We start from the raw sequence: 288,358 nt of genomic DNA, 5'->3' as shown, positions 1-288,358 counted from the left end.
TTTTTACTCTTTTTAAACTTTTTAAATTTTCTTGATAATTTCCCAAACCAGGTTGATTTACTTTCACACAATGAAAAAGGATAATTAACAAAAGACACTCTCCTCTGCCATCATGGTGTGCTAATTTCTAGGGCAATGTTTGTGGATGTGGATCAAAAAATGTCAAAGTAAACCTAATGACATTTTTAAAGTTTCAGGAATGGATACCTCAAGGGCCAGAGGCACTGGCATATTCCATTCTGTAACTAAGAAGCACAGAGAACATAATCACTTAAATCTATAAAATCATAAGAGGTATAAACAAATAGGTGACCACTGATTCATTCCCATATCCTGAAAAACCAGGACTGAATCTCACCAAAGGCAAAAGGAAGACACCTTTATTATAAATAAGATACATTTCAACATAGCTAGTAGCACTGTAATCTCTGTTATTGAGAAAATGCTTAGCAGAACATATGAGAATTCAATCTAAACACAAAAAACAGTTCAGATCAACTTATATCATAAATCTCCAAAAAAGAGGGGATATATGGATATATGTATACATTTAGCTGATTCACTTTGCTGTACAGCAGAAACTAACATGAACATCATAAAGCAACCACAAATGTGTGTTAGTTGCTCAGTGTCCAATTCTTTGAGACCCCATAGACTGTAACTAGCCAGGCTCCTCTGTCCATGGAATTCTCCAGGCAAGAATACGGAAGTGGATAGCCATTCCCTTCTCCAGGGGATCTTCCAACCCAGGGATCAAACTCAGGTCTCTTGCATTGTGGGTGGATTCTTTTCTGTCTGAGCCACCAGGGAAGCCTAACTATACTCCAGTAACAGTTTTTAAAAATAAAATAAAATTTGTAACATGATATAAGAGAAGTTAAATACAAAATAAATGGATTCTGAAAGTTTAAAACAATCTCTGCCATGTCTTATTGAGGATCTAAGAGCTTTGAAAAATCTTTTTAAAAAGCTAAAACAGTTAGGATTGTCATATACATATACAATGCACACATTTGACAAATTAGCACATTTAGCAGAAAAGCATACAGTGTAGACTAGGCTGGCTACAAGAGAATCAAATGATTTAATGGGATGGGGAGGGAGGTGGGAGAGGGGTTCAGGACGGGGGGGACATATGTACACCTATGGATGATTCATATCGTTGTATGGCAAAAATCACAATATTGTAATTAGCCTCCAATTAAAATAAATAAATAATTATTTTTAAAGTACATAGGGCTTTATAGGTATTGAGGTCAGGTCAAGAGACAAAAGGCTATGGTTTGTGATGAACAGCCTTAAATCCTGTCGGCACATCTCTGAGACTCTATACAACTAATCTTGAAAACTAAATTGGGGCCTTTCATGCATGTGATGGAGAAGGCAATGGCACCCCACTCCAGTACTCTTGCCTGGAAAATCCCATGGATGGAGAAGCCTGGTAGGCTTCAGTCCATGGGGTCGCTGGGAGTCGGACACTACTGAGCGACTTCACTTTCACTTTTCACTGTCATGCATTGGAGAAGGAAATGGCAACCCACTCCAGTATTCTTGCCTGGAGAATCCCAGGGATAGGGGAGCCTGGTGGGCTTCCGTCTATGGGGTCGCACAGTCGGACACGACTGAAGCGACTTAGCAGCAGCAGCATGCATGTGAGATCTGAGCCCAGAGTGCCCTCTTCCCACCCCTGAGATAGAGTTTGGTCTACATTTACCTTTTAAAGGTTACCGTGAGACTCTACCGGTATCCTTGACAGAGACCACCACATTAGAGTAATCATGGATCAGAAATATTTCTGTATCTACACTCTTAGGTAGATGTTGTTAATACGCTCTTTAAGCAACAAACCTTGTTGGGGAACTCAGTGAAGTGTTATAAATTCTATCTCTATTTCATAAGCCTACTTTCTCATTTAGTAAAAAGAGCTACTTTCTAGCTCTAGAAATGGACTCATTTTAATATTCAAATATCCAGGGACAGGCATTTTCATACCATGTCTGATACTATGGTATCAGGATCCAATCATTTCAGCCACCATGTACACTGGCAAGCACAGGTGAAACAGATCCAATAGACTGTCTAATGTAGATGAATGACTGCATATCTGAATAAATAGAAGAGAGAAAGAACAAGAGGTAGAGGCAAATAGACGGCACAGAATAGAGGCAGCAAGCAGTGAACAGTGCATTTGGACCAGAGAGTCAAACTGGGGATAATTCACCCCTGAACCCATCAGTCTTCTGGAGCACAAGGCTCAAAAAACCCATAGTGGACATAAGCAGTGTGATTTGGTAGAAAATGCGATTGATTTAACATCAGAAGATTTGGTTCTAACTAGCAGTGTGACCTAAGATGAGTCACTTAACCTTGACCTGAGCTTCATTTTTAAAATAAAGGCATTAGATTAGATTATCTTTATACTTCCTTCAAGATCTAATATACTGGGATTCCATCTCTCTTTTTCCTGTGTAGCAATTGTAATCAAATCAATGGACAGAAAAGAATCTCAGCAAATTATCAAATTAATGAGGATAAAATGAAATCTGAGATTTAAAAGCACCTCAAAAAGTATTACATGTTTTATGAGAGGTAGGTATTATTATCTCCATTATTGATACAAAGTATCTGATGTAAGAATTCTAAAATAAAAAGCAGTCTAAAGTTTCCGAATATTTAACAGAGATTTCTATTTAAGCAAGTGTCAAATTCGATATGTCCTTATACTTTATTATCTTTTTCAAATGTCTACTCAGAGTTATTTTGAAGCTCCATAATGGAGTAGTAAGTCCTTTATGTTCCTGTTTACCATTTCAATTTGATTGGAAGCATCTCCAGAGTAGGAATCATGTCATCCATCTATGTGTGCATGCTGCATGTTAAGTCACTTCAGTCGTGTTCGACTCTTTGTGACCCTGTGGACTGTAGCCCATGAGGCTCCTCTGTCAATGGGGAGTCTCCAGAATACTGGAGTGGGTTGCCATGCCCTTCTCCAGGGACTCTTCCTGACCCAGGGATCGAATCTGTGTCTCTTACATCTCCTGTACTGGCAAGCGGGTTCTTTACCACTAGTGCCACCCGTATGCAAAGCCAATTTCATGGGAGGAAATATGGACCAAAATTCCTTGGAAACTGTAAAAAGTTATACAGACTCCATATCCTGGTAAACTGTAAAGGGCTCTGTATACTGCCTTGTAAACTAAAGAACAGAAAGAGAAGGAGTAAGTGCTCAATGGACGTTAGATACATTCAACTTATCTGAACCAAAGTATTTGGGTTCAAAAGCTATGCAGAACAAGGGTATTATAGATGTAACAGTGAGTCTACGATGAACCCCTCTTGGGTGTACTGCCAAGAGTTTGCTGAACAAATTTTAAACCGAAAAACAAAAGGAAGAATTTAACCCCATTTCTACAGTTGGGATCCAAGGAATATTAACTTGCCAAAGATGTCTGGAGTAGATAATAATCTGGTATCCCTGATCCTAATAAGAAGTGTAAAGAGAACTCAAGAAAAAAAAATTGTTAATGAAATATTTTTGAAGTAAGAGAAAAACTACATTGCACAATAGATGGCTAAGCAATAGTCATTCTCTAGTTTATCAACTGCTTCATCTGTGTCTCTGAAAATGTCTTGAAATAAAACAACCAGAATATAGTTCATTTATGAGCTCCACATTCTGTAATCTCACATTTTGCCATTATATCAGTATTACAACGATATAAATCTGAATCGTTTGGCTTACCATCAATATAAAATTTTAAAGGAAAAAAAACTGCAACAGCAGGGAGAGTTTGAAAAAGAAAAATAAAACTTTTTTTCTTATTTACACAGACTTGGTCTCCGATCCACTCTTTAAAACAATCTCTGATTATAACATTTGGCTAAATTTATATGAGTTTTTTTTTTATATTATCAGTCTCCTCCCACACTATTTTAAACACTACAAACTTGAATTCCCTCCTACGATATTCTTGCAAATTCTTCTAAGTCCTTTAATTGACAACACTCTTTTTTTCCCCTTCCTATCATTTTTATTTCATAGTCTTGCTATTAATGTTCAAATTACAACATCCTCTAAAAAGAAAAGCAAAATAAAAAGGTACATGACCCTAAAATATCACTATAGACTATTCAGCAGTAAAATTCAACTCATTGAACACTTTCACTAGTAACTGTAATATTTTCCTATTTGCTTTATTGGGCATACTTGGGTGTTCAAAGCACTTTGCTAACAAAATGTCTGTTACAGTTAGACACAGTAAGTTAGCCTGTAATTAGGAGGTATAGGACCTCACCAGGCTTAATTGGGAATACCTGCCTTTGATCTGTTTCTTAGATGAGAGACAGCAACCTGCATTAGGGAAGAAGTTCAAAATGTCAACTGGTAGAATGCACACAATACCTGCGTGATGGCCATCAGTTCATCGTCCACCCCTTCATCATGATGACTTTGTCAACTGTTCATTAGTTTCTCACGCACAAACACTGCAGACAGATATCGAGTCATAATAAATGCCAGTTATTTCAGAATAGGAGGGACAATGTAAATAAGACTTCCAAATCAAAAAAGGAATGTAAAAACTAGAAAATTTTAAATTTTTTTATCTTTTCCTTTTGATAAAGCCTTTTGGATTCTACAACCCCAAAATCTCACTTCAAAAACCTATAACGAAATTGCTTCAGTAACTTATTATTACTAATACTATCCTGCTGATGAGCCTTGTATTAATACTGTTAATCTTTATCTTCTTTACAGCCATGACTACAACCACCACTACCACCAACACCATCATTATCATCAATATCATCATCTTTACAGGACACTCCACTGAAACAAAATCTAAATAAATGGAAATGGTACTTCTAAAACAAATAGATTTAGAGATTATATTCTTTAAAATTATGATATTTACTGGTTTGTGGGAGGGGGGACCTGCTTTTAATAGAAAAATCACCCCAATGGATTTAGTATAGGGTTTAATTTTTTAAAACTTTTAAAATATAACTTTTTAGGAAACATTTATTATTGAAACCTACAATACTAAAATTCCCAATTTAGTCCAATTATCTACAGGTTTACTTAGCTCTGACCTAGGTCCTGTCTACCACCTCATCACTTCATCATAGCAATCTTGCCTACTTGATCAAGGAAAGACAGACAAGCTCTGGACATTTAATGAGCTCTGTCTTGTAAAGTGAGTCTGAAGGACAAAGGGCTGTTGTTATTGGGTGTGTGTGTGCACACATACATACGCTTACAAGTGTTGACTGACAAACATCTAGTGCTTATTTTCAAACTTACAAAGTATTCTCAACTATGCTTACAGAGAAGAAACAAAACATGGAATATTTTAATACATAATTTACTTCTAAATTCCATTTTAACCATGGAATGTGACCTTTGTCATCTGCTATTAATTCCTGCTAACTAGCAAAGCCAAATGTTACTCCGTATTCCGAGGTGACTAATCAGAAACAAAAGCAACACACCCTAAATGCCGGCACAGGAGTGAAAAGAAGCCCAAGGAGCATGGATAATCCAAAACTTCTAAATAACCTAGTGGTGGCCACATGTTAGTAGGCTCTCCGGAACACAGCTCTATTGAATTCTCAGCCTTCAATTAGGGGCTTTAGAAAAAGAGTGTGCATTTCCTCAAAAAGAAGGAGAACAGAAGTCCCTTATTACCTAAAACTAAAGGGAAAAGTCTTTACCTCCATCATGATGGTGTGCCTTCATACGGTTTGAAATCATGACAGTCACCATATGCACTAACTTTTCTGCCAAATTCTCAAAACACCATACATTCTACTTTTTCTGAAAAACCCAAACCAAAAAACATCTGTCTCTCCTTCCAGTGATGAGGCCTAAAACAGGTATTCCCCAGTCATTCCGACACGCCTATTCCATCCATGTTCTGCATTGCTGGCCACACACACCACATAGCCTAAAACAAAATCTGCATCTCTATACATTCAGTTCAACTGAACAAGCACTTCCTAAATGCAGTGGTTAAAAGCAGGTGTTTTAAACCAGAGAGACTCGGGTTCCAAGTGTGACATGACCTTTTATTATAGTGTGAGCTTGGATAATTTATTTAACTTCGTTGTGCCTCACTTTTCTCATTTATAATATGTGAATAATAATCATTGTAAGATTAGATGGAATGATGTCCATAAAGTGCTTACCCTTTAGCTCCTTGATTTCTAGCACAGAGTAATTCTATTCTCTATTGAAGCCTTTGCACCAGTTGGTTTGTTGTTGGGTTTTTTTTATCATATATTTATGCTTAATTACACTTTTTATTCTTTCACTAGTCTGCCTTTTTTTTTTCCATTTCTTCTTTTCCTTATTTTTTCACCCACTCCCAAATCTTGCTCTCCCAGGTGAAAGTGGGAGGAATATGGCAACAATGAGGAAGGTTGGTGGAAATGTTCAAAACTTGAAGAAACAGCCAATTAATTTTCCATTCCTCTTCTCTCCATCCACCACACACACACACATACACACATACACACACTCTCTCTCTCTCATGCACACTGGATACTTCAATTCATTCAAATAAGTGACCAGCATAAGACTGTTTTAGCTACAACACTGGCCTAGATACCAAAGCAACCAAATCTGAGTCACGAATTTTGCATGTACACCTGTCAGCAGCCTTAAACCTTTGGCTCTACCACCTTTCACCTTTAGCAACAAAACCTCAAAATAAGAAAACCAAGTGGGAAAAATCACCTGTCAGCTACCAAGTGAGGCGAAACCATGTTGTGGTTATACAGAGTATTAAAAGCCAAACATAAATATTCAAGAAATTAAATCCCTGGACCTTTATAGATTTCATTTCAGGGCACAGTAATACACAGAAAGACAGCAATATTTTTAATGTAGTTTCTTAGAATGAGAGAGAACAACCAGAGAAAACAATCTGCTAGTCAGAAAAACAGCAGCATCTGATTCTAAAACAATTTCTACTTTGATATACAAAATATATGAATCAATGCAAATACATCTTCTGAAATAGTAGCACAATACAAGATAAACACTTGTAAGACAAATATTGCTAGTGAAAATTTTCATCATGGAAATATTCTGTCCAATAACAAGGAAACAATCTAATTCCTAAAATTAGTATATTTTTTAACTTAATTGAACTATTGTACATTTTAAAAACACCAACTCTAAAAATTGTTTAGTCTGCAAAACAATGAAAGTATAGAATCAGACTTATCTAATTTCCCTCAAAAGTAAAAATGAAAGTGACCTGATCAATTTAATCTGTTTATACCAAAGATTCTGCACAAAAGAAATTTTCTTTGATTTCAGATCACTGAAATAGGGATCATGGGAGTAATTGTTTAAATTATCTCTTTGCTTAGCTTGCCATGAGCATACCTAGTATATTAAAATAACCTGACTCAGAAAACTTTGTCCCCTGTGGTTCCCAGAAGTATTGGACCATAAGTAGTTGTTTTTCTGATAGAAGCATACAAAAGTATCTGTAATAAAACCCATAATAAAAGAATTATTTATAAATTTCATTTTGCATTTCTGTCCATGAGGGTCTTTTACTGAGGATGACGATAATATTGTACAGTGTGGATAAATTAAAGACTTTAACATTTAGGCTGCCCTCCTTATCCCCTTACTTGTTTCGTGATAAAGACTTGGGATCTGTTTTGGCTTTACCTGAGATATTGAGCAAGTCTCTTTATCCCTCTGCTTCTCTCATTTGTACAATTGATAAAATACCTTCTCAACATATACCACAAAGTTGGGAATCTCACAACTCACTTTGAAAAATGTCTACCAGCTAAAGGGGTAGGAGAGCTTTAATAGTCTTGCATGTTCAACAAGAATATATCCTGGGGGCATTTGCCTAGCAAGAACCAACATAAAATCACTGTGCTTGAATTTCTATAGATCAAGGAGTACATTTTCTTTCCTATAGGAATTCTTCAAGAGCCTTCGTTGTACCATGGTATTTCCTTCTTTAATTCATTCCACATTTTGGTAAAAACAGAAGCAACATCAGATTATCTCATAGAAGACATTTGTGTATGGCACATGCTTCTTTTTTTTTTATAGACTTCTTATATGTAGATCTTTTTTCTGCAATGAAATAACAAACTCTGTCTTATATATACCATACATTTTAGTCCCTCATGTAGTTCCTGACATAAGAAGTGCTCAAAAAAATTTATTCACCTGTCAAATATTTATTGAGCACCTACTGCATGGAATACCTTGAGCTCTGCTCAGGAATACAGTGGCCGAAGACAGTCCATAGGCTTTGCTCCGATGGACTTTACAGTCTATAAGGGGCGTGTATCTGTGCTCAGGTGCTCAGTTGTGTCCAACTCTTGTGACCCCATGGATTGCAGCCCAGCAGGCTGCTCTGTCCATGGGATTCTCTAGGCAGGAAAACTGGAGTGGGTTGCCATTTCCTCCTCCAGGGGAATATTCTCCACATAGGGACTGAATCTGTGTCTCCTGCAAGGGGAGACAAAGCATATATTTGTTTAACCTTCATTCATCATTGAGCACTCATTGTAGATCAAGAACAAATAAATACCCAAATATCTTTATGTTTACAATTGTGATCATTCCTCTGAATACGAGAGGCACCAGGAGCTCCTCTATGAGATGCGTTTAGTTATCTCAGCAGGTGTTTATGAATTCAGTCAAGAAGTATTTATTGAGCTCTTATAAGAGTGAGAGCTTTCACAGAAATCTCAGATCCTACATCCCTGAGTCTGTCCAATATCTCCCTTCCACTATCCATGCACCCATGCTTCACCATCCTCCACGTCTTCATGACTGTTGCCTCCATGACCCATTTGTCTGCAATGAAACTGTTTCCAGAACTATAAAAACAAAATTCACATATCCGAGTCATGGAACAAAACCTTGCTTTTAAAAATATGCTTTGGGATTTTTGGTTAATTATGAATGAAGTATGCGTGACTTAGAAATTGGTTTAGTGGCTGATATATATATGGCTGTTGAAAGCCCTTCCGAGGTCTGTTATCAAAAGAAAGTGAAAGTGTTAGCTGTTCAGTCATGTCTGACTATAACCCATGGACTGTAGCCCACCAGGCTCCTCTGTTCATGGGATTTACCAGGCAAGAATACTGAAGTGGGTAGCTATTCCCTTCTCCAGGGGATCTTCCCAACCCAGGGATCAAACCCAGGTCTCCTGCAGTGCAGGCAGATTCTTTACCATGTGAGCCACAAGGGAAGCCCTCTGTTATCAAAGGGGGCAGTGAAAGAAATAACATCCTCTCCAGTTTCTAATGTAAGAGACTGCTTGGGAACCTGATCCACCCAGCTCTCAGATACATCTAGTTCAATGAGGGAGAGGGTGGGCTGAGGGCAGATCCCTACAGATATAAAATATGATTCTAAAGTGAGCTAAACTGCTTCTAATAAGGACCTTCTATTAATAATCCTTCTGGATTTGATGGATCACATCAGTGGGACAAATAAAAAAGATGTTCTTGTGAATTGAGGGTGGGAGTTCTTCCTTCCCAAGAATCAAAAAAGGAGGGACCTAGTCCCACTTTACCTCCCTCTCTGGCTTATTTACTCGTGTTGGAAAGGAGCCTCCAGGGCGTCCAAAACAATTAAAGCGGAGTCTGCTCTCTCAGGAGGGGAGGTCTGTGTGTGAGAGCCGGCAGGCACGGCGAAGCCCTTCCACCAGCCAAGTGCTGGCATGAGGGCTAAGCTGTGACATTATGTGCTAGAGGACAAAATTCACAAACGCAAAGGGGGGAAAAATTTGAATCCTGGCTTCCTTCTTCCTAGTGCAGCCTCGAATCTCTACTTCAAACACCCCCCAACAAATCAAACAAGAAAAGGCAAGCAATAAGCGAAACCCACCACCCAGCAGGCACAGGAAGATGGGCTGGAAGGGTAAGTCGTTTCTTTGAGCTCATCTCACATGCAGCCAGCTGAATATAAATTTCCCTCTATCTCATCAAGCTCTCACTGTTTGGCCTCCTCTGACTGATATTGGCTCATCATACTTAATCTAGGGTGAAATTTCCTCGTCTGAGCTAAATTACTCGCAGCCATCAAGGGAAGCGATATTTATTTTTCGTGGGGCTAATGACCTGTCCCCCAGACCCACCCACTGATGGTTATTTACTGGGGCCCAGATGCTTGAGCTCAAAATGAGTGCTAATGTCAGCAGGTGCCATCCCTCATTCAGCTCAGTGATTGAATTGGAGCGATCCCATTGACATTGACTCTGTGACTTTTAAGGCCATTACCCTCAGCCAGAGATGAACCTCTCATCATGGCTATGACAGTGACAGCTGATTAGCGACAAATTACAAGCAGGAAGGTGCAAAGGCTTTAGTGGGCAGGGCAGGACCAGTAGTAAGGGTGAGAGGTGTGGGGAGAAAGAATAGTAGGGAGAGAGAGATGGAGGGGGAGAGCAGAGAGGAGGCAGAGGAAAAACCTCATACACTCCTCTCCAGTATGTTGTTTAATCAATTCTTAACTATGGCCCCTGAGCATACTTATGTTTTGCATCTATCCGAGTATTATATTTAAACACACAGAAATTCACATGTGTTTAACAGACACTTATGACTCGATGCACAAACCTTGAACAGGCAAGAACGCTTACCTAGGAAACTTAGGTTGTAAAAGAGAATATAGTATTTTAAGAAACAATAATACATAGACTATCCAGGCACGAAGAATCTTTCATTAAACAAAGCAAATAACCATTTCTCTCTTATCTTTCTGTGTATTTGAGATTGCACTGACCAAAAAAAAAAGTTTCCTTTGGAATTTGTTTGTTTAAAAAATGTTTTTATCATCTGTAGCCAGATGGTCTTAGTAGAGTCTCATGTGGATTGCCGCTTGAAGAATATGAATGTAAAGTTCTCAATATTATCTTAAATCAAAGCTAGTTCTAGGAAGCCACTCAGTTCCTCTGACTTTATTTGGTAGAATTTAAATCAAAGCTTTGGGGGGATTTTTAACTTAATTATAAGAATTAAAAGTTAATTCCTGAACATCCTTTAAATTGAAATAGTTTTTGCTGTTTTCTGTTAGGGGGCATGTGGATTGGCTTGGAGTGTTTTGTAGTTAATCACATGATTCCAAAGGCTCCCTGTAACTCAGATGGTAAAGAATCCACCTGCAATGTGGGAGACCTCAGTTCGATCCCTGGGTCGAGAAGATCCCTGGAGAAGGGAATGGCAACCCATTCCGGTATTCTTGCCTGGAGAATTTCATGGACAGAGGAGCCTAGTGGGCTACAGTCCATGGGGTTGCAGAGAGTCAGACACGACTGAGCGAATAACACACACACACAAATAATTCCAAACTTCAATATTCAGGAAGGGAAAGGTTGAGAATTCTAGTTAACTCAAGATTTTGAGAGTCAAAACCTGAAGACTTAAAGAACACCAACAGTTGTCATTTATACTGCACTTAAAAAAATAATAATAAAACATCAACAGAAATGCTGACACTGACGGTTGAGGCCTTGATACTTTTTAGTTAAGTAGCAGTTTAGGCAAACACCTTGCATTCTGGACACTACAGGTAACAACACACTGAGAATGGGATTCTAGCAGCCGCACCAGTGTTCCTGCAGCCTCCACAGCCTCACTGAAGTTAACCCACCAGTAAGAGGGGCAAGACCCAGCACACATCCACTCACCCCCTGGTGCAATGCAAGGCACTGTGAACAAAACCAAGGGAAAAACTGTAGCATGCTCCTGCCTTTTTTTTGGTTTTTTTTAATCAAAGTATAGTTTGATTACAATATTGTATTACTTATTACTATACAGCAAATTGACTCAGTTATACATATATATATATATATATATATATATATTCTTTTTCATATTCCTTTCCATTATGGTCCTTCTACCTCTTGATCTTATTATTAATCTCTCCTCTTTCAACCTGCTTCCTTCCACAACTCCTGTTCTCCTTGATTTCACATACGTTCCCTTGGAAGTATTGAGTTGGCCAGAAAGTTTGTTTGCAGTTTTTTCTGTAACATCTTACAAAAAAAACTTTTTGGCCAATCTAAGACCTTCCACCTGGCTGGGAACTACACCCAACATATTTGGGAGCAAACAAGATAAAATATGCTTTTTGTCAAAATTATAACAAAATATAACACCTCTTACAAAATATCCTATGCCAGGCTGAAGTTGACTAAAATGTCTGCAGAAATGTGAAGAGGGTGTGTAGCCAGCCCCCACCAGCTGGCAGGTGCTAATTTTACATGTCTCTTCCCAGCTCTGTGGTGAGAGAGGTCAGGCTGAAATCCTGAAATCAACCAACATAGGAATATTGATAACATAGAAATCAACAAGGCTATAAACCAAGATTTGTGTATGTGTTTTGTTGTTGTTGTTGCTGGGTTGTTTTTTATTTTAATCCCACCCCTCTAGGTCATTACAGAGCACTGAACTGAGCTCCCTGTGCTATACCACAGGTTCCCACTAGCTTTCTATTTTACACATGACAGTGTACGTATGTGCTAAGTCGCTTCAGTCGAGTCCAACTCTTTGTGACCCTATGGACTGTACCCCACCAGGCTCCTCTGTCCATGTGATTCTCTAGGCAACAATACTGGGGTGTATTTCCTCCTCCAGGAGATCTTCCTGACCCAAGGATCAAACCCACATCCTTGTCTCCTGCACTGGCAGGCAGGTTCTTTACCACTAAGGCCACCTGGGAAGCCAGGTAGTGTATACATGCCAACCTTAATCTGCCAATTCATCCCACCCTCCCCTTTGCCAATAAATCTGTCCTCTACATTTGCATCTCTATTCCCACCCTGGAACTACGTTTATCTGTAGCATTTTTCTAGATTTCACATACATGCATTAATATATGATACTTGTTTTTATCTTTTTTTCTTTTCCCAGAAAGTCGGTTGTTTAACTTTTACCAGCATACACCACAGCATGTTGTCTATTGTTCAGAAACACATTTGATTGCTGGGGTAAGGCCAGCTTCTGGGATGTCCGAGAGGGTAGACAGGGAGAAATATGGCCCTGCCACATGCTTTTCTATCTTCTTGCTGATAAATCTGCATTGTGAGTTTTCACAACAGATATACTTTTGAAGACTGATTGCTAAAGAGCAAGAAGCATACTTCCTGCTAAGTGCTCTTACGTCAGCACCCATAGTGGAGCCAATAAATACTTAATCATCACTGTCTTATGATAAAACATAAAGTTTATTCACAGCAGCTTTTAGTTTATCTCATGATTGAAAGGGGCCCTTCTTACTGTAATTCACATATGCATGCTCAGTCACTCGGTCATGTCTGACTCTGCGACTCCATGGACTGTAGCCCGTCAGCTCCTCTATCCGTGGGATTCTCCAGGCCAGCTTACTAGAGTGGGTAGCCGTTCCCTCCTCCAGGGGATCTTACCAACTCAGGGCTCAAACCTGGGTCTCCTGCATTGCACGAAGATTCTTTACCATCTGAACCACCAGGGAAGCCCTTTTATTGGAATAGGCATGTTCAAAGTATTCAAATGACAAACAATACCTCAGTCATCCACAGGCAATGAAAGAAATTGACCGATAGACTGATATTTTTGAAGCTGCATAAATCAATGAGTTTAGAGATCTTCTGTTCATAGTAAAGCACAGAAAACTTTGAAGCTTTATTCAAACAGTGACTATCACTTTTCATTACTAAAGGCACTAAAAATTATCTTACCCCTACCAGAAACCTACTAGCTCTCCATCTTATCCACTCCTGTGACCTCAGCTGAGAGCTGCATACTCTGGATGGCCCACCTTTCAGACTCCACATCCACCTGCTTACTGCACAGGTCCATTTGCTAATCTCACAGGCACCTCACACTCAGCATGGCCCAGGCGGTACCTACAGTCATCAAAGGCCCCTCCTCCCATGCTCTCTGTCACTGGAACCACCCAGGCACCACCCTAGAAATCATCCCTAATGCCTTCCTAGCCCTTACCCTCAATTCCTGCACCAATGAACAACGGAATCCTATAGATCTACCTTCTAAATCTTCCTGTAGTCCATCCGCTGCTGTAGCCTTGCAGCTATTAATACTATGACAATTCAAAGCACTTTGTCACACCTCACTTTGACTTTGCTACAGCCTGTACCCTGATTTTGCCAGTGTCTGAACTTACATTTCTCCACTTTGCTCTCACAGCAGCCACAGCAATCTCTCTAAAATAAACTCTGGACCAGATCTCTCTCCTGCTCAAAATCCTTCAGCGGCTTCCAGAACCCCAGACATGAGCTTCTTGCTGTCCTTCTCTCAGGGTCACTTCCCAATATCCACCACACCACACTCTATAAACATCCTCAGGTAAGGACAGTGTCCTGTGCTCTCTCTTACCCTTTGGGTTCTCATGCATGTCGCCTCCAATACTCTTACTCCTCTCCCCAAACTTAGCTGACTCCTACTTATCCTGCAAATCCAAGACTGGACAACACTACCTCAAGACAGGAAGCTCTCCTTGACCTCTCAAGGACAGCTGGTTGGGTGTCCCTCCCTCCTTGGTGTCCCAGCAGGGCCCTACAATTCCAGCCCTTCCCACAACAACCTCTGCTGCTGCTGCTAAGTCGCTTCAGTCATGTCCGACTCTGTGCGACCCTATAGACAGCAGCCCATGAGGCTCCCCCGTCCCTGGGATTCTCCAGGCAAGAACACTGGAGTGGGTTGCCATTTCCTTCTCCAATGCATGAAACTGAAAAGTGAAAGTGAAGTCGCTGAGTCTTGTCTGACTCTTAGCGACCCCATGGACTGCGGCCCACCAGGCTCCTACGTCCATGGGATTTTCCAGGCAAGAGTGCTGGAGTGGGGTGCCATTGCCTTCTCCAACAACAACCTCTAATCTCCCTAATTCCCTCACTGCTATATAAAGTCTGTTCACTAGTGTATTGTCTACTCCCTGCATGTGCTGTGCACCTGATGAAGACTTGATAGATTTTCATTGCTTGACCAGATGAACAAAACGGATTAAAATTCACAGTGAATCCTAGTCCTAGTACCTAAGTTGTCAAGACTGGGTAGGGAGAGGGCCATGACTTCAAGACAAAGTGGACCTCAGATCTCAAGAGTCTTTGGGCCTGCCCAGCTCCCCAGATCTTCTCCTCTTCATGTACCTCTGCTGACTTTGATTTCACATTTTCCAAAGCTTTGTCCTCATATTTATCAATACCATGTGAAGCAGGTTTCTCTAGGGGATCCACCAACACAGTGTCTAACCTGCTTACACCTTGATGTGGGTGTTTGGTGTCCTCTGTGTTCTCCCAGAACCTGACTCTGTGCTCAGATATCTCAGCCTCACCTAGATGACTTTTCCGTGTGTGTTAACAGCAACTTGTGATCCTCTAGGCACTGCTCTCCAAAAGGCAAAAAGGTATCCCTGAGTAGTAAGGCAAAAACTGAAAGGCTATTTCAGAGGATCACAGGATCACATAGCTGTTTTGAGCACTGAATATATAAGATTTACTGTCTAAGTCTCCTCCTTCAATGTCTGTGAATCTTATTCTTCTGGTGGGAAGAGAGAAAGAGACTAAGTTCTAAAGAACTAAAAGTGCACCTGATATTTATAACCAAGATAACTGGGACTACAGAGCCAAGGATATGAGCAAAGTAAAATACAGCATGGGAAAGTCAAGGTATTAAAACATGATAAGGAGAATTCAGAGGATCACCAAAATAGAATGGGATCAGAGGCATCTATCCAAGTCAGGATATGGAACCAGAGAAAAATAAAAGCCAAAGAAAGTGTTAAGAAGTCAGAAGGAAGGTGAAGGCACTTTCAAGTTCATACCCTAGAGTGGCCTTGTGTATAAATCACCAGGGAACACTGAGCGTGTGAGCTGAACCAACATAAAGAGACAGAAGCAGCATTCAGACATATGAGAAACTGTGTGGCATTAATGACCACCCATAGCAGCAAGACCCTGAGTAAGCTACCCAACCTCTCTAAACCTCAGCTTCCTTACCTGAAAAAAACAATTGGAATCAATCATCATGTATACATAATACATTTGTTGTAAGAACTGAAGTAACATACAAAAAGTGATTAGGCCATTTTTGGCACATGTTAAGTGTTTAATGAATAAGACTGAATATCATTATTAATATTGTTATTATTCAGTTGAAATTAATTCAGAAAGTAGCCCAGATAACAACCATATATTTTCTCCATGTACTAACAGTATTATTGGGGCCTCCTTGGTGGCTCAGAGAGTAAAGAATCTGCCTGCAATGTGGTTAGGAAGATCCCCTGGAGAAGAGCATGGCAACACACTCCAGTACCCTTGCCTGGAGAATCCCCATGGACAGAGGAGCCTGGAGTCACAAAGAGTTGGAAATGACTGGTGACTATGCACAGCACAACAGTATTATTTAAAATTTATCCAAAGAATATAAAATTAACACACAGAAATCCCTTGCATTCCTATACTCTAACAATGAGAAAACAGAAAGAGAAATTAAGGAAACAATTCCATTCACCATTGCAACAAAAAGAATAAAATACTTAGGAATAAATCTACCTAAAGAAACAAAAGACCTATATATAGAAAACTATAAAACACTGATGAAAGAAATCAAAGATGACACAAATAGATGGAGATATATACCATGTTCATGGATTGGAAGAATCAATATAGTGAAAATGAGTATACTACCCAAAGCAATCTAGAGATTCAATGTAATCCCTATCAAGCTACCAACAGTATTTTTCAGAGAACCAGAACAAATAATTTCATAATTTGTATGGAAATACATAAAACCTCGAATAGCCAAAGCAATCTTGAGAACAAAGAATGGAACTGGAGGAATCAACCTGCCTGACTTCAGACTATACTACAAAGCTACAGTCATCAAGACAGTATGGTACTGGCACAAAAACAGAAATATAGATCAATGGAACAAAATAGAAAGCCCAGAGATAAATTCACGCACCTATGGACATCTTACCTTTGACAAAGGAGGCAAGAATATACAATGGAGAAAAGACAATCTCTTTAAAACAAGTGGTGCTGGGGAAACTGGTCAACCACTTGTAAAAGAATGAAACTAGAACACTTTCTAACACCATACACAAACTCAAAATGAATTAAAGATCTAAACCTAAGACCAGAAACTATAAAACTCCTAGAGGAAAACATAGGCAAAACACTCTTTGACATAAATCACAGCAGGATCCTCTATGACCTACCTCCCAGAGTAATGGAAATAAAAGCAAAAATAAACAAATGGAACCAAATTAAACTTAAAAGCTTTTGCACAATAAAGGAAACTATAAGCAAGGTGAAAGAAAAGCCTTCAGAATGGGAGAAAATAATAGCAAACAAAGCAACTTCAGTTCAGTTCAGTTGCTCAGTCGTCTCCAACTCTTTGCAACCCCATGAATTGCAGCACACCAGGCCTCCCTGTCCATCACCAACTCCAAGAGTTCACCCAAATTCATGTCCATCGAGTCAATGATGCCATCCAGCCATCTCATCCTCTGTCGTCCCCTTCTCCTCCTGCCCTCAATCCCTCCCCGCATCAGAGTCTTTTCCAATGACTCAACTCTTTGCATGAGGTGGCCAAAGTATTGGAGTTTCAGCTTTAGCATCAGTCTTTCCAATGAAGACCTAGGACTGATGTTCTTTAGAATGGACTTGTTGGATCTCCTTGCAGTCCAAGGGACTCTCAAGAGTCTTCTCCAACACCACACTTCAAAAGCATCAATTCTTTGGCACTCAGCTTTCTTCACAGTCCAACTCTCACATCCATCCATGACCACTGGAAAAACCATAGCCTAGACTAGTCGGACCTTTGTTGACAAAGTAATGTCTCTGCTTTTCAATATGCTGTCTAGGTTGGTCATAACTTTCCTTCCAAGGAGTAAGCATCTTTTAATTTCATGGCTGCAATCACCATCTGCAGTGATTTTGGAGCCCAGAAAAATAAAGTCAGCCACTGTTTCCCATCTATTTGCCATGAAGTGATGGAACCAGTTGCTATGATCTTAGTTTTCTGAATGTTGAGTTTTAAGTCAACTTTTTCACTCTCCTTTTTCACCTTCATCAAGAGGCTCTTTAGTTCTTCACTTTCTGCCATAAGGGTGCTGTCATCTGCATATCTGAGGTTATTGATATTTCTCCCAGCAATCTTGATTCCAGCCTGTGCTTCCTCCAGCCCAGCGTTTCTCATGTTCTTTGGGTCAGGAAGATCCACTGGAGAAGGAAATGGCAACCCACTCCAGTATTCTTGCCTGGAAAATCCCATGGATGGAGGAACTTAGTAGGCTATAGTCCATGGGGTTGCAAAGAGTCAGACATGACAGTGTGACTTCACTTTCACTTTACAAATATTATACAGTATGGATATTGATTATTTGTTGATTACAAAGCAACTACCAAGGAATTAATCTCAAAAATATACAAGCAGCTCCGTAGCTCAATTCCAGAAAAATAAATGACCCAATCAAAAAATGGGCCAAAGAACTAAATAGACATTTCTCCAAAGAAGACATCCAGATGGCTAACAAACACATGAAAAGATGCTCAACATCACTCATTATCAGAGAAATGCAAATCAAAACCACAATGAGGTACCATCTCATGCCAGTCAGAATGGCTGCTATCAAAAAGTCTACAAACAATAAATGCTGGAGAGGGTGCGGAGAAAAAGGAACCCTCTTACACTGTTGGTGGGAATGCAAACTAGTACAGCCACTATGGAGAACAGTGTGGAGATTTCTTAAAAATCTGGAAATAGAACTGCCATATGACCCAGCAATCCCAATGCTGGGCATACACACCAAGGGAACCAGAATTGAAAGAGACATGTACCCCAATGTTCATCACAGCACTGTTTACAATAGCCAGGACATGGAAGCAACCTAGATGTCCATCGGCAGATGAATGGATAAGAAAGTTGTATATTCCATATACACAATGTAATATTACTCAGCCATTAAAAAGAATGCATTTGAATCAGTCCTAATAAGGCAGATGAAACTGGAGCCTATCATGCAGAATGAAGTAAGTCAGAAAGAAAAACACCAATACAGTATACTAATGCATATATGTGGAATTTAGAAAGATGGTAATGATGACACTATAAGAAAGACAGCAAAAGAGACACAGATGTAAAGAACAGTCTTTTGGACTCTGTGGGAGAAGGCGAGGGTGGGATGATTTGAGAGGGTAGTGTTGAAACGTGTATATTATCATATGTGAAAAGGATCTCTGGTCCAGGTTTCACACATGAGACAGGTGCTCAGGGTTGGTGCACTGTGATGACCCTGGGGGATGGGATGGGGAGGGAAGTGGGAGGGGGGTTCTGGATGGGAACACATATGTGCCCATGACTGATTCATGTCGATGTATGGCAAAAACCACTACAATATTTTAAAGTAATTAGCCTCCAATTAAAATAAATAAATAAATTTTTTAAATAAAATAAAATTTATCCCAAGAATTCCTAGGTCTGTTGACCTATCTTTGAGAGGTCAATAATAAAACCATCCTGTTCCCCCTTCTGAGTTTGTAACTAAAGGAAAAATACATGTATAATTCAGACAGATGGAGATCAAAACATTTACCGTAAAACATTTACTGGTAAAATTGGGCTGGAGAACACAAGTGAGATTTTCAGCCATAAAGCTGGCTGGTGTGCCCCTGAATCAGACGCATACCCCTGGGTATGGGCAGCTGGACGAGCACAGTGTAGAGCTGCACTGCCAAGTGGTATGAGCCAAGAGGATTGCACCCTCTGTGCAGACCTGGGAGGGTCCGGGCCATACTCTTTGCTTCTCCTTCCAAGTCACCTTTCAAGCCAGGCTCTCCTCCTTCTCCAGGGTAGAGAGGAGCCAGTAGGGATCCACAGATCCTGAGCAAGCTTCTGCCTGGAGACAGAAGTCGGTGGTAAGAGTTCCTGCCTAGCATGGCCTCAGCTGCTGCACGTCCTACTTAAGAATATGTATTTCCACCAAAAACCATGGAACTACAGTATTCATTAGCCTAACTTTCCTTTCTTGAAAGACAGCACTATTATACTACTGAATTGCATAATTTGTTGTGAGAGATGCTGAAGGACTGCAGATTTTTCACGACAGTCTTTGCATTCCTCATCTCTGGCAGTCACTCCTCCCCACCCTCTAGTACACGGGCTGAGCCCCTAACTGTGCCACTCCAGCCCTCTCAATAAAATCCAAATTGCTCAGTAATCACTGCTCATCCACAGAATAAATTCTATCTCCTCTGAGAACTGTTCTGAACCAAGCATTCCAGAAACTGGATGAACTTCTGCTAGTCCCCTCCCACTGAAGCCCTACAAAACATTCCACATCTTTCTCCAAGTTACAATGCCCCATCAGAGTCTCTTCAAGCCGACATCCTCAATAAAGACCCAGGCCAATGATGCTCTAGTTTATTTTCCTCCACATTGGCATTCTCTATTGGATCATTCTACCAAATCCATAGGCTTAAACTGGCTCATGTTCAGTATCGTTACAGTGCATTTGAAATGCAATATATGAATGTATCAAACCTTAGAGAAGTATAAAATTCTAGGGCTGAGAGATAAGGGACTATTGGCTTCACAAATAAACCAAGTTACCTTAAATGGCCCTCAGGGTCTGACACTGCTGCTGCTGCTAAGTCACTTCAGTCGTGTCTGACTCTGTGCGACCCCATGGACTGCAGCCTACCAGGCTTCTCTGTCCATGGGATTCTCCAGGCAAGAACACTGGAGTGGGTTGCCATTTCCTTCTCCAGGGGATCTGACACTGACAACTGCCTATTTAACTGTGGCCTTCTCAGAAAACTCAAACAGTTCAATGTATTAACTTTAATGTGATTTTTAAGCTTGATATGGCAAAATGATGTATGTTAGAGACCCCATGCAAGAAAAACTCAAGGATGATGAATTTTTAAAAAAATTACTTCTCCAGCATAATAAAATCAACATAATCCATTGCCCACAGTACTTACTGCTTCAAACAAGTCAAAAGATCACTTACTCACAACCTATTTTGTGCAGGAAAAAGATCAAACAGTAGAAAATGCCAATAGCAATGCCTTTCGTGGTGCTTCAGATGGTGGTGCAGTAAAACTGTCCCTGAGTGAGTCCAGACTGCTGCAAGTCAAAGCAGTAGTGTTATCAGAGAATGAGGAAAGGGAATGAGCCTGTGACCCCATGAGGGGTCCATTCACCATAGAGTGTTTGTGAGACCGAGTATCTGAACAAGATAATGTTCTCCTCACCATTTTGACTGGTCAATTTGGATGACATATTTTGGGCATCTCTGCTGATTCCATGACTGCAACTTGTACACCGTCCACAAATCCCCATCTGCAGCTACAGATGGTCCACAATTTTTTTCCAGTGTTTATAACAGCTCTTGGAGGTGGGGGTGGGGAGAATGAAGGTTTTGCAGCCAAGCTACCCCTGTCAGGTGAGCGCTTAGTCCTACTGAACTACAGTGCATCCAAAAAACAAATTCACAGGGCTATACTTACTCAGTGCTGGCAAACCATGTCCCAGGAATTCTGCTGTGGATATACACAAATGCTACCTTGTAGGAAGTCATCTTGGGTGCAGTGCACATCATTGAACTTTAAAAATTGTTGATTGAAAGGATGCTTTCCTTTCAGAAAGAATAATGCACATTTCCAAATATGACCTGGACACTATAAAGTTGTGCCCTCCAATACAATAGCCATCAGCCAGGTTTGGTTATTTAAAGTAACTAGCATTAAATATACTAACAATTCAGTTCCTCCATAACACTAGATACATAAAGTACTCAATAGCCACATGTGATTCATGGCTGCCATACTGGACCACTCAGAAACAGAATCCTTCTATTATCACAGAACTTTCTATTGGATAGCACTATCTCTGAGGAAAATGGCTTTATCAACAGTGAATACTTCTGCTATAATTTCATTAAGTCTTAACACCTCTGAAGTTGCCCAATGCTTTTATTCCTGTCCCACAAACATCCTACAAGATATTTTTACAGCAAAATCAATGGCTTCTGTTTTTTTAAGGGAGGTACCAGAATGACTGTCCTAAAACATCTTGCAAACCTCTGGTGACTGTCTCCACACAATTAAAAAACTGAATACTAGATTTTTAGACTCTTGATAGTTCTGTAGAATTTGAGATGACATGTACACTTGGAACAATGGTATTGCTCCAGTAACTGTCTCTACTTTGCCCAGTTTACATTTACAAACAACTGACTGAGAAGGGCTTCCTGTTCTACATTACTTAATGGACAGAATGGCTAGTGGAATGCTAAACATCCCCTATTCTAATCCTCACAACATGGGTTTATTGCTTTTATCTTGCCCACATCCAAATTTTATTCATGAGAAAATGAACATTGAGAGAAGTTAGCTTATTAACTTATTAAAATAATTCAGCAAAGCCAAGCCAGGAGCCAGGTCTGTCTGATAACACTGCCCCTAACAACTATGGAAGACTGTCCCTTGCTGAGTTAGATGCTTTATGAAAGCTCATGAGAGCATATCCAAACAATGCATCGGTGAGCACACCTGTATTGTGATTTCTTATATTTCCATGGAGTTTATGATGCAAGAGAGAAACATGCTCTAGAAGCTACACCAATCACTGGCTCTCAAACCTGATACTTTTAATTCTACCCAGAAACATGTGCAAGTGAGGAAGACTTCCCATAAATCCAGGGAAATCCTTAATTGTTCACCTGGCACAGCAAAAAACAATAGTTTACATTCATAAACACAAAAATGTCTGGCAAACAATGTTTACAGCTTTATTTTTGGTTGGTGGGTGGTTTCCCCTGCTCTCGTTTAAAAACAACTATCACTGATATTGAAAAATTATATATAAAAATTATATATACTAAGGACTAACATGTTATGCTAAGAGATGACTGGAAGAGAAGTTTGCTATTTCTCCATCAAATATTTAGTCATGCAGTTTTTCACAAGAAAACTGACTCACATTGTTGGTGTCATTAACAAAACTTCCTTTCTGCCAAATGTTGTACTTTTTGTTTTGTGCCAGTTGGCTGCTGTCTTCCATAACTAAGGCAGCTGCATTTCAGCAGAGAAAGAAGTACAAAGAGACAAGAAAGTCTACTGGGATTTCTTCAAATGAAAGGAGTTGTGTGTGCGTGTGTGTGTACACATAGAAAAGGGGTGTAAATCAACCTTCTCTTGCAAAGATAAAGGAATTGTGTCTTAAGAAAGAGTATAGACAAGCTAATGGAAACTCTTACAGAGAAAGTCTCAGAACAGTGTATCTACTTCTAGTGTTTAGGTTTGTTATCTTCAGGTGAAAATGAGACTTTTATTATTGCTCATGTCATTATTAAATCTGTTCTAAACACTATTACATAGGACAGCCCTGTACGACTATGAGTGTTGAACACAGGACAACATGAAGGGGAACTAGTCACATGAAAGAGATAATATATCTGTGTATTTATTTAAATAACAAAGTAATGTATCCTTTAAAAAAAAGTCAGGATATTATGATAATTTTCCATCAAATGGTAGTAAAGTTTTTGAACAAAGGGTGCTGTTTTTAATATATTCAAAGTTGCTTTAGGAGCTAGTTAGTGATTTTTTTTAATAATTATACATAAAGACGTTTTTTAGGATAGAAAAATATACTTGTCAACATTGTGACTGAGCCTTTTATCCCAAGAAGTTACTTTTTAACTTTTAATTAAAATATAACATATTCAAGGACATGACTATTTGAGTCAAGCTATAAAACATGTAAATAATAGAAGTGTTCATTTATTCCTTTATTTGTCCATCCAACAGGTATTTGTTAAATATCTGTTATCAGCCTGGCAACATGCTAGGTGATGGTCATTTAACAATAATTAGAATTCAAGATGGCCTTAAATTGATAAACTTAATACTAAGAAAAATACCAGCAAGACTTTTTATGGAACTAAACAAGTTTATATGAAACTTCACATTTTAAAAATAAGCATGCAAAAATAATCACAAACATATTGGGAAAAAAAGCTATCTGGGGAGAAGACATGAGATATTACACATACTATAAATAAAAGAGAAGACCCTAATACATGAATATTTAGCAAGATGAACAGAATAGAAATTGCAGAAACAGACCCAAATACACATGGATATTTACTATATAATACAGGTAACATCTCAAATCATGAGCACAGATATAGTTTTTAATAAATTGCTTTGGTTAAACAGAATATATGTTTGTAAAAAGATAAAATATGAATATCCAACATCATATACAAAAGTAAATTATAATAAATCAGAGATCTAATATTGAAAAATTTAAGCTATACATACACTGCTGCTGCTGCTGCTAAGTCACTTCAGTCATGTCCGACTCTGTGAGACCCCGTAGGCTCCTGCGGCCTCCTACTAGGCTCCCCCATCCCTGGGTTCTCCAGGCAAGAACACTGGAGTGGGTTGCCATTTCCTTCTCTAATGCATGAAAGTGAAAAGTGAAAGTGAAGTCACTCAGTCGTGTCTGACTCTTAGTGACCTCATGGACTGCAGCCCACCAGGCTCCTCCATCCATGGGATTTTCCAGGCAAGAGTACTGGAGTGGGGTGCCATTGCCTTCTAAAAAGTAAATGGGAAAAAGCTTTCTAACTATGGCTTAAAATCAAGATTCACTAAAAGAAAATACTGATAAAATTTATTTCCACGTGAGTTTAAGAAAATATCATAACAATATCAAAAACCAAATAAAAATCAGAGGAAAATACTTATAATACATAAAATGGCAAAAGAGCTAATGTCCCTAATAAATAGAGAACTTAAAATCAAAGAAAAGACCCAGAAACCTGGTAGAAAGAAATAGACAAAACAAATAGGTAAGCAATCATTTGAAAATTATTGAAAGGTGGTTCATAAACATATGAAAATATGTTCAATCTCACATATGAAAAAAGAAAAATTAAAACTTCTTGGGAGGAGTACACTTCCCTGCCCTCCCAATACTGAATTTGGTCACATGACTTGCTCTGGCCAATGAAATGTGAATATCACTTCTGAACGTAGGCCTTAAGAGACATCACTATGTTCACCCTTCTGAGAGTTTCCAAGCTTTACAACACAAGACCTCTCCCCAGAAAACTGTTACCCCTTTATTCTGAGCTCAAGAGTGAAATATGTGGAAGAGAGCCACCTGAGCCAACATCAGCTGCCCCACAGATATATGGCATAAATAAACACATTGTAAAATGCCAAAAAAAAAAAAAAAAAAAAAACTACACTGAATATTTCTCAAAAGAGAAAAAATTCAAAAGTTTGACAACATATTCTACCAGTTAGAGTAAGGGGAAATGGACATTCTAACACATTACTGCCGAGAATGCAGAATGTTGCTTTATTAGAAGGTAAGTTTAACAATATTGAAAAAAGCTACATATGCACTTAACCTTTAACATGGTAATCATATTTCCAGAAACTTGCCCAGAATACACACTTCTAGCACTACAAAAATACATATATAAAAAGTTATGGCCTTACTTGTAATTGTGCAGTATGGAAATATCCTAATTGTTCATATATAGGAAATTATTAGACTATGATAAATTCACAGAGTGTAAAAAGGAATAAGAAGGGTCTCTGTGAACTTATAGAAAGAGATCTGTTGTCTATCATGTTAAGTGGGGGAAAGATGGTACAGAATATTAAAATGTATAAGTTATATAAAATGTGCTGACTTTTGTGAAAAAAGATGGAGAACTATACATATATGTACACTTTGTTTTTCAAAAAGAAACAAAAGGAAGGGAAACCAAAAATTACAAGTGTATGCTGGGACAAAGAAGGGGGGTAAGCAAGATAAAGGAGATGAAGAGGGAATAACAATTTTCTAAATATTTCTTTTTGTAAAGTCTGGGATTTTTGAACCATATTAGTGTTGGAACAAACCTACCTACGTAGGCAAAAGACATGTACTCAGAAAACTATAAGACACCAATGAAAGAAATTTTAAAATGACAGAAACAGATGGAAAGATATACCATGTTCTTGGGTTAGAAGAATTAATATTGTGAAAATGACTACCCAAAGCAACCTACAGATTTAGTGCCATGCCTATCAAATCACCAATGGTACTTTTCATAGAATTAGAACAAAAATTTTGCCATTTGTATCGAAATACAAAAGACCTTGAATAGCAAAAGCAATCTTGAGAAGAAAAACACAGCTGGAGGAATCAGGCTCCCTGACTTCACGCTATACTACAAAGCTACAGTCATCAACACAGTATGGTACTGGCATAAAAACAGAAATGTAGATCATTGGAACAACATAGGAAGCCCAGAGATAAACCCACACACCTATGGTCACATAACCTATGACAAAGGAGGCAAGAACATACAATGGAGAAGATGGCCTCTTCAATAAGCAATACTGGGAAAACTGGACAACTACTTGCATTAAAGGCCTAAATGTAAGATCAGACACTATAAAACTCTTAGAGGAAAACATAGGAAGAACTCTGACATAAATCACAGCAAGATCCTTTTGACTCAACTTCTAGAGTAATGAAAAGAAAAAGAAATAAATAGAACCTAATTAAACTTAAAAGCTTGTGTACAGCAAGGCAACAATACACAAAACAAAAAGATAACCCTCACAATGGGAGAAAATATTTGCAATGAAGCAATTGACAAGGGATTAACCTCCAAAACATACAAACAGCTCACGGCAGCTCAATATCAAGAAAACCAAGTAACCCAATCAAAAAATGGGCAGAAGACCTAAACAGACATTTGTGCAAAGAAGACATACAGATGGCCAACAGACTCATGAAAAGATGCTCAACGTCGCTCATTATTAGAGAAATGCAAATTAAAACTACAATAAAGTATCAACTCACACAGATCAGAATTGCCATCATCAAAAAGTCTGCAAACAATAAATGCTGGAGAGGTGTGGAGAAAAGGGAATCCTCTTGTGCTATTGATGGAAATGTAGATCACTGAAGCCACTATGGAGAATGGTATGGAAGTTCCTTAAAAAAACAAAAAAGAGAACTACCTTATGACCTAGCAATCCCACTACTGGGCATATATCCTAAGAAAACTACAATTCAAAAAGACCATGCACCCCAACAATCATTACAGCTCTATTTAATATTTACAATAAATAGTCAGGGCATGGAAGCAAACTAAAAGTCAATTGAAAGATAAATGGACAAAGAATACATAGTATTTAAAATAAGTGGAATAACAGCCATAAAAAGGAACAAAGTAGGGTCATTTGTAGAGATATGGATGGACCCAGAGAGTTATAGAGTGAAATAAGTCAGAAAGGGAAAAATAAATAACATATACCGAAACATGTATGTGGAATCTAGAAAAATGGTGATGAACCTCTTTGAAGGGCAGGAATAGAGACATAGATGTAGAGAACAGACCTGTAGACATCGGGGGAGGAGGGGTGGGATGAACTGGGAGATCAGGGTTGACATATATACACTATTACATGTGAAATAGATAGCTAGTGGGAACCTGCAGTATACCCTCTGTAGTGACGTAGAGGGGTGGGATGGTGCAGGGAAGGAGGTCCAAGAGGGAGGGGATATATGTACACATATAGCTGATTCACTTCATTTTACAGCAGAAACCAACACAGCATTGTGGAGTAATTACACTCCAAAGAAAATGATGCTATGCAAAGGATATAACAGAAAACTGAATAAATTCATGTTGATAAATTGAATAACTAGAAGAATTGGGTGAATTTATAAAAACATACAGCCTACCAAGACTAAAGAAATAGAATAAACAGAAAATCATGAAGACATAGAAAATCTGAACAGATCAATAACAAGTAAGGGGACTGAATCAGTAATCAAGAATCTCTTAACAAACAAACACATTGGACCAGATGGATTCACTGGTGATTTCTATCAAACACTAAAGAAAGAATTAATGCTAATTTTTTCTCAAATTCTTCCCCAAAATTAAGGAGGAGGGTATACTACAAAACTATTTTTAATGAAGCCAGTATTACCCTGTTACCAAAGCCACAAGAACACCCCAAGAAAAAAATTATAGGCCAATAACTCTAATGGAAACAGATGCAAAACTCTCAACAAAACACTAGCATGCTAAATTCAACAAGACGCTAAAAGGAATATACTCCATGACCAAGTGGAATTCATCCCTTGGGTGCATGGATGGTTCAATATATGCAAATCAATGAATTGTGACACATGACATTAACAGGATGAAGGATAAAAATTATATAATCATCTCAAGAGATACTGAAAGGCATAAATGAAAGACTTAAACATGGAACCTGGAACCATAAAGCTCCTAGGAGAAAACATAAGAAAAACCTTCTTGACATTGGCCTCTCAGCAATGATTTTTTGGACATAACATCAAAAGGACAGGCAACAAGAACAAAAGTTAAACAGTGAGATCACATCAAACTAAAAATCTTTTGCACGGCAAAAGAAACAATCAACACAAAGGGAAAAAAATATCTGCAAATATCTAACAAAGGGTTAATATTCGAAATACATAAGGAATGCATGCAACGCAATAGTAAATAAATACCCTGACTAAAAATAGACAAAGGATGTGAATAGACATGGCTCCATAAAGATGGCAAACAGGCATATGGAAAGGTACTCAATATCACTAATCATCAGGGAAACACAAATCAAAACCCTAATGAGATGTTACCTCCCATCTGTTAGGATGGCTATTATGAAAAAAAAAAAAGAAAACAAGAACAGTGAGGATATGGAGAAAAAGAAATCCTGGTAAACTATTGGTGGGAAAGTTAAATTTGTATAGCCATTTTGGGAAATAGTATGGAAACTACTAAAAAATTAAATATAGAATTACCATATGAGCCAATAATCTCAGGTCTGTGTATTTAGCAAAAGAAACAAAAAGACTAACTCAAAAAAGATATATCCACCCCCATGTTCACTGCAGCATTATTTATAATAGCCAAGACACAGAAGAAACAGCTAAAGTGTCCATCTATGGATAAAAGAAAATGTGATAGATAGATACTATTTAGCCATGAACAAGAAGGGAAAAAGAAGGCAATTTGATTATATACTCAGTGTAAAGACGAACTACAAAGAAAATCTGAATTCCATTTAGCAAAGTTGCTGTCAGTGATGGTGAAGAAGTATTCTGAAACTACTTTAAGTGTGTAATATAATTTAACAAATGTGTAAACAGAGTGTGTGTCAGTCACCCAGTCGTACTCAACTTTTGCAACCCTATGGACTCGAGCCCTCCAGGCTCCTCTGTCCATGGGATTTCCCAGGCAAGAATACTCGAGTGGGCAGCCATTTCCTCCTCCAAGGGATCTTCCTGACCCAGGGATTAAACCTGGGTCTCCGGCATTTCAGGAGGATTCTTTGTCATCTGAGCTGGAGCCAAGGTCCTCACAGTCAGAAAAAAGAGCTGCAAGTAAGGAATGCGTGTGCTAAGTCACTCACTCTTTGCAATCCTATAGACTATAACCAATCAGGCTTCTCTGTCCATGGGATTCTCCAGGCAAGAATACTGGAGTGGGTTGCCATTTTCTCCTGCAGGGCATCTTCCCAACCCAGGGATTGAACCCATGTCTCCTGTGTCTCCTGCACTGCAGGTGGATTCTTTACCCACTGAACCATCGGGGAAGCCCCCACAAATAAGGAATGGGGGAAAGTAAAGAATAACCTTGAAGTGGCTTGGACTGGAATTAGAAGTATCCACATGAGGAGGAGAGGAAGGAAGAAAGAGGATCATAAAGAGAGACAGAAAAAGAGATAAATAGATTTCCTAGCTTATTCTGCACATACACACACACACACATTTAAAAATAAGTGACACTGCAATAGTCTTAAGTATAGCAAGTACCTAGATGTTGGTTTACAAATATCTTCCTCTACTAACCAGAACCAGAGATCCTTGGAATATAGCATTCCAAGAATGCCTTTTTTCTTCCACAAAGTAAAGAAGTTCTCAAAAACTATAGAAACATGAAAAAGAAAAGAACTTAGGAATCAGCTTAAAGGGGCTCCCATCAGCCAAATCTGGGACAATTTGAGCATTAAAATGAATAGTGATAGCAGTTGATTATAACGAATTTAACTTTAAAAATTTGTAAGATCATACCGCTAATGACATAAGATGATAGAAGGAAAATTCTTCTATGTATTAAAATGCCAGTTAATAACTATTAAAAGACTGATTTTGTTATAAAATATTATTTTACAAACATCATGGAAATGACTGATACACATAAGAACAACAAATAGATGCTAAAGTGAAAGCTTAAAGAGGAGTAGAATATCTACAATGTCTCACATTATCTCCCCACAGATAAATTATCAACTAAAAAAGGGAACACCATAACTACACAGTGGAGAAATTAATGAACATCACATTAACTGACCAATTAAATTAATATCAGCAATAATGAAACAAACTGACGCTGTGCATCCCAATGTGATACAGTGGGGGACACAACAACAGATACCACACTTTCGATAAAATGCATAACTTAGACATGAGAAAACAGTCAGACAAATCTTAACTTGAGGAATATCCTTCAAAACAATTGGACTTCTGTCTTCAAAATAAATGCCCATGTTGTGATAAAGACTGAGTCCTGAATCTATGCTAGATTAAACTGAGCTGAAGGGACCTGATATCTGAATGCCATGAGAGATTTTGAACTAGGTCCTGAATTTGAAAAATTAAGGCTATTATTTAATTAGCTGGCAAAATGTGTATATGCTAGATAACAACATTGTTTCAACATTAAATGTACTGAATTTGATCATTGTACTGTATTTTTCTAAGAGAATTTTCTTATTCCTCAGAAGAAGAGGTTGACGTTTTAAGAAATACAGAGGAATGATAACTGCAATGTATTTTCAAATTGATCAGAAGAAACTATACAAGCAGTAATAAAATACCTGTGCACACTTGTGCACATGTGTATGTGTGTGTGTATATGTGTGTAGACAGAGAGAGTAATAAAATAGAAGGGGCCAAATGGTAACAATTGGTAAAGCTGGGGAGAAGTTCTACATGAGTTTGTTGTATTATACTTACCTTTTTCAGCTTTACTGAGGTATAATTGCATAAACAAAAATTGCATATATTTGAGGTACACAATATGATGATTTAATAGACTTCCCTGGTGGCTCAACAGTAAAGAATCTGCCTGTAACGCAGGAGACGCAGGTTCCATCCCTGGGTCAGGAAGATCCCCTGGAGAGGGAAATGGCAACTCACTCCAGTATTCTTGCCTGGGAAATCCCATGGACAGAGGAGATTGGTTACAGAGGGCTACAGTCCATGGGGTCGTAAGACTCTGACATGACTTAGCAGCTAAACCACCATACATTATGAAATGATTACCACAATCAAGTTAACACACACATCCATCACCTCAGACACTGACTTTATTTTTGGTATGTACAGCTTTAAATTTACTGTGCATTTGAATTTTTCAAAATAAGCAATTACTTTCTAAAAGAAAGCAATCACTTTCTCAGAATGATGGAAAGATGTTAAATAATTACACATGAGGAATGAGAAAGACACTGGGAAGAAAGAAGAGGAAGCAAGACAGTTTTTTTTTTTTTAATCCACTCCCCCCTCCCATGAAAACAGACACAGAAAATAGAATGGCAAAACCAAAGGCCTATAGACAACATCTACAACAAAACTATGGGATAAGGTATCCTCAGGAACTCCAAAAGATGAATAGGTGTGGATGAACACCATCACTATCATATCAGCTACAGGATCCCTGTGGAATCAAAAGCAGTCTAAGGAGAAGCAGAAGGAAGGCAATAGGGATTCTCAGAGCTTCAGATGACAAGACTCTCAGACTTCCCCAACAGTAAATGCAGTGGGGAAAGATGAGAACAGCCACTGAAATGGGAAGCATGTGCTACAGAATCCAACTCGAGGGTGAATGCAAACAGACAGCAGTAAGTTCCGGAGGTGCTAAAACAGTCTTGGCCCAACAAACTATCAAAATTAGTATGCAGAATCTCACTTTCAGGACAAAAATCCCACATCAAGAAAAACTGCTTGGAGTAGAATCTAACTGAGCAGGATACAGATCATAAGGGCAAAAAATTAAGAAGGACAAGATAAAAGTGTGGCAGATGAGCAGAAGAACTCAGGAAGTATGGAGAGATCACAATAAGAAAAAACAGAATGCTCAGAGCAGTGAAGTTAGAACAGATATCAAGTACATAATAATGTCTTGAAATTATAAGAATACACCATAAAAAAGCAGCAGTAAAGAGTCATGCTCAAATTTCTTTTATGGAAAGTTGTTTTATGGAAAAAATAATAATAAATAATCAAAGAAAGCATGCCAGAAATGTATGTTGACAAAAGAGATAAAAATATAATAGAGTAAAAGGAATTAAAAAAAAGGACAGACATATGCTTGAAAAACAAATAAGAATTAGGAAACCATACAAATGAAATGACTGAAGGAAAGGAACATTTGAAAAGAGGGGTAGCAGAATTTGGGAAAAAATTAGAAAAGGGAAAAACTGAATTTTTAAATTTTAGAACATTAGACACAAAGACTAAATTTTAAAGGATGCAAGAGTGGGGGCTTCCCTCATGGCTCAGTGGTAAAGAATCTGCCTGCCAATGCAGGAGGCACGGGTTCAGTCCAAGGTCTGGGAAGACCCCACATGCCTCAGGGCAACTAAGCCCATGTGTCACATCTACTGAAACCGCGTGCTGCAAACACTGAAGCCCGTGCACCTAGAGTCCAGGCTCTGCAGCAAGAGAAGCCACTGCAATGGGAAACCTGCACGTGGGAACGAAGAGTAGCCTCAGCTCGCAGCAACTAGAGAAAGCAAGGCAGGCCCAGCACCGAAAGACTCACAAATAAACAAATATCATATGGATAAACATACTTGTTGTAAAAGTATGATGAACTGTATCGAAATAATAACCTCAGTTTCAGAACTGTAGCCACCTTTGGGATTAAGAGGAGAATGCAATGGAGGAGGGATACTCAGGGGTCTGTAATATTTTATTTCTTAAACTGGATGATGAGTACAAACGTATTCCATAAATTATCATTTTGATATTAATTAAATATTTTGCCATTTATTTTAATTTAAGAGAGGGAGGCTAGACTGAGTGATTCCAAATCCAGAGGTTACATCTGATGAACAGGCAACAGGAAGTCACTTTCCACCACGACGTAGGAAGATTCTGGGAGACAGCAATGAGCAGAGTTCCCCAGATAGACCTCAAACAGGGACGTTCTTCCCTAGGGCTTGAGAAGTGAAAGAGAAAAGAAAACTCAAGACAGTTCGTGGCCTCTGTCCTTTTACTTGTACCGCTGAACTCTGCTTTACACTCAGAAGCACATTCTGAGGAAAACTCAGCCAAGGGGACACTGGATAAACCTCACATACCAAAATCCAGCAGGGCTGTTTCATGTCATTTAAAAGTTGCCTCAAGGGAACACTAACAAATAGGAAACTTCTCTGCTCCCTCCAACCTGGCAAACCTCAAGCTTTAGACTGTGTCCTTTTTATTTGGGGGTGACAAATATGTTGAGTTTTATTACTGCAGCGCATGACTTTTCTACTCTGCCAAGCACATAATATTAGTTTATTTTATATCTAACCAGTTGGTAGTGACTTCTGTTCTCAGCACGGCTGACTAAAATTAAGAGTTCATGCAGAGTATGTCTCTCCCACCCAAGCTAGCCTCTAGCATTCCTGCTGTGAATTCCCATCTATAGAGACATTTGCCTGGGTCTTTGCTTTCTCCGTATTAGAGTTGTATGTATGTGTGTGTTCAGTCATGCCCGACCACATGCAACCCCATGGGCTACAGCCCACCAGGCTTCTCTGTCCATGGGATTCTTCAGGCAAGAATACTGGAGTGGGTTGCCATTTCCTTCTCCAGGGGATCTTCCCAACCCAGAGATCCCACCTGGGAAGCCCACAGAGCAGTAAATGTAGTTATAACACATAGTCCTTTTGCTATGAAAAACTTAATAGTGTTAGACTTTTCGCATCTTTGTAGTTAGAAGGCTAGACTTGAATTAGATGTTTTAAAAGGTTGCATCCAGCATGAAAATTATATTTATTAATTTCTGAACTCTGCAGTTTATAGTTGTCAAAACATTTTAGAATGTATTCTCTCATTAAATCCTGACAATATGCCTGACTAGGCAGAGAGCACTTATTATCTCCACGGTCCTCATGAGAAAACATGCTACAACCCACTCTGCAATGTGAACTGAATTACAGCATAGAAGAGCCTGGAGCCCACCATTTTCAGGTCCTAGACCCAGATCTTTCCACCATATAGAAATTTATGTATTGAATTTTGGGTCTATACAGAGACCCAACAATCAAGGAAATGTAGCTTTATCAGTATTCAGTGCTTGCAATTGACTTAGATACTAAGATTAGACGGTCAATAGTCAGGGCTGCTGAGAGACTGTTCTGGTGGGGGGAGAAAAAAAGGTGTGTGTCTTAAGGGGTGTGGGAAACGCTGTACCCCAAGGAAGAGGCTGAAATCAGAAACATGAAGCCAGATGTGGATTGATACTCAACATCATCAAATCAAGCCAAAAATTTGTACCACCTGCCCTGATGCCCTAACTGCACCTTCCTGCCATACAAACACCTGCAGACAGGGTTCTCTGTGTATCCTCTAAGCACAGTCCCAAGCCATCCTGTACAGAGGGAGGAATGAGTGAAAAGCCAAAGCTTGGGGGATGCAGGGAATAAGGAGCATTTGAAAACATTTGGTGCTCTGTGTAAGAAATACAGTGAGTACTTGCAAGTCAGTACTGCTGCAATTAAAGTTTCCTTTCTAACTGTGTCCTTAACAGCTGATGAGTGTGTGAGTGCTAAGTCACTTAAGTAGTATCCAGTTCTTGCAACCCCAGTGGACCATAGCCCTTCAGGCTCCTCTGTCCATGGCATTCTCCAGGCAAGAATATTGGAGTGGGTTGCCATTGCCCTCCTTCAGGGGATCTTCCCAAACCCAGGGATCCAACTTGCATCTCTTGTGTCTCCTGCATTGGCAGGCAGGTTCTTTACCACTAGCGCCACCTGGGAAGCCCATAGAGATGTATATGTAGATATAATACATTTGCTAACAAGTGTCTGTTGACAGTGAAAAAGTAGGTTGAAATTTTATGAGGTCTTTTTAGACTGCTTTTGAGACTAAAATAAACTTTTGTTATCATGAGAAGTGGACGGTTTGCTACCTATGTTTGATTTTAAAATTTAAATAAGTAATGGGCAGTTCAGTCACTCAGTTGTGTCCAACTCTTTGAGACCCATGGACTGCAGCACGCCAGGCTTCCCTGTCCATCACCAACTCCCAGAGCTTGCTCAAACCCATGTTCATCAAGTCAGTGATGGCTATTGAGCCATCACATCCTCTGTCATCCCCTTCTCCTCCTGCCCTCAATCTTTCCCAGCATCAGGGTCTTATCCAATGAGTCAGTTCTTTGCATCAGGTGGCCAAAGTATTGGTGCTTCAGCTTCAGCATCAGTCCTTCAAAGGAATATTCAGGGCTGGTTTCCTTTAGGATTGACAGGTTTGATCTCCTTACAGTCCAAGAGACTCTCAAGAGGCTTCTCCAAAACCACAGTTAAAAAACATCAATTTTTTGGCAATCAGCTTTCTTTATAGTCCAACTCTCACATCCTACATAACTACTGAAAAACCATAGCCTTGACTAGACAGACCTTTGTTGGCAAAGTAATGTCTCTGCTTTTTAATATGCTGTCTAGGTTGGGCATAGCTTTTCTACCAAGGAGCAAGCATCTTTTAATTTCATGGCTGCAGTCACCATCTGCAGTGATTTTGGAGCCCAGAAAAATAAAGTCTGCCACTGTTTCCATTTCCCCATCTATTTCCCATGAAGTGATGGGACCAGATGCCATGATCTTCGTTTTCTGAATGTTGAGCTTTAAGCCAACTTTTTCACTCTCCTCTTTCACTTTCATCAAGAGGCTCTTTAGTTTGTCTTCGCTTTCTGCCATAAGGGTGGTGTCATCTGCATATCTGAAGTTATTGATATTTCTCCCAGCAATCTTGATTCCAGCTTGTGCTTCACCCAGCCTAGCATTTCACATGATGTACCCTACATATAAGTTAAATAAGCAGGGTGACAATATACAGCCTTGACGTGCTCCTTTTCCTGTTTGGAACCAGTCTGTTGTTTCATGTCCAGTTCTAACTGTTGCTTCCTGACCTGTATATAGGTTTCTCAAGAGGCAGATCAGGTGGTCTGGTATTCCCATCTCTTGAAGAATTTTCTGCAGTTTATTGTGAGCCACACAGTCAAAGGATTTGGCATAGTCAATAAAGGAGAAATAGATATTTTTCTGTAACTCTCTTGCTTTCCCGATGATCCAGCGGATGTTGGCAATTTGATCTCTGGTTCCTTTGCCTTTTCTGAATCCAGCTTGAACATCTGGAAGTTCACGGTTCATGTACTGTTGAAGCCTGGCTTGGAGAATTTTGAACATTACTTTGCTCACCTGTGAGATGAGTGCAATTGTGCAGTAGTTTGAGCATTCTTTGGCATTGCCTTTCTTTGGGATTGGAATGAAAACTGACCTTTTCCAGTCCTGTGGCCACTGCTGAGTTTTCCAAATTTGCTGGCATATTGAGTGCAGCACTTTCATGGCATCATTTTTTAGGATTTGAAATAGCTCAATTGGCATTCCGTCACCTCCACTAGCTTTGTTCATAGTGATGCTTCCTAAGACCCACTTGACTTCACATTCCAGGATGTCTGGCTCTAGGTGAGTGATCACACCATCGTGGTTATCTGGGTAATGCAGATCTTTTTTGTATGGTTCTTCTGTGTATTCTTGTCACCTCTTCTTAATATCATCTGCTTCTTTTAGGTACATACCATTTCTGTCCCGTGTTGTGCCATCTTTGCATGAAATGTTCCCTTGGTATGTCTAATTTTCTTGAAGAGATCTCTGGTCTTTCCCATTCCATTTTTTTTCTCTATTTCTTTGTATTGATCACTGAGGAAGGCTTTCTTATCTCTCCTTGCTATTCTTTGGAATTCTGCATTCAAATGGGTATATCTTTCCTTTTCTCCTTGCCTTTAGCTTCTCTTCTTTTCTCAGAAATTTTTCAGGGGACTGGAATGCAAAAGTAAGAAGTCAAGTGATACCTGGAGTAACAGGCAAATTTGGCCTTGGAGTACAAAATGAAACAGGGCAAGGGCTAATAGTGTTTTGCCAAGAGAACGCACTGGTCATAGCAAACACCCTCTTCCAACAACACAAGACTCTACACATGGACATCACCAGATGGTCAACACCAAAATCAGATTGATTATATTCTTTGCAGCCAAAGATGGAGAAGCTCTGTACAGTCAGCAATAAGAAGACTGGGAGCTGACTGTGGCTTAGATCATGAACTCCTTATTGTCAAATTCAGACTTAAATTGAAGAAAGTAGGGAAAATCGCTGGACCATTCAGGTATGACCTAAATCAAATCCCTTAGGATTATACAGTGGAAGTGACAAACTATTGATGCAGGTTTGTGACATTGTATAGAAGGTGGTGATCAAGACCATCCCCAAGAAAAAGAAATGCAAAAAGGCAGAATGGTTGTCTGAGGAGGCCTTACAAATAGCTGAGAAAAGAAGAGAAGCTAAAGGCAAAATAAGTAATGTGAGTTCACCTCTATATTCTCTATTACACCAAACTGTTGTCTATCTCATAGCATAATTGGATGTTGGCAAAGGATATGACCAAAAATCTCATGATACATTTGTGGTTACAGTGGAGATGTACACAGAGAGTTAGTGCAGCTAAGACCACCATCCACTGGTTGAGTAGAGGTGACAGTTGATGAAGGGATGGTACCTTGAAAGGCAACTTTGTGTGTGTTCTGTCGCTCCGTCATGTCTGACTCTTTGCAAGCCCATGGACTGTAGCCTGCAAGTCTCCTTTGTCCTTGGAATTTTCCAGGCAAGAATACTGGAGTGGATTGCCGTTTCCTTCTCCAGGGGATCTTCCCAAACCAGCAACTGAACCTAAGTCTCTTGTATCTCCTGCATTGGCAGGCAGATTCTTTACCACTAAGCCACCTGGGAAGTCCAAAAGGCAGGTTGACCCCTAGTGACTGGACTAAGCCACAGCCCCACTCTGCCACCCTACATTGTAAAATATTCAGCCTTTGGTACCTCAAATTAGGACATTGATGGTGTATTGATTATGTTGATCTAACAATCACATGTATTAAAATAGGATGATTTTTACCACAGATGAGAAAACCAGAATCTAAAGTATTCTGTACCACCTAAAATGATGGCCCTCATGCAACAAAATTTTGTTTTATTAGGGATAAATGCAAACTCATTTATCCATCAAACATGCATTTCCTAGATACCTTGCAGCACACCCCCAGCGCCTGTGTTGAGGGAAATCCTGATCTTCACTGCTGACATTTTCTTCCCAGTGGAGGCACATTCATTCATGTAACGTCTCTGATCTCCCTCATCTCCTGCCGGGTGGCTAAGTTACTTTTCAGTCTGATGAGCTTGGAAGGAGTCTCATGTTTCCTGCAGTGGCAGGCAGGTTCTTTACCGCTAGCGCCACCTGTGTAGGGAATACAGTGAGGACTTGCAAGTCAGTACAGGTGCAATTAGTTCGTTTTGTGTCCTTAAAAGTTGATGAGTGAATCCCGGAATGAACGACTGAGGGTTCAGGGCATCTTCCAAGTCAAAGGAAATATTTAAAGAGTATCATGATCGTGATAATATCACTAGTTTGCAAAGGATAGCACCTGCAGGCCTTTCTTCTTAGCCAATCCTATGATTAAGATAAAGTTGATTAGAAAGTAAACTTACTGGACTTTCATAATGGTAAAAATAAATAAATAAAATATCAGGTTAGAGGTATATGGAAAGCAATACATGGCATCCATACCAATAAAAAAAAAAAGCTGCACATTTTTGCAAAGACTTCTATCTAAAATGGGAATGCACATTACCATTTTTTAAATGTTTTCAAATACACTTCTCCCAGTGATCTCATGAAATAGCAGGCATTTGAGGGAAGTTTTTAACTGAGCTGCAAATATAACCAGGAAAGTACCCAGATTATTGGGGCATCATGCAGCCTGAGGAATTTTCCCAAAGGAAACAAAACCGTGTAAATCACCACCCCAGTCAAGTAAGAGACCACTGGCAGCACCCCAGAAGCTCCACAACAACTCAAGTGTCTCCCGACACTTCCACACCCAGTAATTCCTGTGCTGACTTCTCACAGAACAGCTGCATTTTGTCTTAAAACTGAGGAAACTGGGATTTAGAAAACCGCAATGCCCTTTCCACAGCTACACAATTCTTTAGCCACCCAGACCTGTGATTCCCAGATGGTGCTCTGCTTTTTATCCTGTACTGCTAGATTTCCCTTCAATTTCCTAAAAAAGAGAGGTAGCTCTTGTACCCTTTGTTGCTCATGTGCACTCAAAACTGAAAGGCAGCTGCCATGATTAACATCAATATGGATGTCAAAATATGATTTGTTATAACATTCCCAGCAGCAAACACCACTCCTGGTTGCTGCCTTTCTGGTGGTGGTTTAGTTGCTTTGGTCGTGTCTGACTCTTTGCGACCCCATGGACTGTAGCCTGCCAGGCTCTCTGTCCATGGGATTTTCCAGGCAAGAATACTGCGGTGGGTTGCCATTTCCTTCTTCAGGGGATCTTCCCCACCCAGGGATTGAACCTGGGTCTCCTGCACTGCAGGCGGATTCTTTACCAACTGAGCCTTTCTATTCTATGTTATAAATGGACTCATACTGAAAAAATAAAATATCTTATTAATTTTAAGCCCTAGGTCACACAGCTAAATAATTACATTCATGTCATCTTCAGAATGCCAAATGTTGCCAATATATTCTTCTTTTTCAAATTCTGGTGAAATAGCTATGAAAATGTTCTAAATCTGATTGCAGTGTAGTTGCAAAACTCTGAAAATAATCATTGAATTGTACAATTGAACTGGATAAACTATACAGTATGTGAATTATATATCAATAAAGCCATTACACCCCAAAAAATTCTGGTGAAATAACTCTAACATTTTCTAAAGAGGAAAGACTTCCTAGCAAGTACAAGAGAAACATAAAAATAGCATAATCCTGATACCTACTGATAATAATAGTCTGTATAGAGAAATAATTCATTTCTTTAGAAAAGTTAATGCAGGGATTCCCTGGTGGCTCAGTGGTAAAGAATCCTCCTGCCAGTGCAGAAGACATGAATTCAATCCCTGGTCCGGGAGGATCCCACATGTCATGGAGCAACTAAGTCTGTGAACCACAACTATTGAGCCTGTGTTCTGATAAGCTGGGGTTCCCTGATTGCTCAGTTGGTAAAGAATCTGCCTGCAATGCAGGAGACCCTGGTTCAGTTTCTCAATTGGGAAGATCCCCTGGAGAAGGAGTAGGCTACCCACTCCAGTATTCTTGGGCTTCCCTTGTGGCTCAGCTGGTAAAGAATCCACCTGCAATGCAGGAGACCTGGGTTTGATCCCTGGGTTAGGAAGATCCCCTGGAGGAGGGAAAGGCTACCTTCTCCAGTATTCTGGCCTGGAGAATTAGATGGACTGTATAATCCATGGGGTTGCAAAGAGTCAGACATGACTGAGTGACTTTCACTTTCTTTTTTTTTTTTAATTTAACTTTACAATATTGTATTGGTTTTGCCATATATCAAAATGAATCTGCCACAGGTATACATGTGTTCCCCATCCTGAACCCTCCTCCCTCCTCCCTCCCCAGTCTTTTGGACTCTGTGGGAGAGGGAGAGGGTGGGATGATTTGGGAGAATGGCATTGAAATATGTATAATATCATATATGAAACGAGTCACCAGTCCAGGTTCAATGCACGATACTGGATGCTTGGGGCTGGTGCACTGGGATGACCCAGAGACTTTCACTTTCTGATGAGCTGACATTTAAATGAGTTGATCTCTCTCTCTCTCTGATTTTCCCTCAGTGTGACGAAAAAGTATTTGCTATGACACGATGGTTTTTCAAAGTTATCACCTTACAACTTCCAAGTGCAATAGATAGAGTAAGCTTGGTCCAAAAATCACTTTAAAGAACCAAAATATTTTGTTTAGAACCAATTTATTTTGTTTAGAGCAATTCTGATACCTCAGAATTCAGCCAACAGATCAGAATTCATCTAAGCCATAGTTTTTTAAAAAGAGAAATGATAGCTGTTCTGTTAACACATTTCACACAACCGCAGATAACAAGCCTACAATAGCTGAAGACTATTAAGATTATGCAGGGAAAAATCTCATCCCTAAAAGAGTAGGGAAGCAAAAGGCTTCACTTCCTTTTTAATGTCAGCATCAGAAACCAACTGGAAAATAGAAAAAGTCAAAACAACTTCTGAATGAGGTAATATAGAAACACCATTCTTACTATTGCACTGAATTATTCAAAAATATAATGAAATTCCAGGAAACATCAGATGCTGCAGGTACATGAAGATAATTTTGTTTTTATAACCAATTTCAGGCAGATAAATACTAGAATCCTTTCCAATTTCTCCCCTATGAAACTGAAGTGTCACCAAGATTTACAGCCCCTCAAGTTCCCTTTTCAGAGGAACATTCATTTACATAAACAGATAATCCTAGATAAAAATTTCCATTAGACAAAGGTGAAATGGATCAATTTTCTCTGCCAAGACAAATCTTAAATCTTGAACAGATAGGGTCATTATTACACCAGCCCCATTTCAGAAATAATGTATTTTTAAAAAATCAGCCGATAGCAGCCATTTCCAGCTTTCCAATTATCTTTAAGAAAAGCTTATTCTGTGGACAATAAAGCACATTACTGCACAATATGATACAGTCCATAAAGATCACAATGTTTTATGAAAGGTTAAAGAAAGCTCAGCACATTTAGGGGAATGTCATAACCCACAAAGTCTTTCAAGACTCAGCTACAGCCATGGGCAGGCTGTGCAAATATTGTGATAGGCAATGCCGTATTCCTTTTTCAGTATCAAAACAGTGAAAAAGAAAGCATATGCCAGGATGATTCTATTGTGAAACCTGGGATTCCTACAGATAAGATGAGAGAGGCAATCAAATCACAAGAAATACCTCTCCTCATTTTTGAAGCAACCAGATTGTCATAGGAGAGTTATCACCTGACAACAAGGCAACTCCATGTTCTTGGTACCCAGTGCCCGCTGTCTTGTTTTCTCTTCAGGCAACTTTTTCATGCTGCTTCATGAATATTAATTAAAAAAAAAAAACTATAGCTATTAAGAAACAGCCTCTGATTTTTTTCCCATTCTTTAAAAAATGTCTCAGCAGTTTTAAATGACTGAGGAAGGAAGGGATGTGTTCAGTGATATTCACTGTTTTCATTAAGTTGTTTTTGCAGTTTAGTCACTAAGTCATGTCTGACTCTCTGCGATCCCACAGACTGCAGCTTACCATGGGATTTCCCAGGCAAGAATACTGGAATGGGTTGCCATTTCCTTCTCCAGGGGTTCTTCCTGACCCAGATATTGAGCCCATGTCTCCTGCTTGGTAGGCAGATTTTTTTTTTTTAACCACTGAGCCACCTGGGAAGACCAATTATAATTAAGCAAATGTAGTCAAAAATTCCTGGATGCCTGATTGAAGATGGTTTTGGTATATGAGCATGGAGATTTGGAGACCAATCCATATTTTCTTCTGTACTAACCAACAACCACATGAAAAAGTTTCAGAGGTTAACATTCTCTTAAACCGAGAGGAAGACCTCACTCTACAGAGAGAACTGACCACCTGTTATGGGCAAGGCTACAAGAGGGAAAGGGCATAAAGGAAACTCAGTCTCAGTCCCTTGAGAAATTTACACATATCATGGAGGGTAGGAGTGGACCACTTAAAGGAATGCTGTATTTAGCTTCAAATTAGAATGTAGAAAAGAAGATGGAAAACAATCCAGTCAGATTCATTCCATATACAAGCACCCTAAAAACAAGTGACCCTGCAAACACCCAAAGTTATAGTTTAAGGTAAACATTTTCAAGAATCTTGAGATAGTCACTGATACTTATTCCACATTATCCAGGGATGGGAAATACAGCAGCATCTTTTACTTTTATTTTTTATTAATGTGTATTGGAGTATAGTTGCTTTACAATGTAGTGTTAGTTTCTTGCTGCAGAGACAAGTGCATCATTCGATTTCCTCCCCATTTAGGTCATCACAGAGCACTGAGCTATACAATATGTTCTCATTAGTTATCTATTTTATACATAGCAGTGTATATATGTCAGTCCTGATCTCCCAATTTATCCCACCTCTCCTTCCTCCTTTGGTAACCATAAGTTTGTTCTCTACTACTATGAATCTTACTTCTGCCTTCCAAATAAGTTCATCTATACTATTTATCTAAATTCCACATATATGCAGTATTATATGATACTTTTTTTTTCTCTTTCTGACTTACTTCACTCTGTATGACAGACTCTAGGTCCAGCCATGTCTCTCCAAATGGCACTGTTTCATTATTTCATTCCTTTTTATGGCTGAGTAATATTCCATTGTATTCGGAGAAGGCAATGGCACCCCACTCCAGTACTCTTGCCTGGAAAATCCCATGGGTGGAGGAGCCTGATAGGCTGCAGTCCATGGGATCACAAAGAGTCAGAGACGACTGAGCGACTTCACTTTCACTTTTCACTTTCATGCATTGGAGAAGGAAATGGCAACCCACTCCAGTGTTCTTGTCTGGAGAATCCCAGGGACGGGGGAGCCTGGTGGGCTGCCGTCTATGGGGTCGCACAGAGTCGGACGCGACTGAAGTGACTTAGCAGCAGCAGCAGCAGCATTCCATTGTATTATATATATTATACATATATATTACACCTTTATCCATTCATCTGTCAATGGACGTGTGGGTTGCTTCCATGTCTTGGCTACTGTGGTGCAATGAACTCCCGGGTGCCTGTGCTGTGTGTGCTGAGTCATGTCCAACTCGGCGCACCCTGTGGCCTGTAGCTGCCAGATTCCTCTTTCCATGGGATTTTCCAGGCAAGAATAATGGAGTGGGTTGCCATGCCCTTCTCTAGGGTATATTCCCAACCCAGGAATCAAACCCGGGTCTCCTGCATTGCAGGTAGATTCTTTACTGTTTGAGCCACTAGGAAAGCATGGTTTCCCCTTGATACATACCTAGAAGTAGGATTGCTGGGTCATCAGATCAGATCATATCAGATCAGTCGCTCAGTCGTGTCCGACTCTTTGCGACCCCATGAATCACAGCACGCCAGGCCTCCTTGTCTATCACCAACTCCCGGAGTTCACTGAGACTCACGTCCAACGAGTCAGTGATGCCATCCAGCCATCTCATCCTCTGGCGTCCCCTTCTCCTCTTGCCCCCAATCCCTCCCAGCATCAGAGTCTTTTCCAATGAGTCAACTCTTCACATGAGGTGGCCAAACTATTGGAGTTTCAGCTTTAGCATCATTCCTTCCAAAGAAATCCCAGGGCTGATCTCCTTCAGAATGGACTGGTTGGATCTCCTTGCAGTCCAAGGGACTCTGAAGAGTCTTCTCCAACACCACAGTTCAAAAGCATCAATACTTCGGCGCTCAGCCTTCTTCACAGTCCAACTCTCACATCCATACATGACCACAGGAAAAACCATAGCCTTGACTAGATGGACCTTTGTTGGCAAAATAACGTCTCTGCTTTTGAATATGCTATCTACGTTGGTCATAACTTTCCTTCCAAGGAGTAAGCGTCTTTTCATTTCATGGCTGCAGTCACCATCTGCAGTGATTTTGGAGCCCCCCAAAATAAAGTCTGACACTGTTTCCACTGTTTCCCCATCAATTTCCCATGAAGTGATGGGACCAGATGCCATGATCTTCGTTTTCTGAATGTTGAGCTTTAAGCCAACTTTTTCGCTCTCCACTTTCACTTTCATCAAGAGGCTGTTTAGTTCTTCACTTTATGCCATAAGGGTGGTGTCATCTGCATATCTGAGGTTATTGATATTTCTCCTGGGAATCTTGATTCCAGCTTGTTTCTTCCAGTCCAGCGTTTCTCATGATGTACTCTGCATAGAAGTTAAATAAACAGGGTGACAATATACAGCCTTGATGTACTCCTTTTCCTATTTGGAACCAGTCTGTTGTTCCATGTCCAGTTCTAACTGTTGCTTCCTGACCTGCATACAAATTTCTCAAGAGGCAGATCAGGTGGTCTGGTATTCCCATCTCTTCCAGAATTTTCCACAGTTTATTGTGATCCACACAGTCAAAGGCTTTGGCATAGTCAATAAAGCAGAAATAGATATTTTTCTGAAACTCTCTTGCTTTTTCCATGATCCAGCGGATGTTGGCAATCTGATCTCTGGTTCCTCTGCCTTTTCTAAAACCAGCTTGAACATCAGGAAGTTCACGGTACATATATTGCTGAAGCCTGGCTTGGAGAATTCTGGGTCATACAGTAGCTCTATTTTTAGTTTTTAAAGGCACAGCCATACTGTTCTTCACAGTGGCTTCACCAATTTACAGTCACAACAGCAGAGGGCTCCCTTTTCTCCACACCCTCTCCAGCATTTATTATTTGTAGAATTTTTGATGATGGCCTTTCTGACCAGTGTGAGATGATACCTCACTGTAGTTTTGATTTGCATTTTAATACTTAGTCATGTTGAGCATCTTTTCATGTGTTTGTTGACCATCTGTAGGTCTTCCTTAGAGAAATGAGTATTTGGGTCTTCTGCCTATTTTTTGATTGGGTTGCTTGTTTGTTTGTTTGATATTGAACTGCATGAACTATTTGTATATTTTGGAGACTAATCCCTTGCCAGTTGCTTCATTTGCAAATATTTTCTCCCATTCTGAGTGCAATCTTTTGTCTTGTTTATGGTTTCCTTTGCTGTGCAAAAGTTTTAAAGTTTAATTAGGTCCCATTTGCTTATTTTTGTTTTTATTTTCATTACTCTTATTTTTGTGTATGGGGTTATGAAGTGTTCTAATTTCATTTCACCACTTACTGAAGAAATTGTCTTTTCTCTATTGGATATACTTGCCTCTTCTGTTATAGATTAGGTGTCCATAGATGTGTGGGTTTATTTCTGGACTTGCTATCTCATTGCATTGATCTATATTTCTGTTTTTGTGCCAGTACCATACTGTTTTAATTACTGTACTTTGTGGTATAGTGTGAAGTCAAGGAGCCTGATTCCTCCAGCTCTGGTCTTCTTTCTTACGATTGTTTTCACTATTCAGGGTCTTTTGTGTTTCTGTGCAAAGTGTAAATTTTTTGTTCTTATTCTGTGAAACATGCCCTTGGTAAGTTGATAGAGATTGCACTGAATCTGTAGACTACAGTAGTACAGTCATTTTCATGATGTTGATCCTTCCAATCCAAGAACATGGTATATCTCTCTGCGTCACTTTGATTTCTTTCATCGGTGTCTTACAGTTTTCTGAGTACAAGTCTTTTGCCTCCTTAGTAGGTTTATTACTAGGTGTTTTATTCTTTTTGTTGTGATGACAAATGAAACTGTATCCTTAATATCTCTTAGTGTATAGGAATGCAGGAGATTTCTGTGTATTAATTTTGTATCCTGAAACTTAAACAAATTCATTGACGAGCTCTAGTGGTTTTCTGATAGCATCTTTAGGATTTTCTATGTATAGTAGCATGTCATCTGCAAATAGTAACAGTTTCACTGTTTCTTCTCTGATTGCTGTGGCTAGGATTGCCAAAACTATGTTGAATATAAGTGGTGAGAATGGAAATACTTGTCTTGTTCCTGATCTCAGAGAAAATGCTTTTAGCTTTTCACCATTGAGTAGCATCATTTAAAAAACACTGAAAACAAGTTGTCATGGGAAGATCCACTGAAGCCTAAGTTATCATTTTTAAAACTTGGTTGTTAAATAAAATTCAGTTCCTTTATAACAAGTACAGTCTTTAATATTATATAACTAAAACTAGATTTGGTTTGGTTTAGGTTTAAACTAGATTAAGTTTAGGAAATAAATTACCCTTGATATCATAATCCAAGTAGATATTCACGCTATATTTGAGTATTTCATTTAGAGGAAATAGCAGAGCCAAATATGTTCAGTTTATTATTCTAATAACATAAATCACTTAGATGTGTCTTAGTCCATTTTGGCTGCTATAACAAAATACCACAGACTAGACAGCTTGTAAACAACAGAAATTTATTTCTCACAATTCTGGAGGCTGGAAGTCCAAGATCAGGGTACCAACATGGTCAAATGAGGGTCTGCTTTCAGGTCACAGACTTCTCACTATGTCATCATATGGGAAAGGGGTAAGGAAGGTCTCTTGGGCTTCCTTTTTAAGGGCATTAATGTAATTTACGAGGACTCTGCTCTCATGACCTAATTACTTCCCAAAGACTTCACCTCCTAATACCATCATGCTGGACATGAGGATTCGAACATTTGAATTTGTCAGGAACACAAATATTCACACTACAGTAAGATGTGAGAAGAAAACGGTAGGTATAGGAAAAATCACTCTGCTAGGTATTTCCAAAAAGCCTTGTGGACAAACTTGGACAAAAGCCTTGGACAAACTTGGACAAAAGCCTTGGACAAACTTCCAAAAGTTTCTATGTGATGGGCCAAAGTAGCAAGGGAGATAGATAGAATGAAGCCACTTGGTTGTCATTTGGATGATAGAGATTTACAAGTTTTAAAACAAAGAGAAAAAAAAAGATGAGATTGGATTGCATGTTTCCAAGATTGGGCCAGTAAGACTGACCCAAGACTGACCCAAGACTGACTTCTCTTGATTGAACATTCTCACGCAGTGCTAGAGAGAGGAAACCAAAAGACCAGCATTTCCCCTTCTAACAGCTGTCCATCCGAAACTTCCTAATGAGTACTATTCTTCCTTCCCGCCTGCCTTCCTTTCTTCACTTGCCCAGAAGAGGGACCACCAGGGGAAAGTTCAGGAGAACTTTCCCTTCATTATAACTGGTGAATGCCTGTGAGCAAAATTCTTAGCAGGAATAGAAAATATAAGAAACTATAAGTCTTCAGTGAGAAGGGAAAAATAACTTTTCACTTAAATTGGCACCAGACTTTTTGTCTGAGGGGGGAAAAAAACACCTTGAAAAGTACTTGGAATAAGAGATGAATCCCCAGGGGGCCAAGCTGTGCTCTGAAAAAGACAAGGTAAGAAATGTGTTTGTTTCAGTGATGGGGGGACACCAGGCTAGAAGGGAAGCAGGTAGAGCCAGGGAAATGGGAGAAGGCGGTAAGGTGCACAAAGTGACTTAGTCTTCCAAATTCTTAGTAAAACCCACAGGAGTGTTAGTTGCTCAGTTGTGTCCGACTCTTTGCAACCCCGTGGACTATACAGCCTGCCAGGCTCCTCTATCCATGGAATTCTCCAGGCAAGAATACTGAAGTGAGTAGCCATTCCCTTCTCCAGGGAATCTTCCCGACCCAGGGACTGAACCTGGGTCTCCTGCACTGCAGGCAGATTCTTTACCACCTAAACCACCAAAGAAGGCCACAAAAACTACACCACATGTTTAATGTGAGCAGATTCCATATAGAAACCAGTAAAAGAACAAAATAGTAACTTGCAAACATTGAAGGCAAAGGTTGGAACAGACCATATACCAGTGAGCCAATGAAATTAGCAGATACCTTTAGGAAGCCTGAACTCTAAAGGGCTGTGGGTTTGAAGGTAGAAGGCAAGCCCACCTTGCTCTCAAGGTTGAAGAGGTCCCAAGGATCAGTATGGAATAAGTTTTGTAAGCTGCCTTTTTGTTTGTAAGGGATCTTTACAGGATAAGTCAATATGGGAAAAATGAATGAGGAACTTGTGGTATAACTTTTACAACCTCACTTTTCTAAGTGTAGGTGCACCTTAAATGTCATTTTCACTTTTTATGCGCATGTAAATAGCTATTATTTCAGTTGCTGGAATATTAGTCATAACATCTAATGATGTGGAGATTGTTGCCTTATAAAACTCACAGCTGGGTGGCTACATGGCTCAAGGCAAAAGCCTATTTTAAAACCCATTGCTTTAGGAGGAGAATGTTTATTAAAACATTATATCTATTAAAAATATATGATGCATCATTGGTCATTCTCTGTGTTGCAATGCCAACCAGTTTTTCCAGAAAGTCATTTTGAGTTGATACCTGGAAACCTGGCAAGGTCCACAGCCTCATAATTTATCAGTCCATCAAAAAATAAATAAATTCCAATAACCATAAAGTAAATCACCAAAGGTGCCTGCATAGCAGCCCATAAACTCATGTTTACACAGGCTCCACAGGGGTAGCTCTTGCTGTCAGTCAACTATTTCTAAGCTTGTCGGGAAGTAAATGTTCACAAAGGAATAAATGTTTGATCTCTTTGTAACAGAAGTTGAATGAATTAATAATAAAGATATAGAAGATGGGCTTGATATTTGTAAAATATAGAAATGAGATGAGAAAAAGACAAAAAGCTAACAACCAAAGTGACAAGGGCTAAAAAAACATTTAGAAATGCTGGAAACTCTGTGTAATTAAGCTAGTTGTACCTTAAACAGTTCTCACAATGTTACTTAAGTTATAGAAGAAAATTGATTTTTCATCAACTTGACAGCAACAAACTATGAATAACTTGCATAAAATTAATTTCCAGAGAAACCCCTGACTTCCTTATTGTGCCATCATTCCAACCCTTGTACTTAAAAGGAGGTCTTATCCATGGATTTTCTAATACCTAAAATAAATATTTCATGAAGATGTATCTGGTCTGGACTTAGTAGGAGTTCCATAAACATGTCACACTGAATCCAGGTCTTTTAATTGCACTGATTTTCTTTCTGCTATCCAACTTTGTACAATTCTTTTTGCTTAATGCTATTTCCTTCCGGATAGACAAAGGAAGGCAGAGATGAAAATGTTCGAAGAAGGTAAATGAGACAAGGCACATGGAAACTTTTTTTTTCAACAAGTTTGAAATTTGAGATTTAATGTCAGGTTTATCTTTGGCTTTCAACTATCTCAGTTCTCTATTTTTCACCCTCAAGGAAATGCAGAAGCAATGAAAAGGGTTATTACTGGAAAGTGAAACTAAGTAAGTAAGCAACTTTCATTAAGCCAATGGCATAGAAACTATGGGCTTCCCAGTTTGCACTAGTGGTAAAGAACCTGCCCGCCAGTGCAGGAGACATAAGAGACAAGGGTTCAATCCCTGGGTCAGGAAGATCTCCTGGAGGAGGGCTTGACAACCCACTCCAGTATTCTTGCCTAGAGAATCCCCACGGGCAGAGAAACCTGGCGGGCTACAGTCCATAGCATCACAGAGTCAGAAAGAGTCAGATATGACTGAAGAGACTGAACACGCATGCACATAGAAACTTATAAACCATTTTTCCAGAATCCAATTGAGCACTCGATTTGGTGCTGATCTCAGTCCTCTGCTTTTGCTGTCTCCACATTCACTCACTGTTAAAGGACAGCTCTGGTGTACCACCCAGCTCCTTGCTTCAGGACTGAGCACTCATTTCCCCTGCTCCTTGGATGTGCTGGCTGTGGGTACTGCCCTCACAAAAAGGGAGCTGCATCATCCCAAATCAAGCAAACTTCCCTGGGACAGCCACATACCCAGCAACTGGTCAATACGGGAGTACCAAGGCCCAGTCCCTTCATTCCTAGTGGTTCAGATGATAAAGAATCTGCCTGCAATATGGGAGACCCAGGTTCAGTCCCTGGGCTGGGAAGATCCCCTGGAGGAGGGCAGGGCCACCAACTCCAGTATTCTTGCCTGGAGAATCACATGAATGAGGAGTCTGGCAGGCTACAGTTCACAGGGTCACAAAGAGTCAGACATGACTGAGCGACTAACACAACACCCCTCACCTCAATTTAGGACCCTCTCTAAAGGGTTTGTCAAGCTTCAGAGTTTCCTGTGGTATCAGCTGAGGGCTCTGTTGAAACTGTATCACAGTTCAACTCTTTATGCCCAACCCTACTTCTCAAACAAGTGTTGTTCCTATAAGACTCTTACAAAATTTGCTGCAGACAAATCTCTGCCTCAGAGTTGACTCCTTAGAACCTGATCTACCTGGACTGAAACCTAGAGAGGAAAAACCTCATTGAGAAATACCCAATGGTTACTTTTTTGTTCCTGACCCCCTTCTACTGTTCCATCTAAGAGGCGCCCTTTGGCTAACAGCCACCTACCTTTACCAAGGGTGAAAAATCATATTGAACTTTATAGAAAAGTCAGGTTGGGGGAAGGAGATAAGGAATAATTCAGTAGAACAGTAAATGTCTCAATATCACCTTATTCAATACTCAATAGTCTTTCTGGAGCAAGCTTGATCATATTCCTGAAACAGAAAGAGGACATAGAGTTGAAATTGAATAATTCATGAAGATTCCCAACAGGAGACATATTCATTCTAACCAATTTCCATCTCACTGAATCAGTAACTCCCTCAAGTGATGCTTTCTGCTTTATCTAGGACCCCACAGTGAATGAAAATTTCAAAGCTTTCATACATCAAAGTGTTGGAAGGTCCAGGTCACCTCCTCCCATCAAGGCTTTTCTCCAACTACTGACTAAACCCAGGTTTCCTGCTTTGCAGGCAGATTCTTTACTGTAGGCGCCACCAAGGAAGCCCACTAAGCTGTAGTGAGTAAAATTATCCTCCCATCCTTAGAGTTATTCATCCAGATTTATTTGGGAGGACGAATAAATGACTTAACATGTAGAGTTTTTGTTTTGGTAGTCGTGGTAGATTAGTTTCCTATTACTCTTTTACCAAATTACAAACACAGTGGCTTGAAACCATAGAAACTTATCTTGCCATTCTATGCTGCTGCTGCTAAGTCACTTCAGTCGTGTCCAACTCTGTGTAACCCCATGACAGCAGCCCATCAGGCTCCTCCGTCCCTGGGATTCTCCAGGCAAGAACACTGGAGTGGGTTGCCATTTCCTTCTCCAATGCATGAAACTGAAAAGTGAAAGTGAAGTCACTCAGTCGTGTCCGACTCTTAGCGACCCCATGGACTGGAGCCCACCAGGCTCCTCTGTCCATGGGATTTCCCAGGCAAGAGTATTGGAGCAGGGTGCCATTGCCTTCTCTGTGCCATTCTATAGAAGACTTCATTCATTCAGAAGTTCATTCTGTAGACTTCATTCCAATTGGTCTTACAGGCTAAAATGAAAGTGTTGGCAGGGCTGTATTCTTTCTGGAGGTTCTAGGAGACAGTCCATTTCCTTACCTGTCCAGCTTCTAGAGGCTGCCTATGTTCCTTGGCTTGTGGACCCACACTCCATCTTCAAAAAGAGAGTGTAGCATCTTCAAACCCTCCTCTCTCTCCGCTTGTATCACTACATTATTATTTCCTTCCTCTGACTCTTCTGGTTCCTTCTTACAGTGACATTTATGGTTACATTAGGGTCAATAGATAATCCAAGATAATCTTCCCATCTCAAAACTCTTAACTTATTCACACACAAAATCCCTCTTGTCGTGTAAATTTGACATATTCACAGGTTTCAGGCATTTAAAAATATGGATATCTTGGGCGAGGAAGGGCATTATGTGGCTGATCATACATGGCTCTTCATTTTTCCAAGGAAACGCAAAAGTATGATCTAAATCCTCCAAGAGAACTTGTTTTAAAGTTCAAGTCACAGTTTCACCTCATTAATACCAGTTCAGTCTCTCTCCCCAGTGCTGCAGCTGCATAATCAAACATCACTGTGCTAATGGAAAGTCATCCATTCAGCTGCCTGGATTCTGTGAACTCAGCTGGGAGCCTATAAATTTAGTCAAACTGTTTTTGTGGAAATTTCTCCCAGCTTTACAGGAGTGGAAAGCTAGGGTCACAACCTTCTCCTGGACAGGCAAAAACTGGAACAATTTTGTGACTAAAATTACAAACATTTTCAGGCATAACTCAAGAATCAAAATGATGGATTATAGAATTTGATAACTTGTAGGACTCGTAAGGGGTCTATTTAACAAAGTGTTTCATTTTACCAATGAGAAAACCAAGGAGTAGAAAGATTAAGTCAAGCTCAGCAGTCTCTGAGTGTCAAACCTGAGATATGGCCTCTATACATTCTGCTCCACTCCCAGGAGGCGATGAAGGGGTGAAGGCAGGAAAAAAGGCAGGCAGGCCAGAGGGAAGGAAGGAAGGAAGGGAGAAAGGGAGGGTAAAATGGAGAGAGGAAGGGAACTTGGAATTGAAAATGATTTTGGTATCCACCCTGTACTAAACCTCACACAAGTCACTTTTCTGCATATTATCTATGTCATCCTTACAAACATCCTGAGTGACAGAGGTATTGGCTTCACTTTTCATCAATCAAGAAAACAAAGTTCAAAGCAATCTGGTATGTCTACTCAAGTTCAGACACCATCAGCTCTTGATCAAGAAGGACAAAGGGAGAGACAAATCAAAGTCATGTATAAACCAAAACCCTGATTAAAACAGAGCTCTTCAGAACCTATTACCAAATGGATTTATATAAACATATTTCCTTGTAATTATTTCTAATATTTAGGAATGCACTTACCACTCCACAGATGTCCAAAAATATAAAAATAATTTTAGTGCAACTCATTAGGAACACTAAACACCACATGTATCACTTGATGAGAGATCACTAAAAGCTTGTTAAAAATCTAATTTCTAGTTGCGTCCTAGTTAATCTCTTTTTTCTACATATCAGAACAGAATCAAGTTGGGCAGAGAAGGAGTCTCAGGGCTTCAGTCTCCTCTTCCTTCGCTTTCTTAAACTCCTCTACCCTGTCTTCGTAGTACTTGAATCCACAGCCATCCAAACTCCCTTTGTCTCTGCTTAAACTACAGTTTCCTCTTTAAGGATCCATTGGCTAAAGGCTAGGGTCCAGAACTAATCTGATTGTCTAACTAGTGGGGAGACGGGTAGGAGGTGATGGTTACCTAAGAGCTGCAAGCAATGAAAGCCTTCAGATATGCATTTTCAGTACACTTTCTATTAATGATAAAAAAAAGAGACCACAATCCCAAATAATTAAGAAACGACCATAACTAGGTAGCTGACTATTAAAAGATGCTTGCTCCATGGAAGAAAAGTTATGACCAACCTAAACAGCATATTAAAATTCAGAGACATTACTTCACCAACAAATGTCCATCTAGTCAAAGTTGTGGTTTTTCGGGTAGTTATGTATGGATGTGAGAGTTGGACCATAAAGAAAGCTGAGCGCCAAAGTATTGATGCTTTTAAACTGTGGTGTTGGTTTGGAGAAGACTCTTGAGAGTCCCTTGGACTGCAAGGAGATCAAACCAGTCCATCCTAAAGGAAATTAGTCCTGAATATTCATTTGAAGGAGTGATGCTGAAGCTGAAACTCCAATACTTTGGCCACCTGATGCGAAGAACTGACTCATTGTAAAAGACTGCTGCTGGAAAAGATTGAAGGCAGGAGGAGAAGGGGATGACAGAGGATAAGATGGTTGGATGGCATCACCAACTCAATGGACATGAGTTTGAGTAAGCCCCAGGAGTTGGTGATGGACAGGGAAGCTTGATGTGCTGAAATTCATGGGATCACAAAGAGTCAGACCCGATTGAGTGACTGAACTGAACTGAACTGAACTAAATGAAGCTGAGATATGAACCTCACTTTCCAGGATTCCCAAATCTTTTCTTCTTTACGATTCACTGCCTAAAAAGCAGGAAGCAGAAGAGGTATGTGTTCAACAGCTGGCTTCAAGGCACATACAAACCATCATTTTGCATCATGCAACAAAATAGAATCTGAAAGTTGTACACAAAGTGAATTTTCATTAAAAAAAAAATAATCACAAGTTGTCACTGACTTTGAAGATGCTTACAGAGATGCTTCTAAACAAGCCCTATAAATGAGCTTCTCCCTTGGCCTGGAATGCTTCTTCAGCTTCTCTGCCAGCCAGCCCACCCTTCACACACACACACACACACACACACACACACACACACACATACCTTTCCTTGGCAGTGTCTTTTTAGCCTTCCTCATCACTTCATCATGCAAGGCTTCCAAGACCCTCCATATTGAGTTCAAAACCCATCTGATCCTTTCATTGTCTCTACAGCTCTTCTCACAGATGTTAGTTGAGTCAGCATTTGTTAGTAGACTAGAACAGCATTTGGCCACCAGGTTCTGGAGCCAGTCTTTCCTGGATTAAAACATCAGCTCTGTCATTTATTAGCTGTGTGATCTTGAGCAAGTTTCTTAACCTCTAGTGCCTCAGTTTCCTCATCTGCAAATTGGAAATCAGAGTATCCACCTCCTATGATTATTGGATGGAATATGTGAAATAAAGCAAATGGAAAAATGTTCACCAATGAGTTCCAAGTGAAGACCTTGGGAGGAATGAGAAACTTGATTATAAGGGCTGTTGGGAAAGTCATGTCAGAGACTTAATTTGCTTGTGACTTTCGAGGCTGTTATCCAGGCATGCGCTTGCATGAGAAGACTAAGTATCAGTAGAAGTCCCCCATAGGCTGCTTGGTCAAACAAAATGAATGCCAAAGCAGCAATACAATGGAGTGGCTTAACTAAACTCTGGACAGATACTTCTCCATTATCTTAAAGGACTGGTAAAGAGGGTTCTCCAAACATATGTTGTGTTCACACCCACACACACACATATCATGATCTCTTTTCCCCACCTCTCATTATCACTGCACTTTCAGACAGGAAGTACACACTGTTTCCATCCTTTTCATGAGGCTCTGGTACAAAATCCAAGGACTCGACCTGTTGCTCTATCCCTCGATGTGACTCTTAACCCTGTTAAGACAGCATCTTGTATCAAGCCAGGCATCACTACCATCTATTCAATGCAGAATACCTGGCAGCCTCAGCTTTTCTTCTCAATTGAGGCCTACCTATGAGTATATGAGCTTTCTATTCATATTTTTTAATAAACACACAAACATCAATCATTTACCCACCTTATAACTCAATGGTTATCAAACATGAATACATCTGCAAATCTACAGAGTTCTACAGACTCCTGTTTAAGAGCCATATCCCAAACTTTAAAAGAGTGAAAAAACTTCAACTGGTTTTAAAAATTAGAGCTAATTAAGATTTATAAAATCAGATTCAATTTTCTCTTTGAAATCTCTTTCATTAGTTCACTAACTATCCATTTAGTGCCTCGCACATGGGCTTCCCTGGTGGCTCAGACAGTAACGAATCTGCCTGCGATGCGGGAGACCCAGGCTCAATCCCTGGGTTGGGAAGATCCCCTGGAGAAGGGAATAGCTACCCACTCCAGTATTCTTGCCTGGAAAATTGTCATGGACAGAGGAGCCTGGCAGGCTACAGTTCATTGGGTCGCAGAGTTGGACACAACTGAGCGACTAACACAAACACACACTCATGATGGTTAGTTTGCTCAGCACTGAGGATGCAATGGTAATCAAATACAGACCTGGTCTTAGTTCATGTGGAGCTAAAGGTTTACTTTGTGAAGTGGGCATGTCCAGAGAATAGTTTATCCAAGGCTACAGACAGTAACATGTAGAACTCTGTCTGAAAACCCATTCTTCTGACTTGAATACATGCTTGCTTTAAAAAAATGTTTTTAATTAATCAAGAAGATTGAAATTTAGAAATCATGGAGATGAGTATTCAAACTTAAGACTAAGGGAAAAGCCAGATAATATACAAAATCATAGCTTTTTTAACCTATCATGAGAACTGAAAACATAAAGCTAAATTAATTAAAAGTAAGTATGACCCCATTCTAAGAGAAAGGAGACCAATAAATGCTTTCATCTGTGGAGAAGTAGTAGGCGGCAGAATGCTTCATAGAGGGGAAAAGGAGAAACTAGCTTAAAATAATAAAAACTATTTTAAAAAAAGTCAAACTTGGTTCTTTGAAGAGATTAATTCAATTGATATATGCTTAGCAAGTCTTATCAAGTGAAAAGGAAAATATATATTGTTACTACTAAGAACTAAAGAAGGACTATCAGGATAGATGCTCTAGATTTTAAAAGAATGATACTGGAATATTATAAAAACACTTATGTCAATAAAATTTATAACTTTAGTGAAAAGGACACATATCTTCAAAAACACGAACTTCAAAATTTACACTGGAAGAAACTGAATACCTAAACAGGCCTATATCTATTAAAGACATTAAATACGTACTCAAAATCTTTCCACAAAAAAAAACTCTAAGCAAAGTTTCCCTGACAGGTGAATTCTACTAAATATTCAAGGAAGAAAAAAATACAAATACAAAAACTCAGAAAATAGAGGTTAACATTCCCAACTCTTTTTCTGAAGAGTTGGGAAGTCAGCAGAATTCTGGACCAAAAACCTGACAAATATATTACAAGTAAAGAAAACCAAAGGACTAGATCCTTCATAAACTTAAAAAAAAAAAAAAACCTGAAACCTGCATCAAAAAACAAAAAACACGGTCAAGTAGGGTGTATCCAAGAAAATCAAACTTGGTTTTATATTTAAAAAATAAATCAGCATACATCTGCTACTGGCCATTATAGATTAACAGTGTTAGTTACTCAGTCATATCTGACTCTTTGTGACTCCATGGACTGTAGCCTGCCAGGCTCCTCTGTCCATGGCCTTTTTCAGGCAAGAATGCTGGAGTGGGTTGCCATGTCCTCCTTCAGGGGATCCTCCCAACCCAGGGATTGAACCCATGACTCCTGCATCTCCTGTATTACAGGCAGATTCTTTACCACTGAGCCACCAGGGAAGCCCCAAGAGAGTAACAAGGACTAGATTTATTCTCCTACTTGAAACAAACTATAGACAAAATATATGAAATATATGAAACAATGGTTTGAAAGACACTTGACATCAGGTAATAAACAGGGACTCCTACAGGGGGAAAAGAGGCATGCCCTAGGATTCGGCTATGTCTTAAGACTCAGAGTTTTTAGGAAGAGAGACCCCTGGCAGAGACCAAGAGACTCACTGAGTAGGAAGACACTGCTGAGGGGTCAAGACTCCCAAGGCAGCAAGAGTTTGCTGCAGAACACCAGAGAGGAGAGAGCTGCACAAAGAGAAGACCTAAGAGATCTACCATGAGTCATTCTTGTGTATTTATCAAAGTACTTACCAGCACAGACACATAAGGAAACTACCCAAGTTCCAGGAAAAAACCACCCTGAGGCAAAAATGCCTGGTACCTACACAGGACTGTAAATAAAAATGCCTATTCACACCAACCAGACTGGAAAACTTTAAGATCCATGGGGCTTTGATTAGAGTATATAGAAGGTCTTACCTAAGCAGTGGTAAACAATCCTTGAATGGACACTGTTCAAGCTCACACCTAACAATTCAAGACCCAAAGGATCAGTTTCCAAGTAATTTAATGACATCCCAGAACAACACCCAGGTATATTTAAAAATACCCATCATGCAACAGGATAAAACTCATACGAAATTTAAAAATTTCAGGCGTATAAAAAAGTAGGAAATTATAACCCATAATGAGGAAATAGCTGAATCCTAATAAAAAATAACATAGATCATAGAATTAACAGACAAGGTCATTACAAGAGTTATTTACAATGCATTCCATAAGTAGAAAAAGTTAAGCAGAGACATGGAAAATACAGAAAAGAACCAAATCAAACTTTTAGAGATGAAAAATACAATATGGAGGGTAAAAACTACTTTGGATTGGACTAATCGCAGATTAAACATAACAGGGAATAATAAGATTAGTAAACCTGAAGGTATAGATACTATCCAAAATAGAAGTAGAGAGAAAAGAGAATTTTAAAAGACACAAATAGGGCAATAGTGAGCTGTGAGACACCTTAATGCAGTCTCGTACAAGCTGGTGTTCACAAAAGAGAGGAGAAAGGCATGGGACAGAAAGATAGTTTGAAGAAATTATGGCAAAAATTTTCCAAATTTGATAAAAACTATAATCTTATAGCTCCAAGTAGCTCAAGAAACATAAACAAACTCAGGCACAAGTAACATGCAAAACTACACCAAGGCACATCAGAATCTCATTGGTCAAAATCGGTTTTATAGAGAAAATTAAAAAAAAAGAACAGACTAAATGCACACACATACAAACACACATACATTACAAAGAGTGACACAAAAATAAAGCTGATGACAGATTTTCTGTGGGAAACAGTGCAAGCAAGAAGACAATGAAGCAACATCTTCACAGTATAAAAGAAAACTGTCAATCTAAATTCTGTATCCAGTGAGCATATCTTCCAAAAACAAAGGTGAAATAGACTTTTTCAGACACAGGAAATAATTCATTACCAACAAACTGAAAGTTTGGTGATGAAAAATTCATCACCAACAAACTCACACCATGAGAAATGTTAAAGGAAGTCCTTCAGGAAGAAGAAAAATGATGCAATATGGAAGTATGGCTCTACTAATACATAAGGGAATGAAAAGCACAAGAAAAGTAACTACTCAATTGAAGCTATTAGATATTTTTCTTATTTAAATCTTCTTAAAAGATAATTGTTAACGATAATAGCAATGTAGTGTGCAGTCTACAGCATACATGAGAAAAAAATATATGATAACAATAGCATAAAGATTGGGGAATATAAGAAATATACTATTTTCAAATTCTTATACTACATGTGAAATGGTCTAACAACACTTAAAGGCAGACTTTTATAAGTTAAAGATGTGTACTATAAATCCTAAAGCAAAACTAAAATTGCAAAACAAAGAGTTATAGCCTTAAGCCCAAACAAAAGGAGATAAAATAGGATTATGAAAAAATTTTCAATTAATTCAAAAGAAGGCAGAAAAAGAAGAACAAAGAACAGGTGGGACAAATAGAAAACAAATATCAAGATAATAGGGTTAAATCTAACCATATCAACAAACTTAATGAAAATAAATGGTCTGGACAAAGTTTGTCAAACTGAATAAAAAAGAAAAGAAAAAGCAAGACCAAATTAAAACATTGTCAACAAGAAACAATTTATTAAATATGAAGACTTGAATAAGCTAAAAGAATGTAACAAGATAAAATTACTAATAAAAATAAAAGCTGTGTGAATACATTAATATTAGACAAAATAGGATTTAGAGGGAAGAAAATTATCAGAAATAAACTGTTATTTTGCAATGATAAGCCGGTCCAATCAGCAAAAGGACATAATAATCCTAATATTTATAGATCTAATAACAGAGGCCAAAATACACAAAGCAAAACTGATGAAACTACAAGGGGCATTAGACAAATACATACTTATACACTGAGATTTAAATACTCCACTCCCAATAACAGAAAGGGAAATTATATTGAAGATTAGGGTAAGTATAGAGGAAATTTGATCATGGATGAATTTCAAAATACACTCTATGAAAGAAGCCAGACCAAAAAAAAGAGTACAAACTATATAATTTTGGTAAAGCAGAACTTGGGGGAAACTTAAAGTAATTAATATGTATATTAGAAATTAATAATCTTATCAATAATCTGAATTCCTACCTTAAGAACCAACAAAGAAAAAAAAGAGTTAAAATAAAATGACTTAAATAGAAAAAGAAACACTAAATATCAAGAAGTGACATTATCAGTGATGCTATGCATATTAAAATAATACTCAGGGGAAAGTCTAAACAACTTTATGCCAATAAATTTCTCAAGTTAGATGAAATAAACAAAAACTTTTGTAAGATATGAACGACAAAAGCTCACTCAAGAAGAAGCAGATAATGGGCAGCCCTATATTCATTTAAAAAATTAGATCTGTAGTTAGAAACCTTCTGTCTAGAGAAACTTCAGTTCCAGGTGGTTTCGTTGGGGAATTTTACCAAGTATTTAAGACAGAAGAATGCCAATCCTAAATAATCTCGTCCAGAAAATTGAAAAAGAGGGAATACTTCCCAGTTTATACTATGAGATCAGCATTACCCTGATAACAAAATAAAAAACATTACAAGAAAATTGCAGACCAATATTTCTCATGAAAAGAGATGTAAAAAATATAAGAAAACTTTAGAAACCGAATCCAATAATATTAAAAAAGATTATATACCATGACAAACTTACATTTATCCCAGGAATGTAACATTGCTTTAACATGAGAAATCTATCCATGCTATTCAGTTTATAAACAAATGAAATAAGATCTTTGCAGAATAGGCACATAAAGCATTTGACAAAACTCATCATCCATTCGTGATAAAATCAAGCAGCAAAGTAGGAATTGAAGGGAATTTTCTCAACCTTACATGATGCACCTATGAAAAACTTAAGAGCTAACATCATACTTAAAGATGAAAGTCTGGAACAAGACAAGAATATTCACTCTCACCTCTTCTATTCAACTCGGTAATGAGATTCTAGCTAGTGAAACAAAGTAAGAAAAGAAATAAAAGGCATACAAACCAGAATAAATAGCATATAAAACTGTCTCTATTCACAGAAAACATGATCATCTGTGTAAAAGTTTGATGAAACGTAGAATAAAAGCTACTAATAAGTGAGTTTATGAAAGTTTTAGGATTTAAGCTCAGCATATAAGAACCAATTGAATTCCTATACACCAGCAACAAGTAATCAGAAACTGAATGTTTAAAATGTCATTTATGATAGCATCAAAAATACTCAATACTTAGGAATAAATCACACAAAAATGTAGAAATCCCGAACACTGAAACCCTGAAAACATTATTGAATAGAATTAAAGAAAAACAAAATAAATAGAAAGAGATAATACATATATTGATCAGAAAGTATCAAGACAGTGTGTTACTGACTTAAAGTGAACACGAACAAACAGAACAGACAGTTCAGAAATATACCTACAACATACATGGTCAATCGATTATCAACAAAGGTGGCATGTAAATTTACTGAGGAAAGAAATTCTTTTTTGCAAATTATACTGGAATGATTAGACATCCATGTGAGAAATAAAAAACTAAACTTCACCTCCTACCTCACTCCATGCCCAAAAATTGACATGAGATGTAACACAGATCCTCACATAGATACTACAACTACAAGGCTTCTAGAAGAAAGCCTAGGACAATATTTTCATAATCGTAGACTTGGTAAAGATTTCATAGAACAAATAAAACTGCTAAAACCATAAGAAGAACGTCTTGTTCTTTTAAAGTAGGAAACATTATGTTAAAAGTCCCTTTACCGCCATCCACAATACTGTCTCCCCACTCTCTTCTTCAATACAAAAAGCTCTTTATAATGAATCACTGCTGGTAGTGGCATCGATACTGTGTGCGGTGTGGCTGTAGCAGTGGTGGTAGGGAAGAAAGGAGTACCAGTGGACGAAGATGCAGAGGAGGACAAACAGAGAACAGGGCTTCAGCTGTTCCTCTACTAAGCACTATGAATAATTCCAGCTTCTTATTATTGCAAATAATTCCAGATTCTTATCACTGCAAACAGGCTATAATAAACAGCCTTGTACATGTTTCCTTGTACATTTGAGCTAGTATATCTTTACAAAACTGGGATTTAGGGATCACAAAAATTGCTCTCAAAGAGCTTATACCTAGTTAAAGTCTTTGAGTACAGAAGGTATTTGCTGTTGGCAGATGGAGATGGAGCTTCTGTAATACCATTGCAATTGATTCCCTTCTTAAAGTATAATAAATGCTTAGCTGTGGTTTTGAAAAGTGAAAGATTTAGTCGCTCAGTTGTGTTCAACTCTTTGTGACTCCATGGACTGTAGCTCACCAGGCTTCTCTGTCCATGAAATTCTCCAGGTAAAGATGCTGGAGTAGGTTGCCATTCCCTTCTCCATCGGATCTAACCAACTGAGGGACTTAACCTGGGTCTCCTGCATTGCAGGAAGATACTAAACCATCGGAGCCTGTGGTTTTGAAAATGTCCACAATTTAGTGAGAGATAGACAAAGATGACGCTGTGAAAGTGCTGCACTCAATATGCCAGCAAACTTGGAAGACTCAGCAGTGGCCACAGGACTGGAAAAGGTCAGTTTTCATTCCAATCCCAAAGAAAGACAATGCCAAAGAATGCTCAAAATACTACGCACAATTGCACTTATCTCACACACTAGTAAAGTAATGCTCAAAATTCTCCAAGCCAGGCTTCAGCAATACGTGAACCGTGAACTTTTGGATGTTCAAGCTGGTTTTACAAAAGGCAGAGGAACCAGAGATCAAATTGCCAATATCCACTGGATCATCGAAAAAGCAAGAGAGTTCCAGAAAGACATCTATTTCTGCTTTATTAACTATGCCAAAGCCTTTGACCGTGTGGATCACAATAAACTGTGGAAAATTCTGAAAGAGATGGTAATACCAGACCACCTGACTTTCCTCTTAAGAAACCTGTATGCAGGTCAGGAAGCAACAGTTAGAACTGGACATGGAACAACAGACTGGTTCCAAATAGGAAAAGTAGTACATCAAGGCTCTATGTTGTCACCCTGCTTATTTAACTTATATGCAGAGTACATCATGAGAAACGCTGGGCGGGAAGAAGCACAAGCTGGAATCAAGATTGCCGGGAGAAATATCAATAACCTCAGATATGCAGATGACACCACCCTTATGGCAGAAAGTGAAGAGGAACTAAAAAGCCTCTTGATGAAAGTGAAAGAGGAAAGTGAAAAAGTTGACTTAAAGCTCAACATTCAGAAAACTAAGATCTTGGCATCTGGTCCCATTACTTCAGGCAAATAGGTGGCGGAACAGTGGAAACAGTGTCAGACTTTATTTTGGGGGGCTCCATTATCACTATAGATGGTGATTGCAGCCATGAAATTAAAAGACGCTTACTCCTTGGAAGGAAAGTTATGACCAACCTAGATAGCATATTCAAAAGCAGAGACATTATTTTGCCAACAAAGTTCTGTCTAGTCAAGGCTATGGTTTTTCCAGTGGTCATGTATGGATGTGAGAGTTGGACTGTGAAGAAAGCTGAGCACCAAAGAATTGACGCTTTTGAACTGTGGTGCTGGAGAAGACTCTTGAGAGTCCCTTGGACTGCAAGGAGATCCAACCAGTGCATCCTAAAGGAGATCAGTCCTGGGTGTTCATTGGAAGGACTGATGCTGAAGCTGAAACTCCAATACTTTGGCCACCTCATGGAAAAATTGACTCATTGAAAAATACCCTGATGCTGGGAGGGATTGAGGGCAGGAGGAGAAGGGGACAACAGAGAATGAAAAGGCTGGATGGCACCATTGACTCGAAGAACATGAGTTTGGGTGAACTCCAGGAGTTGGTGATGGACAGGGAGGCCTGGTGTGCTGCTATTCATGGGGTCGCAAAGAGTCGGACATGACTGAGCGACTGAACTGAACTGAACTGAGACAAATATACAAATGATCACATATGACAGAGTAAAAATTATAGTATAGGCATGTGAAGTAGGAGTAAAAAGTAGGTAACTGTCTAAGAAAGCCAGGGAAGTTTCTCTTTCTCACACACACACACACACACACACACACACACGCGCACAGAAAGGTATCTGAACTGAATCCTAAAGAACAAGTGCAATACTGAGAAACAGAAAAAAGAAAGTCTTGGAAGAGGGAGAGGGCAGAACATGTCATGAAAAGGGTGCCTACAACTCTGTCTTCAAATGCCACCTGGATACAGGTTCCCCAGAAATTTCAGGGAAATGTTAACAGGGGTAGATATATCTTTCAACCAATTTTGCATTTTACATATGATGTGTCTGAAGCTCAAGCCCAAACTGATTTTCCCCAGATGATAAGTAAAATTGTTAGTGAAAAACTCAAGCGCAGAATTCAGGTTCACTTATTTTTAGCTCACCATTTTTCCACTACAATGAGCTTTCTCCATGAAGCAACAAAGAGCACTTAAAAAAAAAAAAAAAGAGTACTCCTTCTGTAATAAATATCCTTTTATTCCAAATTCTTCAGGTTCAAAAACTACTACTTTCAAACAACATACCATAAATTAATACATATATGTGAAATCTAGAAAAATGGTAAAAATGGTACAAACTAATCTATTTGCAGGGCAGGAATAGAGATGCAACGTGGAGAATAGGCCAATAGACACGGTTAGAGGAGAGGGTTGCCATGAACTGGGAGATTGGTGTTGATGTACGTGCACTGCCATGTGTGTAAGAGGTAGCTAGTGGGAACCTTCCCTGGGCTTCCCTGGTGGCTCAGACAGTAAAGAGTCTGCGTACAATGCAGGAGACACAGGTTCATTCCCTGGGCTGGGAAGATCCCTTGAAGAAGAGAACGGCAACCCACTTCAGTATTCTTACTCAGAGAATTCCACTCCAGTATTCTTGCCGGGAAAATCCCATGGACAGAGGAGCCTGGCAGGCTACAGACCATGGGGTTGCAAAGAGTCAGACACGACTGAGCAACTAAACAACAACAGTGGGAACCTGCTGTAGGTTCCCACAGGCAGCTCAGCTCAGTTGCTCTGGGGTGACCTAGAAGGGTGGGATGGGGTGGGGGAGGAAGGTCCCAGAAGGAGGGGATATATGTACACATATAGCTGATGCAATTCGTTGTACAGCAGAAACTAACACAACATTGTAAAGCAACTGTACCTCAATTTTTTAAAAAGCCCTATAAAATTCTAAAAGATTTCTGATTCAGAACATGTTTTATTACTAACCATGACTCGGTTTAATTTTTAAAACTGACAATCCATGAATATGAGTAGAATAATTTTAGATTTACCATATTATTAATAAGTGAAAATTTAATAAACTATTTATAAAATCAATGCACTGTATTGCATACAGTGTACATTTACTATGTATTGGGTTGGCTAAAAAGTTCGTTTGGGTTTTTCTGTAAGATATTATGGAAAATCCCATTTTTTTTTTCCTGAAAAATTTGATCCAACACTTTGGCCAACCCCTTATAAAATCAATAAATTACTGGGTTGGCCAAAAAGTTTGATCAAATTTTTCAGGAAAAAAAAAAATGGGATTTTCCATAATATCTTACAGAAAAACCCAAACGAACTTTTCGGCCAACCCAATACATAGTAAATGCACGCTGTATACAATACTGTGTTGGGTGCTCTGGAGCACATGGACGATGCAGTTTGGCACCTATTACTACCCTGCAGTTTACCTGTGCTACTTAGTGGTGAACTCGTATGACATTCAAAATGTCTGGACTTGATGCTGGCTCCACTGACTTGCTATGTGATCTTGGCCAAATAACCGAACCTCTTGAAGCTTTGATTTCCTCCTCTATAAAATGAAGTAACAATGTTACCCAGTTTATGAGCTGTCATGAGCATTAAGTGAAATGAATTCAAAGCAGTCATCATATTGCTTGATACACAGTAAGTGTTCATCATCATCATCACCATTTTTATCATTTTAATCTTGCCTTGGTGATCAAGGTCCACACCTTAGCTTGGGTCTCTAGAAGACAGATACTGGATCAAGATTAAGTGCTGGTGCTTTCTTTGGGATGTCAAAAATTAAAACCAAGCCAGTGAAAGCCATACAGGGCTCCCTCAGATGAGCTACGTGGCTGTGTGGTTGGAATTGTTCATGGGAAAGTGGAAGAAGAGGGCAGGGATGTTTACTTTCTCCTTCCCATCTTCAGTTTCCCATGGCTTAAGTTTGTTCCATGGGAATTAGCACATCACACTTCTGGACTGTGTCACCCAGCTCTTTAGGTGGCCACTTAAGATGGGAAGTGCCATACCCAGGACAGTGGGATTCCATTCAAGTCTAAAGTGATGCGAGGAGTCAGAAACTCGGAGTTGTAGCCAGAAAACCTGACTATACTGCAGCAACCACAGACTGTGACAGCAGTTTCTATCTGAGACTGTACATATCTATGTCAGATAATCTCTGGTTCTCACATACCAACAGGATAAAATCAGATACCTCGTATCGGGCACGATACTGGATGCTTGGGGCTAGTGCACTGGGACGACCCAGAGGGATGGTATGGGGAGGGAGGAGGGAGGAGGGTTCAGGGTGGGGTACACATGTATACCTGTGGCGGATTCATTTTGATATTTGGCAAAACTAATACAATTATGTAAAGTTTAAAAATAAAATAAAATTTTAAAAAAATTTTTTTTAAAAATAAAATAAAATCAGATACCTCTAATAAAAGTGCATTAGTTAGGCTTTACTGCAATAATCCTGTATAACAAATAATCACTGAAGTTTAAAACAAAAAAAAAAAATTTATTTCTTCCACAAGTCTGCAGGCTGGGAGTGAATTAAGTTCAATTTCCAATGGTCATGTATGGATGTGAGAGCTGGACTGTAAAGAAAGCTGAATGCCGAAGAATTGATGCTTTTGAACCATGGTGTTGGAGAAGACTCTTGAGAGTCCCTTGGACTGCAAGGAGATCCAACCAGTCCATTCTGAAGGAGATCAGTCCTGGGTGTTCATTGGAAACACTGATGCTGAAGCTGAAACTCCAATACTTTGGCCACCTCATATGAAGAGTTGACTCATTGGAAAAGACCCTGATTCTGGGAGGGATTGGGGGCAGGAGGAGAAGGGGACGACAGAGGATGAGATGGCTGGATGGCATCACCGACTCGATGGACATGAGTTTGAGTAAACTCCAGAAGTTGGTGATGGACAGGGAGGCCTAGCGTGCTGTGATTCATGGGGTCGCAAAGAGTCAGACACGACTGAGCAACTGAATTGGAACTGGGAACTGGAAGCTCAGCTTGGCCAACGTTCAGGCTGGTTCCTTGCATCTCTGATTCTTGGACCCAGCAAAAGGGCTGTTGCTACCTATGACCTGTTCTTCTCATGACAGATTGCGGGTGCTTAAGAGAGGCAGAAGGAAGCCTGCCATGCCTCTTAAAGCCCTGGCTCAAAGCTGGCACACTGTAGCTTCTATGATAAACAGAGACGATAACTCACAAAACCAAGCTTATGATCCACATTGTCCTTCTAAAATCCTTAGCAGTGCCCCTAATCAAACCAATCCCTATCTTTGATATTCCCTATTTCTTCAGGATAATCTGTATTTATTAATACCAACAGTTGCATGGGTATTTAACAAATTTGGTTTCCATAATCACATTCTGAATCCTTTGAGGTATCGTGTCATCATCTTCTTGGTACTGAAATTTGACTATTGAACACAACTTGAATTTTGCTTCATTAGCCACACCATTTGTTCTTATTAACACCCCCAGAGATAAAGGGCATCTAGAGAAATGCAGAACTCCAAGTACGATGTATTCATGAACTGGAATTCAAAGTTCCTAAGCAATAGGGTTCTCGATACCAAGAATAGCCTAGCTGTTCCCTAGCCTTCTTCCAAGCCCCATGTGTTTGCTTAGCTAACACACTCAACTTTTTTTTTTCTTTTTACTACTGCCAGCATTGCAAAGTCAAAATAGCTGTGGAGGAACAAGCTGTTCTGCCTCATGTCTCATCAACATTCCTTGCTCAGTGTATCAAAACACAGAGAGCACACAGCGCAAAGCAACAACTCCAAAAAGTTCCCTATTGGGGATTTGCTTCCTGTGAAACTATCCACAGCTGCCTACTCAGAACAGAAGAAGAAAGGTGGGTCTCCCAGTTAAATCCAAATGAAGTCACAGCAAGCAAGTATGGATTTGTCTCACTGTGTCACCTGAAAAACAAAAATCATTATGTAAGCCCGCATGAACTAACAGCAAGTTAAAACGTGCACAAAGTTTTCTTTCCAAAGAATCAATTTAAAATTATTCAGTTCAGTTCAGTCACTCAGTCGTGTCTGACTTTTTGCAACCCCATGGACTGCAGTACACCAGGCTTCCCTGTCCATCCCAACTCCCAGAGCTTGCTCAAACTCATGCCCACTGAGTTCGTGATGCCATCCAACCATTTCATCCTCTGTCGTCCCATTCTCCTCCTGCCTTTAGTCTTTCTCAGCATCAGAGCCTTTTCCAATGAGTCAGTTCTTCACATCAAGTGGCCAAAGCATTGGAGCTTCAGCTCCAGCATCAGTCCTCCCAATGAATATTCAGGACTGATTTCCTTTAGGATTGACCGGTTTGATCTCCTTGCTGTCCAAGGGGCTCTCAAGAGTCTTCTCCAACACCACAGTTCAAAAGCATCAGTTCTTCAGCACTCAGCTTTCTTTACGGTCCAACTCTCACATCCATACATGACTACTGGAAAAACTATAGCTTTGACTAGATGGACCTTTGTCAGTAATGTCTCTGCTTTTTAACATGCTGTCAAGGTTAGTCATAGCTTTTCTTCCAAGAAGCAAGTGTCTTTTAATTTCAGGGCTGCAGTCACCATCTGCAGTGATTTTGGAGCCCAAGAAAATAAAGTCTGTCAATGTTTCCATTGTTTCCCCTCCTATTTGCCAAGAAGTGATGTTAGGGGAAGTTATATCTGAAAGTTCATTTTTTAAAAAAGTCACTGAACTAACATTCTAACCCAAATCACCTTACAAACCTCAGAAGGATGTTCATTTCAAATAGCAGTCATATTGTAAGCCATCCTATGCCAAGTACATAAGTCCATTTAAAGAGAGCTAGGAAGAAAGATTGATAAGATGATCACTGCCATTTTCATTCAGGCCACAGTTAAGCTGATCAACTTTGCCTTTAAGACAGAAAAAAAATCAATGGGAGAAAGACTAATCTATTTTTCCATATTTGAACACATGCATGCATGCATGCTCAGTCGCATCCAACTCTATGCAACCCCATGAACTGTAGCCTACGAGGCTTTGCTGTCTACGGAATTTTCCAGTGGGTTGCTGGAAAATACTGGAGTGGGTTGCTATTTCCGACTCCAGGGGATCTTCTTCACCCAGGGATGGAACCCACATCTCCTGCATTAGCAGGCAGATTCTTTACCACTGTGCCACCTGGATAGCCCATTTGAACATATATAAAATTAAATATTCAATTTATAGTCTTTCTCTTATACATGATCTTATAATTCAATGAATATCTATCCCAACAAAATAGTTTCTATTAATATGCATAAACATGAAATCAGAGTTAGAATTAGGATAACACTTGAACTAATACTTAATAATTACTAATATTATAATTTACAGAGGAGTCACAATGAAAATAGCCGGAAAGAACATTTGTGAGATGGCAGTGATTTTTTTTAGAATACTGGCGAGAAGTTGTTGCCTTCCCAATAAAAGCCAAGGTGATCTAGACCACCAGTTCCCTTTACCTCTACTTCTACCTTCCTACATCATACAGAAGAAAACTTTCCCTGGCATTCTTTCCAAACAGCTATCGTAGACAATTGTGCTCGACACAAGGGCAATAGCCACATGCCCTACATCAGTCGTGCAGGAAGGCCAGAAAATGAGAGAGCTATAAAAAGAACTGTATGGTAGGAAAGACAATACACTAAGCCTAAAACGTGTGCAACTGCAGATAGAGAAAATGATAATTCTCTGACCACAGAGGTCATGTTTAACACAAGAAAACATCAACTCAAAGTAGACTATGAGGATTATTATTTAGTACAGTACTCACAAGAGAAAATGGTATGGAGCCAGGTGACAAAAATAAAGAGATTTTTAATAAGATAGACCTAATCGTGTCCATATTCTCTCTTTGCTCTAAAATGTTTCGCTTGCATTTTGGTGATGAAATATTAAGAGTCAATACTAGCACCTCGTAGTGGGTATAACTGCATTTTTGAAATTTGCTGTTTTAGTCATTATGTGGAGAATTCCTCTACTTATTATGGCTAAAAGCTATGCTGCTATAATAAAAACACCTACACACTCAGTGGCTCAGTCATATCCAACTCTGCAACTGCATGGACTCGAGGCCACCAGGCTGCTCTGTCCATGGGACTTCCCAGGCAAGAATACTAGAGTAGGTTGCCATTTCCTTCTCCAGGGGATCTCCCCAACCCAGAGATTGAACCCACGTCTCCTGCTGCTCCTGCACTGACAGGCAGATTCCTTACTACTGAGCTACCCGGGAAGCCCAATAAAAATGCCTAACAGTTAATAGCCATTTGTCTTCCATTAAACAGCTCTGAGGACAGCAATGCATTTTGATGGGACAGTTCTGTTCCATTCCATCATTTGAGTTTCCAGACCCCTTTCACTCTGCTAATCTCATCATCCTCCAGGGCATCACTGTTACCTGGCATGGTTGAAGCTGGATGACCTTGGATTCCAGTCGGAGGAAAAGGGAAGGCATGAAAGAGGCGCACCCACCACTGACTTCAGGACTGGGGTCAGAGTTTAGACACCTCATGCTTCTTTACCTTCTGTTAGTGAGAACTTAATCACATACAAACACAAAGGAATATGGGAAATGTGGTCTGATCTTCTTTTTTTAGAGTCACTGTATTATTTGTGGATCACTTCATTATAGAAACTTATCCTTTTACTCTAATTTCTGGGCATGCTAAAGAAGAGGAGAATAAATTTTGTTGAACAACTAGAAATCCCCATATTTATAAAAATAGCATGAAAACAAGATGATTTTTATTTCTACCTTTAAAATCTATCAATAAAAAATCAATTCTATTCACAATCTATTCCTAAATTGTAGGGGAAAATTCAATGGAAAGAATTTCAGAGATAACCAAGTTTAAATCTCTAACACATGAGAAATTGAGGCCCAGAGGTATGAAGTTGCCTGCTTAACTAGCAGTTAAGAAAAACTAGACTGGAATCCATGTTCATACAGTCTCAGCCCAACATTCCTCTGAGAATGGCATGAATTAGCTAAAATATGCACTTGATTAAGTCAGGAGACTTAAGAGATGCAGGTTTGATCCCTGGGTCAGGAAGATCCCCTGGAGGAGGGCATGGCAACACACTCTAGTATTCCTGCCCAGAGAATCCCATGGACAGAGGAGCCTGAAAGGCTACAGTCCACAGGGTTGCAAAGGGCTGGACACAAGTGAAGCCACTTGGTACACACACAAGTCATTTGAACACCTCTAGTCAATCAAAAAAGGTCGGGGTCCAAAGTAGGTATTTTTTTCCTCCTAATTCGGTGATTTGGCTATCTAACAAATTCAGAAGATCCAATAATTGCTATGCATTTATATATTTTATATTTTAATGTAAATAATTTACTTACATGAAAGAGGATTTGGGAAGGACTGGGGACTGTTCTCTGTGCATTTAGCAGCATGCTGGCCTCTACCCACCAGATGATAGTATCAACCCTCCAACTCCCCAGTTGTGACAACCAACACTGTGTCCAGACATTTTTAAATGACCCCTGGGGAGAAAATTACCTCCAGCTGAGAGTCACTAATTGAGCCTGTTAGAGGGGTTACAAAGAAGCAGGACATGGACGAAAGATCTCAGAGAAAGCTGTAAGAATGAACAGGAATTGAAGTAGTCTAGAAAAATAATCCTCAATAACTGAGTAACTTAAAACAACAGAAACGTTTTCTCACAGTTCTGGAAGCTAAAGTTCTGAAATTAAGATGTCAGCAGGGCTGAAGTCTCCAGGGAAGAATCTTTTTCTGCCTCTTCCAGCATCTGATCGTGGCCAGCAAGCCTTGTCCTTCTTTGACTTAAAGATGCATCTCTCCAGCCTCTTCCCCTCCCGCCACATGCACGTTACTTCTCTGTGTTCACATCTTCTACTCTGCTTATTAGAGCTTCCCTAGTCTTTTGACTGCAAGGAGATCAAACCAGTCCATCTTAAAGGAAATCAGTCCTGAATATTCATTGAAAGGACTGATGCTGAAGCTGAAACTCCAATACTTTGGCCACCTGATGGGAAGAGCCCACTCATTAGAAAATACCCTGATGCTGGGAAAGATTGAAGGCAAAAAGAGAAAGGGGTGGCAGAGGATGAAATGGTTAGATAGAAGCACCAACTCAGTGGATATGAATTTGAGCAAACTCCAGGAGAGTGAAGGACAGAGGAGCCCATAGTACTGCAGTCTATGGGGTCACAAAGAGTCGAGCACAACTTAGCAACCGAAAAACAACAACAACAACTCATCCAGTATGACATCATCTTAAGTCGATTATGTCTGCAAAAACCCTATCTTCATAGAGGGTTCAACTCAGTTACAGGTTATAATAGTAGTTAAGTAAGCTTTAGAAAAATGAAATTTTATCTTTTGTCTGCCTGAGTTTGTGGCTTACAGTTTGTACCAATCACAGTCAATAAAGAAAAAAGTAAAGGCTAAAAACTGTATATTCCAGATCTTGACTAATAAACTATGTCTCTACTATGGCTCTGAGGAAAATTTAGAATCTTCTTCCAGCATAAAAGACAGCTGTATCTGAACATGGGCTAAAACCATCCACTAATAAAGGAAAATCACTGACATATATAATTGACTCTTAAAACCTTTTTTGAAAAATTAACTAACTTGAGTTAAAATAAAAAGAAGAAAGTATGAAGAACTTTCCCTCACTTGCTAGCAGAAACTTTTCTGCCTCAATGTGCTTTTCTTCTGCTGCAAAGCTGATTAGGAATATCATGGTAACAGCACTAAGAGAGGGCATTCACATCTAACATGCGATTTTGAGCAAAGCCCAAAGAAAAAGAGAGAAGAGCAAGACACAGGAAATGGTCCTATTAACAAAAACTACACATTCAAATAATTCATTGGTGGACTTAAAAATATGCCCACATTTACAGAAATTCATATTTCCTTCTATTCAACCCACATCATTAAAAAAAATCACGCACTATTGAGAATGTCAGCAATGCACCAAGCTGAATTTGATGTGAAAACTCTCATGGAAAAAACACAGGATTTATTACAGTATCCAACCTGTCTTTTTGTCTAGTTTTTAAAATTTTTTGTTGTGGTAAAAGTCACATAATATAAAACATACTATTTTAACCATATTTAACTGTGTGGTTCAGTGGCACTAAGTACACTCACATGATAGAACAACTCTCAACATGCATCTCCCGAATTTTTCATTTTCCTAAACTGAAACTCTGTCCCCACCCATTATGCACCAACTCCCCATTCCCCCTCCCCACCGCCCATCCCCCAGCCCCTGGCACTTACTAACGTACTTTCTGACATATACACACTACTATGTATGTATAAAGTGGATGACTAATGAGAACATACTATATAGCACATGGGGAAAAAAAAAGAAGGTACAATCTGTGTATAGGACATATCTATAGTAAGTTAACCTTAAAAAAAGTGAAAAGTGTTAGTTGTTCAATCATGCCCAACTCTTTGGGACCCTATGAACTTTAGCCCACCAGGAACCTCTGTTCATGGAATTTTCCAGGCAAGCATACTGGAGTGGGTTGCCATTTCCTCTTCCAGGGGATCTTCCTGACCCAGGGATGGAACTTGGATATCCAGGGATCAAACGTGGATCTCCTGCATTGCAGGCAGATAATTTACCAATTGAGCCACTGGGGAAGTCTTTAAAACTGCCTTCCAATATACATTGAAAATGCTAGTCGCTCAGTCTAGCACTCTTTGTGACCCCATGGACTGTAGCCCACCACGATCCCCTGTCCATGGGATTCTCCAGGGAAGAATGTTGGAGTGGGACACCACACCCAACTCCATGTGATCTTCCTGACTCAGGGATTGAACCTGGGTCTCCCACATTGCAGGCAGATTCTTCAACATCTGAATACATCAGGGAATACATTCAGTTCAGTTCAGTCTCTCAGTCATGTCTGACTCTTTGTGACCCCATGGACTGCAGCACGCCAGGCTTCCCTGTCCATCACCAACTCCCTGAGCTTGCTCAAACTCATGCTCATCGAGTTGGTGATGCCATCCAACCATCTCATCCTCTGTCGTCCCCTTCTCCTCCTGCCTTTAATCTTTCCCAGCATCAGGGTCTTTTCCAATGAGTTAGTTCTTCGCATCAGGGGGCCAAAGTATTGGAGTTTCAGCTTCAGCATCAGTCCTCCCGATGACTATTCAGGACTGATTTCCTTTAGGATTGACTGGTTTGATCTCCTTGCAGTCCAGGGGACTCTCAAGAGTCTTCTTCAACACCAGGCAATATATTAGGCAGGGAATATATTAGGTGCAGACAAATACTGTTTGATTCCACTAATTCAAGGTACCTAGAAGAGTCAGATCCTTCTTCTCTATTTATCTTTGGACACAAAGAAGACAAGGCTGAAGAAGACAACTGTCATTCCCCCGCCACCAGGCAGACAGGCGGTGCTGAACAGAACCACCTGACCAAGCCACGTGGCTGAGGGATGCACAGATCCTGGTCCCCTCCCAGCTCTGCCCTGGCTGGCATGTGGCTAACACCTCCACCACCAAAGACACAGTACATCTGTATGTACATGAGCACAAACTACACAGAGAAGATATGCTTCACGCACAAAAGTTTTTGAGTTCCTACTATATACTAGGCTCTGTTTACATAGCTGTAAAAGTGAATATCAAGGATGACAGCAACATAGGAAAGAATCGGGCACAGGAGAGGTGGTATGAAGATTGAGTCAGGGACACTGTTGCTTGGCATTGACCCTGAGTCCCCTCACCATTACCTTAAAGAGTTGGGGGTGAGAAGACTAATGTTGGGGAAGGGTCAATATTTCAGTTGAATATGAGCCACACAAACCTTTTTTAATTAGACTATTTATTTGTATTATCATAAACTGTTAGCTGTTAAATTCAAACCTTTCGTTTTTAAAAAAAATTTATTTATTTATTTTTGGACACACCACACCACACTGCATGTGGGATTAGTTCCCTGACCGGGGATCAAACCTCTGCCGCCTGCACTAGAAACACTGAGTCTTAACCACTGAACTGCTAGCGAAGTCCTCCACACAAACCTTTTAAGGACTTTGCTTCTCCCCTTACTTCTTCATCCCTGATCATGTATTGCTCTAACCACATGACTTTCTCCCCAAAGGGCAAAGAAATATAAAGAAATCTAAACATAGATGGTTGTGGAGATCATGTCATTTGATAAACCCTAGACAGGATTCTAATAATATTTAGGAGTAATAAATCCTGGGGAACAGAGTTACATAAAATTTCTCAATCATATTCACCATTTATTTTTGGTAATCCATCAATCTGGTAGATTGTTGAAAAATGTGGCAAGCTGAATCAGTTTTTAATTCATCCAATCATAACATCTAGATCAATTCCCAGCGTCTAGTTGTTTGATCACCCCCAATGTGTTCTTAGTACCCAAAGTATTTACTAAATGGTAACTTAAGATAACCATCTACTCAAAAAGAGAAACACTTACATGATTTATTAATGTATCCATCAATCCAGCAAGCCAGCCAGCCAACAATACTTATTAACCACCTATTATATGCCAGAAACTGTGCTAAGCAATTAGGGATATCAATAAGAAACTAATGAGCCAAGTCCATGAGAAATTCATAATATTGTACACTGGTCTCAAATACTTTTTGTCATACACCACAATCAGGAAAGGGCTTCCTGGTAGCTCAGTGGTAAAGAATCTGCCTGCAATGCAGGAGATGCGGGTTCGAGCCCTGAGTCAGGAAGATTCCCTGGAGAAGAGAATGGCAACACACTCCAGTATTCTTGCCTGGAAAATTCCATGGACAGAGTAGCCTGCCAGGCACAGTCTATGGTGTCACAAAGAGTCAGACTCAATTTGAGCATGCACGGAACACAACCATCAGGAAAAAAATTTTGAGCACATATACCCAGTACCAAAATGTATATTTCCTAATTTATAAATTATGAACAAGTATTGGAAAGACTGATGTTGAAGCTGAAACTCCAATACTTTGGCCACCTGATGCAAAGAGCTGACTCATTGGAAAAGACCCTGATGCTGGGAAAGATTGAGGGCAGGAGGAGAAGAGGGTGACAGAGGATGAGATGGTTGGATGGCATCACCGACTCAATGGACATGGGTTTGGGTGGACTCTGGGAGCTGGTGATGGACAGGGAGGCCTGGTGTGCTGCGGTTCATGGAGTCCCAAAGAATCGAACATGGCTGAGTGACTGAACTGAAATGAACTGAATACTATAGTGGTAAAGTATGTGTGTATATAATACATACTACTATATTCACAGAATGTATATCTATATGTAGCTAGAGAGATAAATTATATAAAAAATAAATCAGTTAAAAATAATGAAATGAAAAATAAATAGTTCTAAACTGAGTAAAAGAGAGTTCAGAGGAAAGAACCAGGCCCTTGAGTTAGTAACAGCAGGGGCTAGCACTGCTCTTTCACAAAGGTAGTCCTGACGTGAGCTCTTCTAAGCACTCAGTGGCCCCACTGTGGCTCCATCCACGTTGGTCCCAGCCATTGCTCATGCCAGTCTGCCCTATTCCATCATGATGACTGCAGCCTACAAGATGCCCAGGTGTGGGAGGGTAATGTCAGCCAGTCCTACATAAATGATTTGGAATAAAATTGGGGGGACAGAGAAAAATAGTTTTGCTTTGGAAAATCCAAAGCCACCTTAATTTTAACTTTGTGCAGGTTACTAACTGGAAGCTTAAGTAGAAAAAAAAAAAAGCAATTTTACCCATGAGCTCTTTTTTGTAGTCATTAATAACACAACAATGAAAAGCCAAATTCTGCCACATTATTGGCAACCATCCTTATATCACTAAAAAGAATGATCTTATCATTGACAGATGCTAAGACTCAGTGGTTTGAATCGCACCATGTGTTACAAATTAAAAGGGCTAAAACCACAATAATGCTAATCTAGAAAAGAACAGGAGAAAAACAATTGTTAGAGGATGCAGGACCAGCATTTAATAGTAACCACAAAAAAGTTGTGCATAAACATATTAGTCCAGTATGCATCGAGCAAGTCTTGGTCTAGTCTGCACAAACCTTTCAATGGAAAAAAGTATCCATAATATGTTTCTATTTCTATTAAATATATATATATGTTTATACATAAGAAAAAGTATAAGAATATACTGTTGTTTATTATTTAGTGGCTAAGTTATGTCTGACTCTTCGAGACCCCATGAACTGTAGCCCACCAGGCTCCTCTGTCCATGGGATTTCCCAGGCAAGAATACAGGAGTGGGCCGTCATTCCCTTCTCCAGAGATCTTCCCAACCTAGGGACTGAACCCACATCTCCTGCTTGGCAGGCAGATTCTTTACCACTGAGTTACCTGGGAAGCCCATATAAGAATAAATACTGAACTGTTATCATTATTTGTACATGGAAGGAAGTTGGGAAAATGGAAACTTCTACCTTCTTAAATATCCATGTTTCTAAGTTTGAATTTTATAAGGATAATTTTACTATGCTTGTAATCTGGAAAAATATGTAATTATTTTCAACAAACAAACAAAACCTATTCAAAGAAATCATATTATGGTGTAATAAAAAACATACTGAACTAGAAATCAGTAGGGTGTGCTTAGTCACTCAGTCATGTCCAACTCTTTGTGACTCCATGGAGGGTACCTCTCCAGGATCCTCTGTCCACGGGATTCTGCAGGCAAGAATACTAGGAATACTAGAATAGGTTGCCGTTCCCTTCTCTAGGGGATCTGCCCAACCCAGGGGTTGAACCTGCATCTCCTGTATTGGCAAGTGGTTTCTTTACCATCTGAGCCGCCAGGAAAGCTTCGGGTTCAAAAGATCAATGCTGTCACTCAGCAGCCATGAAATAGATGGTCATTAATACTGGTGCTGGTGCTAGTAGTGAATGCTGTTAGAGCAAGAAAATTAAATCAATTGACTCCAAAGAACCCCTTACATTTGCCTGAGTCACTTCTTTTGTAATTCAGCCTCTTTAATATTGTATTCCAGCACTGCCCTCTACCCACTTATATGCTACATTACAACCTACTCGAAAAGATGGGCTTTTCTTCCACCTGTGATAGAGTAATGCACGCATTAAAGATATCATATAATGAACTTTCATCTTTACAAGACCTCACAGATTTTTCGCTAGAGGATGGGCAAGCAAAACCGCTCGGTAGAAGATGAAACAAAGTAAAAGCCTTAGTCGCTCAGTTGAGTCCAACTCTTTGCGACCCCGTGGTCCGAGCCCACCAGGCTCCTCTGTCCAGGGAAGTCTCCAGGCAAAAATACTGGAGTGGGTTGCCATTCCCTTTTCCAGGGGATCTTCCCAACTCAGGGATCAAATCCTGGTCACCTGCACTGCAGGTGGATTTTTTACCATCTGAGCTGTGAAAGATGACATGTATGCACTGAATGGTCATCTCTGGAAAGTGAGACCTATCTTCAAATCCACACTGGGAGGCTCCCCAGCCAGTGACTCAGGAGAGCACTCCATCTCTCTGTTCTGCTGTAGAATGGCTCCTCCAAAGACCTGAGAAACCCTGGGTTCTAGTCTTGAATCCATTTCTACCCTGTGCAGCACCCAGGAAAGTCCTTTAACTTTGTCTAGGGCAACATTCCAGGCGCATATGTAAAAGTGAGGGTAATTTTTCTGTACCACATGAGTTCACGGAAAGGGATTCCTAGGGAGCTTCTTGAATTTTATTTCAGCAAACATTTAGCAAGTGCTTTTATATGCTAGGTATCATGTCAAGAACTGGACACGAGTGAGACACGGCCCCTCCCCTTAGTGTTCCCTATCATAGTATCTCAAATTGATACGTGGAAACAGACATGAAAGACATGCATTTCCATTCATAGATTCATTTCTTCACATTAAAGACAAAGCATCCCTGGGCCTTATCCTCAAGGAGGTATTTATTATTAATATTTGGTTTACACTGATTTACAGAGATAGAAGTGAGAGTGGGATTTTTGAAACATCGTTTTATGAGTCAGCATTAGGAAGCACCTACATTGTCCGAGTCACTAGGCTCGAGGCCAGGAATACAAAAAAGATAAAAGTTACTTCCAAGAAGCTGACAGGAATCAAATTAGAGAGCAAGGCAACAAGTGCTGGACTCTGTGAGCAATCAACCACTCTCCTGGTAGACTTGAATTTGTCCCTGAGGAAGGACACAGGATCAGATCTTAAGAGATCATTTCTTACTCAGTAAAGAACAGAAGAGAAGAAGGGTAGCCAAGAATACCACCTGACAAAAGGAGCAGAAAAGGAAAAAGGTTAAGGAAAGGTCCTGACTGTGCCAGGCTTCACCTAGCACAAGCATGCTGGAATTTAGGTTTCCCCTGACACCATCAGTTCATGGGAAATAGATGGGGAAACAGTGGAAACAGTGTCAGACTTTATTTTGGGGGGCTCCAAAATCACTGCAGATGGTGATTGTAGCCATGAAATTAAAAGACGCTTACTCCTTGGAAGGAAAGTTATGACCAACCTAGATAGCTTATTCAAAAGCAGAGACATTACTTTGCCAACAAAGGTTCGTCTAGTCAAGGCTATGGTTTTTCCTGTTGTCATGTATGGATGTGAGAGTTGGACTGTGAAGAAGGCTGAGCGCTGAAGAATTGATGCTTTTGAACTGTGGTGTTGGAGAAGACGCTTGAGAATCCCTCGGATTGCAAGGAGATCCAACCAGTCCATTCTGAAGGAGATCAGCCCTGGGTGTTCTTTGGAAGGAATGATGCTAAAGCTGAAACTCTAGTACTTTGGCCACCTCATGCGAAGAGGTGACTCATTGGAAAAGACTCTGATGCTGGGAGGGATTGGGGGCAGGAGGAAAAGGGGACGACAGAGGATGAGATGGCTGGATGGCATCACCAACTCGATGAACGTGAGTCTGAGTGAACTCCGGGAGTTGGTGATGGACAGGGAGGCCTGGCGTGCTGTGATTCATGGGGTCGCAAAGAGTCGGACACGACTGAGTGACTGAACTGAGCTGAACTGACACTAGCAGTGGGGCTTTATTCAGCCACTGTCTTCTGGGAGAGTCTCAGAACATCTTTAGTGAATAAAGCCTCTGGGGATAAATTTCAACTGAGAACAAGGAATGGGGGAAAGCTCTGAAGATACCCACATGAACAGGGATAGCAGTGGATGCCTAGGACTAAATCAGACTTGTAATCTGGGCTCAGGAACTGACAGCTCCTGGGAGCACTGCTTCTGAGTGTGTGTGCTCAGTCACTTGGTTGTGTCTGACTCTTTTCGGCCCCGCGGGCTGTAGCTCACCAGGCTCCATTGCCCATGGAATATTCCAGGCAAGAATAATGGAGTGGAGACCCATTCCCTTCTCTAGGGGATCTTCCTGACCCAGGAATTGAACCTGCATCTCTTGCATCTCCTGCATTGACAGATGGGTTCTCTACTACTAGAGCCATCTGGAAGCCCTGCACTGCTTTTGAGTATTTCTCAAACTTCAGTGCAGGAAAAAAATCAATAAAATTTCTTGTACATCCTCCAGAGAATCTGGTTCTATGGTTCTGGAGAGAGGTAAGTCAAAGACTTTGCTTTTTCTTTTTTTCCCTTAACTAACATCCCCTAGAGTCCGATGCACATGATCAACAGACCACACTCTAAGTACTGCCATCAGAGCTGGTCTGATGGAAGAGGTAAAATTTCCACAGCTCTGAGATATGAAACTCTAAATGTTTCAAAAGTGTACAAGAAAATCAGATGCTGTCTCTGTCACACTGCCTCACCAGAGCTGCAGCGGTAAAAATATTTTGCGCATTTGCCCAGAAGCAACAAGAAAGTGATGGAAGCCTAGAAGAGTGTTTTTGTAAATACCATGGGATAGTCATTTTAAAATTGCTATTTCTGGGCATGCTGCTAACTCTGCTTTACTCTTCCATCCTGTCCTGGCATGTCTCTGAAGGGCTATACCCTGAGCCTGGGGCTTCCCAGGTGGCACTAGAGGTAAAGAACCTCCCTGCCAATGCAGGTAGATGCCAGAGACAAGGGTTTAACCCCTGGGTTGAGGAGATCCCCTGAAGCAGGGCATGGAAACCCACTCCCAGTATTCTTGCCTGGAGAAACCCATGGACCAAGGAGCCTGGTGGGTCCGTAGAGTTGCAGAGTCGGATATGACTGAAGCGACTTAGCACACACACATAAATCTAAGCACGACTGATAAAGAATCCTCCTGCCAATGCAGGAGACGTGAGTTTGATCCCTGGGTTGGGAAGATCCCCTAGAGGAGGGCATGGCAACCAACTCCGGTATTCTTGCCTGGGAAATCCCATAGACAGAGGAGCCTGGTGGGCTACAGTCCACGGGGTCACAAAGAGTTGGACACAACTGAGTGACCGAGCATGCACGCACGCTGAGCACCTGCCACAGCACATGCTGGAAGGTCAAGCTGAGGCCCAGGTGGAGGTGAGTAAGGCTGATGAACTGTGCCTCTACCCGGGAACCAATCTGATTTGACCAGTCATTTTCCCAAGCTCAGTCACACTAGCCCTTCCAAGAAAAGGGGGGAAAGTCATAAATGAGGTGGAGAGGACAGTTCAAAATGAGGCATAAGCAGAGGCCAGAAGCTTTTCATTGATCTGAGCTGGAGCTTGCCTTTCAAAAAAAGTCTTTTGTTTCAGTTTTCCTAAAGAAAATAGTACAACAAATTATCTTCTTTTAAGCTAAAGATAAGGTCAAACTGCAAAGCTATTCAAAAAGTATGTGAACTTAATCATCAAGGTTTCTATTTTTTTTTTTTTTTCAAAGCCGTTAATTTAACTTTCTAAGGGCTTCCCCGGTGGCTCAAATGGTAAAGAATCTGCCTGTAATGCAAGAGACCTGGGTTCAATCCCTGGGTCAGGAAGATTCCCTGGAGGAGGAAATGGCAATCCACTCCAGTATTCTGGCCTAGATAATTCCATGGACAGAGGAACCTGGTGGGTTACAGTCCACGGGGTCACAAAGAGTCAGACAAGCGACTGAGCAACTAACTTTCTTAACTTTTAATTTTACCGTACTGTCAGGCTGATTCATACATAGGAAATCAGCTCAGATATAGGTAATAAATAAATGTTTTTTTTTTTTTAACCTTAGAGGACCAACTTTAAAAACCACTGTTTTCTCAGCCCTATCTCAGAACAAGGCTCAAGGACTCAGTGGGTAATATTCTGCAGGGAAAGACTGACACCTGCAGGAGTACTGTGTCAGTACATGGCAGAATCCGCAGGAATTCTCAAAAATCTGCCAGTTCCACAATGTTCGGGTTTCATACTCAGCGTGCCGCCTGGCATACAATGGACTCTCGACAAATGATGGCTGTCATTCGCAAGATGGTCATGTTAGTCATAAATGCATTTTTGCACTTCTTGAAATTAAAAAACGAAAATTTTAAAAGCTCAAAGATGAAAAGAGTCAGAGGTTCATCAAATTATTCTGATCATTCTTGTTTTTTCATAGACACCCGTCCAGACAGACAAGAATCTTGTCTTGTTTCTAAAGATATTACAGAAAGAATTCCATAACCTCGTCCATCCACACTGTGGCTCGACCATCTCCAGCAGGGCCAGGCTCAAGCAAACTTTGGTTAGGTATATAAATTTAAGAAGCTCCAGTTCTCTTTTCAGAATAGACACACCTCCCAATTTTAGAACAGGCTTCCCAGGTGGCTCAGCGATAAAGAATCCACCTGCCAATGTAGTAGATGCAGGAGATGTGGGTTCAGTCCCTGAATGGGAAGATCCCCGAGAGGAGTAAATGGCAACCCACTCCAGTATTCTTGACTGGGAAATCCCATGGATAGAGGACCTGGCGGGTTATGTCCATGGGGTCACAATGATTCAGACACAATTTAGCGACTAAGCACAATTTTAGAATATCTATTCAATAAACATTTGCTGTGCACCTACTATGTTCCAGGCTTCTCAGTTACCACTAGGTAAAGTACCCACTTGCTAATACAAGAGATTTAAAAGACTTGGGTTTGATCCCTGGGATGGGAAGATCCCCTGGAGAGGAAATGGAAGCCCACTCCAGTATTCTGGCCTGCAAAATCCCATGGACAGAGGAGCCCGGCAGGCTACAGTCCAGGGGAACAAGTTGGACACGACTAATGCAACTTTGCACATGCTACGTTCCAGGCACTCTGGTATTCAGTCTGTGGTATTCAGCATGGTGTACAATGGGAACTAGACATATTTCCTGCTCTTGAAAAGTTTCCAGTCTGCTGATCCTGCAAGACCCCAGGGGGCTCCTGCTTCCTTTTCCCTGTCTCCCACCTCTTTTTTTTAGCTCCTCATTTGTTTTTCCTTATAAGCACTTGATGCCAACTTCCTGTAATCTTCCTCACTTTCAACAAAACTAAACCTCCTGTGCTTCATTTTCAAAGGGCTCCAATCTAGGTAGATACTAGCTGACCTGGTAAACTACTCCAGGTCAAGGGCTAATGGATCCTATCACCAAGGTGATTTGAACATATATTTTAATGGGGTCTTCCTGAAGAAGACTAAAATCACTTAGACCTTTGTGTTGGGCTCATGGAGACAAGTGATGCAGTCCTATCTCACCTATGTGCTAACTAGTTGCCAGAGGACAGAGTCAAACCTTGATGTTTTTGTTTTAATGCCACTATTTAAATCTATTTCCTTATTAGCCTCAATAGAGTTGAAACACCCAATCACTTTTTATCGTAGAGCAGCTCCTTTCTGTTCCTGGTCAATGTCTCGTCTCATTCTTCTTTATGACATACAGAGGCCCCTCAGAGTAATGCAAAGCTGCCATTGAAAAATACAAAATGAGGTCAACTTGCATTTTTCATCAATTACACTTATTTTCCTAAATTCTGCAGAGCAAGTAATCAGGTAGAATGGCTACCACTATCAAATGTTATCAATTCAAATCAGATACAAAATGATCAGAAAGCTACTATTCCTGCTTATTATACATGGTGATCACTCCAAGCAGTTCTTGATCTGTGCTCCTGGCCATTTGCCAAGTGGGTGTTTGTTTAAAATTTTGGCTCTGTCAGTGGTGATCTTGTTTCTGATAGCATGTAATTATTCAAAATAAAAATACATTAGTCCAAATTAAGAAACACAACTCCTTCACTTAGTTGAACTGAATTATAGTGGATATATATTCATTAACAAGAAAAATAAGTCAAGAAATATGAAAATAGGGTTTGTGTCCCAAGAAGTCAACTTTTTCAATGGTACATAATTGTTTTTCTTCATACTAATATCTACCTTTAATATTAATAAGGCCCTTTAGCAGATTATACCAGCTACCCTTCAATATTTCCTTGGATTTGATTTTTTTTAACTTACTCTCATATCTCCTGGACAATATGAACAAAGTGTATAAATAAACCTTAGGAATTTACTCCTCAGGAAATTAAAAGTGCCATAAAAGAGTCTGGGATTAGCAGATGCAAACTATTATATATAGAATAGATAAAAAAGGTCCTACTCTATAGCACAGGGAACTATATTCAATATCCTGTAAAAACCATTATGAAAAAGATATGAAAAAGAATGTATGTGTGTGAAGCACTTGCCGTATAGCAGAAATTATCACAATATTATAAATCAACTATACTTCAACAAAAAAATTTTTTAAAGATAAATCCAAATTTTTTTTAATGCCATAGGAAAAAGGAACTGAACAGTATTGATGCTTTTTATATAGTACACTTTGTACATGTTATTTCATGTTTCTCTTGAGAGCCCTGTCAAATCACGTAGATTGCTTAGAATTATCCTCACGTAACAGATGAGGAAAATAAAAGCCAGGAGAGACTCTGAAACTTGTCAGTAAGTGACATTGTTCATATTCAGCCTCATGTCCGTCTGGGTCTAGATCACAAGCACCTTCCATGACACCCGAAAAACATTATTCTAAGTGAAGGGTATGAATTTCAAATGAAAAGACAGACTTGGTATGAAATGAGAATGCTATCAAGGATGTAGCACCCTTTATGGTGTCCAGTGGAACACAATAAAAATAGAAAAAAATTTAAAGGGCTTTGTGGTTACACATTTAATGTACATTAGTGATTAACAAAATGTGTTGATCATTTGTAGGGGCTTTTAAATGTAATTTTCAAAGAACAGCCATTTAGAGATTAAACATTATAGTGCAGTGTGTACACGTCATTGGTGAGAAATTTAACCTCACTATTGCTATAAACAGTTTAGGATAAAAACCCTGACTCTGAGAGTAATGAAGAAGCTTATCACATTTAAGCTTTATTGATTTCTGCTCTGCAGTATGTTTCAGTGTATTTAGAATATCGCTCTTATGGCTAATATGATTGATTGTGCAATTAGTTAAAAACAGATTTACTTGATCCTAATCTTCACTCTAAAGATTTTGAACAATGCTATTAGATCATTCCTTTATCCATTAAAAATTTTTGTAAAACAGTTTGGGGTTCCAAATAAGCATGCAATTGCCATATGACCATGTCAAACACTGCATTTGGGAGCATTTACACCCAGTAAACAAAAAAAATGTTTACCTGAAAATCTGTATTCTATTGTTCCTACAGCTACATTTGTAATAGCCCCAAACTGGAAAAAAACTCAGATGTCCTGCAGCTGGTAGCTGGTTAAACAAATGGTGGTACATCCATACTATGGAGTACTATTCAACAGTAAAAAGAAACAAATTATTGCTGGGTAAAACAATCTGAATGAATCGCCAGGGAATTATCCAGAGTTGAAAAAGGCAACTCTAAAGGTTACACAATGTATGGTTCCATTTATATAATATATTTAATATATATAATATATTAATATAATATACTTAATTTTAATATACTTAAAATGACACAATTACAGATTCCTGGTTGCCAGAGGTTAAGGAGAGGGTGAGAATAAGAGTGAAGTATTTGTGGCATTAAAAGACAAGAGGAGAGACCCCTGTGGTGATGAAAACATTCCATACCTGGATGACTTTGATATTATAAACCAGTGTTATCACTGAGGGAAATAATACTATTATTTCTTACAACTGCATGGGAGTCTTCAACAATCTCCAAAAAAAAGTTTATTGAAAAAAAAAGATGCTGAACACCTAAGGCACTGGAACTACAGAAAGAATAAAGATTCCTGAAAGGACACTAAATACCTACAAGAAAGAAGGTAATTCCACAGTTGTGTGGTAAATTCTCTATTCTGCATCTATGTCAAGGAGACACAGAGAAAAAGCACTGAACCTATATACGTGGAACAGGGTAAATGAAAAGATTTCCAGAGAAGGTGATGCTACAGCAGAAAATTACTAGGAGGTATTCTGGCAAAGAAAGGGGAGAAATTGGTGAAGGGCAGTCCAGCCAGAGGGAGCAGCAAGTGCCAAGGCAAGGAGATTGCAAACAAAGTGATGCCTTTAGGAAACTATGAAGCTCGGGATGTCCTGTGTCTCGTGGGTCAAGTTGCCGGGAGATACAAGGCTCGTGTCAGTCCTAAAGCACGGTCTAGGTCTCGAGATACATTATTTTAAGAGGCTTGAAGTAGGGCATATCCTGTAGGGCACAGTTAGAGATTATAGGTCTGTCTGTCTGTCTGTTTATAGCAATAAATAAGATGTAGCTTTTAAAGGCCATGGAGGTGGAGACTGAACTGTGGGCTGATGGTGGGGACCAGAGGTAGCCAGTGATACATGAGAAAGATTTAAAATACAGCAGTGACAGGACTTCCCCGGTGATCCAGTAGTTAAGAATCTGTCTTCTAAAGCAGGGGATGTGGGTTTGATTCCTGCTCGGGGAACTAAGATCCCACATGCTGCAGGGACAACCCGGCCCACCCGCCACAACTAAAGAAGCACACGTGCCACCACTAGAGAGCCTGTGCAGCACAGCTACTAAGCCCACGTGCTCTAGAGCCTGTGGTCCACAAGAGAAGCCTGTGTGCTGCAACTGGAGAAGTGCCCGCACGCTGCAACGAAGACCCAGCACAGCCAAAAAAATAATCAGATCAGATCAGATCAGATCAGTCGTTCAGTCGCGTCTGACTCTCTGCGACCCCATGAATCGCAGCACGCCAGGCTTCGCTGTCCATCACCAACTCCTGGAGTTCACTGAGACTCACGTGCAACGAGTCAGTGATGCCATCCAGCCATCTCATCCTCTGTCATCCCCTTCTCCTCCTGCCCCCAATCCCTCCCAGCATCAGAGTCTTTTCCAATGAGTCAACTCTTCGCATGAGGTAGCCAAAGTACTGGAGTTTCAGCTTGAGCATCATTCCTTCCAAAGAAATCCCAGGGCTAACCCACAGAGCTTCCCTGATAGCTGAGTTGGTATAGAATCCACCTGCAATGCAGGAGACCCCAGTTTAATTCCTCGGTCAGGAAGATCCCCTGGAGAAGGGAAAGGCTACCCACCCCAGGATTCTGGCCTGGAGAATTTTATGGACTGTATAGTCCATGGGGTCGCAAAGAGTCAGACACAACTGAGCGACTTTCACTTCACTTCACAGCGGCGACACAGGAATGCAGAAAAAGGGTGGATCTGAGCACTAAACAGAGACATAATCCAACAGTATATGGTAACCGAGTGTGATAAGGGAAGACTCTAAGGCATGACTGAAGATGAGCAGGGTTAGAATGTTGCTTCCCAGCCCAGAACAGACATCCCTAATGAATAATCATGAAAGTGTTGAAAAGTGAAAGTGTTAGTTGCTCAGTCATGTCTGACTCTGTGCAACCCCATAGACTGTAGCCCCCTGGGCTCTTCTGTCCATGGAATTCTCCAGGCAAGAATACTGGAGTTGGTTGCCATGCCCTTCTCCAGGGGATCTTCCCGACCTGGGAGCAGTGTGTGTCATGAGACACATTCAAGTGGAAATATGTAATAAGAAACTGGATATTTCAGTATATAACTTAGGATGAAAATTGGGACCTGGCATTGTAATAGCATATATGTGGTATTAACAGCATATATGTGGAAATTAAATCAAGACAGTTACAGTCTAACTATAGTATGTAAAGGGACAAGAAAAAAGATTAATAGCAGAACCCTTAAGAACATGGATATAGGAATTTCCTTGAAGGTCCACTGGTTAAGACTCCACACTGCTAGTGCAGGGGACATGGGTTTGATCCCTGGTCAGGGAACTAAGATACCATATGCTGCTGCTGCTACTGCTAAGTCGCTTCAGTCATGTCCGACTCTGTACGACCCCATAGACGGCAGCCAACCAGGCTCCGCCGTCCCTGGATTCTCCAAGCAAGAACACTGGATTGGGTTGCCATTTCCTTCTCCAATGCACGAAAGTGAAAAGTGAAAATGAAGTCGCTCAGTCGTGTCTGACTCTTCACGACCCCATGGACTGCAGCCTACCAGGCTCCTCCGTCTATGGGATTTTCCAGGCAAGAGTACTGGATACCATATGAGAGTGTGGCAAAAAAGAAGAAAAAATGGCAAAGGCCATTCTTTCAAATAAGGTCATATTCACAGGTTCCAGTAGAATAAAAAATTTATATGCTGCCTGATAATAAAATTATTTTCTATTAAGTGAATTCCATGTTTCATTTTTAAGTGAACCCATTCACTTACAAAAAAGTAATGTCGCTGCTTTTTAATACACTGTCTAGATTTGTAAGAACATACAAGAAGGAAGGAGCGAAGGAAAGGAAAGGAAAAACATCTCACTCATCCACAATGCTTCATGGAGCCCCCATGTCTCCCCATTCCAGATCACGGAAAGTCATCCTATAAAATAAGGCACAATCTGAGTTTCCCCAAACTTCAAATGCCCATGTGATACAATTTCCCATCCTGTCCCTTCAAGGGCACTGAGATTTCTGCTAGATGCAGCTACGGGTGTCCCCCCAGGCGTTATTCCTCCATCCGGCATGCCACTGAAGCCTTCTATCAAGCATCATAACTAAAGAGCCAGAGTCCTCAAAGTACTAAAAATCCACTGCTATGTGAGGGGAACTGTGCCCTCTCCCCTCCATTGTCACTGTTAGAAGTGCTACCAATGCAGCGCTGTTCCTGTTTCCACTGCCTTACAGACCCGAGTGAAAGAACGCTTTCCCTTTTTTTTTTTAATTCACAGACTTCTTTTTCTCTCTAGGATTCAGACATAGATTGTTGTATACCTATCTTTTCATATTTGTCCATTCATTTCAAAAGTGGGGGGTTAAGTATTTAGTGTTAAAGAAGGCTTAAATTAAAAATCAAAACACATAAATATTTAATTAGAACTGACATGAGTTATAAATTATTGAAGTCAGTCCAGAAGTCATTTTGCAGCAGGTCTCATGACAATCAACGTAGCTTCCATTCTCAGTTTTTCACTCCAGTGGTCCCACTATTACCATGATACAGTCCTCTGCCTCTTATGATCTCTGGGCATCTTCCTACTTCTGTTTCAAATACTGGGCTGGAAGCACTCTTCCCACATCTCCAGGCCAAATTCCCAAGAAAGAAACTGATTGAAGAAAGCTAATTACCATGACACTTGCATGGACATTTGTGTTACATCTCATGGGCCACTGATCCACCTTTGGGTCAGCTGTGGCCACATGGTAATCTCAGGTGGCACCAGCATGAATACATTCAGAAGAGCCTCCCAGAAGGGGGGCAAGAGGAGAGATGGTTGGATGGCATTACTGATTCAATGGACATAAGTTTGAGCAAATTCCATGATATGGTGAAGGATAGAGAAGGCGATGGCACCCCACTCCAGTACTCTTGCCTGGAAAACCCCATGGACGGAGGAGCCTGGTGGGCTGCAGTCCATGGGGTCGCTGAGGGTCGGACACGACTGAGCGACTTCACTTTCACTTTTCAGTTTCATGCATTGGAGAAGGAAATGGCAACCCACTCCAGTGATCTTGCCTAGAGAATCCCAGGGACGGAGGAGCCTGGTGGGCTGCTGTCTATGGGGTCGCACAGAGTCGGACACGACTGAAGCAACTTAGCAGCAGCAGCAGAGAAGCCTGGTGGGCTGCAGTTCATGCAGTTGCAAACAGTCAGATGCAACTTAGCAACTGAATAGCAACAATACACAGAAAACTTCAGCAGAGCTAAGGTACTGGCCACAGAGTAAGTTTTTAAATATTAGTTTTAGCTTCATGGCTTAAAGAAGATTCCCCACATTTCCTTTTACACGATGTTTAAGTCCATTTAGGATTTATTTAAATTTTTCTAGTTTTACCTATAATATATCTTCCCTTGAACCCTAGTAATAGATAAAGATTGTTGGGGCTAACAATATGTTTGGCAGTTTTCTAAGAATGTTTTATGGATTCACTGATTTAACCCTCACAACACAAAGTTCTGTTATTATCCCTATTTTACTAGTAAGAAAACTGAGACACAAGAAGGTTAAATACTTGTACAAGGACACATAGCTAGTAAATGGCTGAATTTAAACTTGGGTAGTTTATAAAGGCTTCAAAGCCTAGAAGTTATAAGTAAACCATACTGCCTCTCAAACATCAACTTATACTACTTGCACAATAACGATACACAAATCATTGGCATCATGAGTGACTGTTACCACACATGTAGCAAAACACAGGCTAAGGATTCTACAAACATGGATGCAAAACTGACGTTCTCCCAGTTGCCATTATGACTAAACATTCGCATTATAATTTGAAATCTGTGACGAAGATATAACATTTGCTCTAAGCATTGTATAAGCTACACCCCAAGTTTTGATATATTCCACCTTTTATCATTCATTTCACTAGATTTTCTCATTTCCATTGCAATTTCTTCATCAATCCACTAAATATTTAGAAGCGTTTGTTTCAATTCCAGACATTTGGGGATTTTCCGTTTTCTTGTTAATTTCTAGTTTAAGTCTATCATGGTCAGAGAAAATACTCAGTGGTTTTGGTGCTTTGAATGTGTTAGGGCTTTCTTTACGGCTCAGTGTATGCTCGATTTTGGTAAAATTCTATGTACATTAGATTTCTCTATCTCTAACTATTTCAAAAGACTGACCTTAGCCGAGAAAACCTCGAAGGTCCCTTCTGACACCAAGTGTGTGAGATGCCAAAAATAAAGTAACCGGTGAGAGTTACTTCTAGTTCTTGTTTTTCTTTCAGTTAGTCTTTTCTCTTTGATTTTCACAATGAAACACATATTGCTTCTAATTAAACACAGAATAAGAAAAAACCCGCTGTACTTGCTATACAGTTTCGCACTCTTGTCATCGATAAGTAGACGCGGCTCGCCGCCCCTACGCGCTCAGGTAGCGGAGCTCCTACGGAGACCCACCTCCCCGGCCGCGCCCCCTCCCCTCCATAACCACGCCCCCTCCCCTCCATAACCACGCCCCCTACACTCCCCAACCACGCCCCCTCCCGTCGCCAACCACACCGATCGAAGCCAAGGCCGAGGGGTGGAGCCCGCAGCGGCGTGCTGACGTCAGAGAGGGCTGCGACACCGCCCGGCCCACCGGGGCGCTGACGGCGGCGGACGCTCAGTTCGCGGAGCCGGGCCTGGATAGCGGCGGGGCCGTAGGACCTCGCGCGGCGTCCGCGGGCTCCGGGGCGGGGGCTGCGGCGGCGGCGAAGCCCCCTCCCCGGGGAGGCGGGGCCTGGGTGAGCTCCCCGCTTGGGGAGCGGCGGCGGCCGGGAAGGATGCATCAGAAGCTGCTGAAAAGCGCACATTATATCGAGCTGGGCAGCTACCAGTACTGGCCGGTCCTGGTGCCCCGCGGCATCCGCCTCTACACCTACGAGCAGATCCCTGTGTCCCTCAAGGACAACCCGTACATCACCGACGGCTACCGGGCCTACCTACCTTCCAGGCTGTGTATCAAAAGGTACAGACTGGCCGCCTCCACTGGGTGCGCCAGTGGGGAGCGCCGGCGGCTCCTCCTCCTCTAAACCCTTTTTGTCTGGTCCGCCTGCTGCTTTCCCCGCTGTTCTCCGCGCCCCTTGTTCCCTAGCTGCTCCGTCTTTTTCTGCCACCTCTCCTCTGTTCGTGATCTTTCTTTCTCCCCCGCCGGGGTACTTGATCCATGGACTAATGACGGTAACAATGATCATAGTCACTAACTCCAGTGGGGCTTTGCTGTTTACAAAGGGTTCACATCCTTTATTCCATTCGGTGTTTATTGGGGGTACATGTTGGAATCGACCCCACTGGCAATGGCGAGGACATACTTGCTCCTATGTATACCTAAGCTTTGTTTATTTTTAAGGCAGCCGTATGGAAATTCAGATATTTGGGGCCAGATAAATGCCGGTATAATAGGAAACAAGTTCACATTGGCATAGAAATTTTTAAAAATTCCTGATTCATGCATTTAGTAGATAGTATGGAGCCCCCTCAGTATGGCCCTTGTTCTGGTGAATCTACTGAACTCTAGCCTGGATGACACACATTAAGGAGCTAATTACACTATTATGTAATAACCATTGTGAAAAACGCTGTGTGGGAAAAGCACTATGGCAAAGGGGGCCTATAACAGGGTGCCGCCCTCCATCAGAGCACTATAGAAACATCTTTAAAGGGAATGTCTTCATCATCTACATTCTTAAAATTGAGTCCCTTGAAAGCCTGGGTTTAAAAAGAAAACAAAACTGAAAAATTAGTGTTCTAATTCTTAGACTAGATTTCGGTTAAAACTCACTTGCCTGCATGCTTAGTCTTTAAGTCATATACAACTCTTTTGCGACCTTATGGACTGTAGCCCACCAGGCTCCTCTGTCCATGGAATTCTCCAGGCAAGAATACTGGAGTGGGTTGCCATTTCCTTCTCCAGGAGCTCTTCCTGACCCAGGGATCACACCTCCATCTCCTGCATTGGCAGGCAGATTCTTTACCACTGAGCCACCTGGGAAGCCCTACAACTCACGATATATACTTAATTACAGGACCCCACTTTAAGACAATTGAGATACTGATGTTGGTTAGCTCTAGGTCAGTGTAGTGACAAACTCCACTGCTGGAATGTGAGCTGTTGAGTTGCTCAAGCAGCAACCACGTGTTTGATTCTTGATCTTCTTTTTGGCACCGTCTTTCCGCTGTTCCTTCACCCTGCCTGCCTTTGAAGTTCTTCTCTAACTCAGAGTCACAAGGTGACATCACTGTCCATCTCTGCTTGGCTTCAATGAATGGCCCAGGGCATTTGACAGTTTGAATCCTGAGTGCCATTTCCTCCCCATCACCTTCTTTGCATAAGTTATTACACAAGAAATCAGAGCTAGCCCCTGCTGTGGATCTGAAGTTCCACATGGATAGAGCGGGTAATGAATTATCTTAAATAATAGCTTTAAACCCACCTCTGCATTCTGATGTTAAGGTCCAAATCTCATAGATCAAGGAGTGAAAATACAGTGCTTTAGATCTCAGGCCATTGAGTGAAAAAGACTTGAGTATGCAGATCTGCCACTTCACAGCTGTGGGACCTTGAACAAAAGTTAACCTCTCTCTGCCTTACTCTCCCCATTTGTAAGAATGAGGGTAATTACAGTATCTGCTTCAGAAAGTAGTAAGGACTAAACGAGTCCTTGTGTATGTAAATACTACACCCAGCCTGGCACATAATAAACACTCAGTAAATGGTAACTTGTTAACACCATTACCTTTGAATTTGAAGCCGGATAGACGCTGATGAAGAAATTGATTGTTGATTTTGCAGCTGATCAGAGTATGTGTCTAACTTCTCATTGATTAAGAGTAGCTCCCCTCCTAGGGATATTCTTCTAAGTGCTCTTCCTACCAGCTTGGTGTTTTCCAGGTTCAGCTTTTGCCCTCTCTTCTTTTAGCTGCCTAGAGGGCCAGCTGTATGTCTATATCTATATAGATACCGATATCTATCTCTTAGATATAAGGAGAGGTTTAGTAGGTCACAGCTGTTCTGCCAGTACTCTGTTAGTTGGAAGGAACGTGCCATGATTGTGCCTCTCTGTTCACTTAACCAGGTTACACTGGGTTTCACCACATGAAAAGTTCTGAGGTAACGGATGTGTACTGGCTGTCAAACAGTCCTGGGCTTAGATATGTTTCCTCACATTCCTGCATCTCTTCTCTCCCTCCCCAATATAAGTAGTGTTTATACTTGGAGCTTGTACAGGATAAAGGCTGACATTAATGATATGAGATCCGCTCTATCCTTGATGATAGTTTGATGGTGTGCGACTCCACTATGTTTATGGCATGGGAATATGGGAACCATGGTGACTGCTGCAAATTCTGTGTTAGAGTTATACATTTGCGTGCGTGCTCCCTCATGTCGGACTCTTTGCAACCTGATGGCATGTAGCCTGCAGTCTCCTCTGTCCTTGGGATTTCCCAGGCAAAAATACTGGAGTGGGTTGCCATTTCCCCCTCCAGGGGATCATCCTGACCCAAGGATGGAACCCAAGTCTCTTGTATTGGCAGGTGGGTTCTTTACCACTGAGCCACCTGGGAAGCCCTATTTAAACTCAAAATCAGTTAGGGCATATTGAAAGATGGCAACTAGTACTGATATTAAAAGTTCAGTTTAGTTCAGTCGCTCAGTCATGTCCAACTCTTTGCAACCCCATGAATCGCAGCATGCCAGGCCTCCCTGTCCATCACCAACTCCGGGAGTTCACCAAGACTCACGTCCATCGAGTCAGTGATGCCATCCAGCCATCTCATCCTCTATCGTCCCCTTCTCCTCCTGCCCCCAATCCCTCCCAGCATCAGAGTATTTTCCAATGAGTCAACTCTTCGCATGAGGTGGCCAAAGTACTGGAGTTTCAGCTTTACATCATTCCTTCCAAAGAAATCCCAGGGCTGATCTCCTTCAGAATGGACTGGTTGGATCTCCTTGCAGTCCAAGGGACACTCAAGAGTCTTCTCCAACACCACAGTTCAAAAGCATCAATTCTTCGGCACTCAGCCTTCTTCACAGTCCAACTCTCACATCCATACATGACTACTGGAAAAACCATAGCCTTGACTAGACGGACCTTTGTTGGCAAAGTAATGTCTCTGCTTTTGAATATGCTATCTAGGTTGGTCATAACTTTCTTTCCAAGGAGTAAGCGTCTTTTAATTTCATGGCTGCAGTCACCATCTGCAGTGATTTTGGAGCCCCAAAAAATAAAGTCTGACACTGTTTCCACTGTTTCCCCATCTGTTTGCCATGAAGTGACAGGACCAGATGCCATGATCTTCGTTTTCTGAATGTTGAGCTTTAAGCCAACTTTTTCACTCTCCACTTTTACTTTCACCAAGAGGCTTTTGAGTTCCTCTTCACTTTCTGCCATAAGGGTGGTGTCATCTGCATATCTGAGGTTATTGATATTTCTCCTGGCAATCTTGATTCCAGCTTGTGCTTCTTCCAGCCCAGTGTTTCTCATGATGTACTCTGCATTGAGGTTAAATAAGCAGGGTGACAATATACAGCCTTGACGAACTCCTTTTCCTATTTGGAACCAGTCTGTTGTTCCATGTCCAATTCTAACTGTTGCTTCCTGACCTGTATATAGGTTTCTCAAGAGGCAGGTCAGGTAGTCTGGTATTCCATCTCTTTCAGAATTTTCCACAGTTGATTGTGATCCACACAGTCAAAGGCTTTGGCATAGTCAATAAAGCAGAAATAGAGGTTTTTCTGGAACTCGCCTGCTTTTTCCATGATCCAGCGGATGTTGGCAATCTGATCTCTGGTTCCTCTGCCTTTTCTAAAACCAGCTTGAACATCAGGAAGTTTGCGGTTCACATATTGCTGAAGCCTGGCTTGGAGAATTTTGAGCATTACTTTACTTGCGTGTGAGATGAGTGCAATTGTGCAGTAGTTTGAGCCTTCTTTGGCAATGCCTTTCTTTGGGATTGGAATGAAAACTGACCTTTTCCAGTCCTGTGGCCACTGCTGAGTTTTCCAAATTTGCTGGCATATTGAGTGCAGCACTTTCACAGCATCATCTTTCAGGATTTGAAATAGCTCAACTGGAATTCCATCACCTCCACTAGCTTTGTTTGTTGTGATGCTTTCTAAGGCCTACTTGACTTCACGTTCCAGGATGTCTGGCTCTAGGTTGAGTGATCACACCATCATGATTATCTGGGTCATGAAGATCTTTTTTGTACAGTTCTTCTGTGTTTTCTTGCCACCTCTTCTTAATATCTTCTGCTTCTCTTAGATCCATACCGTTTCTGTGCTTTATTGAGCCCATCTTTGCATGAAATGTTCCCTTGGTATCTCTAATTTTCTTGAAGAGATCTCTAGTCTTTCCCATTCTGTTGTTTTCCTCTATTTCTTTGCACTGATCGCTGAGGAAGGCTTTCTTATCTCTTCTTGCTATTTTTTGGAATTCTGCATTCAGATGCTTATATCTTTCCTTTATGGCTTCCCTGGTAGCTCAGCTGGGAAAGATACTAAAAGTAACCTCCTGTTATTCCAACAAAGAATAAACTCATGCCACCTGGAAACTAGTTTGGTTTCAGAACAGCCTCAGCAAAGTTGTTGCAGCATGCCTGTCTTAAAGGACATCTCCAGTGGATCCATTTGTATTTATCCTGCTTGTCTCAAGTCCATTTAACTTTGCACTTGCCTGTTATATATACTGAAATGAAAGTGTTAGTTGCTCAGTCATGTCCGACTCTTTGTGACTCCATGAACTGTAGCCTGCCAGGCTCCTCTGTCCATGGAATTTTCCAGGCAAGAATACTGGAGTGGGTAGCCATTCCCTTCTCCAGGGCATCTTCCCAACCCAGGGATCGAACCTGGGTCTCTTGCATTGCAGGCAGGTTCTTTACCATCTGAGCCGCCAGGGAAACCCAGTGTATACTAAAAAGGTATTTTGAAGTATGCCTATGCTTAGCAGGTTTTCAGATGCCTATTACTGAATGTCAGACTGTGTTAGCTAGCACCCAGTTTTAATCTGTATGTTTATTTCTGTAGACACGTAGCATCTAATCTGAGCAGGACCCTGTGCTGAGAACAGTGGTATCATAAAGATGAATGGTGCTAGTTGTCAGGGAATTGATATGCTGGAGAATGAGATGGAATTTATACATAAATAACTGAAATGGTAAATATAATAAGAGATGGGAAGGGAAAAAAAAACCCAAAACTGTAAGATCCCAGGATTGATGGAGTTGTGGAAAAACTTAAAGTAAATGGTACATCAAATTTAAAAAGGCCAAGATGGAGTTAAGGGCTTAAAGTAGCGAGTATTTGATAACGTCTGCCACCAACCAAATTGTCCCTACCCTTATAAATGCCTCCAGTGAGCCAGCAGATCTGAATCTGAGCTGCATGTTTGTTTGTTTGTTTTTCCAGTTTGTTCATTTTATCTAATGAGACAGTAAACATCTGGAGTCATTTGTTAGGTTTCTTCCTCTTCTTCACGCTGGGAATATATGACATGACATCTGTGTTACCTTCAGCAAGTGCATCCAGAGAAGATTTTGTAATTTGTTCCATTTGTCTCTTCTGCTTCCAGGTAAGTCTCATTTCACAATCACTATTGTTGCTAAAGAGAACTTTGGTTCCACAGGCTTGGGCAGGTGGCCTTACTCCACACCCACCACTTGCTACAAAGAGCCCCAAAGCAGCGTGTAAGCTAGCTTTTTCAATTTCCTAATAGAAGCACCCAAAGTATGTTTTTCTGAGAGTGTATTTGAAATCCATGAAGTTTGAAAGATTGAGAAAATTTCTTTTTTCTTCCTTTCTCTAGACATCTGTGCTATAAGATTAATCCAGAGATAGAAATCTCTCATTGTGTTCTATTTGCCAACTGAAGTAGAACCCTATTGTGTGCTTAAAACTTGTTTGGGAACATTTCTCACCTTTTATATGTCTGTGACTTTTGTACTTGTTTCCTTATTGTCTTAATTCTGTTGCCTCATTTTGCTGGTATTAATCTTTTCTCTCACTTTAATGTTAACCTCCTTTGGGCCTTTTGCACTTTCCTGATTTCAAATACTTTCCGTTTCTTCTCTGTGCCATTTCCTCCATTGACCTTACATGTGTTGGTCCCTCAGCACTTTTACTTTTCTTCAGGAATCTGTAAAAGGGCCTTTAAAAGTCATGTTTAATAATTTTTCAAACATGAGTTTCTAAAGAAGAAAGCTAATATGGACCAAAATCCAGATGATATTTTTTAAATTAAAAAAAAATGCAAAGTACAGATAAAACTTAAAAATGGAAAGAAAAAAGTATCATCCTTCCTCCCCCAGACATAGGCCAGCACTTCCAGCAGTTAACCTGCTGCTGCCTGAAAGGGGAATCCATAAGTCAACCACACAGCTGTGCTTTCATTGTGTATTAATCCATTTCAGGCCTTCATCATCTGACTCAAAACTTTGGACTTAAATGATTAAGAAACACAATGGAAACATCCCCCTCTCCCTTTTCTTCTAATTCTAGTTTCTAGAATAAGATTTTAATTTCTTTGAGAGAAAGAATACTCTGTATTGTGTTATTATTAGAAAATTATTTTTTCTTTTTTTTTTTTACAGTATACTCATTCTCAGGTTTAATTTTTGTCCCGGTCAGAGCCTAAACATCTCTTAAAAACCTATCTCCATTTTTAAAATGGAAATGAATCCATTTGCCCATACTTACTTGTCTCAGATGGTAAAGAATCTGCCTGCCATGCAGGAGACCCGACTTTGACCCGTGGATCAGAAAGATCCCCTGGAGAAAGGAATGGCAACCCACTTCAGTATTCTTGCCTGGAGAATTCCATGGACAGAGGAGCCTGGTGGGCTACAGTCCATGGGGTCTTGAGTCAGAGTCAAACACGACTGAGTGACTAACACACACGCCCACTATTAAGATGCTCTTATAATCAATAATCAGAAAAACTGGTTTATGCTCTACTGCTAGTTATATGGATACTATCTCCTTTGAGGATCCCACAAGCTTTCCTCTGACCCTTGGCCTGCCCTTTATCCTCCCAGCCACAGCTGATGTTAGTTCAGGGAATATATGTTTATTTTCATAGTGGTTTAAGAAAGCACTGCTTTGCAAAACTGAGAAGATGAAATAATTAAAACACCTGCCAATGAAGAAATGCCTAAAGTGTTAGTCACTTGCTCAAGGCTGTTCAGTTGGCCAGTGAAGCCCTGTTCTCCTGCTAGTGCAGTGATCTTTCTGTTACACACAGCACAGCTTGCTGAAGTCACATGAGCACACCTGCCCTACTTACAAATACCATTTTTGTTATTTTTATGATATTATAACTTGTTCACCCAATTTCCCCAGATTCTTCGAGTCAGCAGGCAGATGGTAAATCATCCGTGTATGTATTAATACTGATATACATACATTTAATTTTTTAAAGATATATAACATTTTTTTTCTCTTTCCTGAACTTTTTAAATGCTCTTGCTTTCCTACCAATAAGATTAATAGACTGCATTCTAAATAGTAGAGTGTAATTTCAGGGGCTTTGCACTTTCTCAGAAATCTTTCTATCTTAGAGAAAAATAAAATTTGAGAATGCCTTTCCCTAGATTCAGTTCCTTAACATTCAGTTCCAGAAATATTTTTTTCATATCTTCTGTCTATATCCAGGCACTAAGCCAGGTATTGGGACTCTGGTGCAGAACAAAACCAGCCTGACATCAAGATCGCATCCCAGAGGGAGAGTGAGGCAGGGCATTGAAGCATGAAAAATGTGTGGACAGGCCTGGAAGCAAGAGACAGCTTAGCACTTTCTGGACTTGTAGGTGGTGTTGTCTGTCTACCTGGATGGAGTGACATATTCCACAGAAGGAAACTTCCCAGAAAACAGACATACTCAATATGTCAGATAATTTTTCAGCCAGTTTTTTTTTAAGCAACTCTAACAACACGTCCCTTTCAAAAAGAACATACTTTAGTTTAGGCTACCTCTTCAAACATTCACATGTCCTCTGTGAATACCCTATATTTTATTAATCTTTTCCACTTGATACTGTTATTTTTCTCTTTCCAGTTTTACTTTCCTTTTCACAATGAAAGTAGCTTTCTTGTTGTTTCTTTTTATTACTATAAGATACGCTCATGTAGAAATTCGAGCAAACAAGTGGTATTTGGAAGAAAGTATTATAAAAAGCCATTTGAAATTCCACTTGCACGGTGGACATTTGGGGTAAAATCGCTCCAGATGTTTGTGGATGCACACGTGCGTCACACTTGGCTGCCTACCTTTCTGCCTCCTTCTGAGCGGCATCAACTCTGCTTACGTCACTCAGCACTGTGGCCATGAGGTCTTCTCCAGGCAGTGAGAAGGTACCCCTTCATGTTCTCTGGATGTATCCTTTTATCTCAAGGATAATAGAAAACATAACTTCTTAAAGTTACGTTTAATTGGGTCAGTGCACTCTGACTTGCAGTTTAGTAGCCAAAGCCACAGAGCATTAAGGATTTTAGATAGCAGAAAAAGAAATGAGACTCTAGCTCGGAACCTTGTTTTGAACGTTGATATTGAGGCTGTGGGGACTGATTTGTATATTGTTGTTTGTTTTTAGTTGCTAAGTTGTGTCCAGCTGTTTGGAACCCATGGACTGTAGCCCGCCAGGCTCCTCTGTCCATGGGATTCTCCAGGCAAGAATACTGAAATGGGTTGCCCTTTCCTTCTTCAGAGGATCTTCCCAACCCAGGGATCGAACCCGCATCTCTTAAGTCTCCTGCATTGGCAAGTGGGTTCTTTACCACTAGCACCACCTGGGAACCCCATAGAATGGCTGCTGCTGCTAAGTCACGTCAGTGATGTCTGACTCTGTGTGACCCCATAGACGGCAGCCCAGCAGAACCCCTGGGATTCTCCAGGCAAGAACACTGGAGTGGGTTGCCATTTCCTTCTCCAGTGCATGAAAGTGAAAAGTGAAAGTGAAGTCGCTCAGTCGTGTCCAACTCTTCGTGACCCCATGGACTGTAGCCTACTAGGCTCCTCTGTCCATGGGATTTTCCAGGCAAGAATACTGGAGTGGGTTGCCATTGCCTTCTCCGATAGAATGGCTAGATGACCGTTTATCTGGCCCATTTTCCCCATCCCCACTGTCCTTGCCTTAGTGTAGGCTCTAGTCAGTGTTTCCTAAGGCTAGTGTTGTAACCTCTCATGTCAACCTTTCTATAAAGGTGCATTTAAAATCTTCAGTAGTATCATAGAGTCCATAATATCGAAGTTAAGACTCCTTGATGTATAGGACTTGTCCTAATCATATGAAGAAGACCACATGGCATTCATTGCTCAGGGTGTTGTGTTCAATATGCTGCTTTTGCTGTGGACCCACCCGTAACCCTGCGCACACCTTTGTTTCTGTCCTTGATGAATGCCAGAGCAACTGAGGTGCCGCTCAGGGGGCAGCCCTCCTATGAAATATGTGACTTTCTTCCTCCTGCAGCTCCCAGCCTCCAGGGTACACATGGACCCGCAGACCCAGTTCCCTCCCTCCTCTGTTTTCTAACTGTGCTCTGCACAGTTCCTATAGGACTTCCAACATCACCATTTGCTCACTTGCCCAAAAAAAAATCTCTTTGATAGTACAGGCTTCGTCTTTGTATCCCCAGTACATGACACACAGCTGGTATTTAATGACTAGAGGGAGTTCAGCTACAGAAACCTTATCAATCTTCAGAGCAGCTGATTGAATCAGATAAGCTTTGCTCTCAACTTGGCAACATATAGTCAGCATAAGTCACAATTATTTTTCCTTGAATGCACCAAAGCCATGTTTAACTTTAACTTAAAAGTAAACTCTATACAATGAAGTCTCATACAGGCATAAAAGATCTTAAATTAAGTGAAAAAAACAAATAGCAGAGCAAACTATATAATATGATTTTATCTGATTAATTTAAAATGTGTTCTTATGTGTGTATATATAGACTTCTGTATCATAGGTGTTTGATATGTTGTTCATTGAAAATATCTGGACAGGCACATAAAAAATATTACCAGTGGCTATCACTGAAGAATAGATTGGGTAGGGCTTATTTTTTTATATCATCAAATTGCATTTTTTTTCTTTTCATCTTTCTAAGGACATGCCTTACTTCTATAGTAAGTAGTTTTTAAAAGGAAACTTATTCATGGATCAAAATAAGATGCAATAGATAGATTTCCTTCTATTGTACTACTCATTTAAATTGTTTATCTTATAAAATAGCTATCAGTATAGATTTCTTTCTTTATGATTTTTGTCCCCATTTTACCCATGAGGAAACTGAGGCTTAAGAAAATGACATATAGTCATGCACAAAGCCAGAGTCCATGTCTAGGTCTGTTTGACTGAAAAACCTGGACTTCACTTGACCACTTCCCTGAACGTCATGCCTGAGTTGCTTTTATCATTTTGTTTGTGTCACTTTGATAATGTTTGTTTTATTTTCCCTAGGTCTGTATGCTTTGCTCCGTGGGCTATCATCTCTTTTCTTGCCATCGATCAGAAAAAACGTGTCGAAGATGGATGGCATTAGATTATGCAGGAATTTCTATTGGAATACTGGGCTGCTATGTCTCTGGTGTATTTTATGCATTTTATTGTAATAATGTAAGTACTTAAAAACATTTTACAAACTCCCTTTCAGGTATAGGTCTTTTATCTTTCCATGATTTCCTTGAACTTCTGAGTAGACACATAATTAACTAATTGAAGAAACAGTAAAGTCTAGTGGAGGCATAAACTCATTTTTCAAAAGGGACCCATGATCTCTAACATCTGTTATCAGCTCCTACTCCTTTTACTGATTTTCCGTGGAAAATATATATATGCTGTCTTCTGAAACTTAAACATTCAGTTCAGTTCAGTCGCTCAGTCGTGTCCGACTCTTTGCGACCCCATGAATTGCAGCACGCCACGCCTCCCTGTCCATCACCAACTCCTGGAGTTCACTCAGACTTAACGTCCATCGAGTCAGTGATGCCATCCAGCCATCTCATCTTCAGTCGTCCTCTTCTCCTCCTGCCCCCAATCCCTCCCAGCATCAGAGTCTTTTCCAATGAGTCAACTCTTCACATGAGGTGGCCAAAGTACTGGAGTTTCAGCTTTAGCATCATTCCTTCCAAAGAACACCCAGGACTGATCTCCTTTAGAATGGACTGGTTGGATCTCCTTGCAGTCCAAGGGACTCTTAAGAGTCTTCCCCACCACCACAGTTTAAAAGCATTAATTCTTTGGTGCTCAGCTTTCTTCACAGTCCAACTCTCACATCCATACATGACCACTGGAAAAACCATAGCCTTGACTAGACGGACCTTTGTTGGCAAAGTAATGTCTCTGCTTTTCAATATGCTATCTAGGTTGGTCACAACTTTCCTTCCAAGGAGTAAGCGTCTTTTAATTTCATGGCTGCAGTCACCATCTGCAGTGATTTTGGAGCCCCCAAAAATAAAGTCTGACACTATTTCCACTGTTTCCCCATCTATTTGCCATGAAGTGATGGGACCAGATGCCATGATCTTCATTTTCTGAATGTTGAGCTTTAAGTCAACTTTTTCACTCTCCTCTTTCACTTTCGTCAAGAGGCTTTTTAGTTCCTTCACTTTCTGCCACAAGGGTGGTGTCATCTGCATATCTGAGGTTATTGATATTTCTCCCGGCAATCTTGATTCCAGCTTGTGCTTCTTCCAGCCCAGTGTTTCTCATGATGTACTCTGCATATAAGTTAAATAAGCAGGGTGACAATATACAGCCTTGACATACTCCTTTTCCTATTTGGAACCAGTCTGTTGTTCCATGTCCAGTTCTAACTGTTGCTTCCTGACCCGCATATAGATTTCTCAAGAGGCAGGTCAGATACTCTGGTATTCCCATCTCTTTCAAAATTTCCCACAGTTTATTGTGAAACATTAAATTTTACTATTTCCCCACTAAAACCATATAGCTATCTGAGTCTTCAGATGCACATTACACATCTTTTATTTTTGTGTTGCTGGAGTTGAAGATCAAGTTAGTGCTGGTTAAAATTATGAAGCTAGGTGCTACTTTTCATTTTCCCTTCTTATCCTTTATTCCTCTCTCAGTGGAAAAACAAGAAAAGTATATCTGTTAATGTGTTGACCCATATTCTTATATAAGAAATATATTTTCCTTTCCTTAATCTTATAATTAGAGACAGACCTAGAGACAGACCAGATGAGTGGTGAGTGTTTTTAACAAACATGTTGTCTTCCCTGAATTCTAACATATCTTGTAGCTCAAATGGTAAAGAATCTGCCTGCAACGCAGGAGACCCGGGTTCAGTCCCTGGGTTGGGAAGATCCCCTGGAGAAGGGAATGGCAACCCACTCCAGTATCCTTGCCTGGAGAATCGCACGGATAGAGGACTACAGTCCATGGGGTAAACAAAAATCCCATGACAGACTACAGTCCATGGGGTCGCAAAGAGTCGAACACGACTGAGCAACTAACACTACTACTACCTCTCTGAATTCTTGATCACCGCTGCTTTCTGAGCCTCAAGTTACAAAAGTCAGTTTTTGCCTTGGGTAAGCAGCATTTGAAACACTGTGATCAAATTATACAGCAGCTGATCTGAATTTATGGGCCAACTCCCTCCTCATCTCATGTCTCAGTCAAGTCCATCTCAAGACCTCCCATTCAGAAAGTGCCCATCGACCCGCCTCTCTTTTTCTCCTGCCCCCTACCACACCATTTTCTCTTTTCCTTTTATCCTTTTAGTTCCTTCCCTTTCAGAGCCAAAACTGAGCCACTCTCCCAGGAACAGCGGACCTGCTAGTCACAGGATGGGAGTCTGTTCTGTCTGAGCCCTCCCCTTGGAATGAGGGTCCAGACCATATCCCTAGACTTCACTCCCTGGGAGGGTGGGCTGCAGCACAGGAGACCTCTGATTGTTGGGAATTCTTAAGTAGGATCTTTGTCACTCCACAATAATGGAGAAATATGGCAGCCCTGCTAGAGTGTAAAACTAGCAAAGTGAAAAATCAGAATTTGGTTTGAATGTAAGAACATTATTAATGATAGCCACTTGCTCATAAGCCATATGTTCTTCAGGCCTGATTACATTGGAATGGAAGCATGTAATTAAATATATATGCCATTTACCCTGTTGTAAATTGATTTGATTTTAGTAGTAAACTGCCCATATCTGCTCACCTTTCACAACTTACTCGTTTTACATGAAAATGTTGACATCTTTAAAAATAGGCTTTTGAGTATGTAATACTAGAAATTTTTTGCTTATCTTATTCTGTATTTCTCTGAAACCGGTTTTTTGTTTACCTCTTCCCAAGCATATCTGATCATCAAAGAGACTAGTGGGAGAACTGTAAATCTTTTTTCAGAAGAACCATAACTCCAAGGTAGATTAAAAAGGAAAAAAACAAAAATCTGCTAGAGCTAATACAGTCCATAATCATTTAAAGGAAAAATTGTTTTCTTACCTCTGATATCTCATCATTTAACCAAATATTCAGTTGCTCTAATGGCGCTTTACCTTTTAAGGAACACAGGCTGCTTTGAGAATGAGGTTGAACACTGTGGACCCTCCATCCCAGATAATATGCATTTGGATGCAGACTGATCAGTCATTTTGACATGTGAGTTTCAGGAAGTTGTAATGGTCCCAGAGAAGTCCTTAGAGCCCAGGTTAAGAATTCTGTCCTAACTGAGTTGTTAGGACAACTAACAACTTTTGAGCTTCAGGACTAGCTTTTCAACCTCTCGTTTAGATACCTAAATAATTCTGTAAGCCCTTCACACTTGATGTATTTTGAAATGAATGATATCTCATGCTTCACCATTTTCCACCCCCAATACACACACACCGTCATGCTGGGTCACCTTGTTCATTTGCTCCACTAGTAGAAGCCATTTGCATGGCCTTTTCTACAGCAAACAGTTGACCCATCCTCTGCTGCCCTATCCCATTGACAGTCAACCATTAACATTTTAGTTTACTTCAAAAATGCCTCCTGAATCTGGTGCTCACATCTGTCTTTCTTGTTCAGCAACAGTCCAAGCCATTTTCTCTTTGAATCAAATATTTAATACCCTCCTAGCTAGCTTCCTGTCACCTTTTTTTTTTTCTTTCTTTAAACTGATGTCAGAGTTATTCTAATAAGTTAGTTTGAAAAATAACCACATCATCTTTTTCTTCAAGAGCTCTGCTACTCCCTCAGTGCCAGCTTGGAAAAGTTACAAATACATAGCCCAACAGTGTGTCTGCCTTTCAAGTTCCCTTCACAAAGCTTCCTTGCTCCATTGTGCTTCCTTTTCCTTGAGAGCCCTCTCCTCTCACAAAATCTTACATATTCCTCAGGACCCAGATTAGTTGTCATTTCCTCTATGAAGCATTTTTTAACTCTTCCAGGTAGCAATTGCTCCCTCTTCTGTGGTGCTACAACATTCTGTTCATAACTCAACTGCAGTCCTTATCCTTTGATTATAATCATCTCGTTATGCGTCTGCCCCCCTCATAGCCTGTGAGCTCGCCCACTGAGCTTTGTCTTTGTTTCCACAGGACTTGAGTTGCCCCTGGCATATAATAGGCAATGGCACCCCACTCCAGTACTCTTGCCTGGAAAATCCCATGGATGGAGGAGCCTGGTGGGCTGCAGTCCATGGGGTCGCTAGGAGTCGGACACGACTGAGTGACTTCACTTTCACTTTTCACTTTCATGCACTGGAGAAGGAAATGGCAACCCACTCCAGTGTTCTTGCCTGGAGAATCCCAGGGACAGGGGAGCCTGCTGGGCTGCCGTTTCTGGGGTCGCGCAGAGTCGGACACGACTGAAGCGACTTAGCAGCAGCAGCAGCAGGTAATGCTTTTGTGTGAATAAATGTGTTCTTTAACACCTCACTTTGGGGTCTGGTTTGTCATCCTAAGAGACCTAACAATTGTATGCAACGTGCATTGTTTTAAGGAAGGAAGGTAATTGTGTTTGGAAGTGAAAATACCAAAGTAAGTACAGTTTGGAATGCATTCCTTAGAAGCCAGAATTGAAAATTGCTCGTTCCCTTCCGTTATTGTCAATGACAATTGAAATGCGATGTCCTTTCGTTCTAGTATTGGCGTCAGGTATACTTGATCACCGTGCTTGCTATGATCCTGGCCGTGTTCTTTGCTCAGATCCATCCCAATTACCTCACGCAGCAGTGGCAGAGGCTGCGTTCTATCATCTTCTGTTCTGTTTCCGGGTATGGAGTCATCCCTACTCTCCACTGGGTGTGGCTCAATGGAGGAATCGGTGCTCCTATCGTCCAGGTAGGCTGAGTGTGGTCAGTATGTTCCCGTTCTTTTTGTCCTTTTAATCTCATTCCTTCGGGTAAAATAGTGTACTCCGGCCAAGTGAGTGGGTCTTTGTCATTTGAGGGCACATTTATAATTGCATAATGATGCAGTAATTTTTCACATCTATATGTTAATAAATAAATAAAACATACTCTGCAGCATAGATTCTAACTACTATTTTCTTCTGAGATGTATTTCTGTAAGATGATACGTTCTTAACTGTTTTCTATTCCCCTTGGAATGTAAATATCCAAGTCCTCCCTGTAGAGGAGGACTCCTAAGTTTCCAGCTTTGTCAGCTGGGGCAAGGTCCGTGCCAGGAGAAGCAGCTGATTTGCTTGTTTGTGGAAGGGAAGGAGTTGGGAAGGATTTATTCTTGGACCTCTTGAGTCTGCAGTACCTGTGGGATGTTAAAGTGGAGATCAGGTGTGGATTTAGCTCAGAGATTGAGACTAGTAATAAAGATTTGAAAATCTCTTGGCAGCTAGAGCCATGGGACCATACTCTACCCTGCAAGGAAAATATATTGAGAAATAAAAGACCATTAGTTGTTACAGGGAGAGCTGGAGTACATTAGGGAGAACCTCAGAATTCCTCAGCATTTTTGAGAAGGGAGTTAGAAGTAAGATCTAAATTCTTAGAGATTTGTATATAAATGCTCTAAGTATGTGCTAGGGAGTAAACAAGAATTTTTAACATAATTATGCTGAGAAATCTAGAAGAAATTGCATACACTTGTTACAATAAGACCTTTGAAATATGGAGATTTAAATGCAGGTTTTATTCAAAAGAATTATATTTTTTTAGGAGAGGAGAGGCTAATGGTAGGCTTATATACTATTGCTAACAGCATGGTGGAAATCATCTGCATATAAAACTAAAAAGAAAGGAAGTCTGGTGTAGTGAATTGAGTGATATGATTTGGCTCTGTTGCCAACTTGAGAATGAGGGTGATGCTTTATAAGACTAAAAAATTGGGATAAAGGTGTGATAGTGGTGATAAGTAACTTCAGTGATTCTGGTATCTGTGAAAACATCATTTTTGTGACAGTTTTGTTGCCGAGGAAATAGAATGGAGAAGTGCCACTCTCTTAATGGATTCAATCCTAACCAGAAGTGAGTAATTGTTGACACAGAAGTGAATGTTTTGGGATGAGGGAAATGCATCTTTTTAAGCTTATCATATGGAGAAGGAAATGGCAACCCACACCAGTACTCTTGCCTGGATAATCCCATGGATGGAGGAGCATGGTAGACTACAGTCCATGGGGTCGCAAAGAGTCGGACACGACTAAGCGACTTCACTTTCACTTTCAAGCTTACCATAAGCTTATCTTGTTATTAAAGAAAGAGAACCAGACCTATTAGGCCAATAGATTTTTAAGAAATTGAAAAAAATAAGTGTGGGGGAGGGCGGGGGGGTGGTACACTTTCCTGTGTTCAGCAGTCTTAAAATAGAAATATGGCTTAGGAAGACTGGTTCTCTAAGATGGAAATCTAATATAAACAGAGATCATCCCAGTACAGAAACAAAGGGAGACTTCCAGAGAAATTCTCCAGTAAGGTCTAGTTTTAAAAAGATGGAGAGAGAGGCACTTGACCAAAGATGCAAAGTTCCAAACAGCTATCCTGGAGGTACAGTGGAGCTTTGTTCTAGAATGTTTGTAGAATCTGAGGTTGATTGAGAACATAGGTTTCAGGGGAGAGGGGCTCCATGATGGTACTCGAATATGTGTAGAGGGAAGAAAAGTCAGTTGTTTTATTTCTTAAATGGCTTCTTAGTAAATTAGGTTTATAATCAGAATTAGGAACAAGGTGTATGAATTAGAGCTGGCTGATTTTCTTAGGGCAAGGAAAAGCTTTCCAAGAGATCTTTGCACAGTAGTATTCAAGAGAATCATTTATCCGGGATGGTGAAACAGATATCACTGTTGGGCTGAGCCTCTTGGGTCTTTTCCAGCCACAGATCCCTGTTTAGCTCTTTGCTTATTCAGCTGGTTACTCCATTCCCACATGTATTCCACCCAGGCACCCATGTTGTAAAAATGGGAGTTGGCTGCCCTTTGCACTTTCACCCTGTTGAAGCTTTAGCTGCTCTAGTGCCCTGAGCCTTAGGGCAGTCTCTGTGTTCCACTCCTATGAAACGCTTCCTAAAGTACTGAGAGCTAGGTTTCTATTACTGGAGACTGTCTGTAAGATTCAATAGACTTAAATCCCACCTATGAATTCTAATTCTCTCTGTTTAATTATATTAATTAGATTTATAATATCAGTAAGTTGGAAGTTCAGTCACAGTCGGGAGATCTGTGAAAAACTGTGTTTTGCTTTTCAGGACTTTGCACCCCGTGTAGTTGTGATGTATGTGATTGCTCTTCTTGCTTTCCTGTTCTACATTTCCAAAGTTCCAGAAAGGTATTTTCCAGGTAGGTATATGTTTTTATAATGGATTTATGACTTTAGTCTAAATGGTGGAGGTATATACGTCAGAGTATCAAAACAGATTTTTTTTTTCCAATATTACTGATTATAGAATGGCTTTTCTCAAATGTTATCTAAAACTTGAACTCTCTGATGGCTTTCACAAACTTTTTCTTTCATTGTCACAATAGAAGTTGAGTCCAGTGGATAGGGTTACCACCATTTCACTTCACCATTTCATTTCACCATTTCAATAGTGAGTTCTCAACCACTGCTTTTTTGTGGAGCGCTTTGTTCCGCAAAAGTTGCTTATGCTTAAAAATTAATTTATATATGCAAGATTCATAAAACAAACTAGAAGCAAAGGAAAATAATAGGATAATGGAAATAAGCCAGGTTTAGGATTACTTCTCAAGTATCTGTGGTAAGTTTCTATATAAGGCCCATCAGTCTGACTTTCAGCTTCCTGGCACCCAATGGTGAGAGGAAATTAAGGATCTTCATGTCCCCAAGGTTTACACAAGCCAGGAACTTAAGGACAGATTTCCCTGCTTCAGTTTAGGTAAAAAAGCCTTCTGATAGAAAAGAACTAAGAGGACACTGGGTAAAGAGAATAATGTTCGCCAAAGCATGTATTTGCTTGTTTCGGAGCTTCAGCTCTAGAGTCAGATGCTGCTGCTGTTGCTGCTAAGCCGCTTCAGTCGTGTCCGATTCTGTGCGACCCCATAGACGGCAGCCCACCAGGCTCCCCCGTCCCTGGGATTCTCTAGGCAAGAACACTGGAGTGGGTTCCCATTTCCTTCTCCAATGCATGAAAGTGAAAAGTGAAAGGGAAGTCGCCCAGTCGTGTCCGACTCTTCTTGACCCCATGGACCGCAGCCCACCAGGCCCCTCCATCCATGGAATTTGCCGGCACGAGCACTGCAGTGGGTGCCGTCGCAGTCAGATGACTTAGGTTGAAATCCCCGATCCGCCCCTCATTAGCTGTTTGCGCTGAAGTCACACAAGATTTCTCAGGCCAGTTTCCTTCTCTGAAATGTGAAGATAATGCTTTTCTCTCCTGGGTATTAGATGAGAACGTGCACGTGAAACATTTAGCTCAGTTCCTCAACAAGTAGTGAGCCCTCAGTAAAGGTTAGCAGCTGTAGTTCCAGAGCCCCCAGCCCCAGCCCATAAATGAAGTAAGTGCCTTAGGAAGGGACAGAGTGGTGCGAGCGCAGGTGAGCTTTGGCGCCACTCAAGAATAACAGGAGACAGAGCATAGTGGTTTTCCGGTGTTGGGGCTGGGAGTGGGGAGCTGTTTAAGTTCAAATTGAAAATTGTCCTCCCTCTCTCTCGGGTTAAGAACCTCTTCCACAGTGAATTGAAGATGGTGTGCCATTTGTCACATGTATTGGGGAAGAAATAAGGACGAGAAACCATGAACTAGGGAATGAATAGACCGCAGAACCTCAGGCATTCCTCTGTGCACGTGACCTTTCGCTAGTGGGTTTTAAATAAGGGTGGAATACAGAGAACTTGTGTATAAACATTTGGATTTGGGAACATAACTTGGACATGTCCCTGAATTGAAGACCCACCCATGTTCTAAGCAGGGTTAGAATTCTCAGAAAACCGTTCTGGTGAAATACATTTTTATATCATTTTATTAATAATTATTTTACTATGAATTTCTTCTTTTTCACACATACAGGTGGAAAATTAACTAATGAAAGTTCTCTACACTCGTGATTATAGCCATCATGTTTTTAGGCCCTAAAATATTCAGATCAAAAGTTCTCAGTTGTCTAATACAGGACACCTATAAAAGGTCAAATGTTATGTAACTTAACTTTTCTCAAGATGAGCTTGACATAAAACGTGCCCCATGTAGCTGAGTGTGTGCTACATTTGTGCAGGGGAGAAAACAGAGTCCATGAAAAATGAAAAGTCTCTACAGAGAGAAGTGTCAGGTGTTCATGAATGCATGGCTTAGAAACCTTGTCTGGCCGGTCCTCACTGATGACCTGGCTCTAAAGAGAAGCACATTGTAGTGGTGGGGAGACGGGGGGTGAGCACTGTGAAATCAAAAACCTTTCAAACCTAAGAACTTTCTTTCAGCTTATGTCAGTTTTTTGTTGTTGTTTTTTTTTAATGTAAACATCACAGTGGCATTTGTTGGATTCAACGATCCCCAAGTTCTCCATGGACAGAATTCAGTGAATCTGTGATATTTGCATTACAACCGATCAGGTTTATGATCCTCAGTATTTTATGCTTTAAAAATGAGCCTGAACTTCACTAGGCTCTTAAACGGTTCCATGGCACCAAAAAATAAATAAATAAAAGTCTAAGAACAGAAAGGATCCTGTTGACTTACACTTTAAAATCTACATACTATACTGATTATTGTTCTTGGTAGAGAAGACAGAAGGTTAGAGAATATTTATGTGACCATAGATGCACCAGGAATTACATTTCAATTTCTGTAGTTCTGTATTTTGTTATTTTTCAGTATGCTTCTTACCTGTTAGTTATTTAATCTCCTTGGAATTTATACTGTAACCAGAGAGAAATTAATTCTCCTAAGTTGTCATTCTCTTTTCCAGGGGCTCTTCCCAACCCAGGGGTCAAACCCAGGTCTCCTGCACTGCAGACAGATTCTTTAACTGTCTGAGCCACCAAGGAAGCCCATATATAAACTAACCAGCCTTAGTTAATTAACCTATTTTTTGTTATTAATCAGTTGCTCAATCATGTCCTACTCTTTACGACCCCATGGACTGCAGCAAGCCAGGTTTCCCTGTCCTTCACCATCTCCCCGAGCTTACTCAGACTCATGTCCACTGAGTCAGTGATGCCACCCAACCATCTCATCCTCTGTCGTCCCCTTCTCCTCCTGCTTTTAATCTTTGCCAGCATCAAGAACTTTTCCAAGCAGTTGACTTCGCATCAGGCGGCCAAAGTATTAGAGCTTCAGCATCACTGATTAAATTTTTCTATTTGTTCCATTTGTCTGATAGTACAAGATGCAGGTCTGAGCTGTCTCTTTACACACCTGCTTAAAATTTAAAATGCTTCAAACAGACTTATACCCAAAAACAGCTGTGTCTCTGCTTCATGCCTAATCAACTCCATGATTTGTAGCACTAATTTCCATTGCTTCTCTCATGTGTTGTCTTTTCCTCACCAGATATATATGTTGAGACATGGGAGACAAAAGGTCAAATTCCTGAAATTAACCACATCTAGATTTTGAAAAGACATTTAGAATAGTATTTCTGAAATTCACCAGTACTCTTCATGAATACAGCCTTAAAGTCAGACTCAATATGAATTAATCTTTTTTTTAGAAAACATTTGGGTCTGAATTAATCTCAGTTTCTGAGACTGCCAAAATCTTTTTGCTACTCAGTCATATTTCCAAGGCCAGAGATTGAAGTATATTTTTATTTAAAGTCAAAATCAGTTCGGTTCAGTCATTCAGTTGTGTCTAACTCTTTGCGACCTGATGGACTGCAGCATGCCAGGCTTCCATGTCCATCACCAACTCCTGGAGCTTGCTCAAACTCATGTCCATTGAGTCAGTAATGCCATCCAACCATCTCTCATCCTCTGTCATCCTCTTCTCCTCCTGCCTTCAATCTTTCCCAGCAACAGGGTCTTTTCCAAAGAGTCAGTTCTTCGCATCAGGCAGCCAAAGTATTGGAGTTTCAGCTTCAGTATCAGTCCTTCCAATGCATATTCACGACTGATTTGCTTTAGGATTGACTGGTTTGATCTCCTTGCTGTCCAAGGGACTCTAGACTAATCAGTACTCTTTTCTCTCTACCTTCCCTTGCAGGACAACTAAACTACCTCGGATCAAGCCACCAAATCTGGCACATCCTTGCAGTAGTGATGTTATATTGGTGGCATCAGTCGACGGTGTATGTCATGCAGTATAGACACAGCAAACCCTGTCCTGACTATGTTTCACATTTGTGAATTCAGGTATGGCCGCCTGGGTGTATTCAGTTGTTAAGCAATATATAATGGGGAGCTCTAGACCCCACCGTTTCTAGGATTCCCATTCATTTTTCCTTTTCCCTCTGATTGGGTAATATCATGAGTAATATTTTATAAATATGGAAAAATATACTTGGGGATCAGTAATAGTAACTGCTTTGTGGGCCCTTAAGACTACTAACTTGCTGCTTGTACAGAAAGTGAAAATTTTAGTTGGCATTCCCTAAGAATCATCTGAATAACCTGAATGTGAAGCCAGTACTCTCTTTCCTGAGCACCAGCTTAACTTCCTTAGGAAGGGCTCGCCTCTGTTATAAAGTGGAGTTCTCCTGTATGGTTCCTTTAATAGAAGACAGAGTAGATGATCAAGTTTTAAGTGCCTAATCAAGGCAGCGTTTGTGATGGCCTGTGCTCAAAGCAAGCTGATCGTGATTCTGAGTAATCACTAGCCTTTCTATGGCTGGTTTGTGAGAAACCAGCACTTCAGATCTTATTTCCTGTAGGTTCTCTTCTTAGGAGCACTCAACTTTTTAGTTTGCTAGAACAAAACTTTAAACCTCTTCTTCAAGTTGAGAGAGGTGTTGAGAAAGGGAAAAGAACTGCATTGTCATTTCCCATCTAATAAAAATCATACTAAGAACCAAGTACATGACAGGTGACAAATTCTGTGGTCTAATTACCAAGTTATTGGCCATTTAAGCTTTTCAGTTTCCAGTATTATGATTTAATCCCATATAGAAGAGTTGAGCTCCTGGCCACAGATGGCAGATTTGGGGCTCCAGAATTCCTATAACAGCAGACTTTTCACCCCTCTGAGTTTGAGGTCTTAATTTCTTGATTGATGGGGATTCCCAGGTATATGGTGCTACTTTCAAGGCCACAGAATCTACATGGCCCAGTTCTTGACACTGAAATGAACCTTAAGCCTTAGAACAAAGTCATGCAGATGCCCCATTTGATGACATGATTAATTCACCTGCGTTCTGGCCTTTCCCTCTGTATGCATGTGTTAGTATTGCGCTGAGAACTCAAACAGTATTGATATACACTAGCTAACATTTGGGTTTGATACTTCATTGTATATATTAAAAAATAGATATCGCTGCCCTATACCACAGCCTCGCACCCTTGTTTTCTGGTCTTCTCATATGCATAAGTTAAATCCCTTAAAGCAGTCATTCATAAAAACATGTTGTTTTTTGGAATATAAAATATTATCCAAGTTTCTGAATGGGTTGATATCAGCTGCTTTAATTACTGGTGTATATTCAAAACATTGAACTTTCTAAGTATCAGGAGGTGTTGATTGATAGTAAAGTTTATTCCCAGAGTGCCACTTAAACATTCGATATTTAGAATGTTACTTTAATGTGCCCTAGTTTATGCATCTGTAAAATTTTGTATCTCTTTTCAGTGTAGTGTTGCTGGAATATGAATTTCCCATGCTAGTATCTCAGCAAGGTGAATTCTCCCCCAGTAGACTAAGGGCACACCACATTATACCCATTATTCTGATGGAACACCACTTTGAAAATGGCTATTTTAAAAGAACTGACCAAAAGAAAATGGCCAGAAATTTGATCCGTATGCTTAGTGAAAGATGATTTTGGTGAAATGATAATAGGATATATTTTCTCTCAAGTATCCCTATTGACTTACATGATACTATTGCTTTTAAATAGATATTTTGTCATTTTTGCTAAACAGACTATACTGAGTAGTTATAATTAATTTAAAAATGAAGGAAAAGTCTGCTTTACGTCTGGCACCATTTTTAATTATAAAATCTCAAAAACATTAAAGTTTCATTTTTTTTCCAATTTTTAGAAAAAGTCCTTTTTTGTTATAGTGTATGAGTTATTTAATCCTTGACTTCTGAATTGATAAAAATGACCAATTTTAAGACTTCTTGAACTTAAAAAGCATATAGGTCTGACTGAAAGGAGAACTAAATTATACCATTGTAAACATTTCATCTTTTTATGAAAATATTAAATATTGTAAGAAAGTTTTTTTATCTTTACTATGATGTACTTATTATAAAGTAGGGAATGAACAAATGTGGATTGCCGTCAACTATAAGCACTTCTGTATATCAGCATTTATTGACCACCTACTGTGTGCACATCACTACTGGCAAAAATTTTAAGACATTGTTAACATTAAAGAATAAATATTTAAAAATTGCCTATGAATCTGAGCCTTGTAATAATGTATATTTTTGTTTTTGTAGATTTATTAAGATTTTAAAAGTACACTAGTCAGCTACAGTATTAAAAGTACTAAAAAAGACTGCTTTTAATTTTACCAATGTGTAAACTATAAAAGCTCTTTACTTATAGACTTTACATTTTAAAATTATTCATGGCTGTTTTAAATTGTCTATAGTGATTTGTAAGGTTGTAGTTAACTCATTTAAGGGAATAATCTTTCTACATAAAACCGCTTTCAAATAGCAAGATAGTGCTTGTCTTCTTTTTTGTTACACTAAGAGCAATTCAGTGAGCTGCATGGCAAAATGTGTAAATAAACTGGGTTTACTAAATATATAAGTGCTGTTTGTCTTTCTTTATAATACATAACAGCTTCACAATCATGTTTTAGAATCAGGAATGAAGCTTCAGGGACTATGTGTCACATCTTTGGCATCCCACCTGGACAGAGTAACCGATTTGAAGATTGGCATTGACTGGCATAAAGCTGTACAGCTCTCCACTCGGCAGGTACCGACCTAGAGATAACCTTTGCTTGCCCTGCATTAAGTATCAAGGGGCATAGCCTGCACGTCTAGATTCCTGGTGAGCCGAGTAGATCTGTATTCCCTTGTAATGATCATTCTGGGCAGTTTCACCCCTGCCAGAATATGTGCAATGAAGAGTCAGCTCAGCTCTTTGGGGAGGGGCAGAAGTGTCTTTTAGTTATGTGCATTATTACAGTAACTGTGTTTATACTGAAAAGAGGTACAGATGCAATTGGGTACCAACATCCCCTGAAATTCTTTACCATACTTGCTGAGTAGGAGAGTGAGAGAATGATCCCAAACTTGAAACTACCTTTGAGAAAACATTTTCAGGAAGGAGAAGCAGTAACACTGTGGGCGGGGGTCTCTTGTGAACAGTGAAACTTCCATCCTTAGAGGGCAGGCATGATAGCACTAAAGTCTAGTTATACTCTGCAACCCCGGGATCCAAAACACTGCAGAGCACACATGTAAATTCAGTAGTGTCAACAATCTGCAGCAAAAGTGAACTGTCTTTCAAATGTGCAACAAAGAAAACTTCAAAAGCTCATGCTTTCAGTAGGAAAATATTAACTTCATCTTACATACGATGCTGGAGTTGGACTTTCTTAAAACGAAATTAGCTTGCTCAAAGTAAACAGCTCTAACTGAAGCATATATTCTTCTCTCAAGTTAAAACTATAACCAAATTTGCATAGTGGCACAGTCCACACTATGCATTTTATATAACTTATATGTGATATTTTGCTCCTTTGTACCGTTAATTTATTAAAAAGAAACAGGGCCCTTATTTTTCCATATAACCTTAGATAAATGTTACAGTTTCTGACGGGGGGAAAAGTGCATTTCTAACAAATAAGTTGAATCTTTCCACAAGCCACCAATCTGAAACTCCAGTTTGTGGACTAATGCATAATATTGTGATCTCAACACCAAACTTAGTCCATCAGTTCAATAAATAGGTTTTCTGTTTTACATGCCAAAGCCTCACATCTGTAATCAAGTTATTTTGTTTAACTAAATACTTATTAACAGTGAAAAATGGTATCAGTTTTTAAAGAGTTTAAAAAATAAATTTTATATAATGCAAAAACTATGCTAAATATTCAAAAGTTACTTCAGAGTCTTATGTTTTTACCTTATCTTCATCACTGTAAGTATCAGTAATTATAATCCTTGAACAAACTGTATGATCATTTTGGTTGTGCAGATGCTAGGGCAAATGTACAAACACAAAATGTATTTTCTTACTTAAATCTAAAACTGGGAGATCCTTAGACCAGAGATCTAATCTTACTCATTTTTCTCCTTCGTTAGCTCATGCATAATAGATGCTTAAATGTCTGTGGTGTGAATGAAAGAACTGACTAGAAGTTGGCATCCAAAACTTTTAATAAGACGACAAATAATGAAAAACTCAAAGTCACTGATTATAAAGAATATGCAATCCATTTGGGATTTATTGCATTTAAAGAAAGCAGATTATTAAAACAGTAGGTATGATAAATACAGTAAGAAAATAACTTTAAATTTGAAACAAAACAAAGTGAATGAGGGATAGGATTCAGTCAATAAGAATAAGCAATGTAAAGGCAATATAGTACTAAAATCAGTTAGTGCTTAATTAGATATAGGAAGGAGGAAAAAAAAAGCAACTGATGCTATTTCATAACAGTTTCCCAGCTCTATCTGAGGATTGAAGTTAACTTTAGAAAGTATGGTCTTAACAATTAGAAATATAATAAAGATGAAAATCAGGTTTATTAAAAGTTAAAATTATTTGCTTAGTGGTACATAAAAGGCTTCAGAAAATTCAAGTTTAACAAAAAATGGAAGTGTAATCAAAGAAAGTGCACTTAAAGCTGTTTGCCAGCAATTAAAAAGTAGCCTATTATTATTACTATACTGCTTACTATTAGATGACTTTTCAATCACAAAAAGAGCATAGTCATAAAAACAATTCTCTTTCAAAAGTAGCACAATAAATTTTTAAATAAAAATAACCCCAAATGATGGCCCTTTGCATTTTCATCTGTCTACCTTATTCTTTTAGTGGCTTTTGTAAACCCTCACGAGGAGTGAATGTTCTTTTAGCAATGATTGTGGTTGCAATTCCATTCAAAATGTAAAAATTCACATTAACTCCACACTAGAGAGATGTGACATGTGCATGCAAGTGCGGGTTTATATATTTACCCTAATGTATAAACCCCACTGTGTATAAAAGTTTTCATATAAACTATCGTTATGTTATTCTCACAGTAGATCTGTCAGTTCATTCTCACAGTAGATCTGTCAGCTCAACACTGGACCTAAAATGATAAATGATAAGTAATTTTGCTTAAAAAAAAAAAATGTTTACCGCACAGTCTACACATATTAAAACAAATGTACCCAAACTCCTCAGAACCAGTGATAAGAATACATGTGTACCTTCTCTCAATGCTGATACGAAGTACCACAACCTAAAATAAGCTAAGCAGAGAGGAGGAAAGGGCTCTGCCTGCTGCACACCAGAGTAGAGGAGGGTTTCCCACCAGCAAGATGAGGACAGCAGTCTGTCCCTATCACATGACAAACGGGAGGATCCAAAGCTGCTTCTGTCTACGTTTCCAAATAATGGCATAACTGGGCCCCGAGTGTACACACACACACACACACACACACACAGGGCGGAGGTCACATCAGTGGAAGAATCACACTTTCCTGATGGAAATAAATATTCTAGTCAGTTTCACCCAGCCCACCACGTTTCCTCCTCCACCTAAAACATACATACCAAGCAACTTTTGTGTCCTAGCAGAATGTCTAACATTCCTCAGTGCCATAGAAGCTGGTCTTTTCAACACTTAACATTTTGCTGAAGTGGTAACATTAAAATAATTAAGCAAATGGTCCGCTTTTTAAAAGATAATTCAAAACCAAGAAGCATGATTAAAGCTGTTAGGACAGAAATAACTTTGGCCTCAGACTTTTGCTAGCTTTGTAATATGTCACTTCCCTTTGTGATGTTCAAGTATTACAGGTTTAGAGTTATGACGACTTTACATGCTAAAAAAGCACAGACGATAGCTGATTAATAGAGACATGATTTCTTTTCAGCATTCCTTCCTTACACAAGAACTGGACCATCCCATAATAGAGCCAAACCGAGTGCTGTGTGCCAAGTATGCATTAAGCTCTTTCACACATCTTGGGAGCTTTATTCTCATAAGGGAATTAGCCAGGCATCAACTGTGTGGAGTGACCTACAGTCTAACAGTAGTGGGAAAACATGATGGGAAACAGAAAGCGACCCTAATCCTATACTCCTTGGGAAAATTCCTCCACTTGAACACAAAGGAATCTCCCCATTCTATCCCATTGGGTCCCCTATAAGTACTAAATGTGTCATTGTGATATAACAAACATATGACTGTCAATATTTTAAACAATGTCAAAGTGTTTCTTTAGAATTTATCCAGCATTATAAGCCAAAGTGTCTGTCAGTGTCTAAATCATTTAAAATTATTCAGTGTATTGAAAACGAGTGTAAGCAAGGCCTTGGTATCTGACAGACTCTAGATAATTCATATTACATCCCAAGGGGACCACACTGATTCATCTGTACCCCTTCTAAATTATGAAACTCATGAGGTCTAGCAGAGACAAAGGCTAATAAGGACTAAAATAGTCAAAGAAGCATCTTGTATATACATCAACCAACAGATTTTCATTAACAGACTGTTTGATACAAACCTACTGTAGTTCATGAATTAACTATGTGTAATCATCAACTCTTCACTTTTAAAAGAAAGTATCACTTGAATCTACTTTGTAAAGTTTAAAAGAACATCTACTTGAGCATTTGCATTAGCAGTATTAATCAACCTGAGAATCAGAAAGAGAAAAAAAAAGGTGCAAACGTAACATTTGCCTTTGGCACAAGGACAAGTAAAACTGGTGCGGTTGGGCTCTAAGGTTTACGCAGTAATGACTCTCATGATTGATCTGTCTCTGATACACATCATTCACATATTGCTGTCCTGTTTGTCCACAAATCTGTATCTGATTTAAAACACAGAAGAGAGAAGCAAGAAAACATAGAGGGTTTAGTTACAGATACTTTGTTTCTTTCCAAGTTTAGAACTATGAAAACAGGCAAATAGCTCATCCCAGTTGGGGCACTATAATTGAGATTCTAATAAGGTTACTGATAAAATAGATTTTAATTGGGCTCAAAGCGTTAATTTAAAATACAGCAATCAAGGAGAGTGCAAGCTGATAGGAGTTTCTACCCTTTTCTGTAAATAGCTTTAATGGTTCTAGAAACTTCTAAATGTTCACTTGCAAGGCAGGGACAGTTAACTGTAACTTAAAATGGAGACACAGGAGAAACAGACTGTATTCACATTAATGATTTCTACCTTATTAAACAATTTCTATAAAATCTCAAGTTTCTAATTAGGATTTGTAATGTAAAAATCAAAAGGCAATTTGGTAGCTGGGTTCTTTTCACTAAAGTCACAATCAGCTAACTAGCAGAGTTGAGATGCTAGCCCCTCATCACCTTGACACCTTACAGCCACTTTCAGATCTCGGGTATTAGTGCAGAGGTACTTGCGGCAGGATGTGCAAGGCCTGCCTGTAAGGCTTTGTGGGATTCGCTCTTCTGTTCTCTTTATTAAAACTACTCCACCCTTCAGACCTAACTCCAACACTGCTGCTCACCAGACGACTTGGGGAATAGTTGGTGAAGGTGGTTATTTAATAAAGCACATTATTAAATGCAACATGATTTTACATTGTAAACGTCTCAGAAACTCAGGGTTTCAGCTACATATTTTTCCCTAGAATAATATTTCTCTATGAACCTTGTCCTCACTCCCAGTTTTTCCAATAATTGTTTTACTAGAGACATAATAAAAGTTTTGAGCTAGAAGCCATTCAAAATCAGAACATAAAGTGTTCCTGAAGTATCACTGAATGTTTTTTCCTCTCCTCTGTATCATTCCTTTTTTCTCTCCATTTTTCTACCCATCAACTAGCTATCTCTAGTTTTTGTTCTAGGCTTCTATGTAATAGTCCATATTAATGGCACTTTTTTTTTTTTTTTAATAGTTTTAGGCACAACAGTCAGTGACTTCTGGCTCCTCTTTGTGGAGAAAGGTGTAAGGACAAAAATCTCTGCACTGTCTGGATAACTTTCTCATTCTTTATGAGAAATGGATTTTTTTTTTTAACCTCATGGAAATTAGAAGAGATATTTAAAAAAAATCCACAAATGCAATTTGTGTATATACAAGTAACCTTAGTTTTAAATGCTCGATTCTGGAATGAGCCTGGGATGTGCGCACAAAAGTGACCTTCTGTTATAAAAGTAACGCCACAGCTCCCGGTCACTTTTCAGGGGCCACACGCATTCCCTAGATTTCTGTGCGGTCAGGTGGGGAGCTGAAACCCCAGGTTAGAACCTGCCACCTTCGCTTCCTTTGCGCCTGCGTGGAAAGACGTGGAGTCACTACCCTGTGCAGATACTTCCTTTTTCTATTTGGTTTATTTAAAAATCGCCTATTCTGATTGACCTGTAAGAATGAATGATATAAAGAGCTATACAAATAAATTTTCTTTCAAATTCATAAAACTATTCATACTTGTTTTTTTCTTTGAAACAGGAGTTAATACCAAGAGTCCGTCAGAAGTCCTCTACTGTTTAGAAGGAAACGGAGCAGCACCGAAGGGGTCTAATTCGACGGGCTGGGGCTGTTGGGGCTGATGGGAGGTGATGCTCTGCACCACGAGTTCTGTGAAGGGCACGGCACCAAAATCATCCATTTTCAACGCCTCTGCCCCGTGGAAGGAGCCGTGCAGTGAATTCGGCCGGGGCCTCCCGGGCAGGACCGGGTTGTGGTCGCTGCTCAGGCCCTGGTGCGGGGAGTGCCACGGCAGGTCCGGAGGGTGGAAGGGCTTGGCCCCGAAGGGGTCCAATAGACCCTCGTCGGCTTGCAGGACGTGCCCACGGTCCTTCCCATCTGTCAGGGCCACGCTGATGTTCTCCTTGGAGTCCGAGATGGTCAGGAACTCGTTGCTGCTCTGCGAGTCCCGGCGGCCCACCCTCCTGTGCCGGCGGGCCCGCTCAGGGGTGCGGAAGGCAGGCTTGGCTGGCTTCTTGGCGCCGGTCGGGGTGCCGTGGTGCCGCTTCCCATTGCTCTTGGCTGCATCCTGCTTGGTGCGCCTCTGCCGGGAGGACAGTTTCTGTAGGCTGCGCTGCTTGACTTTCTGCTGCGGACTCCCAGTTATCTCCTCGAAGGGCACCAGCCCGAAAAGGTCCTCGCTGCTGTCGCTTTTACTGGCAAATGGAGGGAAGGGCTGGAACGGCGTGGAGCCAAAGACATCCACGCTGGGGGGGCCAGCCGGCGCGGCGTGCGCATCGCGCGCCATCACCTTCTTGCTGAAGGGTGCCTTGGTGAAGACATCGAATTCCTCCGGTTCGAGCCCCGTGGCGGGAAGCCGGCTGTGCGGAGAGAGGTCCTTCTGCTCCCCCTGGCTGGGCAGCTGAGCCCGCGCTGCGAAGAAGGGGACAGCGCCAAAGACATCAAACTCGGGTCTGGGAGTCCCCGCTCCCACGTCCGAGGGCACCCGGGCAGGCGTGAGGAGTGCTGTGCTAGGACCCTGGACCGCTCCACCGCCGGCGTCCCTGTAGCCTGGGCTCGCGTCGCTGTACTTTGTTTTGGCCTGCTCGTAGTCCGAATCGGAGCTGTGCTTCTCCTCGTCTTCCTCATCTTCAGAATCCATGAGCAGAGGCCTGTGCCCCAGGTTTTCCGGTTCAGTGTCGTCATCATTAAAATCTCCTTGTTCTCCCTGGAGAACTTCCTCATCCTCCTGTTCTTCCTCCTCGCTGCTCTTCGGAGAAGGGGGATCGGACTCAAAATCACTCTCAGATTCGTCGTTCCCCTTTTGCACTTGAGCACGTATTAATGAATTCTCTGAGGTTTTCTTACCAGTCCGGTGGTCTTTAGAGACTGGACTTCCTTTTGTATTCTTGATAGGGTTTGCAGTGCCGTTTTCTTGATTCATGGAGGGATGTTCAATTTTCTTTTCAGGAGAACCTGCCAATTCAAACAAAAATTGTATCATCTCAATGCATCTCAAAAACCATTTGCAGTAAACATCATGTACTAATACAAAGGCCTTACAGATCGCTCGTATCAGTTCCCTTACAGGAAGACTTACTGGCACTTCTTCGTCATTAGGCTCCAGGGGGTGGGAGGGGGGCGGTGGGGTGATGCACTTGGCCCCTAGTTGATAGTTAGGTCCTTCAAGTGCAGACCGACTGACTCGTGTGTCTACCCTACACACCACCTACTCACCACCGGTGGTCACTGACAGCTGTCTTACTTACAGTACCCAGAACAGGACTCTGAATATGGTACACAAGCAAATTTTCTTCTCCCAGCTTCAAAATAAGATTATCCAGCCAATTGCCCTGCCCAGATCCCCCCATTCACCCCAACCTTATGCTTCTACTTCGACTCTGTTATAAAGTTTTCCTGTGGAGATCAACAAGCATGAATAGCTTATCTGCTTAGATATGTTTCACTGTACTATTTAAATTTGGCATTCTGGGATTTTATTGTGAACAAGTATCTTATGGGCTGGGTGAACATGAGCGCATCCCCATAGTCTGATCCAAGCTGAGTTACTGAACTGAGACCGTATTGAGGACATCTGCCTTCCCAAGAGGACCTACATCTTCCTTTAACTGTCATACCTGTACTAGTAGACCCTGTAGTAAAAGCACTCTACCTTAATGAAAATCGTAACTGTCAGTATGTTTACTGTATGGTAGGTGACAAAAATGCATCAAACATGGTGTTCTCCAATTTCACTGCATGTACATACATAGTAAAGATAGAGTGTGTTAGTTTATATGAAAATATATGGCCCTCCCAATACACGGGTGTACTGAATTGATTTTCCAGAAGCAAGAAACAATTTGCATTGATCCAATTACATATCCATTCATCCCTTCCCCTCTAACATCAGATATTTTCAAGACAATTAGCTAGGCTTGGAAGTACAGTCTTTAGTCATGAAGACTAAATACTTTATGATGGATGGGCTGTTACTCTCCCATGATTAAGTGGTGGTCCCCACGGCACAGGACACCTCTGCGTTATTTCCTTCTCTTTGAAAGTCCGCACTGTTGTCTTCCTACCTCTCTGACTATTCCCTCTTGTTCAAATTTGTTAGCAACTTCCCTTTTACAAACATCTCCTTAAACACAGATGCTCCGCAGGGTCCTAACCTTGACTGCCTTTCTCCCTCTGTATGTCCTGCCCTGGGTCTTAACTACTTGTATGTTAATCAACGTTTATACCATGATGACTGGATCTCTAACAGTTACCATATATACTCACCTACCCTAGTCACCTAATACATATACATATATATATATATATATATATATATATATTCTACCATTACTTTAAACTCAGTAATTTCAAGAGAGATCATCTTTTCTCTTAAAATGTGCTCCTCACCAGTTCCCTCTAAAGTAATGAATAATATCTCCATCTACCAAATTCTGCAAACTAGCAGAAATCTGGAAACCATCTTCCCCTTCCACCAGTGTTTTTATTTATTTATTTTTTTTTAAACTTGACATAATTGTATTAGTTTTGCCAAATATCAAAATGAATCTGCCACAGGTATACATGTGTTCCCCATCCTGAACCCTCCTCCCTCCTCCCAGTCCACCAGTGTTTTTAAAATCTCAAGGATCTGGTCCCTCTTCTCCTTCCACCAGCTGTGCATCCCACCCTCTCCTTATCTTCACTTAGCAACTCCTCAGGCTTTCAACTTGCCTCCAGTCCCGTATCCCTCAAAGCAGATCCTCTACACTGTCACCAGAATGACCTTGCCGAAGTACTCATCACGTGGCTACTGCTGAAAACCCTTCGGTGTCTCTCTAAAGTCTCCACCCGCAGCCCAACACAGAGGCCCTTCTCTACCTGGCTTCTGTCCTCTGACACCGTGAGCCTCAAACCCTGATGTCTCCCATGGGTATTCCTCATTATAGCCACACCGAAACTCTCCCTGCTCAAATTCAGGAACTGAATAGCTGTGGACAAGGGTTTTGGGGCTCTTGCTATCTAAACTGTTAAGGTTTACTCTCAAAAACCAAGGAAACGAATAGAGCTGGGGATCAAGGAGCACCATGCTACTTTAGCCTCTCACACGTAATACTGGCCCTCGGCGTAAACGCCCTTCTAGCACTCCACTCCCACCTGACTTGCCCAGTGTGCCTGGCTGTGTTCTAAAACCTAGCCCATGTCAGAGCCCTTTTGAGGAACCCCTCGAAAAACACCCATATTTGGTGGTCCTGATGAACTTCGTACAAGCCTTAATTGTAGCACCCACTTTAGACACAGGCCTATTTATCATTTACCTCATAGATCATTCCCTAATGCTGTGCTGAACCAATCAATATATGTTAAGCAAAACAAGTAACTACTGTAAGCTCACAGCTACAGACATACATCTAATACATTCAGGATACAATCAAGAAAGCTACATAGAAAAAGAAACTTCACGTTTAGAGTTCTTAGCTTCGAATCCAGTCACATTTTTTTGATTCAACAAAACATTCTGTAGGGTAGTTGGTTATTTAGTCACTAAGTCATGCCCCACTCTCTGCGACCCCATGGACCATAGGCTGCCAGGCTCCTCTCTGTCCATGGAATTTTCCGGGCAAAAATACTGAAGTGGGCTCCCATTTCCTTCTCCAGGGAATTTTCCTGACCCAGGGATCAAACCCACGTCTCCTGCATTGGCAGGGGGATTCTTGACCACTGAGCCACCAGGGAAGCCCTGTACTGTATGATATATACTGAGCATAACACTGGTGAATAAAATAAACTTGGTCCCTGCCTTCAAGAGTTTCAGAGTATAAAAAAACCTAAACTGTGACTAGCACTCTGAAATAATAGAGCAGAGGTGTTAAGTCGCGGGGCAGGGGGCAAGGGTGCATGAAGCTAGTCTGGACAGTTGCCCAAGGCCTAAGAAGATGGCAGTTAAGACAGTTATGTGAGAAGCCGGCCACACAAAGCGCAGGCAGAGAGGTGCTCCAAGTAACAGCTACATCATGTGTGAAGACCAAGTCAAGAAAGATGGTGGCTGGCATGTTTGAAGGACTGAAAATAGACCAGTGTGCTCAGGGCACAGTGAACAAGGGCGATACTGCTCAAGATGAGGAGGGAAAGAAAGGGAAAAGGACCAGATCATGAGGGTCCCTCTAAGGCCATGATAAGAAATCTGGGTTTTGTTCTAAATTCAGGGTGTAGTAGGGAACTGTCATGAATTATTTAAAGTGCAATGATCAGATTTAGATCTCAAAAAGATTAAGTGAATACCATATAGAAAAAAGACTGAAGCAGGTGGCTGCAAAAGTACCAATCAGGGAGAGGAAACTCATTTAAGTTAGAAGTTGGGTTTCCCTGATGGCTCAGACGGTAAAGAATCTGCCTGCAATGCAGGAGACCCAGGTTCAATCCCTTGGTCAGGAAGATCCTCTGGAGAAGGAAATGGCAACACACTCCGGTATTCTTGCCTAGGGAATTCCATGGACAGAGGAGCCTGGCAGGCTGCAGTCCATGATGTCATAAAGAGTCAGATGCAACTGAGCAACTAACACCAAGTTAGAAGTTATGGTGGCAGGGAAAACAGAAGTGGCAGAATTAGAGATTGGAGTGGAAAACTCTGGATGGATGGCAATGCCTTTAATACAGAAGAAAAGAGTCAAGAATACACTGGGAAGTAGAGGAGAATTTGGTCTGGACACAAAGTTTGAAGTATCTGTGAGACATCTGAGTGTGAGCAAAGTGTCTGTGGCTTGAGCACCATGATTAGTTTCTGGCTGGAGAAAATAGACTTGGGAGTCATCACTGTACAGAGAAAGGCACAAGTCTGAAGGAAATCGCTGATGAAGAGAGTACAAGAGGAAAAGGGATCCATCACTCAGGTATAAAACTTTTAGAAGTCAACAGAGGAACCTGCAATGCAAACAGGAAAGTGCCAGAGAGGAGGACCACAGCCAGGCGAGTGCCATGTCGCCTAAGCTGAGAGAGGAGAGTGTTCCCAGGGGAGGGAACTGACAACAACAGGGCTGGGTGATGCCAAGAGGCCCAATAAACTGAGGACGGAAATGGCCACTGGCTCTAGTCAGCTCACAAAGGTTGTTGACAGCCTTGAAGTGGGGAGTGGGGAGGAAACCTAGTGGGGCTGAGCAGTGATGGGGAGAGAAGATGCGGAGATTTCCATCACTTATACTTAAACACAAATATAATCTTCATGCATTATTCATCTGCCAGTTCCCTGAAACCAGCCAAGAGCTATATGCTGTATCTTTACATATTCATAATAAGCTTATCTTAAATCCTAACAGATTAAAATCAAGTCAAATGCGGATTCTCACTTGACTTCTCCATATAGCAGACTTCTGATATTAAAAAGAAAGCTTGCTTTTAGATTAGCCAGAGCATTTATTTCCATGAATTTTTATCTCAAAGCAAAAACGTAATGGCAAAGACTTGCAACCATCCCTCATTATCTTTAGTGAGATAGTCCCTCTAAGAGACATGCTAACATATTACTCCTCAGGCGACTTGCCCACCAGAGAGCCACAACACGCACCCCTCATTCCTGCTCACGGACACCTCCAGGAACAGTCCAATATCTTCCCTAAAGTGTCTTCTGTAGAATGCTATTCCCGTAAGAACCTAACAGTTCTGTGGTCTCAAGCAACTGAGTGTACATTTATAATGTAACCCCACCACCACCACCACCACTCATCTGGAAAATGCTCATCAAACCAAAGGTGCGGACATGTCATACACAAAAGAATGTGACTTAATGAAACCTAGTTTCCCAAATTTCCTTCACTACGAACACTTTTATTTACATGTTAACACCTATTAACCTTTATATACAATTCTGCACAAAGCACTCAGGGAAAATGCTGCTCTATTAATTCCCCTGGAAATTTTTCCATCTCTAGGGCACAGAGTTCTGTTCCTAGAAGTCTTCTGGAACATTTAACACAGGACAGAGGTCCTCCAACTGACCTTCTCTGCGTACTCTTACATTAACTCTAGTCTTCTAAATTGTTTCCTTTACCCAAATTGTCAACACTGCTTTCCAAAACACATTTGTCACCTTCTACTTCCTACTCTGCCTTTTGTCAGCTTCTCAATGGCACCCCACTCCAGTACTCTTGCCTGGAAAATCCCATGGGCAGAGGAGCCTGGTAGGCTGCAGTCCATGGGGTCGCTGAGAGTCGGACACGACTGAGCGACTTCACTTTGACTTTTCACTTTCATGCATTGGAGAAGGAAATGGCAACCCACTCCAGTGTTCTTGACTGGAGAATCCCAGGGACAGGGGAGCCTGGTGGGCTGCCGTGTATGGGGTCACACAGAGTTGGACACGACTGAAGTGACTTAGCAGCAGCAGAAAAGTTGTATTAATACAGACTGTGTATTTCTTTGTTGTAAAGCACTATACAGATCTACTTTTTAAACTGTCAGTATGGATATAAATTTATGGGGATTTCCACTTACCATTTTTAAAGCATCTTTACAGGTTTCGATATAGTCCATTAGTAATTCTGATAGAGATGTAATAAAATATTGTATAACATTTAACTATAAACCTATAGAATGAACCTCTAGGTTGTTTCTAGTTATTTTGGATTTTAAATAGAACTATGAAAGTGAAGTGAAAATGAAGTAGCTCAGTCGTGTCCAAACCAGGCTCCTCCGTCCATGGGATTCTCCAGGCAAGAATACTGGAGTGGGTTGCCATTTCCTTCTCCAGGGGATCTTCCCGACCCAAGGATTGAACCCAAGTCTCCTACATTTGCAGGCAGACACTTTAACCTCTGACCCACCAGGGAAGTGGGGGTGGGAAGCATGTTTTTACTAATAATTTCAATTTAGTGATTTACTGTTATTCCTTCCTTATACATGTTTAATACACAGCTAATAAAGTTAACCTAGTTACCAGGTTAACTGTTAACTACTAAGACCACAGCTAAATCCTCTGGTCTGTTCCCGAGGGAACACATATTATCGCATTACAAGAGAATAATACAGTAATAACAGGCTCTATTTATAGGACTATTGTAAAGAAAGGATTTAAAATAGTGCCTGACACAAAAGCACTAAAGTGTTTTAACTGCCATCTCCAGGACAAGGCCAAACTCAATAATCTCACGCATCATACTCCAACTTCCCACCTACTTTTCTGGACTCAATGGTTGAAGACAGACTTAAATGAGAGGGAAGAACAGGGAGAGGATACAAGAGGGTGCAATTCTCTGGATAATTCAAGAGTGACTCGGGTCCAAACAAATCACCAGGCAAACAAATGTATATTCACACACCACAAGGGTACGTTTTGGATCCTGGAAACATTATCTCTGGTTTTTAAATAGCTATAGTTAAGAGCACAATATAGGAAACTGAAAGGAATGCTTTCAAAAAGAACATGAAAAGACACATGGCAATGATCTATCCTGGCTTTATGGTTTCAGGTTACATTTCTGCAAAGTATGGGCAACTGGGGAAATTTCTGGTTGGTGTAGACAGACTGGTTTTATTTCTTTTATCGTCACCTCTTCACAAAACTAAAACAAGCAATCAAAAATATTTTCCAAATTCCTTTTCTCTCCCAAATGATCATAACCCACCCTGACCCTGCTGAAATGTTTCTCTGCTTCTTCATCCTTCCATTCCTTCATAACCTAGTGTGGCGACAAGAGCAGCAACAGGCCTCTCTGCCAGCATCCTAAGAGCAACGCAAATACTAAACACCATGAAGCCCAAAGTAAACACAAGTGGTCACTGCTCTGCACCACCCTTGCTAGGGAAAAGGTAAATTCCAAAGCTGCAAGTTTCAACCATCCCAGGTAAGGTTTTACTCTCTGTAACAACAACCATCTACTTAATTGTCCTCTCTTTGATGCAAAAACAATAAAAAAAAAACTGAGAAAGAAATGGAAATTAAAGGAGGGAGGGATAAATCAGAGATTGGAATCGACATATTCACACTACTATATATAAAATAACTAATAAAATCTTACTGTATAGCACAGGGAACTCTACTCAATACTCTGTAATGGTCTTTATAGGAAAAGAATCTAAAGAACAGTAGATGTATGTACATGTATAACGATTCACTTTGCTGTGCAGCAGAAAGTAACACAACATTGTAACTCAAATACACTCCAATAAAATTTTTTTTTAAATCATTTCAATATATTCTAAGACTTTTAGTCCTGTTCCACAGGCACAAAAGACTCAAAATAAGAATCACCAAGTTATAAAATTGGTTACCAACTGTACAATTTATAGTACTTTAAAATGTAACTTCACAGCTGAGTGCCATCAACTTTTTCAACCCATTTCTTTGCCTAAACATATTCCTGTAATTAAAAAAATTCAGATATTCCTACTGCTTGCTCTTGGTGCCAGATTGCTTTTTCCAAGTTGTTAGAGCAAATATTACACATTTGATTTGCTATAAAATTTAAATCAGGATTATTCTACTGCTTAAGTTAATTTCCCAAAAGGATAGCCTAAATATGTTGCTTTATAATTCAATATATCCCAAATCCTAATAATCCCTTTATTTACTGAGATTTGTATGATTAATGTAAAAATGGCTGGTTTTTAGGTAGGTAGAAGGGGAGTTACAGTATTTTTAATAACCACCGGGAACACGTATTTAAAGCATAAACAAATGTCTACAATGTGTTCAGTATCACATCTCAGTTACATTCTTCTTCATTAACTGATATCAGTAATACACCATAAAATGTCATATACTGACTAATTTTTATTTTGGGCTCTGAGTAGCACAGTCTTCTTTCCTTAAACTAAATATAGTAGATTTGCTGGCTTCCAGTCAAGGTACTTTTTTCTCTGCTTTGTGCCTTGAAACTACAAATTATAAAAATTTCAGCTTTTTGAGTAATCCTCATCTTTTGAGGTTGGGTTTGATTACTGGAACCATCTAAAATCTAATTGGAGCCAAATCCTGAAAAGAGGGTGCGTGACTAAGACAGACAACGCAGATACAGGTAAAGTATGAAGAACAGCAATGAGTCTATGAAGTCTAAATTCTCATGTGGCATATGAACTTGTCTCCTCGGGGAAATTCCATGTATTGGGGGAAAAAAAACCATGGAAGTCACCGAAGTATCAACAGAACCAGCGCCTACTGACACATAAATTCTCACTGCTTTATGGCTTAATTATGCACCTCTGTATGAAATGTCAAAACAGTAATTCAAAGCTAACGAAACGGCGCTTCAATTATTTAGTACTGTGCATAAAATAATAAGTATTTACTAAGTAAGTTAAATACCAAATTAACCATTTGGCAACTGCCCATATCAAAATATACAGCATACTCCCCTCCCTTCATCAAAGTGTCCTTTGATGCCTCGAGTTGTCATTTGGAGTCAGGTATGACTTATTGTTTCAGTTTCCTCATCTGTAAAGTAGGGACAGCAGTAGTGTCCGCCTCAGAGAACTGCAGCAGAGATTAAAGCGCGAGTACAGGTGAAGAGCTCGCGACAGTGCCGGCACACGGCAGGCGCTCAGCAGAGGCTGTCTTACTGTGCTGGCTTACACCATCATTTCATGAGTACGGAGTACCTACCACACACTGCTAATGGTCCTGAGAAACCAATCCAGAAGATAGCAACTAATACTGCCCTGAGTGCGAATGAAGTGCCGAGGGGGTTTCACACATTCTCTTAACTCCCCACCATTTAAGCTCCCACAATAACATTAGGGTGAAAATGCTCTGTAAGCTAGCTCTGCTACAATCTTTCCCCTTCAGCCTTATGAACCACGTCTTCAAAAATGTTCCCCTTGCTTTCTATGTCAGCTTACTGTCATGACTTCCTACCATTTTGAAGATACGCCACGTTACCAACCAATGCTCATTCCCTGGCTTTCTCGTCTCTCTTCTTCTTTCTTTCTTTTGGTGATCTTAATCCTGTTTCATAACTTCAACTATATGTTGAAAGCAAAACAACAAGAAGAGATTTTTAAAGACAAGTCCAATCTCTTTTAACACAAAAGTGATTTGAAATTAGAGAAAAGCTGAATGACCTGTCCAAGTTTAAGGCCGTTACTTCTCTGCTGATGACACTAGTCTAAAACTCTCTTCTGTAAATCCTATAAACTACCAGAGTATCATCACCAGCAAACATTCAGTACAGCTTAGAACCGACCCCTTTCAAAATATAACCACAGGCTTACCTTACGTTTCTTTTGTATCCCCCTTTACAAACCTATGCCTGAACATTTTTAAAAAAGAAACAAAAAACTAACAGAATGAGAATGATATTGCTTCTATTTCAGCAAACAGTGTTTGTTGAACACTATCATAAATATCTTAATCATACAGGGCTTCCCTGGTAGCTCAGCTGGTAAAGAATCTACCTGCAGTGCAGGAGACCCTGGTTTGATTCCTGGGTCAGGAAGATCCCCTGGAGAAGGGACAGCCTACCCACTCCAGTATTCTCGGGCTTCCCTGGTGGCTCAGATGCCAAAGAATCTGCCTGCAATGTGGGAGACCTGGGTTTGATCCCTGGGTTGGGAAGATCCCCTGGAGAAGAGAACGGTTACCCACTCCAGTATTCTGGCCTGGAGAATTCCATGGACTATATTGTCCATGGGTTCACAAGGAGTTGGACACAACTGAGCGACTTTCACTCACCATAGGGTTAAGTTCTAGAAATACTATAAGGCTTTATCAACAAATGAAAGCACATACAACTTTACAAAATCCATGGAAGACAGACATCCAAAGAATTCTCAACTTCCTCACATACGGAATGAGGAAATAAAGGCAATAATGGAACTTACCTGATAGAGCTAAACATTTATAAAATCCATCTTATCTAGTGAAAACTCAAATATTAGGGTATGTGATAGAAAGTTTATATTAGATTACCAAAGTACACTTCGATAGTGAATTCATTCAACAAGGTATTATACAGCATGCAAAGATATGATTAATTCCTGACTTCAAGGAACTTATCATTCATTTAAACAGTTGTGAAAGTGTGTTAGTTGCTCAGTTGAATCAGACTCTTTGCAACCCCATGGACCATAGCCTGCCAGGCTCTTCTGTCCATGGAATTTTCCAGGAAAGAATACTGGAGTGGGTTGCCATTCCCTTCTCCAGGGGATCTTCCTAACCCAGGGATTGAACCCAGGTCTCCCACATTGCAGGCAGATTCTTTACCATCTAAGCCAACAATTGTGAAAAACACATACTAATCTGATTCTAGTAATCTGGAAAATGACTGAACAAGGTAAAAACTATTGGAAGATTCTGGAAAACAAGCTTACCTAACCAAATGAATTTAAGAACATGAATTCATCTATTCCAAGCTTGAATTTTCATAAAAAGATATTTCTAGGTATTAAAATTTCAAAGACATCATGGTCTTTCAGTGTCCAAAAGAGGATTCCAAACTCAAAAGCTAAAATTTCTCAATTTTCATAGACTTTCATACAGTTTATTAGTATTTTTAAAACAAATACTTTGTATAAAGAATGAACTCCTGATTAATGCCACACTATATATACATATATATATGTGTGTGTGTGTATATATATATATATATATTTTTTTTTTTTTTTTTTTTAATTTCTTGACTGAGCCACATGACATGTGGGATCTTAGGTCCTCAACCAGGGATCAAACCCACACCCCTTGCATTGGAAGTTTGAAGTTTTAACCCACTGGACTGCTAGGAAAGTCCCAATGCCACACTATTTTAAATAAATATTGCAAATGTATTCCTAAATCACATAAATGAACCTTTACATAAAATGTGTCTTTAGTTTTATATATAAACTATATGAATAATTTTAAAAACTTAAAATATTTAGAATACGTCCAAAACATTGTGAGGAAAGGGGAATATTTGCATCTTACCATTCATGTTACCACTCTTTTAATCAGGTTTCCATCTTCGAGAGGACAGTTCTTTTACTTATAAAGCAGGTGGTACTTTTTAATCATGTAAGAAGCTTCCAGTTTCAAGAAAATTTTGATGTTCTTTTCCTTGCTATCGGATTATAGAGGATGAATGGCTTGAAACTGCTATTGTAATTACATGCCTTCTGTTGTCTCATCATTTAGGGTATAAAGGAGGGGCTGTAAGACTTGGAATTGGAAGCATACTGCCTGCCATCATTTCTCAGCAATTTACCCCACCAGACCCAAGGATTACTGGATTAGAAGGTTTTATCAAAATCTGTACAATTTCTCAGAACACGAGCCAAGCAACAAGGCCTGAGTGTAAGAAGAGAATCATACTAGAGGTGGGTAATATTTGCCAGCCAGATTAAAAATGCCATAGAACTGACATTTCTATTATGTTACTCCTCTTACTGTAGGTTTTTATTTAGAACAAGACACTCGACACTTGGGAAATCAAGATGGTGGAGAATTAGGACATGGAGTTCACTTCTTTCCACAATACATCAAAAACTCATCTACAAATGGAACAATTCACACAGAACAGAATATATACTGAACACTGGTTAAAAAAAAAAAGTCATGCAACAGTTTCATTTTGCTATTTTTACAGAACAGAGTTTAGCATCAGACAGAGCTGGATTATAAACTATCTGACCTTAGGCAAGTCACTTGCCCCCGCTTCACAGCCTCAGTTTCCACTGTGTATATACAGTAGGATTCAACAATAGTAACCACTGCTGACACTCTAGAAGAAAATTCTTGATCTTCAAGAATCAGTAGAATCTACAAGTTCTAATTAGAACCTGAAGGTAGGGAGCATTCCAAGGAAGTGCTCAAAATTAAAGACTGTGCTTGATTTCTTAAAAGTTGTTCATACTTACTCATTATAGAATAACTTCATAACTCATATTCATATGTGGAGAAATTAAGAGCATCAGCCATGAAATTAAAAGACGCTTGCTCCTTGGAAGAAAAGCTATGACAAAAAAGGACAGCATATTAAAAAGCAGAGACATTACTTTGCCAATAAAGGCCCGTCTAGTCAAAGCTATGGTTTTTCCAGTGGTCATGTATGGATGTGAGAGTTGGACCATAAAGAAGGCTGAGTGCTGAAGAATTGATGGTTTAGAACTGTGCTGTTGCAGCAGACTCTTGAGAGTCCCTTGGACTGCAAGGAGATCAAACCAGTCAGTCCTAAAGGAAATCAATCCTGACTATCCATTGGAATACTTTGGCCACCTGATGCCTTCGAAGATCTGACTCGTTAGAAAGACCCTGATGCTGGGAAAAGATTGAAGGTAGGAGGAGAAGGATATGACAGAGGATGAAATGGTTGGATGGCATCACTGACCAGATGGACATGAGTTTGAGCAAGCTCCAGGAGCTGATGATGGATAGGAAAGCCTGGCATGCTGCAGTCCATGGGGTCACAAAGTCAGACATGAATGAGTGACTGAACAACAACAATTTCAAGGAAAAAACTTAAAAAAAAAAAAAAAAGAATCACTAGACTCTAAAGGTATAAACAATACACCTCATCATGGCTTATATAATGATCCAGCATTTGGACTGACGATCTGTAATAATTTATGTTTCAGTAAGTATTTGCTATATACATGTGACCTTTCCCATCCTTAAATTCAATTTAACTTCATATTAGATAACAAGATCCAAGAGGTAGGTTAAGGTTAAGGAGAGTAAGGGAAGTTCACCAAACCTAATTAAAAATGAAATGCAACACAAGAAATCTAGAATTTCATTGACAGAACTGTTCAAACTCTGTATGTTTCAGAAGTTGAGGGTGTTTATTAAAATTAGATAGTCCAGGCTGTAACTCACAGAGTCACACATCCCATGTTAGTATACAAACTAACAACGATGTCTGAGGGAGAAGGAAAGCTGGGTGCATTTCAAGACCAGGAACAAATACCATGCTTTTAACAGATATGTATATGTGTATACTGTACTGAATACTGGTAGTGAATGCTTTAATAAAAATAGAAATGGCACTGTTAAAACTGTCCTTGGTGGAGGAGCAGCTTCATAACCTGGGTCTACACTTTATGAAAAGATTTCATTCAGTAGTTAATTATTATTATTGGAACTCTGTACTACTACTAGCTGGATAGCAGCTACAAAACTTAGTGAACACTAAGATTTTGGAATTCAGTAGTAAGTAGTAAAAATACTATTTAATAACACACCAATAACAACAGCCACAACAGCAACCAACACTGAGGATCTTTGTGTTTTCTATAAACATGCTCTCATTTAATCCTTTCAATAATCTCATCAAGTATCTAATATCATCCCCAATATAAGATAAAGAAACCCTCCAGGAAACACTCTTAGTTACTGTGTTGTGTTCTGGATAACCAAATCTGAAAGGCCTTAACACTGCCTTGGTGCATTATCAGAAATCCTGAACACCTATATCTTATTTTGGTTTTGTATTCACGTTTTTCTTTTGTTATTGCTCTCTCTTATATGAAATTTTCTAAATGGCTGTGATGAAGTCACATATGTAACTTGCCTGAGTGAGAAATAAACAAAACAGAACCAAAGAACATGGTCAACAATTACCTTGAATACATTAAAGAAAATCTTTACCTTCTGGTAAAGCGTGATTTCTTCTACTGCACTTCCTTTCTTTAAGATTAAACTCAGTTTTTCCACTATAATGTAAGCATACACACAAATCCATTTATGCCAAAGTGGGATCCTATTCCATCCTTGTATTTTCAACAGTGTTAACTAGGCAATTACTTTGAAAATATTATTACAAGTATTCTTAAATGGTGAATAGTAACAATATTTAAAGTCTGGATTGAAATCAAAGAAGGAATAAGAAGAAAAGAATAGGTAATTTGTTACAAGTTGTGACAAACAGAAAATCACGAATACTTTTAAAATGCAGCTACAAAAGAGCATGTATAAACTAGGAAAATGGGATTTTTAAGCAAAAGCAAAAGTATAAAAATGTCTTTAAAAGTATTTCAAGTATATGGGAGATAGTTTCATGCATGCAAACAGTATCCAATGATAAAGGTAGAAAGAAACAGTTAATATTCTACTACGCAAATCAGCATTTTTAGGTGTCAGCAAAAGGCACATATTAAATAACCCAGTGGAAAAAACATTAGGAAAACTAGGATAACTAGAGGCTAAAATAATTTTATGTTCTATTTTCTGTAACTAACATCTGATTTTGACTTCGACTTTATAATAAGGGTTTTTGCCTTTGTTACTACTGTTGTTCTTGTGTGTTCTTTTTAATGATAGTGATGATGTTCCATATGTAACTTGCCTGAGTGGGAAATGAAAGGAAGAGAACCAAAAGGATCCTCTGGAGGATGGTTATATGGAGCAGAAAGTGGCTCTACATTCTTATCTGAGGCTGCTCTTTCCTCGAGCCTGTCTGCAAAAATAAGATGAACAAAACAAAAAATAAAATAAAAACAAAATGATCTTCAAATTTTAAAAAAAGTGGCACACAGTACAAATAAAAGTGAAAATTAAACAAAGCAACAGCCTTCTTGAAAAATATGAGATTCAAAGTTCATTTGTTTAAGTATTAGGGGATAGTCCTGAGTTTAAATACGTATCTGTTTTACAAAGGCAAGTTTAACAATATAATTACAGTGCTAGATTTCACTAAATATAATTAACCTAACAAATAACTTAGGTTGACTTATTTAAACAACAGTTATCTTTTAATTTGTAACATATTAGGTCTGAAGTTAAACCCCGATTATTAAACAGAGACATATTTGGCAAACTTTCTCTAAAAATACACACAGAAAAAATACAAATAGTCATTTATTCATAAAAGAGAGAAATCATATTTTTCAATAGCAATAAAATGTAATTCACTGTATGTTAATTTGTGTTACTGTTCATTTCTCATATTACTTGGTTAAACCATCCTCATACATACAAATATATAGACATTTCTCTACTAAATTAAAAGGCCCAACAGAATTCATTTTTTCCATTCAATAAATAGTTGAGCATCTAGTATGTGCCAGGCACTGTTCTAGAGCATGGGCATACAACAGCAAACAAAAAGAAGACTCTTGCCCTCATGGAGATTACATGCTGGCATGGAAGAACGACTAATAAGAAAGAAACATGAGGAATACAGACTTAAAAACAAAACTAGAGAGAAATATGTAGAGCAAGATAAAAGGAAATAAGGGAGCAGGCACAGGTTGCACTAATAAATAGAGAGAATGGAGTGATGCTAACAGGTGCCTGGTGAGAAAAGATTCCCAGGAGGTGGAAGTGGATTCCTGGGGAAGAACAGCCAGGCAGAGAAAGTGCCAGAGCAGAGGCTCAAAGGTAGGAGAGTGAAGATTTAGTGTATCCTGATTCCCCAGTAGTGAATATTTTTTCCTGCCCTTAAACTCTGCACAACCCAGGCACTTTATCAGTTGACAACTTCTGGATTTCTATAAAATGTCTCTTTATCCTCTGATTCTTGATCATCAGATCCATTCTACCCTTACAGATATTTTAAGCATTCCCAGGACTATTCTTTTCATGTTTGAGGAATTCTGTGGGTAAACTGGCTTCTTCCCAGGCCAGGTGGCTCAGCAGTAAAGAATCGGCCTGCCAATGCAGGAGAAGCAGGAGACATGGATTCGATCCCTGGGTCGGGAAGATACCCTGGAGAAGCAAACAGCAATCCACTCTGGTATTCTTGCCTGGAAAATTCCATGGACAGAGGAGTCTGGTGGGCTACAGTCCACGGAGTTGCAGAGTCAGCCAGGACTAATCGTCCACACATATGCGCACACATGCACACACACACACAATGGGTAAACTATGCTGATTTCATGTGAGTTCTAAGGGATGGCAGGATGGGGAGGGAAAATCCAGATAGAATTAGACTTCTCTAAAAAGACTTGTAACTGCAGAGTGAGGTAAAAAGCCCCAAGTTAAAGCAGGAATCTCTTAGCACAGAGCTTCTCAAATTTAATGTGCATTCTAAACACCTGGGGAGTTGTTAAAATGCAGATCAGACTGGATGGTTCTGCAATGGATCTTGAGATTCTCAATTCAACAGGCTCCCAGATGCCAGGACACTGCTGGTCCAGGGAGTGCAGGTTTGAGAAGACAAGGCCCTAGAGTCTATGGTATCTTGAAAATACTTAATTATTGCTATGGATAACTGATCCTTGGAACATCTTTATGATATAATTTTCAGTTTTATGGCTAAAACTAAGTCTATTAATATTCACATGAAACTTCAGGTTGTTTAAATTTTTACTTAAAATTTTGAATGAAACACTAATATTTTAAGGCAACAAACCTGACAACTGATTTATGTACAAATAAAACTTTCAAAACTCAAGAGGTTATTTTCAAATCCAATATAGAAATGGAAAGCAATGACAATTCAATTTAGATGTTCTTTTTCAAAATAGTCATTGTATCCTTAATTCAGGAAATCAGTAACAAATGCTGTTTGTACTATGAAAAAATATAAAGGCTACCATGTAGGAATAATATTTTTTATATATGGGGTCCCCACAATTAAAAATGTGAAGATACTGTTCTGTACAAAGTTCATGTATCCAATTATTTCAAAACAGGAAGCAGAATAAACTCACTATCAAGTGAATCATGTTCTCATTGTTCCATAAAATAGGATAAATTTTTCCAAGAAGGATTTTTTTTTTAATCATTTAGATTTCTAAAGTTCACATGATAATCTGAATCCCAGGGCACAACTACGCATAAATAAAAACTAATGAAATGGTATGCAGAGTTAATTTTCAAATGCAGTCACCCCTAAAATGTATTTAAGCTCCATTTTCAAAGAACTTTTGTTTTCTTTTTCTGAATTGTTTTCTTTTCATTAGAGTAAAACTTAAGCTTGATTTGTAACTTACCTCTTCCTGCCTTCCCAAAATATTTGTGCTGAATGAAGACAGCATTTTTTCAAGAATTTTAATAGATACAGATGGCAAAAACAGACAATTTTAAAATTTTAGAATCAAATTATATTCCATAATATCATCAGAAAAATGAATATACTCTAAAAAGTTAATTCAACAGCTTATATGGATGGATAATGGCTTGAACAGCCAAAAGGTTAAAGACTAACATTTAAAAGTAGAGGCATCATCTGATACTTTGACACTGCTCTAGTATGCCTGAAAAGTTCTGTTATTCTGCCCGAAAAGAACAGCAATAGGTCTGAATCAGGTTAAAATGGTGAGAGTTAATGTTTTACCACAAACTACCTTTATATACTGATATTAATATCTACTTCATACTGTGGCTTCAGAGAAAAAAAATGCACATTCAGTAGAATATGCAAAAGAGCCAAAGACTTTAGTTTTTTCAACTCTTCCTTTTAGTTAGTTTGATGCAATTTTAAACAGAAATAAAGAATAAATCCATAAACAAGAAAATATCATCAACTGTTACTTTTAATTAATGTTGTAGAGCTACACGACTATTCAAAGGCAAGTTAAATTTTCCCAAAGCAAACACCCATATTCTAATTAGTGCTTAATGTATTAAAGATTATGACAATTAGATTTCTAAAGTTAACATATGAATCTGAATGTTTTGATACAAAATACCATGAAAAATACAAGTTTAAATTTAAAAAAAAATATTGAGACTAGCTTTATTAATAACGCTTAATTTCAATGTAATATTTTGGTCTTAAATAGGAACAGGTTAAAAATTCCAAACCATAAATACTGTTATACTGAAAGCAAAAGCAAGAAGATTTGACTCATATTTTATGTTAACTCCCTTGGCCAGCTGGATTCCACTGTTTTCTTAAAAATGATTTAAAAATGGGTTTTTAAATTACCAATTACTAATATCTTAGAATTGTAATATCTCAAAGTTTTAGAATTACTGCCTGCAAAATACAAGTATTTTCTAGACAGTACATCTTTTTTCTTTTTTTTTTTTAAATAAATAACCACATACTATTTTAAAAATAAAACTTCAAATGGCAATGTTTTATTCTGAACAATCATTATATGGGCAATGCCAGTATTTTTAAGGTCCAAACATAAAAGTATTCAGCTTCTCACTGGAAAGCTTTCATAAGCCAAATGTAAAGTCTTTAAAAAGACTTTGAAAAATTGTTGATAAATATCTGTGCTAATAAAAAAGATAAATTTGGTATTTCACATTCATTGGTAATTTATTTCTTCAATTTGGAAAATGTTGATAGAGACAGAGGAACCAACCAGTAATGACCAACAATCAATTTCCACTACACCATTAGTGTATTGAAACTCAAGGTTCTAGAAGAGATCCATCTGTGTACTTTAAATCTTATCAAGTAGATCAAATATTAGATACCTTATTGCTTGTGAGTGAAAGGAGTGCTAATGATGACTCAGCTTTACAATTGAGTCAAATGTGGGAGGAAATCTTTCTAAACTATGTTCTATACATAACTGATTTCTTCATAAACTTTATTAAAGACATTTCACTTTTTTTGAAGCCCATTACTGTGCCTATCAATTATTAGAAGCTTCCCTGGTGGCTCAGTTGGTAAAGAATCTGTCTGCAATGGAGAAGACCTAGGTTAGATCCCTGGGCTGGGAAGATCCCCTGGAGAAGGGAATGGCAACACACTCCAATATTCTTTCCTGGAGAATTCAATCTCTTTCCATGCTGTCATAGATCACTTCTGCTGTTGACATGTTTGCCCACAAAACCCCTTCCATTTGTTTTTTTAATTGCCAGCTTAGAAACCTGACAGCTTAGATATAATTTTTAAATGCTTTTTATAGAAAAATAACCTCAGAAATAAGACCCCAAAGACTTACACAGAAGGTAAAAAAAGTGGAAGTGGCATTTATGGAGTGCCAAGACTCTTGAAAGACTATTGAACCTTCTTGACAACCCTATGAGATAAGCATCATTATAACCAGTTTATAAATGAGCAAGTGAACAGCAGTTAAGTGACTTTACAGAGTGACACCTAGTTAAATGGCATGGCCAGGTATCAGAATTCATGCTTTCTGCTGCTATGTGCTAACTTAAGTAAATCATCCTTGTGACAATGAGTTCAATAGCTCAGGAACCATCTAGGTGGTTTTCCAAATGGCTGAGTTGTTTCCAAGTCTGACCTTTAGATAAAGTTCCTCCTGCACTTTCATTTGGAACCTAATATCTTTTCATAACTAATACTGCAGTGAACTCTCTCTTTGGCATACACATGTGTATACAAATACAAACACAAATTACACATGTGAGCAGACCTTAAAGTTTGAAAGCAAATATTTAGCTGGTTAAGAGTTTTACAAGCTAAATCCAATTTTTATGAAGTATATATCTGTATGCCATTCCTGCCTTTGCAAAGTAACACTTGGTGTTATCATAAATTCTAGGGAGCTTAGAATAACATTTTTATAAGGTATAGAATAATGTGAATACTTTACCCATTCCATAAACTGATTGATGTTTTTAAAACAGTGTGGACATGAGTTTTCACCCAAAGAGCAGAAAATACTGATTTAGCAAACCTTTATTACTATCCTGCTTAGAATACATTAAAATGAATACTTTAATTTTATCTTTTGCTTTAAAAATAATCCTATAAATTACAATGATTGGTTACCCCCTATATCTCCCTACCATCTCTCTAAAGGAAAGAGATACTTTTCTTTTTTAAAAACCTTGCTTTTTAGCCAACTCAACATAAATTGTAGGAAAAATGCCAAACAAAAAATGTTGTGGTTTAAAAATAATTTTTTTAATGAAAAAATGTAAATTGGTTTTACCAAAGTTAACAAACCTTTATTAAAGGCTCAGAACTCATTTTTATATCTGTATTTAATCAATTTAATTTTTCATAATCATATAACCAATAAGTAAAATACAAATTTAAATTCCAAACAACTATTCTTACATGAATTCAGGGTATTTATAAACTTTAACATAAAATATATATCAATTTGAAACAAAGTACTTCACCTAATAAATGTTCTCGTAAGACCAGCTACCGAAAACAAAATAGAAACTAGGAACTGTAACTAATGACCTTTTCACATGCAAAATGGGGAAAAACACTTGGCACAGGCACTCATGCGCACACACACACCCAAGACTCAGAGAACTGATAATTAAAATTTCAGGAGTGAGTTTTCACTACTGTTTCGCAAGCTCCTCAAAACACTCCACACCATCTCTTTTCCAAAAACTAATTTCTAAAATATGTATGGTGAGGTTTGACAAATGTATTAGGTAGTTTAATAAAAGGCAATGACTGCAAGTAAAAACATTGAGATATCTGATATAAGATGGAAAAGAATTTATTTCACTTTTGCCATACCAGGATAACAAAGCAGCCCTTTTATGTCACCACTCATTCAAAGGGCATTACAAAACATTAACATAATGTAGTAGCCCATGTTTTCTTTCAGGCACTTTCAAAGGGCATCTCAGACCCACAAAATCTTCTAATGAGTGTGCAAGAAAACAGAGCTGCAAAATGATTAGTAAGGCAAGATACTAATGTCTCCCTTTTTATTTGAACATTAACTTTCCATTTTTTGGAGGTTTCTGAATTAACATTCAAAGATATACAGTATTTAAGTGTTAGGAATCAACATATTTTCAGTAATCTTAGGTTTAATAGCTACCATCAAGCAACTGATTTCTAATGCACACAAGATAGTATGATAGTATATGTAAAAGAAGATGGCCTGAATTTTGCCCTCAAATGCGCAAAAAGAATTTTCTCTTTACCATCCCAAAACAGTCTTTGGCCTTGCTGAATAATTACAGAGCTGTTATTTTACTGTGAAGCAAAATAAGCCTTCAAGTGTCCCTTACTTGATCTGAGAAGGTCAAATTCTCTGTCCAACAGTTCCTCTTCTGTTAACTTGGAGAAATTGTCCTCTCCAAAAGGATTCCACCCTGACATATCAGGTGGGTTACTGATGTTCTTCTGATTTGTCATATTTGCAACTGCTTCTTTACCAGCAACTGACCTAGAGTAAAAATTAAAAGACGAAAAAAAATTATAACTGAAAAATTTTAAGTGTCCTGGTTCATACTTTATAAATACTTGATAAAGCAGATCATTTTATTATGATGGAGGTGGTAGATAAGGACATGCATTGGGAGAGGGACCACATGGGATTTGAATCACCTCCATAAAGGTCACTAGCTGTTCACCCTTGGGCAAGTTCCTTGACCTCTGTAGGTCTCAACTTCCTCATCTGTGAAACAGAAGAAGCAGTATCTACCTCATAGGGTTACTGAGAAGATTAAATGATTTAATACATGTAAAGCAAAGAGAACATAAATAAATAAGCCTTCAATAAATATTAACTATTATTATCATAGTGAATAAACCTTAAAGTGAAAATCAGCTGCCATAACAAACAGTACCACTCTAAAATCACTACTGAATAAAGTGATTTTATGCCCTGGTTGTGCTGAGACACCACAATAGCTTTGCTTTTGACAATAGTTTTCCTTTTCCTTTTCTTAGCCTTAAATGCTGCTGGATGTTGCTAAGCCTTATCTGCAGATAGCAGTTAGCAGAATTAACAGATGAAAATGGAAAGGAGGACAGAGATGCACAGGGACCAGAGGAGAGGACTAGTAAGAGAAAAGGGGGAACTCGAAAAAAAGATGGGCTCCAAATTCAGGAGCCACTTGAATTGATGAAATGACTCCAACTCCATGATAACACCCATTCCCACAATGATTTCCTTTGTATTCAGTGGAAAAATACTTGCCTATTGGCACTATAAGAGGAGTCCATCATGGGTCCAACCTGAGCTGGAAGTGATGAAGAGTAGGACACTAAGGCTGGGGAGAACTCTTGAGGGGAGGTGAGATACTCTGGTGATGCCTGTGGTTGAGACTGCGGATGCTGAGCGAGCATCTGCTGCTGCAAGAAAGCCTGCTGATACTGCTGCATCTGAAACAAAACATGCCATCACACAAAACAACGCCCAAGGGCACTGAGCACCATCAGCAGCGCACCGATTTACTTCAGTGCCCCTATTCACTTCACTCCTTCCTTGTAACACTGGCAACAAATCAGAAACTGGAAAATCAACTTTTATCTGAAGGAGCAGCTTCTGCAGAACACTACAACAAGGTAAAATAAATCTATTTAAGAAGCTGTTTAACTGGACTTATTGTAGTGATCATTCTGTAATATAGACACACAACAAATTATTACATTATCTACCTGAAACTGACATAATCTTATGTCAATTATACCTCAATTTTTAAGAAACTGGAAAGTTAGGCTCACCTAGCAGGATTCAAAAATTCTCCTTTAAATAGTTTAAGAAAAAAACAATACAGTAGTTTAAAGTCACTTGGTATGGTGGTTGCTATAAAAAAAGGTCAAACTATTTCTCTGAAGCAAATGTAATTTTCCTTTGGGCTTCCTTCCTTACTTTTTTTATTCAACAGACATTTGTCAAATGAAAGAAACATACGACAAGATATCCTGGGTAAGCAGTCATCTCCTTATACTATGAGATAAGAGAAAAATACTATCCATCAATTATGATCTGCCAAATCCAGGTTCAACCCAATGTAAAACTGTTTGAGCATACATAACTGGCTTTGATAAAATATATGTTCATTAATTAACTTGAGTTAATTCTGAATTATTAAATTCTAGAAAATACTATTCACACTGTGAATTCCAACACTGGAGTGTATACTCCAAAAGCAACCTCTGAAAGTTATGTAACACTTACCATTGCAGGATATTGTGATGCAGAAGGTTGTGGCTGATACACCGAATGCATTAACAACTGTTGCTGAAGCATCTGTTGCTGCTGCACTGCATGCTGATACTACAATTTGAAAAACAAATTCAATAATATTACTCATGCCACTTTTGTCCCATAGCCTTTTATTTTGTAGTATTGATCCTACCATAACAATGACTTGGGTATTCAACAGTCAAACACTAATGTGAAATACCTATAATCAGTAAGTGACTGGAACTTACATCTGCTTATTGGAACTGGTTTCAAAATTATCAATGCAACATAATAGATTCCACTAAAAGCAATTTCCAGCACAGTTTAAGGATGTCTGGAAGAAACCTGAACCCATTTACTAGTTGATGAAGACCCCTGAAGTGATTTGTCTGCAGGAATTATAACGGTAAATTCCCACTCTCTGTCTCCCCTTCAATGATATCTTCTGGCCATCCAATGGCACCCCTATTTAACTCCTCTTCACTCTGGGTCTATCAGTCAAGAGCAGACCACGAGTACACCCATAAGACGTGTTATGCATACAATTGGCTCAAAAATAGTTCAGGAAATGATAGAGGGATGATAACAACAGCCATTAATTTAAAATAGCTTAGTGACACTAGAAATCTGCAGGTTCTGATGAGGCAAAGGACAAAACAGAAATTAAGGTCATTTTTTTCTATGTCCCTTCTAAATGCTGACCCCCATACACCTACACACATACATAACACACACATAACCCAACACAGGCAAAAAAAGAAAAACATAAAAATAAAAACAAGAACCCAAGACAATGCTACCTCTGAAAGCCTAATACCACCTTTTCAACAACATTATTAGTCTATATATATATATATATGAACTCAAAACATAACTCAAAAGATACTACTCATCATAAATTGCAGTACTTATTTGTGGTGCCAAATGACTGGGTGAACATTCTTTGCTTCATAAAGCCAAAATGCAGCCTATTTCCACAGAGCATTCTGAAGTATCTCACAGAATGCAAATAAAATGCATTTTCTTTAATAAGCAGGAAACTGAGCAAACTATTTACTTCAGTCCACCGTTCAATGTACCCATGATACAAAAGGGAATTCACTGCTTTTTACAATTGGCAAGAATCTCACAGCTATAGAAGCTATATATACAAAAGATACAGATACTTCTGCATCTCAAGTAACAGAATCACCTGCTGCATATAAGCATCCTGAAGAAGCTGCTGCTGCTGCTGGTGAGGATGGCGGTGCTGCAGATGAAGCTGCTGCAGTCTCCAGTCTCCCTGCTGTAGCTGCTGAAGAACTCGATGCTGCTGTGGAGGCTGCTGAGTGGGCCCCTGACCCAGTAAAATCTCAGGGCCATTTCCAGGTTTCAGTGGTCCTAAAAGAGGTTTTCAAAAACTTATATGAATATAATCATGATCTCAAGGGGGTAGGATGGATAGGAAAATTGGAACTGAAATATATACACTATCACGTATAAAACAGATAACTAATAAGAACCTACTGTATAGCACAGGGAACTCTGCTCAATGTTCTGTGGTGACCTAAATGAGAAGGACGTCCAAAAAAGGGCTGATATATGTATAGGTAGAGTTGATTCACCTCGTTGCACAGCAGAAACTAATACAACACTGCAAAGCAAATATACTCCATTTCATGGAGTAAAAATGAAAAATACTCATGATTTCAATACAATGGTTGGATTTCAAAACACTCATTTCAGTAGTCATTAACCAAGGCATTATATCCCTATTTTATAGAAACTTCCATATGAATGTAGTCTAAACAGATTATTTACTATAGCAAAAGAATTCATGAAAGTTAATTTGGACAGTTACAAACTCATGAACAAGTCACTATCTTAGAAACATGTCATTTTCCACTCTCTCCATGGACACACCAGCCAGGCCAGTTTGAAATGTTCCACATTTCTCAACTGTATGATGAGTCTGAGTCTGCATGTTTGCTGACAGGATTCTCTAACCAAAATGCCAGTTTCCACACACTGCAACTGTTGTTATCCTTTAAAATTTATCTCAAATCTCTCCTCCTTGTTCTTTCATCTAAAGCTTCCACTTGGTTTTATAACATTTATTTCAGCACTGCACACATTAACTGTTTACATGGCTATTTCCTAACTAGTACCCCTGAGAGATGGGGTGAAGTCTTATTATTTATTTTAGCACCCTGAAGAACTTTTTAAATAACAGATATTCAAAATTAAATGCTACTGTAGAAAAGTCTACTAACACTGGCTCCTAAATAGGCATTTATTTATAAGCTTTATAAACTGTACCACAGGAAAACCCTACAAATAAACTTCGGAAATAACCTAAAGAGGATGAAATACACAACTTCAAAAGAGGAAATGACGATAATTTCGATATTCTCTTCCAACAAGTTACTGTAAATTCATATGTGACTATTTAATCCTAAGGGGGAAAAGGAGGGAGCATGCAAGGAGAAAGAGAAGAACTCTTTCTCATCAATGTTAAAGTCTTCAAACCTCCACAGGCCTTAAATACAGCATCTCTATGAAGATAGTTTTATGACTATTTCTAACTCTTCTAAAGAAAAGTTATGACAAACCTAGATAGCATATTCAAAAGCAGAGACATTACTTTGTTAACAAAGTTCCGTCTAGTCAAGGCTATGGTTTTTCCAGTGGTCATGTATGGATGTGAGAGTTGGACTGTGAAGAAAGCTGAGCGCCGAAGAATTGATGCTTTTGAACTGTGGTGCTGGAGAAGACTCTTGAGAGTCCCTTGGACTGCAAGGAGATCCAAGCAGTCCATCCTAAAGGAGATCAGTCCTGGGTGTTCACTGGAAGGACTGATGTTGAAGCTGAAACTCCAATACTTTGGTCACCTGATGCAAAGAGCTGACTCATTAGAAAAGACCCTGATGCTGGGAAAATTTGAAGGCAGGAGGATAAGGGGACGACAGAGGATGAGATGGTTGGATGGCATCACAGACTCAATGGACATGGGTTTGGGTGGACTCTAGGAGTTGGTGATGGACAGGGAGGCCTGGCGTGCTGCAGTTCATGGGGTCGCAAAGAGTCGGACATGACTGAGCAACTGAACTGAAATGAACTGAACTCTTCCAATTATAAGAAAATGCATGTTTCTTTTAATTATTCTTGAAAATGTTTATAAAATACAAGGAACCTGTATGCACGTTTGGCCACTTGATGCAAAGCGCCAACTCATTAGAAAAGACCCTGATGCTGGGAAAGACTGAAGGCAGGAGGAGGGGACGACAGAGGACAAGATGGTTGGGTGGCATCACCGACTCGATGGACATGGGTTTGAGCAAGCTCTGGGAGACGGTGAAGGACGGGGAAGCCTGCCATGCTGCAGTCCATGGGGTCACAAGGAGTCAGACATGACTGAAAAACAACTCTTAAAATTATAAGAATATGCATGTTCCTTTTAAATTATTCTTAAAAGTGTTTATAAAAATACAAGGAAGCTCTATGCACTATGCATACAGATTTATGCATAGCTCTCCAAAGTTTATTGTTGTTACTGAATCTCTAAGTCATGTCCCACTCTTCTGTGACCCCATGGACTATAGTTGGCCAGGATCCTCCGTCCATGGGATTTCCCAAGCAAGAATACTGGAGTGGGTTGCCATTTCTTTCTCCAGGGGATCTTCCCAATCCTAGAATCAAACCCATGTCTCCTGTATTGGCAGGCAGATTCTTTACCACTGAGCCACCTGGGAGGCCCCCGCAAAGCATATTAAGTTTAAAAAAAAATCAAGCTGTAGAGAACTGTATCGAGTATGAATGCATTTGTATTTAACCCAACATGAATTATTTATATCTGTGTTTATACATGCAAAAACAAAAAGGACTGGGAGGAGGTACACCAAACTGTTGCTAGTCTACTCCAGGAAGAAAAAGAACGGAGATATCTACAGTTTTCTGAATATTACTTCTTTGTATGAATTTTTTTTTAATTTTATTCATGTGTTACTTTTATGTAAGATTTAATGGGAAAAGAAATCTTAAGAGATGTATACATATGGGGGAAGGGGTTTTTTTTTTCCCAACTTAAACTGGAAGCATGTAAGAAGAAGAAGTACTGCCCCTGACATGGGGAGACAGGCCTGACACCCCTGCATGGAGGATTCTCCTGATAAATGTGAACAGCTTTACAGAACACCAGCATGAGACAAGGCTATCCCGTGACAGTGATGGATCACGACAAGCCCACTCCATAAGCATGTCTCAACACTGGCAAAATCAGGAACATTGTCCAAATCACAAAAATGACCAAACTTCTCTCAATCCTGGCCAATATGACTGAATGCTGCTTCATTTCCAAATGAGGCTTTTCCATTTCTCCTTCTACATAATGATATTATATCCCTACCTCCCCCAAATTACCAAAAACAAGCCCAAACCCTTTCATAAGTCTTTTCAGATACCTTCTTACTGAGATACTCCCACAGATTTCCAGGGTATCTGAGTAATAAAATTTATTCAAATATAAGTGTGTTCCTAGTGGTCTCTGGCTGAAGGGCTGAAATAAAGGATAGGTGGCATCCCCAACCCAGAAAGGTATAAAAAGGGAAATTAACACTGAATGCTTACTATGAAACAGAATTTTCCAAGATACAATACACCTTGTTGTTTACTCTTTAAAACAGAATAGCTGTTTTCCCATTTTACAGAAGAGACAACAGTGAGGCTAAGAAATGGTAAAACGGGAATTAGACATAAAGACTTCGTATTTCCCTATTTTCCCTTTTCAATAGAATATTCCTCCGTCGGGTATACCTGATCACCACAGGCATATGTTACATCAGGTAATACACTGTCTTCTTGAGCGTATATTTTACTTAGTAGTAGTAATAATAGTTTAATAGTGAACATTTCTGAAGGACATATTACATGGCAAGCATTACAATGAGCAGTCACTTAATCTTCACAGCAATCCTATATTTTCATAATACATATTACTAAAAAATAGAAGATACAGGACTGAAATTCGGGTTCATGAGACTCCACACGTGGGTTTTTAACCACTGTGTGTGAGTGTTCAGTGGTTTAGTCATGCTCGACTCTGCAACCTCATGGACTGCAGCCTTTCAGGCTCCTCTGTCCATGGAATTTTCCAGGCAAGGATACTACAGTGGGTTGCCATTTCCTACTCCAGCAGATCTTCCCAACCCAGGGATTGAATCCACATCTTCTGCATCTCCTGCACTGGCAAGCAGACTCTTTACCACTGCACCACCTGGGAAGCCTGTTAAGAGTATCCTAATTTAAAACATACTGGTTGAAAACAATTTTACACAAATGCTTTGTAAGGCTAGAGTTTCAAATTCTTCCTTTCCAATATAACACAGAATTTTCTATACTCTTGAACTTGAGTATCAACTTCAAACCCTACTAGTTGATGATGACTCCAGGGATGAGCAAGTTGTAAGCTTTTTGTACCATACTTTTATACTGCCAGTAACTTAACGTTGCTGAGAACATTAGGAAAATAACTAACAGAGTTTATTACACATTAGTAGCTTTATGTTTCTTAAAGTACTGTGTAATATACCTGCTTCACAATAAGTCTGCCAATAATTTACACTGCTAGGTAACCAAGCCATAAAAGGTTTATGTAAATCAACTATAAAGGGGACGAGGATGGCAGGGCTGTATTACCTTTTGGTCTGTGATTACCGAATTCACCGGGAGCAGGGACTTTAACAGGTGTTGCTGAACTTTGAATGGTCAGCACACTGGGAGTGGCAGTAGAAGAATTGGCCTTTGGTCTTTGCCTTGGTGCAATTGAGGTTTCTGTTGGTCCAATGGTGTCTGTTATTCTACAACAGAAGAGGACATGTCATTCCAAATACTGGGATTATTTCTAACTTACTATTTGTTCTATGAAGCATCTATTTCAGCAGATGCATATTTATTATTATTGATGATCATGTTAGTCCTCTTGGCTTCTTCCTAAGTCTCATTATCAAATATTAAATGTTAATAAAGATAAGAAGTAAATTAAATAAAATGAACCAACTTCCTCAAACCAGATTGCTTCCACTCATAGTCTGCCACTGAAGCTGGCAGAAAAAAAGACTACAGGATTGCTCTTAAGGAGGTAAAATAAACACACAGAAGCCTTCTCAGTAAGGTTTTAGACAAAATTGAGAGCCAACTTTCTAAACCAGTCAGAAAAATAAAAATAAACAACAAGTAACAGTCTTAGCTTGGACTCGGCCTAAGAAAGAAGGAATATGCCCTAGGGCACATAAAACAAAAGAAACCAAAACTTGTAACAGGTGGAGCTACCGGCTCACCTTCATCTTTTTGAATCTTTATCGTTGCTTGACTTAAAACACTGAATGGAAATTATATAAAAGTTTTCACACTAGGACCTAGTTTAGGTCACAGATGTGAGTGGTCAAATGGAAATCAGGAAACACTACATATAATCTGAGAAGACACTTCTCTTTCAAAAAAAGCCACAAAAAATGTTTAACTTACATAGTTATCAACTCTGCTTTTTATAAATTCAATACAAAAACTCATACTTTTTAATAGGTCTAAGTTCACTTTTCAAAAGGACTGCAATAAAATCTACCAAGTTGCCCTTAGCACATTTTCAAATGACATGACACTTAAAATTTCTGCGTTATGTTCTTCGTCAAGTAGACATCTGCGGCATGTAGAGAAAGTCCTGTCTACCTTACTAAGCTAAGTCACTTCAGTCGTGTCTGACTCTGTGCAACCCCATGGACGGCAGCCCACCAGGCTCCGCCGTCCCTAGGATTCTCCAGGCAAGAACACTGGAGTGGGTTGCCATTTCCTTCTCCAATGCATGAAAGTGGAAAGTGAAAGTGAAGTCGCTCAGTCATGTCCGACTCTTCGCGACCCCATGGACTGCAGCCTGCCAGGCTCCTCCATCCATGGGATTTTCCAGGCAAGAGTACTGGAGTGGGTTGCCATTGCCTTCTCCCCTGTCTACCTTAACAGACCTATAGATCTGTCTACTGCACAAATTTGTCGTTTTCTCCCCTATCTGTAGACACCACAAGAGGGAGCCCTGTCAACAACTATCTTCTCAGAAAGAAAGGAAGTGAAATTGAATAGAAAGACTTTGGAAAATCATAGAAATACATTGCATACGGACAGTTTTCTGAAAATAGTATTTATGTTTTAGACGGAATGCAGATGATACAATGAAAACTGAACTAAACTTAAGGCAATAAAAGATCATATGTGCATATAACCGATTATCTCATTTAATCTAAACAAGTATTTATTGAGTTCAAATTATGGATGTGGCAGGCACTAAAGCTGATGCTATACTCTCTAAACTCAAGCAATCTGGTGGAAATATTATATACAGTCTTTCCATTTGTCTAACCATTCTTTATTCAGGGGTAGTATAGGCAAAGCCTCATCCTGCCTTGTTCTTATTTTATTATAAATCACTCCACAGAGGATTCACAACACACACAAGCACAGCAAACCTCTAAAAACCACATCGAAAAGCTGTGCAGACTTCCCTGGTGGCTCAATTGTTTAGTCTAGCGTTGCCTAATTTATTTCCCTAATTCAAAGAATTGATGCTTTTGAACTGTGGTGTTGGAGAAGACTCTTGAGAGTCCCTTGGACTGCAAGGAGATCCAACCAGTCCATTCTAAAGGAGATCCGTCCTGGGTGTTCTTTGGAAGGACTGGTGCTAAAGCTGAAATTCCAGTACTTTGGCCACCTCATGAGAAGAGTTGACTCACCAGAAAAGACTCTGATGCTGGGAGGGATTGGGGGCAGGAGGAGAAGGGGACACCAGAGGATGAGATGGCTGGATGGCATCACCGACTCGATGGACATGAGTTTGAGTGAACTCCGGGAGTTGGTGATAGACAGGGAGGCCTGGTGTGCTGCAATTCATGGGGTAGCAAAGAGTCGGATACGACTCAGAGACTGAACTGAACTGAATGCACCAGTATCTATTATACAATCACTGTTACTGATACCCTGCAAACATGACAGTACCCAGTCTTCAAAGAATTTACAGTCTACCTAGGAAGATATGGCACATGTTCATGAAAATAAAACACAGAAAAAATAATTAGCACTAACACTAGTAATGTCAAGAGTTCGACAGAGGAGTTATTCTACCTTTAACCTAACTTGGCTAGAGAAGGCTCAGGTGAGAACTGGAGGTACAAAAATAAATACGACTTCATCAGATAGTAAAAGACATTAAGCAGCCTGTGAAAAAAATGGGAAGAAAATGCCTAGATGAATTAGGCAAAGTGAAAATACAAATTTAACTGAAGTGAAAAACTGGGTAATTACTGGTATCAACACTGCTATACAACCTCATTTGCACTATTGTAGCTGACACAGAGCTGATTTTTTGTTTTGTTTTGCTTTCTTTTCTTTCCTGCTCACTAACCTGAACAATCTTCCTAAAATATAAACTCTCTCTTCTCTTAAAATCCTTCAGTGTTTCCATCTGCCCAGGACAGTGATTCTCAACCCTGCCATCCTGAAGAAACAAATCATGTAAGTTTCACATGTGTAACAGTCCCTAGAGCAGATGCAAATTTGGGGGGATGGAAAGGAACTTTTAAGAAGTAAAACAAAAAGTTCACAGATTGAAGGTAGGGCAGGCAGATAAAAGTTTTAAAACTTCATAAAAGTTTTAAAACATGTAAATAACACTGGCTATTTAAGGACTCCCCTTCTTCCCCTCATTGGAATAATGCCTTTTACATGGAAAAAAAAAGATTAATTTTTTACCATTTATAATTTTTCAAGTTCTTTACTGATACTATCAATAAAAAGTAAATTTATATTATTGACCAGTAAGGATCAATGAACCCAATTATTTAATATACATAATATATAGTTTAACATACTATGAATAGCACTGTGAATTTTTGTTAACTATTTCATTTGTTTGTAACTATATAGCTATAGCTTATGTCATGGTGAAAAGACATTCAAAGCATTATTTTTCAACTGACTCATGCTTTTTAAAAAATTTATACTTAATTAAAGATTTAATCATTGACAAAATAATTATTTTAAAAGACAACAATAAAACTAGCTGACAAGTCTGACAATAATTCATAATGACCATTCAACTATAACAGCAGCTGTTAACTCCAGCTATATCATGAGTAAGACAGTCAATCGTGCTGGATCCCTCCCTGTAAGTTAGATGTAACTTTACTCCTTTGTCTCTTACTCAAGAGTATTTTAAATTCAAATGAATGAAGATAACAGTTTTAGAGTGATGCTATATCTTTTTTAAAGTCATTCCCAATGGATATTTCAACAATTTACAAATAGCAGATTATTTCTAACACATCTCACAACCAAGTTCCAAATAGCAAACTGATTATAAGGTTGAAAATTCACCTGCCTAAGCGCCAAAATCCAAACTTCTCAGAATAAAGTTGCTCATGACTGACATTCACCTACCTCCTCAGCTTCATTTCCCAACCTCCTATAGATGTGCCCTTATTATGCTCCAGTCTTGCAGCTTCACAAAGGCTATTCTCACCTGAAAGGTCTGCCTGTCATAGCTTCCTACCCATTACTCCAAGTGACTAGACTATTCATCCTTCAAGAAAGAGTTTAGCAACTCCCACCCCCAGGGAAAGGATTCCCCTGTGCTCCTGTCCTCTGTGCCCAGTCTTTCCCTTCCTCCACTCTCACAGCTGCCTGATCACCTGCAAATTGTAACTGTTTGCTGGTGTATCTTCACTTGATTATGAACTCCTTAGAAATACACTGCTTCTTTTTCTTTGTGTTCTCCATATCTATATCCTGCATATAACAAGTATGTGACAAATGGTCTTATGTATTTCATGTCAAAATACTTTGCATAAGTGAAATACAATACAAAAATCAGCTGTGATCGAGAAATCTCCCCAAATATAAAACTATACCTGTGTGATAATCTAAAATACAGTCCTGTCTATTCACTTTTAAACTCAAAAAAAAAGCATGAGGAGAAAAAGTTATCATTAATTCAATCATTACTCAAATTTAGGCCTTAACCTACATAATCTGGATCCAACACTAAGGCAGTGAATAACTATAAAATTATTTAAAACACTGTAATATTCCATGGGTCTCAAAGAGTCAGACACGACTGAGAGACTGAACAACAACAAATATTCCTCTATTGGTCTTAAAAATGTTGCCACTGTAACTATTCATTGTAAATTACATACAGCTCTTCTTTTCGTAAATCAATAAAAGGTCATTGCAAATAAAATAAAACATAGTATTTCATAAATTAGTTGTCATGTGATGAAATAATGACAAGTGCCACCCATAAGATGACCCAACATAACATCACCAGTTACACAATCACTTCATGAAGGTGGAGAGGGAGAAGTTCAAGTGAAACTATTGTCAACCCTGTTATCTCATCCAAAAAAGCTTATTTTGAACTTGCTGTCTCAACATCATACTACATGCAGTAAGGAATACAGTATTTTTTGTGGGTGAAGATGCTATTTAATCAATGACATCTGCTAGGATTAAAAATGAGTACTGTTCCCCCTCCCTTTTTTTTTTTTTTAATAAATGCCTTTTCAAATTTCAGCATAGCTTTGCCTACCTGGCTTTTATTTGGCTTTTCCTAGAAGCTGCTTCACTAGCAGTCATCGGTTCAGGAAGAGTTGAAGGAATAGGAGAATTCTTGGAAGAAAAAAATAAAACTTTTCATTTTAGTTTTCATTTCAATTGCAGAAAGTTGTATTGAAACACTACAAATATATTCTTAAACTTTAAGAGCACTGTCTGTGAAAAACTATTTCTTCACCTCTTTACTTTGTACAAATTGACACATATTTGCCCAATCTAATTTGCAAATATCACTATGTGTTACACACAAATGTCACTTCCTTATTTGTGTTCCAGAGAAACCCTTGGAAAATAAACAGAACGATATTACATTATATGTATAGTATACCCACTTTACCAATGGGTATAATATATATACCCCATAATCTGGGTATAAAGGATCACGCAAAGACTATTTCACACACTGGAAAAAGCAGCAAACACCAAGGACATGAATAAAGTGTTGTTTTACAGACCGGTGGTAATTTTCATGACATTGCTTGTCAAGTCCAGGAAACAAGAGCAGAGGCTTCACTCATTTGCTTCTGCTCTCTAGTGTTCAGTTCACAATAATTACTCAAAAAATGTCACAGTAAGTATTCAATAAATGTTTGCAGAGTGAAAAGCTAAAAATCCAGGCAAATGTTAAATAAAATTCATTACTAGAATGTGAGCAATGACTTTCAGCTTCAACCGAGAATATATTACACTGACATAACAAGAACTTCAAAAATCGAAAAAGAAAGGCACCAAATTCCTTCTTTTTTCTTAGTGGAGTGGATTAAGTTATTCACAAAGGAAACCTATAAGAAAAAGTCAGGCCATTCAAGTTGAAAACAGCTTAAAAATCAGTGTTTGATTCTAGACCTTTATTAAACTTACCAGACTTGCCACGTACTGTTAATCCAATATAGTTAAGGACAGGGTGCAGACAACAGATACAATTCAAAGCCTTTTAATGGTATCAGCTATAATACATCTTCCCTGAACTACACACTGGGTTTTACAGTTATTATTTCTAATCCTCATAATTACCATCCTTGTTTTACAGAAAAAGTAACAAACGTTAAGTAACTTCCCAAAATATACAAAACCAGTCACTGATAAACACAACCGAGCCCAGTTCAGTTCAGTCCCTCAGTTGTGTCTGACTGACTCTTGGTGATCCCATGGACTGCAGCATGCCAGGCCTCCCTGTCCATCACCAGCTCCTGGAACTTGCTCAAACTAATGTCCATCGAGTCAGTGATGCCATCCAATCATCTCATCCTCTGCCGTCCCCTTCTCCTCCAGCCTTCAATCTTTCCCAGCATCAGGGTCTTTTCCAATGAGTCAGCTCTTTGCATCAGGTGGCCAAAGTATTGGAGTTTCAGCTTCAACATCAGCCCTCCCAATGAACACCCAGGACTGATCTCCTTTAGGAGGAACTGTCTGGATCTCCTTGCAGTCCAAGGGACTCGCAAGAGTCTTCTCCAACACCACAGTTCAAAAGCATCAATTCTTCGGCACTTGGTTTTCTTTCTGGTCCAACTCTCACATCCATACATGACTACTGGAAAAACCATAGCTTTGACTAGACAGAACTTGTTGACAAAGTAATGTCTCTGCTTTTTAATATGCTGTCTAGCTTGCTCACAGCTTTTCTTTCAAGGAGTAAGCATCTTTTAATTTCATGGCTGCAGTCACCATTTGCAATGATTTTGCAGCCCATGAAAATAGTCTCTCACTGTTTCCATTGTTTCCCCATCTGTTTGCCATGAAGTGATGGGACTGGATACCATGATCTTAGTCTTCTGAATGGAGTTTTAAGCCAGCTTTTTCACTCTCCTCTTTCACTTTCATCAAGAGGCTCTTTAGTTCCTCTTTGCTTTCTGCCAAAGGGTGGTGTCATCTGAATATTTGAGGTTACTGATATTTCTCCTAGGAATCTTCATTCCAGCTCGTACTTCATCCAGCCAGCATTTCACATGATGTACACTGCATAGAAGTTAAATAAGCAGGGTGACAATATACAGCCTCAATGTACTCCTTTTTCAATTTGGAACCAGTCTGTTGTTCCATGTCCAGTTCTAACTGTTGCTTCTTGACCTGCATACAGACTTCTCAGGAGGCAGGTCAGGTGGTCTGGTATTCCCATCTCTTTGAGAATTTTTCCACAGTTTGTTGTGATCCACACAGTCAAAGGCTTTGGTGGAGTCAATAAAGCCAAAGTAAATGTTTTTCTGGAAGTCTGTTGCTTTTTCTGTGATCCAACAGATACTGGCAATTTGATCTCTAGTTCCTTTGCCTTTTCTAAATCCAGCTTGAACATCTGGAAGTTCACAGTTCGTACACTGTTGAAGCCTGGCTTGGAGAATTTTGAGCATTACTTTGCTAGCATGTGAGATGACTGCAATTGTGTGGAAGTTTGAACATTCTTTGGCATTGCCTTTCTTTGGGACGGGAATGAAAACTGACCTTTTCCAGTCCTGTGGAAATGAACCCACTTCTCTCCATTTACAATGTCTATGCTCTCTACACCAAGGGCAACCCAACTTTCTCGGTTTACAGAATACTGAGTACCTCAGCCATTTTTCATGACACCCCCAGCCCCACCATGCTCCTCAAAAATCTAACAGTCCTGCTTTTTCAATAGTTAATAATAGTCTGTGCTATTTCAGAGATGTCACTTCGATCCCCTCAATGATGTAAAGTGTCCTGCAGTGCCATCAAGTCCACTGTAGCTCCCCAGAGCACCCCAGCACATATACTTTGTATCTGCAGCTTTGCATCAAAAATACTAATTACAAATATACCATTAGGTCACTTGTCATGAAACAAGAGACTTTGAAAGTATATATACCCACACATGATGAAATGGATTTTAAATTCATATATACTTATGATACTTATAATACAAAAACTACTTACATTGATGTTGGAGACTGGACAATCCTTTTTGGCAAATTTAAATGCAAAATATGACACTTGAAATATATCGGGTCTCCGCTCTGGATCTGGTTCAAGCATGAACCCTACAAGAATAAATCAAAATGTTAAGAAGTTTCACTGAACACAGAAGCAATTAGAGGCACATTAAAAAGACATATACTCCCATTAAGATTAGTGATGCTTCCAATAAACTTTGGCAATGTTTATAGAAAATACAAAAATGGTTATTTTATACATTATCCTAAACTAAAGATCGGAGAAGGCAATGGCATCCCACTCCAGTACTCTTGCCTGGAAAATCCCATGGATGGAGGAGCTTGGTAGGCTGCAATCCATGGGGTCGCTAAGAGTCGGACATGACTGAGCGACTTCACTTTCATTTTTCACTTTCATGCACTGGAGAAGGAAATGGCAACCCACTCCAGTGTTCTTGCCTGGAGAATCCCAGGGATGGGGGAGCCTGGTGGGCTGCCATCTCTGGGATCACACAGAGTCGGACACGACTGAAGTGACTTAGCAGCAGCAGCAAGCTAAAGATAAATGAGTCCTAGGACAGGTCAGTACTGAAAGCATGAATTACAAATATGAATACTCTTCTGAGACTCTGACACAAAACAAAAAGCGAGTTTAGTCAACACTGGGGAGTTATTCAAGAAAATTTCTGGGCTATAGTAGGGGTCCTTATTTTCACTATTATCTAAAATAATTTTTACATATCTACTAATATTTTTAGATATCTATTAATTTTTAAGGGCTTCTGAATTATGAAGAGAAGACTAAACTGTATGCATTACAATCTATTTAACAAAGTAGTATAGGGAAGTAGCACAGGGTTGGCACTACAGTTTTCTTAAAACACGTTTTCTTCCCACACTGATGACAGCAATATTCATCATAACCTCAGATATGCAGATGCCACCAGCCTTATGGCAGAAAGTGAAGAGGAACTCAAAAGCCTCTTGATGAAAGTGAAAGTGGAGAGTGAAAAAGTTGGCTTAAAGTTCAACATTCAGAAAACGAACATCATGGCATCCGGGCCCATCACTTCGTGGAAAATAGATGGGGAAACAGTGGAAACAGTGTCAGACTTTATTTTTCTGGGCTCCAAAATCACTGCAGATGGTGACTGCAGCCATGCAATTAAAAGACGCTTACTCCTTGGAAGGAAAGTTATGACCAACCTAGATAGCATATTCAAAAGCAGAGACATTCTTTGCCAACAAAGGTCCGTCTAGTCAAGGCTATGGTTTTTCCAGTGGTCATGTATGGATGTGAGAGTTGGACTGTGAAGAAGGCTGAGCGCCGAAGAATTGATGCCTTTGAACTGTGGTGCTGGAGAAGACTCTTGAGAGTCCCTTGGACTGCAAGGAGATCCAACCAGTCCATTCTGAAAGAGATCAGCCCTGGGTGTTCTTTGGAAGGAATGATGCTAAACCTGAAACTCCAGTACTTTGGCCACCTCATGCAAAGAGTTGACTCATTGGAAAAGACTCTGATGCTGGGAGGGATTGGGGGCAGGAGGAGAAGGGGACGACAGAGGATGAGATGGCTGGATGGCATCACTGACTCGATGGACTTGAGGCTAAGTGAACTCCGGGAGTTGGTGAGGGACAGGGAGGCCTGGCGTGCTGCGATTCATGGGGTCACAAAGAGTTGGACACGACTGAGCAACTGATCTGATCTGATCTGATCTGATCCACAACATGTTTAGAAATACAAGCATAGTTTGATGGTTCTATCATGAACCGTTTTCACACCAATCCTACAGCACTGCTTGAAAGGCCTGACATTTTTTCTAACCAAAATGGCCACTACATTTCTTGAACTACTTGCTAAATTACAATTTTACAAGAAGGCCGACATTTATATTCCATCCTATACATGAAAAAACCATATTTTGTTATGGTATTCTTCATGTTCTAACTCTGCTTCATTGATTAAATTCTTATCATGTTCAAATCATTTTTAAACCTATTTGCAATGTAAAATTTACAGCATTAACTAGACAATATTCTGAAATTTGCTAACACAATTGTGTTCAGAGATAAAAGTATATAAATAACTACCTTAATATTACAAATGAAAATTAAATCCTCCTTTCAATCATAAGTAATATTACAAATCAAAATTAAATCCTTTCAATCATAAGTAACATTTGAACAAATAATGTGTAATATATCTCTGACAGCATGATAAGTTAACTTGGTTAAAAACACGGTTGTATGGCAAGTGACACTAAGCACAAACAATTTATTTGGGAGATTCTGAACTCAGTTTTATTATATTCTGCATGTCACTTGGTTTTATACACTTAAAAAGGCTAACATATACCACTTATAAAATTGATATTTTATTATTTTATCATCTGTTAGAATGAAATAACTCAAAACATTTAATTCTAATATTTATTAGTTGATATTCAACCTTATTCCAGAAAAGATCTGAAAAATCTACAAGGTTTATTTTATCCTCCAAAATCATATTTTATTTTGATAGCAACAGACATTGTTTTAGAAGCAACAACAGTACATGATATGGGAATACATTTATACAAACTTTTATAAATGCTTATCCATGTAATTTTTAAAAATGAAACAAATCACAAGAAACTTATAAAATTCATAAACTTAAAACTTTTCTATCCTAATAATTCAGTTTATTTGGCCTTTAAAATCTTATTTCAATACTAGCTAATTATAAATATTTTCCTACAGAGGACTTGAAGTGGCATACAAAACTGTAATTCTTTTTTAATATATGAGAAAATTAAGACTAATGAAAAAGTAATGGCTGAAAGGGAAAAAAAAAAGAGGGATAATGTTGTCAGTAAAGAAGTTACATATGTTTGGTCCTACAATGCAGGGCCAAAACTGGCAAAACTTAGCTCTCTAGCTGTCAACACAGATAGGGCAACATGATCCATTATATGAATTGCAATATTCTTAAAAACAAAATGGGTGCTAAGAAAAAGCACCACGTCTAATATTGAAAGCAAAGCGTAAATTCTCCTTTGATTCTTTCTAAAGATGGTTCACACTGAGTGAACAATGTCCCTAAGAAGCTACAATGAGTGACATACAGTCAGGTCTTACACCCGCCTTCGTGCAGACCAGTGACACAACAACAAAACGCAGTTCAGGAGAAGAAATTCTACAGGAGTAGAGAACAGTGAGGGTATGAAAATACACTTCCCTGGCATGGCATAATCTCGGGAAAGGTTTTTTGAGTATCTAGAGAGGAATGGCAATCCTTTAGGCAATCCTATATATATATTTCTTTTCTTTTACAGTAGATGAGAAGCACTGAAGAGAAATAAATAAATTTGAGCTTTTATGTTTTCTAAGCAATATCTGTATAGGTAACTCTCTCTCTCAAGTTAAGCATAGCATATCTCCTAATGATTAAGTAACCAGGCTGTCGGTGGATTGACATCACTTACAAGCAAACAAAAGGACCTCTAACTCCCCTAGCTCATGTTTTCATGTGGGAATACATTTTCTGGAGGCTGTTTAGTTTGTCTGTTGTTGTTGTTGCTGTTTACTCGCCAAGTTGTGTCCAACTCTTTTGCAATCCCACGGACTATAGCCCGCCAGGCTCCTCTGTCCATGGGATTGTCCAGGCAAAAATACTGGAGTAGGTTGCCACTTCCTTCTCCAGGGGATCTTCCTGACCCAGGGATTGAACCCAGGTCACCTGTTTGGCAGGCAGATTCTTTACTGTCTGAGCCACTAGGGAAGCCGTCCCTGGTAACAAAACAGTTGGGGACTGCTGCATTAATGAATACACACGTCTAATTGATCTAAAAGTGAATCAAGCTACTAAGTTTTTTAGAAAAGACAAACTAGAATACACCCGTTTACCCAACTTAAAATGATCATGTGAGTCACCACAAGACCACTCCCATTAACTTTGCTTCTATTGCAAATATAAAATCAACTTTTTAAAGTATACATGTATGTGTGTGTTAGTCGCTCAGTCATGTCTGACTCGCTGTGACACCACAGACTGTTGCCTGCCATGCTCCTCTGTCCATGGGATTTCCCAGGCAAGAATACTGGCGTCGGTTACCATTTTCTCCTCCAAGGGATCTTCCTGACCCAGGGATAGAACTTGCATCTCCTGTGTCTTCTTGCATTGACAGAAAGATTCTTTATCACTAAGCCACCTGGGAAGCCCAACAGGTGTTGGTAGAATGTGGAAACAAGGAAACTCTTGTGCAGTGTTGGTGGGAATGTAAACTGGTACAGCCACTATGGAAAACAGTATGGAGGTATGTCCAAAAGTTAAAAAAAGAACTACCATATAATTCATCAATCCTACTTCTGAGTATGTATCTGAAAGAAACAAAAACTCAAAAAAATATCTGCACCCCTAAGTTCACTGCAGCATTATTTACAATAGCCAAGACAAGAAAGCAACTTGTGTCCATCAATGGATGAATGGAAATAGAAAATGTGAAGTGTGTGTGTGTGTGTGTGTGTGTGTGTGTGTGTGTGCCAATGGAATATTATTCAGTCACTAAAAAAGAGAGAAAGAAATCTTGCCATTTGCAACATGAATAAACATGAGGGTAGCATAATATGCTAAGTAAAATATGTCAGACAGCACTGTGCTGTGCTTAGTCACTCAGTCTTGTCTACTCTTCACAACCCCATGGACAGTAGCCCGCCAGGCTGCTCTGTCCATGGGATTCTCCAGGCAAGAATACTGGAGTGGGTTGCCATGCCCTCCTCCAGGGGAATCTTCCCAACCCAGGGACTGAACCCAGGTCTCCTACATTGTAGGCGGATTCTCTACCGACTGAACCACCAGGGAAGTGGGTAGCCTATCCCTTATCCAGAGGATTTTCCTGACCCAGGAATCGAACCAGGGTCTCCTGCATTGCAGGCAGATTCTTTACCAGCTGAGCTACCAGGAAAGCCCAGGTCAGACAGAGAAGTTCATTATGTGAGTAACATAATGATTTTATGTATATATGTATTAAGAAATGGGTCACCACAGTAGATATAGTAAATATCTATCACCTCACAGAATTAAACATTGTTTTCCCTTGGGATGAGAACTCTTTTAAGATCTACTGTCTTAGCAACCTTGAAATATACAGTACACAGTACAGTATTTTTAACTATAGTCACATGCTGTATATTACATCCTCAGGACTTACTTTATAACTCTAAGTTTATACCTTTTGACCACCTTCATCTCTTTTGCCCATCTCCCACCTTTGGCAATCAGCAGACACTGCACGATTCTCAATAAAATCCTCAGTCCAATTGTGATAAAAACATTATACTTAACAACAAAACCATGCCACTGATATGGTGATTTATAACAAGGGCTTCAAAGAAAGGTTAAATTTCAACTGGCTAGAACACTCAACAGCCAAAGGAAATTCCTCAATCTATTTTTTGAGCATTCCAATTAATCAGAGTTCTTTCATGCTTCTAATGCCCTAAATTTTGCAATGAAGGAAGAAAGCAACTGGTTAAGACAAAGCAGCTGATGGGTCTGATGTTTATTCATATATACTCAAAAGGTATACTTGCTCTTTAAAAAAACATTCTGCAAAATGGCAAGCTAAAAATAACAAGGCTAATGGGGAAAAGAGAGCTGGGACAAACCACTGAAAACCTATACAGCTCAGTCACCAGAACACTGACAAAAACATCAATTGGTATCTGAAAAGGTAACTTGGACTGCCCAGGCAGGTAGCTTATTTGGCTGAAAGCTGTCAGAAGGACAGAAAAACATATCAAAACAAGACTAGGAGGTTCTCCACCAATCAAGATAAAAGTGCAGTTCTGAGCCAGCAAGGATGCTCTTCAGGAGGCCATCCATTAGCAGAGAGTCACACAAAAGCTGAGAGGTAGACCTCTCTGGGAAGGAAACCCCAGGTGCAAGCGCTCATGTTTAATATTCTCCAATTAGAGCTTAAAGTTCATGCTGGCAGTGAAGCAGCCAAGCTTAGGGCTATTTCCTTTCCCCTGTAAGTTATACCACCACCTCCCCTACGCCATTACTCTGGTTCCCCTCACCTAGGAAAAACACTCTATGTGAAGCAGTGTAATTTTTGTGTTCAGTTGACATAATCCTCTAATTTCCAACATGTATGAGCAAATCCACATTAAAGAAATGTGGATTTCTTTAAAGAAACAAAGAAGATTATGCTTTAAATAAGTTTGCCAAGTGAAGCAACATATATCCTTTTATGCTCCATTTTGATTGCTTTTCTTTTGGAGTGTTTGCTCTGTTTTTTTTTTTTTTTCTTTTTGAGTTAATTGAGCCTCATAAATTACAAAAGTTAGTCAATTACCAAATGTATAACAAATCATCTTTTGCAGAAATTATACAATGTGCGTATTCAAGAAATTAAGTTACAGCATCTGTCAAAAAGGAAGAAAAAACTCTTAAAAGAGACTGTAAGAAAAACTGAGGCATTCTTTTGGAATGAAAGGTCCACAAGATTAGGTCTTCTGATTATTACACTTTAGGTTGCTTTCTTGTTTTATAATCAACAAGGAATAAACAGTAAAAAAAAAAGTGGCAAATAAACTACAATTTTAAATTGGAAATAGTTTGATCTAAAGAAGAAACAGATCAGGTTATTTTGATTTCAATAAGTACAAAGACTGAATAATGAAATGTTATGCTGTAAAGTTTTTCCACAAATTCCAGTTTCCTTAATTACATAATGTCTATGTTCTATAAAAGCTTATCTAGAGCTTAAAAACATCCATATACTAATCAGTAATTAGGCTACTTTCATTCCTATAAAAGTCTTATAAGCATCTTTTCTTGAAGTTTTTTTTGATGTAGATAAATTTTAAAGTATTTATTGAATTTGTTACAATATTGCTTCTGTTTTATGTTTTTATGTTTTGGTTTCATGGCCCTGAGGTATGTGGAATCCTAGCTCCCCAACCAGAGGTCAAACCAGCACCCTCTACATTGGAGGCAGAGTCTCAACCACTGGACAACCAGGGAAGCCCCTGAACATCCTTTTCAATGTATTTCTTCACTATAGTAGTTTTACAAAATTATAATAACATGAAATTAAAAGACTAGTTTTAGGTAAAGGAACAGAAATATCAGGCCCTACGTATAGTACCTTACAATTCTTTTCATAAATTGTCCAAGTACTTACTTATTAAGCAATGTATGTTATGGGAGTAACGAGAGTTGTCTGGGATGGTAAAGCTGCCGTCACAGATGGCAACCTGGCTCTCACCAAAAGGAAGAGTGAAGAAACAAAGTTTATACAGTAAACATCCCAGGGCCTGGAAAACAAAGAAGCATGAATATCATCAGAACTCAAGTATCAACTTAATCACAAGAGCAAACAAACAAACAAAAAGCCACAAATGAAAAACTAAATATCTTATTAAAAAAAACAAAAGCTTAATGTTCCGATATTGGCTCAAGCTTTTCACAAATTACAATTTAAATTAATGCGTGTGGCTAGATAGCTGAATTCATGCTCTCATAGAACACTAGATCATGAATGACAGCACTAAAATTAGAAGTGACTGCTTCCCTTTGGGAGAAAAATTACATTTTTATTTCTTTCACAAAGAAAATATATATTTAGTACACAGCTAGCATGTAACAACCAACAAACCAAGCACAAAGCTCCTTGTAGCAGAATATTTTAAAAATTCACTATAAAACACATTTTAAAATTCCAGGTTTCAAACAGGAGTTAGCCAGCACAGTTAAATTTATCAGACACCCATCAACACTGATTATTCACTGAGCACGTCATTATTTTACACTATAAAAATTAGTTCTCAACTTCTAAACATAATCCTACAATTTCCATTCGACATTATACTAGTCATATTTGTACCTGAGTAATCTATATAAAATTCAGAAAGAAAGGGCTCTGTCTGCTTTGCTTGTACGGATTCATAGTCATCACAGTGCCAATAAATCTACTTTCTGACAACGAATATAAAACACCCTAAGGACACAAATTATGTCTGGAAAAGTAGCACAGGAAATTTTTAGCTAAGCTGCCAACAGCTCAAATCTGAGATGTGGTAATAAAATGTGAGTTTCTGCTCAAGAGACCATTATGCTGTCACAAGAAGCGTCGCCTACAAAGTGTTATGAGTGTAAGGGACAATTCTAACTCTTAATTGATTATATACAATTATCCAGTAGTTACTATACAGTTACATTAGCCATAACTGAAATCTAGCCTATCTAAACATTAGCACATCAGCTTTCCTTTGTTGGCTTTTTCTTCACACAGCAACCTGGCAAGCCAGTTAACAAATACACTAGTTTTATAACTGCTACAAAGATGACAAAATACAGAATTACCTTTCTGAGTTCAACAGTCTTAATTTACAAAACATTATTTTCAATATTACAATAGTCCTTTAATGAAAAAAGTTTAAAGACTCTAGAAATTTCAATATATTAGCTCAAAAACATTACTAGATTATTTACTATGTGACTAACAAAACTACAAAGATTCTGAATGGAAGTAATGAGTTCAATGTGGCTTTAAAAAATTTATGATGCATTTTTCTCTAAGGAAGATATTCTCAGCTTCTATACTGCAAATTGAGCATAAGGCTTCCTTAACAGCACTAAAAAAATGACTATTAATGGTGTAATATCTGCATTAAATTACACCTTTCTTCTGCCCAGATGACAGTGAGGCAAAGGAGATCTGCCTTTTAGCCAGTTTTATCTTGTCAATCAAACCTTCAGTAATGTGTCTTTTGTTAGAGTATATGTTATGGGAGTTCCCAGGTAACAATTTTAGATAGCAATGCCAGTGTACTTCAAAAACATTAATCTAAAATACTCCGCTTCACAGAGTGTGAACACAAGGAGGTGTCCTAATTTTTTTCACACCAAAGGCATTTTTCCCTCTTTTTCCATTTGATACAATGAGAACTGTGCAGGAAACAGGAGGGAATGAATGACCTCATTTTGAGGGTTGAGTATCACCATCTTCCATTTTCCCCATTAAATGGTAACATGAAGCATCTCTCACTGAATTTCCTATTGGTCAATAAAATCAGCATCCTAGTTCTCAGGATAAAAATAACCTACAGTAGAAACTTCAAAGTAAAAAATAAATTTCTCCAAAATACATATGCTAAATGAATACTTTAACCTCAATATCGTAACTCTCTAAATACTATTTTGAAATAAGATCAAAATATAGCTCTTAACTGATATGAACTGATTTTTTTTTTCTGGATATTCTCAAATTCACAACTAAAATGTTGTAGGCATTTCATCTGAGCTATGACAAGCATAAAAATGGTATCATGGAAATTAAAACTCTATCTCTGTCAAGCATATAAATATACATTCTGTTTTCTGATAATTTTTCTGGCTTCTTTCTTATCTTTGAGCATCTATTTGTCATCCCACAGCTATATCCAGTTACCCATTATAGAAATGCTACTCCATATAACTAACCTGTAAATGGAATAAATTTTAAATTTGTTGCTGTTTAGTTGCTAAATTATGTCTGACTCTTTTGTGACCCCATGGATTGCAGCCCTCCAGGCTCCTCTGTCTATGGGACTTCCCAGGCAAGAATACTGGAGTGGGTTGCCATTTCCTTCTCCAGGGGAGCTTCCCTGACCCAGGGATCAAACTCATGTCTCCTGCATTAGTAGACGTACTCTTTACCACTGAGCCACCTATCACTGACAATTTAGCCATCCTGGCACAAATTCTAAGCCTGGGGAAAAACAAAGAAAGAAAAGACTCCCTCCTTTTTGTTTAGACACTGGGTAACAAACATGTTCTTAAAAGACTTTTTAAAAACCAACCCTTGATGATTTCAAAACAGTAGTTAAGGTATGAGTCTTGTTTCCTCCACTGTTGAAATACTCTTTTAGGTAATGTGGATTTCAACACTAGTCACAAAATTAGGCCAGGAAAAGACTTCCACAATCACCTCCTCTAATTAATACCTTCATTTTATAAATTAAGATTCAACTGAATTTGTTTTCTATATTATACTACAAGCCATTTACTATAGCCATTTAATGAATCAAATGTCAATGCTGAGAAGAACCAACTGAATTTGAGTCATACAAGCTGGGGATCTGTAAGCAGGAGCAAATTAACTAAATCAAACCTATTTGTGGTTTCATTAAATTACATATATGGTTAAAAATTCAACTACCACAAGATTTAAGAACCATTGATGAAAAGGTATATATTAGTAGACAGAGGGGAAAATATTGTAGATACTCTTTTTTTATTACCTTGCAAGAATATTTCCCAATCTCTATAAAAATTCTGGCCATGAGAGGAGCACCAAGAAGATACTCATTTGGTTTCACCCATTACGCTTGACTGCTTTCTAAATATTATGCTTTAAAATGAAACCAAATGACTTTTCTTGTAAACTCTAGAAATACTTCTGAATGTTTTTCCTCAATTCCTAATATGGCCACTGGTGGCAGATATGGCTGAATGCTTGTTAAATTTAAATGAATTCACATTTAAAATAGTTTCCTGCCAGTTTATTAAATACAGACAAAACACATTTTACTTATGAAATAACCTCAAAAGAGGTATTGACATTCTAATATAAAGTTCAACTCTATAGAAACATGTTGTGTGTGTTAGTTACTCAGTCGTGTCCAATTCTTTGAGACCCCCTGGACTGTAGCCCCCCAGGCTTCTCCATCCATGGAATTCTCCAGGCAAGAATACTGGAGTGGGTTGCCATTTCCTTCTCCAGGGGATCTTCCTGACCCAGGGATCGAACCTGGGTCTTCTGCACTGCAGGCAGATTCTTTACCATCTGAGCCACCAGGGAAGCCATAGAAACATGTTATACCTCAATAATTCAATCTAGATATAGATGCTAAAGAACCTCAATATACAGAGGTTAGTCAACGGTATGTTTATATTTTTTAAAAAATTTTACTCATGTTAGTTTCCACTAAAAAGATCCTAAAATACTTGAGAAAATTATAAGCATAACCAGTTAAGAGTTATGGCCGGCTTTTCCAAAACTGCACTCAAATCAAAAAAATTTTAACAATCATATATAATTTAAATTCTAAAAAATACTGTGGTAAAAAGTTGCATTATGTGGAAACTGTTTACTTGCTTTTTTATACCTAAGTTTTCCATCTCCGGATCAAGAAGGTATGTGCTAATATTTTTCTTCTGCTTTTAGTAAGCTTTACTGTCCACCACTCTCTTCTACTTATTAGGAAATAACCTTGTGGAGGACAGGGGGAAGATAATCAACTGAACTCAGATTTTGTTAATTTGGTTAGTGAAAATGTCAGCCTTTCTTGGCCTTACCCAGATATCAGCCTTGGTGGTGATAGGCTTCCCTCCATAAAGGTTGATCATTTCAGGGGCTCTGTATGACAGAGTTGTATACCTGGCAGTAAATAAGTAAAATGGAGTGGAGATATAAAAAAAAAGACATACTACATTGTTTCTACATAAAATACTACGGTTCAATAACATTATAGAGAAATAATACTATTTTAAAAGCTCATTAAAAGCCCATCAAGGATTAAACAATACAAAGCATTATACACGTTTTTATTCAACAAGTGCAATTGCATCTTTAATAATAAACACAATTTTTAATAGAAAAAATTAAATAAAGACAATGTACTGGAAACATGGTTTTCCTTGAATTTCTTAAATGAAATAATACAATTTAACTATAAAAATATCCTTATCAAAATATTTTAGTCAACTAATTTAAAAGTAAAACTTCTACCCTCTCAAAAAATTAATTTATATGTTTATTAAGCAGTTTGCGTTTATGAATCCTAACATAATTCCTTACACATGGTAGTAAATGTCCTCGAGGTTTGTTTTTATAATTATTCTTTTAAAAGTAATCTAATTGTCATAATTAATTATTAATTACATTAAGTACACTTCCAAAACTGTTAGCATAAGTGGTTTGGAATTAAAAGATATGGTGAATAAATATTTACAAGTATAAAAACTCCAAATCCACTATGAACAGAACACAGTACTGCTCAATTTCATGGGAGAAATTATTAGAATATCAAAGGAATTCCTATATTATGGCATAATTTAAGATTCACTTTAAGTGTTTTTATGTTTTATTTTATATGAAGTATCTTAAAACTCAATATTCTACCACCTTATTTTTTTCAAATCACCCTAACTGTGATACATTCTGAATGATACTACTACAGAGGAGTGATCTAAGAAACCAGAATATAAACTACATAAGGACAGGCCTTTTTTTTTTGTTCACTGCTATACTGTAGCATCAACAACAGTGTCCAATATGCTGTACGCCCTGTTAACTGAATAAACAATTAGACCATTAATTCCTGTGAGCCACTAAGTACAAGAACCCATGAGCTTATTACGTTCATCACTAGCGTACAATTCTGCTAAACTTAAGCTATACTTCAGATCTTAACAGCAAAAAATTAAACTTTCAGCAAGCCAAAGATGCTTGAGCAGAATTCTGTAACAGTCATTATATATCACAACCCAGTAACTTTTAAAATTATATGTATATACATATACCCACAAGAAGCCAATTCAATACTTCATTGTTCTGGTGTTCTTCAGGATGTTTATACGTTTACTAAGGAGTTTGTTTTTATGAAATCTTAACATAACCATCAGAGGCTGTTCCTGAGTAGAAATACCCAAGTCTAGAAAACCATAGTATTATACAAATGGACCAGAGTAAGATCAGCTCTGCTGCTGCTGCTGCTGCTAAGTCGCTTCAGTCGTGTCTGACTCTGTGCGACCCCATAGACGGAAGCCCACCAGGCTCCCCTGTCCCTGGGATTCTCCAGGCAAGAACACTGCTCTATTTGAGCCTATTTCAAAATACATGTCGCAGTTCAAACAAAAGCTCATAGGTAGCCTTAAACAAGTGAGAATCTGTGAGGAAGTGAAGAAAAGTAACTTAGAAAAAAGGAGCTACTTAGAAAATCCTATTCTTACAGATCTTTCTACATTCTGCATCATTTTATTAAGATGATCAAAGATTTACAAACAGTACTATTTTCTAAAACTAGAAAACAGAAAAGCCAGGGAAAAGTCCTTACAATACTCTAGCAACCATGGAAAATACAAGGTTAAGAAAACATAAGGCAGATATGATTTATATTTCTACCAAAGAGTTCTCCAAAACAGTATCAGAAAGTAAAGAAGTTTTCCACACAGTTTTCAATGCAATACTATCAACTTCTTAATAGTAAATGAGGTCAAAGTTTAAATATTTTTCCTAACAAGCACAAATCCTCACTCAGTATCAATAAACACAAAGATGTTTAATTGAACTCAATAATAACTTCAAACTCCCTTTAATGAGTCCACTAATTACTGCAGCTTATTTAACAAATTTGTTAAATTTGACTAATTTGTTTACAATGTAGATGAAAGTTTTGCTTTCATGGTAAAATGTATTTCCTATTGAACTAGATGAGATGTAAACTAATCAATTATATCACACAGAAATATCTTAAAGAGATCTATTAATGGAATACCTAAAGTTTAAGCTAGCAAAGCTGGTCACAGACTCAAGTTACCTAAAATTCTCATGAGACAAAACAAAATTAACACTTACTTTTTAATTTCTTCTTCTACTGTATTAACTCCATCTTTTTGAGGATTAAGAAATTTATTTGTGGCACTGCCAAAGTCACAAAGTACATAGTTTCCACCATCATTCAACAAAATATTTTCTACCTTCAGAAAAGAAAATCAATAATTAGTAGTATTTTCTAAGTGAAAATTGTCTTTTTACAACAATGTTTTGATACAATAAACACCAAAGGACTTGTTTTATACACATACACACACACCCCTACACATACACATACACAAGTATATAGAGAGAGAAGGTAACTCAAACTGTGAGAAAGGACAAATGATTCAGAACAAAAATACATGTTACTTTATCTACTGCTTCTCTCACTAAGAACAGAGTGCTTCTTCCAACCCAGGATAACTTTTGCAAGAGTCAAGTAACCCTTTTTGTTGTAACACGTTGAGTCACTAAGTTGCGTCCAACTATTTGTGAGCCTGTGGACTGGAGCCTGCCAGGCTCCACTGTTCACGGGATTTCCCAGGCAAGACTACTGGACTGGTTGCCATTTCCTTCTCCCGGGGATCTTTCCAACTCAGGAATCAAACCCGCATCTCCTGCACTAGCAGCTGGATTCCTTCTCTGGGAAGCCCTCAGTAACTGTAAGTCCTCTCTATAACTGCTTCGGTAAGAGAGAACAGCCAGTGGGAGTGAGCCTATACCCTACCTCCAATTTCCTTCTTTTCTGACACTTCAGTTTTTCTACAGAAAAAACATAAACCATTCCAATTCTACCTCTGATTAACTCCTAATTCCATTTTTATCTAAAACATTACACTGAAAAACACAGATCTAACTTTGTGTCTTAACTTAAGAGATCGCCGTCGTAATAACTTAAAGTTATGTGCACAGTTTCTAAAACAGGAGAGTGTGGGTTCACAGCCCAACTGTGCTACTTATTACCACATGTACCCTGGACAATTTGCTTAACCACTCTGTGCTTCAGTCTCCTTACCTATAAACTGGGGGAAATAACATCTGCTACATGACATTGTTGTAAAAGCTGAATGTATTAAAACATGTAAAAAGCTTAGAACACAACTGATATAAGGTAAGCATTCAATAAATGACACTATTATTAACTTTTTTACAGTATTTTTATGATATAGCCTTGAATGAGTAACTAAATTTCTCTCCACACTACCAAAATACATTAGTTTCTTTATAATTTTTATTCTATATTTCATTTTAGTTTACTTTTAAACATACTTGTAAAAAATAAAAGATTTATACAAGAAATCTACTTAAAAAAAGCTACTTAAGCAGGCATGAATAAATTTCCACATGTAAAAAGAACTAACTCTATTCAATATGGTCTATATAAAAGTATGCAATTCAATGACTTTGTTTTAAAGCCAAGGAAGACCTGGCTGAAAACATCAACTTTACATTTAAAAAGTTAATGAGCTAAAATAGCACAAAAACATCTGACCAAATTATTAGGGAAAATGTAAAAGAGCTGCATATCCAGAAGAACTGAAATGAAAGATGCTACACTGATTATCCAAATTAAGAGACAGATGAGGAGTCAAACACTGTGATCTTACCTTAAGTTTGTATTCTTTAGCATAAGTTTCCCTAAAAGATGCTTTCATGGTTAACAACCTATATTATGAGTAACATCTTTTATTCTCTTGTATCTTAAGAGCATTTTATTATCACTTTTCAAAGCTGTATGTGCTAAGTGCTCAATCGCTTCAGTCGTGTCTGACTTTTTGCAACCCTATGGACTATAGCCTGCCAGGCTCCTCTGTCCATGGGGATTCTCCAGGCAAGAATACTGGAGTGGGTTGCCATGCCTTCCTCCAGGGGATCTTCCCAACCCAGGGATCAAACCCACCTCTCTTATGTCTCCTGCATTGGCAGGCAGGTTCTTTACCACTAGTGCCACCTGGGAAGCCCAATAATAAGTCAGAATTGGGATTCATTCATTCAGCAAATATTTACTGAGACTCTGTTATGTGCCAGGCACTGTACTAAATGCTTGGATACATCATAACAAAAGAGAGAAATCCCTGCTCACAGAGAGCTTACCTTCCAATGGAAGAGGACAGAAAACAAAACAATAGTCTTAATACGTAAGCAAATTACATAGTATCTGAGAAACTGACAAATAATAATAAACAGTAGAACAAGTAGAAAATGGAAAGATTATGTTGTAATTATAAATAAGGTGGTACTAGCACAGGACTCTGAGAAAGTGAATCTGAGTGAACTTGAAGTGGGGGAAAGGTTTACCTTGGGATATCTGGGCATAGAACATTTCAGGAAGAGGAATTTTTGTAATCCTAGTGTTTGCAAGTATCAAAGAAGACACCTATGTTTCTAAAGAATGTAGTGACAGCTCAAGCAATATAATTCCGGGAATATTCAATCCCCTTTGGGCACTTTTTCCAGTGTAACAGGTGGGTACCATATACAAAAGGTCAGATTCCATGAATATGAAAGACAAAGTGACCTTAAAGTGACAATCACCACCAAATTATAAGAAATTATCTAAAACTGTAGTAAATTATAAATAAATCAGTAAAGAGACCCATTTACAGTGAGCTCCAATATCTCTGGAAAATTCCTTAATGCTTAAAATGAATTATAGGAAACAGGAGGAGTGTTGGCAGGACAGTGTGGAGAGACATCCAACCTGCGTCAGTGACGTTCATATTCCTGTTCATATGAAACCTTTAAAGAAGCCTGCTCAGTACAACAGAAGCAGAGTAGGCAGCACAAAATCCATCTCTACAACCATGCGAGAAACTGTCAGGGTCATGGAAAGCAGAGTTTCAATTCTAGAGTCAGTCTCTACATGGCCTCAGGAAACGCAGCAGAGAATGGAGAGACCGATGTCAGTCCTGGTAACAAGAACTGCTTTAGATGAAGACAGTCCAAGGACATTTTAACTCCAAAGTTTAAAAGGCAATAATCCATAAGGAGTCTAAAGCTCATACCTTGAGATCCCGGTGAATTATCGGAGTCTTACACTGATGCAACCTTGCAACAGCTTCACAGGTATCACAGAATATCTGTAACACTTCTGCTTCTGTAAAGCCAGTCTGCAGCTTCTTATTCATCTGATTCACTACCTGCCCAGCTAACCAAAAAAAGTAATTTTGATGACATTTTTTATAAATGAAGACTACCACAGACAAAGAAATTAAGAAATGACTTCATGGTCTCAGGTAATGGGAAACTGGCTTTTTCATAATTTTCCTGTAAGGATGCTTATTATACACCATATTCTGTTGATTCAATGACAAAGTTGTTTTTTTTTTTTTTTTTTCACATTTTTCATCTTTGAAATGAGAACATCTGATGTTCTCATTTCAAATAACTGATGTTCTGCTAATACCATTGGCCATATTTTAACATTTTAACAATTCCAAAATCAAGATGTACCTTGTAACTGACGGCATCATAAATTTGAAGCAACAGTTATTCAACTATGCTAATTTGGGGGGTAAACATTAGTGAACAAAAATAAAGTCTCTACTATCACAAAATTTATAACTAAAGGCAGAGATAAATTACTAAACAATCACACACATAAGTATTTATCAAAGTTACATACAACAAGGATAGTATGAGAAAAACCCAAATTTAAATTGGTAAAAGATGGGAAGAAGAGACTGGCAGAGAAGGCCTATCTAAGGAAGTGATTATTTATGTTTAAACTGAAGGTTAATTACAAATTAACCTGGCAGAGATTTGGGAGAACACCCTAGTGACAGCAAGTGACATGTAAAAAGGCCTCTAGTTTGGGAAAGAGGTTGATGATTTTGAATAACTAAAAGAGAACAAATGTGAGTATGGTCTAGAAAGCATCAAGAAGAGAGTAAAATAAGATGATACTGATGAGACAGAGAGAAATTTTAGATTTTATCTTGAGAATCAAGAAAACTTCCTGATCTGACTTTGAAACGATCTCCTTGACCGGGGGATGGAGGAATCACAAGAGAGAAAAAGAGATGAATAAGAGTCATGTTCTAAACCAGGTTAAGAGATAACTTACCAGGGCAGAGTAACTTACCAAAGGCAAACAGCCATACCAACAAGCCCTGAGAGAGTCATTAAATAAGTATTGAGTGGACTACAATAACTGATATCATAATGGTGACAATTCTTACACTAAGAGAAAGTTTACTATCATATTCTCAGAATACAAATACATGATTCATTCAGAAAACATTCTAACCTAAATAAAGTTTGGAAATTTAAAAAGGCAAGCTTGTGTTTAAGTTTGAAACTTTCTTTTAATAAGCTTGAATAAATGAATGTCTGTTATTTTGTAATGTGTAAGAAGGTGCATGGAACAACACCAGGTTCCAAATCGGGAAAGGAGTACATCAAGGCTGTATATTGTCACCCGCCTTATGTAACTTATATGCAGAGCACATCATGCGAAATGCTGGGCTGGATGAAGCACAAGCTGCAATCAAGACTACCGGGAGAAATATCAATAACCTCAGATGTGCAGATGACACCACCCTTATGGCGGGAAGCGAAGGAGAACTAAAGAGCCTCTTGATGAAAGTGAAAGAGGAGTAAGAAAGTTGGCTTAAAACTCAACATTCAAAAAACTAAGATTATAGCATCTGATCCCATCACTTCATGGTAAATAGATGGGGAAACAATGGAAATGGTGACAGACTTTATTTTGGGGGGCTCCAAAATCATTCCAGATGGTGATTGAAGCCATGAAATGAAAAGACACTTGCTCCTTGGAAGAAAAGCTATGACAAACCTAGACAGCATATTAAAAAGCAGGGACATTACTTTGCCAACAAAGGTCCCTCTAGTCAAAGCTATGTTTTTTCCAGTAGTCATATATAGATGTGAGAGTTGGACTATAAAGAAAGCTGAGTGCCGAAGAATTGATGCTTTCGAGCTGTGTGTTAGACAAGACTCTTGAGAGTCCCTTGGACTGCAAGGAGACCAAATCCCAAAGAAAATCAGTCCTGAATGTTCACTGGAAGGACTGATGCTGAAGCTGAAACTCTAATACTTTGGCCACCTGGTACAAAGAACTGACTCATTGGAAAAGACCCCAGTGCTGGGAAGTTGAAGGCAGGAGGAGAAGGGGATGACACAGGATGAGATGGTTGGACAGCATCACCAACTTGATGGACATGAGTCTGAGCAAGCTCTGGGAGTTGGTGATGGACAGGAAGCCTGGTGTGCTGAAGTCCATGGGGACACAAAGAGTCGGACACGACTGAGTGACTGAACTGAAGAAGGGGCATACACACTTGTTCCTTCTATTATTACTATCTAAACAGCATTCTCGTATGTTTTCTGAAATAGCTAGTTTTTCCTTAGAACTTTAAAGCAGAGGGAAAAAACATTAATTTTGCCCATGAATCCTCAATTTTGAGAAAACTCAGGTCTATTTGGTTATAATTTGTTCAAAGTATCTCATATAAGACTGAGGCATCTGACTATGCAGCAATTTTCTCCATACTTTGTTTGTCAAATGTCCTGGTTCATTTTATGCAAAAATTGAACAGTAAAAGAAGTGGTTTATTGGTGTTTATTCATATTATTCAAGCTTCTCTGATGGCTCAGATGGGGAAAATATCTGCCTGCAATGCAGGAGACCTGGGTTTGATCCCTAAGTCAGAAAGATCCCCTGGAGAAGAGAATGGCTACAGACTCCAGTATTCTTGCCTGGAAGACTTCCACGAACAAAGGAGCCTGGTTGGCTACAGTCTATGTGGTCACAGAGTCAGACATGACTGAGCAACTCACATACACACACACTCTTAAGAGTCCCTTGGACTGCAAGGAAATCAAACCAGTAAATCCTAAAGGAAATCAATCCTGAATACTCGTTCGAAGGATTGATGCTGAAGCTCCAATACTTTGGCCACCTGATATGAAGAGTCAACTCATTGGAAAAGACCCTAAAGCTGGGAAAGATTGAAGGCAAGAGGAGAAGAGGGCAGCAGAGAATGAGATGGTTAGACAGCATCACCGATTCAATGGACATGAACGTGAGCAAACTCCAGGAGATAGTGAAGGACAGGGAAACCAGGCATGCTGTAGTTCATGGTGTCACAAAGAGTCGGACACAACTTAGCGGCTGAACAACAACATTCACGTTATTCAACTATCATTTCACAATTAATGAAATCATAACCTTGAATTCATTCTGCCTCTTGCAAACTTTCAATGTTTCAATGAGTAGAATAAATTTTAAACAAAGAGTATTTTTTCCCTTTAGAGATCTTTGGGTTAGAAGCCTTGAATCTCAAAAATCTAAGTTCCCATAAAAAGCTAAAAGCTCTATCTGAGCTACACTTCAAATGTAGAAACAAATGAAATTTAATTATTCAAAACCGAAGTCTTCTAGACAACGTATTAAAAAGTAGAGACGTTACTTTGCCCACAAATGTCAAACAGTCAAGGCTATGGCTTCTCCAATAGTCATGTACGGATGTGAGAGCTGGACAATAAAAAAGGCTGAGCCCGAAGAATTGATGCCTTTGAACCGTGGTGCTGGAGAAGACTCTTGAGAGTCCCTTGGACAGCAAGGGAATCAAACCAGTCAATCCTTAAGGAAATCAACCCTGAATATTCATAAGAAGGACTGATGCTGAAGCTGAAACTCCAATACTTTGGCCACCTGATGCAAAGAGCTGACTCGCTCGCTGGAAAAGATCCTGACGCTGGGAAAGAGTGAAGGCGAGAAGAGAAGGGGATGACAGAGGATGAGATGGTTGGATGATATCACCAACTCAAGAGACATGAGTTTGAGCAAACTCTTGTGAGACAGTGAAGGACAGGGAAGCCTGGTGTGCTTCACTCCATGGGATCGCAAAATGTCAGAAACAACTGAGCAACAACAAGACATAAAGTAAAATTATTCTAATGAAAAATTTAAAAATCATATCCTAAAAGCAAATATTGCCTAAGACTGAACGTCTTGTAAAGTAAGATGTGGGTAACTTCCAAATCTTTACATATTTTTCAAACAGATATCATCCCCTAAACAAAACTTTTATCCTCTGCCCAATTTCATGATTAAAATTTAAACAGTCACCATTTTTCTAGCCTCAACAATCTTCATATCTCTGAGATTGCACTCATTACTATTTAATTTAAAATGCCAAACAGTGCAACCTACCATCTTATTTAAATGCTGATACGACTTTATTTTTTACAAGATAATTAAATTTCATCTGCCACAGACTGTACCATTGCCCTCCCCCCCCCCCCTCGCCAAATACTCACTTCCTTAAATACTGAAGCTCATTTGCTTCCCCTTTTCAAATGTCCTCTGAATGACAATTTTAATTAAACTCATTCAGGGTTATGATTATGCTCAATGATTTTTAAAAAGTTATCAATAGTCAACTCTAATCGAGCTAAGAATTAGTATCTTAAATGCTAGAATTCAGGAAAGTAAGGAAAATCAGTATTGTCTCCTTCAAGGGATCATAATGCTTTACAGTAGAAAAGATAAAAATAAGGAAGACTGATCACAAAAATATCTAATTGTTTATATAAGTTACAAACATATCACAATAGATATTATAATACTGATTCACTTCACTTTCCTCTGTCCTTCCCTTCTTACAAGGCTGGAGTAAAATAAGACTAAATCTTTTCAAGTACTATCACCATCCTCCTCCTCCTCCAAACCTCAGGAACTGACCGGAATTCCTGGTATGATAGTTAACAATCATAACTGTCTTGCTGCTGCTGCTGCTGCTGCTGCTAAGTCGCTTCAGTCGAGTCCAACTCTGTGCGACCCCATAGACGGCAGCCCACCAGGCTCCTCAGTCCATGGGATTTTCCAGGCAAGAACACTGGAGTGGGTTGCCATTCATTGCCTTCTCTGCATAACTGTCTTAAGAGAATCTAAATATAAAACAGGTCTCCCTAGAACCCAATCTGCCAGTTACAGTCTGGGGGGGGCCAGGTGTGAGCAGGGGGAAGAAGGCAAGTTTGCAGGAAAGTGACTAGTTGACCCCTTCACACATGTTAAAAGTTTAAAAAAAAAAAGTCAAGACTTTGATTATAATTCTTAAGCATACACTACAAGTAAATATTTCTTTGAAAATTCCACATTAAATCCAAATAAAAAGTAGTTTTCTATCTTCTGATGTTTACAAAAGACCACATAAATTTATAAAAATTATAGATCAAAATGTATCCTTTAAATTTATTACACTCAATATGCTCAGGGATAACACAGTATAATACTAATGCGGACACAGCATGTTCTTCTTGGTTAGGCTGTAAATGAAATGTACAGGGATCAGGAAATGTGATTGCTTAGATTTCCTATTTTAAACCCAAAGGCATTTTTCTATTTGTCCATTTACATGTGCTCATATCACCAAAGCAATAATATTATAAATTATTTTTCAACAGCATTTCTTAATTAGACAAATAATTAAAGCCGAGGTGCAATGAGTGTCCAGAATTAGATAACAGCTGCCCAGGGAGAGACCAAGACACCTAATAACCCATTTTATGAACAAATTCTTTTGGCATAAAACAAATGCAGAGAAATACTTACCTCGACAATATTCCATTAAGATAAGCACTTCCCACACATTATCACTAATTGAATTTACAGCACAGTCCAAATAACCCACGATATTTTTGTGACCAGATAGCTCTTTCTGCAAAAAATAAACAAAATTTTAAAAACTGGAAAACATGTATTTTAAACATCTATTGTTAATGATTTGAAGTTTAAGCTAATATATTTAAAGAATTTCCAAAATTAAGATTTAAGTGTAGAATGTGACATGTTTTAAAAATTTTCTGCAGTTTCAATGGCAAGTTTAGTTACACATGACTGTCATTTTCTAATAGAAAGTTAATTAATTAATCAAATTGAATTTTTAAATTCAATGGAGATGAAAGACATCACTTTTGTTCATTCAAAACAATATTCTTCGAAAGTGAATACACAAGATAGCACTTTGGGACTCAAGAATAAAATACCAGATTTTATATGGTATTTTAAATTCATATTTTATTTAAAAATATGAATTGGTAGTTCATAAACTAACAACTATACTCTCATTTGTCTGTTTTCTCTGCAACAGACTGCAATTTATATCCACCTAGTTAAAAGAATTTATGAATGTACGTACTTTCAACTAAATAACCTAAAAAATAAACAAGTAGCTAAATAGGATTCCTATAAAGAAACTATAGATTAAATATAGTACTAGCATAATGAGTACAAGGAAATAAGAAAAAGGGAAATCTGACACTTTGCTCCTAGTATAAAACAATCATCAATATACAATAAGGTTAAAAACAAAAATGATCTAAATTCATTTTGTCTTTAAATTTTAAAACTCTTATCAAGAATTCTGTTTAAAATAAATTGCATCCACTATCATTAAAGAAAAAAATCTAGTTTTAACTATGCAATATAATTTGAGATGTTAGCTAATGGCAGTTGAACATGTGAATAATTCACAAATAAACATAAATAATGGAGGATTAGTCATCAAAAAACAATTGGAAGACAACTGCTCATCTCACCAAACTATCTTCTTTCAAAGCATAAGATCTGAGTGTTAACTGAGATTGATGATGACTACGTTTTATATATCTCAAACTTAAATTCTATTGAAGCAACTATTACAATATAATAGTAACGTATCTGGGCTCAAGCTAGAAAACAGTCTAAGGTTTCCTGTTATCTCAGAGTAAATCTTTTCCCTCTGTGACAGCCTTACCTGAAAAAAAGCAAGTCTCAAAGTCTAATCAACTCTAGTCTAGCTGAGGGATAGGGACGATAAAAGCAGAATTCAGGTAAGTCATATTGTATAAATGTGCCTGTCTTAAAACAAAAAAGATCAAACCACATGTGTGTTGATAGAGATGTTGATCTAGAATAAGAAAATCTCCCTCTTAGCAGTTGGGGAGGACTGACAATAATAAGCATTTACAAGGAAGTGAAAAAACTAGAACCCTCCTACACTGCTAGTGTGAACATAAAATGGTTCAACTGCTGTAGAAAACAGTTTAATGGTTCCTTAAAAAGTTACACATGGAATTATCGTAGGACCCAGCAATTCCACTCTTAGATATATAGCAAATGAACTGAAAATAAATACTCAAACATATATATATATACACACATATATATAGCAACAATCACAATAGCCAAAAAGTAGAAAGAGCCCAAATGACCATCACAATGGTTTTTTAAAAGTCCATCAATAGATGAATAAACAAATGTTGATATATATGCATAGCATATATTATGGAATATTATTCAGCCATAAAAAGGAATCAAGTGCTAATAAATGCTACAATGTGGATGAATCTTAAAAATATACTAAGTGAAAAGAAGCCAGACACAAAAGGTCACATACTGCATGATTCCATGGATATAAAATATCCAAAAGACACAAATCCATAGAGACATAGCATAGACTGGGTGGTTGCCAGGCCCTGAACAAGAGCGGGATAGGGAGTAACTGCTTCATGGGCAGGCGTTTCCTTCTGGAGGGATGAAACGCTTTAGAACAACAGGGGCAGTCTGTACACACAGTGAATGCATTCAATACCACTGAATTGTTTACTTTAAAATGTGAATTATAAAATGTATATTGTGTGAATTTTGACACAATAAAACAAAAACATTAAATATATATATATTAGCACTTGATAAAGAATGGATGAGGAGGAGGAAGCAGAGGAGAACAGAGAGAAGGAGGGGGGAACAAAAATAAGAAACTACCCAGAGCGATGACAACAAGCAACTCTAGACAAAAATGACACTTTTATTCTGTAGTTTCCTTGAACTGGTTAGTCTAGTTAACTGAATTACTGAAATTTTCTTTAATGGCCTAGTAAAGTATTTTTCACTTTTCCTAATATTTAAGAAGAAATTTTTTCCTTACTGAAGCATACCTTACCACATAACTAGAGTACACACCTACACAAAAAAATCAATTCTACAGCATGACTTTTAAAATGAAAAGCAAAACTAACTTTTGCCTGTGAATACAAGCACATACTTTTATTAAATACCCATGGGGATGGTAAGCACCAAATTCAGGATAAGGGCTTCTTTCTGGATGAGGATAACAGTATAAAGATGACATTGGAGAGGAATACACAGAAGGCTTCAATTGTATCTGCAAGCTTTTAATTCTTAAGTTGAGTAGGGGGTGAAGGGGTATTCACCAGTCCTCTCAATTTTTCTATCCTCAGAATATTCCATAATTAAAATGTATTTTAAATAGAAAAAAAAAGAAAGCAGAGAAGCCTCCCTGTTGAACTCCTAAAAGCAAGGGAGAAGAGGCAGGAGTTGGCTGTATTTAGCCTTGAGTGTGGCTTTAAAGAGTACACTTCAAAAGTTTTCAAGATGTGCGTGAGCCAATAAGCAGCTTGCCTAAAAGCTGGTTAATGTTATGCTGCAAAACTGAAAGAAAATACAAGTTTTTCCAAATGGAATTACTCTCACTTACCATAATTGTAATTTCCCTTTTACAAATGTTGAGGTCTGTCGTGTTATTGACATACATTCGCTTCAATGCATAACGGTGTCCACCATGAGTCCGCACCACGAAAACAGTGGAGAAGCCACCTACGAGAACAAGTACCAATTAAATATAAAGAATTTGAAACTACCACTAAAATTATGTAACATCACTGGGGAGCTTAATCTCAGAGGGAAATAAAGTGACTGTACACAACACAAAAGTAAGGACAGTAAGCAACTAATATATTAAATTACAGCCAAAACACTGGCTTCCTATACCAATCACAAACTAGCACATATAGCATAATATGCTTCTTAGGTTACATGCTTCTCTTTTAAAGGTTAAAATATTGAAACAGCATCTGAATGGGAATATTTCTTATATGGGATATGGAAAATATTACAACATAACTATATCACTGTATCTGGCATATACTACTGATCGTCTACCCATCAGCCTCCCCCTCTCCATGATGACAAAACACTGATATGATCCGATACAAAACACCAACAGGCTCAGATGGGTGGGTCCCTCATCCACTCCTAGGGGGTGAACTGACATTGTATTAAGGCGATAACGAGAACCTCATTTCCTCTTGTCAGCAACTGTTTTAGGATTGACTGTGCTAATGGTACATACGGGAAAGTCTGCTGAGGGTTGCAGGAAAGATTTTCCATCCAGGGGGTGGGGGGTGGGAGAGGGGGTGGGGGAGAGAGTTTTATGAAGAAGGCCTTTCTCTTCCTTCCAGCTTTTGGATTTTGTTGTGTAAGACGGTAATGTTTAGACCTAAGGCAACCATATGTGGCTATGATGGAAAAAAGAATCAGAGAAAAAAATGACCCAGAATACTAACATAGTTAGGCTACTGAATTAGACAAGCCTTTGGGATCTCTCATGCTAGATAACAAATGTCTTCATTATTTATGCCACAGACTGTTCACTGCACCTGAGAACGCATCAGTATCTGAAATATACAGCTATTCTAAAGAACAATTACCTCTGTTACATTTAAACAAAGATTTCCACCTTAAGTTTTTAAAACTCACTTTGGCATAGGATATTTTATGTCACTTTCATCAATTTGATTGTCCTTCTAAAACAATGCTTCCCTTGTGGCTCAGCTGGTAAAGGTCCCGCCTGCAATTCAGGAGACCTGGGTTCGATCCCTGGGTTGGGAAGATACCCTGGAGAAGGTAATGGCTACCCACTCCAGCACTCTGGCCTGGAGAATTGCCATGGACAGAGGACAAGTAATTAATGTGTTTAGAACATAACTGTTAAGTCACTTTTGAATTAACTAAGTGCTCTGGGCAGGGGTGGCGGGGCAGGGGGGGTGGTATTTTTTAGTCCCTTGTTAAATCTAACATCTAACATTATTTAACTTATATGCAGAGTACATCATGAGAAACGCTGGGCTGGAGGAAGTACAAGCTGGAATCAAGATTGCCAGGAGAAATATCAATAACCTCAGATATGCAGATAACACAATTCTTATGGCAGAAAGTGAAGAAGAACTAAAGAGCCTCTTGATGAAAGTGAAAGAGGAGAGTGAAAAAGCTGGCTTAAAGCTCAGCACTCAGAAAACTAAGATCATGGTACCTGGTCCCATCACTTCATGGGAAATAGATGGGGAAACAGTGGTTGACTTTATTTTTTGGGGCTCCAAAATCACTGCAGATGGTGACTGCAGCCATGAAATTAAAAGACACTTACACCTTGGAAGGAAAGTTATGACCAACCTAGACAGCATATGAAAAAACAGAGACATCACTTTGTCAACCAAGGTATGTCTAGTCAAGGCTATGGTTTTTCCAGTGGTCATGTACAGATGTGAGAGTTGGGACTATAAAGAGGGCTGAGCACAGAAGAATTGATGCTTTTGAACTGTGGTGCTGGAGAAGACTCTTGCGAGTCCCTTGGACTGCAAGGAGATCCAACCAGTACATCCTAAGGGAAATCGGTCCTGGGTGTTCATTGGAAGGATTGATGTTAAAGCTGAAACTCCAATATTTTGGCCACCTGATGCAAAGAGCTGACTCATTTGAAAAGACCCTGATGTTGGGAAAGATTGAAGGCAGGAGGAGAAGGGGACGACAGAGGATGAGATGGTTAGGTGGTATCACCAACTCAATGGACATGAGTTTGGGTAAACTCCAGGAGTTGGTGATGGACAGGGAGGCCTGGCGTGCTGCGGTTCATGGGGTGACAAAGAGTCAGACACAACTGAGTGACTGAACTGAACTGAAATCTAACATGCACTAATTTATTTGACATAACCTGATTACAAGTATAAAAATTTTCCAATCACTGCCAAGAAGTCAATTCATCAGACATAATTTGTTAATTACGTCTCTCAGCTCCTAATCAGTATTTTCTTTCCAAAGAACTGAAAATCCAACTTCAAAAGTGACGTAAAATTAGATACCATTATCAGTTTCCTGTAACTGAGATCCTCAACTCATTTTTTTGCCCAACACACTGATGGACCCTACTCATTCCCCAAGTGACAGAGATTGTCAATGGAATTGGGAGAAAGGCATCAAAGCTGAGAGATATGATATTATGAAACTGATTCTGCAAGGATCATCATTGTATGCTAAAATCCATGAAAGGTTTATGAAAAATAGGATATTCACATGGTGTCGAAGCATCAAAAGGAAAAGCATTTCTTTTCACAGAAGAAATTTGAGGGTCACTAATACTGGCATTAATATTGACATTACATGCTTCCTGATGTGATAGAAAATGAATTAGACAGCATCACCTGTGAAATATCTTTACCCTAATAAACCTTAAAGGCCTAAATTCCACTTTACAGATAACAGGGGCTAAAAGAATACGGAAAATAACACAAAGTGACACTAAGACAAAGTCTGGGATCCCGACTCTGATTAGTTGTCTTGTACAGTATTCCATATGTGGAGTACAAAAATGGAGGAGAATCACATTACAATCAAATGCAATACATAGTTCTTGATTAATTACTAGTTTTAGAAGAAACTATAAAACATGCTTTTTGTTGGTCAACTATTTGAAAGTTGTTGTTGCTGTTATTGTTTAGTCGCTAAGTTGTGTCTAATTCATTTGCTACCCCGTGGACTGTAGCCTGTCAGACTCCTCTGTCTATGGGATCTTCTAGGCAAGAATACTGGAGTGGGTTGCCATTCCCTTCTCCAGGGAATCTTCCTGACCCAAGGACTGAATGCATGTGTCCTGCACTAGCAGGTAGGTTCTCTACCACTGAGTGACCAGGGAAGCCCATTTGAAAGTAAGGTCATTTTCTTCATTAGTGGGTAATGGGCACACCCAAGTCTTTCTGTGAAGGCGGCCTCTTGACTTGTTCTGGAGCGTCACCCTAAGGGGCAATCTTCAGGTGTGACCCACATTTGGTGGCCTACAAAGGAACACAGGCTTTGGATGCCATCTTGGCATTCTCCCTCTGCCCTGCTCCAGCTCACTGGTATCACCCAGAGAAGAGCTTATACCCTCATCTGGAGTCCCCGTTTCTGACGCTGCTGCTCAGGGGAGACCTCCAGATCACCTGGTTCTGGAAGTCAGCAGAGCTAATACTTTTAGTCTCATAAGCTTGTACATATCTGCATACTTTTAAAAGCTGGTGTCTGAGGATTTGACTTCCAGGAAGCCTGCAGCCAGGTGCTGAGATTCTGCCCTTTGGGACAATGACAAGTCATAGCACATCCACAACTACTGGTAGGTATTAAAAATGTAACAGGCTACCTGGACAAGGACAGACATTTAAAAGATAACCAAAAGCTGAGGCAGGATTGAATCACAAAGTTCATCTCTTACACAGGGCCACTCTTTCCAAACTGACCGGCTATTCATCTACGGTATAGAGACAAGCAAAATGAAGAAACAGAGAAATATGTTCCAAATAAAAGAACAAGATAAAACCTCAGGAAAGCAAAAACCCTGAATGAAAGAGAGATAAGTAACTTATCTGATAAAGAGCAATAATCATAAAGATGCTTACTGAACTGAATAGATGAACTGTGAGAACTTCATCAGAGATTTAAAAAATTTAAGAAAATACCAAACAGAAGTCACAGACCTGAAGAATACAATAACTAAACTGAAAAATACACTAGAGGGGTTCAACAGCAGACTGGATGAAGTAGAACAGAGAGTTCAGTCAACTCTAAGACAAGGCAGCGGAACTCAGCCAATCACAGCAGCAAAAAGAAAAAAGAATGGAAAACAGTGGAGACAGTTTAAGGGGTATATGGGACAACATCAAACGAACTAAAATTCACAAAACAGAGCTCCCAGAAGGAAAAGAGATAGAAAGGAGCAGAAATCTTATTTGAAGAGATAATAGCTGAATTCTCCTTAATCTAAGGGAAAAAACAGACATGCAGATCCAGGAAACCCAGAGTTCCAAACAAAAGGAACCCAAAGATACCCACATCAAGACACATTATAATTAAAATGTCAAAAGTTTAAGACAAGGAGAGAACATTAAAAGCATCAAGAGAAAAACAACCTGTTGTTGTACAAGAGAACCTCCAATAAGACTATAAGCAGATTTTTCAGGAGAAACTTTGCAAGCCAAAGGGAGTGGCATGATATATTCAAAGTGCTGAAAGAAAAAAACTTCTAACCAATAATACTCTACCTGGCAAAGTTATCACTTGTAAGTGAGAGAGATAAAGAGTTTCCAGACAAGCAAAAGCTAAACGTGCTTATTACCACTAAATGGATCTTAGAAGAAATTTGCTAAACGGACTTCTTTCAGCTGAAAAGAAAGGGTACTAATTAGAAACAAGAACACATAAATGAACAAGTCTCACTGGAAATATACATTCATAGTAAAGGTAAAGGTTTCATCATTTATAAACTAGTATGATGGTTAAAAGAAAAAAGAAAAATCACTATGATTACAATAATTAGTTAAATGATACACAAGATAAAAAGATGTAAAATGTGGCATCAATAATATGACATGTGGAGGGGAGGGAGCAATAATGTTGAGCTTCACAATGGGATTAAACTTCAGTGTTTTCAATTTAAAACAGACTACTGCAGACATAAGTTGTCATATGTTAAGACTTGGTAACCACAAAGCAAAGAGTGTATATAGGCGTATCTTGGAGATATTGCACATTCAGTTCCAGACCACTGTAACAAAGCATACTTCAATAAAACTAGTCATACAAATTTTTTGGATTCCCATTATATAAAAAGCTATGTTTACTATAGTTTATTAATAGTACAGCAGCATCATGTCTTTTAAAAATGTGCACACTAATTAAAAAAAGACTTCATTGTAAAAATATACTAACTACCATCTCAGCTTTCAGGGTGCCTGAATAATAACAGCAAATATCACTAATCACAAATCACCAAGGAAAATATAATGATGAAAAAGTTTAAAATATTGGAAGAATTACCAAAATGTGACACAGAGATACAAAGTGAGCAAAAGATGTTAGAAAAAATGGTCCTGATGGACTTGCTCAATGCAAAGTTGCTACCAACCTTCCATTTGTTAAAAAAAAAAAAAAAAAAAGCAGTATCTGGGAAGTGCAATAAAACAAAGCACAATAAAACAAGGTATGCCTGTAGTAAATACAGACAGAAAATACAAAGAGAAATATAAGCACATCATTAAAGAAAATCATCAAACCATAAAACCATCAAAGAAGAAAACAAGAGAAGAGAGGCACAAAGAACAAAAAACGTGGGAAAAAAAATTAGTGAAATGGCAGTAAGCATCGACTTAACTTAAATGTAAATGAACTAAATTCCCTAACCAAAGACACAGAGTGGCTGAATAAATTTTTTAAAAGACCAACCTATATGCTCTCTACTAAAGGCTCACATTAGATGTAAGGACACCCAGAATCAAAGTGAAGGGATTAAAAAAATATTCCATGCAAATAGAAATCAAAAGAAAGCTGGAGTAGCTACACTTACATTAGACAAAACAAACTTGAAACCAAAGACTGTAATAAGAGACAGTGAAGGGTGCTACATGATAAAGGGGTCAATCCAACAAGAAGACATAACATTTGTAAATATTTCTGCACCCAAAATAGGAGAGCCTAAATATATAAAGCAAATATTAACAGACTTAAAAGGAGAAATAGACAGTAACAAAATAATATTAGATGCCTCATAGCTCAGCTGATAAAGAATCTGCCTGCAAGGCAGGAGACCCGGTTCAATTCCTGGGTTAGGAAGATCCTCTGGAAAAGGGAAAGGCTACCCACTCCAGTTTTCTGGCCTGGAGAATTCCATGGACTGTATAGTCCATGGGGTCACAAAGAATCAGACACAACTGAGGGACTTTCACTTCACTTCAAAAAATCAAAGAAAAGTTGAAAGCTCTTCCACTACGATCTGGAATAAGACAAGGATGTCCACTCTCACCACTCCTATTCAACATAAAACTGTCACTATTCACAGATGATATGATATTATATATTAAAAAAAAACCCTAATAAAGACTTCATTCAAAAAATTGTTAGAATAAATGAATTCAGTAAAGTTGCAGGATACAAAATCAATACACAAAAATATGCTCCATTTCTATGCACTAATAATGAATTACCAGAAGAGAAATTAAGGGAACAACCCCATTCACAACTGCATAAAAAATAAAATACCTAGAAAAAAATTTTAGCCAAGAAAGTGTAATATCTGTATCTTGAAAACTACAAGACATTAATGAAAGTAACTGAAGAAAGCACAAACAGATAGAAGATACTTCATACTCATGGACTGGAAGAATTAATACAGTTTAAAGGTTCAAAGCAATCTACAGATTCAATGCAATCTCTATCAATTCCAGTGGCATTTTTCACAAAAATAGGACCAAAAATTCCAAAATTTGTATGGAACCTAAAAGTTTCCCATGGAGCCAAAGCAATCTCAAGAAAGAAGAGCAAAGCTGGAAGCATCAGACTCCTTAATTCCAAACTATATTTCAAAGGCATGGTAATTAAAACAGTATGTTATTGGCATAAAGACAAATTAAGCAATGGAACAGAATAGAGAGCCCAGATTAATTAAATAAACCTAGACATGCATGGTCAATTAATTTATGACAAAATAAATAAGAATATACAATGGGAAAAAGTCTCTTCAATAAATGGTGTTGGGAAAATTGAACAGTCACATGCAAAAAAATGAAACTGGACCACCATCTTACACCGTATACAATAATTAACTCAAAATGGATTAAAGACTTGAACGTAAGAGCTGAAACTGTAAAACTTCTAGAAGAAAACACAGGCAGTAACCTCCTTGACATAGGTTTTGACAATGGTTTTTTGAACCTGACATCAAAAACAAGGGCAACAAAAGCAAAACTAAACAAGTGGGGCTGTATCAAATTAAAAAGTTCTCACAGCAAAGGAAACTATCAACAAAATGAAAAGGCAACATACTGAATAGGAGAAAATATCTGCAAATCATGTGATAGAAGCTAATGTCCAAAATACATAAATAATTTGTACAATTAAAGTTTTTAAAAAATCTGATTTTAAAATGAGAAGATTTGAATAAACATTTTTCTAATGAAGACACAGTCAACAGGTACATGAAAAGACGCTTCACATTATTAATCACAAGGGAGATGCAAATCCAAACCATGAGATATCTCCTCATACTTGTTAGGACATGATCAAAATGACTAGAAATAGCAAATGCTGGAAAGAATGCAGACAAAAGAGAACCCTTGTGCACTGTTGGTATGAATAAAAATTGGGGGCAGTCACTATGGAAAACGGTATGGAGGTCCCTCAAATGATTAAAAACAGAACTACAGTATAATCCAGCAATTCCACTTCTGGGTATTTACTGGCAGTAAATAAAAACAGTAATTTGAAAAGATATAGATGGACACAACTTAGCGACTAAACCACCATACTACATGTATCCCCATATCCACTGTAGCATTATTCACAATAGCCACGATAGGGCAACAGCTTGGCCATTGATGGATGAATAGATTTAAAATCTGTGCCACACACACTAACACAGAGAGAACTAGTACTCATCCATGAAAAAGAAGGAAATCACGCCATCTGTAACAACATGGAGGAACCTCAAGGGCATTATGCTGAGTGTAATAAGTCAGATGGAGAAAGGCAAATACCATATGATCTCTCTCACATGTAGAATCTAAAAATATTTTTAAATAAATATAAAAAAACTAAGCTCACAGACAGAATAAATTGGTAGTTGCCAGAGGTGAAGGGTGGGGGATTGGAAGAACTGGGTGAATCACTTTGTGGGTTTTTTTGTGGGTTTTTTTTTTTTTTTTCCTTCAGTTTAAAAAAACTGAATTTTTTTTAATGAGGGGGGTAGGGTTATCCTAGATTTTAAATGAGATTATAATCAAATACATAATTCTTGATTAAACTCTATTTTGAAAGAAACCATAAAACGTGCTTCTGGCTAGCAGTGAATTACTTGAAAGTGAGTTGTGGATTCATGTCATTTTACTCTTACTATTAATATTTCATGAGTATTTAAACACATATACATTCTTAAAATGCATACATTATCCTATATAATACCTTTTTTCCACCTAAGAAAATGAACAATAATTCTTCTAATGCACAGTCCTGACTCAAAATTATCCATGTTTTTAAAACATGTATAAAGAATGGAATGGTAAAATGTTATCAGTAGTTGAATCTAGATGATTTTCATATGCTTATTCACAGTACTACTTCTTCAAACTTTCTGTACATTTTGAAATCTTTCATAATAAACTTGGAAGAAAAAGAACAAGAGACTCAGGATGTTTTTCCCCAAGTAATTCCTCTCTCCCTTGCCACCCAACAACCCCACCACCACCACTGAGAATTATTATTTTACAAGAATAACAATGCTGCTGCTGATTAGCCAGACTCACAACTTCCCCAAAGGCACCATAAGTCTCTTGCCACAGAAAATGTTTATGGTATCTTAGATACCTACGGTTCCAATATCCTGATACACACAAGCACTTCATGTTTATGAAAGACTGGGCTTTAGTAGTGTTTACTTCTATCAAGTTTGTTTCCCTGGGGAATGAAGACAGATGAGAGGAATGGATAAAATTACACATGGTCTTTTTCTGTATTGTGTGTATCATCAGACATCATGCTCGTCAACAAGATAGAAAAAATACTAAGCTGTCAGCAACTTCTGGTTTCAACCACTGCCAAAGAAAACAATGTCATTTGAAAACTATCTTCAAGTTAAGCGGAACAGGCACTTATTTGGCTGCAGGATTTGAGCCAATGACCACTGGCCTGTGATACATCAGACTTTCGTTACTCTAGGTTAAAGAAAGGACTCCAGAAGTTTTATTTTTAAAAGTGAAAATATCTCTAAAAAGAATTACTAACTTAAATTCATGCTAAAGTTATCATATCCATTTGTGCTATCTGGTACAAGGTAATGAAAGAATAAGTCAGTTACATTTGACTGGCTGGAGAAAAAAGGAGGGGGAAGTTGGAAAGAGAAAAAGCAAGAGCACTACATTCACACAGCCCTAACCACACAGAGAGCATTGCTAAGTGCACTATCTTACTTGGTTCTCATAACGTTATGAAGCAATTTAACTTGTGCCCATTCTGCAGATGAGGAATACGCTAAACACTGAGAAAGAAGGTAAGCACCTAGTCCAGTTACACAACACTGGTAAGATGAAGCCAGAGGGGGTTTTCTCATAAATCTCAAGTTGTGATGTTTTTATATCCACACCTCTTTGTTACTCCAGAAAAAAAGTCTATGTAGGATCTGGGAATAACATTACAATTTAGGAAGAATGAGAAAAACGGGGTTACTGAGAGGAAACAATGTCCTCCCCACCAATACCCAGAGTTTTCTTCTTGATATACCTTACTTAATAAGCAGTATTTCTTACACAAAAGAAGCTTGTGGGTCAAAACCAGGTTTGCTTTGGACTGCACAGTACCTCAGAAGGTTGGTATATTTCAGATGACAATCCTGATCTTCCTGTTTCTCTTGAAAAACGTGGAAATGAGACAGAGGATTTTTACTCCTATATGATGTCAGTCAGTTGCCACTCCTTTATACAGGGCATGTGCTCTGTAGCTCAGCATAGCTCCCTCTCTTCTTGAAGTTTCGATGAGGTACTGGCCCACCTTGCTCTTTTACATTAAGCGCCTGGCTTGTGTAGACATCTGAGTCTGCAACCCCTGCAACATTGAACTTTTAAAAATTTACCCATCACAGTAATTATACCTATTATACTTAGTGCCTCTCCCTTCAACTGGGTCATAAGCTCTATAAGGAAGAAACTACGTACACCTCACTTATCCCAGTATCATCAATGCCTACCACCTTGCCTGGCACTCAAACATTTACTGATTGAATGACTTCATATTAATAAACTGGTTCTGCTGGAAACAGTTTAACTGACAAATTACAATTACTACGCTGATCTTCTGTGAATAAAAAGCAATTAACCACTGATTCATCATTTTCCCTTGGTGTTGACTGGACTTTTAATATACACTACAAATTTAGAAAACAGAATTTCACTTCTCTACCATGTAAATCATTCATTCATTGGACAATATGTATTAATTGCTCACAAGGTGCCAAGCACTGTTTTATGTGCTAGAAACAAAACTATAAGTAATTCAAAGAAACCCCTGTACCCTTTGTGAGCTTATGTCCTAGAGAGGTTGAAACAAGATATACAAGTAAAATATATGCCATGTAAAAGATGACGACACATTCTGAGGAGAGAAAAAATAAAAGTCGAGATGGATGGTAGACTGTAAAACTGTGCTGGGCGGAGGGAGGGATGAGGTTAAAATGCTTAATCTAGATGCTAGATGCCTAGAGAAGGCCTGGCGTGACTTTGAATAAAGATGGGAAGTGAGGGAATGAGCCACAGAGATAACAGGGCAAGTTCATTCCAGGGAGATAAAAGAAGGTATGCAAAAGCCCTAAGGAAGAAGCCTACTGATACGTTTGAAAAATAGCAAAGGGACCAGAAAGCCTAGAGCAGAATGGACTAAGGGCAGTGTAACAGAAAAAGAGGTCAAAGGGTTAAAAGAGAGCCAGATCACACAGGCTCTTGGCACCCGGTCCCATTACTTCATGTCAAATAGATAGGGAAAAGTGGAAAAAGTGACAGATTTTCTTTTCTTGGACTCCAAAATCACTGTGGATGGTGACTGCAGTTATGAAATTCAAAGACGCTTGCTCCTTGGAAGAAAAGCTATGACAAACCTAGACAGCATATTAAAAAGCAGAGACATCACTTTGCTGACAAAGGTCCATATAGTGAAAGCCATAGTTTTCAAGCAGTCATGTACGAATCTGAGAGCTGGCCCATCCAGAAGCTGAGCACCGAAAAAATTGATGCTTTCAAACCGTGGTGTTGGAGAAGACTCTTGAGAGTCCCTAGCACAGCAAGGAGATCAAACTAGTCAATCCTAAAGGAAATCAGTCCTGAATTCATTGGAAGGACTGATGCTGAAGCTGAAGCGCCAACATTTTGGCCACATGATGCAAAGAGCTAACTCACTGGAAAAGACCCTGATGCTGGGAAAGACTGAAGGCAAGAGGAGAAGTGGGAGACAGAGGATGAGACGGTTGGATGGCATCGCTGAATCAGTGGACATGTTTCTGAGCAAACTCCGGGAGACAGTGAAGGAGAAGGAAGCCTGGTGTGCTCCAGTTCATAGAGTCGCAAAGAGTTGAACATGACTCAGAAACGGAAACCACCACCAAAGGGACCAGAAATTCTGCAGCAGAATGAACAAAGGTAAGTGTAACAAAAAAAGAGGCCAAAGGCTTAAGAGGGAGCCAGATCACACAGGCTCTTGGGTAGGGATGAGGGTAAAGACGTTGCCTTTTGCTCTAAGTAAAATGGGAAGCCACGGAGCAGGAGTGACGTAACTGGATCCGTATTTCAACATGGCCGCTCCAGCTATCGTGTGGAAACCGAATGAGACAGGCAGCACTGGAGGTAGGGAAGCCAGCTGGGAGGCTACTACACTAATTCTGTTGAAAGATAACAGTGGTTTTGAGCAGGGCAGTGGGACTAGTGAGAAATGAAAAAAAAAAAGAGAGAGAAATCTAGATACAATTTTAAGATAGAGCTGACAGGATTTCTTGACAACCCTGGATGTGAGAAAAATAGGAGCTAAAAATGACTTCAAGGTTTTTGGACTGAGAAGTTAGAAGGATGAAGTCACTGCTGAGATGGAGAAGACTGTGCTGGAAAACAATTTAATACGCATCTCTCACATTTCTGCCTATTTGCAGGCAGAGGCACTGACTGTCTTTGCTCTGGATAATCTTTTCAAGACTGTCTACGTCATGAACAGCCTCAGAAGACAAGAGCCCCTGTATCTCCTTTGGAGCAAAGGGAAGGTTTTTTCTTTTTTGCCCAGCATAATAATGATAATACCTGGCCCCCAACTCTCCTGGAGCAAATATAATAACCATTATAAAAACATCTGGTTCCCTAAACTCAGTGTTCCTCTCCTGTAAAACTGAGTTGGCCAAAAAGTTAATTTGGGTTTTGAACCTTTGCCAACTCAATACAATCACACTATATGCACAGGTATCACCTGGCCCTTTCACGGTGCCCTCTGGAACTGAGGCTCTAGAAAGTGGAGCAAACCCTGGTATTCTGGACACAGATACTGCAGTAACAAAATCCTTTCTCTCATGTCTTCTGCCCGAGTCTATGAAACTATAGCAGGCTAACTGGTTGTTAGTCTCAACTGATTGAGAAAACAACTCAACTGGTTGTTTAGTCACTATGTCCAACTTTTTGCAACCCCACAGACTGTAGCCTACCAGGCTCTGTCCCGGAGATTGCCCAGGCAAGAATACTGGAGTGGGTTGCCATTTCCTTCTTCAGGGGACCTTCCCAACCCAGGGATTGAACCTGCATCTCCTGCATTGGGAAGTTAGCTCTTTACTACTGAGCCACCTGGAAAGTTCCAACTTACAAGTAAGGTAAATCTCAAAATCTTAACAGTTCTTAACAGACAACAGGGAAGGTTTGGAGTAGAATAAGTTCTCAGTCTGGGACATGTTAAGTTAGAGGTGCCTGTTGGACATTCAGTTGAGATGTGGAATTGGCAATTAGATTTCCAAGTATAAACTCCAGAGAAAGGATCAAAGGGAAAGAGATATATTTAAGAGCTATCCTTATTTATACCTTAGTTTTTAATCAATCTATCATTAGCTATAGACAAGGGGATAATTGTGTTCCTGCATCATAAAAAAATTTCCCACACACAAAAACAGGATTATTAAAAAGTAAAGCCTCATTAAACTTGTCATCAAGGATGCTCTAAAATCAATAATCTTTTATATGCTCTTGGTGGATGTGGAAATTAGTAAAATATTTCCACCATAACCATACTTTAAGATTATATATCATGTATTAAGAGCCTTAAAAATATTTATATTCTTCTTCTCATGATTTTATTCATAGAATTCTACCATAAAAAAATTATTAGTGAAGAAGCAGAAACCTGTATTTCAAGCAACATGTAAATAAATATGCAAATAATGTCATATAGGAAAAGTTTGTGGAAGCATTAAAGATGCTTGTAATAACACTAATATAATTTTAAACATATAACAGACTACACTAGGCCCTCCATATCCACAGCTTCCACATTTGCAGATTCAACCAACCACAGATTGAAACATCCCGCCCCCCAAAAAAACTCCATAAAGTTCCAAAAGGCAAAAGTTGAATTTGCCACATGCTGACAACTATTCCCACAGCATTTACACTGTATTAGGTATTATATCTAGAGATGATTTAAAGATTACAAGATGTACATAGGTTACATGCAAATGCTATCTCCCATTTTATATAAGGGACTTGAGCATCCTCAGATTCTGGTGACCCCAAGTGGTCCTGGAACCAATCTCCTGTGGGTACCAAAGGATTACTATATACACAAAGCAAACTCAATTGACTTCAGGTACAGATGCTTTCAGGACAGTCTCTTGTCTTTCAAAGAATAAAATTCCTTTTTTAGTACACCAAGTTGAGATGTATTCAACTGCAAACTTTTGTTTGTAGTTAAGAGAGTCCTACATAGGCATCAAGTACATGGGCAGTGGGATCAAGCTTTAGAAGCTAGCCCTCATCTATAAGGTTATTTCTATAGAATGCAAAGATCATGCATTTCTCATTAACTAAGAACGATATAAAATGTTTCCAAAGCAGAAGCTTACAAACAAAAATCAGTGATTTAGCACTGTGATACTCCTGTGTTTGGGGTGTTAGGTAACAGTAAGATAAAGTGGGTTAATACCGTATGATGTGAATGAAGCTTGCCTAGTTGTTTCCAACTGTTTGCGACCCCATGGACTATACAGTCCATGGAATTCTCCAGGCCAGAATACTGGAGTGGGTAGCCTTTCCCTTCTCCAGGGGATATTCTCAACCCAGGGATCAAATCTAGGTCTCCCGCATTGCAGGTAGATTCTTTACCAGCTGAGCCACAACAGAAGCCCACCATATAGACAGTTCCCTGCAATACTTAATACCACTTTAAGATCCAGCTTATACTAAACAAAAGAAATTATATTTTGCAGGTGTAGACATTATATACCCAGACTCAAAATATGAATATTGTCAAAGTTATTAACAGTGATTTTTTTCCACAACATTGCTAAAAATGTAACACAGTTCTCTAATACAGTTTGAAAAAGACTTCAGAGACCCATCATAAATTTTTTTTGATAACTATAATATGGGAAATTTCCCACTTTTGAGATGAAACAGAATTTGAAAAAGAGTTACAATCTGCCCCTAACCAAGTCAACTAAATTAGATAAAAGTCTTTGATAGGTTTCAATGTTTTGAGATGGAAAGAAAAAACAGTATGTGGAAGCCAGTACATGAAATGTTAAAAAATTAATGTGTATTTTATAAAATGGTCCTAAAATTTTTAATGACTTCTGAAACATGTTAAAAGAAAACTACTTATCAATGGACAAAACATTTATTTGTAATTTTCATCAAAAAGATCAAACTCATTACTTATACACTAATTTCTAAACTATTTTTATGAAGTTCAGAAAGGAAGAAGCTATTATGTTTAAAATTAACTAGCCTTATATTTGGAGAAGGAAATGGCAACCCACTCCACTGTTCTTGCCTGGAGAATCCCATGGACAGAGAAGCCTGGTAGGCTGCAGTCCATGGGGTCGCACAGAGTTGGACACGACTGAAGCAACTTAGCAGCAGCAGCAGCAGCAGCAGCCTTATATTTGTCATCTCTTAATCTTATTTCACATGTATATATGAAATTCTAATAAGATAGACTTGTTTTCACCTACAAATATCTAGCAATGCATAACATTATATTACATAATCCTATATAATACTAACAGTTAAGTGCATAATGATTATATACTGCACAAATAGCAGAAGTGGGTTTTAGAAACATACTTAGTTAAGTATTTACTCTCTTACCCTTCTAGGCCTGTATCATTTATAAAATTATGTTAACAGTTATAGATAATCTCCAGGGATTCTTCAACTTTCAGGAACATGAGATAAAAAGTAGTCTCAAATACCCCACAAGCTTGTAAGAAATATGGATAAACAAACTATTGTAACAAGTGGGATAAAAACACTATGTTCAAAGCATATGGAAACCAATAAAGTTGTAGTATATGGAGAAAAATCAGAATAGCTGTCACTGTAGAAGTAATAGGGCTTCCCTGGTGGCTAAACAGTAAAGAATCCGCCTGCAATGCAGGAGACATACGAGAACAAGGTTGGATCTTTGGGTCGGGAAAATCCCCTGGAGAAGGGCATGGCAACCCACTCCAGTATTCTTGCCTGGAGAATTCCATGGACAGAGGAGCCGAGTAAGCAACAGTCCATGGGGTCACAAAGAATTGGACACGACTGAAGCAACTAAGCAGAAGAAAGAAGTAATGTATGAGCTGAATATTGAAGATGTGTAATAGTTCCCCCCAAAAAAGTATAAAAAACAAGTGGGACACTTCCAAAATAGAAAGTTAAGAACCTTCAAAAATCTATACCTCCATAAAAGCAATAAGAACACTGGCAAAAATTGTCAACACCTATATTTTCACAACTCAGGAAATTACACAAAGACTTGCAACAATTCAAGGAGTTTTTATTCAAGAAAAATGACAATCTCAGTAAAAAGAGTGAGCTTTGTGACAACTTATCCTATTCTCATTATTCTCTCCCAGCTCCACAGCAGTCTTGAAAAGAAAAAGCTCACAACTACAGCAAATGCAAAATCTACTAGCCTTGCAGTCCTGAAGACAATGGAAGAAATAAAACAGGCTTAGGCAGGGGCACAACTGAGGGACTCTGGAGAGGCTACTCCTCAACATGTCCCAAGGGCGCTATCTGCTGAGCCCCAGTAGCTGTTTACCCAAGCCAGTAGGGGTTCTTCTGTCCTTTCTCTTCTCTGTGCCAAGGATTAGACCAATGAAATTGTGAGCACCGGTCAGATGTTTAGCAAATTTTCCAGCGGGCTATGAAGGGGATTCCTTGGCATGTTTTTCCCACTGCTTTTTCCTCCTGTCCTTCAGCTCTCTCCAGGGACTCATGCCCGGCCAAAACTAATGAAACTCAGGCTCTGATGTCTCATTGCAAAAATTCATTTAGAGACAAAGCAATAAGAGGTGGATTTGTTAAGATCCAGAGAGAAGCCACTCTTCAGGGTGTGAACCATTGCTGAGGGCAAGGGCTGGGGCCATGCAATTAGGCCTGGCTAGGTTTTGTGGGTGGCTTAGATGGAGCATCTGTCTACAATGAGGGAGACCTGGGTTTGATCCCTGGGTCAGAAAGACCCCCTGGAGAAGGAAATGGCAATCCACTGCAGTACTATTGCCTGGAAAATCCCATGAACAGAGGAACCTGGTAGGCTACAGTCCATGGGGTCACAAAGAGTCGGACACGACTTAGCGACTCCACTTCACTTCTTCAGAACTACCAAAAAGCCCAAGACTCCTCACTATCAGATCTGACAGGTAGCTCTCCGGAAAAGCTCCATTCTCAGGGTTTGTTTTTATTTAACCTGACTCATTCTAGTTCTATAACTAGAGAGCTTGTTTAAAACAATCAACAGCAATTGTATAACATTGCAGCCATCTTTGGCAGTGAAACAAGTTGGGGATAATAAGAAGTTGACCAAAAATATTTACACAGAAAAACTGGAAATGAGATGTCTATAGAGGGCTTTGAAAAGCTATTACACATACATGAGAACTGAGAAGGCCACAAACATACAGAGTAAAATGGCACACCCAGGGCAGAACTGAGAAGGCCCTAGCTTCTCATCCCTTATTATCCCCAACAATGGCACCCCACTCCAGTACTCTTGCCTGGAAACTCCCATGGACGGAGGAGCCCGGTGTGCTGCAGTCCATGGGGTCGCTAAGAGTCGGACACGACTGAGCGACTTCACTTTCACGCATTGGAGAAGGAAATGGCAACCCACTCCAGTGTTCTTGCCTGGAGAATCCCAGGGGCAGGAGAGCCTGGTGGGCTGACGTCTATGGGGTCACACAGAGTCGGACACGACTGAAGTGACCTAGCAGCAGCAGCCCTAGCATTCTATAGAACGCTGAGGTTCTATAGAAGAAGGAAGACCAGGCTAAAGTAAAATAGAGTTGTAAATTGCATGAGAGAACTGAATTTATGCCAACACATACATAAAGTCCTTTGGCAAAAGCTGGAAGACTTATGGATTCCAGGTGTTTAAGGAAATATCTGTTCTATCATTATCTGACTATTTACATAACAGAGCAAAGACCCGTCTTTTTCTCATTAAAGAAAAAATAATTCAGGCTTTATACAATTACTGAAGAAAAGTCACTAAATTAAAAAAAAAAAAAAAACCCAGTAAATCCACGGGAGTGGAGGAATCTGATTTCCAGAATTGCCACGTATGTCATTTAAACATGTAGTTTTCAACAAAAATTTATCAGCATGGAAAAAAACAGGAAATTATGGCCCATATGAAAAGTTATGACAAACCTAGACAGCCTATTAAAAAGCAAAGACATCACTTTGCTGACAAAGATCCGTATAGTCAAAGCTATAGTTTATCCAGTAGCCATGTACAGATGAGAAAGTTGGACAGTAACTACAATTACTGAAGCCCATGTGCCTAAAGTCTGTGCTCTGCAACAAGGTAAGTCATTGCAATGAGAAGCCCGCACACTGCAACGAAGAGTAGCTCTGCTCACTACAACAGGAGAAAGCCCACACATAGAAACAAAGACCCAGCACAACAAAAAATAAATTAAAAAAAAATAATAACTGTAGCAAATAAAGATACTGCCATCCATCCATGTCCATTCTCAGTCACTAAGTCATGTCCGACTTTTTGTGACCCCATGAACTGTATCCTGCCAGGTCCCTCTGTCCATGGGATTCTCCAGGCAAGAATACTGGAGTGGGCTGCCATTTCCTCCTCCAGTGGATCTTCCTGACCCAGGAATCAAACCCGAGTCTCTTGGGTCTCCTACACTGATTGGTAGATGGATTTTTTTACCACCACACCACCTGGGAAGCTTCCAAAGATAATTGCATTAGTAATCAAACAACATTCAACCAAGAAAAGCCCATGACCAAATGACTTCACTAGTGAATTGTGTCAAATGTTTAAAGATGAATTACACCAATCCTTAATAAATTCCAAGAGGAGGAAACACTTTTAATGCATTCTATTAAACCAAACATGTCATAAGAAATTACAAGCCAATGTCCCTGATGAATACAAATGTGAAAATTTTCAACAAAACAATAGCAAACCAAATCCAGGAATGTAAAGGATTATACATTGTGACCAAATGGGCAGGAGTGCAGAAGGCTGGATCAACATATAAAAATCACATAATAAAACATGTTAATAGAATAAACAAACAAAAAGCACATGATCATCTCAATAAAAAAAAGAAAACCATGTGAAAAATCCACTCAATAGTGAAAGATGAAAACTTTCCCTGTGCAATCAGGAACAAGACAAGAACGTTTGTTCTTTCCACTTCTATTCAATATGGTGCTAACTCTAGCCAGGGTAACTTAAGAAAGAAAAATAAATGAAAGATGATTCAAATTTAAAAGTGAAATTATCTATTTGTAAAGGACATAATCTGGTACACAGAAAAACCTGAAACACCCACACAAAAAAAAGAGCTAATAAACAAGTTCAGCAGGTTACATGATACCCAATCATTATTGTAAAAATGAATTGTATTTCTATACACTAGCAATGAACAATCTGAGAGATTTAGAAAACAATTCCACTGACAACAGCAGCAATAAACTTTAAAAAAAAGTAAATTTAAGAGATGAAAGATCTGTATACTGAAGAGTACAGAATGTCACTGAAAGAAATTAAAGATCTGAATAAGTGTCAAGGCATCCCTCATTCATGGACTAGAAGAATGAACTCTTAAGACAGTAATATTCCCCAAGTACTACCAAAATTCCTATTAAAAAAGAAAAAACAAACTCGCAATATCCCTATCAAGCACCCCCCCCTTTTTTTTTTCAGAACTAGACAAGTTGATCTTAAAATTCATATAGAAACTCAAGGGACTTAAAAACAGTCTCGAAAAGAAAAAAGTTGAAGGACTCACTCACACTTTCCAAATGCAAAACTACTGGACTTCCCTGGTGGTAGAGCTGTTGGGAATCTGCCTGCCAATGCAAGGGACAGAGATTCAATTCCTGTTACAGGAAGATTCCACATATGGTTGGGCAACTAACCCCCATGTGCCACACTACTGAGCCTGCCCGTGAGACACACTACTGAAGCTCACACCTAGAGTCGTGCTCTGCAACAGGAGAACCACCATAATGAGAAGCCTGCACACTGCAAGGAAGAGTAGCCGCTGCTCATGGCGACTAGAGAAAGCCCACACACAATGAAGACCTAGCATAGCCTAAAAAAAAAAAAGTGTTAAATAATAAAAAAGTTTAAAAACTATCTACCAAGCTACAACAATCAAAACAGTGTGGTACTCGTAGAAGGACAGACATATATAGATCAGTGGAACAGACCTGAGAGTCAAAAATAAGCCCATACATTTATGGTCAATTGATATCCAGCAAGAATGACAACAGAATGAGAAAAGTCTTTTCGATAAATGGTGCTAGGACAACTGAATATTCACAGGTAAGTGAATGAAGTTGGACTTCCACCTCACCCCACATAAAAGTTAACTCAAAATGGATGAACGACCTAAACATAAGAGCAAAAACTATAAAACACAGAAGAAGAAATTCCCTGGCAGTCCAGTGACTAAGACTCCACCTTCTGACTCAGGGGATGTGGTCTGATCCCTAGCTGGAGAACATGCTGCACAGTGTGGTCAAAAAATAACTAAATAATAAATAAAATCACTTCATAAAAAAAAAAAAAAAAACTCAAAAAATAAAAGAAGGAAATATAGGTGTATGTCATCATGACCTTGGACTAGGCAATGGTGTTAACATGACACCAAAGTACAATCAACCAAAGGAGGAAAAAAATAGGAAATTTATCAAATTTTAAACGTTTATGCTTCAAAGAACACTATTAAGGTGAAAAAGACAACTGTGCTGTTGATAAAATTATTCAATTTGAAACTCTCAAAAAATGTGAAAGATAATCCAAAGAAAGGGAGAAGATACTTACAAATCCTTCACCTGATAAAAATCTAGTATCTAGAATCTATGAAGAACTCTTACAGTTGAACAATAAAAGACTAATAATTCAATTAAAGAGCAAAAGATTTTAACAGCAATTTCCCCAAGTGAAAGTCACTCAGTCACGTCTGACTCTGCAACCCCACGGACTATACAGTCAATGGAATTCTCCAGGCCAGAATACAGGAGTGGGTATCCGTTCCCTTCTCCAGGGGATCGTCCCAACCCAGGGATAGAACCCAGGTCTCCCACATTGCAGGTGGATTCTTTACCAGCTGAGGCATCAGGGAAGCCCAAAAGAAGACATATAAATGACTAATAAGCACAGGAATAGTTGCCCAGGACCATCAGTAATTAAGGAAATACAAACCAAAGCCATAATGAGATACCTCTTCACACCCTCTGCTGCTGCTGCTGCTGCTAAGTCACTTCAGTCATGTCCGACTCTGTGTGACCCCATAGACAGCAGCCCACCAGGCTCCCCGTCCCTGGGATTCTCCAGGCAAGAACACTGGAGTGGGTTGCCATTTCCTTCTCCAATGCATGAAAGTGAAAAGTGAAAGGCAAGTCGCTCAGTCGTGTCCGACTCTTAGCGACCCCATGGACTGCAGCTTACCAGGCTCCTCTGCCCATGGGATTTTCCAGGCAAGAGTACTGGAGTGGGGTGCCATTGCCTTCTCCTCACACTCTCTAGGATGGCTTTAATCAAAAAGACAGTGCACTGGTGAAAACACAGAAAAACTGGAAACCTTCATCAATTTCAAGAGAATGCAGTCACTCTGGCAAACTCTGGCAGTTCCCCAAGAAGTTAAACATGGAGTTATCATACAATCCAGTAACTCTATTCCTAAAAATATACCCTGAAGAACTGAAAATATACATTCACACAAAAACTTGTACACAAATGTTCATAACAGCATTACTGATGATAGCCAAAAAGTGGAAACAACACGTTATGTCCATCAACTGATATACAAATAAAATGTAGTATTACCCAAAGAATGTAATATGATTCAGCTGTAAAAATAAATGACATAGGATACATGCTAAGACATGAATGAAATCTGAAAATATGCTAAGTGAAAGAAGTCAGACACAAAGGCTACATATGACCCCATTTGCATGAAATGCCCAGAACAGGCAAATCCATAAAGAAAAGAAACAGACTGCTCACTGCAAGGGTTTGGAACCAGGAAGGAAAAGTGGGAAGTGACTGACCATGAGTACAGGGCTTCTCTGGGGTTGATGAAAACAGTCTAGAATTAGACAGTTGTGGTGATCCAAATACACTAAATATACAGACAGTCCCTGACTTGCTATGTTTCAACTTAGGACTTTATTTATGACGGTGCAAAAGCAATAGACATTCAGTAGGAAACATATTTCAAATTTCAAACTTTGATATTTTCCTGAGGTAGGGTTATATATAGGACATTCTTTTGTGCTGTAGGACAACAGCAGTGAGTCCCAGCTCCCAGTCAGCCCAATGATCACAACAGTAAACAACCGAAACACTTAAAACCATTCAATAAATTACACGACATTCAATACTTCATTACAAAACACGTTTTGTGTTAGATGATTCTGCCCAACTGTAAGTGGGCAAATGTAAGTATTTTGAGCATGTTCAATGTAAGGCAGGCTAAGTTATGATGTTTGATAGGTTAGGTGTATTAAAATGCTTTCAACTTGTATTTTCAACATACAATAGGTTTACTGGGACACAGCCCTGTTGTAAGCTGACAAAGATCTACATACTAAAATATACTAAACTTCATTAAATCATACATTTTAAATTAAATTCAATTATATGTAAATTATATTCCAATAAAGCTTTTATTTTAAAAACCAGAATATATTCAACGAATTACAACTAGCTCCTTACAGCTGAAACACAGGTCCCAAAACATGAAGTTATGGGTGAGGCATGGTAAAGAGTCAGAAATAATCCTCATCATGAAAGATTATTGCTAAGATCATTATGCTAAGATGCCTGAACCCTGCCCTGCAGAAGATAAGGAAACCACAGAAGGATTTTAGGCAAAGGTTTATATTCATCAGATTTACATCAGAAAGTAATTCTCTAGTAATTATATTCCTATACAGGAGCAACTAAGAGAAAAAAAGATATTATTTATGATATCAATAATATCACCAACAAAAGCACCAAGGAATAAATCAACTAGAAAATGTGTGAGAGATGTATGAGGTAAATCATAAAACATTAATACAAGACACAGAAAACTTAAATGCAGCTTTCTATATAAGGCTCCATGTTAGAAAGCTTTCAATTTCCCACAGATGTGATAAATTCAGTATCATTTAAATAAAACCTTAATAGTGTTTCATGGAACTGGATGTCCTGATTCTAAGACTCACATGGAAGTACAAAGAACTAAGACTAGCTAACAATTATTTTTTAAGAAATTAGATAAAGGATTGGGGTTAATCACTTTCCCAATTATCAAAATTATAAACTCTGATGATATTATATGGTAATGGCATAGAAACAAAGAACCACTGAATAACAAACTCAGAAACAAATCTACTTATATATGAAAGCTATCTAAAAAATGCATAAATGGCATCAGAAACACTGCATATATATCACTGGGAAAAGGATAAATCAATTAGAGCAATATCCCATAACACATCAAATATAAGTTAGATGACAAAAATATAAATATTAAAAAATAAAACATTAAAAGTTTTAAAAGAATATGTAAGGTATGTATGATTGAATTTCTTACATTAGCTATTTTAAAGACTAAAAAGATGAAAACTAATAAATTTTACCATATTAAAATTTAAATGACAATTTCTGCTTCTAGCAACATGTTAGGCAGACTACAGAGTCAAGGTAGATGACCTTTCCTAGTTATCAGTCCACTTCAGTCGCTCAGTCGTGTCCGACTCTTTGCAATCCCATGGACTGCAGCACGCCAGGCCTCCCTGTCCCTCACCAACTCCTAAAGTTTACTCAAACTCATGTCCATTGAGTCAGTGATGCCATCCAACCGTCTCATCCTCTGTCATCCCCTTCTCCTGCCGCCTTCAATCTTTCCCAGCATTGGGGTCTTTTCAAATGAGTCAGTTCTTCACATCAGGTGGCCAAAGTACCGGAGTTTCAGCTTCAGCATCAGTCCATCCAATGAATATTCAGGACTGATTTCCTTTAGGATGGACTTGTTGGATATCCTTGCAGTCCAAAGGACTCTCAAGAGTCTTCTACAACACCACAGTTCAAAAGCATCAATTCTTTGGTGCTCAGCTTTCTTTATAGTCCAACTCTCAGATCCATACATGATAACTGGAAAAACCACAGCCTTGACTAGACAAACCTTTGTTGGCAAAGTAATGTCTCTGCTTTTTAATATGCTGTCTAGGTTGATCATAACTTTTCTTCCAAGGAACAAGCATTTTTTTAATTTCATGGCTGAAGTCACCATCTGCAGTGATTTTGGAGTCCCAAAAAATAAAGTCTCTCACTGTTTCCCCATCTATTTGCCATGAAGTGATGGGACCAGATGCCATGATCTTAGTTTGCTGAATGTTGAGCTTTAAGCCAACTTTTTCACTCTCCTTTCACTTTCATCAAGAGGCTCTTTAGTTATTCCTCGCTTTCTGCCATAAGGGTGATGTCATCTGCATGTCTGAGGTTATTGGTATTTCTCCCGGCAATCTTGATTCCAGCTTGTGCTTCCTCCAGCCCAGCATTTCTCATGATGTATTCCGCATATAAGTTAAACAAGTAGGGTGACAGTATACAGCCTTGACGTACTCCTTTTCCTATTTGGAACCAGTCTGTTGTTCCATGTCCAGTTCTAACTGTTGCTTCCTGACCTGCTTACAGATTTCTTAAGAGGCAAGTCAGGTGGCCCAATATTCCCATCTCTTTAAGAATTTTCCCCAGTTTGCTGTGACCCTAGTTTCCTAGTATAGTACAGTTTATAGTATGCTTGGTATAGTATAGTATGTTTCCTAGTATGCTGCTGCTAAGTCGCTTCAGTCATGTCCGACTCTGTGCAACCCCATAGACGGCAGCCCACCAGGCTTCCCCGTCCCTGGGATTCTCCAGCCAAGAACACTGGAGTGGGTTGCCATTTCCTTCTCCAATGCATGAAAGTGAAAAGTGAAAGTGAAGTTGCTCAGTCGTGTCCGACCCTTAGCATGGACTGCAGCCTACCAGGCTCCTCTGTCCATGGGATTTTCCAGGCAAGAGTACTGGAGTGGGGTACCATTGCCTTCTCCGGTTTCCTAGTATAGTAGTCCTTAAAATGCTGGAATATAATCATGGAGACAGATCAAGACAATTCCTTGAAACAAAAAGAAACAAAAAAAATGCATGAATCCATAAGCTTCACTGGACACAGGCCCACACTGGAATAAGGCAGAAGGCCACAATGGGACCACCACGTAAGGCCTGGATCCATCCACAAAGCACCCTCAATGTAAAACAGAAACCAGTGCATCCCACAGATGATGCTAAAGAGATACATGCACTGGCCTTAGTTAGCCTCAGCTCTGAATAAAGTGGGAGAGTCGCCTGAAACTTTTCAAGAAAAAAAAATTCTAAACCAACATTTATTAATAGCTCAGATGGGTACACCCAGAATTCTGGCAGAGAGAAACTCATATTCTCTAGAGGAAGGCACTCAAACCTCAAAAAACTCTAGCCAGTGAGATTCTACAGACTGTGAGCACAGAACAAACAAACATTTTTAAAAGAAGGAAGGAAATCACTGAGCATTCAAGAAACCAGCCACCATGAACAAAAGTCAGAAGGAACAATCAAACTACACAATGAGACCAGAAAAGATTAAAAAATACTGGAATTACCAAACATGGAATATCAAATAACAATGTTCCACAGATTTAAAGAAACAAAATAGGAAAATAAAAGTATAAAAAGGGACTAAGACGTTATCAAAATTGACAAGGCCAAAAGAACTGACCAGCCAATTTTATAATACAAATTGAATTTCTAATATGAAAAATACAGTAATTGAAAAGGGGAAACCGCAGATGAAGTACACATGAAGGAGCAGAACCGGGAAGAGAAGCTGAATGCACACAATGATGGCACTACCAAAATGCAGGACAAAGGGTCAAAGATGGGAAATGAGAAAGAGAAGTTATGAGACTCGGAGGACACGGTGAAAAGATTCAACATCCATCCATCACCTAAGAGAACTGAGAAAAGGCATTATTAGAAGGATATCATTTAGAATTGTCCACAACTGATGAAAAACACCAATCAGCAGATTCAGAAAACTCAAGGACTCTACAATAACAGAAAACCAAACTTACACCATCACAGTAAAAGAACACAGCAACAAATAGAAAAATATCAAAGCCACCAGTAAGAAAATGCAGATTACCCACAAAAGTGATCACAGTGACTACCAACCTCTCAAAAATAAAAGGAAGAAAGCAGAGAAATGATACCTAAATGCTGAAAGAAACAAACTATCTGCCTATAATTCTGTATCAAGTAAGAGTCTTTTTAGAATGAAGACAAAATAAAGAATTTTTCAAGCTAACAAAATGACCTTGATTAAAAGAACTTAAAAGGAAGAATGTTTCAGAGTAAAAGCAGCTGAGTCTGGATGGAAACCCTAACATACAAGAAAGAAAAGAAGGGGGGAAAAAAGAAAATAACTGTTAAACACTAACAGGCAAGTTTGGCCTTGGAGTACAAAACGAAGCAGGACAAAGGTTAACAGAGTTTTGTCAAGAAAACACAATCATCACAACAAATACCCTTTTCCAACAACACAAGAGAGGACTCTACACATGGACATGACCATATGATCAATACTGAAATCAGATTTATTATGTTCTTTGCAGCCAAAGATAGAGAAGCTCTATACAGTCAGCAAAAACAAAACTTGGGAGCTGACTGTGGCTCAAATCACAAACTCCTTATTGCAAAACTCAGGCTTAAAACTGAAGAAGTTAAGGAAAACCACTAAGCGATTGAGGTATGACGTAAATCAAATCCTTATGATTATACAGAGGAGGTGACGAATAGATTCAAGGGATTAGATCTGGTAGACCGAGTGCCTGAAGAACTATGGACAAAGGTTTGTGTCACAGTACAGGAGGCAGTGACTAAAATCATCCCAAAGAAAAAGAAACGCAAGAAGGCAAAGCAGTTGTCTGAGAAGGCTTTACAAATAGCTGAGGAAAAAAAAGTTAAACACAAGGGAGAAAGGAAAAGAAAGACCCCGTTGAGTGCCGAGTTCAAGAAAATGGCAAGGAGAGGTAAGAAATGAACAATGCAAAGAAACAGGGAAAACAACAGAATGGGAAAGACTAGAAATCTCATCAAGAAAACTGGAGAGATCATGGGATCATTTCATGCAAGGGTGGGCATGATAAAGGACAGAAATGGTAAGGACCTAACAGAAGCAGAAGAGATTAAGAAGAGGTGGCAAGAACTATATAAAAAAGGTCTTAATGACCTGGATAACCACAACGGTAGGGTCAGTAACCTAGAGCAGGACATCCTGGAGTTTGAATTCATGTGGGCCTTAAGAGGCACACAGTCGGTGTGAACACGGTCAGTGGAAGTGACAGAATTTCAGCCGAGCTATTTCAAATCCTACAAGATGATGCTGCTAAAGTGCTGTACTCAATATGTCAGCAAATCTGGAAAACTCAGCAGTGGCCACAAGACTGGAAAAGGTCATTTTCATTCCAGTCCCAAAGAACGGCAATGAGAAAGAATGTTCAAACTACCAGACAATTGAGCTCATTTCACATGCTAGCAAGGTTATGCTCAACATCCTTCAAGCAAGGCTTCAGCAGTACCTGAACAGAGAACAGATATACAAGATAGGTTTCAAAGAGGCAGAGGAACCAGAGATCAAATAATCAATATTCACTGCATTATGGAGAAAGCAAGGGAATTCCAAAGAAACATCTACTTCTGTTTCATTGACTACACTTTGGTGTAGCCTTTGATTGTGTGGATCATAACAAGCTGTGGAAAATTCTTCAAGAGATGGAAATACCAGACCACCTTACCTGTCTCCTAAGAAACCTGTATGTGGGTCAAGAAGCAACAGTTAGAACTGGATGTGGAACAACTAACTGGTTCAAAATTCAGAAAGCAGTATAACAAGGCTGTATATTGTCATCCTGCTTTTTTCACTTCTATGCAGAGTATATCATGTACAATACGGGGCAGGATGAATCACAAGCTGGAATCAAGATTGCTGGGAGAAACATCAACAATCTCAGATATGCAGATGATATCACTCTAATGGCAGAAAGTGAAGAGGAATTAAAGAGCCTCTTGATAAGGATGAAAGAGAGGAGTGAAAAGGCTGGCTTAAAACTCAACATTAAAAAAACGAAGATCATGGCAGCGGTCCCAACACTTCACAGCAAACAGAAGGGGGAAAAGCAGAAACAGTGACAGATTTTATTTTCTTGGGATCCAAGATCACTGTGAACAGTGCCTGAAGCCATAAAATTCAAAGACATTTGTTCCTTGGAAGGAAAGCTATGACCAACCTGCAGAGTGTATTAAAAAGCAGAAACATTACTTTGCTGACAAAGGTCTGTATATTCAAAGCTATAGTTTTTCCAGTAATCATGTATGGATGTGAGAGTTGGACCATAAAGAAGGCTGAGTGCAGAAGAATTGATGCTTTCGAACTGCAGTGCTAGAGAAGACTCTTGAGAGTCCCTTGGACTGCAAGGAGATCAAACCAGTCAATTCTAAAGGAAATCAACCTTGAACATTCACTGGAAGAACTGATACTGAAGCTCCAATACCGAGGCCACCTGATGCAAAGAGCTGACTCACTGGAAAAGACCCTGATGCTGGCAAAGACTGAAGGCAAAAGAAGAAGGGGGCAGCAGAGAATGAGATGGTTGGATGGCATCAGCGACTCAATGGACATGAATTTGACCAAACTCCAAGAGATAGTTGAGGACAGAGGAGCCTGGCGTGCTGCAGTCCATGGTGTCACAAAAAGTCAGACACAACTTACCAACTGAACAACAATATAAAATACTAAGTATAATTCCAATTTATAATGAAAAGAGACAATAGTTTCAAAATCCTGGACAATGACATCATAAATCAGGAAGAGATAATGATGATGCTATGTAGGAGTTACAGCATTCTACAGTTCTCATAATATTCGTGCATTAAAGAAATATTAACTATAGTCTTCTATTGTTATGCCCAGTTCCTCAGCCATGTCTAACTCTTTGTAGCCCCATGGGCTGCAGTCCGCCAGGCTCCTCTGTCCATGAAATGTTCCAAGCAAGAATTTTGGAGTGGGTTGCCATTTCCTACTCCAGGGGATCTTCCTGACCCAGGATTCGATCGGCGTCTCTTGCGTCTCCTTCATTGGCAGGCAGATTATTTACCACTGTGCCACCTGGGAAGTAGTCTTCTATTAAACAACTACTAAAAAAATAGAGGAAAAAATATATATATAGCTTCCAATTAATGGGAGGTGGGAGAATAAGATAAAGAGAACCTTAATCAGTCCAAAAAGATTAAAAAAAAAAAAAGAATTTTTATAAAAGATAATTAACCAGCATTGTTTGACGAGTGAAGAGAAGTCAAGGGCAGAAGAAGAGACAAATTAGAAAGGAATTTCAGTATGGAGCCAAATTAGAAAGGAATTTCAGTATGAAGAAAAAAGTCTCAAACAGATACAGGAAGAGGATTAACACAAGGTTACTGGGACATTCATACATACACTCTCACACCCCCACAGAGCCACTTTAACAGTCCAGGCAAAATAAAGATATTTATAGAAAGGAGATGACAAACTCATCTCTTGTTTCTCACCTGGGTGACTATGAGTGGGCTTCCCTTCCAATGGAGTCAGAGAAGTTGATTTGGGGAGTTCAGGTTTTTTAGATCATGTCTACAACAGAGGCAAAGAGGAGTATACTACAGAGACAGAGATTTGGGGAATTTGTGTTTGTGAATAAATCCATCACACAGATACTGAGGGGGAGTAAAGGACAGGTAAAATAAGAACACTAGGCAAATGAAAACGATCTCTATGGAGTGTTTTAACTCTATCTTAAAATATTTTGGACAACTGCCATTAGGAAAAAAAATACTAAAAAAAAACTCTTCTTTAAAAAACTTTTGAAATACTGTTTGTGTTAGTTGCTCAACTGTGTCCGACTCTTTGCGACCCCATGGACTGCCAGGCTACTCTGTCCATGGAATTCTCCAGGCAAGAATACTGGAGTGGGTAGCCATTCCCTTCTCCAGGAGATCTTCCCAACCGAGGGATCGAACCCAGGTCTCCTGCATTGCTGGCTGATTCTTTACCTTGAAAGGTTTACAAAGTCTTTAAAACACTCACCCTCGGAAAACTTGTTTATAATTCCAGTATCAGATATTTATTGTAGATAAGCAAGCCAATTCAATCTAAATTCCATTAGCAAGTGAATTCTTCCCCATTTTTATTTTCGATATTTACAATATAAATTATATTTTTATTAAATGAAAACAGCTTTATTTCCAAATTTTGAAGACAGCTGCAGTTCAAGCCATTCCAATTTAAGACGTTAACATGAAATGATGAGACAAGGCAAAACCCATTTTTTTCAACACAGAGAAATTAAGCTAACTTAATACTACACAACTTCTATCCATAACTGCATTCCACTATCTGGTTCATTAAAGCAGAATTAAAATCATACATAACAGCTATGGTTAGCAAATAAAAACCACAAAAAAATAGTTATGACTGTGCATGAGATAGTTGGGAAGCATGGTAATTCCACATGATTCAAAACAAGAGAAACATCTTCTTTAAAGTCACAGAAGATAAGAGTGTACTGAACAGGATATGTTAACTTCTCCTGGTATTATCCCTTATCACTACACTGGCCCTAACATGTTGATGCTTATGCATGCACTTTGTCTAACGAGTTCAAAGTGTGCCAAGTAAACACAGCGCCTTCTGTAATTACTTCAGAAGAGGAGGAGGGAACTGCTGAGAAAAATCACCCCATGGAGCCAAAGTATCAGCAGAGGGCCAGTATCTATTACTTTAAGGCCTGATAGCAAAACCTTGGCTCAGAAAACAGATACATATTTAAACATTCTGTGTAAGGCTAAGAAAAGCACACTCTACAAGTTTCAAGTTGGTTTATCTTGATGTTACTAAACACAAACAAGACTCAAACTGAAAGACTAGCCGGGGTAATTCCTCCTTTTTAAAGACAGCTCAAATTTATCTCCTGATTAATTAGGCCTGTCAGGTCGAGTGGAGCATATTTTTCTCACGGGCCTCTAACACTCCCTGGGCTTAATATTCCATTGACTGAATCCGTATTTATCCTACTAATAGAAAACCATCCAGTATTATTATCCAACTCAGTGCTTCCCAACCACCTGGCCAGCTCCCTGGGGAAATGATGTGAATGACAGAGTCTGCTTTCAGTCTGAGTTGACCAGCAGGGACCTCCAACCACAACAGGGCCACTTTGAGGGCTGAGGGGAACCATCTGGGCACACCTACAACCCATCTGTGCATATTGTTAATGACCACAGCACATCGGTAAGGAAGAATTTGGTCAAGCTCTTCTGATACTCAGCAATAAGGTTGAACACAGCCTTAACAAATATTTTATGCACTTTTAATAGAAAGGCCAATCTTACTGAGAGAAACTGTACACAAAACTCTTTAAATACAGACACACACACACACAAATATTGGCATCAGCAGCAGAATCTCCTCCTCAAAATCAAGTAAGTGTATATAGGTTAGAAAAATGAATTCTCTGTATTCTTTGACTTTATTTTCATGTATTAGTACCTATAGCCACTACTATCTAAGCTACTAAAACACAAAAGCTTGAATACATTTTTAAATTATAAAAATCAAGGAATATACCACAGGGGTAATTTGCATAATACCATATATACTCTCTGAAATCTGCACAATTTGTATATATGCAAATTCTCCTGAGCAAAGTATCTAACTTCTCAAAGAAATGTGCTATCCAAAAAGAGTTTGGTTTTTTTGGGTTTTTTTTTTACTACTTCTACCGGAATATACAACAACTAAAACTTTTTCAAATTCTTGTACGCTCTCTCTCTATATATGTGTGTGTGTGTGTGTGTGTGTGTGTATTTGTGTGTGGGTATCTCCCCTTCCTTACACTGTCTATGAACTGGCTTACCTTCTCTTTAAAAATGGACATAGTTCTGTTGCCCTGTCTACTTAAGAATTGGTGAATACATTAAATTTGGCTATGTAGAAGAAAGTTCTCTAGATAATTAAGAAGTCTCTATCAAAATATGTCAATATGCAATAACTTTATAATGTTTATCATTGGTATTTTTATCTGTTACAATGGTCTATAAAAAGATATTTTAAATTTCATTCAGAACAAGTACTATTAACAATTAAAACAAGTTTTGTCTTAAAAGCACTGATACCAAGTTCTCTCATACAGATTGTGGATCTTTAAGACATGTAGGTTTATATTCGAATGTACTTTATCTGAAAGAGCATAATAATGTGCACTTCTGGTTAACAGTGACTAAAGTGAAACCCTCGGGTAAGAGATTTCAAATACCCACTGGAACTTTCCTAAAAATATTCCCACCTGAAGTAATCTGTTCAGAGACTCCTGTTAGAAAGTTACACCTTTGAAAGTATATGATCACAGCTTTTCTAAGAACAAATTCTTTTCAAAGTGAAATAATTTATAGAAATGCAATAGAAAGAAAGCTAAGGAAAGAAGTAAAACCAGTTATTTCCTTCCATGGTGAGGTTCTATATATATTAACAATAGTTCTAAAAAATTTCCCCATAAACCATAAATTACTTAATGCACTGTCCCCCTTGACCTTAAAGGACCTTCGTAATAAAGATCAGCCTTTCAACAGTCTAGGCAAGTTTCCCACAGGCACCCAACAAGTACTATGTCCCCTTATCCTTTGTTTCTTTCAAACAAAATCTAACAAGGTTTCTAGTAATTCTCACACATATGACTTCAATAAAATAGAGATGCTATGCTCTTGGAAAGGAATGCTCAATACTATCAATATGCTCAACCCCAAGTTAACAGGCAGTTTTGAGTAATGTCAATCAAAATCCCAACACAACAGAATTATATGGAGTGCTTATTAAACTTGATGTTTACCCAAAAGATCTCTAAACCTAAGATTAAATCTCTGGGATTTATGTCCAGAAATGTGTTCAATAGCACTCCAGGTAAAATTTCAGAACCCCTGCATTAGTCCTGCTGTCTCCTAATGATCAATCTGAAGGTCATTAATAAAACAGATATTCATCATGAACTGCTTTGATCACTTCAGAGGGTCTTTTTTCTCTCTCCCTCTCCTAGGAGACTGGCTCAAGGAGAATGTGAGCTGTGGAAGCAGCAGCACTGGCATCACTTACGAGCGCGCTGGTCATGTAGAACCCCAGGCCCCACCCCAGATGCTCGGAGTCAGAAGCTACTTTTTAACAAATCCCCAAGTGATTCATATACTTATTAAGAGTCTGAGAAGCAGTATATTAGAGAATAAGACTCCTCAAAATTACTTTTAAAAAATTAATACACTTAAAATGAACCAGGCTTCCCTGGTAGCTCAGCTGGTAAAGAATCCTCCTGCCAATGCGGGAAATGCACGAGATGCTGGTTCACTGGTTCAGTCCCTAGGTTGGGAAGATCCCCTGAAGAAGGAAACGGCAACCCACTCCCATATTCTTGTCTGGAAAATTCTGTGTTCAGAGGAGCCTGGTGGGCTACAGTCCATGAGGTCGCAAAAACTCAGACACAACTGAACGTGCACACACACACTCTAAAGTGAACCAGCTCTTCGAGTCCAAAGGAATATTCCTTTCAAACTTCCCTGCTCTGTCACCGGTCCCTCGGACACCTCATCACAACTCTGGTTCCTAAGACTGTAATGAAGTAAAGATAAAGGACTATTTTAATAGTCCTTTCACATACCTATGGACATTCTTCTCTGCTATTGTAGCAAAACATAACAATTACTTCTTAAAGGTCACTGCAACATGGTATCTCAAACCACATCACTGAATTCTTTGCCCTCTTACATTAAAATCCAATGGTCAATCTTATATTAGTAACATCAAGTATTAGGAAAATAACAGTTCACCGAGTTTAAGAAATCATGTTACCCTTTTTAAAAATTGTATTTTAAAAATGTAAACATTATCACCTATCTCCTCAGAAAAGCCTTTAAGCGGTAGGAAGCTATCAAGTTCACACGGGCAGATACAAGTTTTCCAAAATTCTAACTTTCTTTTGAAAAATCAAATTCTGTCATTAATAACACTTGTCTTCCTTGAAGTGACAGTCTCACTTCATTTTTTGAGAAAATAAATGTGAGCCAAATATCCAGATCTAAATGAATAACCATAGTTTGTCAATCACTTTCAAATAAAAAGTGTTCCACTAAAAAAGCAGCAGGTTCAGCACACAACTGAATCACCTAAGTGCTTTTCCTCAATTATCCCACCATAAACTTCACCATGCAGCAAGTGCTTGATGTATACTTCCCATTTCTTCACATATTAAAAAGATGTCAACTTATGAATGGCCAATAAAAAGCACATGAAAAGATGTTCAACACCACTTATCTTTGGGAAAATGCAAATCAAAACCACAGTGATACACCACTTCATACCCATCTTGGATGGTCATTATAAAATGTTAAAAAGAAAAAAGCAGAAAATACCAAGTGTTGGTCAGGACATGAGAACTTAAAATCATATAGCTGGCCACTATGGAAAACAGGAGGACAATTCCTCAAAGAATTAAACATAGAATCGTTCATACATAATGCAGCAATTCTGCTTCTGGGTCCATACCAAAAAGAAATGAAAGCATGGGCTTGAGTAGATATTTATACACTTATATTCATAGCAGCGTTACTCACAATAGTAAGAAGGTGGAAATGACCAAACTGTGTCCACTGACGGTGACTAAACAAAATGTGACATTCCACTCATGGATTACTCAGACTTACATTGATACATGCTACAACATGCATGAACCTCGAAAATGTTATGGGAAGTGAAACAAGCCAATGAAAAAGGGGCCATTATTGTATGATTCCAGTTATATGAGGTACTTATAATAGTCAAATTCATAGGGTCAGTAAGTAGAATAGTGGTTACTGGGACTGGGGAAAAGGAAGACTGTGGAGTTAGTGCTTAATGGATACAGAGTTTCAATTTGGGAAGATGAAGAAGTTCTGGAAATGGATAGTGGTGATGATGGCCTAACAATGTGAATGCCACTGAACTATAAACTTAAAAATAGTTAAAACGGTAAATTTTATGTGTATTTTACCACAATCAGAAAAAAAAAAAAGACACGTACTTTTGAGATTGAGAAAAGACTTTTTACAGCTGCATCAAAGACATTAAGAGAAAGCGGCTTTAAAAAAACAAAACAAAACAAAGCGCATGTGACAGTGAAGAACTCAATGACTACTAATACATTTTGGTGCCAACTACGTAGATTCATGTTAAAGCAGTTTTAACTAGCATTGCTTTCAAACTGTCAATGAAAATGCCAATAAAGTGTAAAAGGCAATTATGTCTTAAAAGTATTATGAAAATAATTTTGACCTGATAAACCCCATCAAAAGGTTTTGAGGACCCATCCCCCTGGAGCCCACAAACAACACTATAAGAACAATTACTGAAGCCTGTTCTTTCAGAAGTCAGTGATGAAAGAAGCAAAGACACACAAAAGACCATGAAAAACCTTTATTTTTGTTTTGTCTTTTAAAATGAGATAAACAGGCAGATATGTTGAATAGAAAGATTAAGTAATAAGGCACAAGTAGAAATGGGGGGGGGGGGGGGGTCTCAAGTTGGAAGTAAAGGAGAGACCCATATTAGAGGTAGATGGGGGATAGGACAGGTTGTATTTTGGCTTTAAAAAGGCTCTAAGTGCTGGGAATGTAATGTACAGCCTGTGACAACAGTTAATAATCCTGTATGTATATCTGAAAGTTGCCAAGAGATCTTAAAAGGTCTCATCAGAGGGAAAAAAGTTTGTAACTATATGTGGTGATGGATAGACTTATCCTGGTGATCAGTTCACAATGTATACAAATGTGGACTCATGTTGCATATCTGAAACTAATATAATGTTATATGTCAACTCTATCTCAATTAAAAAAAACTCTCTACTTAAAAAAATACAAACAATAAATGTTTCTTGATAATGATGTTGACAGTCCCACAGTTTAACAAAAAATATTAAGAAATTTTCTTTTAATATTATTAAATCACAGATCAAGGACCATTCCATTCTAACTTTTCACTTGCATGTGTATAAAAATATGCCACATACATCACAGAAGTAATGTCATGTCATTTTTAATAAAATTCGTATGACGTCACATGATCTTATTTCCTGCAAAGACTCAGAAGTGTAGTATTTTCAGGTTTAAGACACATGTATACATGCTACGATCTAAAGATAAAAATTTGAAAGATCCTGTGTCTTTTCTTTTCTTTTGAATAAATGTAGCACAAATTGGTTAAGTGAAATGCAAAAGGGGATTTGATACTATAGCACATTAGACTCTAAGCTTTAAAGTTCCCATAACTTTGAACTAGGAACAGAAGGTAGTAGGCGGTAAGAATTCATCTGTTTCTCTTCACTTTCTTTCCTCCCTACCAGGAGGTCCCAGATATTGCTAAGCTAGATTCACAAGAAGATGCTAAAGTAATGTGATTTTATCTTACTTTACAGTTCACAAACACATTATTTCACTCAGGGCTGAATCTTTCTAAACTGAGATAAGACTAATTTGGGGGAAAGTGTAATTTTAAACCTTTTAATGTTAATTCTGACACCTTAAACAACTGCAACACATGGTTTCATGGCCTTAGCAAAGAGCAAAGTGAAAAAAACTCAAAAATGTTTGGGAATACCTCCTTCCACCTCAGACTCCTCAGGTACCCATTAATACTCTAGCTGCTTCCAGAATATTAAAAGTCCTCTGATCCCTTAAGTCTGCTCAAAGTCCCACTCCAACCAAAGGCCAAAATTTGAATGTGAACAAGTGCCAATTAAAGAGCCCCATGTAGTGGAAAGAGTGCTAAGTTAAAGTCCTGAGACTGAAGCCCTCCACAACCAACACTAACAGTGTGACTTTGAGGGCTCATCCCTTAATCTATTTTCTCATAGTTAAATAAGGGAACTAAAATTGGATAATTGCTGCAATTACAGGAGATTTAATGAGGCCCTAGCATTTTAAAAGATAGACTGTTAGTCCAGCACCACCAACTCCAATTAATAGACCACTGGGGATATTCTCTGAAGGAAGCTGAGAAGGCCTTTGCCTTCATGCAGATTCTTGTACACCACCCACCACTCCATCCCTATATTTAGTCTTCCAAAAGAACAAAACTCAACAGAATTGACCTCATAATATCCATAATGGCCCACCGTAACCTTTTAAAATACCTGTAGCCTTTATTAAGACAGCTACTATTCTAAAGTGAGGACAAATTTGAACCTTAACTCTGTAAACAGGAGTTTCTCATGCTAGAAATTTATGGGCCATCAAAATAGTTACATCCAACTCTGAATTAGATGGATTCATACAGCACCTTGCAAACTCACTTCTAACATACTACGGGGAAAATGCCGTATAAAAACACATGCTTTCTTTCAATCCATGGATTTGCAACATTTCTCAAGTCCCCACTTCAGTGAGCTGAAAAACAAAGATGTAACAGCTAGTTCACTGGATTTTAAATACATACATATAACTATCAATTTGAATTGAGATCCTCAGAATTTTATAAATAATATATTAAAAGATAAAAAATGAACAAAGATTTAACAATCTGGTTAACTATTCACCAGGATTTGAACTAGGCTAGTTGGAAACAAAATCCTCTTTTTTAGGTCTACATTTCTGCACTACAGCACTAGTTAACTGTCGTACAAGCTTCTCTCATTGATCACAAAACAGACCATCAAAATCCTAAGCACAGCTGAACACATACTCATCCTACTTCTGGAAAAATAACTCAAAATCCATGTCCTACTGGTCATGAGTCAGTGGCATCTTTTTTGTTGCTGTTACACAAAGAACAGACAGATCATTAATATTCAGAAGGAGAGATTCTGTTACGCAGGAAAGAGAATGGAAAAGTGGGTCATGGTCAGTGATGCATAATCCTACTCCCTAGAAAAATAGTCCTGACAACATTCATTAAGTAAAATAGTTTACCATAAGTACTAATACCTTAATGATTCCAAAATGAGTATCAAAATTTAGACCAACCACTGACCACCTCATTCAAAAGACCATAGTTAAGTATGTAAAAATCTCCATCAGCTCAAACAATGGCCCAGCCACACACACACACACACACACACACACACACACACACAAAATCTAAGGAAAACAAGTAAATATAGCAATTAGGCAAGGGAAGGAACCTCTCTTCCAGAAAACCAAAGAAGAAATACAAGAATGCTAAGGGTGGTAATGATGAGTTACTAAGAAAACTGCATAAAGACTTAGTTTGCTACCCTCTGATCTGTTATGCTAACGCTTACAAATTTCCCAATCAACAAAAATTCAATGCTTCTCTGCTAGAAAATAGCACCTCCAATATCACAGACTAATTAGAGAGGTCCTTCAAAGAAATGATCATATATTCCTCAAGCAGAGCATTAAGGAGATGCCCCTCTTGCTCATCTCTCCTTCTCTTATATTCCAGCTGTCACATTAAACCTTGGTACTATCAGTCACTGAAGAGAAAGCCTTAGCCTTTTGATCATTTCCAACACTGATACCTCCTTAAAATTCGTTGCTCAGAGCACATAACATTAGGCCTCTTCAGCTCACTCTCTGTCCCACAGTCCTGGCTTTCTTAAAGATGACATGGGTCGGGGAAATTTAGGCTAGAGTATTTCTGAGAGTCATACCTAATGAGAGCAACGCAGTAGCCATGAAATAAAAATGCGCTCTTTGTGTAATCATAACAGAAGTAAAACAGGCTAGAAATTCAAAAATTAATCTGGTTGTGTTTTTTTCATCTACTAGACAATATTGTACCTACATTATTATAAATGCATCTACTTGTTTTCATTTCTATAAAGGGACATAACTTGAAAACCAGGGCCAATCTGTTCCTAAATATCAACTGAACAACAGGATACGTAAAGTCTAGTTTGCTATCCAACTGTTTAACAGTAAATTTTTACAGGCCTTCGGACTGTTTTCAACTCAAAAACCTCAATCTCTTACATGTATCACAAGTATAGCACTGCAAGAGATAAATGATGAATATAAGCCAAATTTTAAAGGAGCTTTTAATCATGCAGTAGAGGAAACTTTTTATCAGCCATTTTCTTGGAATAGAACAAAGCCATGTAAAGTAAGTGCAACATGAGAAACAGCTGCTACACAAGGCATCAAAGGAAGACATAACTGCACTCATTTGGTTGCACATAGGGTTTCATGGAAAAATAAAGATTGCAATTAACTGACTGTACATTAAATGAGTGCTGCAAGATCCCATTTCAACAGACCTGGAGAGGCAGGCATCTGCATTCAGGCAAATGTAACAACATAAACTGAAAACCGGGAATGATAAAGCATGACAGAAGTGCAGGAGACAGAAGCACATGTGCAGTAGTGACATACACCCAGGGGTGCAGTGAGAGATGAAGGTGGAAAGGGGTTTGGAGTCCCGTCACAGAGGACCTTGAATCCCAGAGTACTGAGTCTGCATTTCACTTACTTAAGCAAATAAGAGGGTGACAAAAGCAGAAGTCCACTTCCAGAAGAACAAATTAGAAGGAATATAAGAGTTGCTTTGATGAGTAAAGAGCCTAAAAGGGGAGGAATAGCCCACATGAGAATGTATTTCTTTAACAAGTATTAGGGACCCAAACGGAGAAGGCAATGGCACCCCACTTCAGTACTCTTGCCCGGAAAATCCCATGGACAGAGGAGCCTGGTGGGCTGCAGTCCATGGGGTCGCTAAGAGTCGGGTATGACTGAGCGACTTCACTTTCACTTTTCACCTTCATGCATTGGAGAAGGAAATGGCAGCCCACTCCAGTGTTCTTGCCTGGAGAATCCCCGGGACGGCGGAGCCTGGTGGGCTGCCGTCTATGTGGTCGCACAGAGTCAGACACAACTGAAGCGACTTAGCAGCAGTAGCAGCAGCAGGGACCCAAACTAGAGCTGACAGCAATGGAAACAAAAAGTACCAAGTTCTTCACACATACCACAGTTAAACTTTCTAGCCATAAGCTTGCTCAGAGAAAATATTACTATAACTCTTCCACATATATTCTTTGTAAGCAAACATTTGTAAAACGAGTTTCTTTACTTCCAGATACCCTTCAAAAAACATATATAAACGAATCACTTGGAGATAACAAATTAAAATGACAAAAGCAGCAACTAAGGTGCCTTGGCCCTTGAAATTGAACTGGGCTCTGAAATGCCACGCTATTTCACCTGAGCATCAGTCCTCTACCTTGAGGCTAACACACAAGGTAACTTCTTATAAAAGACTCTTTCCCAATGCTTAAGAAATAGTTTTATACCATGTAATAAGAAATAAATTGCTACCCTATATTGAAGTTTGCCAAAGAACACAAATGTATGATAACCACGCACAATCCTTTCATTACGGTCTCAATCCTAAAACTGCTCATCATTAGCCCTCCTTTCCCATGCTCCGCTCTTAGCGGCAGGAGCAGTAAGATTCAGTTACACAGGTAGAATCAGCAAAAGTCAAAACAGAAAAAGATGTTACAGATTTATTTTAACCCACTTCATTTTTTTCCTTGAGGGAACTGAGGTCAAAATGTCACAATGTGAGTTAGTGGCATTAACTGGGATTAGCAGATGGTCTAACTTCAAAGTTTCACCTTTTTTTTAATAGTTGCCTCCAAGAAGGCACCATTCCAAAATCTAATTAAATTTAAAACAGGAAAACTAGTAGCAACAAATATTTCACATTTTAAAACAATATCCATTGCAAAGTGCCTCTCCAAAGGTTACAACCCAAACTATGCCCTCAAGGTTACTGGAATTCTAGGACAAACCCAAAATTCGATAAACAAAGTCCCTCTATAAAAGGCCTGACAACCACTTTCCTAAGTCTTGAAACTTAGCAGAAATGTGCTGACTGATCTCAACTGTAAACATGATACATACAGACTGAGAATCTCCAAATTAACTAAGCACCCAACTATGTAAAACAGCTCAGTCATTAACCACTCAACGTCCTAACCGAGTCCCCTAAAAATAGTGGCTTGTGGGTACATAAATGGCTCACCAGATGGATGCAGGATAAAAATCAAGGAATGAGCAGCCTCAAGCCCTTGCAGATGAAACCTCGTGAAGCTCTGAAACTGACATTCAGACTCTTAATTTCAGAATTCCAGATCAAGGTTTTAATCATTTGATAGCTATCAAATGTGTTCTAATAAATATGTATGTTCTACTTTGAGTTTTGACAACAAAAGAAAAAAAACAAGGAGAGAAGGGGTGAAAGAGAACCCCAGGTAATACACAAGATCAGTAAAGAACACCAAAGAAGATCAGGAATCAACGTAAGGACAGACATCAATTCTACCTCCTAGTATGTTACTTAATACTTCTAATACAAATTTTCTATTTTTCTCTCTTGCAAACTCCATAACGGAAAGATACTAACAAATATTAATTTATTCCCATTATTTTTAAAATAACCGAAGACAACCTTTCCAATTTGCTCAGCATGAAAATGTCAGTACTAACCCCACAAAGTTGACTACAGCTAAAATCACAGAAATTTGACATATTAGTGCAATTTAGCACCTTTACTGGAGATAAATGGGCTTCCCAGGTGGCTCAATGGTAAAAAATCCACCTGCCAATGCAGGAGACATGGGTTTGGTCCCTGAGTTGGGAAACTCCCCGAAGAAGAAAACGGAAATCCACTCCACTATTCTTGCCTAGGAATCCCATGGACAGAGGAGCCTTGCAGGCTACAGTTCATGGGGTCTCAAAAGACATGACAGCGACTGAGCTCACACACACTGGAGGCAAATGTACAATTTCCACTACATATTTTTGAAGTATTGGAAATTTAGCATTAGTATCTTGTCCTTGAGTAAACTGCCACATCTAAAGAAAATATATCAGCGATCAAAATTACATCCTAGGAGCTGTCCCTACAATGATAACATAACCCAAAACAGAAGCATGTGTTAACAGGATTCTATGTAATACCCTTTGCTGCAAATTACTTTCACATTGTTGTGAAAGCACATGCTGCTATCAAGGTCAAAACTCTACATAGCTAACAGGAACCTACAAATTATATGTGGCTGAATGCCATATAATAATTATCTGATCAAAATGATTTGGAATTTTTACAAACATGTGGCACTTACTTCAGGATAAATGTACCACCTAATCTAAAAGCAAGTTACTACAATGCCAGAATCAGATCTCACTGAAAGCTTACAACTAAATCTGAACCAGAAATTAATCCATATTTATTGAGAGATTTGGCATGCACGGTTAGGTACTGTCACAAATTATCTTGTCAGTATCACACATTATCTATTGATTTTCATACTAGGTATTAGCTATGTGTTAACAGAAAAGGAAACAATGTTTCCTGACAGTTTAATTTCAACAACTGAAAATTACTGCACAGAACTAAAGATAGAGATAAATAAATAAGACACTGTCCTCAACATACTCTCCATCCAAAAAAAAAAAAAAAAGACTGTCAAAATCAACTGCAGAATATAAAACAGTTTAACAATGGCATGTAAAAATGCTTTTCTTTTTTTAAATTCGGCCACTTTTGCTAAATAAAGAAAAATATAATGTCAACAGAGAAAGGTGACTTAAGGGGGTATCCATGTTGTTCTTTCTTTGCTGTTTCAAGGAAGCTAAATGAAATGCCACTTTGCAAATATGTCTTCACCAAAAGTAGAAAATTCAGGGTCCCCAGGTCTAAGCAGAAGACCTCTGAGGGGACAAGAACTAAAGAGTCCTCCACTGGTACTTCTTAATTTGCAAATTAGGTCCTAAATTCTACTGAAGAATTCTGGTTTCCCAAAAAAAGTCAAAAATCATTTCCTTTGAAAAGTATTTGAATGCCTATGGTGAGGCAATTTTTGTGACACAAAAAGCAATTAACGGAGTGTCCTTCTGCCTCCAGAATTTCACTATCTGCTAGGGGCATTGAGACAGGAAGAATAATTCATCACCTGTTTCCAAGTGCTTACATAATTGTATCTCAAGACAAAAGATTAAATGTGATAAGAGAAGAAAAAGCAAACAGCTACAAATGTCCACAGGAAGAAGGGCGTGATCAGAGCCAGCAGTTAGGAAGCTAAGGTTAGAGAGGCAGAGAGAAAGGCAAACAGGAGATTCAACCCGGGAACCAGGAGGCGAGAAGCACACTGTGGCTGGAGCAAAGAGCATTACCAGAAAATAATCACAGCTAAGTTTCATAAGGTAGGTGAATGACTGAGCACGCACAATCATGAACTTGTTTAGTCGCTAAGTTGTGTCTCTTTTGCAACACCATGGCCCGCAGCCTGCCAGCCTCCTCTGTCCATGGGATTTCCCAGGCAAGAATACTGGAGTGGGTTGCCATTTACTCCTCCAGGGGATCTTCCCAACGCAGGGATCAAACCCGGGTCTCCTGCACTGGCAGGAGGACTCTTTACCTGTGAACCACCAGGGAAGCCCATTAAAATCACAAATGCCTGACCAAAACAATGTAACCAAGTAAGATGACTTCTCAGCAACACAACTGTTCCCTCCCTCCCTTCACTCCTCAGTTGCAAGGCATCTCTCCTGTATTCCCCTGCCTCCCTGGCAGCTCCTTTTTAGTCTTCTCAGTCTCTGCCTACTCGTAAATCTCAAGGCATGGTTCCTGGACCAGCAGTATCTGCACTGATGAGCAAGTTGGTAGAAATGAAAATTACGGGCTCTGCCCAGCCATACAAAATCAAACTCTGGATGTCAGGCTCAGCAATCTGTGGTTTACCAAGCTCTCCAAATAATGATTCTAATAAACGCTAATGTCTGAAACCAATGTTCCACAGGAGTCCTTCATGAGAGCCTTGCCCTTCTCATTCTACATGGCTCCTTCACCCATCCTCTCCCAGGGCTTAAAATAACAGTCAAATAAATGCTCACTAATCACAAGTACCTGTCTCTAAGCCCAAACACCTTTGCTGAGTACCAGACCATATATACTCAGCATCCCACTTGACAAGTATTTCCTCTCAGATTTCTCAACTAAACATGTCCGGAATTACTGGATATTCTTCCAATCTCCACCCCCAACCCCCAAACTCTGTTCCTTCTCTACTCTTCCCACCTCAATAAAAGCACCTCCATGCAAGAGGTGCATAAGCAAGTCATTCTTCAGACTTCCTACAACACCCACCTCCACGTAATCCACACCAGGTCCTCCCAGTCAAGCATTAGTAACATTAGGCTCCGTCCCCGCTGCCACCCTCTTAACTCATCATCTAACTTGTACACCTCTCAAACAGTCATCACACAGCAAATACCATGATCTTACGAAAACACAAATCAGAGCATGTCACGGCCCAAATTTAAATCCTTCACTAGCTTCCCACCGCATTTTCAGATAAAAATCTAAATGCCCAACATGCCATACAAAGACCTCGATCCTAGTCACCGCTCTGAAACCATCCTGGTTCTCCTTTCACATGATTCATTCACAACGGTCGATGGCTCTGGACTTACTTTTACTTCAGTTTCTGAAACTTTTCCCTACAGAGGAATTTCTCTTCATGACATACTCCACACCACCCCCACCTTCACACCTCTGCCTTTACTTAACTCTCCTCATACTCCAGAATTCTGCTAAAATGTCAAAAAAAAAGCGGGGGGTGGGGGCTTCCTAATCCACCAATATAAACTGAATCAGTTATTTGCTCATAAAACCCTTTCTTGTCACAACAATTATCTAAACTGCTAACTACATTAACCTGACTGATTTTATCATCTACACTAGACTGTAAGTTCCGTAAGGTCAGAGATATATGTTTTGTTCTCCTAGTACAGAGCTTGTCATTTTTTTTAAAAGAAGGCATTTCATAAATAGTTAGGGAATAGGAACAGTTGTTGATATCTTTATTAAATCCTCCCCTTCTGCTGTCAATCTCTTAGGAACTTTAACTTACATGTTACTGGGTAGCTACAGATAATTTCTGCATGAAACATCATGCTTAAATACATCATTTTTCTTACTGATTTATACTGCAAAGTCAGAAGTACTTTACTACCTTTCTGTAAAATTAACAATGAGAATTAACTGGCACCTAGGCTAAATTCACCCTACTCCAAGCAGTTAACTCTGAAAGAGTTACCAAGCTACTTTTACAGAAATCTGTAGTCAATTCCTGGCCTCCAATTTCTGACGTGCCAACAACCCCCGCCCCCCACCATGCCCATGTCACAAAGTCCTATGCACCCAATTATATTCAAAATATCATTCCTAGCCAGCACCATAACCTCATGATTAGATTATGTCAACAAATTATGGATGGTGTCCTGCCCTCTACACTGCTCCCCATTTAAGTCCACTTTTTACCAAAGACATTTAAAGGGAAAAGTCACCTACTGGAGAACCCACTCTTCCCATTATCAATCAACAGTAAATTCTTCTGACTAGACTGAAGTCATGTTATCCAAAAGTGGGCCTATATTTTAGTAAAAAGTTGGAAGGTGACATTGAATTATATGTGCTTGACAATTTGATACTGTTTCAAGCTAAAATTTGCATATGTCTCTAGCTCATTTCTACAGCCTAACCTAAAACTGAACTTGCATTCCTGAAACTAAACAAAACTATTTTTTGAGGAAAACCATGAAAATGCCTATCATATCAGCTGTTTCGACTTTTAGTAAGAACTAAAAAGGTGCAAGTTCTCAGCATCTTCTAACACATATATTCTTAACTAGAAAGAGATTACGCTATGAAGTGTAAAACATTTCAGAAAGGAAACTACACCAACACACAAGTATACCCCTAAGAATCTAGGTTTTTAAAATTATGTATACTATATAAAACATATATGTGCATGTGTATATTTACACACAGCTGATCTTCATTATTTGAGTTCATATTTGTAAACTTGCTTACTTGCCAAAATTTATTTGTATCCCTGAAATCAATACAATATCCCAAAATCAAAACAATGGCACTTTCATAGTCATTTGCAGACTGTGCAGTGGCGAATATTTTGAGTAGGCCACCTGGCATCAACGAGGTATTACTCTGCCTTCTTTCAGCTCTCATACTGTAAGCAAGGGCCCTTTTCAAGGTCTATACAGTGTCATGTTTTTCTCATTTTTGTGTTTTTTACTGACGATTCTGTTGTTTAAAACAGCCCTCAAGCATAGTGCCAAAATGTTGTCCACCTAGCATTCCTTAGAGCAAGAAGGCTATGATGACCCTTACAGAGAAAATCTGTGTGTTCGCGAAGCTTCATTTAGGCACGAGCTACAGTACTGTCACCCTGCTCATTTAACTTCTATGCAGAGTACATCATGAGAAACGCTGGGCTGGAGGAAGCACAAGCTGGAGTCAAGATTGCCAGAAGAAGTATCAATAACCTCAGATATGCAGATGACACCACCCTTATAACAGAAAGTGAAGAAGAACTAATGGCCTCTTGATGAAAGTGAAAGAGGAGAGTGGAAAAAGTTGGCTTAAAGCTCAACATTCAGAAACAAAGATCATGGCATCCAGTCCCACCACTTCATGACAGATAAATGGGGAAACAGTGGAAACAGTGGTTGACTTTATTCTTCTGGGCTCCAAAATCACTGCAGATGATGATTCCGGCCATGAAATTAAAAGACGCTTACTCCTTGGAAGGAAAGTTATGACCAACCTAGACAGCATATTAAAAAGCAGAGACATTACTTGATCAACAAAGGTCCGTCTAGTCAAGGCTATGGTTTTTCCAGTGGTCATGTATGGATGTGAGAGTTGGACTATAAAGAAAGCTGAGTGCCGAAAAATGATGCTTTTGAACTGTGGTGTTGGAGAAGACTCTTGAGAGCCCCTTGGACTGCAAGGAGATCCAACCAGTCCATTCTAAAGGCGATCAGTCCTGGGTGTTCATTGGAAGGACTGATGTTGAAGCTGAAACTCCAATATTTTAGCCACCTGATGCAAAGAGCTGACTCAATGGAAAAGACCCTGATGCTGGGAAAGATTAAGGGCAGGAGGAGAAGGGGACGACAGAGGATGAGATGGTTGGATGGCATCATCGACTCAATGGACATGGGTTTGGATGGACTCAGGGAGTTGGTGATGGACAGGGAGGCCTGGCGTGCTGCGGTTCATGGGGTCGCAAAGAGTCCGACGGGATTGAGCGACTGAACTGAACAGTACTGTTGGCCACGAATTCAATGTTTATGAGTGAACGAACAATATACATACTAAACAAGGTGTCTTTAAACAGAAACACACATAAAACAAGGTTTATATTGATTGGCAAAAATGTGAACAGAGACTTGTGATACCCTAACACTGTATTTCCCCTAGGCACAATGATTCCATATTTGCTAAATCACTGTTGACGACAACTTTAAAGAACATAAGTTCTATGAATAATGAGAATCAAATACGTACATGGGGAGGGAGACAGGTAGCACTCCCACCAGGTTGACTGAAGACTCAAAGACACTGCAGAAGTCATTCTGAGCGGTAGCATGCCAAAACACTCAGGACACAGCATCCAGAGTCCTGGCTCCATTTAAACAACACTGACACAAAACAAAAATGTAAAACCCACTAAGCTTGTTTTTTGCTATCTTTGCTTCTACCTTTTTCCCACTCAATGGTAAACCTCTCCTCAATTCAGGTGCTCTAAACGCTAACGCCTTTTCATAAGCACTTGCCATAATCTTATAACTGGGCAAATATATCTGTAAATTAAAGGAATGATCATTCTCGAATGTAAACCACATTTCTGCTTAAATATCTACACTGTGGCATATCTGGAAAGAAGAGATCATATGAAGCATATGAAATGACAACGTATCGCCAGAATCAGAGTAAGCCGAATATAGATAATTTCAGTTGTGTGTGTGCTGGAAAGAGAAGAAATACACAAGGGAACAAGACCAAGGACTCAGCCTTCCCTCCACAGAAGGCCAAAAGCCTAGGTCCAGGAGCTGGGGTTTTGGGGGCGGGGTTGGGATGGGGGGTGGGGAGTAGTGCCAGCTTTCAAAAGAGTTTGTTCAATGCTTGCTTCCTCCTAACGCCTGCAGATTTTTCCAAGAGAAATGACAAATTATGGCAAAAGGCAAGCAGAACATTAACAGTGACATTAGTGACTGAAAAAATTTTTCTTTTAAATTTTTTTGTGTGGTTGAGCGCTCCCCTTTTGAAATTTTTTTATTTGCATTTTCCAAAATTACTTTTTGTTGAAAATAGCTTGCTCAGAAGTAATCATAGGACACGCATGGAGCAATGGCAAAAGCTACAAATCCAAAGTCTAGTTTCATGAAATGTTGATGATTTCCTTCTATTAAATAAAAGACTCATCTGGGGTTTAGTGAAATGAAGTGAGTGTAATATTACTCAAGTCACACTTGAATTAGTTACTACAGTTCAAAAGACAGAAGTACAGCATGTGAGTTAACAGCCATGTCTTCTGAAAACCTACAGCTCCAGCTACAACTCAAACATTTGAAATTCCTGTAAAATAATGCGATAGGAACTTTCACAGCGTAGTAAATCTGTCTGTCAACACCCATTACCATACACTCATTATTTGACAAGCTAAGGATCCTCCTCCCACCTCTCTAAGATTCAGCCAGGCTCATTACTAGGGGCAATGGCTTGCCACACAATGCATCCATCCCTGAACCATTCAAATCTTCATTCTCTTTAGAGTCTTTTATAGACAATAACCTTTCAATTTTCCTCTTGTACTCATTTGCTATTGTTTACAGCATTTCAAAAAGCACAAGTGGAATCTCAGTCTACTGTCTCCAAACCACATCAACAACTAGCTCTCAGAGAACCAAAACTACTGTCTTTGATTTCTTCCCTCTTAATCTTGGAACTTAAAAGGGCCATTTACCAAGAAATCTGAAGAAGGAAAATGGCAACCCACTCCAGTATTTCTGCCTGGAGAATCCCATGGACAGAGGAGCCTGGTGGGCTACTGTTCACGGGGTCACAAAGAGTTGGACACAAGTGAGGGGACTAAGCACACCAACAAATTATTTCTTGAGAAGTATTTAAGTATTTTTTTGGTAATATCATTCTGCGATTAAAAACTCAAAAGCCAGTGAAACATGCGACAGAACAAGAGTTATCTCCTACAAGCCAATTATACACGATACACAAAACTAAAGTGTAGGATCTTTTTCTTTTTTTTAACAGAGTAAACTTTTTTGTAAGCAGCCTTGCAACTGTTGACATAACCCGGTAAAGATAATGAGGGTTCCCAAACAAAACTTCTCAAGTGAAAGTTAACCTTTCCTACCGCCTTTTAAAGTACTACCAAGAGACGTCCTGCAAGGATATGACTGGTCTCATAGAGAAGATTCTAAATAACAAGGCGGACTTCCAAGTTTACCTGCTCCCCCAATGGCAACCCAGTGACTGAAATCTGGGGCAAAGCATCACCTCCAGCACGCGCACACACAGAAATAAATTGTTTTTCAACTGATGACTGAGCCGGAGCAAACCCAGGCGAACACCCGGGGCTGCGGGGTCCTGAGCCCTGCGGCGCGGGTGGAGAAGCTAGTGCAGGACAGCCGCCTGAGCCACAGCGGGGAGACAGGAGACCCAATCCTGCTCGATCTGAACCTCTAAAGAGTCACGGGTTCAATCATGACACCGCAGCCCTCGCTAAGACGTTTCCTATTTATCTCCCAGCCTCAACAGGGAGTGAAAATGACAAACTCGTACAGAAAGAACTGTGCACGGGTCAGAGCTGCCGGCGGCAAGAAAAGCCGACTTAGGCGCGAGCCCCCGCCGGCCTGGCCGAGGAAGCAGGAGAGGGAAAAAGAGTGAGCCGCGAGGGCGCGGAAAGAAGCGGGAGAGAACGGGAGAAGCTACCGCCACACCCCAGCCCTCCCTCACCTGCCTGCCCGAGCCTCCCCGGGCGCCCGTACCTTCGGCCAGCGACTCCTCCAGGGTGACCTGGTAGCGGCCGACCGCGAACACCCGGACCCCCACGGACGAGCTACCGGCCCCGGCCCCGCCGGCCCCGCCACCCGCCGCTCCGCCGCCGCCGCCGCCCTCCGACTTGGGCATTCGAGAGAACTTCTTCATGGTCCCGCCGGCGCGCTGGAGGGCGCGGGACGCGCCTAAGGGCGAGCGAGAGGGCGAGTGCCCGGCCCGGCGTGCGCGGCCGGGGCGTCCGCGAGGGGTCACTGCCCCTCGCCTGTCCGAGCGTCCGTGCGCGCTGCGGCCCGCCGAGCCTCACATTCCGCGCGCCCCGAGCGCACTGCCCCGGCCCAGCCGCCCGCTCCGCGGCTCCGCTGCAGCTGCCGGGCTCCCGCAGAGGGCGGCGAGGAGGGCGGGGACGGGGCGGGGCGCGAGGGGGCGGGCCCGAGTGCGGGAGCGACGCGGCCGCCTCCGCCAGTGCCTCGGGCGCCCTCTCCGCCGCGCTAGGCGCCCGGAGCGCGAACCCCGGAGGAGGGCGCCTGGGAGGGAGAGGGCCAAGGGGGCGGGGCGGCCGGTCCCTCCGGGGAGTGGGCTGGACCACTCAGGCCTCACACCCGCTGGACCGCACCACCGCCACCCCGGCCGAACCCGCGCCGCCCGCCACTCGAGGCCGTTGCCGGCGCGGCGCCCCTGCCAGCCGCTCACTGAGGCAAGGCGCCCCGCGCAGGCGCGTTGCCTGCGCCGCCGGAAGTGACGGTTTCGGCTCTTGTCACGTGGAGGGGGGGACGGGGGAGGCGATAGTGGGGGTTGGGGACGAGGGCGAGGTCCGCAATCCCGGGTAGGGGGTCCCGGCTGGGAGGATTCAGGCCGGTTTCCTGAGGTCCCGGCTTCGAGCAGGGAGGTGGTCAGGGGACCGGTTTTGGCTTTGGCTGTGCGGCGAGAGGTTGGTATGTCACTCGGGGGCTTAAAAATGCCGCCAACAACTTCACCCCTGTGAAGGGACTTTTCTCCCTGCATTTCGAAGTCGTTTTTCCAGAAATTCTCCCCTGAGAACCTTCTTCCGCTCGCCCACCCTCGAGCGTGGGAGGTGGGAGCAGCATAGAACTAGAGCGGATTTCAGTAACCTAACTTCTAAAGCTGTGGTGTCGCACTCTGTGTAACAGCCGCTTGTGCTGGGAGCGTTTTGCGGTTTACAAATGACTTAGGAGTACTTTCAGAATCTCGTGTGTGCTCTGCAACAACCCTGCGAAGTATTCAGAACAGGTATTCAGTCCGTTTCAAGACCTTTCATCACCTTTGGGCTAGAGAGTTTAACGGCCTTGCCCAAGGTCACATGGCTGGCTTGTGACAGAGCTGCGACTGCAAGGACCATCTTTTGATACTTAGTTTCATACTTCGGGCCATTCGGGAAAAGTAGGTTAGGCTCAGATCGTTGAAAAACGACAGATTTAGGACTATTTGCAAGCAAAACCAGTCATTGGCCCCCCGCCCCTTAACAAAGAGATTTGCCCATTAAAAAAAAAAAAGACCCGTTGCATCCATTTCATAAACTGCAGGAATCTCAGTGCCTGCGGCGTGAGGCAGGCAAAGTAAACGTTCATGTAAGACGTTCAGAATGGTAAGAAATGGGAAATCACAGAGCTCATTCTCAAATCCAGCCTGCTTCCCATCCATCCCCACCCGCGCCGCACCACCACCCTGTATGAATACAGGCCTACTGTGGCCAAACGTTCCATTTGTAAAGGAAACATCTAGATTTTTTTTTCCCCTAATACGGCATTTCCCAAGTTTTTTAAATGTAGGCCAAATAAACTGTGCCTGCAATATGCACCTTCTGTCAAAGTAGATACTCTGGTTCTATCCCCACCACGCCCCGCCCCCCATTTCTTAATCCAGCTTTTTAATGAGATACAGGCAGAAACGTTAGGAAATGTACTTAGGGAAAAGTTTTGGGGCTTAAAATCTTCCATTTTTTTTTCTTCCCGTCTGCTATTTCGAGAGAAGCTATTTCTGCCAACACAGTGCTCTAGATTTGGGGCATTTTTACTGCATAACACTAAGATTCTTCATCTAGAGATGTGACCTTTGAAGCACATTCCAGCTCTATGGAACTCAGATTTATATGCAGATCATTGATGTGGTGTGACAATAGGGGATTTCCATTTAGAAATAAGCAGACCATTCTCCTAACTGTGGGGATTCACTATGGAGTTTCATTCCTACGGTATTCGAATTATAGTTTTTCAAGCTGAATAATTGAAAATTTTAGTTATTTCATACAATGGCAAAACTGCAGTCAGCCTAACATGCAAAGTTTGGGCCTAATATGGCTTCACCTGATGACCACACAAGAGTAAGTGAAGTCTCTTGTGATCAGTTTGGGAGCCAATTTACCACAATTGCTGTGGTTAAAAAAAAAAATCACTTCTGTGTACCCAAATAACCTGACTTCTGATGTGGAAGTTGATAATTAAAGACATAGGCCCCGTCTCAAAAATTATGGGTAACACTAAGCAATATATTCTTTAATTTTTCACCAAGCACATAATAAAAAATAGGAATATTGTTTGATCTCTGTTTACTCCACAATATTCTGTGACAAATAAGAATGCAGAAACATTGCGTTACTAATAAGAATGCCAACATTTACAAACACTACCAAAAGATGTTGATATTAACTGTCAGATTGTATACTTCTAGCAACTCTAAGTTAAAATTGAGTGTCCTTAAACCAATTTGTAGGCAGAAAATGAGATACTAATCAGTGGAAAAACTATAGTGAGAATTCTAGTCTTAGTTTTGCACTCCTTTCACTTGGGCTTCCTGTTGGAAAATCTCTAGGAAAAAAAAACTGTGGATAATGTACATTCTGACCATGCTAACCACTGTCATCAAGGTGTCTTAACAGAACACAGGTATAAAATAGTTTAATAAAAGTAAAATTTACATTTCAGGGGTTTTTTTGATATGTGTGTCAATCTTTCAAATGTTTATAGTTGTACTGCAATGAAAATAGTTGGAAACTAGCCACATGATAAAGACTTTTAAAAAGCAGATTGTTTCAGCTTGCAAGGTTTCATGTTACGGTATACCTATAAAGTCAACAAATCATTGTAGCCAAATGAAGCATTCTGAGATCCTCAAATGGGAAGGAATTTGACAATGGATGGGGGTGGGGGAGATTATTGTTATATTTTTGTCTTCTGGAAAGTTATAACGCTTCTTGTTACTTTGATTCTCATCTTTTTTGTACTAAGGTGGCTCTCAAAGACATATGTGAAGAAACACTGGCATGAACAAAGTATGCTCATCCCAAAAGGCTTATTCATACCAGTGCCTTAATTACTTTTATAAGTCATCTCTTCAAAAGCCTGATTGATCATTTTTCCTCCCGAGTCAATGTTTTCCTTTGATGATGTGTCTTCAATCATCATTAGCCTCATTATGTTTTACTAGCAGGAAAAATTATCCTCCCTGCCTAACAATTATTTTATACCTATGCCTGTATCTTTGCTTTCCAAAAAAAAGGTAGTCCTAAAGTCCATTGGAGAAGGAAATGGCAACCCACTCCAGTGTTCTTGCCTGGAGAATCCTAGGGACAGAGGAGCCTGTTGGGCTGCCGTCTATGGGGTCGCACAGAGTCGGACACGACTGACGCAACTTAGCAGTAGCAGCAAAGTCCATTAAAAGAATATATGCATATATATATTGGAGAAGGAAATAGCACCCCACTCCAGTATTCTTGCCTGGAAAATCCCATGGAGAGAGGAGCCTGGTGGGGTACAGTCCATGGGGTCACAAAGAGTCCACATGACTGTGCGTGTGCACATGCACATGGGTATATCCATTTAAAAAGCAATTCTTTTAAAGTATCAGTAATATTTAAATCCCCTGTTAAGACTACTCAGCATCATGAATATACCTGTAAAATATGTATATATGCATGTAAGAAAGATCACTCTCATAGCTTAAAACACCAAGATGCTCAAGAATATTCTTAATAAGAGAAATGACTCATGTGACATAAATTATTTTTCTGTGATATAATTTTTCCTATAACTTTTACCATGCTTTTAAAAAAGACTGCAAGAAGTAAGCAACTTTACCACCAAGAGAGGTACTTTGATCCCTGACCCTGTTGAATTGGGGAGGAGGTGCGGGGCAGTCCACCAGGTAGAGAGCACCTCAGGCTCAAACCTCATGTCAGGAATATCTTGCTGCCTCAGGAGCATTTATCCTCGAAATGGATTACAATCACGTCTGGATATGTTCCTGCCCTCCCTCTTCTTGTTAGCCTTTGTATTTTGCTCTTATGGCCAAGCTACTACCCTGCTTCAGTTACATTCATATAAAAACTTAGCAGAGCATAAAATAACAACTCTTATTGGGCACTCGCAATGTACCAGTGCTATTTAAAAGTACATATATTAACTCAGTAATTCCTCATAACACTATGAAATAACACTTCAAATTACTACTACTTTGCAAAGGAGAATACTAATTCACAGAGAGATGTGTTACACATTCAAAGTCTGTCTTGTGACTAGTAACAGGTTTCAAAACCAGGTAGTATGGCTTTATTGCTAATGCTCTTAATCACCACACCATGGAGACTCTCCTTGAAAACACACAATAAACAATATGATTGCTATAGTCTAAGGTGATAAGATACCCTCCTATGCCCTCGGGCCATATCACTCACTTAACAAGAGTGTGCTACTTAGGTTCAGGGAACCCTGCTATGATAAGTGACAATTTCTGATTAACTAGGTATACTGAAAAGTTAACAAGTATTCGCTGAACATCTCCAATGGGTAAAGCATTGTGTTTGGGGGAATAACTAGATGATGCAAAGTTGAATAAAGTCAGGATTTCAGAGTTTACACTCTTGGGGGAGGGGGGGAGACATGTACACAGTCATAATAGAGGCAGAGAGGAAAGATTGTGTATTGAGGTAGAGTTGACTGTAAGTTCTGGACAAAAATCATGGTCTCTAAGGTTGTGCAGTGATGAGATGTTGCCTTCAAATCTCCTCTTGACAGTATGGTTGATGTTATGATCATCAAAACTTCTGGGAACAGAAAAACAGCTCTTCTGGGTTTAAAGCAGGTGGGCAATTCCTATGGACAGGTAGTGAATCGTGTCCCCATGTATTGAACTGCTGCTGAATCTCTGCATTTGCACAATATTCAGATTTACTCAAGTAACACTCTTTTAAGTTACTATAGAGGAACACAGAGAAAGAAAAGATTGAAGCTAAACTCAGCTTTTGCATCAATCCCTTATCAAAATTCACTTATTTTACCCACATTTCTGTCATCTGTGATAGAGGCTATTTATTGATACAGTGTGCTGCTGCTGCTGCTGCTAAGTTGCTTCAGTCAAGTCCGACTCGGTGCGACCCCATGGACGGCAGCCCACCAGGCTCCCCTGTCCCTGGGATTCTCCAGGCAAGAACACTGGAATGGGTTGCCATTTCCTTATCCAATGCATGAATAGTGCTAAATATGAACCAACATGCAATAACACATGCAATATGGTAAGTCACGGAATTTCAAGCTGGAAGGCGATATAATAAATGAAAAAACTGAGGAAGGAACAGGAACATTTATTGAGCATCTAGTATGTCTCTGGCATTGTGCTTAACACTGTATGTATTCAATCCTTTCACAAGGGAAGTAAGTATTACTTTGCCTGACTTACAGCTCTCTCACTCCAGCCACCCCGAACCATTTTCATTTCTTCCAAAGCTGTTTTAGGCCCCAAGGCTCACGCAAGATAGAATGTCTTGTTCTTTCTCACAATCACCTGATTCAGAGGATGACTATATGGAACTCAAGGGCCATGTCCCTGTGAAAGCTTTCCTGACCTCTGCCATCTGCCAGTCCCAGGTAGAAGGGACTCATTTGTCCCCCACACGACTCTTCACAGACATCTAGAACCACACTGATCACTTAATTATAAAGGCTTCATGCCATGCCTGTCACCCTGTCTGCCGTTGAAGAGGTTTAAGGAAAGGCACTGTGCCACATTGTTTTCTTAAGACCCAGGTCCAAGTAACATGCTTATAGTGAGATTTGAATAAATCAGTGAATAACTTACCCAAAAATCTAGTAAGTGGTAGGGTTAGGGGGTTGAGGCCAGGCTCAAATGTCAAGTATGTCTGAAATCCCAAGTGTCTTAGCTGTTCTACACCTGAGTCTTATTCATCTTTAAAATAGGAAGAATATGGGTTGTGGGGGATATTTTTTGGCTGTGCTGCATGGCCACAGGATCAGTTCCTCAAGTGAAGTCTAACATACTGTGTCCTTTAATTGCAGAGTGTATATAAATCTTACTGTCAAATAAAATACAGTTTTCATGTTTTTTTCCATTGCATAAATAACCCAACACCAGGCACATTACAGGTATTAAATACTTACTAAGGACTTTCCTGGTGGGACAGTGGATAAAAATCCAACTGCAAATGCAGGGGACGCGGTTTCGATCCCTAGTTCGGGAAGATTCCACATGCTGCAGAGCAACTAAGCCAGTGGGCCACAACTTCTGAAGCCCATGTGGCTAGACCCAGGGCTCTGTAATTAGACAAGCCACTGCAATGGGAAGCAAGTCCATCGCAATGAAGAGTAGCCCCTGCTCACCACAATAGGAGAAAGTCCACACAAAGCGACAAAGATCCAACACGGCCAAAAATAAATAATTTTTTTTAATTTTTAAAGAATAAAAAAATACTTAATGAATTAAACAAAGTGCCTGGAAAATAAATGCCACTTTGAATTGGTATCTTGAAATGTTTTTTTTAAATTACATTTTGGATTCACAGAAAGAAATAAAAGACAGATGTTATGAGGGAAGAGTTGCAATCGATCAGTGTATAGGTAAACAAAGACAAATTTGACTGTACTTTGGTTTAAAGGTAAAATAAAGTTTTCCTATTATAGATCTTTCCTTGGAAAAATCTTAATGAAGTGTAACCCAATATTATATAAAACCTATTTTTTTATCATTTATTTTCATCATGGGGAATATCAAACACCACCTTAATGCATATTTCAAGATAACATGGAAAATTTTTATGTACCCACTTCTTAAGTTATAATGTTTATAAATTGCTTTTTGTTGACCTTATCCAATTATATAATTTGCCTTTTGCTCTAAATATAATATTCAAGGAAATCATTCTTAAAGGATAAGTGTACTTTTTTAAAACCTTTTAATTTTTCATACTTCAACAGACACCTTGTTTCTGTTCTGTCTTATCAGCTAACAGCACTGGGCCCACTTATAGGGACCGATTAAAAACATTTTTCCCATTTACCATGACAACACCCAGCTAATGTTTGCTGATAAACTAGTAGCAAGTCAGAACATCTACAAGATGCAAGAGGAAATAGCACTCCTGAGTAAAAACTTTAACTCAAAAGTGGAAAAAATATTTATAGCTAAAATAAATTTATACATTGTTAACATTTTATTAAAATTCGTGTCATTTTTATCCAAATGAAATATTTTTTTTCTAAGTCCCCATTTACATCCTTTTCATAAACTAGTACATTTTTATAAATTTGACATATGTGTGTGTATTTAAGCAGCTTTTTGCTAAAATGTTCATTTGGTATTGACAAATATTAAACTCAAATTTTGCACACATATGTAAATACGCTTGGTCTTTGAAATATGTCTAACAGTACATTTTAAGCAAAATAGTTATCATAAGAGATATTTTATACCAAAGAGGATTAACCAACTATAAATTTGGCCCATTTAAACTTGGAACTTTTTTATGTCAATATGACAAAAAATACTTACCAAAACCTTAAAAAATTAAAACTGAAATAATATTACATAACAATTTTTTTTTAATTTATCACTTGTTTTGATAGCACTCACACACAGCCTCAAAGAGTTACTTTAGCAACTTGGCTGTCCTTTGTATAAAAAATTAATTAAATAGAGCTTTTTGCAGGCCCATACATACACATGCACACAGCCTTGTAGTACTCACACAGGAAAACAGAGTTAAGACTTAAGATCCAAACTTTACGCCAGACATTGAATCTCGTGGGTATAGGCATGTTTTCTTGTGTTCATGCTCATTCTGTGTGTTTTTTTTAAACATTTCTTCTGTTCTGCACATTTTCTCTTTGACTCACCGTTGTTGCCTTCCTCACTTACAACCCATCGGCTTTCCTATAGTAGTCATAATGAGTAGTCAATCCCTGTTTCTCTAATAATGAAAATTCTAATTATTATCCTCTGTAGTAATGCCCTGCACATCAGGGTAAATTTTAATTGAAATGTACACTATATGTGCATCTCAGATAAAAATAATGACCTCTAAGAGAAACATCAATGTGTCAGTCTAATAAAAATTTCAAAAATGTAAGCACATTCCCTTATTTAAAAGAGATTTGTTTTAAGTTCTTCTTCATCAGAAGAATCCATCATTAGCAATTCCAGTAGAACATTCATTAATATTTCATGTCGTCACATCTCTATTCAAAAAAGTGACACTAATTCAACCAATTCAATATATCTGAATTACTGAGATTTTATAAACACCTTACATTTATGCACTAACCAAATCTAAAACTGATTTTTAAAAAGAATTAAACTGCAAAAACTATATGTACTTTTAGTTATATGAATGTTTAGGGGATGTCTTTTATTCATACCTACTGATTAGAATACCTACAGAATGTATAATCAAAATCAAATTCATTGCTATCTATGCTTTATTCAGTACTTATGAATGTAGCAAATATTGTTTATAACAGCACATTCAAGATGGTATGTTATTATGTTGTAAAAAATACATTTCTTAACCAACAAGCCCTATTGGTTCTTGGACATGTAAAGCAATATATTTCATGAAAGAAACAGAATATAGCTTGATTATTTCTGTGTTTTTAATTGATTGGCAAAAAGAGAAATGAAAATTGACAATTTTACATAAATCTTATTTTCTCAGAGAAGTGTGTGATATCATATAAGGGCTATAGTGTTGGTTAAGTTGCCTAAATTCTAATGTATAACAGTTAATTTATGGATTGTGCATAATGCATGACAGCTCTGAAGACAAATTTAGGGTTTTCACCATGCCACTATTTTGCTTGATCTGTTAAGTCTATTAATATGTGGTATTTGTTTTATTAGAAATCCAGCAAGAGCAGAAAATAAAGGCTTTCTCCAACAAAACTGAAAACCTTCTCTCTAGCCGCATAGGTTTGGGCAGAAGGGAATAAAATTAGCATTGACAGAAAATTGGCACCCAATATCCACATGCTGAATTTATATTTCTGAATTCTAATATCAGGATTACCTTTTATAAACAATCTGGGTCTTTGTCAATTCATGTAATTTAGGCTTCACTATTAAACAAATGCTTATTACGCCTACCACCACATGTGATTCTTTTAAGAGATGATGTGATTAATAAGGCACATTCTCTTTATTCAGGAATTACAGCCTAATGAAAAGAAAGATACTTTTATATCTTACACAAGGCAGAATGCTAAGTGCTGGAATAGAGATAGGAAGAGCTAAAGGAACATAGCAGAAAAGATAAATTTTAGCTAAGGTATTAAGGAGGGCTTCATAGAGGAGGTAGCATTTGAAATGGATATTGGAAAAGAGTTGAGATTCCATCAGATGCTTATAATAGATTCTGTAAGAATGACTTACCTCCCATCTCATTCCCCTTTAACCGGTACTACAATTTCTTTTTTTCATAGTATTCATCTTCTAATTTATTATGTGTGTGTGTATATATATATATAAATTTTTTTTTTTTTTTACCATCACTAGAATATAAGTGTTCAGACACAGATATTTGTTTTATTCACTGATGTACTTTAGTTCCTGGCTCATTGTAGGCACTTGATAAATAAATGTGGAATGAATGAATTAGAGGGAAAAATATAAGTTAATCATGGAGTCAGAAAGTCCAAGGTTGTTTTTTTTTTTTCAAAGTTATGTGGCTGACATGACTATGAAAGACATTTAACGGCCACATGATGTAAATCAAAAAAAAACTAGATGTATAATGAAATGGCCTAAGCTTTTTTATTTTTTTTCTTTGTTTTCCCATTAAGTAATGAAGCCAGTTTCTCTGTAGCTCAGTTTCTCACCTGAGAAATTGATGGTTAAACTGTAATAACATGAGTTGATAAATACTTGTGGAATAAATTATACAGCAAGAAGCTCTAGTTCTAAAATCTTTATGATCTTTAGCCATTTTACATTTATTTGTATATATTTTATCTTTATTTGGGCTTTGCTGCCCTGAAATTGTACTCTCTTGCCAAAGTCATCTCTGTATCATTTCAGCTTATTGTTTTAAAAAGCTGAATTCTAGGGCTTCCCTGGTGGCTCAGTGGTAAAGAATCTGCCTGCCAAAGCAGGAGATATGGGTTTGATCCCTAATTCGGGAAGATCCCACATGCCGCAGAGCAAGTAAGCCCGCTGGCCATAGCTACCGAGCCTGTGCTCTAGGGCCCAGGAACCGCATGAGCCCACGTGCTGCGACTACTGACTCCCACGCGCCCTACAGCCCGTGCTCTGCAGCAAGAGAAGCCGCTGCAATGAGAAGCCTCTGCACCACACTAGAGAGCAGTCCTCGCAGCAACAAAGACACAGCACAGCCAAAAATAAATAAAATAGAAAGGAAGTCACATGATCTTTAAAAAAAAAAACTGACTCCTAAGAAGTAGATGTAACCTCTCTGCCAAATAAAATGATATTGAATGAATATGTCCAGCATTTGCTTAAGTCAGATATATCTCGATGTAACATAACACGCAATGTCAGGGTCAATACACACTGATCTCAGCTGTCACGACAATTAGCTTTACTATTCCAAATTGCATCAGCTCATAGAAAAAGGGATTCTTTTTCTTTTTTAGGGACAGACCCATGCAACTAGAGTCGCAAGAAACTCAGTCCAAGGTATGATAGTATTAATAGGTTGCTATCTATTTTGCAGATTTTCCTTGTGAATAAATCTACATTTTTCCTTCCCTGTAATTCATAGTGTTCATCATTCAGTCGTGTCCAACTCTTTGTGATCTCATGAACTATAGCCCACCAGGGTCCTCTGTCCATGGAAATATCTGGCAAGAATTTCCTTCTCCAGGGGATCTTCCTGACCCAGGAATCGAACCCAGGGATCGAACCCAGGTCTCCCACACTGCAGGCAGATCCTTTATTTCTGAGCCACCAGGGAAGTTATTCATAGGTTCATTTATTTATCTTCCTCATATTTTTCTTCTTTCCCTTGTATTTTAATCAATATTTAGTAGTATCATCAGCCATTTTTCTCACTGTCTGTTTCACCCTTTTCCAGTAGATTTCTGAGATGTTCAAATGTTCTGTATCTGACAGTCCAATATGATAGGCACTAGACACATATGGCTATTATTGAGCACAGGTTTAAATAAGCTCCAGAATACAAAAATATTCAAGTTTCATTTTTTAAAAATGACTTACCACACCAAGAAGTGGGAAGAACTCAAACTGATACTATTCTTTCAGACGCTCCATAATGAATGAAACTAAGTTGACTGAGTAAATCTCAAACTCGTATTTCAAAAATAAGACAAAAGATGCCAACAGTAAGATGACAAAGATATTAAAATTATCTAACAGAGACTTTAAAACAGTCATAATTAAAAGCTTCAGTGAGCCATTAAAAACACTCTTGAAACAAATGGAAGGATATAGAAAGTCTCAGAAATTAAACAGAAGATACAAAGAACCAATTAGTAATTTTATAAAATTGTGGGAAAATATGATAACCAAAATAGAAAACGCAGTAGGTGGATTCAACAGCAGAAATAAGGGCACAGAGGAGAGAATTAATGAGCTGGAAGATAGAGCAGTAGAAGTTATTCAATCTGAACAGTAAGGAAAAAATAAATTTTAAAAAATGATCAGAGTCTCAGGGACCAGTGAGACCAAAACAAAAGATAACATTGTGTCATTAGAGTCCCAGAAGGCGAGGAGAAACACTGAGACTGAAAAAGGACTTGAAGAAATAATTACTGAAAACTTGCCAAATTTGGAAGAGGCAAAAACCCGTAGATTTAGGAAGCTCAGCAAACCCCAAACAAACTAAGCCCAAAGAAACCTATACCACCACACAGAAAAATTACACTTCTAGTAATGAAAACTTTTGAAAGCAGCCAGAGAAAATGACATTTCACTGTAGAGGGAAAATAATTCAAATGATAGCAAATGTGTCATCAGAAACCATAGAGGTTGGAAGAGTAGTATATCATATTTCAAGTGCTAAAAGAGAAGAACTGTCAATCCAGAATGCTTTAATATCCTTCAGGAATTAAGGGAAAAACAAGAAATTCTCAGATAAAGGAAAACTAAAAGAGTTTATCATCAACAAACCTACTCTAATAGAATGACTGAAGGAAGTTCTCTAAACAGGAAGGGAATGATAAAAAAGAAAGCTTAGACCATCCGAAGAACACGATAAGCAAAAATATACAGTAGGTTTTCTTTCTCCTCTTGGTTCTAAATTAAGATTGATGGTGGAAGCCAAAAATTCTAACACTGTCTGTTGTGGTTCTACATAGGAAATATTTAAGTTATGTGTACTGTAAATAAGAAACAACAAAGGAACACACAGGGAGGTAAGTCTCACATAATACGCAACAGTCAACTCAAAATGGATCTTGGAGTCAGATAGAAAGCTTAAAACTATAAAACTTTTTTTAAAAGGTAGGAGAAAATATTTGGTATGTAGGGCTATGCAATGTGTTCTTAGATTTGACACCAAAAACATGATGAATCAATGAAAAACTGATGAGTTGGACTTTGTCAAGATTAAAAAACTTTTGCTTGGGAAAAGCTCTGTTAAACATAAGCTCCAGATGGGAAGAAAATATTCGTAAACCACATATGTGATAAAGAGCTAGTATCTAGGATGTATAAGGAACTTTCCAAATTCAATAGTGAAGAACAAAATAGTCTGATTGAAAAATGAACAAAAGATACGAACAGACATTTCATGAAAAGGATATGAAAATGCACACACATGAAAAGATATATAATTTTATAAGCCATCAGGGAAGTATACATTTAAACCACAATGTAGGTAAATACCTACCTACTGGAATGACTGAAATTAAAAAATAGTGACACCACCAAATGCTGGCAAGAATGCAGAGAAAGTAAATTACTCAGTACATTGCTGGTGGGAATGTAAAATGGTACAGCCACTCTGAAAACCAGTTTGGCAGTTTCTTTAAAAACTAAACACGTAACTACTATACAACCCAGCATTTGTGTTCCTGAGCAACCATCCCAGAGAACTGGACTTTACATGAAAACCTGTACATGAATATTTAGAGCAGCTTTATTCATATTATCTGAAACTGGAAACAACCAAATGTTAAAGACGTCCTTTAACATGTGAAGCTATCAGGGCTTCCCTGATAGCTCAGTTTGTAAAGAATTGGCCTGCAATGAAAGAGACCCTGGTTCGATTCCTGGGTCGGGAAGATCCCCGGCCCCACCACGAAGGGATGGGCTACCCACTCCAGTATTCTTGGGCTTCCCTTGTGGCTCAGCTGGTAAAGAATCCGCCTGCAATGTGGGAGACCTGGGTCCAATCCCTGGGTTAGGAAGATCCCCTGGAGAAGGGAAAGGCTATCCACTCAAGGAGAATACCAGAATACTGGGTCGCATAGAGTCCAACACGACTGAGCGACTTTCACTTAACATGTGTAAGGTTAAACAAATTATGGTACATCCATAGCAAGGAGTATTATTTAATAAAAAGGGAAGGTATTCTTGATGTATTCAAAGACCTATATGAACCTTCAGAGAATTATGCTGAGTAAAAAAAGCTGATCCCCAAAATTGCAAACTGTAACCTTAGAACAAATTATTCTATTTATGTAGCATTACTGTGAGTTCCTTTGTAGCCTAGTGGTCAGCATTCCAGCCTTTCACTGCTGGGACCGGGGTTTAACGTCTGATCAGGGGAGTGATCCCACAAGCTTCATGGCACAGCTGAAAAAAATAAAGTGTGTGTGTGTGTGTGTGTGTGTCAGTATGTGTGTGTGTTTATGTAACCTTATTGAAATGACAAAATTATAGAAATGTAGAAGGTACTAGTGGTTCCCAGGAGCTGAGGAGAGTTGAGAGTAGGATGGAAGTAGATGTGCTCCTGAGGGTTCCTTGTGGTGATGGAAATATTGTATGAACTGACTGGATCAATGTCAGTGATATCCTACTATAGTTTTGTAAGGTGTTACCAAAAGATACATGGGATCTCTCAGTATTATTTCTTACCATTGCCTGTAAATTCACACTTATAAAAGTTTAACTAAAAATAAACAATTGTATGAGTCAATTCATGTTCTGCATTAAATTATTTAAGTTTAGGATTTTTTGTGAAATAAAATGGGACTTTATTTTAGCTTCTAGCTGATCAATAAAAATGAATTCATCTTAGTTTCATCCTTTCATTCTTAATGCTATAGTTCAGATGAATGTTTTATTACTCTCAGTAGAATTACTACTCTCTTGTTTACTAATATAACTAATCTGACAATTGATGATTAGTTTTCCTTTAAAAGATGTGGATTTGAGAAGTGCTCCTATCTTCAAAAGCTCCTGGAATTTATATATTCTTCAAGTCTTTGAAAAATATTGTATCTTTCTCTAATTTGTCAGGCAGAGAAAAGAACCACTGTATTCAATGGTTTGTCTTCTATCACTGCTCTGTTTTTACTTTCGGACTAACATGTTTTAGATTGTTGGCTGTTTTTACTTCATCATCCAGGTTTGTTTCAATAAAAGCAAGAGCTTAAATAGAAATAAAAACTACTGCAGTGTCTTCATGAGAGCAAAACTTTCCATACTATTCATTCATTCAACAAACATTTACTGAGTGTCTGTCTATTCTAGAGGTGGGGGAAACAGTAGACAAAAAATTCCTGTCTTCATGGAGTATTTATATTATAGAAGGAAAATGGAAACAGGTAACTGAAATATATAGCATGTGGGATAGAGATAATTGATATGGAGAAAAAGGCAAAAAAAGGGACTAAGGAATGTAGGTTAGTTAGGTGCATGATTAAATAATTTCAGCAGGGAAACTCTTGTCTTACTTATAACAGTGAATAATCACACTGTAACATGTTTAAATGTAAGTTTCCTAACTGCTGCTGCTGCTGCTGCTAAGTCGCTAGTTACTAGTTAACCAATCAGTCCTGTCCGACTCTGCGATCCCACGGCCTGCAGCCTATCCGACTCTTTTGTCAATGGAATTCTCCAAGAGTACTGGAGTGGGTTGCCATTTCTTTTTCCAAGTTTCCCAAAGGTACTTAAAATTCTCAGTAAAAACTATGGCTATAGAACAGGAATTTGCAACCTTTTGCTCTACTGTGGTGTACATGACTAATGATATTCGTATGTGTGACACACTCCCATAAGTGAACCAGTGACGAGTGAGACTTCTTGTGTGCCATGAGTAATTCCTGGTACCTGGCTATAATTCCACCTTTCACTCAGGAAAAGCAACTCAAATGTCATTGAGAATGAATGAGAATATATGCTTCTGGGATTGTCTTAGATTTGAATATACATTTAAAATACATTGGATCCCCTAGAGAAGGAAATGGCTACTCACTCCTGTATTCTTGCCTAGAGAATTCCATGAACAGAGGAGTCTGGTGGGCTACAGGCCATGGGGTTTCAAAGAGTTGGACATGACTGAGCAACTAATTTTTTTTATTTTTAAAATGTAGTCCTTTATTGCTCGCAATATACAATTTATTTCAACACATTTGCATGTTAAATCATTGACATTTAAAGTAATAGCAATTACATGTAATTTCTAGTTGGTAATTAGTAATATCTAGTTGGTAACTCATAAAACTTCTACCTATTTCTAGGGAATAGGCAGCTACAATGTTGATTTTACAAACTGGAATGTTGAGTCAAAGGGCAAAGATTATAGACTCAATAGTTTTAGAATAGTTTCAGAGGAACACTCCTGATGGATACGTCAATAGAAGCTGAAATTTTGGCATTAAAGCAAGCAAATACTCAGTAGGCTGAATGACTAAATTTGCTGCCTGAGCAGGCAAATTTTTGTAGCTTAAAAGTTAAGTAAATCCATTGTTATTCTATTGGTACTCAGTATTACTACTCATTGGTTCAAAACATTTCAAATGAGAAAATACCAAAAAATAACTCCATCCAGCCAAAAAAGATAAAGGTAAAAAGTCCTTGCCATAGGAGTTATTTTCAATGCAATAAGCATTTATGAAATGTCCACTATGGAATAAGTCTGTGCTGTGCACTGGAGGCCAAAGAGAATTCTTTTACTGATTTAAAATAGATCTAGTTTTTATTGATTAGTATATAGTCTAACGGTGTTAGCCTTGATATGTCCTATATGGTAGACGTATCATGAGATTATGTAATTAGATCTTGGCTTAGAAATTTTCAAGAGGAAAAAAATCCAATGAAAATGAATATGATGTCAAATGCCTCATTTATTTGGGGGGATGTGTGAAGTACGAGACAGGGATTTAAGTATGGAATCACTTGGCCCCATACTCAGCAGAGCATGTGAACTATGCTGGTTATCACTCACAATTCTAAGTCCTCATTTCATCCCTAATGAAAGGAATCTTGAAAATTACCTGTCTCTACACATTTTCAGGAATCAAATTCAGTTTGATCATGTTTCTCATGCAAACCCAAGCCTTAATGGGAAACTCCTCAACATGGAACATGAGTTCCCATTTTAAAATGTTGTTATCTTGGTCTACAGGGTAGAAGAGGGATTCTCTGAGGTTCCTACCCCCATGCCTGCCTTTCAAAAGCATTATATGGACTTCCTCAGCATTTGGGCTGAATCCACAGAACACCATTCTCTTTCTGTTCTCCTCACCCTCCAAAAAAAAAAAATAATAATTAAATGACTCCTTACTCATTTTTCTAGTCAACAGGAGATGCAATTATAGATACAGAAGTATCGAGTTGGCCAAAAAGTTCTTTCAGATTTTCCATATGCTGTTACAGGAAAATCCAAACGAACTTTGTGGCCAACCTTATACTTGGAAATGCTGAGAATATCCTTTAGTCTTAATTCTAATTCTTGGAAGTGTGTTCCAGAGCATGCATAAAGAGAGCTATCTGCCAAGGTTATTGTGGTTAATAAGAATTCCACCTCCCCTCATGAAGTTAGCATAATTCTGGACTTAACTGAGCTCCCTGGTGGCAAAAAGGCTCAATAACATAAATTTTTTTTCAAATGCTGAGTCTGGAAAAAAGCCAAATGAATGATACTCATTCTTAAGACTTAATCACTACATGTACTATGTCTATAGTAGCATTTTTGAACATTTTCATTTCACATCTATATTTAATGGCAGGACTTAGTTGACCAAAATGTAACCTTGTAAGTTATCTCATGGTTAAGCATCTTCATAGGTCTTCAGTATTCATTTCTTGAACAAGAAAAGAAGCATGTTTCCCATGTGATGATGAGTAACATAAAATCAGGGATTCATTCATTCTTTTAGTACTTGACTGTTGAGTGCTTACTACATACAAAACACTGAAATGAAATTAACTGTATTTTGGGGCCTTTATTCCTATTTATTGTTCTTCATTTGTCATGGATGGTTGAGTTGACTGAGCTAGAGTTTGTCACACTCAGGTACTTTGCTGGTTTGATCTAGCTGTGGTTTCTTCTCTTTTTCTACACTGGCAGTAGTGGCTATGTCCTATCTTTTGCTTTAAGCAAACACTTCTAGGGCTAGTGCAATGCAAGCATTTAGAATTTTAAGTCAGACACTACCTCTAAATTTTCTCATTTACTAAAAAGAATACAAACTTTAAGACTCTTTTTGCTTAGCTGTTTAGGATTTTATGATGTTAGTTTATAAATGCTGACTCTAAGGGGAAATGTTTTGGCGACCAAAGTTCCAGGGAGCCTATGGGTTTCCCGGGTGGCTCAGCGACAAAGAATCTGCCTGCCAGCACAGGAGATGCAGGAAACACAAGTTCGATCCCTGGGTTGGGCAGATCCCCTGGAGAAGGAAAGGGCAATCCACTTCAGTATTCTTGCTTGGAAATCCCATGGACAAAGGGGTCTGGTAGGCTACAGTCTATGGGGCAGCACAGAGTTGGACATGACTGAACATGCACACATGGTAAAATTAAGTAGGTGAAATTTATCTTCTGTTCTTCCGTTCCTCTAACATTTCTCTCTCTCTTTTCAGCACCCATACCTCCTACAAAGGCTTTAGTATTCATGCCCTAAAAGTTGGGAATAAGGAGGACAAATTACCTCCTGCTACTCAGTAGCTATATAACCTTGGGTAAGTTATTTATCCTCCAGGCCTGAGATTCCTCATCTATAAAGTAGGAATTATCACAGTATATTCCACATATAGTCACTATGGAGACTGAATAAACTATCGAATGTGAAGTATTTAGCATATGTGTATGTACACATTAAAAATTAACGAAAAGCTGGCTAGCTTTTTATTTTGCTAAGTAAAGACATTAAGGAAAAAGCAGAACCTCCATCTACAATCACAATCATTTCATAAAAGAAATGACATAATACCATCCAAAAAGGAGAACATAACCTCAGAATTTACAATTTTAATTTGAAAAGTTACTACATTGTTGCTCATGTCTCACCATAAATAAATGAAAACTTCACCTTGTGCTAATCTCAATCTACAGATCTGTATTTGGAAACCAGTGTAGTGACTTTCCAGTTGTCTTATTCATCAAAATTTACCTACCATGGTCTCATTCCCTTGAAGCCCAGTTCTCTTTTCTAACATTATAGCTCATTGGTCTATAGTGGATTCAGATGGATAAATGTGTTCATCTTTTCAAGAACATGTGTATGTTCTAACCAATTTTGAAAGGAGTGGTAAGAATTTCAGACCAGTTGTCAGTTCTAGGGGAAAACAATGTGGATGCTGGTGCCCTTTTCAGCATCCTGAAAGTCCACCTGCTTTATACATGCTTACAGCTGGCCCTGTGCTCAACCTTCCTTGTGTTGAGGAAAGTTACACCTGCCACAGGTAGTCTGGACCTTTGAGAGGTTTTCTCAGCAGCACCTGAGGACCACACTTAACTATCACTGTAAATGAAATAATGATCAGTTTTCCTAATTATATTTCAATTTATGCCACTTCTGATCAAAGCTAATCATCCTTAGTAGATCTTTGACTATCATGACCCTAATGGGAAAACTTATCTGGGGGTAGTTTTCTTCCAAGGATTAACATGAATGAGGCCTGTCATGCCCTAGGAACTGGCCATTGGAGGTGGGAAATGATGGGCTTTTTTAGGGGCTAAGGCAGCAGCACTGAGGCAATAAGACTGGGTTTCATTTCAGATGTCACGAGTGGAAATGACAGTATAGCCTACAGGGCCCTATGATGACAAGTATGGATCTGGCATCAAAAAGCATTAATTCAAACCTAAAGTTAGACACCTATCAGCTATGGAAAGTAGTTAATCTTTCTATATTTCAGTTTCCAGAAAACGGGTTAAGAATAGTACCTACCTCACAAGCCTGTTAAGAGGATTAAACAAGTTAACTCATGTGAAACGTTTCAGCACAGTGTCTGCCGTGGTGAGCGTTGGTTAATGTCAGCTCTGTGTTGTTATGCACACTGTAACAGGATGTGCCCACTTAACTGCCAGCCTCATTAACCACTAGTACTAAGTATGTTTGCTGTTTTAGTCAGAGCCTACCCTGAAATCACAAAATATGCAAACTCAGGTCCAGATCTGAGCAAATGCAAGACATCTCTTGGAGTTCCCCTTTTAATCGGTTCCACAGAAATATCCCAGCCTTTACTGAACTTTATTTTACTTCCGCAAATCACTTCTCACTTCTCTTTTGTTGCTAATGTCAGTCCTGTTTCACTTAGATTGTTTCTAAGAGAGGACTTTCTTTGTTGTTGTTTTCGGTTTGGGGTATTGTGATTGACAGCACCTTCTTCCATCACGAGCAATATTACTTGGGTTGCCTAGTGGGTGGAACATCTCAATCCACATTATTTCTCTAGTGACGCTCAACAAGTTTGTCTTCAGTGGTCAGATTTCATCATTGCAGCCAATTTTCAATTATCCACATGAAAATTTGTTGGCCCAGATAACAGAAAATTACAGATCCTAAAATTATGATTAACCATCCAGTAGAGTTGCTATGACCAGTGCATTTTCTTGGCAAAACTCTATTAGTCTTTGCCCTGCTTCATTCTGTATTCCAAGGCCAAATTTGCCTATTACTCCAGGTGTTTCTTCTCCAGTACTCTTGCCTGGAGAATCCCATGGATGGAGGAGCCTGGTGGGCCGCAGTCCATAGGGTCGCTAAGAGTCGGACAAGACTCAACGACTTCACTTTCACTTTTCACTTTCCTGCATTGGAGAATGCAATGGCAACCCACTCCATTGTTCTTGCCTGGAGAATCCCAGGGACGGGGGAGCCTCGTGGGCTGCCGTCTATGGGGTCGCACAGAGTCAGACACAACTGAAGTGACTTAGCAGCCAGGTGTTTCTTGACTTTCTACTTTTGCATTCCAGTCCCCTATAATGAAAAGGACATCTTTTTTGGGTGTTAGTTCTATTGTAGGTCTTCATAGAACCATTCAACTTCAGCTTCTTCAGCATTACTGGTTGGGGCATAGACTTGAATTACTGTGATATTGACTGGTTTGCCTTGGAAACGAACAGAGATCATTCTGTTGTTTTTGAGATTGCATCCAAATACTGCATTTCGGACTCTTTTGTTGACCATGATGGCTATCCATTTCTTCTAAGGGATTCCTGCCCGCAGTAGTAGATATAATGGTAATCTGAGTTAAAGTCACCCATTCCAGTCCATTTTAGTTCGCTGATTCCTAGAACGTTGACGTTCACTCTTGCCATCTCCTGTTTGACCACTTCCAATTTGCCTTGATTCATGGACCTGACATTCCCAGTTCCTATGCAATATTGCGCTTTACAGCATTGGACCTTGCTTCTATCACCAGTCACATCCACAACTGGGTATTGTTTTGGCTTTGGCTCCATCCCTTCATTCTTTCTGGAGTTATTTCTCCACTGATCTCCAGTAGCATATTGGGCACCTACTGACCTGGGGAATTCCTCTTTCAGTATCCTATCATTTTGCCTTACAGCAATCAATGCAAAGAAATAGAGGAAAACAACAGAATGGGAAAGACTAGAGATCTCGTCAAGAAAATTAGAGATACCAAGGGAACATTTCATGTAAAGATGGGCTCGATAAAGGACAGAAATGATATGGACCTAACAGAAGCAGAAGGTATTAAGAAGAAGTGGCAAGAATACACAGAAGAACTATACAAAAAAGATCTTCACAACCCAGATAATCATGATGGTGTGATCACTCATCTAGAGCCAGACATAAATGTGAAGTCAAGTGGGCCTTAGAAAGCATCACTACGAACAAAGCTAGTGGAGGTGATGGAATTCCAGTGGAGCTATTTCAAATCCTGAAAGATGATGCCGTGAAAGTGCTGCACTCAATATGCCAGCAAATTTGGGAAACTCAGCAGTGGCCACAGGACTGGAAAAGGTCAGTTTTCATTCCAATCCCAAAGAAAGGCAATGCCAAAGAATGCTCAAACTACCACACAATTGCACTCATCTCACACACTGGTAAAGTAATGCTCAAAATTCTCCAAGCCAGGCTTCAGCAATACATGAACTGTGAACTTCCAGATGTTCAAGCTGGTTTTAGAAAAGGCAGAGGAACCAGAGATCAAATTGCCAACATCCACTGGATCATCGAAAAAGCAAGAGAGTTCCAGAAAAACATCTATTTCTGCTTTACTGACTATGCCAAAGCCTTTGACTGTGTGGATCACAATAAACTGTGGAAAATTCCGAAAGAGATGGGAATATCAGACCGCCTGACCTGCCTCTTGAGAAATCTATATGCAGGTCAGGAAGCAACAGTTAGAACTGGACATGGAACAACAGACTGGTTCCAAATAGGAAAAGGAGTACATCAAGGCTGTATATTGTCACCCTGCTTATTTAACTTATATGCAGAGTACATCATGAGAAACGCTGGGCTGGAAGAAGCACAAGCTGGAATCAAGATTGCCGGGAGAAATATCAATCACCTCAGATATGCAGATGACACCACCCTTATGGCAGAAAGTGAAGAGGAACTAAAAAGCCTCTTGATGCAAGTGAAAGAGGAGAGTGAAAAAGTTGGCTTAAAGGTCAACATTCAGAAAACGAAGATCATGGCATCTGGTCCCATCACTTCATGGGAAATAGATGGGGAAACAGTGGAAACAGTGTCAGACTTTATTTTGGGGGGCTCCAAAATCACAGCAGATGGTGACTGCAGCCATGAAATTAAAAGATGCTTACTCCTTGGAAGAAAAGTTGTGACCAACCTAGATAGCATATTGAAAAGCAGAGACGTTATTTTGCCAACAAAGGTCCATCTAGTCAAGGCTATGGTTTTTCCAGTGGTCATGTATGGATGTGAGAGTTGGACTGTGAAGAAAGTGGAGCGCCGAAGAATTGATGCTTTTGAACTGTGGTGTTGGAGAGGACTCTTGAGAGTCCCTTGGACTGCAAGGAGATCCAACCAGTCCATTCTGAAGGAGATCAGCCCTGGGATTTCTTTGGAAGGAATGATGTTGAAGCTGAAACCCCAGTACTTTGGCCACCTCATGCGAAGAGTTGACTCACTGGAAAAGACTCTGATGCTGGGAGGGATGGGGGCAAGAGAAGGGGATGACACAGGATGAGATGTCTGGATGGCATTACCGACTTGATGGACATGAGTCTGAGTGAACTCTGGGAGTTGGTGATGGACAAGGAGGCCTGGCGTGCTGTGATTCATGGGGTCGCAAAGAGTCAGACACGACTGAGCGATTGAACTGAATTGACTGATCCAGTAGAGTTGAGCCAAACGTCAATATATACCCAGTGACAATGCCAGTCTAGTTAAAGGAATATAGTCTCTCTATTATCTCCTTGAAAACCTATCCTTTGATATGGATACTTGACATATTCTCAATTTTATGTAAAGTGCTGAGAAATTAAAGCTTTAAGTCCTTGCTTCCAGTGAGATGGTGGCTTCTACATTCCTGTAAAATAGGAGTTCTAGAGCTAGCTCTGTCGTAGGTCTGGGCTCATCTCAGGTAATGCATCAAACATGTGGCTAAGTCATGACTATGGCCAGGCCATTATGCACACAACTCATCTCCAATGCGTACACCCCAGGGAGTGATCAGTGTACATCTGGCCTGCTTTATCTTCCTAGAGCTAGCTTCAGTACATAAATACAGGGAAAAGCACAACCGGAAGCAGCCCATTTCAACCGGGAAACGCAGCCCATTTCAACAGGGGAACGCTGAGACTTTTAGACATGTCTTCTTCACATCATCTGCTCTAACTTTCACCATTGCTTTTATCCCCTGAGGCCATACAAGACAAATCCATTCTCCTTCTTTGAATATTTGGAGAAAGCTATTACTTCCTGCCTGCCATTGCCATTAAGAACAGCATGAGCTTGGCAAAATTACTTCAACCCTCTGAGCTTTTTCTTTTTTTTTGCTTTTTTTTTTTTTTAATTCTGGAAAGAAGGGAATTGGACGTCGTGATCTTTAACAGATTATTTAATTTCAACATTATATAATTCTATGAAAAATCTCTTTTGATGCCAGTGTAGAATGGTTTATAAACTGCATTGTTGTTGTTCTTTTGTCGCTAAATTGTGTCCAGCTTATTTGCAACACCATGGACTGTAGCCCTCCAAGCTCCTCTGTTCATGGCCTCTCCCAGGCAAGAATATTGCAGTGGATTGCCATTTCCTCCCCCAGGGGATCTTCCCGACCCTGGGATCAAACCCACGTCTCTGTGCCCCCTTCACTGGCAGCCAGGCTCTTTACCACTAGTGCCACCTGAAAAGCCTCCTATTAACTGTATACTATATCCTACAATATACAATGTGCTTACCATACATAATTTCAAATTTCTCATAATAATCCTATGGGAAAATTATTATTTTTACTTATAAGTGAAGAAACAAAGGGTCAAAGAAATTAAATAAGCCAAGTTCTGAATTTCTGATACTAGCCCTCTGCTCTAAGATAGGTTTTATCTCCATTTTATATTTTCTTGAGAAATTAACTTTGAAATCTCTCAGCTTGGTTGTCTTTCAAATGGGTCTGAAAACAAAATCGAGCTGACCTTCAGTTCAGCAGACAATGTGCCATGTTCTGTGGTCATTGCCATGAGATATAGTGAGGCTGCAGGGGTTCATTTTTGGAGAACTGGACCTAGGCTTAGCAAGCAGGGTAAAGGTTTGGAAGTTGAGAAGAAATCAGCACCAGAATTCTCACCAGTACTTTTACTTTTTTATTTTTTTAATTTATTTCTAATCAGAGGATAATTGCTTTACAATGTTGTGTTACTTTCTGCTGTACAACACTGTGTATCAGCCATATGTATATATGTGTCCCCTCCCTCTTGAACCTCTCTCCTCTCACCAGTACCTTAAAAAAACTGAAGATGGGCTTCTCTGGTGGCTCAGATAGTAAAGAATCTGCCTGCAATGAGGGAGATATGGGTGTGATCCCTGGGTCAAGAAGATCCCCTAAAGAGAGGAATAGCCACCCACTCCAGTATTCTTGCCTGGAGAACTCCAAGGACAGAGAAACTTGGAGTCAGACACAATTGAGTGAATAACATTTCCAAAGATGTTATCATACAAAGACAGTCATTCCTTCAGCATACAATCACTAGGGCCTGCTGTATACTAAACTTTGGATTAGTCACTTTTACTTAAAATCTTTCATTTATTTCTCATAAGAACTCTGTGAAGCACCAGTTAATGCATGTGTAATTATTTTCTTACACAGTGGGTAAATGACTTGTTCAATCAGTAAGTAGAAGGTCAAGATTATAACCAAGGCCTTTGGGTTCCACATTCCAGATCTTCCCACTCGGCCAGTATTTCCCAAAGTGTGTTTCAGTTCACATTCATTCCCCAAAATCCTTTTCCAAAAAAGAATGCCACAGTTCGATCCAGCACACGGTGGTATTCCTTAGAAGTTCATAGCACTTAGCACATTCAAGTTTCCCAGAAATTTCTGGAAAGGAAACGTGTTTAACAATTTCCTTCCTAGATTTCCCTAAACGTATTTGCAAAGGCACTTTTTAATTCAATTAACACATGTTAATATCATGCGTTATTCAAATCCTGTATATCCCTTTGAGAGATACTGTACCATACCAACCTATGTTAGAAAGTAATTTCTATAGAAAAGAATTCTCATCATAAGTTATCCTTTCTCTTTATGTTAAAAATATATATTTTCCCATGAGTTAACCAATAGATCTCATGAGACTGTAAGCCAGATGGCTAGAGCAATTTAACAAACTTCCTGGCTCTTTACCTAAGAGAATAGAATGTTGCTGTAGAATTATACAGACGAGACTACCAAATGGGAATACAAAAAAAGCACATAAACAAGTATTCCATTTTCTTATGGTACATATTCTACATTCTGAAGGAGTTTATTTATGCATGAAACATACCATTTACCCCTTTCCCAAATTCTTTTTGCTTGACATACTTTACATTTTTATTCCAATGAGAAATGAAGGAAAAGGAGTTGTTGAAATATTACAGAGAATTTTGTGATTGCTTGAATCCATTAATGATGCCTGGCATGTTTTAAAACTGGGATTGGAAATCATTGTCTCTAATAATTAAGTTGGGTTTGGTTATGAAATTAATTACAAAATTCAACTGTTTGGTCCATTGCTTATTTTTAAGATCTATTGCCAGTTCACATGGGTTCTGTGGCAGGTTTTAACATTTTTTAAAAGTAATTTTTTAGTTGGTAATCATGTGTCAACAGCAATCTTGGGAATTTCTCAGTGAAGGTCATTGTTTAGGAAGTGAAATAAAAGTTTCAGACGATGACAGCCAGAAAGGCAAAACTGGGGATGTGTATTTTATTGAAAGTAACTGGAAAAATAAAAGGGAGAAACGCTAAGTAATTCATTGCTAGAATGCACATAAGCATCTTTTGATGTTTGTCATTAGTTACCTATTGCTGTATTACAAAGCACACCAAAGCATAGTGGATTAAAACAACAAAATTTTTATTGTATCTCACAGTTGTGTGAGTCAGGAAATTGGCAATGGTTTAACTGGGTGATTCTTCTGCTCAACTTACTTGCAACTGAATTGTTCCTGAGAGTCCAAGATAACTTTCCTACATTCCTGATAACTTGATGGCATGGCTGAGCCTTTGTCCCTCTTTATGTAGTCTTAGGACCTCTCTTTGTCCTAGGGTAGTTAGACTTCTACTCTCCAGAGGGTAACTGGACTTCTTACTTGGCCTTTAAGAGACAGAAAATAAAAACTATGGGCTCCTAGGGTGTGGGCCTGAAAACTGAGAAAGGGGCTTCCATTCTTTCACACATATTCTACTAGTCAGAGAGTCTGAGACAGCGTAGTGCCCAGCTCTCAGGAAAGGTGCCAAAGGATTTGTGATCATCATCACCGATCTTGAACATAGGCTAAAACACTTTGTCAGAAGGGTTTGTGTCATGAAGGAAAGAATACAAACACTCCCCTGAACGTTTGAACTGTTAGCCCTTTGATACATAAGTCTTTTTATTCATAAAGCCAACATGACACTGCAAAAACATATACCATATGACACATCTATATTGTTTTATTTAAGAATTTTATATTAGTTCTGACTTTACATTTGAACATTTCTTCCGTCATTTTAGGCCTCTTGAAGCACTTTTAAGCTGCTGTGTCATTTGTTTGCTATTTGCTCTTACTAGCCATGATAGCTCAGATTTGAAAACTATCTCCAAGTAAGCACCACCGTAAGTGATAAGACGCTACAGACCTGCCAGTGTTCACACCTCAGTGATCAAGATGACCATGGCTGCTCTTCACTGGAGATGATAGAGCTGTGCCTTTTCACCCACATAGAGCTCTGTTTTGGCTTTGGAGTCTTTCTTCTTATCTATAAAGATTTATAAGCTCTGAATTCTTGGGTTGCCAAAAAGTTTGTTTGGGTTTTTCCATAGCATCTTATGAAAAAAACCAAATGAATTTTTTTGCTAATCCAGTATTTCAGAAGAGTTGCAGTGTTAAGTTTGACGTGGGTGAGACAAAGGGCACCCTGTGGTAAGCCTTTCACCCTCACCCCATTCTGTGACTTATCTCTTCTATGGCCCTTTCTTACAGTGTCAAGGGTTCGCATGACCCCTCTCACTCAACAGATTTTTAATAAAAACTATATCTTAATGAAAAGAATGATTTCACTTCATAAACAATGATTTCATTTCAGAGAGATAATTATACAAACATTCCTCAGTGTATTTTTTCTTTATAATCAAACAGTAAGATGGAGCCAGTGTTGGGAGACTGAAGCTCTGCTGAGGGTAGAGCCTAAGCGTCCAATCCAGCCAGCTGCCTATCTTTGTAAATAAAGTTTTACTGGAACATAGCCACGCTCATCTGTTTACTTATTGTCTATTACTGTTTTCATATTATAAGGGCAGAGTTGAATAATTGTGCCAGAGACCATATGGCTGGCAAGGCCTGAAACATTTACGATCTGGTCCTTTATAGACAACATTGTCGAGGCCTGGGATAGTATAATTCCTTTGGAATTTTCTTAGGAAACTAATCTGACTTTGCTTGTTCTAAATATACTGATTTTGCTGTGGGTAATGAAAGATTGACCAAATCACAGCTTTTTAGTCTCATGGATAAATAGACAAATAAACTTTAATAAAACACTGAATTTTTAGGGATAAAAAGGCCCTCCATGGGACTGTGTTGCAACTCACTTCTGTTGCTGCTGATCTGACTTTTGTAATTTATTGAGTTACTTGAAACAAAGGCAGCTTCAGAGCTAAGGGCCATGAATATGCAGGAACAAATGAGTCAGACAAGGGAATTATGGACATGGTGGCCTAAATTTTTGTCAATATAGTCCCTCTGTCCTGCTTTTGAAGACTTGGTTCTGACTCATATTATAATAGCGTAAGGGAAACTCCAGGGAAATCTCTGGACCATTTAGAAGGACAAGTATTTGTCCATCTCCTGCATGTGTTAGATGATGCTCCATCTACATAAGAAGACAGATAGTTGATAATACACAGTGTTAGCTGGGCATAAGCAAACTAGCCTTCTTATCACTATTTGTGAGAGTATAATTTATTTCAATGTTTCTAAAAGGCTAAATGTTTATCTTAGAATTCCAGTGCTAATATTTCCCTAATGAAATAATGAATGGAAAGTAGATGTACAAATTTATTTACAAAGATATTTATTGCAGCTGTATTTGTAATAATAAAACATTGGTAATGATTTATATATCAATCATAAGAGATTAAAAGTAGTAGAATAAAGGAAAACTGTGTATAATATTGAGGGGGAGAAAACAAATGACAATACATACAATTTCAACCCAGTTTTGTGTAAACACATACATGATTTATACATTGAAAAGTCCAAAAGACATACAATAAAAATGTAATAATGATTTTTATTATTGAACAATGGCTTTTTTATATGATTTTTATTATTATGAACAATGGCTTTGTGGATAATTTTATTTTGTACTTCAAATTTTTTCATATTTTACAAAATTTCCATAATAGCATGTATTACTTCTCTGATTAAATAAAATAACAATAGATATTTATTTAAAAGGCTGTATTAGAGATTTTAAAATATCCTCAGCTAATCAACTGTTTATCTCACCTTTGCAATTGAAAAGAAAACTAAAGAGGCTTTTATTGATTTTTATGGAATTTACTTTGTTGGCTGAATTCATGTATTTGTAATTATGTAGACTTCCCCAGAGGCTCTGCGGTATAAAATCAGTCTACAATGCAGGAGGCCCAGGTTTGATTCCTGAGCGGGGACGATCCCCTGGAGGAGGGCGTGGCAATCCACTCGTTTTCTTGCCTGGAGAATCCCATGGGCAGAGAAGCCTGAAGGGCTACAAACCATGGGGGACACAAAGAGTTGGACACCACTGAAGCAACTGAGCACAGCACAGGCTTAGCTATGGGTTTTAATTTCTCTGTGTCTCCTAAAAATTGGTACAAATTTTGAGATGGGGTCTATTCCATATCTCTTTTCTAAAAGCACACTTTTTCTTTCCATTAAAACAGGGAATACTTTTCCAGAACTAAAAATTTAACTACATTTCATTTCCTAATAAGAATTTATAGTTCAGTATTTATATTATTTAACTTCTCATGATGCCCTATTATATTCATGGAAAGCGTGATTTTCAAAGATAAATATGGAGATTAAAGATCCAAGAACAGTCTTTTGAAATTTAATATGTGTTTTCTCTTGAGTGTCATGATTATAAAAGATGGTGCCACAGCAATTGTCAGCTGAAATCCAAGAGAGGGCTGAATTCTCTCCCCAGATGAATCAAGTCACTAACAGTGAAGAGTTTAGTCCTACAGGCTCTTCTGCTACCTGGCCTTACATCTGATGCTGCCAGAACTGAGAAGGCCAAGAAATGCACCCGTGTGGGGCCAGAATCACCTGGCTGCACTTTGCGACTACAACCAAGATCAATTTATGTCTTGCAGGCCACTAAGCAGTCCCAGGATATATTTGGCTTTTGGCCAGTGGTAGTTTGGAAACTTCAAGTTCTAGGTTGGTGCAAAAGTAATTGCAGTTCTGCATTGTTGAAGTTTACTGTTTGATATTGGAATCTGTTCTTAAATAAATGTGGTTATGTTATACATCATTATAATGCACATTTCTTGGTTCATGTTTTTTTTTTTGCTAATGACTTATTACTTGTTTATGTATTTTATTTTTATTTCAGACTAGGGAAATGATGTTAGACAAAAAGCAAATTCGAGCAGTTTTCTTATTCAAGTTCAAAATGGGTTGTAAAGCAGTGGAGAAAACTCACAACATCAACAGCACATTTGGCCCAAGAACAGCTAACGAACATACAGTGCAGTGGTAGTTCAAGAAGTTTTGCAAAGGAGAGGAGAGCCTTGAAGATGAGGAGTGCAGTGGCTAACCATTGGAGGTTGACAATGACCAATTGAGAGCCATCATCAAAGCTGATTCTCCTACAACTACATGAGAGGTTGCCAAAAAACTTAATGTTGTCCATTTTATGGTTGTTTGGCATTTGATGCAAATTGGAAAATGCTCAATAAGTGGGTGCCTCATGAGCTGACCACAAATCAAAAAAATCATTGTTTGGAACTGCCATCTTCTCTTATTTTACGCAACAACAATGAACCATTTCTTGATCTGATTGTGATGTGCGACAAAACATGGATTTTATACAAGAACCAGTGATGACCAGCTCAGTGGTTGTACAGAGAAGAGGCTCCAAAGCACTTCCCAAAGTCAAACTTGTACCAAAAAAGGTCATGGTCACTGTTTGGTGGTCTGCTGCTGGTCTGCTCCACTACAGCTTTCTGAATCCTGGTGAAACCATGACATCTGAGAAGTATGTTCAGCAAATCGATGAGATGCACCCAAAACTGCAATGCCTGCAACTGGCATTAGTCAACAGAAAGGGCCCAATTATTCTCCGAGACAACACCCAACCATATGTCACACCACCAATGCTTCAAAAGTTGAACGAATTGGACTACGAAGTTTTGCCTCATCCGCCACATTCACCTGAAACCTCTTGCCAACAAACTACCACTTCTTCAAGCATCTCAACAACTTTTTGCAGGGAAAATGCTTCCACAATCATCAGCAGGAGGCAGAAAATGCTTTCCAAGAATTTGTCAAATCCTAAAGCATGGATTTTTACACTAAGGGATAAACCAACTTATTTCTTGTTGGCAAAAATGTGTTGATTGTAATGGTTCCTATTTTGATTAATGAAGATGTGTTTGAACCTAGTTATAATGGTTTAAAATGTTTAAATGATTTAAAAAAAAGGTCTGAAACTACAAGTATTTTTTCAACCACCTAATATTAGCTCTCCTTTCAACCACCCCTGACCAGATTGTTTAGAATATAAACAAACATTTTCTATTAATCTAGTTACAGAATTGATTTGTTTCTAACAAAGGACTCACAGAAGCTGTGTGAAATCAGAATGTAAACAATCTTCTAGCAACTGTGAAAGAAAATAGAATGTTTTCAACAACAGGTGGTAAAGCAGATTGCTTTAAAGGAAGTATTAATATTCATCAGGAAAGTGATAATCTTAGCTTTGCGCAAAAGGTAACCAGGGATATTCTGCATCCATGCAAAGTTTTCTATACTCCCAGTCCTGCTAGAAGTCCAAACAAAACCTTTAGACTTTACAGAAGAACTTACCAAAAGTTTGGAGCTATGTGGCTTGTTTTAATTGGAGCTATCTCTCTCTCTTTTCTTTTTTTGCATTTGCATTGAGAAAAACAAAGCTGTAATTGTATCAGATGTTGGTCTGTGCTAGAATAGATTTGAAATAAGTGTTGATAGATGAAATGTTTTAAAACTTACATTTTTTTAAAGGCCACATTTCAAAGCTTTTCACAAGTGTTGCAAATGACCTTATAGACTCTCCTGTATTTTGAGACATTTTTATCTTCACTTATATTACATGCAGTAAGACTCTCACAGAGGAAACAAAATATTACTGTAAATGTTCAAGGCAAAATAGCAAGTATGTGCCATTTAATTTCAATATATACAGTTACTAATACAGCATTCTTGCCACTTTATACATTTTAAACAAACCCATACTAATCTAGAAGCATTTGGTTTCTAGTACATGGAAATGGGAAGAAGGAAATTTCCTTGACAAAGATCCGTATGTTAATTGTTTCACATTAACATACTGTCAACACATTTGAGCTTTCAGTTAATTGTGGTTAACTCAAGAAATGAGATCTTTTGAGTATCAAATTTACTATTTCAAATCCTTAGTATAACACCTGCTTTGTCTTCCAGTAGATTCTTCAGTCGAAATTGTTAGATGATGATGACAATCATAGAAATGGTCCTCCCTGGATGGAATATCATGGATGCTGTTTGTAGGTATTACCTGATACCTGACTGCATCTAGTTTCTTATTAACATGACCTTCACTTTTTGATTAATTACAAACATTCTAAGATCATGAAAACCAGGTATTTTGTATATTCCAGGTTTCTTTTTTCCAAAAGATTCTAAATCCTTCCTTCTCTCTATCTCATTTTCATGTCTGACATGTCATCAAACTCTGACCTACTGGAAAATATTATATGTTGAAAAAAAACACAGGCTTTGAGGTTAGACACCTGAAATTTCAATTCACTTTTAATCTATCTGTGTTGTGGTCTGAATGTGTGTGTCTCCCCCAACTGCATATATTGAAATCCTCACCACCAAGGTGATGGTGTTAGGAGATGGAGTCTTTGGGAGTTGATTAGGTCCATGAGAGTGGTGTGTCTGTAAGTTGCTCAGTCGTGAACAACTCTTTGTGAACCCATGGACTGTAGCCCTCCAGGCTCTTTCGTTCATGGGATTTTCCAGGCAAGAATACTGGAGTGAGTTGCCATTTCCTTCTCCAGGAGATCTTCCCAACCCAGGGATCAAACCTGGGTCTACCACCTTGCAGGCAAACTCTTTACCACCTGAGCCACCAGGAAAGCCACGAGAGTGGGGCCCTCATGAATGGTATTAGTAAGTTTATCCCATCAGAGAGACCACAGAGAGATCTCTGCATGCTTCTACATTGTGAGTTTACAGCAGAATAGACATCAAAGGAACTGGGCTCTCACCAAGCCTCCAGAACCATGAGAAAAAGATGTTTGTTGTTTATCAGCTAGTTAGTTTATGTCATTGTGTTATACAATCTGAATGAACTAGTACAGTCTGTTTGGCAAGTTTTCAGCATTTTCAGAGATTTTGACTACATGTGAAAGAATAGTTAGCTGCTGCTGCTGCTGCTAAGTCACTTCAGTTGTGTCCGACTGTGCGACCCCACAGACGGCAGCCCACCAAGCTCCCCCGTCCCTGGGATTCTCCAGGCAAGAACACTGGAGTAGGTTGCCATTGTCTTCTCCAATAGTTAGCTAGTTAGGGCAGTTAGAAGAAATACTTTCTGTGATTGCTGCCCTGGGTCTCAGGCAGGTCAGAAATCTCTGATTACAAATATTCTCAGGTTCTAAATATCATGTCTATCTGTTAACAATGTCACATAATTAATACTTCTCTGAGAAAATTTTCCTTATTAGTTGAATTAGTTAGAATACACTGTACAGAGTCTTTTCCTTTCCTATATAAATTAAAACATATTTTCACCAAGATTTATTTGTTCATCCATTTATGTATGCAACAGATATTTATCGAGTCCCTTAAAGGTCTCAGGTGTTCCAAGTGACTGGCTGGGAACACAGGAGCAAATAAACTAGATGAGGTGGCTGCTCTTGTGGAGTTTACATTCTAGTGGAATTAGAAAACAGATAAGAACATTTCACAGAGTGATGATAAGTGCTCTAAAGAAAATAAAACGTTAATTGGATAGAGAGTGATTAGGGGAAGTTTAACCTAACTGAATTTACACAGGCAAATGCAGGACAGCCTAATCTTATTGCAGAGTCCTCTGGCTACAAAGCGAGAAGCAGTGCTTCCACATAGTTCCTGAATGTATTTTTTATCAACTAAAAGAAGACTCTAAGATATTTTAAAGTTATATTTAAATTTATATTTAGGGGCTTCTCTGGTGGCTCAGTGGTATAAAGAATCTGCCTGCCAATGCAGGAGGCATGGGTTTGATCCCTGATCAGGGAAGATCCCACGTGTCATGGAGCAACTAAGCTGTGTGCCTTAACTATTGATGAGCCTGTGCTCTAAAGCCCATGTGCCAACTACTGAAGCCTGCATGCTCTAGAGTCCATGCCCCACAACAGGAGAAGTCACCACAATGAGAAGCCAGCGCAGGGCAACTAGAGAGGAGTACCCTGTGCCGCAACAAGAGAAAGGCCCAAGCGGCAACGAAGACCCAGCAGAACCAATAAATAAATAATAATTTAAATGTGTTAATAAATAAATTTATATTTAGACATGCAAATAATTCAAAATATATGTTTCCTTGATTGTTTTTATGCTAAATTTGACTGTGAAATACTCTACTCTTGGTCTATAGTCTCTAACTAGAAGGATCACTTGAACTTTCTCTTCCTTAAATTTTAATTCATCTGATTAGTTCACAATTTTTAGAGGTGTCCTTTAGGTGTTTTGGGGAAACCACCTTAAAAGTGACTTGTGTTAACAGTGATGGCAAAGACAATAAATCATCAGCCAAGTGTCAGTTTCTCTCTTCTGTATTATCATTTTTAAAAAGTCTTATATTTTCAATTGCTGAAAAACCACCTTCTTGAAGAGAAACAAAATCATAACTTTTTGTCAACTGTGAGATCATTTGGAAATGATTCTTTCCTGCTTATGCTCTATAAAACTTTCAGGAACTAACAGATGTGCCTCTGTTGTGGCTACAAAAAAACTATTCTATGTTCCTCTGAAGAACAGGAAAAGGATATAGAGTAGCAAACAAGTGTGATGAATGGACGTGTAACTTTTTTTTCCCAAGGACAATAAAATATTCACACACCGGATGACAAGTTCACTTTTTCTTTTTCTTTTCCTCTTTCCAATCAAACAGTTCTGTCATTTGGGAATCATATTCTTGAGCAATCTCAGAGGCACATATTATTTTACAAATAATACTTTTTAAAAGCCCTTACAACTCACTTGCTGTACTTGATGAGTTAAAATCAGTTTTGACTCCCTTCCAAGCCTTGGGAAGAAGTTATATTAGTTCTCCCTCACTCTGCTAGAAAGTATGTGATGTTTAAATGGAACAAAACAGAGAGATTCAAGGAATCTAAGTCTGTGATGACATCATTGGACCACTGAATCAGCCCAATTTGGATCCTGCCCTACTTCTGGATTCTGTTATATAAGAAAATAAATGTTGAATCTTTATTCTAGAACAAATATTGGAAAGAGAGAACTAAGGCCAAAATTCAAGAAGGCTGAAGAAACTTTGAGGCGATGAGCATCTCACTTAAGTGAGTTTAAGGCATTGAATCTTTAAAAATTACATTCAGGTGAAGATTAAAGATACTTTTGGCTACAATAACAGAAATCATTGCTGGAAATAGCTTCACTTATACCGTTTATTTTCTCATATAACAAAGAGTTCAGAGGTGGGGCAGGATCCAACTTTAGCTGATTCAGTAGCCTGATGATGTCTCTGAATCTCTGAGTTTTGCTGTCTTCAGGAATGGCTTTATCACTTTGTTTTTCTCTTTCTTGGGAGATGGCTATCTGTGGTTATTGACCTACAAACATTCTTCTATGTGTCCAGAAGAGAAACCCTATCTGCTAACCAATCAGACTTTGGGTTAGGTATTCTCCCCAAAACCAACTGCAGTTGCCTGGGAAACCCCATGCATAGATTGCTCTAAACTTTAGACTAATCGTGATAAGGAGGCAGAGATGGAATCACATTTCTTTAAAGCACATATGGCATGGGAAAGAAGTTATTTAAGGAGTAAATGGGAAATAGGTAGGTCAACCATTATTATTCTCTGTCTCAAGATACTAAGATAGTTTAGGAGGGAAATTACAATACAACAACTTTCGAAACAATCTAAAAAACAAGAAATATTCAAAACTAGAATGAAATTTGACCACAAACAACAGACCAATGACCTTGACATCAATCCTAGTTCAGAATTAAAAACTGGTCCTGAGAAGTTGCAGACAGCTGCCCAGACGACACACCTCTCACTCCATCAGCTATGTAAATCCCACAAGTTCCCCACCTCTGCCCGAGACCTATTTCAGTCACCCCAAGCCCTTTGCAAGCTCTTCTGTCTTGCTATTATACCCAGTCTCCTACATCCTTTTTTCTTTTGATCCTTTAATTATAAAACAATCCTCCCAAATCCCTAGTCTCTTCCCCAAATTCTTTATTTTCCCTTCTTTGCAATCTGAGGCCTTTCTTCACTCTGTGTATGTGTGAATGTGTGTGAGTGTGTGTGTGAGTGTGTGTGTATCTATGTGTCTGTGCACATGGGTGTGAAGGTTTTAAAAGGGATATGAGTACCACCCCTTCTGCATAGCCTACCTTCCACCCCTCCCTACTCTGAGTGGCCCCTTAATTTGGCCATGCCTACAGCTTTACCAGGCTTCCCTTGTAGCTCAGGTGGTAAAGAATCTGCCTGCAATGCAGGAGACCTGGGTTCAATCCCTGGGTTGGGAAGATCCCTGGAGAAGGAAGTGGCAACCCACTCTGGTATCATTGCTTGGAAAATCTTATGGACAGAGGAGCCTGGTGAGCTGCAGTCCATGGGGTCGCAAACAGTCGGGCACGACTGAGCGACTAACACTTACTTACTTACTTACAGCTTTACCAACTAGTCAACCTAAACTTTGTCTCACTATCAAGTTGAAGGAAGTGAACAGTAAGGGAAAAATAGGATGTCTTTGGAGATGTAGACCTAGGGAAGGCTTCACAGAGGAGATGACACTTAAACTGAGCATGTATAAGCTAAGAGAGAAAACCGCTCATGTTGAAAAAATCTATTTAATATGGTTACATCACTAGGAAAGGGATGAGAGGTGGAGCAGGACAAAAGATAGGGGTCATCTCTGGTGGTTTAAATCCAGGCCTCTCTATTAATTCAGATTCAATTTTTCTGGGTTGGAGTCTGGGCTTAGCTGTGTTTAAAAGGTCCACAGGTGATTCCAACATACAACTGGCTTGGGAACCATTTCTCTAAAGAGATATTGAAGTGTTTTAAGTGGGTTAATAACAGAGATCTGGGTGGGACAGCCTGAAGAGAAGCTGTTTAAAATGGGAAGGGAACCTTGAAAGCGCTCTGGGAGTTGGAAGGCAGTAGTGTCAGTCGTGTCCAACTCTTTGCGACCCCATGAACCACAGCACGCCAGGCCTCCCTGTCCATCACCAACTCCCTGAGTCCACCCAAACCCATCTCCATCGAGTCGGTGATGTCAGGCAACCATCTCATCCTCTGTCTTCCCCTTCTCCTCCTGCCTTCAATCTTTCCCACCATCAGGGTCTTTTCAAATGAGTCAGCTCTTCACATCAAGTGGCCAAAGTACTGGAGTTTTAGCTTCAACATCAGTCCTTCCAATGAACACCCAGGACTGATTTCCTTTAGGATGAACTAGTTGGACCTCCTTACAGTCCAAGGGATTCTCAAGCATCTTCTCCAACACCACAGTTCAAAAGCATCAATTCTTCAGTGCTCAGCTTTTTTTATAGGCCAACTCTCACATCCATACATGACCACTAGAAAAACCATAGCCTTGACTAGATGGACCTTTGCTGGCAAAGTAATGTCTCTGCTTTTCAATATGCTGTCTAGGTTGGTCATAACTTTCTTTCCAAGGAGTAAGCATCTTTTAATTTCATGGCTGCAATCACCATTTGCAGTGATTTTGGAGCCCAGAAAAATAAAATCAGCCACTGTTTCCACTGTTCCCGCATCTACTTCCCATGAAGTGATGGGACCAGATGCCATGATCTTCGTTTTCTGAATGTTGAGTTTTAAGCCAACTTTTTCACTCTCCACTTTCACTTTCATCAAGAGGCTTTTGAGTTCCTCTTCACTTTCTGCCATAAGGATGGTGTCATCTGCATATCTGAGGTTATTGATATTTCTCCTGGCAATCTTGTTTCCAGCTTTTGCTTCCTCTAGCCCAGTGTTTCTCATGATGTACTCTGCACAGAAGTTAAATAAGCAGGGTGACAATATACAGCCTGGACATATTCCTTTTCCTATTTGGAACCAGTCTGTTGTTCCATGTCCAGTTCTAACTGTTGCTTCCTGACCCGCATAGAGGTTTCCCAAGAGGCAGGTCAGGTGGTCTGATATTCCCATCTCTTTCAGAATTTTCCACAGTTTATTGTGATCCACACAGTCAAAGGCTTTGGCATAGTCAATAAAGCAGAAATAGATGTTTTTCTGGAACACTGAAGGGTCTAGAAGCCAAGAACAAGGGGATGGCCATCAATGTCAACATTCTAGAGGGCAGTACTGGGCCTGAAAAGGGACTATTGGATTTTTCTTATTAGCGGTATTTACAAGAGTAACTTCAAATTACTCAGGTCAGAGTCACCAGGTTCGAGCGGCGATAGACTACAGAGGAGGAAGGATATTTGGTTGTGAAGAGATGGTCACTGTAGTAGAAATAGGGGTGTTTATAATTTAGTGTGGAAGTGACTGAAATATATATAACACAGGAATGAACCTGTGTTACTAACAGCATGGATGAAAGTGATTATGTGTTACATATTACAGTTAGCCCAATATGAGTGGATCCTATGATATGATCATCAATATCACACATATGGTAAGAGTAATTACCACTTTCCCACTGTGCTAAGAGTGTACCACTCATGAACAAGTAGGTTGTGACCCTTTTCTGTTCAGCACTAGTTGGATCACACCCAGAGAGCTGTATTCCACTGTGGGTGTCATCACTTAACATCTTTTGGGGCGTTTATCAACAAACTGGGGGCCATGTAGAGGAAACTGGCCAATATATGGTTGCTGTTGTTTAGTCACTAAGGTGTACCTGACTCTTTTGCAACCCCATGGACTGTAGCTCGCCAGGCTCCTCTGTCCATGGGATTTCCCAGGCAAGAATAACTGGAATGGGTTCCCATTTCCTTCTCCAGGAGACCTTCCCAACCCAGGGATCAAACCCACATCTACTGCATTGCCAGGCGGGTTCTTTCCCACTGAGCCGCCAATACATTAAAGGGAATCAGAACCATGTCGTGTGATGGATAGCTTTAAAAAAGTCAGAACATTTTGCCTGGAAAGAAAGAGATTTGAGAGGACATAGTATTTTATATATTTGAAGTCCGTGATGTGGAAAATGAAGAAAGCATTCCATAAATTTTTGGGAGACCACTCTTAGGCTGTCACCAAAGAAAAATTATTTTGGGAGTCTGGAAAAATAGGGAGAGCTTTTTCCCAAGTCAGAATAGGAATGACTTAATGGAAAAGAAAGGCAATGACCTTCTTGAGAGAAGTCAAATCAGACAGTTTATATCATAACAGAAAGTATGTACAGAACTAGAGAATTAGTGTCCAATACCAAGGGAGTAGAAAGTAGATCAAGGAAAACACCCCCTCTAAGCTTGGAAGGCAATGTGGTTGCTTTAAGCAGTATAAATTATAAAGGAACATACATATTAGAGAGGAAGTAAGAATATTGATATTAGGTAAAAGGGCTTCCCTGGTGGCTTAGGGGTAAGGAATCCACCTGCAACCCAGGAGCCGTGGCTTTGATCCCTGGGTGAGGAAGATCCCCTGGAGGAGGGCACAGCAACCCAGTCCAGTATTCTTGCCTGGAGAACCCCATGGACAGAGGATCCTGCTGGGCTACAGTCCATGGGGTCACAGAGTTGGACATGACTGAAGTGACTTAGCACATGCACGCATTAGGTAAAAATGAAGGATATAGATTTTATGAGCTTATACCTCTGTATCTAAAGATATCAGTACATGTAATACATGTCATCCTTACAAAATATTCAGACCATATATAAGCATAACAAATAAAAAGAAAATAGTGTTTTCATGTTCGAGGGGCTCCAATAAATGATACTTGTTACTCTTCCAAATTCAGAACCAGTGAGGAATAAGGAATCAGGTAGATAGCATATCAGCTTTGTTACTGTGGGATCCACTGGAGAAGCTATGGTCTAGAGGGGAGACAGCTGCGGGCTTGCTGATACCAAACCCCAGCACTTACTGGTGCCAGTCAGTGAGTCCTGGGGATCCCTTCACAACCACAGCTCCTCTCCTCAGGAAGGTCTGCCCCCCACAACTTACAGCCCAAAATTAAGGATGGTTTCTGCCGAAGTCTGCTTCCAGAGGGGAAGAGACAGTGTGACTGGGTCACACTTATTCGTTTCTTCAAACCAACCAATCGACCCCTTCACCCAGGAGTGGTAGTTCTCTAATACCTATTCCTTTCCTGGAAATAGGAGTTGGAGAGAATAAACATATCCCACCATATCGTCCACACACCTCCAAGGAGTGGAACAAGGAATAAGCATCAAGAGACCAGAAGTGTAAGGGAAACTCTCCCCACAAAGAAACACAAGAAGTGGGAATAAGTTGTTTCCACCACGCTCCCTGCAGGAAAGCACTGTTAATGGTTTGGAGTTGTTTGGAGTTATTCTTCTAGATTGTTTTGGGGGGCAGGTGGGGATCAAGTTTACAGCTTTTTGTACAAAAATCAGAGCAATATTAAGTACACTAATTTACAATCTTTTTTTTTTGCTTAATGATAATTTATAAACATTTTTCTTCCAAATAAGTATATAAAAATAAATCCAACTTCCCCTTTTTAATCATAATCAGAATTTCAATGAATTATGAGTTTTTCTACTGACTGATATTAAAGTCTTCCTAATTTTTACATTTCTATTAAAATTAATGCCATGAACATCATTGTTAATACAAGGAGACAGACTAATAGTGCTGTTTCATGTATAATGAATTTATTTAAGCATAGACCAGATGATGACTTGTCAGGTACGATTAGAGACTGCGGAAAACTGCAAATGAGCAATTAGAATGGATGACAGTTGTGAGTTGCTGGCCAGTGTTCACTCACAGACCTTTCCCCCATCTTATCTGTGTTGTGTCTACTTACTAACTCAGCAAGAGATTTCCTGACCAAAATTTCCAAGAAATTCAGGAAAGAAATTACGTCAGCACATGACCTTTGAATCCAAAATCTCAGCTGTTTTACCATTTTCTAATGAATTTCCTCAGCGCCTTGGTAAATCAGGTCATCACGGTAAGGAAAGGGCCAGCCAAGTTTTTGAAGGCAATAGGCAACACTACCTTTTGTTTTCAAGTGGGGGAAAGTGTGGCTGTTTATAATCACTTCCGAGTGAATATTTCCTTTTTTTTCTTAGTGAACCTAAATGTGGAGTCTTCGATAGTATTAGCTTGTCAGCATTTGGGGAAATTTTGTTATAGGTAGGCAGTAAAAAAGATAACAGCCTGCTGACCCTGAAGCTATATGACTCAAGTTTGCTGTTTTTGAAATGAAACTCTATAATAGATTTTTTTTTTTAATAATATTTTTGTTTATTTATTTTTGGCTGTGCGGAGTCTTCGTTGCTGCTCGGGCTTTTCTCTAGTTGCAGCGAGCAGGTCTCTCGTTGCAGAGGCTCCTCCTGTCGCAGTGCACAGGTTCTAGGGCGCATGGGCTGCAGTTGTGTCTCTTGGGCTCTAGAGCACAGGTTCAGTTGTTGTCACACACAGGCTTAGTTGCTCCACCGCACGTGGGATCTTCCCAAATCATAGATCAAACCCATGTCTCCTGCACTGGCAGGCAAGTTCTTTACCACTGAGCCACCAGGAGACCCCTGATAACAGATTTTTTGGAACTTTTTATCTGGAAATAATTTTATTACAGAAAATCTCCATAAAGAGTATGAGGAACACCCATATACTCTTTACCCAGATTCTCTTTCTCTCTTTCCTTCTCTTTTCTTCAATTTATCCTTAAAAGTTTAGAAACCTACATGTATCATTTGTATATGTATGCATATGCGTATATGCATACCCTTTTTATATGTGTGCATATATGCATTTGCATACATATACAAATGATATACATATTTTTCTGAACTTTTAAGAATAAGCTGTATGTGCCTAAAAATAAATATTCTCTTACATAGCCACAGAACAGACTACAGTTTTTAACATTGCCTTTCTCTTTCTTAATTTAATAACAAATTTAAATCATACTTTTATACATCTAGATCTCACTTTCTATTCAAAATCCAGAATAATATTTTGAGGACTTATCAGATAGTTCTAATTTGTTTTTCTACAAGCATTCCACATTTTACACATGCCTGTGCTCCAAACTCGTTAGAGCTCTGTCTTTTTTTGAATTCCTTTTGGAAAAACAAAGCATGAGATAAGGACTTAGGTGCAGGCTGTTTTTGGAGGAGATGATCCCAGGGAGCCAGCGTGAAGCACAGGAGGGGATGAGCTGAGAAAGGAGGGAAAAGTATTAATAGGATACATCATGTAATCCGCAAAGCCCACAGAAATGTCCACCTGAACAATTATGTTCTGGAGTAGTTATCCAGATTCTCATCCCCACCGGGTGAGAGTGCCCTGGGGAGGATTTTAATTCCTTACTTTAAGGCTGAATTTCAACTTATGAAATACCTTTTAAAGTTTGATGTTAGTGATACCGAGTTGACACAAGAATCAGTGAATTTATTTAACAGATAGATACTTTGGCTATAAAGTTCATGTCAGTTTTTCTAAGAAAGAACAAGTTTTGCAAGTGAGAACACAAATATTAAAAGAAAATGATTTTTTGGCACTACTTCAGTGGCAAGAAAAGTTTTAAGTATATTTGAAATAATTTGGATATCTGAATATAGTCTTCCAACTGTAAAAGTTATGAAATCTAAACTCACAAAACATTTCTGATAAAAGCTTAAGATTCATATTGAAATATTCTGTATATAAATAAAATACATGTTGATTTTGAAAATCTATATCAATATACAATTTTAAAAATATTTTGCTTTTACTATTGACTTATATATCAAAATAATACTTTTGATACCTTGCATTAAATACAAGATATTGTTAACATTTATTTCACCTGTTTCTTTTTAACTTAACTACTAGAAAATTTAAAATTATGTGTGTGACTACATTATATTTCAATGGGAGAGTGCTGCCCTAGATAATTAGTTGTAAAACTTAGATAACAATAAAGTTATTTAGAAAAGTAGCAGGATTCAAAGTTAATATGTAACATTTAAATTTCTTAAACCTCAAATTTCTTAATGCCTATTTACAGAGGCACCCCAAAAATATAAAATGTTTATAATAGACTTTACAAAGCACATTGAGTATACATACAAAGAAAGCCATAAAACATTCCTGAAAGACACAAAAGAAGATTAAAACAAATGGGGAAAGTCTCTTAGCCTTGTCTCAAAATATCAGTTTTGTACCTAATCTGGAATTTTAATGTTATCCCAATAAAAATACCAACACTTTTTTTCTGGAGCTAGACAAGTTGATTTGAATTAAAGTTCATATGGAAAAATAAACATTCTGGAATATTTAGGAAAACATGGCAAAAGAAAGAGCTACAAGGAGGGACTCGCACGCCTGTTATTTAAATATACAGCAAGGCCTCTGTAATTAAAACCATGTGATACTGGCACATGCATAATCAAACAGACCAGTGAAATAGAGTGAAAAGTCCAGAAACAGACCCAGCTACATGTGGAAATCTCATATGTGATAACTATGAGAGTCAGCGAATCTTTTCGGTAAAAGGCCTGACAGCAAATATTTTCTGCCTCATGGATCAGGTTACTTGTCATTGTAGCACAAAAGCAGCCATAAATACATATACTAATATATATTTCATACATACGTGTGTGTGGTGCTCAGTTGTGTCTGACTTTCTGTGACTCCGTGGACTGTAGCCTGCTAGGCTCCTTTGTCCATGGGATTCTCCAGGCAATAATACTGGAGTGGGTAGCCATTCCCTTCTCCAGGGGATCTTTCCAACCCAGGGATTGAACCCAGGTCTCCCATACTGTGAGCAAATTCTTTACTGTCTGAGCCACCAAGGAATCCCTTCCATATATATGATAATATATTATATTATAAATATAAATAAACAAATAGCTCTGTTCCAACAGACTTCATTTAAATAAAACAGGTGGCAGGATTTGGCTCTGCACTCTAATCTCCTGTGCAGATCAGTTATATTACTTTTCAGATGAAAAGAAGAGTCGATATTGGGAAAACTGCAGGTTTTGCCACAGGTACTTAGCATAGGATCTGGAATTTAAATTCTGACTAAGTAGTAGATATCTTTTTTCCCTGTCATAAATAGACTTTAAAAAAACTTTTACTTTAAAACTGAACTTATGGGAAAAATTGCAAGCAGAAACTCATACAATACTGTAAAGCAACTATACTCCAATAAAAAATAAATAAAATATTAAAGTTATACAAAGAATGGTATAGATAACACCTGTATACCTTTTACCCAGATTCTCTAAGTTTTAAACATTTTGCTTGATTTAAATGTTCGTAGCCTCTTTTCTGGAGAAGGCAATGACACCCCACTCCAGTACTCTTGCCTGGTAAATCCCATGGACAGAGGAGCCTGGTGGGCTGCAGTCCATGGGGTTGCTAAGAGTCAGACACGACTGAGCGACTTCACTTTCACTTTTCACTTTCATGCATTGGAGAAGGAAATGGCAACCCACTCCAGTGTTCTTGCCTGGAGAATCCCAGGGACAAGGGAGCCTGCTGGGCTGCCGTCTATGGGGTTGCACAGAGTCGGACACAACTGAAGCGACTTAGCAGCAGCAGCAGCAGCCTCTTTTCTATGAAAGTTATCTAGGTGACCGTATACCAGGCAATGGAAAGTATGCTAAGGTAAGATGTGCGAGTTCAGAGGGATACTGTTACAGAGAGGACACATGCCTGCCTCTCCTCTTCAGCCCTCTGACCAAATGGAATGTGTCTAATGATGAGTCATCCTGAACTAGATGGTTGACAGCAATTTCATCAAGATAGAAGAAAACAAAGAAGCAGCTTGGGTCTGTGACATAAATGCTAATACGTAGATTGTGAGTTGAGAAAGAAATTCTCTTTGATATAACCCACTATTACCTTAGTCTCTGTCAGCACATTAAAGCTGTGTGATAAGTGATACTTGAACATCAGAAGCGTTATCAGTATTCTGTGGTGGTGAAAAGCATAAATCCTGGATCTAGGTTGCTTGAGTATAAATTCTGGTTCAGCCATTTGCCAGCTCTGTGACTTTGGGGAATTATTCAAAGTCCCTCAGCCCTCTCAGGTTTGGCATGAGTACATAATTCCTAGTCATTTTGATGATTAAATGACTTATTTGTAAAGTGTTCAGAGTGAGGCTTGGTGAACAGCAAGCAGATGCCTGAGAGGTGAGTATTATTTTGAACATTTTGAAAGATGAGGAAGTTGAAATTTAAAGAAACCAACTGACTTGCCCCAGATTATTCAATTGGTAAATATTGGAGCTGGGAGTCAAACTCATCTGCTTGCACATGTCTTTACTTTTTAACATCTATCAAGCATGTTTTTGATTCCAACAATGTAGAGCAAACCTATGGTTGGATTACACAGCAGACAAACTAAGCCCAGGCTGAAGGCTCTCATGAAACAGAGCATGCCTCCCTCCGAAGACAAAGTTTTCAGGCATTTTTTCTTTTTAACATGACATTAGAGTGGTCATCTTAGGAAAAATTAAAAAATCTGCCAGACTTTCTGATATTTATTTTCTGTTTGTATTGCTTTTATTTGGATTAACATGAGTCTGAAGAGGGTCCCTAGAGTTAATAGAATCATGGACTTTCCGGTGGCTCAGTGGTCAAGAATCCGCCTGCCTATTCAGAAGACAAGGGTTCGATCCCTGGGTCAAGATGGAAATAGCAACCCACTCAAGTATTCTTGCCTGGAGAATCCCATGGACAGAGGAGCCAGTCCATGGGGTTGCAAAAAGTCAAACATGACTGAGCAACTGAGCCTAGGTTTTTCCTTTACTGGTGCTAACCAGCCCTGTGCGAATGGAAGTTTTTAGTAATATTTCAAAGTGGGAAGTATCTTTTTTGTAAGACTTTTTATGTATCCCCATGTAAACAGTTTGACTTGTACACTTCCAATGCAGACCAAAGTCTTAAGGAGTTCCCAAACATCTTACAATATAGTTTAACTGTAACTCCAATTGTAACTAAAATGCTTGAGGACTCTTAAATGTGTATAAATGTTATCAGAGGTTCCCCTGGAAACTGAGTTCTTTCTTTTGGAGATTTAGAATGGGGAGCAGAGAAAAGTGTCAGGTGTTAGTCTTATATTTGCAGTTTTTTCCCTCTCTAACATGAATTCTCTCATTCTTTAAACCTGTTTAGCTTGCAAGTTAAAGGCTATATATAATTCTGTATATACTATAATACTGTGCCCTCAGCGTGCCAGGGGTCACCTGCTTGGAGCATACAGACTATCTTGATGGCTCATTCTAGCATGTAGAGCATGTGCAAATATATACACACTCATAATTTTACAGTTCACATTTTATTTCAGTATTTATTTTATTTTTTAACATGTTGAAACTTGAACTTAAGAAAAGCCTAATGAGCTACATTATACTTAAAAATGGTTTCAGTTTTTGAAAAATGGTTAATTTAAAAATAGTAAAACAGTCATGAGATTAAAAAAGCAGAAAGCATAAACCACCGTGCAGTCTAAAAATCTCCCTTCTACCCTTGCCTCCCCAATGCCCAACTTTGCTCCCATCTTTTCTATACCAGCAAATTCTAAGGCAGATTCTGACCTTCCTCCCTTTTTTACACATGAGGTAGCATACTGTATACTCTGTTCTGCACTTCATTTTTTTCATTTAACATATCATAGGTCACTTCATATTAGTACGTGAAGGTGCAGAATAGAACAATAGAGAAGCACATACATGTTAGAACCACTGCATACACGTCAAAAGTGAAATAGAGTCAGTTCTTATGTTGTTGTCGTTCAGTTGCAAAATTGTGTCCGACATTTTGCAACCCCACGGACTGCAGCATGCCAGGCTCCTCCGTCTTCCACTGTGTCTTGGAGTTTGCTCAAATTCATGTCCGTTGAGTCAGTGATGCTATCAAACCATTTCATCCTCTGCTGCTCCCTTTTCCTTTTGCCTTCAATCTTACCCAGCATCAAGGTCTTTTCCTATGAGTCAGAATCAGGTGGCCAAAGTACTGGAGCTTCAGCATCAGTCCTTCCAATGAATATTCAAGACTGATTGCCTTTAGGATGGACTAGTTTGAATCTCCTTGCAGTCCAAGAGACTCTCAAGAGTCTTCTCCAACACCACAGTTCAAAAGCATCAATTCTTCATCGCTCAGCTTTCTTTATAGTCCAACTCTCACATCCATACATGACTACTGGAAAAACCATAGCTTTTACTGGATGGACTTTTGTCAGCAAAGTGATGTCTCTGCTTTTTAATATGCTATCTAGGTTTGTCATAGCTTTTCTTCCAAGAAGCAAGGATCTTTTAATTTCATGGCTGCAGTCACAATCTGCAGTGATTTTGGAGCCCAAGAAAATAAAATCTGTCAACGTTTCCACTTTTTCCCCTTCTATTTGCCATGAAGTGATGGGACTGGATGCCATGATCTTAGTTTTTCAAATGTTGAGTTTCAAGCCTGTCTTTTCATTCTTCCTTTGTATCTTTCTCCAGATCCCTTGGAGATTGAATTGGTTATAACTTTAATTACTTTGATTAAAGCAACAGTTTTCATGCAATCTAGATTCTCATTCATGGATCCCTAATGGCAAGAAGTCTTGGGAACTAGATGTGTTGGGAAAATAAAGGAATGCAAATCAGCTATGTAGAAATCCATACCTGGCTCTGAAAGCTTTAAAAGGGAATTTCAGTGATTATATTAGGAGAAATAAGGTACATACTGTACCAATGTCAGGGAGGGGGCATAAATAAAGCAACTGAATTGATGTCAATGAAGGGGATCAGAATATACCAGTTCAAACTATGTCACTTCAGCATAAGAATTATTTTGAGTGGATGACAGTGAAGAAATAGACACGGCAGGAAGTCTCTGTCCTCCCTGTTTGTGACTTAAAGCAGGGCGTTAAATTCCCTTTGTGAAGATGGGCTTTCTCCCCTCTCCAAGACCATATGGAGGAAAACAACCCTTATCACAGGAAATAAAAAGTCAGAATGGAAATGGGTCTGCATAAAACAAAGCTTACTAAAATAATCCTTAACTTCTAGTAATTTTTTTCCCATATATTTACCTTCTTACAACTTATCACCCCTTTATTTTGTGTTGACAGGTCCTCCACAACTTTCTTGCAGGCCTAACCATTTCTTCTTTTTAAAAGTTTTATTTTATATTGGAGTATAACTGATTTGCCAACAAAGATCTGTCTAGTCAAAGCTATGGTTTTTCCAGTAGTCATGTATGGATGTGAGAGTTGGACTATAAAGAAAGCTGAGTGCAGAATTGATGCTTTTGAACTGTGGTGTTGGAGAAGACTCTTGAGAGACCCTTGGACTGCAAGGAGATCCAACCAGTCAATCCTAAAGGAAAGCAGTCCTGAATATTCATTGGAAAGACTGATGCTGAAGCTGAAGCTCCAGTACTTTGGCCACCTGATGCGAAGAACTGACTCATTTGAAAAGACCCTGATGCTGGGAAAGATTGAAGGAAGGATGAGAAGGGGACAACAGAGGATGAGATGGTTGGATGGCATCACTGACTCAATGGACATGAGTCTGGATAAGCTCCGGAAGTTGGTGATGGACAGGGAAGCCTGGTGTGCTGCAGTCCATGGGGTCACAAAGAGTTGGACATGACTGAGTGACTGAACTGAACTGATAACTGATTTACAGTATTGCCTTGGTTTCAGGTGTATAGCAAAGTGATTCAGTTATATTAATACATCTACAATGTCTATTCTTTTTCAAATTTTTTTCCCATTAGATTATTACAGAATCCTGAGTAGAGTTCCCTGTGGCATACACAGTAGGTCCTTGTTGATTATTTCATGTATAGTAGTGTGTACATGTCAGTCTCAAACTCCTAATTTATTTGCCAGCCCCACCTTTCGCCTTTGGTAATCATAAGTTTGTTTTCTTCCCCTGTGAGTCTGTTTCTGCTTGCCTAACCATTTCTTTTAGTTTTCACTTATTCGTTCTGTGACAACATGTCCATGCCCAATAAACACTTTCCCCTGTCAATCTATCTTTTGTCAATTTAATTTGCAGGCCACAGGCACTTACAATAAGAGGGTAGAGGAAAATTTTTCCTCCTCTATACCAATGGTACTGCATTGATAACCACTGAGGAAAAAAAAAAAGGTGCCAAATTGTCCTCTGTCTTAGAACTACCAGGCTTGAACATGTTATATTTATAGTTATCAGCTCCAGTGGATACAATTTTAACACTTATTTTGTATACAAAACGTTTTCATAATTACAAGCTTCCATTTGATCTATTTTCTCCATTGCCATTAAGGTATAAATGTCTGATGTCTTATTATCTTGTTTTTCCTACAGTAAAGGATAATTTTAAAAAAATTAGTATCATGGCTTTCATATAAATAAAATGTGTATGTATCAAACACTTTCTTTAACTCAGTTACTGAGGAAACAGTAAAATGTAAAAACCAGTTCAACGGAGATCTCAAAGAACAGATCTATACGTAGGCCTTCAAGAGCACTGAAATACATTTACCAATAGAAGCGAAACTGGCCTCTACATTCACCTTGACAAAATTGCATTTCTATGAACAGGAATTGTTGACATCACTATCAATTGCTACACAACTTACAGAGTTGTGAAATGGCTCAAAGGCAATGAAAGGCATAGACCCTACAGAATGAGATAAATCCTGAAAGGTGGGTTTACAAAACAACACCTAGTGTTCCACTGAAAGGACATCTACACATCTAAATCATTTTCTTTTTTAATTTGTCCATTTCAAAGTCTTTCACAAATTTTCATCAAAGACTGTTCCTGATCACACACATTGTCACAATAGAAGACAATCAACAGGTTTTGAGAGTAGGCACTGAAAAGGCACTCCATAAATGCTAATTGAATAGAGCGATGTTTAAGCGTTGGAATAGAGCTCTAAAGACTCTGCACAGTGTTAGTTTCTCAGTCTTTCATACCCAGAATATAACTCTGCTGTTGAAGATATTAAAGTGAGGAACAGTTGAGCAGAATCTACAGTCAGGCACCTTCCCACTTGAACAGGGCAGTGGCCTTTGGCCTCATTCAGCTGCATGTGATTCCGGGGCATGACCGGTCACTGGCAGGTTGCTGGGTAACTATCCTTCCAGAAAGGGTCAGTCCTTTGCTTGATTGCACCTTCCCCATGCTGTCTCCTGTTTCTTCCTCCTCCTGTTTCCTTCAGTGAGAAAACTGCCAACAGCTGTTTCTAGCTGGAGCATACAGCTACCAATATACAAGTAGCCCCCCCCCCCCTTAATCCCTCAACTCTGAGGGCCATGTGAGGGGTGATTTGCACTCTAAGCCTAACTGCTGTCACGGGAAAGGATAGAGAGCAGTGTGTGGGCTGTGTGGGGTGGGGGGGGAGGCTACCACATAATAGTTCAGAAAAAGGAAAAAAAAACAAACGGGAAAAAAATAGATTGAGTTTTCTAAGAAATTAAGGTTTTGTTCTGTGTGCATTGACTCATTCATACTCATCAGTTCATTTATTCTAACTATTTATGCATTTATATAACAAGCCCTGTGGCACTCACTAGGCAAAAACAGACTCTCCTTTACTAGACTCCATCATTCCAGTCTCTTGATTAGTTGTACCTTCTTTCTCATTTCAGCGTTACAGCATTTATTCATGTCTTGTGGCTTTTAAAATGTGTTTGTCTATCTCCTTTAATAAAATGAAAACTCCTTAAGGCAGTGGAGTGTCTCATTAAACTTGATTTTCCACAGTCCTTAACCTAATTCTTAGCTTTTAATGGACTCTCCATAAGTATTTGTTGCTTTGGTTGATTTAAAAAAAATAATAAAACCCTTAAAATGCTCTCAGTGATTGTAGATGAGAAATTTAGCCAACTCTTTCTTGCATTAACAACTCCCTGACATTAAAACATATGCTAAGTCAAGCCGTTTAAAAAGCTCTGGGACCTGTGAGCTACCAGGACTCACAAAGGGAGGACTTGAATGGGTCAGAACCTGCTGGGCAAGTCCTGGGCCCCCAGTCGCTCCGCAGGAGGGAGGGCTGTGCATGCACTGACTTGCAGGCTGGAGAGACAAGTGAAGAAAGAAGCCTAAACGCACAAGTTCAAGGATTCATGTCTCAGATGTTTTGCTTTTCCCTTTTTTAGACTGTCGATCTCCTGCCCACCCTTGGGACCCAAGGGGTCAAGGTTACACATGGGGACTTATTCACCAAGCTTCCTTTCTCATTCCCATCTTTCCACAGCAAAACTCATTCCTTCATGCTCATGGAGACACTCATGGTTTATTTAATTCCGTAGTGAGGCTTCAACGGGCAGCTAACAATGTTGTCTTAGTTCCTTTTGCAAAAGAGCTTTACTTCATTAGAACATGGTAAGAAAGAAAACTTAAAAAAAAAAAAAAAAGCATTAAAATGAATGTCTGCCCCGAAACAAGAATTAGAATAAAGATGAATTAGAAGAAGGCTAGAAGTCCTAGGAGGACTTACTAGGTGGCTCAGTGTAAAGAATCCACCTGTCAATGCAGGAGACTCAGAAGACATAGGTTCGATCCTTGGGTGGGGAAAATGCCCTGGAGAAGGAAATGGCAACCCACAGCAGTATACTTGCTTGAAGAATCCCATGGACGGAGGAGCCTGGCAGGCTACAGTCCATAGGGAAGCAAACAGTCATACATGACTGAGTGGCTAAACAAACAGCAGCAGCAGAAGTCCTAGGAGTTCCCAGTCTGGGAGATCTCTGCTTCCTCAGTCTTTCAGAGAAGACTCTGGGGGTCTTCTCAGCATTGTGTGGTTTGGAGAAATACAGCAGCAGCATTCCTGGGAGCTTAATGAAAGTTCAGAACTCCAGCCCCACTCCAGATTTAGGAATAAAAATCTGAATGTTAACATGAGCCCCAGGTGATTTCTCTCTTCACATTACAGTTTTGAGAAACCCTGATAATACCTGAATGTATTTGAATATCTGAATGTATTTGAATGTAAAAGACTTCAAAGAAGAGCTTCCCATTTTACCCTGGGGAAACACATCCAGCTGCCCCCTTTCTCCCAGCTTGGATTGTGAACTGTCATCCTTGTGGAATAAAGGATCACTTTAAGGCCAAACCAGCAATTATACTAGACCAATGTTCACATTGGACTTCCCTGGTGGCTCAGACGGTAAAGCGTCTGTCTACAATGCGGGAGACCCAGGTTCGAGCCCTGGGTTGGGAAGATCCCCTGGAGAAGGAAATGGCAATCCACTCTAGTACTATTGCCTGGAAAATCCCGTGGACAGAGGAACCTGGTAGGCTAAAGTCTATGGGGTCGCAAAGAGTCGGACACAACTGAGAGACTTCACTTCACATGTCGAGAAGCTTCTCAGCCAGGAAGAAATATTGCATTGCAGCAGTTTATCCTGACAAGAAGTAGGTTCTATTTGTTCCATTTTAGAGGTAAGGAAATTGGGGTGCAGAGAAGTTAAGTAATTCTTCCAAGATCATCTTGCCAGTTAGTGGCATCACAGAGATTCAAGCCCAGGTCTACCTAACAGTGAAGGCTTCCCTGGTAGCTCAGTTAGTAAAGGATCTGCCTGCAATGTGGGAGACCTGGGTTCAGTCCCTGGATTGGGAAGATCCCCTGGAGGAGGAAAAGGCTACCCACTCCCGTATTCTGCCCTGGAGCATTCCATGGACTATAAAGTCTATAGGGTCACAAAGAGTCGACATGACTGAGCGACTTTCACTTCACTACCTAACAGTAAAGCTCCTGCGTTTTCAAATGCACGATGTTTTTGCGGTTGCTATTGTTAGCTCTATTCTTTTTAAACAGCACGTTACTTGTCTTCCCTTTCATGTTATATATATGGTTTTTTTTTTTTTTTTCAGGATAAATTTATACTGCAGCCTGCTATGTTTTGTAAGGTTTAGTTATTTGCAACTGCCAACCTCCCTGTCCCCCTTGGAGCAATTTTCAAGCAGGAGGTTCTGTAACCGCCGAGGGGAAGGGGAAGGAAACAGAAAGGCCCAGTGACAGCAAGGGTTCCACTCCGGAAATGACCCCCAGAGGAGCTGGGGCTGTGCCAGAAAGAAGAGCGAGATAAAAGAGGCCAGGACTCAAAACCGGAGACAGAGGAGAACTGTGTAAACAGATGATTCTGTCCCCTCTGGCAGCTCTCCCTCTATCACCCCACCCCGATCCTTCCCACACTCCACACAGAAGAGACTCAAAATCTCAACAAAGACAGAGTCAGGGCCACACCATGGGACACCCTTGCCAGAAAAGACCTGGGGCAGTGCTCCGGCCACAGTTTTACTCATTTC

General features: G+C 39.1%; 2 protein-coding genes across 10 annotated transcripts; one reads left to right on the top strand and one right to left on the bottom strand.

Moving 5' to 3' along the window:
* The first annotated feature begins 92,100 nt into the window (after positions 1-92,100).
* Positions 92,101-122,762, top strand: PAQR3 (progestin and adipoQ receptor family member 3). Of its 8 annotated transcripts, none has more exons than XR_008717222.1 (8): positions 92,101-92,478; positions 97,918-98,080; positions 102,966-103,121; positions 107,599-107,796; positions 110,155-110,245; positions 114,064-114,212; positions 116,832-116,950; positions 122,622-122,762. XR_008717222.1 is itself a non-coding variant. In XM_055588887.1 (7 exons), exons 1-6 carry the CDS (start codon positions 92,294-92,296, stop codon positions 114,204-114,206), a joined length of 936 nt encoding a protein of 311 aa, XP_055444862.1. In that variant the 5' UTR covers positions 92,101-92,293; the 3' UTR covers positions 114,207-114,212; positions 122,622-122,762. The 8 variants fall into 8 exon arrangements, 6 of the variants coding, with proteins under 6 accessions (XP_055444862.1, XP_055444861.1, XP_055444860.1 ...); XR_008717223.1 differs by having other exon boundaries at positions 116,832-117,025; XM_055588887.1 differs by lacking the exon at positions 116,832-116,950.
* Positions 118,342-235,906, bottom strand: BMP2K (BMP2 inducible kinase). 2 transcript variants are annotated; one of them, XM_055588882.1, is made up of 16 exons: positions 235,202-235,906; positions 185,340-185,458; positions 182,414-182,519; positions 176,838-176,980; positions 173,872-173,993; positions 171,591-171,672; positions 167,434-167,566; positions 160,269-160,372; positions 157,354-157,433; positions 152,421-152,581; positions 147,940-148,127; positions 146,739-146,837; positions 145,755-145,939; positions 144,841-144,998; positions 138,326-138,436; positions 118,342-124,055 (listed from the first exon to the last, which is right to left on the bottom strand). In XM_055588882.1, exons 1-16 carry the CDS (start codon positions 235,359-235,361, stop codon positions 122,653-122,655), a joined length of 3,354 nt encoding a protein of 1,117 aa, XP_055444857.1. In that variant the 5' UTR covers positions 235,362-235,906; the 3' UTR covers positions 118,342-122,652. The 2 variants fall into 2 exon arrangements, with proteins under 2 accessions (XP_055444857.1, XP_055444858.1); XM_055588883.1 differs by lacking the exon at positions 138,326-138,436.
* Between the last annotated feature and the right edge of the window lie 52,452 nt (positions 235,907-288,358).

This window comes from Bubalus kerabau, chromosome 7 (assembly GCF_029407905.1).
Source record: "Bubalus kerabau isolate K-KA32 ecotype Philippines breed swamp buffalo chromosome 7, PCC_UOA_SB_1v2, whole genome shotgun sequence".
NCBI lineage: Eukaryota > Metazoa > Chordata > Mammalia > Artiodactyla > Bovidae > Bubalus > Bubalus kerabau.
The sequence above is the reverse complement of the archived record's forward strand: the minus strand, read 5'-3'. Positions and strand labels throughout refer to the sequence as shown.

Bases quoted from the DNA above. Each gene is read 5' to 3' on its own strand.
- BMP2K (XM_055588882.1), bottom strand. From the start codon at position 235,361: ATGAAGAAGTTCTCTCGAATGCCCAAGTCGGAGGGCGGCGGCGGCGGC. The intron at 176,981-182,413 runs GTAAGTATTTCT...TTTTTTGGTTAG, and splicing joins CTTAATGGAATATTGTCGAG to CTGGGCAGGTAGTGAATCAG. The intron at 124,056-138,325 runs GCAAGTTACATA...TTGAATTGGCAG, and splicing joins TCCTTTCATTTCCCACTCAG to GTTCTCCTGAAAAGAAAATT.
- PAQR3 (XM_055588887.1), top strand. From the start codon at position 92,294: ATGCATCAGAAGCTGCTGAAAAGCGCACATTATATCGAGCTGGGCAGC. The intron at 107,797-110,154 runs GTAGGCTGAGTG...TTTGCTTTTCAG, and splicing joins TCGGTGCTCCTATCGTCCAG to GACTTTGCACCCCGTGTAGT. The intron at 110,246-114,063 runs GTAGGTATATGT...CTTCCCTTGCAG, and splicing joins TCCAGAAAGGTATTTTCCAG to GACAACTAAACTACCTCGGA.